Raw genomic sequence first — 273998 nt, forward strand, 5'->3', positions numbered from 1 at the left:
CTCACTAAAATGGGGCATCATGCTGGAATTACATGTTCACAGCAGCATGCTCAAAGGAACATCTTCCAGTAATTCAGTCATGGCTTGATTGAGATTTTTAAATTAAAAGTGTTTTCTTCCATAATTTTTTAAACATAAAATTTTAAACCTGCCAAAAAAAAAAAAAAAGAGAGAGACAAGGTAAAAATGCAGGGTAAAATTCTGTGGTAAACCTTTTGCTAATATCAAAACCAAAATCTAGAATGGCTATTGGGAACTACTGTCTGGCCACTAGATGGGGACTTGACTGCTGGATTGAAGAGAAAAGTTGTTGAAGGAAAAGATCATTAATTTCTAGAGGTAACTTTTGTAGTTGAAGATAACTTGGAGTAAGCACTCCCTTTGGACCTTCAAGTTGACTTTATTGCAGTGATTTGTTTTGTTTAATTGCAAATTATTTGGCCACAAGACCCAGTTGTTTTAAATTGTAAAGTATTATTTTTTATGTGCTGCCAAATTATGATAAAATTCACCAGTAGTGAATATTTTTATTCACTACTTGTGTATTCTGTCCATTTGAAGGTATTCCAGGGAATACCTTCAATGGACAGAAGAGATACATTGGCTTAAGTGAAACCATTTATACAAGACAATGAAGAACTTCCTGGCAGGCACCTTAACAACAGAATGTATGACTTTAATAATTATGTTAGAGAGAAGAGTTAAACAGATATAACACATTCATGTGATTTATATAGAAGCATTATATTTTAAATTGCTTTCTTAGAGATCCATATGTTAATGATTTTTTCAACAGAGATAAAATAATTGGAGGATTTATGCAGCAAGTTTTACATAAAATACTAAAAACACACTTGTTTCTTTTATTATCATGTTGAATTTGTGTACCTAATACGTGTAGAGTGTTATTAATTTCAGTTGTTCTTGAACTTACTTAAATCTCAACTTCAGTTCACTGTTTGGATGTAGTGTTCTGTTTTAATTTTAAGAAACCTAACAATTAAATCAGATAAAGAATGGTATCATAGTCGATTGATTACACTTATCTGTGATAGCTCAGAAAAGTCTTTGGAAGACGTTATAAAACAACTAACTGGATTACTGCAACGACTGATTGTGTACAGGCGGGACAGAGATTTTCACCAGTTTGACTTCACAAACAACACTGCAAGTAGCAGATTTAAGGTTATAGACTTTCAGGACCAAGGACATTTATTGTTTTTACAGTCTGATAACCGCAGGTTGAAATGCCAGGCAGAGATTGGTATTTTGGATTAATGGGATTTAAGTGGCTCTGTTCCACCTGTGTTTTGAACACAGTGTTAGATGGCCTACTAGAGGCAAAAGTTCTCTATTCCTGCGATTAGATGGACCTTGATTATAAAATTAATCAAGTGAATATAGATAAGAAATAGAGTCTGAAGCTATGATTTCAGGGTTTTTACATAAAATGGAAATTATCATCATGAGTATGCCAGCTTCTCTAGTCACAGTTTAACTTAATTTTTAGTTTTTTATGTTAATTTAACCATTTTAAACCTAATTTTAATTTATAGCATATAGGGTTAATCCTAAATATGAATGCTTTTAGCTTCAATGTTTCACAAATCTTTACAAGAAACTTAGACCTTCAGAATGTCATTTTTACATGCTTCAAAAAGAATATGATTAGCATATAACATTAATAAGAAAGTCAAGGACATAATGCTTAGATCAAAACAGAGAACTTGAATACTAGTAATTCTATAAAGAGGTTTGTAAAAACACTGTTAAATTCTATATGATTTCAAAACAACAGGCATAACAATGGTAAACTAAATAACTATTTTTTTTTTTTTTATTTAATTTCCTTATGCACCTTTCTAGCATGTAAAATTAACTGGTATTTGTGTCTGAATTTTAAGTCACAGCTGTTACAAGGAAAGTTCTTCTGCAAGTGGTGCCATGCAGTATGCAATAACAAATTTGTACTATTTCTGTAATAAATGGTTTTTCTGTAACACAATTTGCATGTTAAAAGGGGTTGCTCGGCAAATTTGAGAAGCTTTTCAGTGTACTTGGCCAGAAACCTTTTGCGGTCGTCTTCAGAATCAGATGTTCCTTTATTACCCAACACACCAGATTTCTTCAACGTATTACAGCCTGATATCGATTCTGCTTGAAGCACTCTCCTTGGTGTAGTTTGTTTTCGAGATCTGCGAATTTTTTCCTGGCTACTCATCAGAAACATGCTGTTTTCCCCTTCAGAATTGAAAGATTCAGATTTAATGTTTACTTTATCTATAGTTGATAAATCAAACTTAGGTGTATTAATGAAGGCCCCAGAAAGAGATTTGGATGATGTGTAGGTATCCTTATATGCATTAAAATCCTTTAACTCAATCTTCCTACATAAGACACAAGTGATGGAATGATGAAGATTTCTGTAATGACTGATGAAGGAATGTCGGCTGAAACAAGGAAGGCCACAGTGAGGACATCGAATGTTATCATTGTGCTGTTGTATCACATGGCTTCTAAGAACAGAATCAAAGGGCGTTTCAAATTTACAGTCTCTTTCTCCTCGACATTTCAACATTTGACCAGTGTGTACTCGCATGTGTTCCATCATCATGCTTTGGATAGCGCAACTAAAACCGCAGACAACACAGGAAAAAAGATGCCTGTATGAGGTACATTTTATTTCTTTGGCAGAGTTTTTGATATGATAAATTTCTGTGTGGGTATGAAGAGATGCTACATCTGCAAACTCACATCCGCATTCTTCGCATAAAATTTCGGCATAGTCATTCACACCTTCAATCCCCATTTCTGATGCTGCTACTGCACTCCAGATTGAGAGAGAATATAACATTAGACCATTTATTCTGAATACATTAACAAATAATGAACATTAAATCTTGTAATCTTTATAAAATTAAAGTCTATATTATTTATAGTTTATCATGAAAAAAATTTCCATTATATGGATATTCAGTTATAAGATATATCATGAAATGATAAAATTAAATGTAATAAAATTAATATAATGTATTTGTACCTCACTTCATATATATTTCAAATAAGTTCCATAATTAAAATGTACATTCAAAATAATAATGCATTTTGTAATCAATAAAGCAATGTTGAAAAACATATCCCTTTATTATAGAGAGATATTATAGGCTATCACACCATGAAAGCTATGGATAATTAATAGATATTAAAATACAGGAATTAGGCAAAAGTTTGGCTACTACATTAATGAATCCATGTGAGCCAATCAAATAAAAGTGATTTATCAGTACAGGACCAGTCCTAAGGTATGGGAGCCTTAAGCAGAAATACTGGAGTTAGGCACCCTTAGCACAATTTTGGTGAAATTATATGTCTGTTAAATAAAGTTTTGATGCATTACTGCATTAGATGTTTGATCACAGGGGTCATTCTGTTCCCTCTGAAAATCAACACCAAGTACTTGGCACCAAGGTTGTAAAAAAAAGGTAAACTGCAGCCATTATCAACCCAAGCAGGATGGAAGCCTCAACAATTCATGTTGAGGGAAATGGACTATAATCTGCCACACTGATTCAGTTTGGGTTGGCAGATTGACCATATTTAGCAGTCAGGGGCTTGAACCCCAGTCTACTCAAAGAGCGTGTGCTACTGCACTCCCACTCCTGACCACTCAGCTATGGAGGCCTTCTCAGAGATAGATACCATTATTCATAGTGTTTGTCTCTAAGTTGCTAATCTCCTTTTAAATTATATAGCACCACCTAAACAGGAAAATTGCTTATACATTTAAAAATCTGAGACACCTCCAGGACAATTATTTTGAAGCTTTCTAGCTTATCATCAGCTGGCACCTTTATTAACAAACACATGCTGAACTGTGTGTATAATATATTTTGTCTAAGTGAACAACCAAGCAATATGTGGAAGAAACACTTCAATAACTCTAACATAACTGTTACAAGTGCAATTCTTTCCCACTCAGAACTGAGCTGCATTAGCGTATGCAACATAATATATGATGGCATAGGGATATTTCAATGCAGACTTTGAAATATCTCCCTGCCATATAAATATGCTATATTATATGTTGAAATACCCCCCCCCCCACCATTTTAGTGTATTATATTGAATAGAGTTAATGCAGCCCAGTACTAAGGAGAATTCATACAAAGGTTGATATGTGCTTAAATGGAAAATTTTATTCCATACACTGCTTGGCTGTTCACTTAGACAACATATTAGTATTTATTAATGCTGTATAAGCTTGCTTTCTTGCATCATATGACTTAACTAATGCTAATGCTAACATATATTTACTATTCACTAATAGAGGCCACCAGCTAGCTGATGAGAAGCCAGTACGTTTTGAAACAGCTGTCCTGGCCATGTCTCTGATTTGCCTCTAGATAAAGCTGTACAATTAAAACAAAATTAGCAACTGAGGCTGAAACATGAATAATGGTATTTGTCTCTAAATGGGACATAAGCCCAAGCCTTAGTACCAAGTAGTTGCCATCAGTCTTTAGAGGGAACTGAATGATCCCCATGATTCATGGTAATGCATTCCAGTATTTGATTTCAACTTCTGTGTTGAAATGAACCCCCTGCCATCTTGTAATATTATATATCTGTTTCTACCACCTCTTTGAATAGTGGACCCAAGTGCTTTACATCAAACTTACTCCTTTAATGCAGGCTTCTAAGTACCTATCACCATATTCATGAATCACAGAAGCTGGAAGTGGTAGTTTAAATTTGGCAACACAATCTTCATTAACACAGTGTTGACTGTTGCACATCATAGGTATGTTCAAAATTAAGTTATAGACATTCTGAATGTGGGAAGAAATCTTCCTCATATTTTATAGATTTATCTGTCCCCATAAATAAGAAATGCAATTGATTTAGATGAAGAGTACAGTAGCCATTTCACAGGATCATGATTCCCAATTCATTTCTGCTGGATTATCACATTCCAATGGTCATGTGCCACCTCACTGAAATGGGCAAGAAACTGTCATACTGGAATTACATCTTCTCAGTATCATGCTCAAAGGAACATCTTCCAGTAATTCAGTCGTGGTTTGTTTGAGTTTTTTTTAAATTAAAAGTGTTTTCTTCCATCCTTTTTGAAACATAACTTAAACTTGGCAAAAAAAAGAGACAAGGTAAAAATGCAGGATAAAAATCTGTGGTAAGCTTTCTGCTAATATCAAAACCAGAATCTAGAGTGGCTATTGGGAACTACTGTCTGGCATATGGGAAAAGATCACTAATTTCTAGAAGTAACTTTTGTAGTTGAAGATAACTTGAAGTAAACAGTCCCTTTGGACCCTCAAGTTGACTTTGTTGAAGTGAGCATTTTGTTTAATTGCAAATTACTTGGTTAGAAGACTCTGTTGTTCTAAATTTAATTGTAAAGTATTATTTTTTATGTGCTGCCAATTTATCATAAAAGTATTCACCAGTATTCATCAGGATTTTAACACTGATACGTTTGTTTCAGAGGTGGGGCAAAGATGACAATTTTCTGTATCCCTTGTGATGAGCCATGTTGTTGTTGCCATTATTAACCTGAAATGAATTCCTCAGTGAAGAATTAAAGGTTGTCACTTTAATTCTTCATGTCCAGTGAAGAGATCAAGTTGACTCCAAATGTTGAGCCCACTATTACATTCACCAGGAGATGACTATTATTTAACTTTAACTGTTCCATATAACGTCTTGAATTATAATCAAGTAGCAATGTGACTTGATTACAACTACTGGTAGATATGACCATATGAAATCACCTTTGAAAATAAGAGGGATTTATATAGCATAGTAGAACCCATAAGGTCCAGTGTAATTGAACTAATGGAGTGCAACACCAGATTTAAAATAGTATAAAGCTCCTGAGCAAATGGTTTTAGAGGCCCAAAAGTAAGGTGGTGGGGCCCCTGGATCAACAGTAACTGCATTGTTCCAAGGCCTCCATAACCTTGGGGCCTTGAAGCAACTACTCCATTGAATCTTACTAAATTTGACCTTGATGAATGATGATACTAAGTTCTCTTCATATTCAATTTTTATGGAGTTTTTATTTACCATAAATGTGAAACCAACAACAGTGCTCCTTGTACAGGAACAGTATAATTCTGTACTGATGAATAAGTACAGCTTCTTTAGAACAATTGCCATTAATAAATACTAATATCCAGTGGTGGGCAAAAGATTTCCTATGGGGAACAGGACTAAAAGAGTTTTCTGGGGCATCTTTAAGTTTTAATCATCATGTAGCGAAAAAAAAAAAAAAAATCCAGATTATTTTGATCATAAGCGGTGCTTCAGCCCTACACGGAACCACCACTACTGCTAATATCCAAAACTTATCTTTAGACTATCAGACTAGCTTACTTTAGACTAAGGCTATGAGGAATCAGTATATTCTGTCTGTAATTGATTGCATTCTTTTTGATGTTTGCTGGATAAAAAACTCCGAGTTTCCGGAAACAAAAAAAAAAAAAAAAAAAAAAATGCAGAGTGCGCCAGAGACCAACTAACTCAGCTACGTTGTGAAAAGCCAACAGAAACTTCTCGCATCATTGACAGGATTTCGAAACGGCCTTTTTTCACTCAGTATGGGAGAACTGTGATTATAATTTAACCCCAGGGGCTCACATCTGGTGAGTATGGGCTTGACACACCCAGGATCCTGAGCTGGATATCATCACTCTTCTCTTTCTTAGTGATTCCCTTCTACTTCGGACTCTTGCGCTCTCTCCCCCCTCCCCCTCCTCCTCTCTCTCTCTCTCTCTTAGGATAACTCAGATATTTTTTTTTTTTGGCTGGTGCAACCAAAGCCTCAGACTTCCTTGCACCATATGGATAATAATAATAATAATCGCTGTGCTAAGCGTGAGGGCTATGTTTACATGTCATAAATATTTAAAATTAAAATGCTGCAGCACAATAAACAGATATAAGCTATTAACGGATTCATTATAATATTTCTAACATTTATTAATCTAATTCATTGATGTCATATATTTATGGGTGCAAAGAGATAATTTTATTAAATTTTGAATCATCAATAAATTTAGTCTTGAGTTGGCGACGTTTCTCTAGTTTAATTCGCCATTTTTGTATACAGTGCCATATATGGGAAGTTTGTTAAGTTTTCGTCTGCTTGTTGATTTATTGATATGAGTGTATTCTTTCGGTGAGCAAGAAAAATAATGTATTAGTGCAATGATTTTCAATGGCAAGTTTTTTCGTTCGATCTATACAGTTAACAATATCAACAAATCATCCAGTGATATATTCAATCAGCATGAGACTAAAGTTATATTCATATACTAATTACTGTACATCGATAACTACTGCCAGTAAATATGGAGGTGACTACGGGAACAGGTAATTATCTGAGATGCCTGCATAAATATATTATTATTTATATATATATTGTCATATTACTGTAAATATATTTTTGCACCGTTCCTAAGTTATATCGACATTCTTGAAAGTATTTGTGAATTTTATATCAGTACAAAACAAAGTATGTACTACATATAGTCACCAGCGGGTAATGAGCATGGTATTTTTATTTTTATTATTCTTATTTTATATCTAAAATATTAAACAGGGTTGCCAGTTATCCGTAAACTTACGGAAATTCCATAAATTCAGGGGCGTAATTAGAGGACGGCCTTGGCCACAGGCACCGATTCATCGTATGCAACGAATGGACTTAGAATAATTGAATCTATAATTTATTTTTAAAATATGACAACTGTTATTATTATTGTTGCTTTCATATAAAAAGTATAATTTTATGGATAATGATTTAATAATAATTTGATATTATTGTATTACTTTCACTTTCAGATACAAATTACGACTGCTCTATCGTACGTAGCTATTCGGCTTTTTTACTGTGAGCTAATGTAGTCGAGTGCGGAATGGGTGCCTCAATTCAGTGATCACTCAGTCTATGTAATATGCCCTTAACTAATCTGTGCATTGCTAGGCTCCCACAGTATACTTCCATTATGTTTTACTTTACAAAACAGTTTTACGCTTATGAATTGTAAAATTAACTGCCAGGGCAGTTAATTTTACAATTACTTAGTTCGAGAATTCTTTAAGATGAATTTTGTTTAAAGGAAAATGTTATTGCTATGAATCTCAGAAGTAAAAATATATACTACGTTATTGTAGCACGGAAGGTAAAGGATGTTGTTGACAACAGCTGCGTCACACTACGCCACGCCAAAATAAACTCACGAATTTGAAAGCGGAATTGGAGCTTAGACTACCAAGAACGTGGAACTTGGAATGCCAAGAGGGGCACGTAGCATACAACAGATTTCCCATCTTACAAACATTCAGAAGACCTTCATCTGGTAAATCATATGTAAGTAGAAGGTTGCTGGCCATGCCAAAGTTGAACACCGACTAGAAAGATCGCGTATTCTGAAAAGAAATTCGATCAAGAAGTCTGGGATGACACAAGATTGGATGCCAGTGTACAGTATATTCACTGTACTGTGTACACTGAGCTGCCGCCCACCTTTTATCACGAAAGTTAAAACACGATAATGGTACCACTTTATGGACATTACGCACTTGTAAATCTGAAAACGAAAAAAAAAAAAAAAAAAAGAAAAAGAAAAGAAATATACGTAGTGTTAAGAAAATCACGCTCAATCACATTGATAACTGTCATTAGCATTAGTAAAGGAAAAAATATGCATGGAAGCCATGTTTTTCTTGCTATGCCCTTAACTTCCGCCAGCTATACTCAACCACCCATGGAAGCAGTCCAGTCTATTAGTTTTCCCCCCGAGGTTGTGTTTATGCTATTTGTTTTTAGGCGCGCTAGTATATAGATTTAATGAGCCTAAGAAATGTATACGCACCTAACGGACAGACGAATTTCACCGTGTCCGTCCGTCTGCATGTAATAACTCGGCTTCCAATGAATACATTTTCATAAATTTATATTTGGTTCTTGCAGACAATTTTATCACGCCATCTCAAATTTAATTAAAATCGGGCCAATAGAAACACAGTAATTATTATTTCTTCACTTTATACATAACGCATAGGATATCCATATACGGCATATTGTAGTTGAAGCACTATTTTTATTTTTTATTTATTATTATTTATTTATTTATTATTATATATATATATATATATATATTTTTTTTTTTTTTTTTTTTTTTGCCGTTGCTGATGCGAAAATTCAGCTCGTGCATAAGTCGGTGCTCTATGCTCTTTACATATATATATATATATTAATATATATATATATATATATATATATTAATATATATATATATATATATATTAATTTTTGGCCTAATTATTGGATTTTATATATATATATATAATTAGGCCAAAAATTAAATAGAGTGATAAAAATCATTGCCATGCTACTGGCATATATTCTATTTTAGTTTATATATATATATATATATATATATATATCATGAATTATTACTCTTTCCTAACGCACCTGAAATGTAACGCACACGTACATTTATTTGTTAGTGTCCCATTTCAATCTGAAATAACATCAACGTTCATTCCCCTTCCCATCACCTCAATATTTCACACACTCAATTAGATCCCTCTTGAGATGCCTTGTTTCCACGATGTAACCCGCATATTCATAGTCTTTCGTTTTTCTGGACGATATCACCTTCGCTATTCGCACAATAACAGTTAGCCATCTTTGTAACCTTTCATGATTTGTTCTCAAGACCTAAACACAACATTCCAAATGCGGTCTCGCCATCAACGTATATAACAAAACAAAAACCAGCACAGCAGAGGTGAGCCATATGTCGACCTTTTACACTGCTCGACAAAATTAACAAGAACACGTAGAAAATGGTTTAACTCGTGCAGCTTGCAATGAAGCGGGATAAATTTTGGTATGGTATACCATAGAATAAGGATGAAATGAGGAGACAGTGAGAAACTTTGGACAACTATATGGGACATTTATAGAGGTTGTATAACAATTACCAAAAAAAAAAAAAAAAGTCACATTGCAGAAGTCAATACAAGTTGCACGAAAATATGTTCATGTGATATCAGTACGGTTCATGATCCCATCCCCTCCAACAGCTAAACAAGCCTGACAGCAGTGAACCATGCTCAATACAATGATGTCTATTGGATTCTGTGGCAACAAATCCCATTCTTCCACCAGCACAGACAGTTCACTAAGTGACCATGGAGTTGACTGTCGGCGCCCAATGCGAAGTTCCACACATGTTCGATTGTATTTAAGTTTGAAGATCGAGCTGGCCACGGCAGTCGTTCGGTATCTTCAGTTTCAAGATGTTCCTCCACCACTTGAGCTCTATGTGCAGTGGCATTGTTGTGCATGAAAAGAAAATATGGGCCAACCGAACCCCTAAAATGTCGTCCATAGGGTTCAAGAATCTATGCTGGGTATTCTGCGCAGTTATGGTACCCCTATCAAAAACATGAAAGGGATGCTGCCGTTTATCATTATTTCGCCCTACACGAGGACACTGCATACATCGTAAGTGTCCCTTTCTCTGGTGTTGGAGGGACGGTATCGCATTCCTTGTCTCCAGATGAAATAACGTCTAGAGTCTGTTTGTAGGCTAAAATGGGACTCGTCAGAGAACATAACTGTACCTCATTTGTCAGGGCCCAAGTCACATGTTCATAGCACCAGTTTCAACGAGCTCTGTGGTGGTTTGGGGTTAATGGGATGCAAACCACTGGCTTCCTTTGAACAGAGTCCACTTGAATTGAGCCTTCTTAACACAGTCGGATTGGAAATGTTTTCACATGTAGCCGTAGCAACCTCAAGGGACAATTGATGACACATCATCGTAAGGTTCCGTTTTACTGTTCTGGCTGACGTAGCCCTCAGTTGGGCGACCTTCCCCTAGGTCTTCTTGTAATGGTTCAAGTCTCCTGAAGCTGCTTCCATAGTGCCGAGACGATACTGCGTGACACATTAAGCCAACGTGCCACCTCCGCTTGCGAATGCCCAGCTTCAAGTCATCCCACGGCCCGCCAGAATAACAATAATAATAATAGAATCATCTAAACGACAACTTGCCACCCTGAGTACTGGAGATGTGGCTATCCCGCTGAGCAAGTAAAAAAAAAAAAAAAAAACGGAAAGGAAGTGATGTGCGCACAACCCGTGTTTTATAGGCATGAATAATTTGCTGCTCTATAAGGTGGTAGATCGATTTCTATTGGATAATACTCGGAATTAAAATTTAGTGACGGGTACCCCCTTTCAAAATGGCAGTGCCTGACATGCCTAACCCGCTATGGTTACTGTTAGTTAAGGTGTTTATGCCCCCGTTTTGCTGTTTTAAAATCAGGAACTCGTTTTCCTATTTTAAAACGGGGGAGGGGGGAAGATAAATACCCTACTTTTAATCTTTATTAGATAATTGAATTGTATATTCTCCATTAAAAAGTCTTCGTTTTAATAGGCCTAAAATATGATCAACAACATCCACGAGCATGACCCAAATCCACAGTTCGCTCAGTAAGCTGTTTTAAAATAGGGTGGTTATCGCACCCAACCCCGGCTGTTTTAAAATAGGAAAACGAGTTCCCGATTTTAAAACAACGGCAATGGTGGGGTCGGGGGGGGATAAACACTCTAACACTAACCATAGCCGGTTAGGCATGTCAATCACTGCCATTTTGGAAGGTGGTACCCGTCACTAAACTTTAACCAAAATATAATAATTTCTTTATTCCCTGCAAACAGTTTATAAATTCATCTTGACAGCATACGCACTGAATTATTAAGAACAGATAGTCGACTTCGATAAACTACCGTGGTAGCACATAAAAAAAAAATAACTCAGCGTCCCTCAGTATCGGTTATAAACAAGCTTTTTTTTTTTTTTTTTTTTCCCTAGTAGTTTCACTTCCACCATGTAAATTTGCCGGCTGTTCCAGGAATGTTCAAAAAGACGATATAAATTTTGTTGATATTTGCAAAATGAAATTTTAATACATTTGAAATGTAAGTTCTAATTTAAATAAATATTTTGTTTATACAATAAATATTCTTATCGATAACGATCAGACAAGAAACGTAGTCAAAAATTTTTAAAACAGTAAAATAAAGTCCGTCCATATAGAAAGAAAAGAAGAAAAATGCCAAAAATCAGTGAAACAGTATATATCTTATAATATACGTAAGTTAGTTATAATCCAGTTTAATACAAATATATACTAACAAAATCAGTAGTTTCGAGACGCGTGTCCCTTTGTCAACTAACAAATTAAATAAAAAAATACGAGCTGAGTGAGGCACGTTAATCATGCGTCATGTTGTTGCACGGACGTGCGCTGCTTTCTACACCAGTGATCATCCAGCGATAAAACGGTTGTCTCTAGGATGGGATGTACAAATTTGTAGACGTATGCCTTTCTGGCGATTTAATGCCTTTGGATTGCTTACTATGTTGAGTGACTCTAGCCATAGGCGGTGGCGAAAGTGTCGTGAATGGACTACTATTTCAAAGTCGCGTTTGGGGTCAAGATCGTGGTTGGTGGCCCAAAAATGTTCCCCGACCGCGGACTGGTCAGTTTCGGCAAGCCGGATTGCTCTGTCGTGTTCCGTGAGGCGATCCTGGAGACGCCTTGATGTTTCTCCTATGTAGCAACTGTTACAGTCTCTACAGGTGATGCAATATACCACATTGCTGCGTAAGACAGGTGTGACAAGGGTCTTCACGCTGGAGACAAGTGAACCTAGGTTCCTGCAGGGTAATTGCACACATTTGATGTTGTAACTTCTAAGGACCTTCGAGATCCGTCCTGACACGCCTGGATAATAGGGAATGTAGGCGGACGATACCGACTTGGCTCGGTGGACTTTGGTTGGATGTGAGTTCTTCTGCCTGTAGTAGGCATCTGCTTAGTACATGGGATGGATAACCACATTTGGTTAGGTCCGCCTTCACACGGGAGATCTCGTAACGCCTAATTGTGTCGGTGCTGGAATGGCTCAAAGCCCTGGAGAATAGGGTGCGGGCAGTACTATTGAGATGGCTTGGTGCGTGGCCGGATCTGTAGTTAGTGAATTGACCGCACCACATAGGCTTGCGGTATACTGAGGTCTCTAGATGTGGGCCTACGCGATGCACTAGGACGTCCAGGAACGGGAGCGTACCGTTCACCTCTGATTCTATGGTAAACTTGATGAAATTAGATAGGGAGTTGAGGTATTCCAGCAGTGCAGTTTCAGAACCACGTGGTATTACGGTAAAAATATCGTCGACGTATCTACACCATGTTGTAATAGGTGTAGGTGGGTTCTGGTGTATCTGCTCCTCCAGATCTTCCATGGCGATGTTGGCTATTACGGAACTGACAGGGGCACCCATAGCAGTGCCATGTACCTGCTGGTAGAGTGAATCCTCAAAAGTGAAGATGCTGCTTGATAAGCATAGGTTGAGGTACAGCATAGGTACAGATGTCATCAGTGGATAATGATGTCCTGGATTGGAGGCTTAAGTCGTTCTCGAGGAGCCTTCCGGCGCAGTGCACGGTCTGTTGGACGGGAATTGAAGCGAATAGAGAAACCACATCAAATGATGCCATGACAGTGTTGTCAGGGATTGAAAGGTCCTTAATGAGGTGGATGAATTCACTGCTATTTTTAACGGTGTGCGAGGTATTACCTATAAGAGGTGAGAGGAGGCGTGCGATATGTTTGGACAGTTCATACGTTGGGGCACTGCAGCACGACACTATTGGTCTGAGGGGAATACCCGGTTTGTGGATCTTTGGTTATCCATAGAATTGCGGTAGTTGGCAGCCAGTAGCACGTAGAAGACGCTGAGTTGTGGTCGAGATCTTCTTATCTCTAAACCATGTGTGGACGAGTTTATTGACATGTGTCTCTAGACGTTTCAAGACCTTAATGAGTGGATCAGATAGAGGTTCATATACGTTTGGGTCTAGTAGTAGGGTCAGGGCTTTCTCTCGGTAGGTTGATCGGTCCAACACACCGGTCCGGCGCCCTTTATCCGCAGGAAGTACGACGATGGAGTTGTCTTTTCTTATAGATGATAGGGCGGCATGCTGACGATGGTTAAGGTTTGAGTAAGTTTTTCGAGTGCTGCGGAGGATTGCGGCAGTCCTGAAACGGATCTAGTTGGCAGTTTCTTCGGGAAGGTTGGTAATACTGGCTTCTATACCCATAGTGAGCTGTGTGAATGGAGGTTTGGATGGTATGACGGCGAATTTCATGCCGTTGGATAAAACATTCAGCTGTTCGATGGATAGTTGTTTCCTGCTTAGATTCAAGACGAAGGAAGTTGTATCACTTGAACGTGCGCTCGCCTTTAAGGAGTTAGCTTCTATGTTTAAGTTTATGAATTTGCGCTGTTGGCGTAAACGGTAGGTATCAGAGATCTGATTAGCCCGATGACGATGGTATGTATAAAGTTCGTAAATACGATAAACGAGACCTTACCTTGTAGATGTTGTAACAGTCTGGACTTGTTGTAGTCAGCGCTCTTGATTTCACGGTGGAGATGGGTTATCCACAATTTTAATGTGCGTAGATTGAAGTTAAACAAAACAAAAATTTGTAATAATAAAATTTAACATGTGAATTTTTAATAATAAACTATGGACCCCAGTACTCCAGGCCCATTCGTTACTAGTATATATCTTTGCAAGTTTGGGATTTCCAGAACTTTGCTGCTTTTTTTGGCTCATTATTTTCAACAAATTTTAATTATATATCCTTTGGTTCCCTATTCTTCAAAATTAATTTCATCTTTTAATTCATACTTTGCAATTATGGATAACCTTTACTATTTGAAGAGTCCGAAATGTCAAATATTTTATTCGTACCAGAGGCGCTGCCTTTGAGTATTTATATCCTGTTCTCGGTTTTTTTTTTTTTTCTTTTTTTTTTTTTTTCATTTTTTTCATGTCTTCGAGGACTTCTCTACTCAGGATCAGGACTCTAATTATGCTTACGTAGTGTCGGTGCTGCAGCGGCTCGACATAGACTATTCTACTGAGAAGTTATCGTTTGATAACCTCTCACCCACTGGAGTGTCTTGTAGTTTCCCCTTGAAAAGATGAGGTATCGACGGCCGAATTCCCCTTCTATTCTTCTTCGGGTATTTACATTTATTCTTCATTAAGCGACCTTCATTTTTTCAATTTACTCTCTCTAAATTTTATTTCAATTGGTGACAACTTTTGCCAATCAAGGAGACAGACATATCGTGTCACTGGAGTTCCGGAGTTATCACTTGAAAATTTTCTTCAATTCATTTTAGTTCCAAGTTTTTCAATTCTGGAAACCTGCAAAGAAAGATACCATTTCACTGATTTTTTTAGGATGTTCCTTCTTTATCTGTTATTATATATGGGCTTTATTTATTGTAGTAAGTTAAAATTTTACAGCTACATTTCTTGTCTGTTCAGTGCCGACATAAATATTTATTGTTTTTCTTCAACCTCTAAACAAAAAAATCATTTTATAAGATATCCCATGCCGGTTTATTCAAGAAATCATCCCCCCCCCTTCATTTTTATATAAGGGACAAACAAAGCAAATCAAAAATTTGTAATAATAAAATTTAACATGTGAATTTTTAATAATAAATAACACAATTCAAAAATCAGCATAATACAGATTTATATATAAAAGTTTTCGGAATCACAAAATATACATCATTGCATTTAATTTTTTGTACAATATGTAAAAGTAAATTTACTAAATCTATAAAAAAATTACAACACTAAATATACATAATAGATCTTTAAATGTTCAAAATTTTAACGCTATAATAAATGTCACTGGTATGACATTTTTCCTACCGTCTTTCATTAATAAATTATCTCAGTTTTGAAACTATAATATTTTAGTAATATTGCGGTATTATAATATTAAAGTAATAATACAGTGCCGAACTGCCTAATAGAACACCAACTGTTCGAGTTAAGCAAATCTCCTCTGAATGAAACAAAAGAAAAACGAGTATTTTTGGCCTTGGGTGATGATGGCGCCGCATGCACCTTGTGGAAGTCGACTATTTGTTCCAATGTAATGTGTGCTATTATGCACGTTCATTCAATAAAAGTTAAGACATCTCAAAAATCAACAATTTCTAACCTACATATTCTATGAACTCAGACTTACTTTCATTTTCTTCAATTTGAGGTTCTTGTTTGATAGTTAAACCTTGCGGAATTTGTACACTCGCTAGATTTCCATTAGTCATGTGTGAATGTTGGGAAATTGATGCGAAGGTGCTGGGATCAGGAAGGTTCAAATTCGCTTTCTGGTCATCATCATCGGAGCTCTTATAGTGTTGGTTATATACAAAAGGGGAATATGTGCAGTTTGTTTTCTGTGTTTGCCAAGAAACGTGGTTATTCGTAAGTGCTGAATACGTTTGGGTTCTTGCTTTTCCTCCTGGTGTCCTTGACGAGCAGCTGGGAAGAAAATAAAATTAGTTCAGTTATATGAATTAAAAGAATTTACTTATTTGGCATCAGAACATATTCTTTTCTGGAACATTACGAAACAAACAGATATACAATAACTGGTGCAAAACTAAATAAAGAAATTTTCTGTTTATACTTTGGGAGAGAAGTTCACAAAGTAGAGAGAATATGTCCTTGAGGTTGTCACACTAGAGAGTTTAAAACGCTGATGGAACTGATATTCAGGTGACACTCAAATGAAGTGGACCTAATTTCGGCGAAATCCGATCGATCTGTGACACCAAATCCTCCGCTTGCACCTTCATGATGGTGGGACTGTTAGTAACCCTGGGTATAACCCCCTTGTGCAAGTCCTGAAATACGACTCCTGTCATATTGGAGGTAACCACCCAAGTGCGAACCAACGTAAGCAAGGGTCGAAGTGTGGCACCCACACAACACACACCTCTGTGTTAATCAGGCAATACTAGGTGGGAGAGACTCTCATCAACCGGTGCAATATCACGACTTTGTTTATTAGAGGCTTGAAGTGGTGGAACCCATGTTTGGTCTCCAGAGCAAAGCTCCGGCAACCCCCATCTCTTCCGTCATGCAGTATGATTGATATCTTTTGAAGTTATGATGGATATTATGGCGAGATCAAGTCTCTGTCAGAGAATTAGAAATTTGGAATCTCCTCTTTCGATCTTCTCAGGCTTAAAATCTCTCTACCACATTCTGTCAAATTCATCTTTAGTTTAATACATGTATAGTTGAGCCGCCCCCTCGTGGCGTGGACGGATACTGGGAAGCAGCCATTCTGGCGATCTCTGCTTCCTGGCAGTGGCGTATCCAGGTATCCTCGAAAGGGGGAAAACATGGCGAACTGGTTTTTGAGTTTTTATATTTTTTTTTAGAACGCCTCCTGCGTTCATTTTCTTTAATTTTGAATTTTTGCTTAAGGGGTCATATGCCCTTTCTGCCCACCCCTGAATACTCCCCTGCTTCCTGATAGTTAAGTGGCCAGAAACAACTAAACAACACATACACTACGCAAACATAGCACTACACTCATTTCTGGCCATTGTACAGAGTATTGTGTATCGTCACAGAGAACCATGGCGGAGTTGAACTAACGTTTAAGGGCTGCCTTACATAAGACAACACATGTCCACATATCAAATTCATCTGTTGCATCTATCGTTCTCCCAATTCTACTAATTATTTGGAACTTTGAACTTGACTTTCTCCAGTCCAACGTTCCTAACAGTAAGGTAAATTTTCCTTAGTGATTTTAACATTCATGACTCTAGCTGGTTTCCGTTTTCTAATCACACGGACCCAGCTGGTTGAGATGCCGAGGTTTTTGCAATTACTAATGACCTCGCTCAGATTGTTCAGCTACGTACCAGAATACCATATAATCCTAACCACGCAGCCAACACGCTTGATCTTTTTCTGACAAACAACCCTTCTCAGTGCACGGTCGAGGTGAGTGGTCCTCTAGGCACTTCAGATCACAACTTGATGATGGTCTCTTCTCCAGTGGAGCCTTTTTCTCGTGGTCATTCTCAACCTCGTGTTGTTTGACATCACGAGAATGCAAAATGGGATGATCTGCGAGATTTCTTCTCTTCTGTTCCTTGGTTAGTCGGATTACTGTTTCAAATCTTCTGATGGCACTGGCTTTTTTTTTTTTTTTTTTTTTATGAAAACCCCAAACACGAAAGGTATCAAAACCTATAGTACTTAGTACCGTGCATGGGTTGAAGGAGAAGTATGGGGGGAGAGGGATGCCGGAAACTTTGCTCTAGAGACTAAACATGGGTTTCACCACTTCAAGCCTCCAATAAGCAAAGTGGTGGTATTTCACCGGTTGATGAAAGTCATCTACCACTTGGACCCCCAGTAACTCGAAGCACGTGTACTTATTGCGCCCTTCTGCTTAACTACTTGGCTATGGCAGCTGCTGGTAACGAAAGTTAACATTAAAAGAGGAAAAGAAAAGTAGCTGGAATTTAATTATTATGAAATGTGTTAACACCTAAAGATACCCTTCATATACTTTCCACTATATGATGTTAAATACAAGTATTATATGCAAATTATGCAGACAGTATGCTGACTGCATATATGATTTTACACATATTTGTAAACTGATGCTGTTTTTAGTATTAGTATTAGTATTAGTAACGGCCGCATGGTGCAAGAAAGCCTATGGCTTATGCTGCACCAGCCAAAAAAAAAAAAAAAAAAATCCGAACAAAACAATGATAAAAACAAAAAATAAATAAATAAATAAAATAAATAACTAAATAATAATAATTAAAAAAAATAAATAAATAAATAAAATATAAATAAAAAGGAAATTAAACCTATCATCCTTTGCGCTTCACTTACCCGAAAGTACTATCCAGATGACCTTTGAATTTCCCCAAACTGTGGGCCTCTACCACCCATGAAGGCAACTTATTCCAGTAATTTATAACTCTCTGGCTAAAATAAAACTTCCTGCAGTCCAATCTAAACATTTCCCCCCGTAAGTTGAATTTATGTCCCCTAGTTCTAGCATCATTTATAATCTTGAAAATTTTGTCCTCATTCATTTTACTGATGCCTCTCAGAGCCTTAAACACCTTAATCAAATCTCCTCTAAGGTGTCTAGTTTCCAAACTCTGCAACCCACATATTCGAAGTCTTTCTTTATAAGGACGCCCTTTTGCCGATCTCACCAGGCGAGTTACCCATTTTTGCACCCTTTCAAGAAGCTCGATGTCTTTCTTTAGGTGCGGTCTCCATACTGAACACAGTAATCCGAGTGTGGTCTAACAAAAGCCTTATATAATGAGATTATCACATCTCTATCTCTACTTGCAAAAGTTCGATAGATCATCGATAGGACACCATGGGCCTTCCTTGCAACCTGTTTAGAATGCCCAGAGAATTTCATGTCTGACCGTATCGTAACACCCAAGTCCCTTTCCTCCAGTACTGGGTTTAGTTGAACTCCACCAAGTGAATAAGTTATTTTGGGATTACTGTTTCCCAGGTGTAATACCTTACACTTTGTTGGATTAAAGCATAGCTGCCATTTTTCTAACCATTCCTGAAGTCTATCTAGGTCTCTCTGAAGAAGCTCAGCTTGACAGTGATCATTAAATACTTTACCAATTTTAACATCATCTGCAAATTTAGACATCACGCTCTCTATCCCTTCATTAATGTAGTTTATGAAAATTAAAAACAACAGTGGTCCTAATACTGATCCTTGGGGAACCCCACTTCTTACATCAACCCAATCTGAGGAATAGCCAATTATCAGAACCCTCTGCCTCCTGCTCTGAAGCCATCCTGCTATCCATCTAAGAATTTTTCCAGTGATACCAACCTGTTTCAGCTTATAAAGCAACCGCTCATGTGGGACTGAGTCAAAAGCTTTGCTGAAATCTAAATAAACAATGTCGAAATTATTCCCTAAATCCAGCTCATGAGTGATCCTTTCAAAATAGCGAGCCAGATTTGTTAAACGTGATTTTCCCTTTACAAAACCATGCTGAGTATCCTTGAGAATTTCAATTCGATTCAAATGATCCTGAATTCCACCCTTGATCATTGCCTCCATGATTTTCCCTACTACTGAAGTCAGACTGACAGGTCGATAATTTCCAACTTCACTTTTAGAGCCACCCTTATGTATGGGAGATACATTTGCACTTTACCAATCCAAGAGAATCTCCCCAGAGTCTAGTGATGCTCGCATAATTAGCCTCAATGGTTCAATGCACTCGCTTGCCGCCTCTCTTAAGATTATAGGGTATATTCCATCAACTCCAGGAGCCTTACTGGTCTGTAGGCTGGAAAGTTTTTTCATTAAATAATCTTGCGAAATTTCAATATCATTAATTACATATTTTTTAACTTCGCTCCCACAATTTCCCATTGCCACAAAAGGCTTTTCATTTGTAAATATCGATGCAAAATAACTGTTGAGTTCATCTGCAACGGCAGCTGGTGTATTTATTACTATCCCATTTCCCTTACGTAAAGGTCCGATCTAGTTTGTCTGGTTTGTCCTGTTCTTCTTGGCATTTATATATGTGAAGAATTCTTTATCCCCCCTCTTTGCTCTGTTTGCTAGTGATTTCTCATAAACTGCCTTTGCCTGTCGAACCTTTTCTGTGGCTCTATTACACATCACCTTGTAGCTGTTATAGGCTTCAGTACTTTTTATTGCTCTGTATCCTTTCCATGCCACCTTTTTCTGCTCAAGTAATGTGGCAACTTCACTATTCATCCAACTTGGAACCCTTCTCGTGGAGTATTTTTTTAATGGTATATACGCATTCAAGGCATCTGTGATTAATGTTTTAAAAGCGTACCACAGTTCAATTGTATTCATTCTCAGCGCGATATCTACCCAGTTAATAGAGGCCATGTAGTACCTTAAGGCATCGTAATTTCCTTTTCTGAAATTAAAACCCATTCCTTTGCCTTTTACTTCTGCTACCTCTCTCGTCATCATCCACCGTAGAACTCCGTGATCACTTCCTGCTACTGGTTCCTCTACTGTCAGCCCTGTTATGTCATCTGATTCATGTGTGATGATGAGGTCTAGGATATTCTTTTCTCTAGTACTTTCCCTGACATGTTGATACAAATAACAGTCACCTAGTTGATTTAAAAATTTTGTTCCCCATGTCGAGTTTCCTTCCCATTTACTCCAATCAATTAGAGGCAAATTGAAATCACCCATAATAAGGCATTGACGCTTACTTGCCCATTCCATTTGCATGTAGAGGCTTTTGTCATAATCTTTACAATCACCTGGTCTATAGATTACTCCTACTCGCATTATACCTTTGTTTCCAACTATCTCACACCATACAGACTCTATACTAGCATGTGAAATGTCTGAATCCGGGAAAGCTATCGTCGCACTCAAGCTGCTTCTGATAAGAAGCATTACCCCACCACCCCTTCTATCTACTCTATCCTTCCTAAATACATTATACATTATACATTAAGCTAACATAATGCTCTTGCGTCAAAATGTATTGTTTTTGTAGAAGAAATTAATATCAATTTTCGCAGTAACTTATGCGAATACATCAATACAAATACAGTTGAACTTCAGAAATCAGGAACTTTTTGAATACTTTTCTGAGTTTAGTTGCCCGCCCAAGGGCAGTTGTTGTTGGCGGCGGTGGTGGTGGTGTAGGGATTTATTAGGCGCATCGGCAACTATAGCCATAGTGCGCCAACACAAGGGCAGAGGAAAAATAGGTTGGCCAGACAAAAAAAAAAAAAAAAAAAAAAAAACTGCAAGAACAGCGTTCATATATACAGAGAATGGCATGTAGAGAATAGCGGAACCTTAGTTCCTTTGCGTGTAACACTCTCCTTAATGTAACGCACATAGCGCTACAACGACAGCTGCAGTTTCTTCTTTTAACTCTTGAATAATAGGTGGATTGTTGAGATTCTTCCCGAATTTCCGCAGAAAGCATTCGTAGATATGATCCGGAGAATACATTGGCCACGACCAACCCTAACCACAACCCCTTGGAAAACAGTTCGACAATACACAGTCAATTTTTTTTTTTTCCTCGAAAAAAATGCAAAATTCTAATCAATCCAGATTTCCCTGAACCTTGAGGAACAGGAATGACCAATACACCGCAAAGAAGTGAACGTTGAAGACACTGTTTGCAGAGTCTTCAACTTTAGGTTAACAGTGGAGATTTTTGCTCTTCCTTTAGAGATACTAGCAGACGTCTGAGGGTTCCATATTAAAAATATTTTTGTGTTGAAAAACTTAATGAAATTGTACTTTTATGCGACCTACGACATTGTATGCTTAATACCAAACTAATAGATTTCAAACATTTCTCTTTTTATGAAGTCTGGCTTTTCGATTCACCTATTGTACACGGTCGAATTTATATCCCGGTCGCCCTGCGGTATGTGGGCAGCTATCTCTTACCCCAAAGCTTTCGTATTCCAATAAGATTTCGAAGATAACTGATTCCAGAATACTGGCTACTTCCTCTCTGGAGTGGCTTCCTGTAAACATTGCCTTAAAGTTAGGCCTGACTTTATACTTCGTTTACTAGGATAACGAACAATAATTGAATATACACTAGCCTCATCATGTCAGTTAAATCATGCTGGCCATCAAATTCAGCAAAAAAAAAAAAAAAAACCTTATACAGTAAAGAACTAAGAAATATAAAGCATATTAAATAATATATTTAATTACCAAAGTTTTTGTATTTTTTAATCAAACATTAAACTTGAAAGGAATCCAGTTATTTAATGCTATCCTTTCTTTAGGTTAGAAAAGTGTTATCCTTAGATTAGAAAAAGTGACTCTTGAGTTCCATAATTGGGTACATTTTTTCTTTTTTGAGTAAATAATATATAATAGATTCATTAGAAAAATACTATAATAGATTCATTCAATGCTGTCGTTTAAACACTTCAGTAACTATGCAGTTTACTCTTAAATTATTTAAATTTCTTAATTTAGATAATTTTAAGAGGTTAATATTTTTAAAATCTTTATTTTATTTATATTCTGTATGTACAATTTTTAAGCAATAAATAATATTTTTAACTTAACATATTAAAAAAAGTTCATAACCAAATTACTTACTGGTTCTCTTTCATGTGAGATTGGAATGCCTTTTCGTCATCGGCCACAAACACGCACTTTGTACATGTTAACTTCTTATGAACTTTAAACACATGGGTGAAGAGCCTTTCTGGACGTGCAGATTTGTAGTCGCAGAAAGGACAGCTGTAAGGTTTAATGTGGGTATTCATATGGCGTCTCAGACACCATCCATCAACACCTTCCCATGAACAATAAGGACAGATGAAAATCTTTGGTTCTCGTGCGACTTTTTTAGCCCTTGTTGCTAATTCTGTTTCACTTGTATTTCCTGCATTGGCTGTGAGGTTCGTCTTTAGAGAATTTGATGGAAGCGTTCCCGGCTCAATCTTGGGTGTCTGCCACGAGTTTGAACACGCGTTTTTGGATGGAAACCTCCTGATCAGGCTTATGTCATATGGTTGGCCCCTGTGAATTCGAAGAAAATGTTTCTTGACATGGTCAGCTCGGTTAAACATTTTAAAGCAGGCATAACAGTGATAAGGTTTTTCTTCTCTGTGGATATTTTCGTGTCTTAAATAGAGATCTTTTCTGTCTGTTGTGTATGGACATTTTGGGCAAATAAAACGTTTCTGTAATTGTTCAGGATCTAATCTGTCGCGACCTTGGTTGTCAACACTGTTTTTCAAGTTGGTTAGCAGCTGGAAAATTTCTTCTAATAACGGCTGCCCTTTCCAGAGTGATGGTGGGGCATTTGGTACTCCGTGGTGTTTGGCCATATGCATTCTTACGCAACGAGACCAAGTACTACTGTACGGACAATGAAGACACTGAAATACTTTAGCATTTGTGTGAGTTCCGAGGTAGTGTTCAGCAATACGCGACAAGAAACCAACAGCATTGCATACTACACAACGAAACATCTTCGTATCGGGATTGTAACTGGCGACAGTTGAATTATCCCAACTTAGTTTTTGTCTTCCAAGTATCCAAGTTCCTTTTGCCAAGTTGGTTGGTGGGGTAATAGTTGTAGTTGTTGCAGTAGTAGGCACTGTATTCATCAAAGGATGATTAGAATTCGTAGGAGGTAGTGAATGAGGTGTTGTGGATGGAAGTGAAAAGGAAGGAGCTACTGACATCTGCTTGCTTGAGAATTCAGTGGGTGGCATCATTGTAGAATTGGAATATGGAATGTAATGATTTCCATTCTGTGTCCCTACATTGAAACTGTTGGAATTTGTCCCAAGAAATGCATTTCCGTATTTCATCAGATACTGGTTAGCCAAAAAGCTATCCATAGCAATGTTGAATCCATTTTGATGATATCCAACAGTAGCTAATTCACTATTAGCCATCTTGGGCCAACTAGTTTTTAGTATGCAACATTACTTTCCACTCTCTCTAAAAAGAAAGAAAAAAATATATATATATACGTCCAGTTAAACTTTTTTGCATTTTATTAGAAATCATAATAAACTTAGTATATACAGTGGATTAGCATTTATCATTTTTAACTATTTTTAACTATGCAAAGAATAGAATTTGATTAGAATTTTTGTACGGAAGTAAAGTTGCAGTATTTTAAAAGATGAAACTAAAATTCAGGTTCTCCTAGAAAATATAATGAAAGGTCCCAAAAGTTAAATTTCATGGTTTAAGGAATTATGTCATAATTTGTAAATTCCCCAATTTCTCCATTCTGCAGATATAACAAAATGCATCGCTATGCTTACAAAAAAAAAAAAAAAAAAAAGAGCACGAAATATTCTTTAAAATGATGTGTAATAACGAGTTCAGAAGTGACACGAATCAGATAACTTTGAAACCAACTAAATTTAAATTGTTTTAAAAAAAAGCTGATTCCAGTTTTACAATTCAGTTTTAATGGATGTACTCTGTACACCTAGACAGTATATCATGAAATGGTTCAATAAAATTTATTTTAGAATTTTACTGAAATAAAATAAGAACTGAGTAAAAAAAAAAAAAAAAATGAGAAGTTTTTGCCCAGCTAAAATATAAAACATTACACAGTTCACATAACTAAATATTTAAGTAACCAGTCGTTAGAATAAAAATATGCAGTTTTGTATTATTAATTTTTGCTCAAATTTTGCTCAAATTTTACTCAAATAGAAAATAAATAATGCTAGTAATTTAGTGTTTAAAAGAATCTTGTATATGGATACATCAAATAGGTGGCGGAACTAATAAGATTTTGTATCATCCCTATCTGTGTTTTAGTATTAGTACTTCTCTCATTTCTACGTGATAGCTGGATGACGAGATATTCACACCACTTTCATATCCTGTTTCATTGGGAAGTCCGGCGAGCAGCTAAAGTATAAGCTGTGAAAAATTTTGCGATTCATATCGTCCATTATTGCGACTTGCTGTACAAGCCATTTGCTGTTCACTAAATATTGAACATCCCCATTAACACTTCAAATCATTATGACTGTACTTCGCACTTTGATCATTTCTCAGAACAGCCGATTAGTGACCTCTCTTATACTGTAATCTGAATGGTTGCATTTGCACTTGTTACGTCACGAATGACAAAGTGTTTTAAGTCACTGATCTCTGTAGTAGAAGCTTATTCAGCTTTGAATTCTTAAGTAAATGTTTCATTTCCGTACTTTGGAAAATGGACTAAAGCTGTAGTAAGATAGTATAACCTCAAATAAAAAAACATTTGAGTAATAAAAAGACATTTTTAATATCGACTATGACCTTCATGAGCTTTAATGACTTAATGACATCATTAACCCTCCGTGAGGTGGGGGAACACTTTCTACATGTTTTTGGTATGTGGGGATTTTAATTACAGACGTTCTTCAACGACAGAACAAGACGATTCTGGCTCTCGGTTGAGAAACATCCCAAAGGTTGGGTTGAGATATGTACTTTGGCTGGAAATGGCAGGTTCACATTTTTCTCTCTAAACTACCGTTGTACGGACTACGCTTTGTGACACGGAGTGTTGAATTGTTCAATAATAAAATAAATAAATTTTCTGTTTATACTCCTGGACAACAAAACGGTCAGAGGAGTTCACAAGATAGACAGAATACTAATAATAATCTCACAATGGACAGGCGCATTCATGGTTTTATCGATGAAAACCGGAGAGCCAAGTCCCATCACAAAATAGGTTCTCCCACACCATCACATTAGCACAAATAAACGTTGATTAGTGGAATACAATCTGGGTGAAACAGTTCTTTGGGCATGCGCCACATCCAGGTGTAGCAATGCAATGCCTGGACTTTATTGTACTATTTTATCACTCCGCATCACATTCTTCCAATGTTAATATCTAATGCTTCGTTTTCTGGTTTGGGGGCCCTCGTGATTAGTACAGTTGGTAGAATCGCCTGCTCACACCGGTTGGAAAAGACCTGCGGTCTAATCCGGTCAATGAGGCGGGGGATTTCTAAGGGCTTTTTTAATGTGGCCGAGTTAGTCGACCTTTGGCAATCATAGCCAAAGGTCGGATTTTTCTTCCAAAAAAACAGCAAATCGGCTACAGAACACACGTAATTTACGGACATATTATGTCTGGTTTTGGACGAATAGGCTTCCGTAGCCTAGTGGTCATAAAAAAAAAAAAAAAAAGCAAACCTTATTTATTAGGGTCACCCAGAATGTTAATTGAACTACCCAAGTCTATTGTGTCTGTAAATTGCGTGTGTTCTCTGGTCGATTTATTTACCTGTTTTTGCTGGACGAAAAACTCCAGTTTCTGGCGGGGGGGGGGGACCTTGCTATCTACATCTGAGATCGACTAACTCGGCCACGGAGTGAATAGCCGGGTGGTCAGGAGCGGGAGTGCAGTAGCACACGCTCTTTGAGTAGTCCGGGGTTCAAACCCCTGACTGCTAAATACGATCGATCTGCCAATTCGTACTGGACCAGCGTGACAGATTATGATCCATTTCCCTCAACATGAATCGTTGAGGAGGCTTCCATCCTGCAGTGGATTGATAATGGCTGCAGTTTACCTTTTACCTTTTTATCGCTATCGCGAGGAACGGAAAAGTCAGATGGTACCATATGATTTTTAAAGAGCACCGAATGTCGTTTGCAAATCTCGCGGGGGGGACTGAATTCATAGTTTCGCTACTGTCGCGTTACTTACTGTATTCCACTTTCTGCTATCTAGGGAATAGACAGCCTATTATTACATCCCTTGTGAAGATATCTAATCCTTTTCTCGTTCATTTGTAATTATGTGTGCGTGTGTGTGTGTCATGTAACCCCTGGAATTAAGCATTACTTTCCAGAAGTGAGGTGTCCCGATACATGTTGGAGAACAGTGTCGTTTTAGAACTTCTCTTTTTTGATCAAGTCACACTTATGATTTTGTTATTTGTTGTTATTTGGTTTTTTTAGGAGCATTAGCAACTAAGGCCATATTGCTCCGGTGATATCCGCATCCTCCGTATTTGCTGGTCACGGGTTCGAACCCCGGTCTAATCAAGAAGCGTGTTACACACTTGTGATGCATACCTTGTGCAGCACAGGCAGTGTCATTACACTTTTTCTGAAATATATAAAAATTTGGTAAGATATTTTCAATGTGTATAAAATAATTTATTATTACTGCCATTGAAAGAGAATTTGATTACTTTTTTTTTTTTTTTTTTTTTTATGAGAACCCCAAACACGAGAGGTATTAGAACCTATAGTACAAAGTACCGTGCTTGGGTTGGAGGTTGAGAAGACGAAAGAAGATATTTGTTGACATTGGACTTGAACTTCTGTAGATTGTAATTTTCAGGAAATACGTATGAAGGAAGGTTGTTCCAGAAAACGGCAGTTGAATGAATAAATGAGGAAGATGAAAAGTTGGTTCTGTGGGTTTGAAGTTGGACAGTAAATGGATGTTGGCTGGTGGCGGCACGTGTTCGGACTGTTTTGAAAGAGAGAGCGGGAATTATAGAAGCCAATTCAGAAGAACAGTGCCCATGGAAGTATCTGTAGAAGAGGCATGCAGCAGAAACAGTACGTCTATGAGAAAGCGAGTGGAGAGACTCTGTTAGAGATGAATCATTAATTAACCTAACTGCCCTCTTCTGAATGGAATCAAGAAGCCTGAGAGAGGTTTTGGGGGCACCACCCCAGATGTGGGAACAATATTCCATGGCAGGGCGGATTTGCAATTTATACAGAGTGAGCAGCTGTTTGGAAGAAAAGTAACGCCGAGAGCGAAAGAGAAAACCAAGTTTTTTAGATGCAGAGGAAGCAATATTTGTAATGTGCTTATGCCAAGAGAGATTAGAAGTCAGGGTAATCCCCAAAAGAGATATATCATTTTGCCTAGAAATCGGAGTGTCACTAAATATAAGCATAGGAGCAGAAGAATCCTTTTTGCGAGATATAAGACAAGACTGAGTTTTAGAAGGGTTGAAATCAACTAAGTTGTCTTTGCCCCACTGGAGAATTACCTGAAGATCGGCATTTAAGGAATTGGCAGCAGATTTTCGAGAACTTGAAGCTGATTGAGCAGGACAAGGTTTCTCAAAATGGAAAGTTGAATGCAATGTGCTATCATCGGCAAAACTATGGATAGGATTTCCAGTCAATGGAAGAAGGTCATTGATATACAAGAGGAAAAGAGTGGGGGAAAGAACTGAACCTTGGGGGACACCGGCATTAGTGGAGAAGTTAGAAGACAGAGAGCCATCTACCATCACCCTCAGTGAGCGATCAGAGAGAAAACTGGATAACCAATTACTAAAAACAGTTGGAAAACCATAAGATGGAAGCTTGTTTAGAAGACCTTTATGCCAAACACGATCAAAAGCCTTTGAGATGTAAAGAGCAACTACTTGTGTTTCACCGAACCTTTCCATTGAATTAGTCCATAAATGGGTAACATAAGCCAGAATATCACCAGTGGATCGACACTGACGGAATCCATACTGGCGATCGTTGATCAGACGGAAGGTTTCTAGGTAGTTTAAGAGTTGGCGGTTAATTGATTTCTCCATTACTTTAGAAAGAGTAGAAGTAATTGCAATGGGACGATAATTGGATGGGAGGGATTTGTCACCCTTTTTAGGAACTGGCTGGATATGAGCAAATTTCCAAGCAGAAGGAAAAACACCTTTGGAATAAGAAAGTGAAAAAAGGCGGCAAAGAATAGGAGTAAGTTCAGGAGCACAAGTTTTGAGAACAAGTGGAGAAATACCATCAGGACCTGGAGCTTTCTTAGCATCAAGATTCATCAAAATCCTTCTGATATCCTTTTGACGGAAGACCACAGGAGGCATTGAATGGAGCGTGTTAGGAATGGTGGGAGGTGTTTTACCAAGATCATTAATACATGAGCTGGAAGAAAAATGGGATGCTAGCAAGTCAGCTTTATCCTTGGCTGAAGTGACAACAGAACCATCTGGTTTGGACAGAGGTGGGAGCAGAGATGGGCAAAAGTTGGGGCCAATAGCTTTGGCAAGAGACCAGAATGCTCGGCTACCATTAGGGCAAGAAGCAAGTTTTCTACTCTTAGCCTGTTCAAACTCTAGTTTGGACTGATTAATAACTGCTTTACAATTGTTGCGAGCTTTGGTGTAGGCAGAAAATGAAACTGAAGATTTAGAAACAAGCCAATTACGATATGCAACATTCTTCTCTTGGACAGCCTTAGCACATTTATTGGAAAACCAAGGTTTAGATAAAGGACGAGATTTTAAAGAGGAGTGCGGGATAAAGGATTCCATTCCTGCAAGAATAATTTCACTGACACGATCTGAGCAAACGTTGACATCAGAAGTTTTGAAACAGTAATCAGACCAAGGAAAAGAAGAAAAGAAGTCTCGCAGGTCATCCCATTTTGCATTCTTGTAATGCCAAACAACACGAGGTTGGGAATAGCCATGAGATAAAGGTTCCATTGGAGAAGAGACAATCACCAAGTTGTGATCTGAAGTGCCTAAAGGACCTCTCACTTCGACCTTGTACTTAGAAGGGTTGTTTGTGAGAAAAAGATCAAGCGTATTGGCTGTATGATTAGGATTGTCCGGTATTCTTGTAGGTAAATGAACAATCTGTGCTAGGTCATTAGTAATTGCAAAAGCCTCAGCATCTCGACCTGCTGGGTCGGTGTGACTAGAAAATGGAAGCCAGCTGGAGTTGTGAACGTTAAAATCACCAAGGAAAATTACCTCACTGTTAGGAAAGTTAGACTGGAGAAAGTCAAGTTGCAAAGAGAGGAAGTCAAAGAGCTCCAAGTGATTAGTGAAGTTGGGAGAACGGTAGAGAGAACAGATGAATTTGACACAATGAGGTAGAGAGATTTTAAGCCAGAGAAGATCAAAGAGAGGAGATTCCAAATTGCCAAGTCTCTGACAGGGAATATCAGAACGGACATATGCACAAGTACCACCTTTGAGGCGAAAGGAATCATACAGCAAATAATTTGGACATCTGAGATGAGAAGTAGTTGAATCAACTGATAACTGAGATTCAGTCAGAAAAAGTACATGGGGTTTGGAAGACTGCAAGTGGAAATGGACATCGTTGAGATTGGAATTAAGACCACGTATATTTGTGAAATGAATTAGGAAGTCCTTGGGAGGTTTAGATCTTTTCGCAGATAAGCTTGCTCTATTATTTTGACAATTCATGGTGTATTCAACAGTAAGAAAATGTGGGGGGGACATGCTGTATGAAGTAATGAAATTTTTGGATATGGCGTACATGTGGTAAGAATATACCCAGATCCTTGACATAACGTGGCCTCGACAATGCTCCCCGCATACACACTACTCGGACTCCCTCCAGTCACTATCTGGCAGAGTAGAGGTACCAAGATTATACACTAGCTGATCCGGAAGCCTCCTAGAGAGTTACCAATAGGTTTGGTCCGGTGTACTATCTAGCGGCCGGCCTGCGAACACCGTTTTAGAGCTGTACCCTCGAAATGTAAGGAATATTGGATCTCGCCACGACAGTCATCATAACCTCAAAAATCATTAATCATACTGCATGATGGAAGAGATAGGGAAGGGTTGGCCGGAACTTAGCTCTAGAGACTAAACATGGGTTCCACCACTTCAAGCCTCCATTAAGCAAAGTGGTGGTATTTCACCGGTTGATGAGAGTCATCTACCACCTAGTACTGCCTGGTAACATAGAGGGGCGGCGTTCCTCCATGTGGTGTGGGCGCCACACCTCGACCCCTGCTTACGTTGGTTCACACCTGGGTGGTCACCCACCATGTACTTGTGCATGGAGGTTATACCCAGGATTACTAACAGTCCCACCATCGTGAAGGTGCAAGCAGAGGATTTGGCTGTCATAGACCGTCCGGACTTCGCCGAAATTGGGTCCACTTGACTTAAGTGTCACCCGAATATCAGTTCCATCAGCGTTTTAGACTCCCAGGTAGCAAGAACAGCTTGTCTGGCATATCTGAGAGAATGTCTGTGACAACCTCAAGGACCAAACTGATTATGACTTTCAAAATCACCTATTTTTACCTGTTGTAAATATAACTAAGATTAATGTTATCAAAATACATTTCTCTACTCTACAAGCACATCACCGACCATTTTAACAAATCACTTTTCTGCAAAAGTCTGCAGTCATCGCTAGATGATTGCTTTCCGACTTTTATGATTAAATATTTTTCCTGACACCAGAACAGTGATAATGGTCGTAGAAGAAAAACAGAAAATTCAGGTAAGTGAATCTGATACTAAATGAGCGCATGTAACTGAATAAAATGAAAAAAATATAATAATAAATAATAATAATAATAATTCTTGATTCTAAACTGACCCGTAAATGATTAAGGAAAAAATTTCCAACAAAATTAGTATTGAATACTCAAAAATAATGAGCTGCAATGAACGGAACAAATATACAAAATATGGATGACTCTAATTTATGCTATCTGTTGGAAAAGCTAGGCAAAATAAGAAGTATTGGCTAATTCAAGGAAGAGTGTTGGAGATGTTATGACGGCATTCATACTTTTGGGCAACGACGCTTAAACAGTAGATGACCTTTTGAACCAAACAGACTGCTAAATACTAAAATGAAAGTGAGTGGGTAACGGGTACCTCTACGAAAGCCTTTAGATAGTATGATGATACTAGGCCGATGGATTGAGAAGGTGGGGAGGCAACTAAGCCATGAGGGATTAATATATTGTGTGCTTAAATCGAATGTATTCTCTGGTTTCTGAAAGATAAAGCCATGCGACCTTTACCCGAGACCGAATGATTCGGCATCGAAAAAACAGTTTCACCTGTTAAGATTTGATTTGACTCCAGGCCTTTTTCCATATAGTGTAGAAGGACAGCGATCGTAACCACCACTGTGCTGATTTTGATGGTGGGAAAGGGGTGTTTTGTCTGTTCCATTATTGTACATTTGGGAGATACCACTAACGTGAATGGAAAGCATTACTGTTACGAAGAGTTCTCTGTGTAAGAATGACTATTACCTCTTCGAAACTATTTGTGATCATTATTTCTTTAACGGCGATTGAAATTTCGGTTCTGTAACATTAAAGTTCGCATTAGTTACAGTCTGTAGTGAAATATTATCTTCTGCATACGTTGTCTTCGGACAGAGCAGTATGCTCTTGTTGTGGCCCGCCTCCTAATGGCAGAAACAAATGCTGGGTAGCAGCCTTTGGGTGGTCGCTGCTTTCTGGTAGCCAAGAGGCCAGGTACAACAAACCAACAAACCCACATAAATTCTCTAAAACATGCACCTTATACACACAGACACCTGTCCTTTAACAGACTTTTTAACCTGGCATATGTTAACCTCAGAGGAACACGGCGGAATTGAACTACGTATTGTTTAGGAGCTGCCATACGTTAGATACTTCATACGTCTCTATCTCTCTCTCTCTCTCCCCCCCCCCCCCTCTCTCTCTCTCTCTCTCTCTCTCTCTCTCTCTCTCTCTCTGCCATATATTGTCCATAGCCATTTAGGGAATTGGACCATTGACCATTCCTGCAAAAGACTTCGCTGTACTGAAGCACTTAAATGGATATGATTAACATTCATAGAGAGAATATCCACATACTAAATATGGGGGTGTAAGAACAAAATTCTTACACTTATCCTAGCGAATGTTATGTTATAAATATTATAACATAACAAGAAAAAAAAGATGTAAATAGTAAATAATATTATTTACATAGGATGATTTTCAACCCGATTTCGATCGCTCTGTACCATACAGTCAAGTAGGGGAGGATTAACGTAACAACGGGGGGTAGCAGGACGGTACACAAGACAATGGAAGCACTGGAACACTAGTACAAAGGGAGCACCGCAAGGCCAGTTCATGGTCGCATAAACAGAAAGTGAGCAGCTCTTTGGAAGAAAGAACAAGGGAACCGACTCCCCCTTGTGGAGAGGAAGATTTTAAGAACTAGGAGGGTGAAGAAAACCCTGGATGCGATATACACTATGTAGAAATGGCTGCCGCTATTTGAAACAGACCGACTCCTTGAGCACTTACTAATTTCAAGGAGCGGTAGAGAAGAAACAGAGTGGACTAATGGCGGTAAGTGAATCGGGAATGATCACAAGGAAATATCTAGAAATTTCTAGACGCCCTGTAGTTCATCGAAGTTGATGAAAATTTCGTAAACAGGAAGTTACCCCAGGAGAGGGAGGGCCAAGAAAAAACGGAAGAAGTGGGAGAGAGCGAATGAGAATAATGAGATGATGGAGAACGAACGACGATTGGATCAAAATAGAATGAGCGGCTGAAACAAAAGGCAGATGCAAGAAAGGAGTGAGGGAGGGTTTTTTGTGGGAGAGTTGTGAGTTTTGGCAGTGTGGAAGTTTGGAGAGTTCCCGTGGAGATGCCTGAGTGATGTGCGGCGGGAAAGAAATCCCGAGAAGTGCCGGGAGAATCGCCAGAAAGAATCGCCAGAGTAATGAGTTGTGGGAGATGCTGTTTAAGAGTTGTTGAAATAGGAAGGAGATAATCCTTGAAAGATGGAAACACCTATGCTGGAGCTGAGTAAAAAAGGATCGAAAAGCCTCACCATAGAACGATAAGGAAGAGCTACATAGCCAGGCTTCTTAATAAAGCAGTAAGAAGAGTCCTGATAATCCTATTATGCTTCCCAGTTTCGTCGAACTGATCAGACGCCCAAAAAGCAGGCCGGAGCAACTTATTTAATAGCCGTATGGAAAGAAGAGCGAGTTCCTGAACGTAGGAGAATCCCTGTAGAAGAGCAGCAGTTCCTTTGCCGATGAATACTTCCAGTTGGAGCCTGATGATGGCCTATGCTGTCGATGATGAGTCGCCCCTGAACTGAGAAAAGGTAGTGTAAGGAGTGATTCCCTAAGTTAATATGTAAGTACGAGATAATAATTTTAAACTAGATTTGAAGAGAAGGACTTTAGAAAAATGTTTATTTAGTTGATAGTAGATTTGAAGAGAAGGACTTTAGAAAAATGTTTATTTAGTTGATAGTAGATTTGGTATTGATTAGTATAAAAGGAAGAAAAGGGTTCATAGATGTATGTACTTCATCTCAAGGATAAGTTAAAGCAAGGAAGAATTAGATACATGTACTTGAGACTGGTATGTTCTAAGTTAAGATGTAAAGGTGTTCTATGTACTAGAAACGTTACAAGATATTAAGATTGAATTATTTTGGAAGGGATAAATTAATGAAAGATTATAGCGGGGATTTATAAATCTAGGACAATATCCATAGAGGTGTTAAGCCCACTGAGGTAATTCCAGTTGGGAAGTTTAACTGTTAGAAAGTAAAAATAATGTTATGAGATGTAACCTAAACCAGAAGGAGAAAAAGCAGAAAGACACGAAGAGACATATTATATCATTTGCTATTAATTTTACATCTTAACACACATATAATGCCAGTTATTAACATTATACCAATTGATGTTGTATGATACAATTCTTTAATGTATATACTGTGAAATAAACAAATTTGTATATGGTTATCATGTGTAGTATTGAGTCATTCTGAATACTCAGCCAGTCCAGAGGAGACATACACGAACTATTATTCCCCCAGAATCTGTGATCTTCTGTGCAGTATACAAGTCAGGTGTTAACGTGGAGGGGAGGTAAATTAAGGGGGAAATTTAATTGAGAAATACAAAGTTAAAAGAGGTGGGTCTGGAAGGATAACGTGAGATAACGAGATTTATGATTACAGAAATAAATAAATAATAAATAAATAAAAGAAAAAGTATTATTCCCCCAGAATCTAACTCAAACAAACCACCCCCCACAATTGGCGAGCCAGCCAGGATATATCCTCACGACGGAAGGCTGGTGTTCAGAACGACAGATTAAAAAGTAATTCAGTTGCTGAAACTGAGGAAAAAATTCAGCTGGCGAGCCAGAAAAAAGAATAGTAAGTATAATAGGTTGATTAATTTGAGGTAATGTGCATATAGTTGTGAATTGATTAAGATATATATAATTTTGGAATTAAAGAGGAATTAGATTGTTAGTTAAGTTAAACCCCCAAAGATAAGTCATGGCTACCAGGAGAGCGAACAGCAGTAGGGATAGAGAAATGGAAAATAATAATGGACGGGAGACATCAGTAGAAACTATTATTTCCAGTGTAGGGAACGATAGTAGGGGGACACTCAAACTAAGTAAGTTTTTAAAAACATTTAGGGGCGAGCCATCAGAAAGCATAGACTATTTTCTACGGAGACTAAAACTGATTAAAGAAAAGGAAGGCCTGTCTGAACTGGAAATAGTCATGATGGCGGAATTCAAGCTGGAGGGCAGGGCCCAGACTAAATATTTAGAGGAGACCCAAGCGATGGAGGTGGAAACCCTAGATGAATTTGAAAAGATATTAAGAAAGCTATTTTCCCGGAAAAACTCTTTTCTAGAAGGAATAGGTATATTAAATAACTACTCTCAAACAAGTAGGGAAACAGTAGAAGAGTATCATAAAAGATTTATAAATGTAAAATTAAATACAGAAGTATCGGAAAAAGAAAGTAGCGCTTTTGACAAAATCCTGATGGGGCAGTTTTTGATGGGGGTCAGGGATAAATACAAAAAAGAAATTTTGAGGAGAAAACCAAATTCATTAGCAGAGGCCCTGGAACTAGCCGTAGTAGAACAAAAATTAGATTTCCAAAGTCGGGGGGCAATTAGAAGGGACATAAATATAGTATCAACGGGAGAAGAGACAAAACCAAGCAGTACTAAAGAAAAAGGGGGCGAAAATAAGCTAGAGGGGCTAGAGAGACAGATAGCTGGGATGGAAGTTAAATTAAATAGATTATTAGGAGAATTGAACACAAAAAAGAACGCTCAAGATCAAAATAATAGACAGTGGGGCGAAAACACTCAAACGGGGCAGATCACAAGAGGTGGATACAGCAGGGGGTGTATAGGAGAAGTCAAAGAAGTTAGGCGAGAAAGATATGGAAAGAAATGCTATATATGCGGGAGCAACTGGATTTGTGCCTCGCTGTACAGGGTAGATGTTCATTCTGTCGGGGACAGAAATGAACACTACCAAGACAGGGGCACAAATCAAGGGCAGCATATAAGCATGAATGCTCTGCATCTTAGACGCTGGAAAAATAATTCCTGTGAAAAAAGGAGCAATAAATCAGGCAGCACAAGGAGGAAGCCACACACACATAGAAATAAGTTTATGAATAAAGAACCAATAGTTTTGGCCACTCGGGGACATAAATGGAATCATCAAGGTCAGGTGAAGTGTTATAGGTGTAGCAGATATGGGCATATAGCCAGATTCTGCTGGACTCTGATGGTGGATCAGGGAGTCAAGTATGGGAATACTGATCCCAGAAAGTCATGGAAGATCAAGACAGGTCGAATTTATCCTTGGCGCTCAAGAAACCTCATATTTGGTCCAATAGAGTGCCAGGATAGGCCAGAAATGAGAGAGATGAATTATGGAAGTCCGGTAAGTGAGAGAAACGATAAGAGATCAAGCTCGGTAATTGAAAGGAAAGAAAAGAAGTGGAAAGAGACTAAAAAAATTGATGTGAAAGGGCGAAAGAAGGGACCCAGACGGCGGAATAGGACCAAAACACTACACGTGGGAACATTAGAAGTAAAAGAGAAAGATAAAGAGAAACATGAAGATAGCGAACTGTTAAATAAAGTGGAAGAAAGTGGAGGTGAAAAGAATGACAACTTGGTAAATGAATCAACAGAGCCGAAAAGAATCGAATGGCCATGGAACCACAGAACTGAAACTCCCTATGGGGAAAGGGCCCTCAAGTTGAAAGAGACAAACAGGCTACAACAAATGTATTTAGGAGCAGCATTTAAGGAAAACATGGGATGGGAATAGTTTAGTGAAGCCCAAAATATACACTTAAGTAGTGTACATGTATATTATAGTATTTAGGATAATCTAGAAGGGCAATTAAAGGTGTTGGCGTGTACTTGCTTAAAGACAGATCAAAAGGGAATATAGAGTTGTTGTTAATAAGTAGGCCATGGAAGTAGACGCACAAGCAGGGAACCTGTAGAAAATTTATAATAGGGCTATAAATTTTAAAGGGAGGCGGAAGGAATGTAAGAACAAAATTCTTACACTTATCCTAGCGAATGTTATGTTATAAATATTATAACATAACAAGAAAAAAAAGATGTAAATAGTAAATAATATTATTTACATAGGATGATTTTCAACCCGATTTCGATCGCTCTGTACCATACAGTCAAGTAGGGGAGGATTAACGTAACAACGGGGGGTAGCAGGACGGTACACAAGACAATGGAAGCACTGGAACACTAGTACAAAGGGAGCACCGCAAGGCCAGTTCATGGTCGCATAAACAGAAAGTGAGCAGCTCTTTGGAAGAAAGAACAAGGGAACCGACTCCCCCTTGTGGAGAGGAAGATTTTAAGAACTAGGAGGGTGAAGAAAACCCTGGATGCGATATACACTATGTAGAAATGGCTGCCGCTATTTGAAACAGACCGACTCCTTGAGCACTTACTAATTTCAAGGAGCGGTAGAGAAGAAACAGAGTGGACTAATGGCGGTAAGTGAATCGGGAATGATCACAAGGAAATATCTAGAAATTTCTAGACGCCCTGTAGTTCATCGAAGTTGATGAAAATTTCGTAAACAGGAAGTTACCCCAGGAGAGGGAGGGCCAAGAAAAAACGGAAGAAGTGGGAGAGAGCGAATGAGAATAATGAGATGATGGAGAACGAACGACGATTGGATCAAAATAGAATGAGCGGCTGAAACAAAAGGCAGATGCAAGAAAGGAGTGAGGGAGGGTTTTTTGTGGGAGAGTTGTGAGTTTTGGCAGTGTGGAAGTTTGGAGAGTTCCCGTGGAGATGCCTGAGTGATGTGCGGCGGGAAAGAAATCCCGAGAAGTGCCGGGAGAATCGCCAGAAAGAATCGCCAGAGTAATGAGTTGTGGGAGATGCTGTTTAAGAGTTGTTGAAATAGGAAGGAGATAATCCTTGAAAGATGGAAACACCTATGCTGGAGCTGAGTAAAAAAGGATCGAAAAGCCTCACCATAGAACGATAAGGAAGAGCTACATAGCCAGGCTTCTTAATAAAGCAGTAAGAAGAGTCCTGATAATCCTATTATGCTTCCCAGTTTCGTCGAACTGATCAGACGCCCAAAAAGCAGGCCGGAGCAACTTATTTAATAGCCGTATGGAAAGAAGAGCGAGTTCCTGAACGTAGGAGAATCCCTGTAGAAGAGCAGCAGTTCCTTTGCCGATGAATACTTCCAGTTGGAGCCTGATGATGGCCTATGCTGTCGATGATGAGTCGCCCCTGAACTGAGAAAAGGTAGTGTAAGGAGTGATTCCCTAAGTTAATATGTAAGTACGAGATAATAATTTTAAACTAGATTTGAAGAGAAGGACTTTAGAAAAATGTTTATTTAGTTGATAGTAGATTTGAAGAGAAGGACTTTAGAAAAATGTTTATTTAGTTGATAGTAGATTTGGTATTGATTAGTATAAAAGGAAGAAAAGGGTTCATAGATGTATGTACTTCATCTCAAGGATAAGTTAAAGCAAGGAAGAATTAGATACATGTACTTGAGACTGGTATGTTCTAAGTTAAGATGTAAAGGTGTTCTATGTACTAGAAACGTTACAAGATATTAAGATTGAATTATTTTGGAAGGGATAAATTAATGAAAGATTATAGCGGGGATTTATAAATCTAGGACAATATCCATAGAGGTGTTAAGCCCACTGAGGTAATTCCAGTTGGGAAGTTTAACTGTTAGAAAGTAAAAATAATGTTATGAGATGTAACCTAAACCAGAAGGAGAAAAAGCAGAAAGACACGAAGAGACATATTATATCATTTGCTATTAATTTTACATCTTAACACACATATAATGCCAGTTATTAACATTATACCAATTGATGTTGTATGATACAATTCTTTAATGTATATACTGTGAAATAAACAAATTTGTATATGGTTATCATGTGTAGTATTGAGTCATTCTGAATACTCAGCCAGTCCAGAGGAGACATACACGAACTATTATTCCCCCAGAATCTGTGATCTTCTGTGCAGTATACAAGTCAGGTGTTAACGTGGAGGGGAGGTAAATTAAGGGGGAAATTTAATTGAGAAATACAAAGTTAAAAGAGGTGGGTCTGGAAGGATAACGTGAGATAACGAGATTTATGATTACAGAAATAAATAAATAATAAATAAATAAAAGAAAAAGTATTATTCCCCCAGAATCTAACTCAAACAAACCACCCCCCACAGGGGCTCCCTCTTACATACTTGTTTAAAAGATATTCTGTCTGAATTTTTTATTGGAGTGGAAAACCTTATTAGTAAGCTCTATTTCACTATAGGTTAGCCATACTTTGCTTTGAATCCAGTAAGGTGGAACTTTAGTCAAATTAAACTCCTTTTTTCAAACTAGAAAAAAATCAGCCTACGAATATTCGGAGATTGGACGGCTGATGTGCTGACTGGTTCTTTCCTTTTGACACTAATTCTACAATTACATCCAATTAAGGATCGAGCACCCGACCTACGGTGCTCAGAAGAAATCTCTCCCTCCCATCCCCCACTCACAAACCACAGATATGTCCTTAAGTTTTTTCTAGTGCGTGTAGTAGAGTATATAATACTTTAAGCGTCATGAAATTGCATAAGATAGCAATCTATTCTCAGTAACTCCGAAAGATAAGATTTTCTGTAACAACAAAGAAAGTTCTCTTCAGAAGTGTTTTATATCTCGTTATACACACCTGCAAGATAAGATACAGGTGTTTGCTCTTGGTTGTAATTTCCTTCTTTTCCCTGACCTATAATTCCACAGTGTCTTATATCATGTTCGTGCTGTATAGTGAAAATATTATAATAAATGTTCACGTATCTGAGAATCCTCAGTTTACGTCCTTGATTCCAAGTGAGTGAAGGTATGAAACAACTGTCTTTCGCTTTGGGCTTGGGAGGCAAAGTTTACAAAAAAATACCAAATAAAAAAAAAGGTTATTTATCATAATTTTATATAGGTCAGGATTCGTAAAGAACATGTTTACGAAAGTCCTCAATAATGATTTAAAGATGATACGGAGATTTCGCTGTAATTCCACAGTACACATTATTTAACAACACTTTGCGATGTATTCGTTAAGGACAACGCTTATCTTGAAGAGAGATTAAAAGCTATCATGGTTTTCGATAAGATGACCTAAAATTCATAACCTACACTTCGATGTTGATAAAATAGAGGTTGGAATAGCATGGTTTAGTATTTTCTTCCCCTTATTTTTTTATTATTATTTTTAACGTGGATGTTTTTTTTATATATTTTTCAACATTTCGATAATTCGTTCTGAGAATAGAAGTTGAAAACGTTTCTTCCATGAAGGTTTTTGCATAAAAGCTGTTTGACATTATTGTCAATATGGATGTTTGGGCATCATACTGCCAAAAAATTATCAGAGATATCGTGTGCCGTAAATTTTACTGCAAGTTTTAATTCCTTTAATTTGTTTATTATAGTTTATTAATAAATCGTCTAGCTCCCTGGTGTTCAAATTTCAAAGTAATATTTTTATTGTTAAAAAAATTCATTCCTCATTACAATGCAAAAAAAAAACCACGTTTTTCGGCGTGACCTATAGTTTTTGAGTTACTAATTTTTAAAAGTAAGCACTTTTATAACTACGCTGTGTATTGTTTTATTTTCTGTTTTTTCTTTAGCTTTTTAAAATTTTCGTTTGTTTATTTTCGTCATTTATTTATTTTTGTAATACAAATAATTTTTACCTCTACTCCCCATCGCCTCTAACGCCCAGAGCAGTAGTCCACCTTCCTCCCACCCGCACACTCATCCGTGCTGTGCATTTTATGATCACCAGATCTCTTACTGTGATTTTTTTAATTTTTCGAAAGGGTGACGTGCGAGCTACTGCACCGAAAGCGGTAAGATGGTGCTCCCAAAATGTCATTCTAAATTGCTTATTCAAGCATCTTTTACTGTTGTTATCGAAAATGTACTTTCTCTCACTTACTCTAACTTTTTAATGTACTGGTACATATATCTTTAATTATTGTGAAACAAGTCATTTTATGAACAATATACTAGTTTACCGTTAGATTCATCATTAATTTAAATGCGATAATAATGTGAATTACGTCGAGAACGTCTATAACGTCTAGTCCTATTTCTCGATTTCCTATTAACCTGCTTCGTTAATTGTCTGTGAACTGGCACTGTGACAGACCACAATTTTTTTTTTTTTTTTTTTTTTTGTGGTCTTATCATAGTGCAATTGTAACAGTTTATTTAATATAGTATTTTGCCTGTTCGGTTATGTTATCAAGTAATTCTATTAAATAACAATAAAAATGTCAAATAACAAAATAACGTTGATGGTCTACTATAGTATCATTTGTCATATTACCATACAAAACAACTAAAAGGAAACATGCCCCATATTTTTAGGCGTGTTACCATATACACTGCCCTACCATTATCCGGCCTTTAGACAAAAAAAAGGAGCTTTTATTGTGCCATTTAATATTTTGTGCTGAAACCTTTTGCTTTTATGACGGCCTTCATATAGGGTTCAGATCAACACTCTGGGCTGGCCAATCCAACTTTTCCACACCCATGTCCTCAAACCACTCTGTTACGATCCGAGCAGTATGGCATGGCGCGTTGTCTTGCTCATACAGGTATGGACCTTTCCCGAAGTATTGCCATAATGCTGGAAGTGCATAATTGTCCAGGATGCCCTGGTATTGCACAGTATTCATGGTTTTGTCGATAGCGACTAATGGGCCCAAGCCAAACCATGAAAAGCAGCCCCATACTATGACACTGCCTCCACCAAACTTCATTGTTGGGAGGATACAATCAGGAAGGAACTATTCCCCTGGCATTCGCCACACCCAGGAACGGCCATCAGACTGGTAGAGTGTGAACCTCGACTCGTCTGTCGATAGGACTGTTTTCGATTGCTCTACAGTCCAGGATTCGTATTCCTTACACCATGTTAATCAGCGTCTAGCATTTGTTGAGGTGATCAGTGGCTTGTGCACGACCATTGTAATCCGTATCATGGAGTGTCCTTTGTATTGTACTAGTACTGGCATGAGTCCCAATACTTTCATAGAGGGGTTTGTGTGACTTGAGACAATGGTAAATTACGATTTGCTCGCACAGTTCTTCGCCGAATTCTCTTGTCCCGTTCTGTTAGTTTTCGGGGTTTACCAGACCGTTTTTTGGCAGATTCAGTCTCATTCACTAATCGTTGACCTAGGGATCCCCAGAATGACTGCGATGTCTCGTACAGACACCTGTGTTGTGGTATCCTACTATAATTCCACGTTGGAAGTCTGTTAATTATGTGAACGTGTCACCTTGCATGCCCACTTTTGCAGTTGTCTATTCGAAGCCCAGTGTGCTTATTTATAGCAGGTCTATGACGTGTTGCATGCATAGGACCTGTTTCCCCATCCATGGAGGGGGGGGGGGTGCACAGATATTAATGGTAGGGCAGTGTATGCGTAAAGCGGCTGTTGCCTTCACCATGCCCTTCCTTACCGTCCGTCCACATAACTTGACTTCTGGTGGATGGATTTTCATGATATTTTATATTTGGCTCTTTTAGAAAGAATTTTCAAGCGGTCAGGGACGTCGAGGGCTAACGCTGACCCCGGTGCAAAATGCATGATGGGCCTCTCCTTGTGTTTGTATTATATGTTTGTGCGTGTGTGCGCGCGCGCGTGTGTCCACATATAGAGTGAAGGTTTAAAAGACACAAGTCAATTCTAACATAAAATAAATCAATAAGATAAAAAAATTAATAAAATAAAAACTTTATTATTTTAGTTTGTAAATTTTTGTTCCAATTATTAAAAACTAAATTAATTTAATTACACTGTACTTAAAACTGTAATATTAAGGCCAGGCCCACTTGAAGTTTGCGGGTACGCGTACTGTACACCCTCTAACCACTTCTTCTCAAGTCATTCCAAATTTTGTAAAATCCGACCAGTAGAATACTGCAGTTATTATTTCTTTGTCCGTTCGTCTGCATGTAATAATTCGACTCCCAGATGATGGATTTTTTTTTTTTTTTATCTTTTTCATTAAATTTTATATTTAGCTCTTTTAGAATAACTTGACGAGCCGTCCCAAATTACATTAAAATCTGATCTGGTAATATTATTATTATTTATTTATTTTTATTATTTTTATTTTTTTACACATATCACATAGGCTATCCGTAAAGCATGCAATTATGTCTATTGATTGGAGCAATGAATGGCAATGTGGCGGATGTGCAGAAACGAAATCTTCTCGGTTCGCCATAAAAGCTTTGCTTTTTTTGTTATTTTTTTATTTGCCATAAAAGCTTTGCTTTTTTGTTCTTTTTTATTTATCATAAATCATGAATTATTACCATTTGCTAACGTGCTTGAAATGTAATGTATTGCATACATTAACTAACTTATTTTTTGTAGCCTAAAAGTAATTTTATTTTAATAAATAATAAATGATAATAAGCAGTAAAATTTGTTTCAGATTTCATGATGTATTTTGTAATTAAAAATAAATTTGAGATTTTGAGTTTAACGTCACTAATCTCACTGATGTTTAGTACATTTTAGTATATTTTACTAAAGGAATTTTCGTCTTCAAATAAGCGCCTTCTCCGACAGGAGAATGTCACTTGTCTCGGACTACAACAGTACAGATCTAGAATTCAGATACTCTCTTGGTTCGTTGCTGTTTATGCATTGCTTTTATCATTCACCAGGGTACCTGTGAAACACACAGTTTTAAATTATTTGCAAATCTGTTTTCTTCTTGTCCCTTGAATGAAAAACGACAAAAAAAAAAAAAGAGGGAACACTGTTGTTACCACTCGTAAATCATTTGGGCTAACACCGTGCGGGCTTGTTAGGGACGTAAATTATAGAAGTGGTAATCCATTATTGTTTTGCCAGCATTTCTTATAAATGCTGGTAGTTATGTGGGCGTGTGAGGACTTTCATTGCTTTAAAATTGACAGCACGAGTAAAGGAAATTGGTCATTCCCTTCCATAACTAGTTTTTTCTGACTTTCTGGCGCAGCATGGAAATGTGGGTTGATTTTTTTTTTATTTTTTTTTTTATGGCAAGCTTCTAGCGTATGGTATTTTAATGAGATTTTACTTCCCCTCACTCCTTTATTTGTTGATCAAAGACATCTCCGCTAAAAGAAAAGTCGAATGTCAGCGTTAGTAAGAATACCACATTACAAACTAATATTGTTGATTACTAACTAATACATAGTTTTAATCTGTTCCCCGTTAATGTTCGCCACATCACAAACTTTGAGAGATACTTGCAGTTTACATTTTATGTATGCTTTTATATAAGGCTAATTTATTAGCCTGCAAAATTATAATACATAATATAAATCGTAACTTTTTAAAAAGACTCTGTATTATACTCATCAGTGAAAACTGCAAAAGAAGTATTACTACAGTTTAATTTAAAGCTCTAAGAGGAAATTTTTGTTCTACAAGCGTCGTTCAAAATGTTTACATGGATCCCTGTGGCAAGGCATTCATTAAAAAAAAAAAAAAAAAAAAATGCCCTCATTCCAGAATTTGGTATCACATTGATATATCCACTACAGCATTGTTGCTGCCACTTTCCTTCTTATACCTAGAAGTGCGTCTAAGACAGATGTCCGTTCATCTGCCTAAACAAACGGAAATCCAGTGGCTCCATGGCTGTATCATGGGATGTAAGTTCCGTCTGTTTCCATCCGTAGCCGTGGAGCAATGCGTGCTCTAGCTTCTCCTGGAGGAAATCTAGTTTCACTTAGTTTTTGCATGGAAGTACTGTTGGGTACTCAGTTTTATCATATAGGACAGAGGTCAGCAACCTTTTTTTGAGTGAAGAGCCATTTTTGATCTAATTAAAAAAAAAAAAAAAAAAATCCTAAGAGCCACACCGCAGCTCAAGTTGGGAGGAGGAAGAAGGTGGGGGAGTTTTTTAAGAAACGGAATAGAGTGGGAAGGTGTTTTATTAAAATAATATATATTTAGAAATATTATTTATTAATACTAAAAAAACGTAACAAACATCCAATTAGATGCGAATTAATGTAACTTTTGCTTCTGAATATCTTGAGCGAATCTCTCAACATCTGGCAAGTATTCTGTAATTTTCATATTTAATTAAACATGCTGAGAGACTCGCATTGTTCAGACGGTTTCTTGATTTATTTTTGATATAGTTCATGTTCGAAAATATTTGTCCGCAGAAATTCGCCGAACCAAAAACTGAGAAGTCCAAACGCAAATATTTTCAAATTTATATACTTGTCCGGTAAGCTACTCCACGCATCGAACACAATTTGGTGTTGCTTTTTCAACTCATCTATCGTGGCCCACTTGTTTTGAATTGCAAGGGCAGCCTTTTGCCTTTCCAAATCCCCAATTTCAGTTTTAAGGCATTTTAGTTTTGAACTTTACATGTCCTTGATTTTTAAGTCCTCTAACTCCATTTCAAATTGTGCTTCATGTGGGCTAAACGTTAAAGAGCTGCAATTACATGTTCAAAAAGCCGCAGGTTGCCGACCCTGATATAGGAGGATATCCTTTGATAACAAACTGTGAAGCTTAGAAACTGTTATATAAATCTGTGTGCAAGCGAAATTTCTTAGATAGAGAGGATGGCACGTCACCATACCACTCAGATTTTCTTTAAACTCCTTTATTCCAGAGAGCATTCCAAATTCTGTATCGAATATTTTCATTCCACAGAACATTCATGTCCAAAGTCAACTGGATATGACTCAACCGGACCCGACTTGTCCCCTGACACCAACACCCAGGAAGCGATGGACGAGACGAGGCTTGTACCAGCCTCGAAAAAGAAATACAAGAAGTTCGTCATGCTCAAACAAATCCGAGAGAGAAACGCGGAGCCAGACTTCTGAACTAAAGGACATCCAGGTGGGATCCATCCCACAAATTGATTTGACTGAGGAGACAAAGCAACTAAAGGCCCCTGTCCCCCAGGACCCCATTTGCCCGAGGGTACTGTGTGGGAAAAAACTTTAATCCTGCGCACTGCCCTAGAGGATCTCACGAAAGACTCCAACAACCGGATAACTACTTATATTAATATTAATAATGGCCACATGGTGCAAGGAAGCCTATGGCTTATGCTGCACCAGCCAAAAAAATAAAATAACAAAAAATACTTAAAATAAAATAATAAGAATAAAAACAAATTAATAATAATAAGAAGAAAATTTTAAAAAATAATAATAATTAATAAGAGAAAAGGAAATGGAAAACCTATGAATTTCCTTCCTCTCTTAGGTAATTATCCAGCTGACCTTTGAATTTCCCCAGATTGTCAGCCGTTACCCATGTAGGTAACTTATTCCAGTAATTTATAACTCGCTGGCTAAAATCCTGCAATTCATTTTGCTTATGCCTCTTAGTGCCTTAAACACTTCAATGAAGTCTCCTATAAGGTGCCTAGTTTTCCAGCTCTGCAACCCACATATCGAAGTCTTTCCTCATATGGACGCCCTTTTGCCGATCTCACCAGGCGAGTTACCCGTCTTTGGGCCCTTTCAAGAAGAACAATGTCTTTTTTTAGGTGCGGTCTCCATACTTGAACGCAGTATTCCAAGTGTGGTCTTTTTTTTTTTTTTTTTTGGTAGTTGTTGGCGCATCGGCTTCTGTGGCCATATTGCACCTCCCAAGGTTTTTGCAGTACTTTGATCCAAGCCCAAGGCGGGATTCGAACCCGCGACCTTTGGGTTGCCAGGGCATGCCCCACTGTGACTTGGGGTTGCCTCCTCTCTCGACTCCATACTTCTGTCTTTTCTTCCCCACCCACTCAACTCAGTTGGGTGGGTGGGGAAGGCTTCAGTCTCCCCACCCACTCAACCCACACATATGCAAGCGAATGCCCTACACTTCGGAATTGATTTAATCATCTCCAAATTACGTTTTTCGCCCATACATTCGGCCTTTCAAAATTTAGCGTTATTCCTCATCGAATTTACCAAATATATATATATATATATATATATATATATATATATATACTGTATTTATTTATATATATATGTATATATTATTTATTTTTTTTTCTCTTTTTTTTTTTTTTTTTAAGGTCCTAGCCGCCGAAATCTCAGGAAATTAAGCGGCAGGACCTGCCAGAGTAAATCTTAGTCTATTGGTGTTTCCTGGTCTGTCTCCACGGGGCGAAAGTGGGGCAACGTTGGGCCTCAGTAGGGGTCCAGCGGGTAAACGACCAGATGAACAACAGTAGTAGAGTGTAGAGTGTGTTTAAGTGTCAAACGGTCCCCCCATCTCCGCGTGCTATACATTGTGGGTGTGAAACAGAACACTGTCAATGCCAGAGGTTTAAAAGTATATCGATTTTGTATTTGTGTAGTGTCGTGTACCGTTGTTCATCTGGTCATTTAGCCGCTGGGCCCCTAATGGGATCCAACGTTTCCCCACTCCGCCCCGTGGAGGCAGACCAGGTACACTACTTAGTTATTTACTCTGGCAGGTCCTGCCACCTAATTTCCTGAGATTTCAGTGGCATAGACCTAAAAAAAAACAAAAAAAAAAACTCTATAGATAGGGGTCAGCTTGTTATTGTTATTTGTTATTTGGTTTTTAGGAGCATTAGCAACTAAGGCCATGTTGCTCCGGGATATGCGGTGGTCATTCCCTGACCTTTCCGCATCCTCCGTATTTGGTGGTGACAGGCTCGAACCCCGGTCTAATCAAGAAACGCGTGCTATGCACTGCTGCTCCTTCCCACCGGGCTACGGAGTCGCCGCCTATAGGGGTCAGCCAAAACAAAGGGAGTACTAGTTGGGCGATTTGATGTTGTTAAGTTTTTGGGTGTAGGGCTCAAACAATTTGGATTTGATTCAGACACTAGTTGTAAGTTAGAGAGGGGGAGGAAGACTGAAGACTGGGGGGAAAAGACAGAGATACGGGGTCCATATGGAAGATGACCCCAAGTCAGTGGAGCAGGCCCATGCCCCACCAGAATGAAAACGGTACATGACACTACACATATACAATATCCGTACACTTTTAAATCTCTGGCATTTCCCAGCGAACTGGTTCACCCACAATGAAAGCAACGCGGAGATGGGGGAAACCCCTGGTGCCGTTTGACCCTAAACACACTTCACACTTTACTTTACTTTGGGTTGCCAGGCAGGCACTTTACCCACCCGGCTAGCCGGGTCGGCAAGTGTGGTCTAACACTAGCCTTGTGTAATGGGATTATGACATCCTTATCTCTACTAGCGATTGTTCGATAAATCATCGATTGGACACCATGGACCCTCCTTGCAACCAAAGTATTCAAAGTATTTTATTATTTTTTGGTGGGCTCCAGGGTTTTCCCTATCCGCCGCTGAAAATAATCTATACGTGTACAATTTATAACAACTTTGTACAATGATTAATGATACATAAAAAGACTATATACAATGGTAATACTTAAAAAGACTATATACAATGAAAGTATATACATATACATATACAAAAAAAATTATACATAAAAAGACTATATACAATGATGATACATAAATAAATACTGGGCTTCGGAGTCCAGTAGACTGTTCAATACATCAGGTAAAAGTAATCCAAGAAACAGTCTAGCATTTTACTGAACCTCAGGAGTAAGAATTCTTTTTCTCCGTTAAAACAATTTCTCTGCATAGGTGGAAAAGGCAGTATAATACTCAGAACAGTTAACCAGTCTTGGCAGTTCAGAGCAGTCAAATACATTTGTGAGAAGTTGAAAGTCCAGTTTTAAATCATCGTACAGGGGACAATGAAAGACAAGGTGCTCAACAGTTTCTTGAGCACCACAACTACAGATAGGAGTGTTACCTAATCCTAGTGAGGGTAATTTAAAGTTTAGACTGCCGTGACCGGTATATAAAAACGTAAGGTATAAGCCAGGATTGAATCAGTCCATTTTCTTGTCGTAATCAACAACCTCGGGAAAAAACTTAAAGGTGTTTCTACCCAATTTAGAGGTAGACCAGGTATTTTGCCACTAAACAACATTCATTTCTCATCAGGTCCTCAGTCATCGACTGCCAATCCAATATGAATTGGATTGGCAGTCGATGACTGAGGACCTGAAGAGCCGCTGAAGAAACAGTTCGACAAGCTCTACTTACAGCGAGAAAAAAGAATCTTCTTGCTTCAGTAAGGTATTTTTGAACAAGAGAGTTACCGAATCTGTATCCCCAGGCCCCAGCCGCGTAACACACAATTGGTATAAATATACAAGAGTAGTATAACTTAATGGAAGATTTCTTTACACCAAAAGTACTCCTGGTAATCTTAATAATTTTATAGGTCATAGTTTTTATTTTCTGAAGTACATATTTTGCACAGTAATTAAAATTAAGACCGTTATCAAAATAAATTCCTAAGTATTTATGCTGCCGAGTACTCCTAATCATTTCTCCATTCAACTGAATAACAGGCGGTCTATTCACATCAAGAGAGCTCTCTAGCAACATTTCTTTTGTTTTATTAGTCGAGATTTGAAGTTTGTGTTTGACACCAGATATTCAAGTCCTCTAGAACTTCATTTACCCTGCGCTCGGGAATTACCAAAAATCAGAATAACAATGTCGTCTGCGTAAGCTACCTAAAGGATGTCGTCTCGATCACCCGAGAGCCACCCATCAAGGACCATGTTCCAGCACACAGGGCCAAGAACAGAGACCTGAGGGCATCCCCTAGAAACATATATGGAAACAGAGCAGGATCCTGAGTAAATTGTGATGCTGCGAGAATCAAAGTAATTCGAAAGGAGATGGTAAATAGGAGCAGAGACCCTGGCCTCTCTGGACCAAACGGTGCCAAATGCCTTTGAAATCAACAAAGAAACCGAGCACATATTTAGACTTGGAATTTTGAACAGAACTCAAAACCTGACAAATAGCATCAACAGAAGACCTTCCACGGGTGAAGCCTAATTGATGTGGGGAACTTAGGTTTCTGTCTAAATAGTAATTTAGGAGACGAGAAACAATTAATTTTTCCAAGGATGGGCAGCAGTGCAAAGGGCCTGTAAAAGACCCATTGCACTGCTGCCCATTGGAGGGTTTGTCAAAGGACTTAAGCAGAAGTTTAAGTCTAGCCTGTTTCCATGGAAATGGGAATAATCCCGAAGACAGTAATTGTCCATTAATATAATTATTGGGAAATTTTTCCAGAATCTTTTAAGTACAGAAATCTCAAGGAGAACCCTGCCCAGGACATTTACCATCCCTTAAGGTTGAAATAGCAGATTCCAGCTCAGTATCCATAAAAGGAACTTCGGCTCGGGGACCCTTGGTATGATAAATGATCTAATCTCATTGTAGTTTGGATGGTGTTTTCACGGGAGGCAATGTCCTCATTTAGCAAGCCATCCAAGATGGCATTAATTGACAAACTCCAGTGCAGGGTTTCATTACCATTTACAATAATAGAAGAAAGAATATCGCCGGGATGAATCTTGTTAGTAACAAGTTTGTAGGATAATTTTCACAGATTTTCATTTATCTTATGCTGAACAAACCTTGCCCAGGCAAGTTTCTTCTCTTGGAAAATAGTATTGAAATAACTCCTATTGGATTTATACAACTCACCAAGTCTGTCAATCTCATCTCTGGGACAGTTAGCACTCTTTGCTCTCTGAAAATTACGACGAGCATTTTGTAAGTTTCTTCTGAGAATTGTGAGATTTGGGGTCAACCATGAAACACAATTCATTTTTCGTTGTTTCTTTTTTAGAGTGGACTCACAGACCATGTTTAGAATCTCTTGAACTCTAGAAACCTGCATATCAGCAGGAAGAGAGCCAAGTTGGACGATTATTTGTTCAGAAGTAAGCTCACGAACCTTTACATCAAAGATATTCCAATCAATATGTTTTGTCTTAAACCGTAGGAAGTCAAAACAGCACCTAATAACCCTAGGATTGTTGCTTAGACGGATCATATGAGTGATGACATTGTGGTCGATCGAGCACCACGAAGTATGGCTAAGCCAGTTGGAAATGCCAAAACCAAGAGAAGAGTTTGAAAGGGTAATGTCAATATAAGATTGACCCAGAGAAGAAACAAAAGTAGGCGGATCGCCTGGGGTATTCCACAGAGTGAGGTTATTGGACTGAATAAGCACCTCCAAAAGCTCAGAGTCTGCAGTTTAGAGTCTGCGGTAGGGCTATTCCAAAGCCTGGAGTGAGCATTAGCATCCATCATAAAAATGACGGGAAAACCAGATAAACGGATCAAAACGTCTTCCAAAGAATTTAGAAATGGCTCTATGGCCTGTCTGGCCTGACTACATTGAGCATACAGAGAAACTACATTTTCCAAAATAGCCTTACAAGCATGTACATGCGGCATGTGTGAAGCAAAGACTAGAAATTTTTGTTACAGTAATGAGGGGGTCAGCAACCACCAGGGTCTCCGTGCAACTAAAAAACAAATCAAATTATTATATTAGGACCACCCATTATTTCTAATATATATCCATATATGTATTTTGTCTTTAAATTGCGTGTGTTCTCTGGTCGATTTGCTTGTTTTGCTGGACGAAAAAAACCCACTTTCTGGAGAAAACCTTGCTATCTACGCCTGAGATCGACTAACTCAGCCGCAGAGTGAAAAAAGCCCATTAAAATTCCTCACGTCATCGACGGGATTCGAACCCGGGCCTTTTCCACCCGGTGTGGGGAGGTAGGTGACGATACCACTGTGCTACACGCGCAGATTCCCCTTGCAACCAGTCTACAATGCTCGGAGAGCTTCATATCTGACCATATCGTAATACCCAAGTTCCTTTCCTCCATTACCGGTTTTAGTTCAACTCGCCAAGTGTATAAGTTATTTTTTGGTTACTGTTCCCCAGGTGCAATACCTTACACTTTGCTGGATTAAAGCGTAGCTGCCATTTTTCTCTGACCATCTCTGAAGTCTATCATTCTGAAGAAGCTCTGCTTGGCGGCAATCATTAACTACCCTACCAATCTTTACATCATCTGCAAATTTAGACATCACGCACTCTATCCCTTCATCGATGTCATTTATGAAAATCAAAAACAACAATAGTCCCAATACTGATCCTTGGGGAACCCAACTTCTTACATCAACCCAATCTGAGGAATAACCATTTAAATACACAACCCTCTGCCTCCTGCCCTGAAGCCACCCTGCTATCCACTAAGGATTTTCCCTGTGATTCCAACCTGGAATCAAAGTAACCGCTCATATGGGAGTCAGATGCTTTGCTGAAATCCAAACAAACAATGTCGAAATTATTCTCTAAATCCAGCTTTTGAGTGACCCTGTCAAAATAGCTAACCAGATTAGTTAAACATGATTTCCCTTTAAAAAACCATGCTGAGTATCTTTCGGAATTCCATTTCTATCTAAGTGATTCTGAGTTCCACGCTTGATCATAGTCTTCATGATTTTCCCTACCGCTGAAGTTAGACTAACCGGCTGGTAATTTTCCACTTCACTCTTAGAACCGCTCTTATGTATTGGAGATACATTGGCACTTTTCCAATCCAACGGAATCACTCCCGAGTCCAGTGTTGGTCTCATAATTAGCCTCAATGGTTCAATGCACTCACTTGCCACCTCCCTCAAGATTATAGGGTAAATGTTATTAACCCCAGGAGCCTTACTGGCCTGTAGGCTCGAAAGTTTTTTCATTAAATAAACGTGTGAAATTTCAACATCTTTAATTACATTTTTTTCACTTCACTCCCAGAATTTCTCATTGGGAACAGATTTGGGAACATTGGGAACAAATTTGGAACAGATTTGGATCTCATTGGGAACAAAGTTCGAGACAATTCTTTACCAGATAAACGTACAATATGAAACAACTGCTGTGAAACTGGAGGCATATCTAGACGGGAGGGCAACTAAAATGCAACAGCGCGCCCCCACCTGTTCTAATGCGCTGAGGACTGGAACAGAGAAACCACAGGGACCTGCCTGCCCCTATAGCAAGAAGGAGACCCTGCTGCAACGCCCACAACTGGTGCTACTAAAACCAACCACTGCACTAGCGAAGAGGTAAAGACCTCTGTAATAAACAACCTCCAGGAAGACTTTAAGACCAGTAGGATCGTGTCGATTCGCAAAACGCGAAATGTCGGGGTAATTATTGAAACCGCGACCCAAGAGGAAGCAAACAAAATAATAAAAAACTCCAAGATGTCCACACTAGGCTTACTTGCGGAGCCTCCCAGGCGAAAGAGACCATCAATCCAGATATTTGACGCAGAGAAAGTTCTTTCACCGACCGAGCTGCAAGATGAGCTCTGCGGAAGAAATTTAAAACGGGCCTTTCCAGAGGCAGAACCAAGTGACCTCATAATTCTCAAGTATCAGACCAAGGCCCGAAACGGCAATAGCACAAACTGGGTAATGGAACTTGACTCCGCTGCCTGGGGAAGCTTAAGTCAGCAAACTAGAGTCTACATCAACTGGGGCAGCAACTGCTTTAAGGAGCACGTGGCCGTCCCAAAGTGCTTTAAGTGTTGCCGCTTCGGCCACATTACTCAGCCATGTGCACAATCCCCTGCCTGTCTAAGGCTACTGCGCAAGTACCAGCCATGATTTTAACGCCTGCCCAAAACAGCGTTGACCGGGTATTTATTATCTACCATTAGGGGTAAAGGGAAGGGTTATTGCTTCCGTAAAGGCGACTACGATGGACTGAGACAGTATTTAAATTCTATACAGTGGGACCAACTGATGATGTTACCAACAGCAAATTCAAAATGGGAAGCATTCAAAGAACTTATCTTGGAAGCTACTAGGCTTTACATACCAACTAAGAAATATTGTTCAAGGTTTAGGCCAAAATGGATGTCAGATGAACTAATGAGGCATATGGCAGAGAAGAAAAATGCATGGGATACTTACAAATTAACACATGACACAGAAGCCTATGATAGATACAAGTTGATATGCAACCAAGTTACAAAGGAGGTTAGGCAGGCAAAGGCAGATTACGAGAAATCCTTGGCAAGGGATGCAAAGAAAAACAGCAAAGAGTTCTTTACTTATGTTAACTCTAGAAGGAAGGGGATGAATCAGATTGGTCCACTTGATATTGATTATTGATGGGTCAACTGTTGATCCTGCTCAGGTAGCTAACAAACTAAACGAATATTTTGCATCGACATTCACACATGAGGAGTTATTCAGCAAGGGGAATGCCAGAGGTGTATTCAACTCTAGCAGTAAGCTACAGAATCTTGAAATAACTGGGAGTAAAGTGGAAGAGAAACTGTTGAAGATAAACACAAGAAAGGCACCCGGGGTGGATGGGATCTATCCAGTTATATTAAAGGAGGCAGCAAAGGAAGTAAGCAAACCCTTAGCCATAATTATGAGAGCTTCCTTGGACTCAGGGGAGGTACCCATAGACTGGAAATGTGAAAATGTGACCCCAATTCACAAAGGAGGATCAAAGGCTGACACAAGTAATTATAGACCTGTGAGCTTAACTTCTGTTCCAGGAAAATTAATGGAGGCACTGGTTAAAGAAGCACTGCAGGATCATTTAGACAAGACTTCAGTTATAGCTCAGACACAGCATGGTTTTGTTAAGGGGAAGTCTTGCCTGACCAACTTGATTGGATATTATGATGCAGTCACAAAAGAACTGGATGCAGGGAATAACTTTGATATTATATACTTGGATCTTAGAAAGGCTTTTGATACTGTTGCACATGGAAGACTGCTACACAAATTGGAGCAGTGTGACATTGGAGGCAAATTGCTGCTATGGATAAAGGGGTGGTTGAGGGGGAGAAGACAGAGAGTGGTAATCAATGGACACTGCTCATCGTGGACTAATGTTATTAGTGGAGTCCCTCAGGGCTCAGTGTTGGGTCCATTATTGTTTTCTGTATTTATAAATGATATTGATGATGGTATATCAAGCTTAATGTCCAAGTTTGCAGATGATACAAAGGTTGGCAGGGTTGTCAAGGACACTACTGACACTATGCTGCTGCAACAGGATCTGGAAAGGTTGAGCAGATGGGCTGAGAGGTGGCAAATGAAGTTTAACATTGACAAATGTAAAGTACTACACATGGGAAACAGCAACCCCAGAGCAACGTATCAACTCTGTGGTACTACACTGACAGTGGTAGAGAATGAAAGGGACTTGGAGGTGGTTGTGCAGGCAGATATGAAGTTCTCTGAGCAGTGCAGACGGGCTGCAAGAGTAGCTCATGGAGTATTGTCAATGATATACAGGAATTTTTCCAGCAGGGATAAGGAGGTGATTATTCCATTGTATAAGGCAATGGTCAGGCCACACCTAGAGTACTGTATACAGGTCTGGAGGCCTCATTTCAAGAAGGATGTAGAGCTGCTGGAACGAGTACAGAGAAGGGCAACAAGATTAGTGAATGGAACAAAGGGGTGCTCTTACGAAGAAAGGCTTAAGTTTTGCAAATTACAGTGTCTGGAGACTAGGCACCAGCGAGGTGATCTGATAGAGGTGTATAAAGCCTTGAATGGTTTAAGCATGCTCAATGCTGATGGGATTCTTCCTCTAGCTCAGAAAAATCACCTGAGAGGGCATAAATTCAAATTGAGGAAAGACAGATGTAGGATAGACGTGCGGAAATTTGCCTTTAGCCAGCAGGTGGTTGGTTGGTGGAACAGACTGCCTTCCCTTGTGGTGGAGGTTGATAGCCTAAATAAATTTAAGGCTTAGCTGGACAGGTATTTGGAATGAACAGAGGGGTGAAGTGGAAGTGGGTTTTTTTTTTTTTTTTTTTTTTTGGCTGATGCTGCATAAGCTTGCTTTCTTGCATCAAATGCCTCTACTAATGCTAATGCTAATGCTTTAAGTGTTGCCGCTTCGGCCACACTACTCAGCCATGTGCACAATCCCCTGCCTGTCTAAGGCTACTGCGCAAGTACCAGCCATGATTTTAACGCCTGCCCAAAAATGCGTTGACCGGGTATTTATTATCTCAATTAGAGACAACAAATGCCTAGTTTGCATTAAAGCCAAGAGTAACCAACAATCTAGAATCGATTATGGGGAGTCTTCATAAGAAATATAATGCAATCATATAGTTAAATTCGCTCAACATAATGCCCAAAGGGCCAAGGCAGTCGCCGCACAACTTGGACACAAAGCCAACTTAGACTTTTTGCAAGAGCTGTTTACATACAATAAGAAAGTAAGAAGGTATCCTCTTATGTTTAAAGTCGTCCAAGCTGACAGCGACACTCCATGGGCGGCTAAAGTACCTTGGTGTGCAAAGGACTAGGATTTTCACCTGTAGCTTCCCATAGGAATGGCCTTACCCCAGGGGCTCACATCTGGCGAGTATGAGCTTGGCAAACCCAGGGTCCTGAGCTGGATATCATCATTCTTCTTTCTTGCTTTCTTGGTGATTTTCTTCTACTTCTGACTCTCTCGCTCAGGGTAACACGGGATTTTTTTTTTTTTTTTTTTGGCTGGTGCAGCATAAGCCTCAGGCTTCCTTGCACCTTATGACTACTACTACTACTAATAATAATAATAATAAGCATACCAAAGGAACCTTGTGATGTACAGCAATGATGAAGGAAACAAAACGGTACAGAGGGACTTTATTCAAATATGGCAACATAGCACTGGCTGCCATGATATAGATGCATCACTGCCAAAGATGGAACAAAGGGAAGAGGTGGTCCTCAGTAGGAGATATGGCTACCCCTAATATGGATGTAGGCTTTGCACCACCTGTTTACACTTAGGACAATGTTGATAAGTTCTTGCGGTAACATCGTCCATTCCTCTGTCAGCGCCATCTTCAGCTGGTGAACATTTTCTGGTGGGTGTGTATGTGCCGCTAGGTGTCTCCCCAGAGCGTCCCATATGTGTTAGATGGGATTTAGATCGCTCTAATGGGAAGGCCAATCCATACAAATAATGTCCTCATTTTCCAAAAGCATATCACAGCTGCAGTGCGATGGGGTGTGGCGTTATCGTCCATAAACACAAACTCGGGGTCAATGATACCATGGAACAGATGCACATGGTGAAGGATTACCTCAGTACAGTAGCGTGCACCGGTTACAGTACCGCCTTCCAGTATCTGGAGTTGTGTACGTCCATCCAAGATAACGCCTCCCCAGACGAGAACACCTCGACCGCCATATCGATCCCTTTCAGTGATGTTTGCGGGGTGATACCATGTGCAAACCCTTCGCCATTTTAGCTAACGTCCAGAATCGCTGCTAAGACTGAATCTACTCTCATTAGTAAAGAATACCTTAAGTAAAGACTTTGTGGTTGTAACCTTTCGAGTTGGGCTGCCTGCGGCAGGAGCCAGGTGTCCCCTGCCCCCTGGCTGTGAAGTTACCAGGTGCTGGCACTCAACATAACAAGACACATATTTACACACCTACGTATATACACTTGCTGGCCTGGCCTTGCCTTGCCTTTTAAGAAGCTACAGCGGCATATAAGAGAAACCCTGGAGACCGCAATTAAAACAAACATACCTTGACACCTTTCACCCACATTATAAGTCCGTTAGGAGAATTCTTTGCAGTGTCCATATACTGTTGGCCATTATTATTATTATTTTAGGATTGCCCGTAATTAAATACATTAACCCGTATTTGTGTCTAAATTGCGTATGTTCTATGGTTGATTTGCCTATTTTGCTGGATGAAAAAAACCCCAGTTACTGGGGAGAAAAACCTTGCTATCTATGCCTGAGACCAACTAACTCAGCCACGGAGTGAAAAAAGCCCATTAAAGTTCCTCTCGTCATCGACAGGATTCGAACCAAGGCCTTTTCCACCCGGTGTGGGGAGGACGGTGACGATACCACTGTGCTACACGCGCAGACATACTGTTGGCCAGGTGAAGATATCCTTCCAGCAGTCATATACCTCCAAAGCTACCAAACGCCAAATTCATTATCTGCGCAGATGTTAACTGCAGATCGCCAGCATGGCATAGCACAACCCCCAAATGCTGGGACTCACGCAATGGACTACGATTCGAGGAATTCCTCAACAACGGTAGTCTTACCATCCTGAATCAAACAACCAACCTTCTCAAGTACCCTCTGTGAAGCTGTAATAGATATCAGCCTCGCCAGTCGCTCCATTGTGACCCACCTGTCACAATGGATGGTCAGAGAGGACTGGACCACCTCTGACCATAGGGTTATGACCTTCCAGCTGCATTGATCCTTCCTCCGACAGCGCATTGTCAGACAAACTCTCCATAGATACGCAGTTGACAAGGCTAACTGGACTCTTTTCAAGAATAAGTTAGCTAATCTCACTCAAGCCTTTGACCACACGAATCTGACCCCAGACAAACACCAGCGTACTATCACCTCAATTATTACTGAAGCTGCCAACACAGCTATTAGAAGGAAGAAACCCTCCTTCGGTGTGTTCCCTGGTGATTCCCAGAGTTCCACAGGCTTAGACAGGAGGTGAATACACGACGTAGAAGCTTTCAGCGGGCACGCCAGACCTGGCCGGCCACGGAGGTTGGAATCCTAAGGCAACGGTACCATGAGGCCAGTAAAGGGAACACTGTACTACTACGAACTAGGAAACAATGCTACTGGGAAACCCTGGTCACAACAACTGGAAATGAGGACTGCTTGGGTGTTGTATATAGGGTGGTGATGAACAGACCCCCCCAAGGGTGAGGTCATCTCGGCCTCCAAAACCTCTCAAGGCACATATACCAGAACGTGGCAAGAAACAATCGGCAACATCATGGACGCAACATTTGTGTAACCTGCAGTCTCCAGTTCACCAGAACAGATCAAACTGTGTGAGGACAACACCATCTATTGTCCCTCAGAAACAAAGGCCCTTCACTCAGGCTGAACTCCGCATCACGGTAGCAATGTTCCGGAACAGGAAAACACCTGGCAAGGATTATCTAGAGCTGGAAATTATTAAGAAAGCTGAGAGTACATCCCGGAAACCATCCTTAACCTATTCAATCACTGTCTGGCCAAAGGCTACTTCCTACTTGACTGGAGATCTGCTAGAGTCAAACTGATATTGAAAAATCCAACGAAGCCACCAGACCTCCCGGAATCATAGAGACCGATCGCCTTACTGTCTGCACTCAACAAGCTCTTTGAGCGCCTGCTCCATAATAAGTTTGAATTCCACTACCAGAATGCAGGCCTGCTGTTCCCAAACCAGTACGGCTTCAGAAGGGGCTGCTCCGCGGTGGACACAGTACAGCATATTACTAATGCAGTTAACAACTGCACTCATAAATATCTCCTTGCAATATCCATAGACTTCGCCGGGGCGTTTGACTCACTTTGGTGGCCAACCGTCCTCGGCAGACTCCGGGAGGCCAATACCCCCCCCCCCCCACGACCTAAATAGCGGCATACAGGCATATCTTTCCAACCAAAAAACCATTGTAAGTAATCCATACTGCCATGTAACCCGTACTGTACACCGAGGGTACTCGAAAGGGGAGTTAACGCCCTCGCCTATGCAGACGGTCTTATGCTGCTGCTCGAGGCCGATAGCAGGGCCCAACTGGAGGGCATGGCAAATCAGGCCATAGACATAGGGGTGGGCGAGTCTAAATTATCTGCATATATCATCCACAAAGAATTCATCAATCCTCTTAAAGGGCTCATCAATGTACGGAGACTGCCGCAAAGAAAAATACAAGGGACCACCTTAAAACTGACAATGAAGTTGAAATATCTTGGACTTGTGTTAGACAGGAACCTTTCATTCTCCCCACACATCGACTATTTATTAACCAAAATCAGGAAATACTCTGTCATGATCGCTAGAGTAACTCGAAAGAACTGGGGGTTAAAGAGGAGGACATTGTCCCTCTTCTACAGGGCAGATTTCATCCCTGATGCCTCATATACCAGAGGCATCTGGTTCAATAGGGCAACCACTGTTGTAAACAGAAGAAACTATTTATTAACCAAAATCAGGAAATACTCCGCCATGATCGCTAGAGTAACTCGAAAGAACTGGGGGTTAAAGAAGAGGACATTGTCCCTCTTCTACAGGGCAGATTTCATCCCTGCTGCCTCATACGCCACAGGAATCTGGTTCAATAGGGCAACCACTTTTGTAAACAGAAGAAAACTGGGCACTCTGTAACAAACAAACCTTCCTTCTCACAAACTCGAGAGTGTGCTGTACGGTGAGCGCGCATGCGCTTCATGTTCTGGTGGGGGCTCCTCTCCCTAGACCTGGAAATCATTCGCTGCGATTTTCTGTATCACTTATCAAAAAGAACATCTAAAACCTGCATAGGATTCACCACAAAACCTAATAATAGCAAAAGCATGGAGAAACAGCCTCACAGCCAACCTACAACAAGCATGGAAGGCAAGATGGGCAGACTCCGCCAAAGGAGCTATAACGAGAAAGTTCATTCTCAATATACGATCCGAGACCCACACACTTTTAAATCTTTGGCATTTACAGCATACTGTAACACACCACAATGTAAACTACGGAGAGATGGGGGAAACCCCTGGTGTCGCTTGACCCTAAACACACACTTATAAGATTAGTATACCATAATGGCTATCACCTGCCTTGTTCACCACCTTCCTACTCACAGGGCATGGCTCCTTCAATGAGAAGCTGCCCTCCCCAGCCTGCAGTTGTGGGGAAGATAAGATATGGAGTCATGTTATGTACGACTGCCCGTTATATGAGGACCTCCGCTGCATCATCAAAGAAGAGGACATTGTCCCTCTTCTACAGGGCTGATTTCATCCCAAAAATACTCACTTCTTGCTCAAAAATCAGGAACACCTAGTGCTACAATCCAAAGACCACTATAAAGCTCTTACCCACTTTACACAGGAGCTCTTTGTGAGGCACAAGACCCTTCCGGCACCTCTTCTGCTGCAACCACCATAAAAAATTTCTCTCCATACAACAACGGCCGGAACAACTACCCATCAACTATCTTGAACTGCTATGCAGGCCTCCGACCACATCGCCAGAGAGAGAAAAAAAAACTACTTCACCATTCCAGAGATCCAGCAACAAACTGGCGCTCACCAATGACCACCCACCAACTGGACCCTTGCAAAACTCTCACTTTAATGAACGTAAGTTAACACGATGGAGGACTAAGACAAAAACTCCAATACATCGGACGGACAGCAACCTTGGACGGGACCTGCTCCCAGGCAAGACCTGAAATCAACCAGACACCTTTCCTTTCAGAGACCATCTAATTGTCCTGTGAACAATTAGATGGTCTCTGGACTAGTGGTCTAGTGGAACATCACTAGACCTAACTCAACTATGACTCTCAGATCTGCTGCAAACGCCTTTGAACCCCTGTGCATCAGATGAACAGTAATCTCGGACGGGATTCGTTCCCATGTGTGACCCACAACCATTCTGACTCCCTATCTTCTCGGATGTTACCTGTTTCGGGAACTGTAAATAGGGTGCACTTACCCTATTCACCCTGAATTCCCTATCCCTGGCAGGGGGGGGAGGATATGGTTTTCTGGCTCCTCCTCTCCCTGCCCGCCTGCCTTTCGCCTGGTGAGGCATGGGGCTGCCTCACTGACCACCTGAGGTAGCCTTCTCTATCGTCCCCATACTTCTACCTTTCACCCGCCAGTATTCGGCCTCTCCCCACTCTACCTATATGCCAACGTTCACCCCAAACTGAAAAATCTAACTACATCCAAATTAAATTGCGTTCTCAAAAAAAAAAAAAAAAATTTTCTTCTAATTCTAGCGTTCACCCACATGATAGTTTTTTTTTTTTTTTTTTTTTTTTTTAGGTCCTAGCCACTGAAACTTCAGGAAACTAGGTGGCAGGGCCCACCAGGGTAAAATATAGAGCTATTGTGTACCTGGTCTGCCTACACAGGACTTAGTGTGGGCAACAGTGGGTCCCATTAGGGGCCAACGGCTAAATGGCCATATGAACAATGGTACACAACACTACACCTCCCAACCCACACTTTTAAATTTCTGACCTGAACAGTGTACTGTTTCACATGACAACTTATTACGCGGAGATGGGGGACCCTTGGTGCCGTTAGACACCAGCACACTATACACAGAACATTCGATTCAGGAAGTGAACGCTTTCTGTACAGAATCTGAGTATACTGTAAACAAAGTCGCATTTCTTTACATTGTCTACTCAGATTCCGACATATGGCTATATTTTTTGGATTTTATGCAAGGATATGATTCTGATTTAGTGGAAATCTTAAAATGCAGGTTTGTGTTAGATGTATACGCACCGATTTTCTGAATTGATCTCAGCTTTTACTCAAACGTTACGTCTGTTGTTGGTGTGCTAGGCCACCATAGCGTTTGGCTTCGTCATGAATGTCTCTCTTTACTTCCGAAAAGGCGTGGCACAATTTCCATATCATTACGGACATTATCATGTCATTATCATAAAACTTCACAAATTGATGGGTGAATTTCGGCTAGTGAGGTACCCTTGGCATATAAAAATTAAACTACAGCTCCTCATTTGTCGAACTTGGCAATGAGACAGCTGTTTTACCACTGATCTGCTTACTGGTGTACTTGTACTTCATTTCTCAAAGACGGAAGTATTTGCTGGTGTGGCACCAAAGACACGAAAGATGAAAGAATGTTGGTTATTCTTACATATCAATTTTTGAGAGCTTACAATGTTAATGAGTCTCTTTGGAATATGTCTACATTGTGTTATTTCTACTTTGTACAATCAAAATTCCTTGTCCGTTTTCGTGTAAATCAAGAAACACTCATAAGTATGTGCATAATTTTTTTGTCTCTGAAATGCAGCCTAAACGCGATATTGCCAAACCAAACAAGAATTTTTGATATACGTTCAGTAATTTGTAAAGAGAAATAGGATCCTAGATGCACAAAAGCATGTGTATGTAAGAGAGAGCACCGGATTTTCCTTTTTGATTTCATATTTCAGTTACTTATGGTGACTGTGGGACATTTCAGTCATTCATCAAGAAATTATGGCATTTGGTAAATGCCATCATTTCTTGAGCGGCCGAAAAATCTCCCTTGAGAAACCTCAGGAGGACACTAGACCTTGTGTTCCTCTTAAGAAAAATAGAAAAGTTTAACTAAGTGAATTAAATATTTTTAATCCTAATTTCTATTCAGACTATCACAGTTCTAAATTTATCTTTCTACAAGAAATAATTATATTTGATCTTTCTAAAAGAAATGCGTACTTTAGTTATCGTAGAAGGGAATTGCGTAGCGCTTTTCATTTCATTCAAATTAACAGCGAACCAACCAAGGTCATTCTTAAACCAGATCAAATGAAAATCGGTAAAATCCTTCACAGGTGGACTGTGAAACAATAACAGTCACGGGTTTAAAGCAAGTAAACAAAGCACTCCTGATAAAGGTATTCGAACTTGAAACCTTGTTTGTGGATTCTTTATTTTTAATATCATCTTTCCACATTTCTGAGATATGTTTCGCTACCATCTCTTATTACAACAGCTTGAATAAGCGCAATTTTAAACTGTAAACTTTGTACCACCAATCTGAAGACGAAGTTAGATTGTGCACTGAACAAACTCGCAGAGAATTGCTGAATGTTAGCTGCTGTGGGCTAATATCATTTTGCTGAGATCATCTTTTTTTTTTTTTCTTCTTAAAAATATTTTTTAAGAATAAATATTTGTCTGTTAGTAACATCGTAAAGAAAAAAGTGACTCGCCTTTTGACTTACAAGCTAATTTCATTATACATTTTGCATGTTTATTTTATTTGTTTTTATAAGCCAGAACTTTTCTTTCTGGTCACTGTTATTTTTGCTTTAGAGGAAACCGCTGTACCGTCCAAAGTAACTGTACTTGCTGTATGACAAAATGTAGTGAAATCAAAACTAAGCAGTAAATTCCATCTATAAGCTGTAACGTTCACATTTCTTCCAGCAGTTCCAACATCGTTTAGATAAGATCCGGCCTTTTAAAAATACCTTTCCTTGCGTAGGAATTCTACGATGAAGAGATGGAATACCTACAAAAACACTAAAAATCCATTTCCCTCTTGGCAGCGTGTAGTTTAACATTCGTTGTCCTTACAAATCAGCCACTGATCGCTTATTACTGTTTGAGATAGATTATTTGTGAATAGTTAAGAAGTCCTGTGTTTTGTGACATCTGTACCTTATGAAAAGAAGTGCTGTATTACCGTAAGCAGATTTTTTATTTATTTATTTTTTTACTTCAGAGGAGCTGTATGATGCGCCTACTGCCTGTCAAGTAGGCAATTTTTTGTAGTTCGAATAGAGTTATTGATAAGCCACTATTATAACGTGTCCACTGACACGCTGATGGCGTATTAGTAGCAGAACGCATGTTCATACATGCGAACTGTGTATCTGGCCACAACCGCCTCTATAACGAAAAAAAAAATAAATAAATAAAAAATAAATAATAATAAGTTTTTTAAGAGACTTCGCTGTAAATTGATTTTTCCAAATATAAATGCATTAATTTAATAGTTTACATGTCACTAGGATAGATGACTAGTACAGTACCAGTATTTTTTAAAACACGTTTTGAGTTTAATGAAATTATTTTGACTTTGTGCACGCACAGGGGCGCGCCGAGCGGGGGTGCAAAGGGTGCATCGCACCCGGGTGCTGAATATTTAGGGACGCCGCGCTAAAGGACATTAGATTACAGTATATAATTCTTATATTATAAATCTCAACAAAAAATTATAAAAAGCAAGGAAAATTGATTTTAGGTAATGACATATAGGTAATGCAATTGTTATTGTTAATATAATTTACTATAGGTATATATTTTTCTTTGTTGTGATAAACATTGCATTTATTTTATTTTTTGTGTTGATATTTCTGTAAAAAGTTTTGTTTTCTGCAGTTAATGCAAATTACTTTTTTTTTTAAATCTGTCTGTAATTTTTATTTTTGTTATTCATTTTTGGTCTCATATTTCTGATAAACGTGGAAAGAAAAACTATTTGTTTTATGTTATGCAATTATTTTATTTCTATAACTTTTATTAAAATATAATTATAAAACTTTAAATGAAGAGTTTATTATTTTTAATATTCCCTTTATATTTTCAATGCAGAGCTCTATATCTGTTAGAATCAAATTTTTTATAGATTAATTTTATAAAGAATATCCACTAGTTGCGTTTTTATTGCTCCATAAAAAAAAATTTAACCTATAGAGGCAGCAAATAAATAAATTTGATTCTGTTAGCTGAAAATGCGTTCGACGCTTTTTTGCCGGTCATCGGACGATGCACCAGTATCGGATCGGCATCTTTGCCGGACTTATGTACAGACATTAGTCCGGTAAAGTCTCCAGGTTAAAATCCAAGGCACGCAGTTATCTCTTGTGACCCAAATCCGAGTCCTATGGGTCATTATTGACCATAGACTTACTTTCCTCCCTCACCTTCAGAATCTCAACATAAAAGTAAGAAACTTTTCAGCCTCAATAGTCAGGATCTCCAGGAGTGACTGGGGGCTCTCCAAGCGCACAGTACTCCTTTACTACAAGGCAGTGTTCCTCCCCATAGTCACGTTCGTTGCAGGGGCGTGGTTTCACCGGTCCATTAAGTGTAAAATTAAAGAGAAGCTGAACTCTGTCCAACGGGGAATTCTGGCCACCCATCGGATCTGCAGAACAGTCCCCACAGCGGCAGCACAAGTCATTGCAGGGGTTCTTCCACTGGACCTCTTTGTGGTTTGTAGGGGACTGTGCTACAGAATACGGAGGAGGATCCCTACAGCAATCCTAGGCATCCACCTTAACTTAGACACGGACGTGAAAAGAGAGAAGATGCGCTGCTACAATGAGCTAGTTCATATATGGCATACGCGATGGGACACAACCAACAAGGGACTAGTCACGAAAAACTTCATACCGGATGTTACCTTTGCAATGGCAAAATCTGTTACGAAATGGTTTACTCTCACAATGGAAACCTCCTATCTAGTCATTGAGGACATGGGGCCCTCAATGAGAAATTGTTTCAGTTTAGACTTTCAGAGTCAGACCTTTGTTTCTGTGGAGCAAAGGAGAATTGGTCCCACATACTCTTCGACTGTGCAATAAATAAGTAATAAATAAATTTTCTGTTTATACTCCGGGACGACCAAACAGTCAGAGGAGTTAACAAGAAACAGCACCATATTCAGCAGTCACGGGCTTGAACCCCGGTCACTCAAGGCACGTGTACTTATGCACCCGCGCGCCTGACCACTAGGCTACGGCGGCCAATATATAATGAATCCAGAGAAAAGCTGAGGAATAACGTCGAGGGATTCTCCTCAACTGCAGTGGAACAGCTAATTCAAACAGAAAGTAATCTTGCAACACTCCAGGCCTTTGCAAAAGAAGTTTTTGCTCGAAGGAAGAGGCTTATTCTGGGGGCAAACCCGGTTCTCTCCCAAATCAATCAAGTCCGAAGATAAAATTGGACGATAAGATTCGTTTTACCATGAAGGCCTGGACAATACTGTACTTAAGGGTTTGTCTGCGCGAGTAGCACAGTGGTATCGTCACCGTCCTCCCCACACCGGGTGGAAAAGGCCTGGGTTCGAATCCCGTCGATGAAGCGAGGAACTTTAATTGGCTTTTTTCACTCCGTCGCTGAGTTAGTTGCTCTCAGGTTTTTCTCCCCAGTTACTGGGGTTTTTTCGTCCAGCAAAACAGGCAAATCAACCATAGAACATACGCAATTTACAGACACAAATACGGGTTAATGTATTTAATTACGGGTAACCCTAAAATAATAATTTTTTGTACTTAAGGGTTTAAAAGTATGTTTTTGATGTTAGAGTTCTTGATCGCCACAATTGTTTACGATATGGATGAGTTGCTAATATAAATTTTATGCATTGTTTTTTGTTTTTGTTTTTTTAATTTATATATTTTTTAATTAATTTGCATATTTTATGTTTTTACAATGTTTTATTTATTTATTTATTTTATGAAAGATGTAAGATACTCAGTTGAGAGTTGTTAGGCGGATTTGAACTTATATTCTGGGTGCCGCCTTTATTTTTAATAAAAATAAAAATAAATAGTGTAAAGACATAGGTCCATAAGACATGTACTATATAATATTGGTGTAAATACACCATAGTTTACCCATAAGTTTAACTACATGTAGTAGTATAAAGGATTCGTTTGATTTTATCTCATATTATGGCTACCTTCACAACGAGATACTAGGTATTGCACTACTTCGAATAAACAACGCTTCTCTAATAGAGGAGACACCCACCGATGAGTGAGCCAACAAGCCCCGAAACGCGTCTGGGTGGTGGTGCCCACTGAGAATAAAAACAGTAGTCTCCTCTATTAGAGAAGCGTTGTCTATTCGAAGTAGTGCAATACCTGGTATCTTGTTGTGAAGGTAGCCACAATATGAGATAAAATCAAACGATGCCTTTACACTACTACATGTAGTTAAACTTATGGGTGAACTATGGTGTATTTATACCAATATTATATAGTTAATTTCAACCCATAACGTATTATGCCTTGTGCGTTTAGTCTTAAAAATAAGACATGTACATACGAATCGACCTCGTCTTCATTAACTTATCAGTGACTGACGAGAAAACAGTTGATGTAAAAGGCCTGAAGGGCGGCAAATTATTTCTCGCACCCAGGCGGCAAACACCCTTGGCGCGCCCCTGCGCAGGCAATATTTATGTCATTACTCTTATATTTTTATTAATATTTATTTATTTGGTGTAGGAGTCAGCTGGTTCTGGAGACCGAGTTAACGACAACTACTGGTAATAGAAAAAATAAGGTTATGTACATTTCGGAGATGCATGAGTAGGCAATCAAGGACTTCCGGTTACTGACCTATTAGATTACATAATATTAGAGATTATGTCATCTAATTACAATATCTCAAAGATTACGTAATCTTTGAGATTAAATCTATCCATTTTTATCCTAGTTTACTTTACGGTCTTTACTACAACACGCAAGTAACGCTGTATTAAATGGATGTCCATATGAAAATGGCAGTAAATGGATGTCCATGTGAAAATGGCAGCAGTGTGTACTTGAAAATCTAGATTTTTAAGTTAAATTCTGCTGCTGAATACACTGCCTGTACGACGTAGAATATAGTTAACAGGTTTTGAAAAGTGACACGAAGAATAATTGATTATTCATGTAACAAAACAATTCTCATTTTCTGGAGTGGGTCCAGAAATTGAGGACATATAACAAGTTGTTGTTTTTGCAGGGTTTTAGGCTCATCAGACTTAAGACCATATTGTGCCGAATATCTCATGTCAGTAAGTTGTGTGTGTTCTATGGTCGATTTCCTGTTTTCTGAACGAAAACTCGACTTTCGGGTAGAAAAAACTATGCCACCCTCACCTGAGACCGACTAACTGAGCCATGTTATGAAATAAACCACAAAAAAATTTCCTCGCGTCATTAACGAGATCTGAATCCGGGCTTTTTCCACACGGTATCGGGTTGGGGGGTCGGTGCTTATTTGTACTTCGCTACCCGCGAGGAAATATAACACATAACAAAACTGTCTTCAATTGTTGGAGTGACATGAACAGAGGATCGATTGACAAACACTCCTTTCCTCTTCATTCCAGGCTCCTGATCTCAATGGGATTGAAATATAGCGATTGAATTGGCCAGCGTAGATGCTTCCATTCTTCTTCAGGCTATTCTTTCACACATTTGGCTCGTAGATGAGTGCTTTATAATCTTAAAATGGTTCTTGTCCATAGGGCTAAACGTATACCATTTTCGGGTGTACCTGATCTGCAACGATATTCAGATATGCTGCCGTTTATGGTTCCCTCCATCACTACCAGAGAACCAAGCGTATGCTATAGAAACATCACCACACCATTATACCTCCTCCAGTAGCCTTTACTGTCGTTACACAACAGGATGATTCCAGTGCCTTGTGTTGTTTCTTCTGTAGGTGTTGAGAATCGTAAAGCGGGACTCATCGAACTATATGACCTGCTTCCTGTCCTCTTGCGTTAAACCGTTGTGTTTCTGGCACAAGGCAACTGTTTTCTTCTTCTTAGTGTCCGAAATCAGTGTCTTCTGTGTTACTTGATACTTACATCGTGTATTCTTTGCAGAGTTCTTCGCAAGGTGCGGTTGCTGATACCTTGTAAAGTTCCTGCATTAAACGCATAGGCTTAATGTTCTCTCGTTTGGCGACAATTACACTTGATAGTCTACTTTAGACGTCAGCACCTCATTCTGTCACCTTACATTTCCGGCCACAGTTGTGTAAGTTGAGTGAAAAATCGTTGTCATATCCGGCTAGCTATCCTTCGGCTTTCTTGCTGTTCGTTGTCTGTTAGTTTTCTTTAGTTTTAGTTGCACACTGCCGACCGGGCTAGCCAGGTAGGAAAGTGCCTGCTTGGCAACCCAAAGGTCGCGGGTTCGAATCCCGCCTCGGGCTTGGATCAAAGTACTGCAAAAACCTTGGTAGGTGCATTATGGCCACAGAAGCCGATGTGCCAACAACTACCAAAAAAAAAAAAAAAAAAAAAAGAAAAAGAAAAGTTGCACACTAGAGAGCAACGAAAGCTTTCTTTCGTTGCTCTCTAGTGTGTTGCAGAAACAGTTAGCTGTTTGTCGTGCTAATAATCGTGTTAATAAATGTGTTAATAATCGTGAATTATTAACGATTTTGAATTATTAACGATTAACGAAAATCGACTTCGACGCTTCAAAAACAGGTTTACTCCACCCACTGATTAAGAAGACGTATACCTTATCCTTGAATGCAGTTCCTTCGTGGTAGTGCGGTGGTAATAATCACCATCTTTCTACACCGGGTAGGAATCCCGTTAAGTGATGCGAAGAATTTTTATGGGCTTTTTTTAAGACGTCGTTGAGTCCGTTGGTCTCATGCGTGGGTGATTTTTGTTTGTCGGGTTTTTGCGTCCAGCAGCAAACCGACCGAAGGGTACACGCGATTACCGACAAAATGTACTGACGCCTCATAGCATTAGTTTCTTTGGCGCTTAACACATACATAACATAACCTAACTTTAGTGTAGCTTTGAGGATCGTTCAGCGCCATTTTCCAATTCCAGTGGTGTGGAAAAAGCCGAAGGACATATAAGAGATTGCTATTTCTGTTTGACTTATATATTTGGATTTTCCTCAAATTGAAACATTCCACACAATATGCAAACTTGCTGTCAGCTGTTCTACCAGTCCATCAGCCATTGCTTCCTTCATCCGTCGTGACATTCCTTGTTCTTTTCTGAATATACAGGCGGACACCTTGGCAGATTCCAGGAAGGAAAGGGCAAGAATCTGGGATGCTTTGGTAAAAGTCTGGCAAGAGCGTTGGAGTGTTTGGGATAAACGGCAGATTACACAAAACTTTTTCCCAGATTTATGAAATGCAGCCTCGATAAAATTCAAATGGTTTGCCCCAAACTTACAAGCTATGTTGTTATTGACTGGTCATGGTTCGATTAATGCAAAGTTGCATTATTTAGGAATTCCTGAAAGATCTAGTTGCCATTGTGGCGAAAGAGAATCATGGGAACATATTATGTACAACTGTGAGGAGTACAGCGACCTACGAATTGAATTGGTATCTCGGGTTAGTAATCTCAATCTTATGGCAGAAGGCTGCGAGACAATTCTAGTTCATAAATAGAACTTCTTGGCTTTTCAAGCCTTTGTAACTTCATTATTTCTTAGGCGGAAGACTCTTCTGCATCTGGAAGCCTTGGATTTGTAATGCGGTATGGTGTACTGTCGAATTACCTAAAGTTCTGTGAAATCGTGGAGGCTTGAGTCTGCTATATCCACTGCAACTCCAGCTCATTGTGCTGGCATTTCTGTTCTCGGCAGCTCCTTGTGCTGGCATTTCTATTCTCGGCAGCTCCTGGCGCTGCTGGCTTTTCAACAGACTGTGAACAGATGTAGCTCTTTCCAATGAAGTTTAGACTTTGTCTGAAATTTAATTATATGTATATTTATTTTTTATATAATTTGATTATTTCCAGTTTGTTCATATCAATCTTTTTTGGTCATGGCAGGTTTTTTCCCTCCCTGTACTTTGGCAAACAGGAGAGGGAGTATATAAGCGTACTGCTAAATTATGTGAAACTGACAGCGGGGTTGCCATTGGTTGGCTGGGACCGCTTTAACTAATCAGTATATAAAAAAAAAAGTCCCTCAGCCATTTGAAGGATTGACTTTGAAAGAAGAAGAATCAAGTGATAGCCCGAACAACTGCAATTCTTAATTTTTGGATTCCATCATTCACAATCACAATTAAATTGTTATATTAGAGAGCCGACGTTGTGTACAATGATCACTGTCAATTTCCAAGTAGCAGCAAATTTTGGTGCTGTCATGCAAATTTCAGGTCCAGTTATGATTTCACAGCCCTCCCCCTTACAAAAATCGCCATAAATTAAAATACGTTCTCGCATTAATCGACCAAAAAATGTCAATTGCTACCAGATTTTCAACATATATGTTCTGTTGGTCACTGGGATGATTCTAAGTTCAATTCCGATTTCATAGCATTCCCTCCCCAGTTTCTCCTTCACAAATATTATTATAAATTTGGAACAAGAGCTCTAATACATTTCAAAATTTCGGTGCTTAATTAGATTAGAATATTTAGGAATCTTTGTATCAAATTTTCATGTCGATGGGTTGAATTATTTTATTATAAATCATGAATTATTACTATTTGCGAATGCGCCTGAAATATAACGTACTGAATACATTAACCAACTTGTTCAAACACATCCTCGAAAGTCTCTCAGTAATTCATTCAGATTATCAATAAAGATTTTGTAATTTCAACGGTTATCGATGATTTTTCCGATTCCCAAAAAAGTGTTAGTAAATGAAAATGGTCGTAGGGTTTGTACCCAGCAAACAGATGAATTCGCACTTTTTCTGTATGTTTGGAACATTAAAGTTCTCACTATAGTGAGAACTTTATTCTGTGGTGAGATTTCTATACTCACTATAGTGAATATAGAAATCTTTTTAAGTACATGCAGTCATCCAGTCATCCGTAGATACATTCTTTCCCATTCGTTAGCAAGCTCTCTTTATAAATTGAAAGTACACAAAGCCCATTAAATTGATCTTTGTGTCTTACGACAAAGTGGAAAGACCTTCGAAATGATAACTAACTTGATTTGTTTTTTCAGTTACTATTTTTTGAATAGTGTAATTTTATGCGGAAAAAAATCCTTGAAATCGGGACTATCCCGAAGTATTTCGGTTTGGTTTATCATCGTATATATACCATAACTATGTTTGATGTGGGGAAACCAATGTTTAGTCTCCAGAGCAGCGCTAAGGCAACGCCCTTCCTAAAATGGTGACAAATTCCTGCCTTCCGGTTATTGTTGCAAATACCTTATCTCTACGTTTTACAGAGTAACGAAGAAATCCGTTATATTCGAAATAGTTTAAGTGTTGGCGTCAAGCGCCAACTCTTAAGCTATTTCGAGACTTGTCGTCTGATCGCTAATATGGAGTTCTTGAATGTCGATTCACTAGTGATGTTTTCTTAGGTTATCCATCTTTGGACAGAATTCTATGGAAAAGTCTGATGAAACACAAGCAGTCGCTCTTGATATTTCCAAGGCTTTATGCTAAGATCGTGTTTGGCATAAAGTTCTTCTAAACAAACTTCCATCTTATGGACTGCTAACTGTTTTTTGCAATTGGGCATCTCGTTTTCTCTCACTTTTCACTGAGAGTGATGGTAGATGGTTTTCTGTCTCCTTACTTCTCCAGCAATGCTGGTTTCCTCTAAGGTAAAGTCATTTTTCCCAATATTTTCCTCTTGTATATTAATAACATTCCTCTGACTGAAAATCTTATCCATGGTTTGCTGATGAAAGTACATTGCATTCCATCTTCCAGTTTGAGAAAACTTGCCCTACACCAACAGCGTCAACTTCTAATATTCACCACCAGTTCCTTAAATACAGATCCCAGGAAAGATAAATTAATTAATTTAATCCTCATAAAACTGTGTCCTCCTTATTTCTCGCAAAAAAAAAAAAAAATCAACTTTTCTTATGCTCATCTTCGATAACAAATTTCTAGGCAAGGTCACATATCTCTATTAGGGATTACCCTAACTTCAAATCTCCCTTGAACTAAGTACTGTACATCACAAATATTGCTTCCTTTGCATCAAAATAATAATAGCAATTAAAAAAAAAAAACTGGGTGGGTTTTCTATTTCATTCTAAGCATTACATTTCTTTTAAAGAACTACTCATTCTGTACAAATTTCAAGTCTGCCTTACGATGGAATATTCTTTCTACATCCGAAGTAGTGCCACCAGAAACCTCTCTCAAGCTCTTTGGCTCTATTCGCAACAAGTCAGCATCCATTCGCGGTCCAACTACAAACTCACAGAACTAACTTTTCCTCTTACTTATTTATCCCTTCTACTTCAGTTTTCTGGAACAATCTTCCTTCAAATCACATGTATGCTCTCAAAAATTACACATACAGGAATCCAAGTCTAGTATTAACAGGTATCTTAGCCTTTTTGCCGAATTAATATATACAGTGTATGTATATAGTCGACCCACCGAAATTCAGCAATCTCAGGACCTTAGAATTTTCTGGATTTCGGGTGGTTGTATTGTATTCATTAAAAATTCTCACAAAGTATTTCATTTCTGTACCGCAGTTTACTGTACGTAATACAAGTATCTCCTTTTTCTAAAGGCAACGTACAGTACCCGTAAATTTTTAGTAAGGGTATACTTCTGTATTGTATTACTGTGTAGAATACGTTGAGGCTGTAAGAAATATATCATGCGCAGTATAGTACAGTATATTTTACAGGAAAAAATTCGAAAAGTTACACAATTAATTCAATAAGCGCTTTAAGCATATATGCATGCCTAAAGGGCTTATTGTCTTCACCATGTCCGTCCACATGACTTTCGACTCAACTCTCAGTGGGTGGATTTTCATGAAATTTTGTATTTCGCTCTTTTAGAACGATTTGTCGAGTCCTTCCAAATTTCATTAAAATGGACCAATAGAAATTCGGAAATTATTATTTATTTTTTTTCACACACATCCCAAAAGAACTCTATGTACGAGTACCGTATATTGTAGTTGAAGCATTGGATATTATGTTTGTTTGGATAATAGCGAAATGTTCTCGGTTCGCGCATACAAGTTGTTGCTTTTTGCTCTTTTTTTTTTTTTGTTATAAATCATAAATTATTACTATTTGCTAACGCTCCTGAAATGTAACGCGTAAATCAACTTGTGCATATACTATATATGCGAATGCGCCTAAAATGACCTATGCCTGAGTTTGGATAGGCCTCAGTCCTCTGGGCTATTCATTTGAACACTTATTTATTTATTTTAAGCCACATATGGCTAAATACAAGTGGATGAAAGTTTCTGTGTCAACGTTGCTTTCAAACGGCAATCTGAAATTTGTAAAATTAATCACTAAATAATGTGTTTCTTCGTGTGAGAATCGTAAAAATCCGAAACTGAGTAATACATCTCTGTCTGCTAATCCAAAAACCAAATTTGCTGATTCGGGTTTGCCTGATTCGCCCATTATCCTAAACATAACTGGAAAATTGGTGGTGCCGGTAATGGATTGCCGGATTTGGGAGGTTCAACTATATATATATATATATATTTTTATAAGATAATTGAAAAGTTAGATTACTCTTTGTATCGATGCAATCTCTACTAGCTCTCGGTATGTGCTATTGTTATGTGTGAACTGCGTATCTTTCTTTTTGCTTCCTCCGAATCCGGGTCATAGCCCAGGGAAACTGTTAAAGACCTCAGGTAAGGGTTGTATTTAACCAATTTCAGGCGGAAAGGTATAGTTCCTCTCACTTATTCCCAGCCTGCACAACAGGAAAATTGGCTCGCGAACATACACGTATATGTATACACACAGCACAATATGACCTTAGATGGCAGTGTGCTACATAAATATTAATAACAACAGCATATCTTTTGTCACAGTAAACTTGTCATTAACGTTGACAAATTTATCAGCAGTATCGTTACTAATATTATTACATGTATTTAATAATAAACCGCATGACCGTTTGCAAGAATCGGCGGTTGGTATTACGCCCTCTACCGACGTTTCCAGGAATCGGCAGTAGAGGGCGTAATATCAGCTAAGCTCATTGGCTCTTTTTTGAAGTGCTGCGTATCATACAAGTTTATTTTGGTTGGTTGGTTCATCGTGTCCATCTGAAATAATTCCCATTCATTAGTACGCAAAAGATATCTTAAAGAAATGGTAGAAGGATTAAGAAGTTCAGTCGTGCTCATTTTCGGTTGTTAGCACTATAACTGATACGCTAAAAAATCAGCAGTAATTATAGCCTATTATTATTATTAATTTGAAATATCTGTATTACGAATTAGAGTTCTTGATATTTAGATATCAATGCGTAAATATTCCAAGCCGCAAAGAATTAAATGCATTTATTTGGAATGAAGACATTGTATATGTCATTGCATTATGGCGCATTGCGCATATCTATTCAAATGCGTGGTTGCTTCGGAGAAGAGGACAGGGTAATTTAGCCTGGTGGAGGTGTGCGTGTGGGGGAGGGTGGAAGGGAGGGAAGAATGTTATAAGGAACTTCTTTTCAAAAAAAGTTATTCTAGTGGTATTAACGGCCTTGAATTATAAACAAAATTATGATACGTCTCTCTCTCTCTCTCTCTCTCTCTTTCCTGCTTCCTTCAGATAGAGCCTCATCCTGTGCTTATTTGACCTTCCCGTCATACCCCGCGTACCATTTCTTTCTCTTCTTTCCTGTGTCTTTCAAACACGCCCTGTTCGCCATCACTTTCCTCTGGCGAGCCCGTAATAATAACCTCCCGGGGGTTTTATTTAAGCTTGTATCTCGAAGCTGCTCTGTTCCGCGTTGTACCTCCCACTTTGCCGGGAAACTGTGCCCTGCATAGCGTTCCTGGAAGTTACAATCGATCAGAGTTGCAAGGCCGTTCGTTTCCTGATGCTTACGAAGGAAAAGGAGGGAAGGAGGGAGGAAGAAGTAAAAAAAAAAAAAAAGACCCTCTGGGGAGGAATGAGAGAGACCTAAGATTTGTAGTTTCTCTGTTATTTTTCTTATCTGAAGCAATTCCTGATCTAGCATCTTGAAGGCATTTAGGTGTTTGGATGCAGCATGTACATGTTTCTTCTAAAGCCTGGTCTACTTGTGTGATACGAATTCGGTTGTGGGGGGGTTACATGTAAGCAAGGTTGGGAGTAACAAGGGTTTCGCCCAGTTAACGAACTTGGACATAAGAATAGAGGGAGAGATGTTTATGAGTGTCTGTCATGTGTGAGTTTTATAGGAGGCTATTATCTTAATGGAGACGGAGCGAGCTACATTATAAGCACTGGAGATGTGTCTGGTTCCATCTTAACGACAGATTTCTGAGCAGGAGTGAGTGGCCATGAGAGAAATGTGTATTCAATTCTGTCACCACTGCAAAAATTCACGTTACATTATAATATGAACTTTTATGATTTCATGTGTGGGTTGTTACAACTGTTCTTTGTCTGCCTGTGATTCATTTTTCCTGCATTCTTTCATTTTTTACTTTTCTTTTACACCCTTCCTGACTTTCTCTTAAAACATAAAAACAAAAGAGAAAGAATGTATCTTCTTGAAAAGAAAATGTATTCTTTGCTCTTTGAGATTGCTGAACACTTTACTAACCAAAACGTTTTCTTGGCAACGTATCACGCGGTTTAATGTGCTGGTTGACTCAATTGTGGTATTATAGTTGGTTAATTTTGCATGAAAGCAATGCAAGAAGCTGTGGAAAAAGAGGCGGAACTTGGAATATGGGAGTGAAAATACAGGAAAAAGCAAAAAAAAAAAAAAAAAAAGTAGCGAAAGGGAGATGGGAAGAAAGGGAAAAAATAGAAGTAGGAAGCAAAAATAAGAGAGGAGAAATAAATAGAAAGAGACAAAACGACAGGGAAAACAGCGGCCATAATTTAATAAAAAATGAATACAGACAGAAAAGAAATTGGAATGTGATTATGTTGTGTGTGTGAGAGAGAAAGAGAGAGGGAGAGCCCGAATGAAAATGGAGAAAGCTGTCTTTTATAAGAAGAGTAAGAAATATATTCAAGAATCGATGTGGAAAAATATATGAGCTGTGGGAACTAGCCTGGAAAAGGTCTCACGTTATTGAATAATCTAAGCTGGGTTACAATAGTACGCGCCTTTGAGTTTACCGTGATTCTAGCTCACGACACCGCTAAATACGGTGTTCTTGCATTCCCTGTCTTGTATCCTTTGTCCCTATGTAGCCATTCCAGTTAATGAATAAAATTTATTTATTTAGTAAGCATATTTATATCTTGCTTCTATCCAACTTCCAAGGCTGGATATCCTCAATCCTTCAATAGAGGGAGTTCTTTGGTATAAATGCAGCCAGGTAGCTACCACTTTTGTCTCATGTTAGAAAGGGATGTACTAATGTCTGTAAATTGCATGTTCACCAAAGGGTTGGCGAAATGGAAAACCGTAATAAATATCGGTGGGTTGTGGGGGGGGGGGGAATCCTACATCTTTTCCAGAGACCAGCTAACTCGGTCCCTAGTGAAAATACTTTAGCAGTTCCTTTATTCAACTCTGGGAATCTAACCCCCACCCTTTCCAAGGGTATATTGGCTAATGAGCGCAATGACTAGCTACTTCCTACACCACTTGTCATCTAGACAGGTGGTACACGTATAGTTATTATACTGTTACAGAACACTCATATCTCTTTACAGCTGACGGTATCGACGCTATCCATTTCAAACTGGATGGAGAAGATATAGAATTGAAAAATTCAAATTATTTTAACGGCACCGGAGCCTGTCATTCATATTCATATCGTGCATTGCTTTTTAGAAGTGTCTGTTCTCAGAATGATTTGAACAACCTGCAAACTGGCCCATGAATACACAATTTTACAGACATAATAAACAGTTTCTGAATATGGCCAAGGTCGCTGATGTGCCTAAAAATCATCACCACCACGAACAAGCATGTTGTGCTAACTGAAAAACCCAGAGTACTACTTCCCTTCCCCTCTCCCCCGAAATCGCTAACTACAGTTTCGATTGATGAGGACTTAAGAAATTCCTCCACTCATCGACGGGAATCGAACTCAGATCTCTTCAAATGAGAGACAAACGGTGATGTGTCGTGGCAAATAACTGCCGTAGAAATCCGTGGAGCAGTTTTGAAAGCTGTGAGATCATCGGATGCTCATGGAGGTGACAGATTATAGAAAATGGATACTGTTTATAAATTTGGTCGTGGAAAAGGAATTCTTATTTCCAGACATGGTATTCTTCAGTCATCAGTAAGCCTCAACAGCGAATTAAGTCCATTAAAAACACCGCACACTTTTATTATCTCATTGAAAAGCAAATATTCTGTAATGAATCTGAGAAATTTTTGAAAAATAACTAATAATCTCATAATTTTGAAATGTTTATTGTATGAGATCTTAACATTTACAGGCAGCAACGTTTCTGAAAAGAAGAGACGTTAGATACTAGCTGGTAATCCTTCTAAGTGTTTCTCTGCAAGTTGTGGGTTTTATATCCTCATCTTTTTTCTCTCAATGTCTTGTTTCCCGTGTCCTTAATCCGTAAAGTCTTCTCGTTCTATAGAGGTCAGTTAATCTGCTTAGACTTGGGAGAGTGTGTCTTCCCGTTAATCTGGTAGCTCTCCAGAGCTAGTGTTTGATTATTCGGTTAATATCTATTATTTATTTTTTCCTCCGCATCTCTCGGTACTCGTTTTCCTTTTGTGCTTTTATTTATTTATTATTATTATTTTTTTTTTTGGTATGTGTCTGTATAACTTTATCGAAAGATATTTGGTCATATTACTTGTAATTTTAAATATTCCTTCTGATCGAAGCAATATGTTAACTACAGTTATTACCGTTTAGTTTATGATTCGCAGTGCTGCTACATAATGATGTAAAGTCATTTTTAGTTCGCCATGAACAAGAAAATGTTGTTTCGTAATGATGAATTGTGTTATTAAAATTGTAAAACCCTTTAAATAATGCTTTAGTTGGGTTCATTTATTCGGAAGGGAATTAAATACTTTTTTTTTTGTTCTGTATCGACGCTAGTATCCAAAAGTTAAGAAACAAATTAGTTAAAATTAATAAAAGTCGTCGAGTTTATGTTATCGAAAAATATGGTAAACCGAAACGCAAAATGTTTTCCGAACTTGCGAAATAGTTACGCATATAAAACGATTTCAAAAGAATTCTTTATTTCACCTTTGGAGTATAAACTGTCACATACGCATTTTTGAAAATGTCAAGGCGACAGCATTTGACGATTCCTAAGGTAGTAGAGAGAATAAAAGTAGGCCAAACCTAAGCAGAGGTGAAAAGATGGCTAGATGTCGACTGCAGAGTAATAAACAGGTTATGAAGACAGAACCAGGAAACAGATAATGTGTCACGATTAACTCCAAGGCCGTCCTAGGGTCACTTTGTCTCAGGACAATCCACAAGCACTCATAACTGCAAAAGAGCATAGAGACTTTGCTGTGTTTATATGTCAGCGAAATACAGTACACCAGCGTAACAAAATGGCCTCTAAAAATTAAATTATTAGGAGTTAAATCTAACAGATCATGTATTATTATACTTTGTAAAATAATTTTTTAAATGTCCTCCTTTGAACCCTCGCCATTTCCCATTCTTTTTGAGAGGTTTCGTTTCGTTTCCCGTCAACGACTGGAGGAATTTCAGAAATCCTCTTTATTCGCGGCTCTATTTATCTGATTTCAGGCGGAAGGATTAGGGTTATTCCAGGCTTTTACATCCCGCAAACCGTTAAAATCGGCCACTTCAATAGACATAATATACTTACATTTATGATCGCACGCTTGGGGGCCGTTAATATCATTCTTTTTTTATTTGTTTATTTATTTATTTTTGTTTTCAGTGCTCTTTCTTTAAACTGACTGCACATACAAATTACAGTAAACTCTTTAAAACCCGCATCCTCGGTGATTGAGAAGTGCCGGATTTTAGAGAGGCACGACTCATGGTTGAGCAATTTTAGACTCAATCTAAAATTGGGCAGTATATGTTAATAAATATCAAGCACAAACAATTGAACTTATTTACATTTGTAAACATTTATAATGACTATATTGTCCTTTGATCTGTTTCTGCGGGCAGCAAGATTCAAACTGCATGGATTAATCATTGGTCTTAATTATAACAGAGCAAAGTTGCCTTTTTAACCAGTCTTTCTGGTAATGTGCTACTTTATACTGCAATACTATAATGCTGTTATGCTGTATTTATTTGTATTGCGGTGAAGTATTTTCTAGTTCTGAATTCTGTTTCGTGAAACTCGTAAACAGGAAGAGAAATTTTGCTCTTCTAGGCACGGGATTTACAATAATGCATTCAGTGCCATGTTTGAAGGCTTTCAATAACTGATTATAATTATAATACTGTTCTTTTTAAAAATCTTTAAAAATACCGAGATTTTAAGTGAATGACGTTAAGCAAGAATAAGTCTTCTCAGTGTGTCCCATTCATTCTCTATGGAATTAAAATCTGGAAATGCGGCTAATGCATTCGCCCCATCCCATTATCTTCAAGAAATCTTTTGAAGTGTGCTGAGTGAGAAGTGGCGTTGGCTTCCATTAAAGGAATTGTTCCACATTTGCATGAAAATAATCGAATACCAAGATCAAGGATCGACTATCGAGGTCCAGTACTTACAAAGCCCAAACAGTTTCCATTTAAAAAAAAAAAAAAAAAAAAAAATATATATATATATATATATATATATATATATATATTATTTTGTTATTTGCATGACTAACGAATTTGCATGTGTGCTGGACAAGAACAGTGAGTTGGAAAGAATCGTCAGGCTAGTAGTATGATGGCTTCGGGCTGCTTCTCGTATTTCGGACTTGAACCGCTAGTCGTAGTATCAAAAACCCATTCCAATCGTACTGGTACCTTTTATAATTCTTTGGTGCCCTCACCAACAGTTTTATGGAAATGGATCACTCAGTATTCCAGCACGATCATGCTCCATTCTATTGAACGCCTTTGGGGTGAACTGCAACGCCGGATCAGGGCACCAATACTCTCATTGAAAGTGTTCCACAATGGATTGATGTTGTTTCAGGAACCAAAGGCGGACCTGCACCTTATCTGCTGTTGTGAAGATAGGGACGTTTGCTGACAAATCGTAACTCCTGTTATTGCGAGTTTTGTGTTGCTTGAATTTTAAATGAGTGTAGAATAGATTAAATTTAGAGAGATCAGTTAGCCCAGTGGACAATGTCACTGCTCTCTCTCTCTTTAAACGGTATGGAAAAGGCTTAGATTCATTTCCCTTCACCAACAGAAGTTGATAAATACTTACTTCTTTTCGGTGTGACAGGAGGACCTTTTATAAAAAAATGTTCATACCGTGACCGAGTTAGTTGGCCACGTATGAAGATCGATTATTTTTTATTCAGGAAAATCGGGCTTTTCATCCCACACTGTGAAGAGCACATTTTAAACTGACGTAAAATAATACACACAATTTACAGACAGGATATATGCTGACGCCTCGTACTCTAGTTCGGAGCATTAGCATTAGCATTAGTAGAGGCATTTGATGCAGGAAAGCAAGCTTATACAGCATCAGCCAAAAAAAAAAAAAAAAACCCCACTTCCACTTCACCCCTCTGTTCGTTCAAAATACCTGTCCAGCTGAGCCTTAAACTTATTTAGGCTATCAACCTCCACGACAAGGGATGGAAGTCTGCTCCACCAACCAACCACCCGCTGGCTAAAGGCAAATTTCCGCGCGTCTATCCTACATCTGTCTTTCCTCAATTTGAATTTATGCCCTCTCAGGTGATTATTCTGAGCTAGAGGAAGAATCCCATCAGCATTGAGCATGCTCAAACCATTCAAGGCTTTATACACCTCTATCAGATCACATCGCTGGTGCCTAGTCTCCAGACACTGTAATTTGCAAAACTTAAGCCTTTCTTCGTAAGAGCACCCCTTTGTTCCATTCACTAATCTTGTTGCCCTTCTCTGTACTCGTTCCAGCAGCTCTACATCCTTCTTGAAATGAGGCCTCCAGACCTGTATACAGTACTCTAGGTGTGGCCTGACCATCGCCTTATACAAGGGAATAATCACCTCCTTATCCCTGCTGGAAAAATTCCTGTATATCATTGACAATACTCCATGAGCTACTCTTGCAGCCCGTCTGCACTGCTCAGAGAACTTCATATCTGCCTGCACAACCACCCCCAAGTCCCTTTCATTCTCTACCACTGTCAGTGTAGTACCACAGAGTTGATACGTTGCTCTGGGGTTGCTGTTTCCCATGTGTATTACTTTACATTTGTCAATGTTAAACTTCATTTGCCACCTCTCAGCCCATCTGAGAGGAGCAATATGGCCTTAGTTGCTAATGCTCCTAAAAACCAAATAACAAACAACAAAACGTACCCTAGTTGCCTTGGCGCTTATTCTAAACACTCCAGCCCAACCCTTTGAATATTACTCCGCTTTCATTATGAGACTTTAACCATTTAGAAAAGTGGACCTGTAATCTCTGAAACGGCAGCAAACTTTCAAATTAGTGCAACTTTTTTCCAATTACTTTTTGATGGATGGAGCTTTCAGTACTTTCAAGTTATGCTACATGCAATATATTCGTAAATACAGCAGCTGTGCATTTTCTTTGTTCAGTATGAGTGACGGGAGAAATTAAATTGCCTTCACCCAAACCTCATGTCAGTAGTTTCGTAGTCTTTTAAGATTGTATTGTGTCTTCAACACTCAGTTAATAAATGAACTATCATGGAAGCTGGACCTTCGAAACAGTTAAAAAGTCAACTTATGACATTAAGGCAAACTAATGATAACTGTAAAGTTCTATGAATTATTGAAGTTCTTACTTTGTATGAGGAAAGTTCATCCTTTCTCAGGTTCCACTGAATATATTGTTATTTTTAGGTTGTTGGTTCACACACGTGATGTTGGTATTTGTTATTTGTTATTTGGTTTTTTAGGAGCAGTAGCAACTAAGGCCATATTGCTCCGGGGATATGCGGTGGTCATTCCCTGACCTTTCCGCATACTCCGTATTTGGTGGTCACGGGCTCGAACCCCGGTCTAATCAAGAAGCGTGTGGTACGCACTGCTGCTCCTGGCTACGGAGGCGCCTTCACACACGTGAAAAATATATTTTTCATATATTTTTATGTCAAAATATATTTTTCACACGTGAAAAATATATTATGACACGAAACTAAAATCCGCGTAAAATTTTTTAGTGAATTTTAAGTTTTAAGCAGGAATAAAATTTTGGATAGTTTTTTCCTGTGTGTGTCTTTAAAATATTTTCCAAAGACATTTTGTGTAGATTTTTTGTATGTAAATACTTAATATACTTATCAATAAATTTAATAATAAATATTAATATACAATACTTATTTTACAGAACCAAAAACATTATCTTTGAGACTACAAGTCAGTGTAAGCATCCTAAAAATAACACGTTAATGGTTAAGGATCTTTTGAATGGATCAGCATCATAAGTAATATTAGGAATTTATGTCTAATGCAACATAACAATAGGGCTGTTTAACGAAATGAAGCGTGATCAATAATCTATTCGAACTGCATAATACCATCATTGTTGACTAATAAAAGAAATCAAGAATATTGGCGATTATTATCGAAGCTATCAGATCAACACAGTACATCGATACACAGGGCCCCTTCTAAGGCAGAGGACATGCAATGCACGCAGACTGAAAAGGGCACCCAATCCTAACAAGGGGGCTCTTCAATCCATACAAGAGGAATTTTCTGTCCCTTCCCTCAACATTAATTCTCTCATCCGGGTCCTTGAACTCTAGGGTTGGTCCTGTCTATACATTGAGAATACTAAATGACTAAATGTCTTACAAGAAAAGTTTCCTTAAAGATAATGAGATTGGGTTGTTACATACTGTCTCAGAACAATTTAAAATTTCCACGACAAATTGTTTACCTCATTCTGAAATTAATTGGTTAGGAATTTTGTAGTACTGTATTGCGAAATATTGTGAATTTTTCCAAATCAAACCTTTTGGAAGATTAATGGATACACGCATTAAATTCTCCTGATGGAATAGGTCTAACTGTCCTTGAATGGAAAAGATTGAAAAGTACTGTTATTGTATTGGGAACAGAGCTGACTTTACGTAAGGTCCGGCTGTTTTAGGAGCGCAAACAGTGGGGATAACTATAGCTTTCTTCTCAAAAAGGGCCCTCCATTGTGTATTTGGGTTGAAAGGGCGAGGGGGGCCCCTCTGTAGCATCGTATTACTATAACAAAAGAAATAGAGAAGAATCCAAACATTAGTTCTTTCTTTTAGAAATTAGGTAGCAGTTCGCTGATATAAAAATTGATATTAATTTCGAAATGGATTTGAAATTCGAGAAGACAGAATTGTTTTTATCCTCCATTTTACCGTTGTATTTCCATTTAACATGGTGAAAATAAATGAACTGCCCGATCCCTTTCCTAAATAGTGCTAAAATCACAAATCCTTTTTATACTTTTAACAAAAAAAAAGGTGGGGGGAAAGGTCTCGTTTTGACTTTGCTCTATCACAAAACACACAAAAGATTGACCTATTTTTTTCATGTACAAGATCGATTACTTTGCTCCGTAGCAGTAGCAGTTAACAAGAATAGCTATGATCGATCGATAACATCATTATCTACATATCTCCGTGCTTAGGGTACTGCAAATGTTTTATACTCAAAGACGTTCTTTTGCATCGCAGTTTTCATTCAGCTTCTTTCGTTACCCTAGAAGTCTGGCGTAGTCCAGAGGGCTTCCAACTCACGTAGACATTTTTATAAATACACTAAACTTCTTTCTATTTTTTTTTTATCATATTCAGTAAATAGAACGACTGTCTTTAACTTTTGTAGTAAAATATAAACTAGGGTGGTACATAAGAGAAAAAAAAAGTAACTTTTATAAGTTGCAGTTAGTTTCTTCAGATTTAAAACTTCTATACAGTAGCAATTAACGTCAAATAAAGATATAATAAAGATATTCCTTTTTAACTTTATTACTATCCAGGTGTCATATTTTAGGATTATTAAAAAAGCTAATTACCAGGCAAAAGTGAAAATACATACAGTCTACCTTAATTTTAATTTAAGCCATTAGATGCGCCATTTGTTCGTATTTAAAACACAGCTGTTCAACTGTTTAGTTAAACAGCCATGTTTTTCTATTTTTCTAGTGAATATTTTAATTGTAATAGTAAACTAGAAGAAGGGAAATAAATCGCTAAGTAGTTTTGCATGCTGTTATTGTAGGGTTTTAGGCACATCAGTGACATATACCATATTGCACCGGATTGAGTGTCTGTAGGTGATTTGCTCGTTTGTTGGACGAAAAACCCGAGTTCCGGGGAGAAAACCCATGCTATCCTTGCCTGAGACCGACTAACCCAATCACCTTCTGAAAAAAGTCCCATAAAAATCCCTCGCGTCATTGATGGCATTCGAACTCTGGTCTTTTCCACTCTTGTATGTGCAGGCCGATGATTACATGAACTGTGCTGTAGTTTTTTCATGTAGATTCCGAATATAAAATTGAACCTGATTTGAGTTGCAATTTGAAAATTAGTGAAGCTTATAAAAAAGTAAGGACAGCTTATCCAAATTGTCACTTTGTAAGTACCTCAGTCTAGGATTTGGCAAGCTCCTCATCGTACCGCTAGTAAGCAGTACGTTTTGCACGCTGTTGCAACGTCGTACTCTGGGAATAAAAATAAGTTTTTATCCTAAAAGTGATATATAGAAAGAATAAATAGTATTCCTTTTAATTTATGAAATCACAGAAATTGTATATTATCCAGTAAAAATTAAATTTGTTCCAGAGCCTAAATCAACGTTTCTTCCCCAACCAGTGTTTCTGGCGATCTTTTTTGCGCAAAGCTAAAATCGCCGACCGTTCCCTGATGCTTCCCCTTCTAGTCATAACAATAACAAGTTGATTTTTTTTGTGTATCAAGATATTTTTTGAAATTTCTCCTAGGGGTGCCATGAAGAAGTCATGGCAAGTGTTCCGTGAAGGGCACGCTGGAAAACTATACCGACACGCGGCCACTCAAATGGTTTATATTATTTTCCTCTTGATTTTTTTCTCTCTCTCAATTACAGAAGGTTCGTGGCCTAGATTCAAGGCGCTCATACTGACTAGAGCATCTGCAGCTTTTCTTAACCTTTTATATATATATATATATAATGCGATCGACCTGAACTTTAAAAATAGTGAAAATCAAATAAGTAAATAAATAAAAGAAGGGGACCTCATTGGTGGGTAAGTAAGAGTTGAACAAGTCAAAATATATCCGTAATGTGTGAGATGCGAGGTAGTGTAGTAAGTAAAATACGCTCATAGATGAGGCTTTTTCCGTAAACTTACTTTCAGTTTATTTTACCTTTTGCACCATCTTCATCTCACCACATGTTGTGAACATATCTTGTTACTGGGTTGTTCAAGTCTTCGCATCCCTATTACCTACCGACGAGGTCTTCCCAAAATGGACCGAAACCGCGGTAAGTGACATATCAGGAGACAAACTGAAGCTGTGAAATTTTTTTTGTTTGGTCTCTCTATTTCAGGTCGCGCTTTCTCGTTTCATTACTATCTCTCTTTCCCATATTTAAGCTATTTACTTTCTTCTATTCTATCAGAGGCTTTGTCTAGATGTGAGTTCGGCCTTATGTTATGATATGATATTCGTGTATTCATGGAGCCAGGCTTCAGATAAGCACAAGGCCAAGGATTTTTTCGATATGAGCATGGCTTGGAAGGTGTGTAGGTTGTTGGCTATATTTCGAACATGTCTTCTAATTGAAAAGGATGGGGGTTTAGCTGGATAGAAACTGGATGGATTGGTACTGTTGTCGTTTCTGAATTTAATTGCCACGTTGAGATTATTTTCGGTTGGTAATGTGTGACGTTTTAAAAGAGTTTTACTTTCGGTGTTTGTGCCAGATTAGGGGATTCAACAAAATATTTCGGTGGCTGCTGGTGAGGTGGTTGGCCTTGATCTGTTTAAAAATGTCAACTTGTAGCCTTTTATCCGAATGTAGTCTTATAATTCTTCATCTGTGGTGGAGGAATCCAGTGACCAACATAACCGAGTGGTCAGGCACGAAGGTGCAAAAGCACACTACCATTGAGTGGGCCTTGCTTCAAGCTCGCTTGACTGATAAATACGGTTAATGATTGTATTCATTGTTGAAATAATTAATGTAAGCTCTTCTGACCTAAGTCGTGCCCGCGCTGCTTTAAGGATTGGGACCCTTTCTGCTCCATGAATGAAGCTAGTCGCCCCTGCAGGAGGCGACTAGCTTCATTCATGAGCTGCAGGATTGACTGGCAACCTGATTCCCGATCCAGGGTGCTCTTTTTGCTGGCTTTGACGTGAAACTTTCCTCATGGCAGGTTGGTGTTCCAGGGTCAGTGAATTCTGGGGAGTTTGAGAATGTCTAAATGAAGATTCAATGTATGGGAGGTTCCACTGTGGAATTAGGCGCACCAAAGTTGAAGCGTACAGTAAGTTTTTGCAAGTGGGAGAACAAAATCCTTACCCCGAGTGGCATGGGTTACAGAAAAACTTTCTAATAAAGTATCTCGCTACTATTCTGGGAGGCTGCGAACTTATTATCCCCTTGTTTACACAGTGCCATTTTCTAGAGTTTTTCTTCCTCCTGTTTGGAGACTTCTTAGTTTTTCAGCTTAAGGTCGGTTAGGGCTACTCAAGGCAGGTATGGGAATATCATTCATGACCATTTGAGACTTGGAGTAAGATTACTGGCCTGTCTATGGAGGAGGGAGAGGAAATTGGGAGGCAGCATTCTGAAAAGGACTAATTGCAAGCTACATTGTGGTTACTCATCTGATCCATCAGAGGGGCGGTTTCTGTTGCGAAAACCTAAATTCTTCAATCACTGGCAAAATATTGATACCAGGAAAAACCGGTCACACCATTGAATTCAGTACACGGAATAGTTATAAGAAACAATCTAAAGCGTTTAGGGCATAAGCCTCAAGCTATGGGAGAGTCTAGACTAGGTATAAATATAGTGCAAGCGAATCAGAAATACATAGCTATATCTGAATAAATCAGAACATTAGTAAAACGGCATCGTTTTAAGTTATATCTCATATTGTGAATACCTTCACAACGACTTGCCATGATATTGCACTACTTCGAATAAGTAACGCTTCCCTAAGGAGAAGACTAATGTTACTATTCTCAAATGGGTACCATCACCCAGACGGCACCGTTTCAGGGCTATTTGGCCCTTCTTCGGTGGGTGCCGTTTCAGGGCTATTTGGTCCTTCTTCAGTGGGTGGATAGATAGGTACCCAAGTGATGCAATGATGGCAAAACAGTTATTACTCCACACCGAAGAAGGGCCAAATAGCCCTGAAACGGTGCCGTCATCTGACATTAGTCGTTTCCTTAGGGACGCGTTACTTATTCGAAGTAGTGCAATATCATGGCAACTTGTTGTGAAGGTATTCACAATATGAGACATAACTTAAAACGATGCCGTTTTACTAATATTCTGATTTATTCAGATATAGCTATGTATTTCTGTTGCGCTTGCACTATATTTATACATAGTCTAGACTCTCCCATAGCTTGAGGCTTATGCCCTAAACGCTCTAGAGTCTAAATACATGATACACCGTCAGGCATCTCTCATATTGTGGAGTTATACTTCATAACTGTTTTGCCATCATTGCATCACTTGGGGACCTATCTATCCACCCACCGAAGAAGGACCAAATAGCCCTGAAACGGCACCAGGGGGAGCCTGGTGATGTCCGGAGTTTCCAAGAATAGGTAACAACAGCCTTCTCCACTGGGGAAGCGTTGCCTATTCGAGGAGTTTATGAGTTATTGAGTGGTGTGAGTTGAAGGAGTTATTGTCCCTTTCATTCTTCTACACCGTTTCTTTTCCTCTTCCACTCCTACTATTACTTTCCTCTACTTTTTGCTTTCTAAGTCTAATAGGAACAAGTGGATATTCGAGTAGATATTCACATATCTACCTTTTTGCTTTTCTAAGTCTAATTGGGACAAGTGGATAGTTGAGTTATTATCCTACACATATTCAAAATAGCCCTGAAACGGCACCAGGGGGAGCCTGATGATGTCCGGAGTTTCCAAGAATAGGTAACAACAGCCTTCTCTACTGGGGAAGCGTTGCTTATTCGAGGAGTTTGAGTTTTTGAGTGGTGTGAGTTGAAGTAGTTACTGTCCCTTTCATTCTTCCACTCCTACTGTTACTTTCCCTATACCTTTTTGCTTTTCTAAGTCTAACAGGGACAAGTGGATAGTCGAGTTATTATCCCACACAAATACAAAATAGCCCTGAAACGGCACCAGGGGGAGTCTGATGATGTCCAGAGTTTCCAAGAATAGGTAACAACAGCCTTCTCCACTGGGGAAGCGTTGCCTATTCGAGGAATATATGAGCTTTGAGTGTGAGTTAAAGGAGCAACTGTCCCTTTCTTCCTTCTACGGCATTTCCTTCCTCTACCTCTCCTACTATCACCTTCCTACATCTTTATCTCTTTTCTAAGTCTAATAGGGATAGTATGAGGATAACCGAGAACTTTATTCCATACCATATTTCAAAACGGTGGCGGTATCCATCTGAGAATAAGTAACATTAGTGTTCTCCTTAGGGAAGCGTTACTTATTCGAAGTAGTGCAATATCATGGCAACTCGTTGTGAAGGTATTCACAATGTGAGATTTAACTTAAAACGATGCCGTTTTACTAATATTCTGATTTATTCAGATATAGCTATGTATATCTGATGCGCTTGCACTATATTTATACATAGTTTATAAGAAACAATTAAATATAAACATAAACCTTTTGTTACATAGTGTTATTGTATTATATTTTTCTGAAGTATTTTCTCTTGCTAAAATAAAATAAAATTTACGTAGTAGTAACTAATTTAATGCGATCTTTAAAATTAAATCAAATGTAAAAACAATATTGTTAACAACGAGCAGAACAATAGTAATTAATCTATTTTAAAGCGGTTAACTAGTGGGGGTTCGCGTAGTGGAAGATATAGGGTTCCGCGGAAATATTTTTTTTTTAAGAAAAAGGACTCTGCGTAGCAAAAAAAAAAAAAAAAAAAAAAAAAAAGAAAAGAAAAGAAAAAAAAATGGAGCCCACTGTTTTAGTGATATTACCTAAATGTAGATACGAGGTCAGATGCTTTTTATTGGAAATTTCTGTTTGAAATATTTACACTAAAAATTTTATAGACGATGGCGAAAGTGCGGAATGATTGGCAATAACATCTACCTGGTTAACAGGAGTTTGTTATGAACGCAGATGGACAAAATTTACAATCCTTCGTGAAAGGATTGAAATAAATGTAGCAGCGCACATAAAACCATCACCATTGAATGATAAAAACGCCATTTAGATATCGTCTGTTTATCAGCGCATGTCAAGCGTTGATTTTCTTCCGGATATTTTCATACTAGAAAATAAATGTTCTTGAAATAAAAAGGGTTTTGAGTTAAGGGAAATGGCACTGATATGAAAGAAATGAAGCTATCAGTAATGCTAGCACAGGTATAGATATGTTAATGATTGAATATGTTTTGTGATTCACAAATGTTTTGTGCTGAAATTTTATCAATATTTTCGCACTTAGACGTACACCTACTTTGATAGGTAGCGGTTTTTTTTTTTTTTTTTTTTTTTACATTTTTTAAGAGCCTTACCTGAGTTATTTGTTGTTACTGTCTCTGAAGATGCTGAAAATGGCCAGGCAAATGGCACAAGAAAAATGACAGATTACTTCTATCGATAAGGAAAATTGGAGCCCGACCAAAATAACTGTGACTGGTAATGTTGTACTTTATAGTGAGGAAAGCAATGTAGTGTATACGCTTTCTTTCTTTTTTTAAGTACACGTTTATTTGGTCATTGCGCTTAAATTTTATGTGGAAGCAGATCTCGTTTTTATTGGTTTTTTATGGAAGATTATTTGGATGAAGTAATATCGCAGAAATCTGTTGATTACCGGACTTTGCTTGATTGCCATAGTCATGGCTGTTTAAAATTTTAGCTTGATGTTTAGAAGCCAGTTGGGATGAAGATAATGATAGGATCCCTTCAAAACATGTGCAGATTAAAATGTGTGTTTTATATTGATCCACCCGATCTGTTTCTGTGATGAAGAAACTAGGATAGGGAAGCGATAGCAGCTTGACATTATCTTTAAATAGATTGGATAGTTTCATTCATTCATCATTTTTAAAAATATTTTTACTGTCTCTCAGTCTGTTTTTTGTCTTCAGACTTCCTTTCCCCCTACGAACGAATGGCCTTTTGAGGGCTAGGTTTGAATCCAGAATTTTGATCCCAGGATACTGTGATAATTTCGAGGGAAATCTTTATCTCCCGAGGTACTAAATTCTAGGTAGGTACTAAATTCTAGGAAAATGAAAAGAAAAAAAAAAGTGCATGTGCGCTTTTAAGTTTGTCTTCAGCAATTCTGATCAAATTTTAATCATAAAAAATTCAAAACAATAAAAAATTATGAAGTTTTTTTAACTGCATAATAATTTAAAAATTATTCAGAATGTTAATCAAAGATTTATCAGAATGGTTTACAAATGTTTTCCCCAGAGCTTCCAAGGTATTATAGTGAATATTGAATTTCCCCTGTCAAATATTGTACTTTTGCGTTTCTTTAGTTTTTAATAAAAGTCCAATAACGTTAACACATATGGCAGTGTTTACACGATGTTTATTTTTTAGGCCATGAAAAATCGTAACTTTGGTTATTTCGATAGAGATATCTCAATAAGATGACTGAAATATTGTAACGTTAATTAGTTTTTTTTTTTTTTTTTCTTCATCTCGTTTTTCATTTAAAATTGAATTACAAGTTTTCACTGTACATTAGCTAGTAGAATTACAGGATGTACATGCGGGAAGTTTGCTCACCCTATCCGTTTTCCATTTCCTGTAGGCTTTCGAAGAAAACCCACCTTCTTTATTTTTAGATGACAAGGAAAACTTTTTTTTGTTCCTTTCGCGAAACATATCTGCAAACTGCAATTTTGTTTCACTTCGTACTTCACTTCATTTGCTCTTTGAGATAAAAGGATTCTGTATGTTATGTAGAGGCGATTTATTATTTGGATCATCATTTTGTTGTGGGGAATTTATTACTTAATCTGGTACTAGATAACAACCAAGAAGGGTTATATGAATAGTTCCATGTACTTAGGAAAATGAAAAGAGAAAAAAAGTGCATGTGCGCTTTTAAGTTTAAGTCTGAGTTAGCCGACTGGTCACCTTGACGTGCAACGCGCGTTTGCGTTGACCGTTCGAGTTCACGTAACTACAGTACTAAATACCATTACTATTATCTAAATGATTAGTTGTAAACTTCACTGACTTACCGTGCCGGGGTATAAACAGAATTTTTTCTTTTTAATGGTGTCTGCAAATATGTTAATGTACGTATAATAAAAAGGACACTCCTCAATGTTTTCAAACGCGTTTATTTCCCATTTTCATCATTAACTTAATGGAATAATACAAAAATCACAATTGCGCAGTTCAAGCCAAGCAGATTTTTTGCTGCGTTTTGTAATGCCAAATCACGCTAGCGATCTGAGTGTTATTGAATTCTCTTTTTTGGACAGATAATTGGATGTCTCCACTCCGGAAAAAAAGTTAGATTTACTGAACGGAAGTGGGGGCGGGGGTTCACATGTATTGTACAGCTCTGTGCAGCATATTCTATGCATGCCATGAGTTCATATCAGACAAATAAGAGGGCCAACGTAGCGAAAGGATCATAAATTGATCCTTTCGCGATTGGTGTGAGATTTATCAACCATCAGTTGAATCCCCGTGCAAAAGTTTCATTGGAATTTTTCGTGTTTGCTTCTTTAATGACAGCCTTTTTAGAACCCGTTTCACGTACTTCTTCCACCATGCAATTTTCCACTCTAAAGCGATTCATTGTACTACACACACAGAAATATGCTTTCTCCATGTTGCGCAGTTGACTCCAGCGTGGTTGGGTCTTAGTTTGATAACCAATGATCGGCCATATAAAATAGCGATTATCTTTATGCAATCAACCGAATTGTGGCATTAGAGCTAGACCCCATTAACCTGAAATATGTCGCACTGTTGATGTCTCTGGTTCATCCAGTTCTAATTCGGAGCTCACAGAGGACGGGGGATAGATTATAAAAGAAGTGACTGTAATTGATGAACATTATTAAGTGATTTCAGGTAATCTTGTTGTATATTTTAATTTATACTTGTAGTGGCTTGAAGGCTTCTTATTAGCTTACGTTCGATGGGACAGGAGTTACTTCTCGATCGGTTAGACTCAGTCATTCTTTACAGGTTCTTATCACGTAATTTCACCATTCCAAAATACTATGTGGGCTATGCTCCAATCCCAGAAAGAAATTTTGAAATTGGAACACAGCTCACTCAGTATCATAACTTTTTTTGGCATAACCGCCATATAGACCCATCTCAACTCTCCAGTAAATGCTTCTACTTGCGATCACATGAGACAGCCCGAAGAATGGTAAACAAGGATGACAGTCACGGTAGCAAGCCTGCACATTTTGCATTGTATCAGTTACCTCGTGAATGACTTGTTTCCCCAACCTCTGAATTGGATACTGATCATCATATTTACCCTTTCATCATATTTATTTGGAGGAAACGGTAATTTTCTCCAAATAAATATGATGACCACTCCGATTAATGTGTCCTGGGCTAGCAAGGGCTGGAGATATTGAACATGACGAAACATACATATGGCCTATAGTAGGGAAACGAGAACATGGACTCTCTACATGTCGAACAGTTGGAAGTATGGGAAATTTCCCCCCACACAGTTTCAATAACATAATGTTAGGGATTGAATTCCAACAATTTTGCCCAGTGACCATTTTTTATTCTCGGAAATAGCATGCTGAAGTAAGGATACAAAAAAAAAATCAGATTTAATAGAACATTATCAAAGCATTATCAGTGCATTTATAAATCTGTGGACTCAGACAAAATAGCCACACAACAAGCCTAGAAAAATATTCGTATATGGGCTCTTACAGGGGGAACCAGGGACAATTTTTTAATTAGTAATGCCCAAAATACTAATTTGAGTCTATTTTTTATTTTAAAAAAATATGGTGCATTAGTAGTAGCATCTACTTTATTCTAGGCTTACACGCACTTATTTCTGAAAGATAATGTAATTAATATAACAGAGCTGCGGGCTTTGAGTTGTCACGCGCCCTTCCATATTTCAGCTCATAAACATCGTCTAATTATCTAGGCAAAATTCGACTCTAACATTTATTACTTTCGACGTTACTATATGGCTGGCTATACGGCGATGAGAATTATCTACCACCTAGTATATAGATTTGACCATTTCTCGAGTGCGGATGCCACACCCCGACTTCTGTTTAAGTGAATTCACATATGGGTATCCTTACACCTCCAGTATCCTTATCATTTTTTGTAGTTTTTTTTTTATTTTTTTTGATTTGGTAGTTGTTGGCGCATCGGCTTCTGTGGCCATATTGCACCTTCCAAGGTTTTTGCAGTACTTTGATCCAATCCCGAGGCGGGAATCGAACCCGCGACCTTTAGGTTGCCGGGCAGGTACTTTACCCACTCGGCTAGCCCGGTCGGCATTTTTTGTAGTATATACTACCTACTGGCTACAATCGCAACATTGCACATTTATCATTCACACTTTCGCAATATTTTCTCTTTTCGTTCTCTAATCCCATATTTTATTTAAAAATTTAATAATTATGCTTACAATATAACGTTTTCTTTCACTTGATCGTCGACCCTTGGAGGCACAAGGAACAGTGGCTGATTTCAGGAAATAAAGTTGCAAATACTTGAATAAACTCTTGAATATTTATTCCTGGTTGCGAAGCACTGCCTTTCATCGTACGTGGTCACAAAATGCATTTTATAGTAACTAAAGAAGGCTACGCCTTACAAACGTCCATAACAAAAGCGGTAGTATACATTTGGATAGTGAGATAGACATTATGGGTGTTAATAATACTATCCCAGCTTTTAACAATTCATGACACGCGTGATTAATTAATTTTTTTTTTCTTGACATATTTTTACAACGTTGTGTCTGTATGGAAAAAATTTTCTTCACAAATTTCGAAGTAGGAAAATCGGATAGTGGCTTGTACTAAAATGTATTTATTTAGCATTTCCTGTTTCTTTGTGATGAATCAGTTGCTGTGGCGAAATATGAACGACGGCTGTACCTGGAAAAAAAAAAGCAGGGGTGGGGTCAAGGAATATAAGGGCGTTTCTAAACCCGCATGCATTTCGTTTTACGAAGCGCAGGAAGATGGCGGTTTCTGCTTTATTAAACAGAAGGCAGCAGTTATTGCTGTGGCCACGATAGAATTAAGTTGACAAAGCAGTCGAAAAGCGTTAATTTATGAGAAGATTGTCCAGACTCCCCAGTGTGATATAATCTGAGTTTCTCCTTGCATGAGAGGAACGCTGTTAAACCGAACTAAAGGATGGCAATGGCGGACGTGAGAACCAGCATTTAGGTAATAGCTTCATCAAATACTTAGAAAGCTGTGTGTGCACGGTGGTTATTACGTATCTAATGTTGCCCCAAGGGTGAAATATTTCTGCGCAGGAGAGGCATAATCGTCACTAGGATCGTCGCAGTAAAAATATGTAAATTCCTAATAATTATCAGCAGCTCATCTGTTAGGGGCTTTGAGAAGGCGAGCAACGGTGAAGTTCGATTTATACAGTTCGATATTATGCAGAATCGAGAGAAAAGGAGTTGTGCTTTGCTTTTTACTCATCTTGTATATCCCCGAATAATTATTACAGTACAAATGATGTGAAAAATGTACCTACGGAGGGCGTCTCAAAGTGAGAACTCCCTCCTTCTCCTGAATAACTGATATTGTAAGTCTAACAGCACGTTACAATGCGGTCTTTCATTCACAATGACTGAAGTACAGAACTGTTCAAAATAGGCATTAGGAAAACATACGCAGAAAATTCAGGGAGGGATAGCTAGCCATGATATCTTTTACCATGGCTGGCTGGCATCAATTGATTCTCGAATTGTGGGAGCACTGAATTTACCATTCATTGGAATTAGCTGACAGCTCCATCAGCATATTAAAATTTTTAAAGAATTAGCTGAAGTACCCAAGGTTGTACTAGGAAATTTAGTATAGTGGCATAATGTTTTGTGGAAGGCGCCAACAGTGGTTCCCCACATCTGCGCCATGGTACTTTGTCAGGAATTACAGAACCCCTGTAAAAGCCAGAAAAGTGTAGTGTCTGGTTTGTATCAGAATGGTGTCATGTTCTGTTTTGTGTCTCTGGCTGCTTGGCTGTAGGGTCCCCTAGTGGAACCCCACGTTGCCCGCCACCACCACCACTGGGAGGTGAGCCAGGCTGTCCATTATACTCGGGCTGGCTTCTGCCAGAGCGCCTGAGCTTCCTGACAGAGACCAAAAAAAGAAAAAAGTTTGGAAGGAGTGAGCAAGGAAATAGTAAAGAAAGGTGGGGTACAAATTAGTTAAAAAAAAAAAAAAAGCAAGGCACGGAGAAGGGAGCCTGCTAGAGATGGAAACAGGGAAGAGTTAGGAAGGGGACTGGCCTCAGATGTAGAAAGCCATGGGAGGCATATGCTCCCATGGGGATGCCATATGAAGCCCACATGGCATGTATCAATCCTAATCTCAGAAGGGGTTAACATGACATCATAAAAACCCCACGACGGACAGCTTGTCGTCAGCAGATTCTACTCGGGAGAGACGGCTCGAGTTTGCATTTTGTCAAGGTTTGCACTTAAATCCCCCTGGATGAGAAGCAAGTATCCAGGTCAGCAAGGAGAAGAGAAGAGAAGAGAGTGGGAACACATCAAGTGATGATTCAGAGAAGCAGGCTGGAACTTTATAAGTGACTGAGCTGGTTTTTGGATGGTTTGTAGAGGAATTATACCTTGGGTAGCCCAATCGTTTTGCAAATCGTCCTGGTGAAACACTATGATAAATTCTGAAAAATTTCTAAATTATTGTTGCCTGATTAAACAAACTTTCTAGTAAAATGTATTTTTATCATTTTCAAGTATAGTTGTGATAAAACTTAATCAAAATAACTACTAAGCCTACAGTAGCCGGGGAATAAATAAAAAGTGATAGTTATTCAGCAATCATGCTAGTTCACTGCTCAGCATTATACTTGTAGTACCCGGGGAGAAAACCTCGGAATTAAAATTTTGTATCCAAACATTTTCAGATTTGGACACTTAGCTTGTTGTTTGTTTGTTAGGAGCATTAGCAACTAAGGCTATATTGCTCTGGGGGGGGGGGGGATATGCGATGGTCATTCCCTGACTTTTCCGCATTTGGTGGTCACGGGCTCGAACGCCGGTCTAATCGAGAAGCGTGTGTTATGCACTGCTGCTCCTGCCCACCTGGCTACGGAGGCGCCTAGCCACTTGGCGTTTTACAGCGCTTTCTACAGCTTTCCTGCACATGTCACATACCATGTGACCTCTTTTATTTATATGATTTTGCATAGATGTTAGATGTGGCCAGAACCCTCCTCGAACTTGGAACAGGGGGTCGACGTGACTGTTCATTAATTGATTAATTGTATTAATCAATTGATAAACACTGAAAGTCCTCAAAACTACCCAGGTGCGAACCAATGTAAGTAGGGGTCGAGGTGTGGCGCCCACATCACACGGAGGAATTACCACCCCTCTGTGTTACCAGGCAATACTAGGTGGTACATGACTCATCAATTGGTGCAATACCACCACTTTTGCTTAGTGGAGACTTGAAGCGGGGGAACATATGTTTAGTCTCCAGAACAAAGTTCCAGCAACCCTCTCATCTCCCTCTCTTCCATCATGGATTGTGATTGATGTCGTTTGAGGTCATGATAGATGTCATGGTGAGATCCAATCTTCCTTACATTTCGAGGTTACAGCTGTAAAACGGTGTACGCAGGCCGGTCGCTAGTTATTAAACCGAACCGACCCTATTGGTAACTCTTTAGGCTTCCGGATCAGCTAGTGTATAATCTCGCTGCCTCTATTCTGCCAGACTGGAAGGAATTCGAGTAGTGTGTATGCGGGGGCATTGCCGAGGCCACGTTATGTCAAGGATCTGGGTATATCCTTGCCATGTGTACGCCGTATCCAAAAATTTCATTACTTCATTCTGCATGTACTCCACATATTTTCTTACAACTGAATGCATAATTAATTGTCCAATGAATAGAACAAACTTGTCAGCGAAAAGATCTAAACTTCCCAAACACTTCCTCGTTCATTTAACAAATATACGTGGTCTCATCTCTAATCTCAATAAAATCCATTTCCACTTAGATTCTGCCAAACGCCATGTACTTTTTCTGACAGAATCTCAGTTATCGGTTGAATCAGCCAGTGCTCATTTCAGTTGTCCGAATTATTCACTGTATGATTCCTTTTGCTTCAATGGTGGTACTTCTTCATATATCCATTGTAATATTCCTTATCAGAGACTTAGTAATTTGGAAAAATTACTAAGTCTCTGATAAGGAATATTATCACCACTTTTCTATCTTCTCTGGCTTAAAATCTCTCTACCACATTCTGTCAAATTCATCTGTTGCCTCTATCGTTCTTCCAACTCCACTACTCACTCCTCTCTTTGAAACTTGACTTTCTCCATTCAACTTTTCCAACAGTGAGGTGATTTTAATGCTCAACTCCAGCTGGCTTCCATTTTCTAGTCACGGACCCAGCGGATCGAGATGCTGAGGCTTTTGTAATTACTAATGACCTCGCACAGATTGTTCATCTACCTACCAGAATACCAGATAATCCACACTCAGCCAACACGCTTGATTTTTTTTTCTCACAAAACACTCCTTCTGAGTAAACAGTCGAGGTGAGGGTTTTCTAGGCGCCTCGGATCACAACTTGGTGATGGTCTCTTCTCCAATGGAGCCTTTCTCTCGTGGCCATTCTCAAATTCATGTTGTTTGACATTACAAGAATGCAAAATAGGATGATCTGAAATATCTTTTCTTCTTTCCCCTTGATCGGATTGCTATTTCAAATCATCTGATGTCAACGTTTGTTCAGATTGTATCGGTAAAATTATATTCTCCTTCTATGCTTATCTTCGATGACACTGATTTCTAGGCAAGATCATATATCTCTATTAGGGATTACCCTGACTTCTAATTTCTCTTGGCAGAAGTCAGGGTAATCTAATCTTCTAATCTCTCTCATATTACAAATATTGCTTCACCTGCATCTAAAATCTGGGTTTTGTCTTTCGCCCTCAGTGTTACTTTCCTTCCAAACAGCTGTCCACTCTTTATAAATAGCAAATCCTCCCTACCATGGAATATTGTTTCCACATCTGGGGCGGTGCCGCAAAACCTCTCGGGCTTCTAGATTCCATTCAAGGAGGGCAGTTAGGCTAATTAAAGACTCATCTCTAACAGAGTCTCTCCACTCTCATAGAGGATTTTTTTTTTTTTTTACTGATATATTTTTTTTTATCTCTGGATTGGGCCCCCAGAGGTTTTTTTTTTTTTTTTTTGTTGTCTCATAACCTGAGACCTTATGCGTCCCATCTATTGGAACTGGCCCACCTTTCCGTGGTGTGGACGAGTAACTAGAAGCAGCCTTCCTTGTGATAGCTGCTTCTAGGTAGCCAAGAGGTTAGCATAACACAACAACACAACATGCATTGGCGCCTCCGTAGCCAGGTGAGTAGGAGCAGCAGTGCGTAGCATACGCTTCTTGATTAGCCCGGGGTTCGAGCCCGTGACCACCAAATACGGAGGATGCGGAAAGGTCAGGGAATGACTACCGCATATCGCCGAAGCAATATGGCCTTAGTTGCTAATGCTCCTAAAAACCAAATAACAACAACAACATGCATTAACTACACGAACATTACACTATTACACGCCGGCCTGTTTTGCAGAGTCTGTTCAACTTACAAAGAAACGAGGTGGTTTTGAACGGACTTTCTAGGAGCCACCCTACCTACACACACACACACACACACACACACACACACATGTTCGCTCTCATAGATGTTCTGTTTCTGCTGACTGCTTTTTCTATATACAGTATATATTTCCATGGACACTGTTCTTCTGAATTGGAAGGCGCCTCCGTAGCCAGGTGGGAAGGAGCAGCAGTGCTTAGCACACGCTTCTTGATTAGACCGGGGTTCGAGCCCGTCACCACCAAATACGGAGGATGCGGAAAGGTCAGGGAATGACCACCGCGTATCCCGGAGCAATATGGCCTTAGTTGCTAATGCTCCTAAAAACCAAATAACAACAACAACTGAATTGGCTTCTATAATTCCTGCAGTCTCTTCCAAAGCAGTCCCAACAAGTGCCACTACCGGCCAACATCTTTTTACTGTCCAACTTTAAACTCACAGCACCAACTTTTCTTCTTCCTCATTTATTCATTCAACTTCCGTTTTTTGGAACAATCTTCCTTCATACATATTTCCTGAAAATTAAAATCTACAGAAATTTAAGTCGAATGCCATCAAGTAGCTTCTTTCATCTTTTCAACCTTGCCTAGCGAGTACTATATTTTCTAATACCTCTCATGTTTTTGGTTTTTGTAAAAACAGAAATCCTACATTCATTGTATCACGTGGTAGATTAAGTAATTTATTATCGAGATGATGCAATTTAAAAGAATTGAACCACTTCTGTGCCAAAAACAAACTACTGTATTTTTCTTCCACAACCGGACCAAGAGGACTCCACTTCTGGGTCACGTTAACAGGTTTGAAGACGGGAAACAGCGAGTTCCTTTAAGGTAGCCATAAATTATTATTATTATTATTATTAGTTTAAGTGTTTAGCATTGAGGTGGTTCAATTCCTTTAAATTGTATCATTTCGATAATAAATTACTTAATCTATGACGTCATATAATAGTTTAGTGTCTATCAATTCATTAACATAATTCCTCGTATAGTCATGAATTTATATTGTAGAAATTTTTGTTTATTATTATACCTCATATTTACTTAAATTAATCTTGATGTTATTTCTATGACCATATGCTAATTAACAAACGAATTGTGCCTTTTTAGGCGTGTTAGCATATATGCATAAGAGCTTGTTGTCTTCATGTCTCTACGGCTGTCTGTCCGCATGTAACAACTTGACTCCCAGTGAACGGATTTTCATGAAAATTTAGCTTTAGATCTTTTAAATATTTGTCCAGCTATGATTTTATTCGGAATAGCTAGACAAATATTTCCAATCGGACAAATAGAAATCCGACAATTATTATTTCTTGTTTTCTATACAATTTGTATATAAAAATGAAATTCATAGATTTAAAGAGCAGTATTGTTAGCTTTAGACAGTTCGTGCACGCTTCGCGTGTATTGCTGTGTAAGTCGCGTGAACCTGGTGACGCTTTTGAAGAGGTACGTATATATAAAGAGAAAGGAGATTAAAAAAGTATACAGGAGAACATTTGGTCTTTTGTGTGGTCAATGTAATCCCGTTGTTGTTATTGTAGGGTTTTAGGAGCAGCAGCAGCGACTAAGGCCATATTGCTGTGTGCTTTCTGTGGTCGATTTTCTGTTTGCTGGACGAAAAACACGAGTTTCCGGGAGAGTATATGGGAGAAGAAAAATATATATTATACATTTGTAATTAAGCAGCTGAGTTTCGAGAACGTAAACCTATACACTTTTATCAAGTGTTCTATAAAGTTATAATCTTAATAATTAATTGATAAATAGATAACCAGATTTAATTATGCTGTCTCCTTCCCCTCCACCCCGACCACAGAAAGCTATTCATATAAATGAAAGTATGTTTTGCGTATAATTCTAAATAAGAAATCGGATGGAGGCCAAAATTTCGAACTAAGTTCTTCTTTTGGTCCTTGGGAAAATTTCAGGTCCAGTTACGATTTCACATCCTTCGTATCCTTCCGCCTTACCAAAGTAAGCATAAATGAAAGTATGTTTTCTGATTAATCGACCAGAAAAAATGTGGATTGCTACCAAATTTTTAACATGTATTCTGTTGGTCGCTTGGATGGTTCTAAGTTCAAATCCGATACCATAGCATTCCGTTCCTAGTTTTCCTCCAGAAATATTACTATAAATTTGGAACAGGAGCTCTGATCCTTTTCAAAATTTCAATACTTGCTTAGAATATTTTAAGAAAATTTGTAACATATTTTCATGTCAATGTATTGACTTATTTTGTTATAAATCGAGAATTATTACCATTTGCTAACGCGCCTGAAATGTAATGCACTGTGTGCATCAACTAACTTGTTTTATTTTGTAATGCGGATTGATAACGGATACCAAAATTGTATGTGAAACGTCGTGAAACAGTTACAGTATTTCCTCCCTTTAGTAAACTAGTTAATTTATATTAATTAACGTGGGGCGTAATGTTTATTTTTTTGTTAAATAAATAAAAGAGATTTCCAGAGGATGCTTTCGTTTTCTGTCTGCGCTGCGTATTACATGAATGTCGATAGTTATCTTTGCTACCTCCCTGGAGTTTGGCCTGCTTCTGTTCCCTCCAGATATCCTCCACCTCAGAATCATCTGCATAGCTTTGTCACCTTGACATTTTTCAAAATAGTTGTATGATACAGTCTGAATTTTGAAGGTAAAATAAAGAGATTCGGTTTCAAAACGTTTTTGTGTGGTTTACTGGTTCGCATTTTGAAGAGCTTTTTATTATACAGTAAACTCTTTAAATCTGGCAACTTTGTGTACTGAAAATGGCCAGATTTTAGAGAAGTATACCTAGTGGTTGAGCAGTTTTAGAAGAAGAACACTTATATTTATAAGAATACTTATAAATATCAATCACAAACAGCGGAACTTATTTACATCTGTAAACATTTATAACGACCATATTGTGCTTTTATCTGTTTTTTGCGGGAAGCACGATTTAAACTGCATGGTTAATACAACGCAAGTAGTTCTCAGAGCCAAATAAACTTGCCTTTGTAATCAGTTGCCTGTATTGCACTACTTCCATCAGATACGAGTAGCTTTAGCTGTATTACAACTTTCAAAACTGATTTCGTATACCGCATGGCAGCTCACATCGAACAACTTCATAACTGTTTTGTCTGCGTGTTGTCATTAGAGACCACCTGCCATTTAATGAGGGACCAGTTAGTCCTAAAACAGGCTTTCATGGCAGTCGTATTCTTTGACGAGACTGCTATGACAGATGGCCAATTCACAAATAAACAAATGGCCAATTAACCTTTTGGCAAGGCCATCTGCTTGAAAATATTACAATACCAGGGCATCTTGTTGCAAAAGCAGGCATGTTTTACTCTAAGAATTAAGACCATTGCATCATCTATACAGATTAATTCCTGCTGACCTCAAAAAAACATTAAATGACAAGATAAATCTGGTAGCATTTTATAAAGAAAGACATGTTTACTCGTTTTTGAATAGATTCCTAATGACAAATTTGATACGAGTGGATTGCTTCTTAAAAATATTTTGTATTTAAAAATGTTGCTTTTTATTTTATTTAATTTTTTTATTCTGTGCCGGCGATTACAGAGTTTATGTATTCAGGTTTGTTCTGTACGTATGAAAAAAAAATAATACATGTAGTATTCAATTGGTACGATTTTAATGAAATTTTGGACAGTTTGACAAATCTTTCTAAAAGAGCCGAATCCATCCACTGAAAGTCGAGTTATAACATGCGAATTGATGCTCCATCGGTATCTACATTAATCTCTGGCCCGAAGAAAGCAAGAAGGGAGCACCCCGACTCCTTTCCCCTTCTGCATCTTACGCTATCAAACATTGATTCCCTGAAGAACATGTTTCCAGCCAATTGTCTTCGGATCTTAAATAAATTTGGGATACACCGTGATAGGTTCTGTGAAGACAAACTCTACAGGAACGAAATCCTTAAGAATTGCTATCAGATAATGAATCTATGATGTTCACCTGCTCCTGGACATGACTGCCCTTTTCTCTCTTTTTTTTTTTTTGGCTATTTGTATATGACAAAGAATCTTTTTGTCTCCATGCAATTGTATGTATAATCCTGTAAATTTCTCGGGTCGAGCACGTATGTACTCTTGTATATTGTACATGTGTTCCTCGCACCTTAGTGTGTAAATATTCACACCCTTCTGGCACAATGCCGTCCCGGGGTGACTCAAGGTTTCTTGTGGTAATAAACGGATTTTAATAATAATAATAATAATATAGAGAATGCAAGAACAATATCCGAAATGACGATGCGCCACACACTCAGACGTATGGGATTCCATAGCAGACCCAAACGATATCCTCTTCTTACCGCTGATCATTGTCGACAGCGAATGCTGTCATGTCAACAGCACGCTGGTTGGAAACTAGAAAAATGAGTGTGCTGGTCGGATGAGTCCAAATACCTGGCGCAACATGCAGGCGGGCGCCTACGTGTGTGCCTCAAGTAACACGCGTCCATGGACCCATCTCGCATAGTGCTCACTATCCAAGCAGGTTGATCCATGGTGGTTGCTTAATATGGGGTATGTTTTGCTGGCAAGAACTAGGATCCCTGGTGCGTGAAAAGATTTCTCTGTCTTTTCCTAACCAGTTGTCCGATTGAACAAAATTACCTTTTACTCCTAAACCGTTCCATAATAATAGTATCCCTTGTATAATGAAGTCCGTTTGGGTACAATCAATGCGAATAGCAGGAGCTTCTTTTTAAGTAACTCACCTCTTGAATGAGTTACTTAAAAAGAGGCTCTTGCTATTTTTAATATTAGATCTGGAATTTGGGCTATAGACGAAAACTGAAAGTAATAATATGCCCAAGTTTCAAACGAAGCCTTGTTCTTTCCATTAATCCAGCTAATATGAGATTCGGATATGGTTCTACAAACTTTAGCGCTGATGAAACAGACACATTTTGAATATTTGCCTTTTTCAGCATTCTTGAAGTATGGATAAATAGTAATAGTCTTTCTTTAATTTCAAAGTCTACAAAGGTCCGATTAAATTATAAGGTTTTTCATAGAACCAGCAGAATAAACAGCTTGATTAATATGTGTGAAGATATTATATCTATCCTGACACATAATATCTGTTTGCTTCTGATTTTAAAAGAAATTTGGTGAACTTTCTTTTGTGGAAAAAATTCTACAAACTTAGACCCGCGCATCTTAGACTTATCAACAAGATTGTCCATAAGTGTGCGCATTTTCCATGGGGAAGAGCGTGTCGCACGGGCTTGAATTTCATGGGTGTGCTATAGATCATAAGTACCACATGACATCAACGAACGCAAACGTCATTTGGATTGGCATCTTGATATCGTTCTTTTACTCTAGAACAGTGAAAAGATGCAGTAATATCACACTATATAATATTCAGTTCTGATGATCGTGTTTGGGTTTGCAGAAGTATTACCGCAGCTTCCCAATCAGGGGTGCAACCAGGGAGGTGACTACCGTACTTCTTCCCCCTTTCCCCAAAAAGCAAAAAAAAAAAAAAAAAACTTTAGTCATTTTCGCTAGGTCAGTTAGCCGCTCTGATACTCATTCGCCCCCCCCCCACTTCAAAAATAAAAATCCTAGGTGTGTGCGCTATTCATCCCAACAGCGATGTTCACAGGAAAAAGCGGCGGCGTGGTATTAAGCCCTACTCGTTGTTTGGACTGAGACCGTTTAATGTGATCTGAACCTCCTCAACCGTATTGAGATGGTTTGGATAAACCGCGCTTTACCTACATTGAGTCAATTCTTTGGAACCGTGCCTTTCATTTTCCAGCACAGTAATGCTATATCATCGTGCTGTTTAATAACTACACCAGACCATTCTACACTGGCTGGAAACTTGATTAGATACACGGATCCTTTTCATGAAACTTTGCTTTCCTTCAGTAAAAGCACCAGGTGTTCGCACTGTCCAATATAAATCAGTTGGACAAATATGTAGGGATGCTGTATGTGTTCATTTTACTGTGGAAATGGGCAAGACGAAAGATTTAAGTCACTTTCAATGTGTCATGGTATTCGGCGTCAGATGCGTCTGTAAGCCCTCTTGGGTAGTACGGTTGTAGGATCACTGCCTCCCCACACCGCATGTAAAAGACTTCAATTTGAGGAATTTTTATGGAGCTTTTTCACAACGTGAAAAAGCTCCATAAAAATGTTTCAAGCAAGGGTAGCATGATTTTTTTCTCTCGGAAAGTGGGATTTTTGATCCAGCAAAACAGAAAATCGACCTGGCGGTTTTAATGTTCACAACTCCAGCTGGCTTCCTTTTTTCTAGTCGCACGGACCCAGCTGGTCGAGATGCCGAAACTTTTGCAATTACAGTACTAATGACCTCGCATAAATTGTTCATCTACCTACCAGAATACCAGACAGTCCTCACGCAGTCAACACGCTTGATCTTTTTCTCACAAAAAACCTAAGTACACAGTCGAAGTGAGTGGTCCTCTAAAGCACTTTACGCAATTTACAGACAATATACACGGAACAATATGGCCTTGGTCGTTGATGCTCCTAAAACCCTACTACAACTACTCGCCGTTATAAGTGTCGTGAAAACTGCAACTCGACTAGGGTTTATACTTACCACTGTGTCTGATGGTGTTTTAAATGTTTCGTGGTGCACTTTAGGTCCCTTGATACCAGTGGAGCAACATTTAGATGCCACATGTTATTTGAAAATTGTTCTCGACCAGGCGCATCCCTTCATGGTTGCAGTGTATCCATCTGAACCATCCACGAATGGGCCTTCCATCAGGATAATGCACCATGTCACGGCCAGCCTACTATGGTAGCTTTCCCATTCACCAGATCTCCATCCAGTAGAGCACCTACGGGATGAGGAGGAACGAGTTCTATAAAGTAGAGATCCACAACCATATCTGATTTGCAACATTTGTGGAAAGCAGTTCAGTCAGCATGAACCAGCATCCCTGTGGTACGCTTTCGACACGTCGTTGAGCCCATGGCACGATGAATACAGGCTGTTTTCAAAACTTTCAAGGGGGAACCACTCGCTGTTAGGCAGATGTACGCAATAATGCGGCCACTCATTGTACATTCACTTACTCTTCCCCCGCCCCAACCAGCAGTGACCTTGCGAGCTTTCGTGGGCAACACAGTGTATATAAGCATCTCTGGTCTATATCAGGTGGAAAAGAGGCTGTGGTTCGAACCCCATAAATGACACAAGGTATTCCTATGGGCTTTTTTGCAAAACTTGACTGAATTAGTCGTTCTCAGGCGATGTTTCGTGGTTTTTTCTCTTAAAAACTCAGCTTTTTCGTTCAGCAAACATGGAAATCGATCACACGCAATTTACTGGCATAATGTATACGGCGCAGTATATTCAAAGTTGCTGATGGGTCTCAAACTATACAACAACGACAACATTGACCTTTACGGAATAGTACACAGTTCGACAAAATTAACAAAATGTTTTTCATGAATATTTTGTTTAACAGTGCACCGAAGGCGAATATTTGATATAATAGGCATCCTGACATGTAAATTCAAAATATACAATATAAATCAATCTACCATCTTACAGAGCCGCACATTATTCAAATTATTCATGCCTATTAAAACGGGTTACGACCAAATCACTTCATTCCCGTTTTTTGGCTTGTTCAGTGGGATAGCTAAATCGCCAATATTGAGGATGGCAAATCTTCGTCGTTTAGAATGTGTCATCACGTAGTGTGGTCTCGGCACTATGGATGCAGTTTCAGGACATAGGAACAATTACAGGAAGAACTGGCTAAGGTCGCTATCTGGCTCTAATTGCAAGACGGAACCCTACAATGCCCTGTCATCAACTGTTTTTTTCAGGCTGCTGTGGCCACACAGGTGAAATTTCCAAATGAACTGTGTTAAGAAGGCTCAATTTCAGTGGACTTTACGCAAGGTTTAATGTTATGGTTTGCTAGATCGTATGTATAGCTTAGCTTAATTTTTCAGCACTCACCTCATAGTAATCCGCTTAGTTGGTGGAAAGTTTTACCACATGCATAGTGGTTATAGGATTCTAATAACTTACGGGGATTATGGATTTAAGAAATAAGTTATGGGTTTTAAATTTTTTGCTAAGAAAGGAAAGTGCACCTTCCATTCTATGGTTGCCTAATTAAATTAAATTAAATGAAAAAAGATAAAAGCTAATAGTCGCGCACGAGCGACTTTCGAAATCGTCTTTAACATTGCCAAGCATGTTAAGACGAAATCGTCTTAACATGCTTGGCAATCTGATTGGCATCTGATCAGCATGTTACATAGGCAGTACAACAGCAAAATTCGGAACATCAAAAATTTCTAACACGCATGCATACTACCACTTTAATAGCTTCAAATCTAATTTAGCAAGTACAGAATTAACACAACACGTCCAATTTTATAATCATAACCCACTCATCGATTCAGCCATCACAGTAGTCAAATTAAATTCCAGCTATAAAATCCTTCAAAACGAAGCCCTCGTCATTGAGTGGTTTAAGCGCCATACATCCCTTAACATATTAAACAAAAAGATTCCCGCCAACTTCTCCCCCATTTGGAATTTAGCACGTATTAAGTTTCCACGCGCACTGAAATGCATTTCGGGAACCCAACCCGTATATAACACACTCGCGCGCTCTCTTCCCCCCCACTATAGCTAACTGAAGACGATTTCGAAAGTCGCTCGTGCGCGACTATTAGCTTTTATCTTTCTTCATTTAATTTAATTTAATTAGGCAACCATAGAATGGAAGGTGCACTTTACTTTCTTAGCAAAAAATTTAAAACCCATAACTTATTTCTTAAATCCATAATCCCCGTAAGTTATTAGAATCCTATAACCACTATGCATGTGGTAAAACTTTCCACCAACTAAGCGGATTACTATGAGGTGAGTGCAGAAAAATTAAGCTAAGCTATACATACGATTTAGTTATTACATTACAGCACATAAGGACTCCTTAAAAATCAAGAGTGTTATGGTTTGCATAACATTAACAGGTTTAACATTAACATAACATTAAACTTGTCTGTGCGTGCAGCACAGTGGTATCGTCACCGTCCTCCTCCCCACACCGGGTAGAAAAGACTGGTTCGAATCTCTTCGATAACGAGAGGAATTTTTATGGGCTTTCTTCACTCCGTGGCTGACTTAATCGGTCTCAGGTGTAGGCAGCAAGGTTTTTCCGGAAAAATTGGGGTTTTCATCCAACAAAGCAGGCAAATCAATCATAGGACACACGCAATTTATTGACACAATACATATTGGTAGTTTAAAGTAGTTTTCTAGGTGACCTTCATTATAATAATTTAGTTTAGGTTTTTTTTTTTTTGTTTTTTTTTGTTATACCATTAAACTCAAGCCACTGCACAGCGTGTCGAAACTGGTGCCATAAACATGTGACTTGGAGCCCTGTATCCCATGTACAGTTCTGCTCTCTGATGAGTCCCATTTTAGCCTACAGACAGATTCTATACATTATTTCATCTGGAGACAACGAGGAATGCGGTACCATTCCTTCAACACCTGAGAAAGGGACACTTATGGTGGAAGCGGTGTTCTCGTGTGGGGCGGAATAAACATCAACGGCCGCTCCCCTCTTCATCGTTTTGATAGGTGTACCCTAACTGCGCAGAGGTACCGAGAACAGATCCGAGAACTCTATGTGCGATTTTTAGGGGTGCGGGTGGCTCAGATTTTCTTTTCATGGATAACAGCGCCACTCCACATAGAGCTCAAGTGGCGGAGGAACATCTTGAAAGTGAACATATTGTACGACTGCCCTGGCCAGCACGATCAGCAGACTTAAATCCGATCGAGTATGTGTGGGCCTCGCTTGCACGCCGACAGCCACCTCATCAATGACTTGGTGAGCTAATGGGATTTTGTTACCATAGTATCTTATAGATACTCTTATATCAAGCATGGTTCATCGCTGTCAGGCCTGTTTAGCAGTTGGAGGGGATCATACATCATACGGATGTCATGTGACCATATTTTGGAGCACCTTGTATCGACTTCTGTAATATGACCTTTTTGGTAATCTTTATACAACCCCTATAAATGTCCCTTATACCTGTTCGAAGTTTCTTCTTACTGTCCCTTCATTTCGCCATTATTCTATGGTACGTTACCATACCAAATTTTGTCCCGCTTCATCGCAAGCTGCACGAATTACACCACGTTTTCTACGGGTTCTGTTAATTTTGTCGAGAAGTGTAGTTGCCCTACTGTCTGAATCCTCCAGCACATTCGTGGGACAAGTAGGGGCGTGAAGATCCAGCACAATCCTTTGAGGCAAGTAGCAGACACCTCGTCTTGTCCCTCCATTATAACTTTTCAGTACCAACAGACCTGAGTCCCTCGTTTCAGGCCTTACAGTCTGCTTCGACTATTAGGATGGCGATTGCATTAAAGAAGAAATGGTACCATATTTCGGGCTGGCTGTCATCGCGAATTTTTCAAAAGTAGTACTGCTGTCATTCAGGAGAAGTGAGACCAGTGAGAAATTAATGTTATTAATTTCTTTAATAAAAGTAAATTTTCTTCAGCATCATTGGTTTTAATACTTTTCAGAGATAGGCTGTTCATGCGCACATAAGATATAAATTTGGTTTATGAGAAACTCACTGAAATATGTGATATCCTCTTTGTAAATTTGTAATGAACTGTAATGCACGCTTCACAAAAATTCTCTTTCATGATCTTCTGTCCGCAGACGATGATGGAAGAGAAAAAAAAAAAAAAAAGGGGATAATAGATTTTGCATAAGGCAACAAAATAAGAAGAGGAGGAAGACGCCAATTGACTTTGTATTCCGTTTTTTCGAAGCTTGTTGAGGCATCGTAACAGTTTCTTTTCCCAAAATTCTTCACTTTGGCAGTGCTCCAGCCATTTTGCGATGACATGGAGAATCCTTCCCTACCCTACCCTACTCCTTCCCATCATGAAAAATTGCCACAGTTGCCCTCCTGCGAAGAGATACATCCATGCCAGTTTTTGCTATCTATGTTAATGCACCACCGCATAATGAACATTTTAATATCAAAAAGCTTGAAAGTCACAATTTGGCATGTGTGGACCAGACCTTTCAGTCAGCAGGTGACTGAGATTTTTACGGTAACTTAGGGACGTTTTTTATTTATTTATTTATTATTTTTGTTTTTTGTATTGTTGCTTTGGCTTGTTTTTTTCAGAAACATGTCTATAGTAGAACAGTAGCAATGTCATTTGCATTTGTTGTGAAAAGCCTGCGTTTGAATTCAGTTGATGACTTGTTAAAGTTGAAGCCTTTTCAAACAAGGCTGAGTTAACCTTAGCAACCACTGTCAGGAGTTGGGGTATAAGTTTTTTTTCCCTGAATCTCCTCCCAGTGGATTTTGAATCCCAAAACCCAAAGAAATCGTTCTTAGAACAAATGAAGCGTACACGCTGAAGCCTCATCACGTTAGTTGCCTCGGCGCCGATGCAAACCTCCCAATCAGAAACTGGGATTGTTCGATGACATAAACAGTGATATCGGAACAACCATAAAGCAAAGTTCTGAGTCCATACGGTTACTGATGAGCCACGATGTAGTCCAAATTTTCCTGAATAATGCCAAGAAGAAGAAAAACAATATGGACATCATGTTTTGTGATGACTGTTTCCAAACGCTTGAGTGGTTTTATTTATGGACCATAATATTGAAGTCCCCATGTTATTACATACTGTGTCAGAATTGCGATTTCATACTCTTTATTTAGTTTTTGTAGAGCTGTTAAGCATAGGCGCAAAGCTCGTTTTCGAGTTATCTGTTACATTGATGCTGCTGATGCTGCTACTGCTGCTGCCAGTAGTCATAGGCCCACCAGGGCTGAGGTGTTGCTATCTTTAATACGGAAACAATGACCTTTGGCGCATTATAACCATAGTTGTTTTTGCTCCATAAAAATCCAAACAAACAAACAAACGAAACACTGACCAGAGGCGGGAACTTGTCAGTGACATCCTTCACATACCAAATAGCCTATTCTGCATAGCAACATTAACCAGTGTCTGTTTAGTGAATTACTAATTGAGGGTGAAACTACATATTTGTGGTAGTGTGTCAGCTATGATATGCTGCATAGGGACCTGTGTATTTGACGGCAGTTGTTACGGCTGGCTGCTTACATGGAATAAATGAGATGTTGAAATGTTCAGACAGTGGTCCATTCATGGTCTCTCGAGTGAATAAATACAACTCACGCGTATATCGTAGATTTTCTATTGCATTTAGTCGTGGGACCTAAAGCCACTGAACACGTACTTTTTAATCCGTTACCGATGGTAGGACTGTAATAAAATTTATGCACTTTTGTATATACTAGCCAAAACACTCAATGTTGCCTTGATTGGAGAAGTTCAATTTAATCATAAGGCATTTTGTCCTCTAAGTCACTCTAGTAAGAGCGAATTACAATGAGCATGGGTCCTGGCTATGGAAAGTAATATATCGAACTGCTTTGGGTAACGCTGGGGTTATTTTGGCTAGTATATATAAGAGGACCTCAAAAATCCGGCACTTTTTGAATATTTCGCCGAGGGCACTTGAACGCACAAGGGCAATAGGCTAAAAAAAGCTGTCATATTAGGGCCAAGAAATACGGGCAAGAGGCTACACGAAATTAAAAAAAGGAAAGAAAAAAGCACTATAATTTTATTCATTATGTTCCTCCACGGGAGTTGAAGAATCTGAGATTTGATAGTTGTGTGCCTATACAAAAACCACTTCTCTCCGTAAAAAATCAAAAGATTCGATTGGAGTGGTGCCGCGAACGTCAAAACTGAATTGTGGAACAGATCATTGGTCTGAACTGTCTCGATTTATACTTTTTTTTTTCCTTTTTTTTTTTTTTTTTTTTGCACCAATGGTAGGGGGAAAGTGTGTCGGGTACCTCTTGAAGCCATGCATCCAGACTGTCTTCTATCCACCATTAAAGCGGTTGGAGGTGGTATCCTGGCATGTGGTTTTTCTGTTGGTACTGACTGGGACCGCTCATACCGTTAAATGATGGCGTTACCTCCAATAAATATCAGAAACAGAGAACCCCTTATTGTTGTTTTTTCCTTTCAGTTTTGGTAATTGACCCCGAGAGAAGTCACCCAAATTGTAGGCATACAGCGATAAGGTTTTGTATGTTATTTTATGTCTCTATAATAATTTACCTACGCATTCTCCACAGATTCATCTAGGTATGTCTTCTGCGATACTCTTCCCCATAAACTAATATATATATTTAATAAATAATACTGTGTATATACATATAATTACTACTGTAAGAGTGTTTACGTACAATATAAATGCTCAAAGTGTATATATCTTGATGACTCAGCCACGTGCGACACAAAAGTTTGCGAATAAAATGCCATCAACACCAATGGTATTTTATTGGTATTGGTACTGACTGGGTCCGTAACAAAAATGCATATGTCATACTGATTTATTAATCTTGCATTCACTGAAACCATTTCATCAACTGTATACCTCTTTTCATATGTAACTCTTTAAACATTACCTTTAAGGGGTTACATTGAATACCCATACTGTTTGATAAAAACATATTCTTATTGAAACCCGAGACTTGAGAGTTGGACCAGGAAGATTGAATTTTTATTATTATTATCTTCATTTTTTTCCTAAGAGATACTCAGTTACGGCCATTGAGGGAGCGTATATACAGACATATTGTATTATAGTACTGTATACAGTTACACTGTATTATACAATTATACATATTCTGCATACAATTATTAGCATTAGCATTAGTAGAGGCATATGATGCAAGAAAGCAAGCTTATTCAGCATCAGCCAAAAAAAAAAAAAAAACCCACTCCCATTTCACCCCTCCGTTCGTTCGAAATACCTGTCCAGTTGAGCTTTAAATTTGTTTAGGCTATCAACTTCAACAACAAGTGATGGAAGTCGGTTCCACCAACCAACCAACCACCCGCTGGCCAAAGGCAAATTTCCGCACATCTATCCGACATCCGTCCTTCCTCAATTTGAATTTATGCCCTCTGAGGTGATTATTCTGAGCAAGATGAAGAATCCCATTGGCATTGAGCATGCTCAAACCATTCAAAGCCTTATACACCTCTATCAGATCACCTCGCCGGTGCCTAGTCTCCAGACTCTGTAATTTGCAAAACTTAAGCCTTTCTTCGTAAGAGCAACCCTTTGTTCCATTTACTAATCTTGTTGCCCTTCTCTGTACCCGTTCCAGCAGCTCTACATCCTTCTTGAAATGAGGCCTCCAGACCTGTATACAGTACTCAAGATGTGGCCTAACCATTGCCTTATACAAGGGAATAATCACCTCCTTATCCCTGCTAGAAAAATTCCTGTATATCATTGACAAGACACCATGAGCTACTCTTGCAGCTCGTCTGCACTGCTCAGAGAACTTCATATCTGCCTGCACAATTACCCCCAGGTCCTTTTCATTCTCCACCACTGTCAGTGTAGTACCGCAGAGTTGATACGTTGCTCTGGGGTTACTGTATCCCATATGTAGTACTTTACATTTGTCAATGTTAAACTTCATTTGCCACCTCTCAGCCCATCTGTTCAACCTTTCCAGATCCTGTTGCAGCAGCATAGCGTCAATAGTGGCCTTAACGACCCTGCCAACCTTTGTATCATCTGCAAACTTGGACATTAAACTTGATATCCCATCATCAATATCATTCATAAACACCGAAAACAACAACGGACCCAACACTGAACCTTGAGGAACTCTACTAATAACATTAGTCCACGTTGAGCAGTGTCCATTGATTACCACTCTCTGTCTTCTGCCACTCAACCATCCCCTTATCCATAGCAGCAATTTGCCTCCAATGCCACACTGCTCCAATTTGTGCAGCAGTCTTCCATGTGCAACAGTATCGAAAGCCTTTCTAAGATCCAAATATATAATATCAAAGTTATTCCCTGCATCCAGTTCTTTTGTGACTACATCATAGTATCCAATCAAATTGGTCAGGCAAGACCTGCCCTTAACAAAACCATGTGCGTCTGAGCTATAACGGAATTCTTGTCTAGATGATCCTGCAGTGCTTCTTTAACCAGTGCCTCCATTAATTTACCTGGAACAGAAGTTAAACTAACAGGTCTATAATTACTTGTGTCAGCCTTTGATCCTCCTTTGTGAATTGGGGTTACATTTGCACATCTCCAGTCTATGGGTACCTCCCCTGAGTCCAAAGAAGCTCTCATAATTATGGCTAGGGGTTTGCATACTTCCTTTGCTGCCTCCTTTAATATAACTGGATAGATCCCATCCACCCCAGGTGCCTTTTTTATGTTTATCCTCAACAATCTCTCCTCCACTTTCCTCTCAGTTATTACAAAATCATCCAGCTCACTGCCAATGTTTACTTTACCTACATCATTCTCCTTCCTGAATAACTCCTCATGCGTGAATGTAGATGCAAAATACTCGTTTAGATTGTTAGCCACCTGAGCAGGATCCTCAACTGTTGAACCATCAATATCCAGTGGACCAATCTGATTCATCCCTTTCCTTCTCAAGTTCAAGTATGTAAAGAACTCTTTTCTGTTTTTCTTTGCATCCTTTGCCAATGATTTTTCGTAGTCTGCCTTTGCCTGCCTAATCTCCTTTGTGACTTGGTTACAGACCAACTTATATCTATCATAGGCGTCCATGTCACCCATTAATTTGTATGTATCCCATGCATTTTTCTTCTCTGCCACATGTCTCATTAGTTCATCTGACAACCATTTAGGCCTAAACCTTGAACAATATTTCTTAGTTGGTATGTAAAGCCTGGTAGCCTCCAAGATTAGTTCCTTGAATGCTTCCCATTTTGAGTTTGCTGTTGGTAACATCATCAGTTGGTCCCACTGCACAGAATTTAAATACTGTCTCAGACCATCATAGTCTCCTTTACGAAAACAAAAACCCTTCCCTTTACCCCTGATGGTAGTTACCTCCTTGAGTAAATCCCACTTCAACACACTGTGATCACTGCCACCTAGTGGTTCATTTATCTGCAGGTTCTTAATGCATGAAGAATCACTACTGATAATCAGATCAAGAGTATTGCTCCCTCTTGTTGCCTCACGAACATGCTGATGTAGAAAACAATCATCCAATAAATCCACAAAAGCCTTGCTAGTGTTTGAGTGACCAACCCACAAATTCCAGTCAATATCTGGGAAATTAAAATCCCCCATTATAAGACTCTCTGATTTACTGGCCCACTCTATTTCCCTGTACAATATCTTATTATACTCATCAGAGTCATTAGGCCTATAACACACTCCTACTCTCAATTTTGATTTCCCTATGCTTATGTCACACCAAACTGACTCGACACTGCCCTGTCCATCGATGTCGACTGGCTTCACTTCCTTGGACTTTATGTGTTTCTTAATTAATAGCATAACCCCTCCTCCCCTCCTGTCCTGTCTATCCTTTCTACACACATTGTATTCCCCAAATTCCAGTTCCGCATTACTTATATCTGTGTGACACCACGTCTCTGATATCCCAACAATATCTGCCTTTGATGTTTTGAGCAATACCTCAAATTCATCAAATTTATTTACCAAACTCCTAGCATTGGTGTACACGCAGGTATACATGCACCTGTTTCTATTCTTAGCTACCCTAACACAACCCATGTGTTTATTTGTACCGCAATGACTACCAGCAGTCTCTGAAATATCCTGCATCTTGTTTTTCAGACTTCTGCTCATTTCAATAGAAGCAGTGCAAGAATCACTTCCACCTCTGCCAGTGGCTACTGTTAATCTATTAGTCCTTGTATCCCCCCCAACTAGCAGTTTTCCGACCCACCTAACACTGCCTCGACAGCATCAGCAAAAATTCTTGCACCCTTTCTATTTAAGTGTATCCCATCCCTGTAGAAGCAATCTCTCCTGTTAACAAGTACAGTCCAGGCTGAAAAAAATTCTACCCCTTGAGCCTTGCACAATCCCTCCAGGGCCGAATTGATCGTTTTTTTACTGTTTTTAACAGTATTATACTGTTATTTTTACGTTTAAAGCATAATTTATAATTTTGCAAGAAATTAAAGGAACATTTAACAATATCTACATTAAGACAAATATTTACAGAAAGACAGAATAAGACATACTTGTAAAACAACGTAATTGCACATTCAGAATGATACACATTCAGTTTGTTTTCCCTTTCAGCTCATTTACACTATTTGTTTTTCGCATTGTATTCTTCTGTTAATTTCACTGATTGCAGCATTAAAAGTGGAGATATACATTTTGAAAAATTTTTGTCCTGCAGTTCTTCTTTGTGCATAGTTTTTCTGGGTCTACCTGAAGATTGTTGTCGTTCTTGATGGCGTTGGACCGAAAAATTCGCTGCAGACTTTCCAGCTGCGTGAACGCGCTGTTGAGTGGTGTTGACGGCATTTTATTCGCAAACTTTTGCGTCGCACGTGGCTGAGTCATCAACTCCTATCTTCGGCTAGTCAAATCTCCTGGTCAGCAGTTTTTGTGAGTTTTAAGATGTTTTTGTGATGATCATGTGTGTGTCCACGGCGTGGCATCCAAGTTGGCATGTAAAATACACTTTGAGATGGTAAATAGCTGCGTAGTGATCCTGTTCAGCTATCTCAGGATCCAGTACTCTAATCCTAGGAAAGCTTTGATAGTAGTTTCGGAACAGAGGACCAAATCTGATACGCGTAGAGAGGGATAAGTATGACGCATTTTTAAAATGCATTTGTTGATAAATTCGTCCGATTCCTAATGCTTGCCAGCTCCTGTCTGGAGGTCCAGAATGCTGCGTAAGTTTTCTTCTTTACCTGTGATTTGTGGTTAACCATTCTTTCGACCACGACCAGATTTTCAATGAAAATCTGAACAGTCTTTTGGGGATTCAAAGCCTGAAAATGGTCAAAGTGCCCAGAGGAGGCTACTTGATTAAAAGAACTGCTTTATCACTACTTCTTTTAGTGATGCATTACCAGGAAGTTAAAATGTTTGTATCCAAACAGCCAATCAAACAGCCAATCACCTTCCACCTTTCAATGGTTTGTTGTCCTGGCGACGAAACATGCACTGAAGCCTGAGGAGATCGGGAACATACAGAATTTTTAAATTATGTATTTTTGTGGAAATCCCACCGGTTTTGCACATCTAATCTGCAACTTGAAAAAGTTTTCAATACATCCCATGAATGAAGTTGCATAGTAAAATGAAAGTTATGATATTTTAACCCCAAAAAACAATGCTCCGTATAATATTAGTATTAGTAATGGCTGCATGGTGCAAGAAAGCCTATGACTTATGCTGTACCAGCCAAAAAAAAAAAAAAAAAAAACCGAACAATGATAAAAAAATAATAATTACTAAAAGAAAAGGAAATTAAACCTATCACCTATGCGTTTCCCTCACCCGAAAGTGCTACCCAGATGACCTTTGAATTTCCCCAAACTGTCAGCATCCACCGCCCATGTAGCCAACTTATTCCAGTAATTTATAACTCGATGGCTAAAATAAAACTTCCTGCAGTCCAATATAAACATCTCCCCCGTAACTTGAATTCATGTCCCCTAGTTCTAGCATCCTTTATAATCTTGAAAATTTCGTCCTCATTCATTTTACTGATGCCTCTCAGAGCCTTAAACACCTCAATCAAATCTCCTCTAAGGTGTCTAGTTTCCAAACTCTGCAACCCACATATTCGAAGTCTTTCTTTATAAGGACGCCCTTTTGCCGATCTCACCAGGCGAGTTACCCATTTTTGCACCCTTTCAAGAAGCTCGATGTCTTTCTTTAGGTGCGGTCTCCATACTTGAACACAGTATTCCGAGTGTGGTCTAACAAAAGCCTTATATAATGGGATTATCACGTCCCTATCTCTACTTGCAAAAGTTCGATAGATCATCGATTGGATACCATGGGCCTTCCTTGCAACCTGTTTAGAATGCTCAGAGAATTTTATGTCTGACCGTGTCGTAACACACAAGTCCCTTTCCTCCAGTACTGGGTTTAGTTGAACTCCACCAAGTGAATAAGTTTTTTTGGGATTACTGTTTCCCAGGTGTAATACCTTACACTTTGTTGGATTAAAGCACAGCTGCCATTTTTCTGACCATTCCTGAAGTCTATCTAGGTCTCTCTGAAGAAGCTCAGCTTGACAGTGATCATTAAATACTCTACCAATTTTAACATCATCTGCAAATTTAGACATCACGCTCTCTGTCCCTTCATCAGTGTCGTTTATGAAAATTAAAAACAACAGTGGTCCTAATACTGATCCTTGGGGAACCCCACTTCTTACATCAACCCAATCTGAGGAATAGCCAATTATCAGAACCCTCTGCCTCCTGCTCTGAAGCCATCCTGCTATCCATCTAAGAATTTTTCCAGTGATTCCAACCTGTTCCAGCTTATAAAGCAACCGCTCATGTGGGACTGAGTCAAAAGCTTTGCTGAAATCTAAATAAACAATGTCGAAATTATTCCCTAAATCCAGCTCGTGAGTGACCCTTTCGAAATATCGAACCAGATTTGTTAAACATGATTTTCCCTTTACAAAACCATGCTGAGTATCCTTGAGAATTTCAATTCGATCCAAATGATCCTGAATTCCACCCTTGATCATTGCCTCCATGATTTTCCCTACTACTGAAGTCAGACTGATAGGTCGATAATTTCCTACTTCACTTTTAGAGCCACCCTTATGTATGGGAGATACATTTGCACTTTTCCAATCCAAGGAAATCTCCCCAGAGTCTAGTGATGCTCGCATAATTAGCCTCAATGGTTCAATGCACTCGCATTAAAACATGATGACTCTTGTGAGTCACTTTGTAGCATATATGTTTATTAAGTCATCTGATTAGAGAACAATTTCCTACGCGCATTTAGTTTAAATATACATAAAGTCCAAGGTGTATATAATGCCTAGTTCAAATTCCGTTAATTTTGGAGAATCTCCGAAGGGGATTCTCCAAAATTAACGGAATTTGAAAGAGTTTATTTTTCATCCGCATCTATCTGATGCTTACTTTCTCCTAACCTCCCCCCACCGCCTGACGTAGTTCGCTTGAAACTTACTAAGCCAGCGAGCTTTGTGCACCTTCCAGACGGTTGGTGAGAATATGCAAACAAACCCCTATTGTTTTTAACTTAATTAGATACACGAACTTGTTTGCGTAGTGTGTGTACACCGAATCCCCACTAGCCATTTTATGCAGGTGTCGAATAGTCAGAAAAGAGTTATTCTTCCGACAGAATCTTACAGAAGGAGAATTCCAAACCCTTGGAGTTGCAACACTCTCTCTCTCTCTCTCTCTCTCTCTCTCTCTCTGTCTGGAAAAAACGCACTCTTTCCGTACTTTCTTTTAAAATGATTGATTCTCATTCTTTTGTCGAACAGAAGGCAACGATGGGGAATTCCTCTTACGTTTTGTAAAAGTATCCCTGGATATTAAGAGCATCACAAGATAAGCAGAAAGTCTTCAACAGTTTCAACAAGTTGTTAATTAATTTCTCAAGTGTCAACTCTGATATTGTAAGTCAAATCCTTACTATAATATCTTAATTACTTTTCTCTCACGCACTCACATTATTGTTAATAATATCACATCATAAAATTAAATCGAAGTATCGTACAAAAAAAAATTAGTACTTCATTAGAAAGCAAGAAGCTATGCCTGCAAAGCTATGATATTTCTAACTCTCTCTATCATGTAAACTTATGCCTACAGGAAACAGAGTCAGAAATAGTTATGAAAATGCATAACTGGCTGTATACCATACATATGATAATGTCATCTCTTCTTGATTTCAAATAATTCAACAAATGTAGTATCAAGGTAAGTTTAAGTAGGGAAAAAACCCACCTGCTATCTGATAAAAATGATTAAATACATTAATCACCCAGTTATTCATTACCACTATTTCCTAATGGATAAAGTTCTTTTTTATCCATTGGACTAAGTCTAATGCGATGAGTTAATTGAATTACGGTTCGGAAACAGTTCAAAGTTGTTTCATTCATTTTATTCCAAATCGATGAATCGATCACATTCAGAAGTCAGCTCGTCTTCTCCTAATTAATCTGGCAACGAAGATTAATAACTGAAATGGCTAATTATAAACAGTTGTAAGAATTGTAAAATGAAGATATTTTTCGATTAAAAGAAACATTATGAAGTTACTTAATTATATACAGAGATATCGGGTTTCTCGTCAGAGAAAGCCAGCACACGTCACTTTTCATTGGGCATTTTAACAGATTTAAAAAGAAAGGGAATACAGTATTTAGATATACAGTATCACTTTTATAATGCAATTGTACTGCGTGTTATGAGAGACTAGCACATTCAAAGCCCGAGTTTTCTCCCCTTTTTATGTCTTCCCCTCGTGGTATCTGATGTTCTAATTCCAACGTTACTGTTATAATGTTTGTTGGTCCTTATCAATTTTTTACTAAATATTGCGTTGTCTACTTAAGCCAACAATATATTTCGACAAATATAAATTTATTTCTCTCTCTCTTTCACATACATTGTATGTGAAAGAGAGAGAAATACATTTGTTAAATAAATAACAAATTAAAATTAAACAAGACATGTTATGTTTTGCTACAGCAGAGGCTGCTAGCTGTTGCCTCGTTCTTTGAGTTCCATTTGAGGTAAGGGATGATAGGTTTAATTTCCTTTTTATTTATATTTTATTTTATTTTTTTTAATTATTATTATTTAGTTATTTATTTTATTTATTTATTTTTTTGTTTTTATCATTGTTTTGTTCGGATTTTTTTTTTTTTTTGGCTGGTGCAGCATAAGCCATAGGCTTTCTTGCACCATGCGGTCGTTACTAATACTAATACTAATACTAATACTAATGAACTTTTCCATAAAGGATGTGCTTCCGCTTCTAAGATAAAAGTCTTCTATTATGGACGCCTTTGGTTTTGCTAGCAATGGGCGGTGAAACCGCAAATGTAGGGTAACCGCCGAGATACAGCTGTAGTGCATGATGTACGTAGACACCTTTGGGGTTCCCCCTGCTCATTAATTAATTTCATCGTTTAATTAAATTTGATAATTTATTCATTTTAATAATGTGCCAGTGGAACAATTTTAAAACTATTTTTTTTATTGCGTTACTTAGTTTTATTTCTCGCTCACGCAAAATACTGGTATTCTACGAGTGTAGCGATTCACACCTTGGTATGAACATTGTTAAAAAGTGTTGTGCGTAAAAAAAAAAAAAAAAAAAGACATTTATTCTGTTAGGACAAGATATGTGATTGTATAAAAAATCATGATTTTTAGATAGTAGTAATCGGCTTAAGAAAGATTTACTGTAATGCTGCAATAGCCATTCTGTTAAGCTGAAGTTTGGGAAAGATTGGTTCACAATCATCTCCTATCCATTAACACACGGGTTTGTCTTTTTTTTCCCCCTCTTCTCTTTTTCCTTAGAGAAGTATAAACTTAGTTTCTGTTGTAATATCGGTTTTTGTTTACACTTTCAATATTTTTTTCAATATTTTATACTTAAAAAATTAAATATCTTAAAAAGTGACAAAATAGTTTCTGTAGTAGTCTGTGCTTAATTTTCATTTACATTTTTGCATTTCCATTTTTTCATTGTCTTGAAATTTAAAAAGGTGAATTAAAACGAAACTGGGTACCGAAGAAATTTTATAAACGCATACACCGTAAATAGAATTATTTTACGAATAAATTAATAAATTGGATGATAAGATACTAAATATCGATACAAAATCGCATACATATCGATATTTACTTTTAAACGAACGTGTCGCTTATCTTAATGCTTTTAGCATTAATTCCGAATTTGACCTGTTTTCAAATACTGTATTGTCAGAGAATTGTAAAATGTAAAATAAATAAAATATATAGTTCACCATATTCTCTGATTTAATGATCAAATACTGTGATATTAAATCCGAGAGCTCGGCGAACTAAATATTTCCGGAATCATTCCTGAAGAGGCTTTTAGGAATTCCTCTAGTCTTGGACGGTGTTCGAACCCAGACATTCTTCGAACGAGTGGGAAGTGGTGAACCCCGCCCGAGACTGGAGGAATTCTTGCAGGCATCTTCAGAAGTTATTCTGGATTTTATAGACTCTCACAACGTGAAAATTGGCCCCGGAGCACACACACCTGTAGACATCATACGCGAAAAAAACAGTATAAACTAGAATATAAGAACTAGTGTACTATAACTTAAGTAGACGAAGCGCCAAATTCCCAAGGACAAGAAATGTCGATTAAAAAAAATAATAAAAAAAAAATGGGTGCTGCTTGAAAAGTTTGAAACTGCTTCTGCTCTACGTTACAGTTATTGCATCCGTCGATTACTTTTATTTTGGATGCAAGCTCAAGGTTTTAGTTTTGAAATGACCTCACATATTCCCAATGAAGGATAAAAACTAAAATAATCAAATCAATGTACTGTTTCAATGCGAAGATAGTATATAATAACGCTTCAGTGACATCTTCAGTAATACCTTATCAAAAGTGTATCTTTGATTTAAATTCAGAATAAATCCAGGCTGTTGGTGAATATCTGAATCCAATGCCGGGTTTAGGCATAAGCCAAATGAGCAATGATTGGAGTCTCGCTATCCGAGAATGCGGGGGGGGGGGGTAGAGGCTTCCTTTTGTGAGGACATGTTTTGGAGCTTCTTCCTTTGCTTTGGCCTAGGGCTTTATCACATCTAAATATGGCGTTGGATAATCTATATTTAATAATAAAATATCCTATTTTTAATAATCAGTTGTACACAACATTACCGATGCATATGACGAACTAGAATGGGCGTTTCGACCCATTCTGAGCACTGCACTAATTTTAAACAAATCACGCACATTCAGACAACGAATGAATAAGTTATCACACAAATCTAACGTTTGAACTGTTATTTTGAATCATTCAGAATTAAGTATGAATGAGACGTTTAAAAGTTAGAATACGGGCGTATATAACTTTTTTAATATTGTAATTTATAAGGCTAGAGAAAAAAAAATCGAGAAAAAACATTGCATACTAAGTAATATTTTTAGACAAAACAACAGAAAAGTTCCATTTTCATTGACTTTCACACTCCGCCTTTTGACTATAATGCTTCCAAGTTTCCTTAGTATCGCATTTTCAAGAGCAGCTACTCACTCTCCAAAGAAGAAATGTTTTCCTTTCTTCGAGAGGGTTCCATCATCCTTACAGCTGCTTCACCGGTCACTGCCAGCATGGGCGTTGCCAGAAATTTTTGTAGGGGGAAAGGCAGAACACATTTTGGTATTTTATAGAGGAAGAAGAGGGGGAGCACTACATTATGAAAGCCAGTTTCTGTGCTTTCGGCAGTCTAAAAATGTATGGAGTAATGTAGGAAAAAAAGTAAGCAAGTTTATAATGTGAAAACTGCAAGAGGTAGTAGCCAATATAATATAACACACTGGTGGAAAAAGCCATACCAGTATTATTTTTAGGCGCGTTAGTATATATGCATAAGTGCCTACTGTCTTCATCTGTCTATCCGCATATAAAACTGGACCTCCTGTGGAAAAATTTCCATGAAATTTTATATATCACTCATATAAAAAGATTTGTCAACTCATCCCAAATTTAACTAAAATCGGACAAATAGAAATCCGGCAATTATTCTTTTCCCATAGAGTATGGAAAAAAAAAAAAAAAAAGAAATTCATAGATTAAATGTAGTTTTAATGCAGTATTGTTAGCTTTAGACATTCCGTGGATCCTTCGGTTGTGCCCAGATACATATGTATATATATAGAGAGAGAGAGACAGAAAAAGAGACAAAAAATGAATATTGGAGAAGAATAATAAATTTTACACAGTTGTAATAAAACTGAAAGGCTAAGTTTCGAGAACTAAGATTATATAACTTTATAGAACAATTAATAAAACTAGAATTTATTTAATGTTCTATAAAGTTATCATTTTAGTAATTAATTGTTAAGAAGAAAAATATATTTACTTTTCACTTAAGTTAATCACAGAAAAAGAAAAAATAAATAAATGTTAAGAAAAAAAAATAGAATGCACCTGAAAGGTAAGGTGTACATTACCTAACTTGTAATGGAAGTATGTTATTGAATGTTTAGACATTACTTAATTAGAAAAAGTTCAATCGATATCACATTTTCAGCATATTTCCTTGGTCCCTGAAAAGCTTTTAAGATCAATCATAGCCTCCTCTGTTCCCCCCGACCCGACCACAGAAATCTGTTCATATAAATGAAAGTATATTTCGCGTTGATGGAGGACAAATTTTCAACTTTGTTCTTGGGAAAATTTTAGGTACAGTTAAGATTTCACAACCCTCGTCATGCAGATCAATGCACAACACTCTAGATGCGTTGTTAATGAGATCAGGCTCATTGCAACGGAAAATTTATTTAATGTTATATGCATTCAAGAACCTTATGTCTCTAAGCACATTTATGGGCAATCTTCCAAAGTTATGGGATATCCCATGACTACAAGAATTATCCAGTCCTCTGCAACAGATACTAAATCTGTCATCATCATATTCAACAACAAGCTGGATATCACTGTTATCTCTGGCTTGTGTAATCAAAAATCGACCTGTATTTTAGTCTCTACATCAACTTTCTCGTTCTATTTACTGTCACTATATTGTCCACCATCAGCAGATATTAATTTATCACAAAGATATCTATAACAGGTGTTTGCTATTTTAAATCCCACATATTTAATAATTACAACTGATTCAAACTCAAAATCTTTCTTATGGTTCAGCAGTGTCTTGAACAACAGAGGTAAGATTTTCGAGGAATTTTTATTCACCTACAATTTAAATCTGCACAACTTACCCAACCAACCGCACACCTTCTCAAACGTGCACGGAGAATCAAACATTGATTTAACCATTTCAACTTCCGCCATGTCCTCGAGGATCTCTGATTGGACCATACATACTGACTACACAAACAGTGACCACCGAGCAATCACTTTTAAGGTATCTCTCCTTCCAAATACTACAGGTCCCCCTCCTTCTCCTCCTCCAAAAGATCTTAGAAGATTTTCTATCAAAACCATCAAATGGCCTTTATTTATGTCTTCAATTCACCAGGATTTTAACGTTGACACTCGCCGGGCTTTGAACCAGTTCAATGCCTCAGAATATGCATTCTATGTACAGGCTGCCTTACTTATACTTCGTGCTACAGAACGCTCCGCTAAGAAGAAAATTAGCAAGCATACTACAGTTCCATGGTGGACAGCTGAACTTTCCACTCCATGCAAAAAAGTACACAAAGCACGCAGAGACTTTCAACGGAGATGGTCCTGGCCTTAACCAGAAGTCACCAAACTAAAAAATATCTATAAAGGCCAGCGGAACGATTGCGTAAATACAATTGCAAAACAAAAACTTGCCTCCTGGCAACACTTGGTTCACTCCACAGGAAATTCTGATCCCTGTGGTCTATTGTATAAAATTAGCAAAAACAAGTATCACTCTCATGAAGTGTACAACACTGTAGTGAACAACGACACAGAAACCACTTACTGGAATGACTCAGTTAACGCCATCCTGGATCGCTTGCTTCCCCTGGACGATCTCACCACAGAAATTCCAGAACATATATCTATCAGGAATAGCAACTCAGCCTACTACTCATATGAAACGGATCTCTTCACTCTTCCCGAGCTAAAGCTGGCCCTAAGCAAAATAAATATCCATAAATGTCCAGGTGTAGAACCTTGTGGAAAATGCTGTAATTATCAAATTTGCCGAAATCTTTCCATAAATACTTCTGTGTACAACAAATGTCTTACTGAGGGGATATTTCCTAATCTCTGGAAGGTAGCTTTGATCAAAATTATTCACAAAGCGGACAAAAATAAATCTGATCCCAAAGCACACAGACCCATCTCCCTTTTGGCAAACCTTGGCAAACTATTTGAAAGATTGTTAGCACCCAGAGTAGCAGATTTAATTGAAGGTCAAAACTTAAAATGTCTCCATCCCAATTTGGCTTCAAGAAGGGAAAATCCTGTGAAGACGCCTTGGTCTCTTTAGTTAACCACATATCAGCTTCGAGGGCTAAATATGAAATGGCCATATTCGTTGACTTCGAGGGAGCTTTCGATTCCCTCTGGTGGGAGAGCGCTCTCAATCGTCTTACCAAAGCTAAGTGCTCTCAGCAACTGTTCCAAGTTATTAGAAGCTACTTCCAAAATAGACTCATCCAAGTAATCTCGAAATAGCAGTCTCTCTCTCTCTTTCTCTCTCTCTCAAGGACCATCTCAAGAGGATGCCCCCAGGGATCAGTTCTGGGCGCCCTCTTCTGGAACATAGTTTTGGACAGCTGGCTCACGCAAAAACCTGACAATATCTCTGCCTTCGCCTACGCCGATGATTTGGTTCTTCTAATTCCAGGTTGATCGCGTCTTCAACTAGAACAATCAGCCAATATAACTCTTTCTGAGCTAATCAAGTGGTCAAGTATACATAAACTGCGAATATCTGCCACAAAAACAAAACTGATGGTTTTTAAGGGCAAGTTAGATTACAGAAGACCACCTAATAATATAAAGATAGACGGAAAGCAAATCCATTTTGTTCCTGAATTAAAACATTTTGGCATAATTTTAGATGACAGGTTAACCTTCTCCTCTCATATTAATCACCTCGCCTCGAAGATTAAGAAGTTCACTGCAGCAATTATCCGAATTTCCAAATTGAGACTGGGGACTAAATAGGAAGACTCTTATTATATTATACAGCAGTATTCGTACCAATAACATCTGGCGCATTATAGCCTCAGTTGCTGATGCGCCAATAAAACCCAAACCAAACCAATAACATCATATGCTTTGGGAGTCTGGTTTCATAGAGCCGTTAATGTTAAACTCAATTCCAAGCTCATCTCCATTCAACGGATTATGCTGCTTGCCATGCTCCAGGCCTACAGGACAGTGTCCTCTGCTGCTCTGCAGGTCCTTGCTGAAGTCTTACCACTAGACCTGCATGTCATCTTCAAAGGACTATGCTATCGTCTAAAGCACGGAGTTCCCGGCGAGATTCTCGGCATCTCATGCAACTTAACTGCTAACATCAAAGACGAGAAACGGAGAATCTGGAATGAACTTATTAGTGTGTGGAAATCACGATGGGATTCCAGTACTACTGGTCAAGTCACCCGCTCTTTTGTTCCTGCAGTTACCTTCCCACTCAACAAGTACGTCCGTCAATGGTTTTCTCCCAGCCTAACAACATCGTATATACTTACTGGGCATGGCTCCATCAAATCCAAACTATTTCAATTTGGCTTGTCTGACACCAATATCTGATTGTGTGGTGCTGAGGAAACCTGGACGCACATTCTGCATCACTGCAGCCTGTACCACGATGACAGATCTACATTACAAGCTGCTATCAGCAACTTCTCTGAAGGAAATGAAGTGGCTCTGACTGAAAATTCTCAATCGTTCTCAGCTCTACAGCAATTCTGCTCTGCTGTTTTCACCAAAAGAAATCAACTCTTCTCAAGTTTATCAACATATCAACAACAAGGAACCAACCCAACACCTGCAATGTCTATCGATATTTCTTAAAACTGATATAGCCCGCCATCTGCTTTTTTTATTTAAGCTGGTACCCCTGTTTGGGCAGCTGTGGATACAGGATTAGCTAACACCCATTGGTATAGCACTACCTCCAGTGGGTGCGGTTTTCGTTCTTCCTAGGACAGAAAAAGACTGCCGTCTTGTGGTTCCTGTGCCACAATTTATACTTCTGATTAGTTGCGTGATGTGATTTGCTGTGTGAACATGTTACATGTTCATTACACTTATAACATTCTAATTAACACGATTATATGTATGTATCATTATATATTGTATCATTGTATATATATCTATGTATGTACATAGCGGATTTGCCAGTTTCTGGCTAGGGGCCGCTTGTTTTTTTTTTGTTAATAAAGAATTTCTCCTGCTCATAAAACCCTCGTTCCCATCCTCCTGCAAAAATAGGAATATATGAAAGTATGTTTTCGCATTAATCGACAAGAAACATGCGTATTGCTACCAAATTTTCAACATATATTCTGTTGGTACCTGGGGTGGTTCTAAATTCTATTCTAATTTTAATTGCATTCCCTCCCCAGCTTCCCCTACAGAATTATTACTACAAATTTGGAACAGGAGCTCCAAATTTGTAGATATTTTGTAAACCCTAAAAATTTCACAAAATTTTAGTGCTTGCTTAGAATATTCTTACAAATTCAATTCTTATTAAACCACTTCAGTTACTTTCTTCTTCATAGTTGTTAGCCTTCAGCATTTAGAGAGGACTGTATTATCTCAATATATAAAAAGCATGTTGAGAAAGCTATTCCTAGCGACTATCGACCTAATATTGTACTAAATACAACTGCAAAAATTTTTGAACTCCTATTTTATAAATATCTTAGTTCCTGTCTTTACTCTTTTATCAATAATCATCAGTCCGCTTTTCTTCTCAGGAAATAAACTGTTTCTAATCTGGTCTTGTTCTACCATTTCCTACAGACTAATTTGGACAAAGGAAATCGCATTGATTCGCTGTTCTTTGATATTTAACATGCATTTGATTCTGTTGATATCGATCTTCTGCTCATCAAGCTTTCATTTTATGGTCTACAACCATAAAACCCTTTACCACACTTGCTTGATTAACTGCTTAGAAATCGGTAAACTATTCGTAATAATCGATTGTACTTCAACTCCGTTTAATGTTTCGCACTAAACTAAAACTAAAAAATAAGTTTAATATCATCTGTATACAGTTGCCACTGAACATTAACAGACTAGAATAAAGTTGGCAGATCAATAATGTAAACAATAAAGAAAAGCGGACCCAAGAGTGAGCTGTAAACTTTATTCTAGTCTGTTGATGTTCAGTGGCAACTCTATGTAGATGATATTAAATTTATTCTCATATGAACTCGAGGCCTGTCTTGATTCCCCTCTCACTCTGGCTCAATAAAAATAAGTTGTTTCTAAACTCATTAAAATGTAAATGATGTCGCTTTCGCTCGAATTGTATTAGATCCTCGGTCTTTACTTATTATTATATTGGGAACTATCGATTATATTGGGAACTATCTCAGATTTTCAAACTTCTCGGCTTAATTAGCGTACTTCCTAAATTTTTCACAATCGATTCTATTTGGTCAGTGGTTAAAAATTAATTACAACGAATCCTAAAACTTGTTAGGGAGGGTGGTCCGTCACTTTGTATTTAGCCCATGCAGTGCGACCGTCACTGGGTTGTCAAGGTGAAGATTTAGAGCTCCTAACATTGCTTATTCGAATCCACGCAGAACCTCAAAATACAATAAAAATATTTGTAAATCACTGTACTTTTAATCTTCTGACTCTATGGTCCCTGGACTATGTATAAAAAGAAAATGTATAAAGTATTATTCAGCTTAAACAGACAAACAAAATCCCAGAAAGTCATTGCTGGCTCATCAGAGAAGGAGCGGTTCGCAATATACTGGATGACATAAGCATCTATTCTATAATTAACAATTATGAAAACTGTAGGGACCTCATCTCCACCTTAAATATATATATATCTGCCGACCGGGCTAGCCGGGTGGGTAAAGTGCCTGCCTGGCAACCCAAAGGTCGCGGGTTCGAATCCCGCCTCGGGCTTGGATCAAAGTACTGCAAAAACCTTGGGAGGTGCATTATGGCCACAGAAGCCGATGCGCCAACAACTACCAAAAAAAAAAAAAAAAAAAAAAAAACACCTTAAAAATATAGCAGTATCAGTTATGCAGACAAGCATGAGCTGCATCAGCGATGTAGACGTTCTTGAGCGCAACTTAATAGTTGTAATGGAATTTATAGAAGTGATATTTGTATTAAATTGATTTTTGAGAACTATATGCAGATATAATAGAACACATGTATCTTTTAGGATATTTGACTTTCTAAGAAGCTAGCCCTCAGATTTCATTAATTGACAAGACTATTCGTTTCCATCAACAATGTAACCGTTAGGGCTATTGTTCCCTATATATAACTCAGAGATTCGAAACCCACAATCATTAGCCCCTTAATCTCTTAAATGGTAATGTTTTGTTTATCTTGTAAATTCCTCGGATGCTATATGGCCATAAGTAATATAAATATAATATTTATTTAAAATAAACAACACAAAATTTATTTGAGAGAGATGTGGAAAACAGTCTTAATATCTTATTAAAGTAAAATAATAAGCGGCTCAAGGTTATTCACTTGGCTTCCATGGAAAAGAATGCGTAGTGGCCTTCTTCTTCTTCTTCTTTGGTCCTTAGCTGGCAGCTGGGGGAGGCGGTTGGCCACGCAACCAGTATGCTGCTGTAGGTGCCGCAGGGTTTCGGACTTGCTCTGTGATGTTCTTCCATACCTTACGATCCATGGCTTCAGTCCTGGCCTGGTTAAGGTCGAGACGTCGGCTCTTCAAGTCATCTTCCACTTGCTTGGCCCACGTTTTCCTAGGCGCGGTCCGTTGGATGCTCCATTGGGTGGGTCGTTGTCTCCAAAGGAGTGTGGATGGTATTCTGTTCGTGCCCATTCTACATACGTGGCCAAACCATCTGAGCCTTCGCTTCTGGATTTGGTCGGCAATGGTTGGTTGCTGTTGGCATCTGGCGCGGATGGTATCATTAGTGATGCGGTCGCGAAGAGAGATGCCCAAGATCTGCCGCGGGCATCGCATTTGGAATACCTCAAGTTTGTTCAAATCTAACTTGAGACAAATCCATGTTTCCGATCACTAATGTGATCGGAAACATGGATTGAAGATCAGCATTGATCTTCAATCCATGAAGATCAGCATTGATCTTCAAGTGGCCTTGAGCCGTCTTATTTTTCTCAGTACTATACACAGAACCCCGAGACATTTGCGGTTAAATTTGTCATCAGTGCGATAATTAGCCAATATACGTTTTCATTTATTATTATTTTTTTTTAATTTTTGGTTTTACAGTAATTGTATTAAATCAATAAATTTGCCACCAGTGTTGCAAATTTACTGACTTGCTTGGGATGATGAGAAACCTCTCAGATTTGTCCAAGGGTAGGAAAATGGTCCTTTTACTATATGTACTGGACCGTTTTATCACTATAAGCAACGGTTGGTATAAAGTTTCGATGCATTTAATTATCTTTTTTTGAAAAATATTTATCCTCGGCATCATAATGTAGTTGTTTGCCTTTATTTTTCAACATTTCCCTTTTATGCTGTTTTATGATTTTTTTGGTATTATTTGCACTGTTCGAAGTCAATGTCTGTTTCTACGTATTTATTTAATGTTGATATTTTAACACACTTGATTCATTAATTATTTAGTATTGATACCCAATTATGAAGTGAATCGGTGAATTTTTAATTTGTCAGCCGATCTTGCTACCTAAATGCGCGTGTGCGCAATCATTTTAATACAATTTGTCAAAAAAAAAAAAAAACACGCCTGTAAATGATCAGTCCAGATCATCACAGCATGCTCATTTTAGAGGATATCGACAAAAGGCATCCGGGTGCCATGAAAATGTGTTCGCGCACATGATTAGAGCAAAAAAAAAAAAAAAAAAAAAATGCGCCGTGTGTTCGGAAAATGTGCGCGCCTTCCCATTTCATTTTCCTTATAAAAACTACTTTGCTTTGCTTATAATCGACTAGAAAACATCGTAAAACACTTGTCAGACACTAAACTGTGGTGATAAAAGGGTAATTTTTGAAACTTTGGAATGCACTTTTGATTTCTTTCTTTCTTCTTCTTTCCTTTGCTTTAGGTATTCTCTCTCTCTAGATGATTTTTGTATTTCTTTTTCGAACCTGTTAACAAACATTCCGCTGCACTAACATTATTATCTTTCCGCTCTTGTTGTTTTTATTTATATTTTTTTAAACATTTGCGATATGCCTTTGTAATTGTTTTGACTACAAGTGGCGTAATAATGTATCTACTCACTTAATTTATTATACGTATATATAACAATAACAACACAGCACCCATTACTAATGGACTTAAAATAAAATTTTCCGAATTCGCAGTATCTATTTTCAGCATGCATTCTCTTGTCAGCAGACGGCGCAACAGTGAATTGGCAAAGCAACAAAAAAAAAAAAAAAAAAAAATTCATGTTAGGATATTACCCGAGAAACACCCATAATATACTGTGCCAGTAACCTGTGTATGTTCTCTGGTCTTTTGCCAGTTTGCTGGATAAAAGAAAACTCTAGTTTCCGGGAACAAAATTGTGCTGCCTTCGCTCAAGATCGACCAACTCGGTCACAATGTGAGAAAAAGTCCATAAAAGTTCCTCGCGTCATTGATGGGATTCGCACTCAAGCCTTTTCCGGTTAGTTGAAGAGGCTGGTGATAGTAGTAAGCATTGTGCTGTCCGCGAGGGCAGTGTATTAGCAAATTTGAATCAGTTTTGTTATTATTTCAGATTTACCAGGTGATATTCGATGTCCGTGGTGAGTGGATAACGCACTGGTAAGACAGATCTGCACACATTGCTCATTGCCTGATTTTAATAAATAAATTCATATTCACTGTCCTTATACTGCCTAATGGTCGCAAACAACAGGGTGTAAATATCTTTTGCATTGTGCTCTGATTTTACAAATGTACAAAGGGTACTAGGAAAGTTTTGCAATACAGCTTTGTTTATTTAATTTTTTCAAAGTAATTTCCTCTACATTCAATACACCTCTCCATCCTCCGAAACCAATCTTTAAACCAGTTCTGCCAAGTTTTCACTAGGGAGTAAAGCACACTCGTTGTCCCAAGCCCGTAGAAGGTCCTCATCACTGGAAAACCGCCTCCCTTTTAGCTTCATTTTCACATGCGGGAACAGTGCAAAGTCGCAGGGAGCAAGGTCTGGACTGTAGGGAGGGTGCTCGAGAAGTTTCAGTCCTGTCGTGGTCAAATATTCGGTGCAGGCTTTGGCACGGTGAGCTGGAGCATTTTCGTGATGGAGGTACCAGGTGTCCATTCTTGACTTTGGCCGCAGGTTCTTCATAGATCCAATGACTTTAGGCAGGCATTGTTCAGTATACCACTTAGCTGTGACTGTCTTCTGCGTGTCCAAAACGACACGTTCCACAATTCCACTCGATTTGAAAAATACAGCTATCATTTTCTTCTTTACAGATCGGGATTTTCTGACAATTACGGGTGTGTCGTCATCATCAAAGACACAAACTTTGTTTTGAGCCTTGGTCGGCAGATCGTAATAGTACAGCCAAGTCTCGTCACCTGTCACGATGTTGTTCACATACCGAGATTGTCCCTTATCAAACTTTTTTAACATCTCCCGGCACCAAGTCACACGTCGTGTCATCTGCTCTTCAGTCAGTTGATGCGGCACCCAGAGAGAACAAAGTTTCTTCACATGCAAATGATCTTGCAGAATCGAACGAATTGCTGGTGCATTTAGGCCCAAAGTATCCTCTATCTGTTGGTAGGTCACTCGCCTGTTTTCGTCAAGCATTTTCCTCACAGCAGTAACGTTTTCCTTCGTAACTGACGTTCGTGGCCTTCCCGGCCTCTCAGAATCCTCCAGAGTGAAATTTCCCCTTTGGAATTCTCTATACCACCTGAATATCGTTGTACGATGTGGACAATCATCATCTAGTGCAAGAGTCATTTCTTCTAAGCACTGGTCTATGGTTAAACCACGCACGAAATTATACCGCAAAACTGTCCTTATCTCATTTCGTGACCACGATGCCATCGCAAGCACTTTACACTCTCAGTACTAATGAATAACTGAGCCCATCGACTTGGCGCGGCGGCTACTATGCACGTATGAACATGTCTCAACATGCAGCAACAAGCAGCTTCCTGTGATTCATTGTTGCGTCATATTGCAAAACTTTCCTAGTACCCTTTGTATTTACTTCTTTGAGATCAATTTACAGTTCACCCTTTTTATTTATTAAATATCCTACCATATAGCTAGGATTATTTTGGCGATTTTTTCCCTCTAACATACTTACTTCCAGCAAAACAGGCATGCTCTTAAAGAAGTGCCACGTAAGCGCTTTTCAGTTTAATTAATCTCTTTTACGCTTTCGATACGCTATTTTATCAGTATGTTATAAAGGTAAATACTCGTAATTTAATTTAAACCTTACGCGTCATCTGCTATAATCAACGATTCTGTTTTCGCTATTTGCACTTACTGTACTATGTTCCCATCTAGTAATTAAGACATTACTTTAATCCTTAAATAACCTGCCGTAATTTATCCTAAATCTAAATCTAGGTTAATCATGTCAGACAAAATTAATTAACTCGCAAAGGTCCAGTATCCCAACTATTAGGTTGCTGTAAATTTATTTTTATGCTTAAGTACACCTTGTAATTTGTTGGTAAATAGCACAAAATACTGATGCGTGTACCTATTAAGAACTTTGAGGTAGACTGTTAGTAGAAAACGTTGCAATAATAACAGCTATTATAGGTCGCAGGGCGCAGCTTACGGAGTTTAAAGGGGGTTTCATCATATGTTATGCGCTTTGTAACCCACACCTATAGACAACTTTTCGAAGTCGTCTATAGTCACTTTTATGAAAAGATAGATTAGGGTAATACAACACCCAAAAGACGATTCAGTAGTCCAAGTAAAATAACGATTATTAGCGACCCCAGAAAAGAGCAGCTATACCATCCCCCAGTTGTCTCTGTGGACAATGACAGACGTCAAGAGTTATAGTCATGAGTACATCCACCATCCACAGTTAGTTGCTCGTCCTTGGCTTCCATGCGCAGCTGCAACTCACAGCCAACAAATGTCAAACGTCGTTTGGTTTGGTTTATTTCTCTTCATTATTAGAGTGATGGAATGGATTCTAGGGAGTGACGAGTTGCGCTACACAATGTGCAAGTCTGCTGATCGTGTATTCGTAAGGAGACTTCTCGTAGAACGCCATTTACAAGAGAGCAGTGTCCCAACAGCGAAGGAGGTTGCTTCTCGTGATGTGGACTCCGTAAGTTGATCGTAGTGACCAGAGCTCTTATGATCTTCGCCAGTTCCTTTCTGCTTACGCTGTGGCAGTTGCATAAGATTATTTTCTGTAGATATCAGTTGGCAACATTTTGTGTCACAGAGTCAGGCTTTTGGGCACCCAATTTGTGAAGAACATTATGAGCTGGGATATCGGAACAAGACACGACCAGCAGGCCCTGCTTCAACTGTGTAGTTGGTGTGGTACAAAAATCAGCTATCGGCTGCCGTAGATTGATCAGTAATTTTTTCTTATCGGTGATAATGACTATGAATAAGGCGAAAGATTGTCCCACACGTTATTAATTTTCTGAATAAGACAAATTTTATATTCTGTTGTCCCTTACTCGTTTAGTAAGTGTTTTGAAGTACTTGCATATATAAACATATAAATGATATATAGAATATAAAAGCTAATCTATACATACACTCTCCTACTAAAACACATGAGACAGTTGTAATTATTAAAAAACATATAATTATTACTTTGTTGTAATAGAATTTTAGGAGCATCAGCGACTAAGGCCATATTGCTCGGTATATATTGTTTGTATATTGTGTGTGTTCTGACGTCGATTTTCTGTTTACTGGACGAAAAACCCGAGTTTCCGGGAGGAAAAAAACTATACTACCCCCGCCTGAGACAGACTACTGTAACTCAGCCACGTTGTGAAAAAGGCCCATAAAAATTTCGTCATCGACGGGACGTAAACTCTGGTCTTTTCCACCCGGTGTAGGGAGGACGGCGATCCTATCAACTGTGCTACCCACGAGGACTAACGTGTAATTATTCGAAGAAATGACGACCAAAGGTGGGGTTGACCAATCTTTGGTGGTAATGACTACTTCAATGCGTTTTAGATTTTACTGATTTCTGGCAGAAACCTGGTGAACCCTTACCTAATTCTGTGTTCGAGTTCATCCTAAAAATGTTTATTGGGGTTGAGGTGAGTTATGTGCTGGCCACTGCAGCGTTCCGATATTATTTCCTGCAAAGCGCGTTTACACAATCCTTGCTTTGTAACATGTCTTGTTGGAAACTGTAAAGGCTGCTTCCATAAAACTGCACAATGCAAAGCACACAGAATTGTCCAGAACATCAGTGTAGGACGTAGCATTATTATTTCCGTCCCCCGAAATCAGTGGACATAGTGTACATCTCTAGAAACGCCCCCATATCACGACTTCTGCTCCCAACTCTGCATCTAGCACAATACTGTACATTCAGTTGGTAAGAGTTCTCCACATAATGGCATAAAATACTGAGTGAAGTCAGGGCCTTTGCAAGACTTATTAAGCAACCAGATGCAAACAAATGTTTCTCCTCTCCAGCACATCAAACGGCCCTATCAATACTACATTCATTTTTCTGTCGCTGGATTAATTCAAGGGTTCCTTTGCGATGCTCATTATGCCTCTCCTGAGAGCTGGTGCCTGGATTCGTTAGCTTTCAGGCTTTCATCTTAAATCTTAACATGGCCCTGAGGCCAAGTCATGGCAATAGTAAAGCTGGTACGGTAGTGGCATTAAGAGGAAATAAAATGTTCTCAATTATGAAAGAAGTTAAATACTAAAGAGTATCTCTCTCTAGATTCCAAAATCGGGAGAATTTCAGCTTCATTCGTAAGAACTGAGAGTAACGTACGCGGACGAAAATGCGTTCACTGAGAGATCGAGTCTGTTCGCTTCCACAAAAAGTAAACAAATAAATAAAAATGCACAATCCGATTGATACTGTGACGCTAGCATATTGGCTGGAAAAAATTTACAATGAAGCTGTAACCTCCTCTAGTGTCAAGACTGAAGCGGAGTATGAAACAGATAATTATAAGGTGATTGAGCTTCACTTTGGGATGGCCCTTTCGACTGTCTAAGATAACGGTTCCGAAGTTTTATTCAATTAGTATCCCCATTAAGGGAATTTTGAAACATAGGACAGTGTGTAAGGATAGACCTAGACACCTACATATAATCATTATGAGTGCTTAAAGAAGACCCATTCTTACAGCAGAAAAAAGGTACTTATTGCCACCGTAGCATCTTGGTATAATCACCATTCTTCCCACACCGGGTAGTAAAAACCTCAGTTCGAATCTCGAGAACGAGGCGAGGAATTTTTACAAGTATTTTCCACACCATGGCTGAGTTATTGGTCTAAGGCAAGGGTAGCATGGTGTTTTCTCCCGGAAACTAGGGTTTTTCGTCCGGCAAACAACAAATCGACCACAAAACTTAGAAAATTTACAGACACATTATATACGCCGCATTATGGCCTAAGTTACTGATGCGCCTAAAACCCTACAACTACCAACCAACCGTATCTTTCCGCCTTAAGAATTTCAAAACCTAAAAAAACAATTTCTTAATTGTACCAAGATTTCAGTTGAATCCGACATATAACCTGAATTAGTTTTTTTTCGTATTTTTTTTACTTAATTTTTATTACTTGCATTAAATAAATTAAATAACACAACAAAAAAGTATAGTTTCAATTTCTGTAGACGAAATAACAAAATCCAGGTTTGGTTTGGGATCGAGGATTTCGTAGTGGAGATACTGTGCATGTTTTAAAATTTCCCTTCATCAACGTAATGTTTAGAATTAATCTAGTTACCTGTGCATTCTTTTTTTTTTTTTTTTGATTTGGTAGTTGTTGGCGCATCGGCTTCAGTGGCCATATTGCACCTCCCAAGGTTTTTTTGCAGTACTTTGATCCAAGCCCGAGGCGGGAATCGAGCCCGCGACCTTTGGGTTGCCGGGCAGGTACTTTACCCAGTCGGCTAGCCCGGTCGGCCCCTGTGCATTCGTGGTAATAGTTATTAGTTTGCTATATACTGTAGTTGTTTATTAACAGACAGCTTCTAAGTATTAATTTTATTTTCTTTGTTATGTGAAAAGTGCTGGTCAGGACACTGGTTATAGAGATAAAGTAAGGGCAGTTTCGCGACCGACACATTGATGTAACTGTTTTCGAGAAGATAAATTTTTTTCCCTTTTTTTTGGTCGTATCGTCTTAAAGATTTCATAAAACTGCAAAATTAGATGTGAAATTATTTTTTCCATAAACTCCGCTTATGGCGAACTGGACCAGAACCATTTTTAACGGTGGACACATAAAAACCCTTTTGAATTTGGCATTTTATTTGAAGTTCATTGAGATCCACATGAAATTGTCGAAATTTGTTGGGAGAAGGGGAAGTTAAATCACTTCCCCTTCTGGGGAAGTGAAGAAACAAAAAGATTTACTTTTTTTTCTTGTTTCGCAGCGCTATAGTCAAATTTGAAAGATTTGAACTTTAATGCTGCGAAAGTTTTCTAAACAAATCAGCACCCCTACTTCAGATCACGAATTCCATTCCATTATAATCATCGTGCTTTTGAGTTAGTACGTCACATTTCCTTTTTCTTAGTTCAGCAGTCAGATAATGCTAGAATTATTCATCATTAAGACAACCAACCTAAATAAAATGGTAGACTGACGTCTTTACGCTGATTCATTCAAACTGCTTTCTCCTGTGTCAGACAAACACAGAGAGAGAGAGAGAGAGAGAGAGAGAGAGAGAGAGAGAGAGAGAGAGAGAGAGAGAGAGAGAGAGAGAGAGAGGTATTATTAAATCGGATGTCGGAAAATTAATATCTTCTGTTGCAATTCTGCATTTCATACAGTCAGCAAGCAAATTGTTGGCTGTATGTAAAAACATATACTAGCCAAGATGGCTGTTTCTTTTATGTTAAGTCTTGGATAGATCCTTGTTCTGAATTAAATTTTCTTACGCGACAGGAACTAAATCAGATGGGACCACCTCCGAGAATATTTGCTGTACAGTTGGCGAAGAAGAAATATTATGCTTTGCAACATGTCCCTTCAAACAATTGGGTCTGGTGGTATTTGAATCTCCGAATTGTTCTGATACCTGTTTCTATATTTACGACATCGATATATTTAAGATATTTAAGACTTTAATAAATCGAGCTTCATAAGGTGATCTCACCTGTTTAGGTTATCCCTTTTATAGGGTTTCGTTTTTACCAGTAATATTTGCTGCCAATACAGAAATCTCAACTAAAATGCTTGTGCCACAATCTTGGATAGAATTGATTAGGATTACTTCCTTCAACCTTAACCAGTTCTGTCAAGACGGAGGAATTTTTGTGGGCTGTCTTCGCACTCTGACTGAAATCAGGTTTTTTATCCAGTAAAATATGCAAACCAACCATAGAATGCATGCAGTTTGTAGACACAGTACACCGACGCCTCATAGCCGTAGTTGCTTTGGCCTAAAAACAAAGAACACGACTACTTATACATTATGAGTATCAGCGTTTTTATATTTATGATATTATATGCTTTTAATTTTTTTGTTTTGTGTACCACTACTACAATTAATTGTTCAGTTCGAAATTAATATTGGACTTAACGTTTCATGCTTGGTGAAGCGTCTCAGAGTGATTTGGATTTTATGTACATCTGCGGATGTCTTGTAAATAAAATATTTAAACAAGCTACATTTAATTTCCAGATGACAGGAGAACAGTGCTGGAACTTTGCTCAAATTATGGTATTTTTTTTTTTTTTTTTTTTGATTTGGTAATTATTGGCGCATCGGCTTCTGTGGCCATATTGCACCTCCCAAGGATTTTGCAGTACTTTGATCCAAGCCCGTGGCGGAATCGAACCCGCGACCTTTGGGTTGCCGGGCAGGTACTTTACCCACTCGGCTAGCCCGGTCGGCCAAATTATGGTATGAAATGGAAATGTAATTATGAGGTTATATTAAAATGAACTCCGTTATGTTTTATTTTATTCAAAATATACATTAAGGAGTAAACTTCAATAACAATCTCTATATAGAGAGAATTACAGTAGCAAATTTAGATAAAATTCTGCATTAAAAATGTAATATGTATGTATTGTACATATTAATATATATGCATATATATTAACGTACAAAAATTAATAAAAGTGTTAAATTGATGTCTAAACATGGTAAAAAAATCAATTATTTCATTTATGTGAAAAAAAAAAAAAAAAAAATCCCTGAGATGAATTCAAACTACTATGTCAGAAATTTTACGGTTTAAGCGAAATTTGGGAAATTTATAAATGGATCGAATTGCAAATTGTTCAGAAAAAATAAAGCACTGCATAATGGACTGCTTTTCCCATTGTCAGTCATATATTTCATTGAAAAGAGAAAGAGAGATCGAAATGAAGTGAAAGGAATAGAATTATATTTTTCATACAATCTGATGTGAGATTCTGTGATATAAAAGAAGAAATTATGAAGAAATTTGAGTTTGTTCAGAGTTCGCCTATTTAATAAATAAAATAATGAACATCTTTGAGGATACATACTATGATATTTCCTGTGGAAACATTTTACATCATTCAACTTTAGCAATAATCTTATGGGTTTTTTTTTATTTTTTTATTTAATATTTTGCAGCATATATTGTACTCTTATGGGCTCATTTTGGGACGTATATTCTAATATCGGCAAAACTGTTGAAAAAAATAAATTTCCGGTAAATACTAGATTATTGAACTTATACGAGAATCTCTTAATGAATCTCTGTACCTTATAGGCCCTCTTAGAGTTTCCGGTATATGAGGGACGAAAGTGGTGCTGGATGAAAACAACACGCTTAAATCTTTATGATTGGATTCACGTGAAATGAATTGATTATTCATTTCGTAAGGATGAAAATTGTTTTCTTTCTAGTGTTAGCGTAAATTACAGCCATTTGTTTTGATATGTTAAAAGTCAGGTAATTGTCACAATCCTATTGTGAAAATTTGTTGAATTCCTGGTTAGGTAATGCGCAGTGTAGACCGGTAAACGCAGCAACATAAAGCTTATGTCATCTCCATAAGACCAATGGGTAATGTCCCAAAATGTGTGGCTGCATCATATAAAATTTCATAAAATAATAAAAGAATAAATAATGAAGTACTTTAGAAATATCAGTCATGTAAAATTTCAATGTTTTAATTAAGCATTAGAAAATCTGAATGGGATCAAGAAAATTTGGATATGGGATCAATAAATAAATTTAGGGAATGCAGAGGGATGCGAGACTTGTTTACTTGGCTATAAAAGGGATCAGAACTGCTTTGCTTTAGTTGATGCGAATGCTATGAGGATGTTGTTTTGCTGATGGTCATCTGATTTGGAAACGCCATCATGAGGTTGAACGTGAGTAGTCAGTCAATTGTCATTTTCTTTATAGAGGGACGGGAGAATTGGAGCGATGTTATGGCGAACACTAATGAGCTCTTTTTTTATTATTATTTTAATGATTGTGATATGTTACTCTTCTACAATTTCGATTACTATGATCTCCTAGTGTGTGTGGACTGGGTTAGGTTTCTTAGAATAAACACCGTAGCACCTAGAGCCATGAAGCGTCAGCGTATTGTATCCATAAAGTATGACCTCTCTATTCTGTTTGCCTGTTTCTGCGGGATTTATCATTCCGCAGAAACAGGCAGACAGAATATAGACTAACTCAACAAAATTGTGAAAAAAAAAAAAAAAAAAAACAAGACTTATTCATGTGTTATGGGAGAAAAGGATTGCAACTGTCAACTATCGATCGCGAGGGAATTCTATTTAGAAATCCCCGGTTAACACAGTAGGTCTTTGATTTGTCGGCGACACTGTTCACAATAAAATATTCATGAAAAACGTTGCATTTCATTGCATTTCAAACTTATGCTAGGTCGATGTTTCAAAGGCGCTGTGTGCCTTGCTTTGTTTCGAAGGATTGAGGAACGAATAGAGATTCAGAATGGAAAAGCAATTATTGGAGTACGCATGGATTTGTGGTACTTTCTGAAACTTCGGTGGGAAGCTTACTCCAAATGAATAACGACCATGTTGTTAGAAGATAAAGGCCATAATGTTGAACAGTTTTTCCAATCCTCTCCTGGGCCATATTATGTTAAATCTTTCGAACTTAACATAATGTGCTATGGCCTTGTTTGGCATAAAAACTTCGATGGAATTTGCTTGTTTTGAGAAAATGGGGTGTTTCAGCAATGTTATAGATCACTGCGGCGAGCTTGGATTCCATCTCTGAGGACGGGTTTCTCCTGAAATGAATCTTATCGAGGCTCTGAGTACCTTATATACAGGTTCCTGGGAGCAGATCAAGTTACAAGTGGAAGTGGCCATGGATGCATGGTAATCTTTTCTTGTACAACGATGGGTGTTCTTTTCATTTCACACTATAGCACTGTTAGGAGCTATAAGTAGATTAATTTCCAGCTTCCTCTTGACATGCTAAATCATGACATATATTGTTATGTGACTAAACCGCTCCTGCTCTCAGCTTCTTTTACTGCACCGTGATTACATATCTGTCATATCATTTTGCTGCACTGTAACTACTGATCTCTCATGTCCTTGTACTGCATTGTAACTATTGATCCTTCGTTTCATGTGGCTCCTACTGCATTATAATTAATGACCATTCATGCAGCTCCTTCTGCTGCATTGTAATTAATGGCTATTCATGCAGGTCCTTATGCTACAGGATCACTCCATAAAGCCTGTGCTACTGCAAGGCAAATAAACTTGATGAATTTACAAATTGTTTTTACAGTACAACTTTGTACTGGGATGTGACCAAACTCCTTTTTCATGCAGCTCAATTTCTTCTTACTGGTGCCGCCAAGGGACTCAACTGTAAAAATTTATACAGTTCATTGTACTGCGACTACCATATGACGCCTAAACTTTCTGGAACTTCGGTGGAACTGAAACACTTCTGAAACATTTGTGACACTGCTGCTTATGACGCTTGTGACTGAACTACTAGTACTACGACGCTAGTTACTACAGTGTCATAATTCAGCTCCTGGTGCTGCTGACTGGCTGAACTATTGCACCATCAAGGGACTTCTTGTACTAGTGACCAGAGAAGAGACTCGGTACCAACATGAAAAGAGAACAGACTAGGACGGATCACGCATCTGCTTGTAACTGAACTACTACAGTATCATGACGCAGCTCCTTGTACTGTATCATGATACAGTTCCATGTGCTGCTGGTTTACTGAACTACTGTTAGAGACGGTCTTAGGAAGCTGTACTTTCGATCAACTTTTGGACTACTCATTTCCGTCAAAAGAAGGAAAGTGATCTGTTCTGTGAAAAGAAGGAAAGTAATCGGCTCTGTAATAGGACTCTTTTTCTATCTAGGAAGAGAAGGAAATGTGTTTAGAAGCAACAAGTAAAGATTCTATTAATCTCTATCTGTGTGATGTACAATATTGTAAATAGTTGGCGGAGTTTTCAAAAAATTGGCTGGGACCTTTGTGTAATTAATAAAAAACATGTCAACTAGAGTATTTTAGTCTTAGTATTCATATATTCTTTCTTTACATTGGTGCTGCCAATGTAAAGAAAGAATGTTTTTACGCAAATCATAGAACTGATTTTGCGAAGGTGAATTTAATTTAATTGGGAAGCACTTCTAATGAATCATCTATGGATTCGTTCTTGAGTATTTTCTGTATATTTGCGTTTTGTACGAAGGAATGCAATGAATGCAAGAGATCCGACAATAAACACCGAATTCAAATTCTGCCGTATTTTTTTCCAAAGCGGTACCCTCTGCATTCAGTGGTTTCATAATATTTCAGCATCTGCTGTATGTCGTGACAATTTACGACGTTTTCGTACATTAGTAGACTAGCAAGGGGGTAAAAAACGGTAATCAGCTTCTACAAGCAAGACTGGCCCGTCCTTAATATCGATTTGGCCATAGCTGCGATCAATAATGGCTCAACTCTAAGAAGCAGCTATTGTTGATCTCTGCTATGAAGGCAGGTGAGAAGTATTTACAAGCATGATCCGCCTGATATACGTTGTGACCACATCAGATAGTTGTAGGTCACAGTTCATACTTATTGGCTGGTTGCTAAGAAAGATGTTGGTCGTTAATGGATATTTTAAAGTGTCAGGCTCGTAGAAGTGAAATAAAATTTAATTTTTTCTTCTTACTGAGTGATGAAAGTTGAAATTGCACAATCTAAATCTAAATAGCCAGCTTATTTTAATAGCCTACATATTCGTATTTGATTACTGTATTTTAATTTATTAACAAAATGACAGAGAATTGGTTATTGTGATCCACTTCCTCTTAATAATTCCAAAAGGAAATTATATTTATGAGATAAATTTATTAGATTTGGTGTTCGTTAAGCCTATTTCGGAAAGTCTGGACTGGATCCATTTTTGTCAAGTGCGTGGTAACGAGCTTCCTTTTCCACACAGTGCCTACGCATTCCGACAATATATTATGTAAAATGAAAAATTATGAGTATGTTAAAACGATATGTGCCAAGAGTAAAAGTGGAAAATATCTAATTTATTTCTTTTTAGATTTTTCTTAGTGCCTCTTAATCTTTTTTTACAACATAAGGGGATAGAAATAAATTATTAAAAAAAAGAAGGGGGGAGCATATACTCATGCACATTCCGGATATTTTCACCGACAGTGTAAAGTATCTTTCATCTCTTAGGGCTGTGCAGCCCTTCATACTAATAAATATGACCTGTTTCCTGTTAAGCTGGTGGGAGAGCGAGTGGGGGGGGTTTGAAAAGTATGGATTCTTCTTCTTTTTTTTTTTTTTTTTTTTTCGTGCGACAGCTGCGCCCTGTTTTGTCGTTGATGCCGATGAACGAGTTCAAGGTTCAACATCCAGGAAACTGTCGACCGGTTAGTGCCAAGATTAAAGAATTAAAAAAGAAAGAAAGAAAGATTTTTGCTTTTGAAAGTACTTAGTAAGCTTTTACTTCGGTGAATTTTGTTTTCTATAAAGTTTATCTTTAAGAAGTCATGAAGATGAGGATTATAACATAGATTGCCTCTTCCCAAGTTCATACCAATAAACGTATGGTATCCAGCATTTGTTGTAATCAATTCTTGAGTAAAAATAAATATCTAGAATGTACAGCGCATATTCAGGAATCAGAGAGGCGCAAGTTGAGACATTACGCTTCACTAAAACGTAGCCAGGAGCAACTGTGATTATTCTGAAATTTATTGCCTTTAAAAACAAGCTGATTGTAGCTTTGCTTTTCTTTCTTTTTCCCTTTTATCTCGTGTTATCTGAACCTTTTAACTACAGAATTAGGCCTTTTGAAACTGGCGTTGCCATGGGCGACCGCGCGTGTAAAAGACTTAATTGTTGTCATGGGACAATGCCTTTCTAGAAGTGTCTCTAAGAATTCGTTAATGGTAACTTTAACTATCTTTAAATGGACTGAAATTTATTTAAGTCTAGTTTTTCTGTGATGTTGTCTTTTTTTCTTTATTTTATTATTATTTTTTTTTTTTTGAGAAGCCGATGTCTTTAATACAGAATCTTGTGATTCATGGCTTGCGTAATTGAAAGAGATTTAATCATAGCACTTTGGCTTAAAAAAGTTACATGTCATGGTCATGTTTTAGCATATTACTTTATGATCTGAGGAGGTAGAGCTTTGTGAGCAAATAAAAAAAAAATAGTGGAATTGGGATAGAGGTAGTGAATGACGCGTGCAGGAATTATCTGCAAGGTGTGATGGTTAAATGTCACAAAGTGACGTTTAACAGGCTAATTTCTTATCAGACATTTTGTAGGTAATGAACTTACTGCCAAGAAAATAACTGAATAAATAAAAGAGAGGCAAAAACTTTGTTTCGCGTGGCAAAGTAAAAACACTGGAATGAATCAATATGCGAATTTATTTCTCCATTACAGAACAGAATCCTTTTATGCTCACAGGAAGAAGCATCGAGCAGCGGTGGCAGCAGAAGATGACATTTATGTAAAGGGAGACGTGAGGGAGGGGTGAAATTACGATGGCGGGGGAAATGGAGGAGGTGGAGGAGTTTAGTGGAAGAATGAAGAGGAGATTCTACGGTGTACAGCTCTCGAATGTTAAAAGGAGAATTCCGAAAATGAGAGTTTATCTTATCTCCTATTCTACAGAGAATAAAACACGGTCGACAGAGGAAACGTTTTCATGACAACAAAAGACGGCCTATTATAGAAAACTTCTCGTTCACTGCATGCGACGAGAAAATGGAGTTTTTTTTTTTTTTTTTTTTTTTTGTAGGACGAAGACACTTGGTGTAAATTGTTATTTCGTCGGATGACTTCTCAGGAGAGGGAAGCGGGAGGAAAGTAGGGGAGGGGAAAAATAAACTTTGCATAAAATATTTTCTGCAACATCGGAGAAAGAACGAAAAAGATGGGAAGATGAATGAAACGAAGAGATAAAGATACAAAACGGGGGAAGGGTAATCACAAAAAATGCAATTTATTCTAATAAAGTATGTAGTAGACGTGCTAGAAGAGCGAAAAGAAGCGGCTGTACTTTGACTGATTGTAGAGTTCAGCAAATTTTATCATGGTGGTGGACAGTGCTCACTCGCTGTAGTAGTAGTAGCTGTTTCAGAAATTAGTGATAACCTCGCTGTAGTTAATCCAATTATATTTGTTACATAATGATATACGCTTACAGTATTGTATACTGATTTAGTTAGGTTGTATATATTCTCCAAGGCTTGACAATTCCTGTGTATCAGGTTTCCATGGAGCCTATAAAATGTTACCATGGTGCTTAGTATTTACGGTAATGCTTTATCGATATTTTGAAACCTCAAATATGATTGAAAAACCGCTAGTAGGAAAATGGATTTCTCTGTATTCGTTACGGATAGAGTCAGGTAACTGACTCATTTAACTGCAAAACTGCAGACTAATGATTGCCTTGTACATCTCTCAAGTTATTCATAATTTATGATGTATGATTTACAACATGAGTAATAATTCATGACAAAATAAGTTAATCCATCGATATAAAAATTTGTTACAAAGGTTCCTAAAATATTCTAAGTAAACATTGAAAGTTTTTAAAATACATCAGAGCTCCTGTTCCAAATTAGTAATATTTCCGTAGGGAAAACTGAGGTGGAATGCCACGAAATCCGAATTGCACTGAGAATCGTCCCAGTGGCCAACAGAACATATATGTTGAAAATTTGGTAGAATTCCGCATTTTTTTTTTTTTTTAATTAATACGAAAACATACTTTCATTTATGCTTATTTTTGTAGGGATGGGAAGGGAACGCGGGCTGTAAAATCAAACTAGACTTGAAATTTTCCCAAGTACCAAAAGAAGAACGTAGGTGGAAAATTTGGCCTCCATTCAACTTCTCGTCCTAGAATAATACGCCAAATATACTTTCATTTATATGAATAGATTTATGTGGTCGCGGGGGGCGAGGGGCAGGAGAGGCTATGATTGATCTTAAAAGCTTTCCAGGGACCAGCGAAACACGATGAAAATGTGATATCGATTGAACTTTTTCTTATTAAGTAATGTCTAAACATCCGATAACATACTTTCGTTATAAGTTACTTAATGTACGCTGTGCATTACATTTCGGGCGCATTCTATTTTTTTTTTTTTTTTCTTATTGTATTGATTTTTTTTTTCTTTTTCTGTGATTAACTGAAGTGAAAAGTAAATATAGTTATCTTATAAATTAGTTACTAAGATTATAACTTTATAGAACATTTGCTAAAACTCTAGTTTTACGTTCCCGAAACTTAGCCGTTCAGATATTTATTTCGCTTTGCCATATACTTTTAAGTCTCTTTTCTTTTTGTATGTGTCTGTTTACAAGTGATACCATATACCATGTTCACGAGTTTTACATAACGATACTTTTAATATTAAAATTACATTTAATCTAGTTTTAATGTTTCTCAGTTACATGGGCTAAAACCACGATCAATTCAAACTCCCATACGAATGTCCTCACAATACCACTAAAAAAAAAAGAAAAAAAAAAGAAAGAAATTCAAAATCTACTGGTTCATGAGGTGGAGGATTAACATAAATTGCAATAGTTACAAAGGATTTAAATCAATATAGTTTTTCAACACGGCGTATGTATAAAGAATTGAAGCTTCAAGAACTGCGGCTCATTGAGCTGAAGTACACGAAATATGATTACACTGCTAGTATCACAAAACATGTGGATTGTTCTGCAGTTTCCGGGAATAGCCGCGTTAATTCCTACATGTGTTTTACTGACTTATTCAAGATGAGTTTTTTTTAAGAACGTAAGACTTCATTTCAGAATTGAAAATATATTACTTCAAGCATTGAAAAATTAGAAACTAGTGATAAATGAAATGTATTAGAACTCCTGCGTACGAAAAGTGTTTTTGATTCAGCATACAGCGTTCCCAAAAATAATAAGTACTTTAGGTGATGTTGGCCGGGGGGGGGTAATGTTTTATTGGTTCGCTTCTTGCTTGCTGAATATGTCTTCAGTGAACGAATCTTCGCATACTTGCTCTTTAATTATCACCGAAGAATCATGAATTTGAAGTGGTTGTTCTTTTACAGGATAGTGGTTCTCAAGTAATAACTCTGGATTGTAGTCGAAGTCGAAATATTATATTACCCGAACTTGCTATCTGTATTTCACGATCAAGCAACAGATAATGAGGGAAACAAAAATCAAAGGGGATATTTTGTATCCCTATAAATCACAAAACTTATGGAGAACAGCACATTTGAAGCGACATTAAACTGAACTGAAAAAAAAAAAAAAAAAAGCAGCTTGGAATGCTTTTAAAATGGTTACTAATTTTCTAAAAGGGAATTGTTTAGGCAGTAACCGAAAATTCTGGATGCCTTTTAAAAATGGATTGCAGAATGTCCTTAAAAATTACATTTCTTGCATTCGCATTTAGATTTTTTTTTTTCCCATCAGATCACGATGCTATCGGTGAAAAAATATGTCAAAAGGTTTCAAGAAATATTTGATACCAGAAAATATGGAATTCAAATATGGGAATTTTAAAAACAAGTTTACTACACAGATTGAGAATGTGTTTGCATTATATTTCAGATGGAGGGTTATATTTCAGATGCTGGGCTATTCAAAGTACAAATTGCACCTGAAATATAATGCATACGCCTTCTTTCTTAATCAGTGGACTAATGTTTTTAAAATTTTAAAAGTCAGTTCTAGGGTGCGCGTCCTCCATAATGGCATAGCGTTTTTTCCACCTCTTGTCACTCGTTTGGAGAGGTCGAAATTCGAATATGGACGCAGTCCAGTGGAATTTCTAAAGGCTTCTTCAGTCGGTGTTGTGGTTAGTCGATCTCAGGCGTATTGAGTACGGTTTCCCCTGTGAGGTATTCCAGATTTTTCAGTTAAGTGAGTGTTAAAATCCAGTTGTTTTCTGCCTTGAATTTACTTGAGTTTTTTAACTGCTATACCATTTCACATATTGTGGATGTATCTCATCACTGTGTGTGTGTGTGTGTGTGTGTGTGTGTGTGTGTGTGTGTGTGTGTGTGTGTGTGTGTGTGTGTGTGTGTGTGTGTGTGTGTTCAAAGACGCATAAGCTACACTGGCTATAGTGCGCCTACTGTTTGTCAAGACTTCACAGTGCTTATTTTTCTGTCGATTAAACCCCAGATAGGGTCAAAACCGTGGTATGGGTAATGGCACACACTTTAAATAAATGGCAGTATATTTCTCTCCTGAAGCAGTGTATTTTATCTAAAGTGGTGCAATACCTAGAAACTCTTGGTGCACATCTCCTACACTATGGGATCAGTGCATTTAGTATCAAATCCTGCGTGCTCATTGCTATTTACGAAATGAGGCTTTGCCCTGCATTAATATTATTAATTGCGATATATAAATTCTTATTTCCTTTCCCTTGAAATAGTGAATGATACAAAATTTTCATGATCAAATTTAAGTTCATTTAAGTTTAAGTAATGGCTTCTGTAGGCGAGTGGTCAGGAGTGCAGTAGCACACGCTGTTTGAGTAGACCGGGGTTCAAACCCGCACTGGACCAGCGGTGCAGATTATGGTCCATTTCCCTTAACATGAATTGTTGAGGGCTTCCATCCTGCAGTGGGTTGATAATGGCTGCAGTTTACCTTTTTTTTTTTTTTTTTTAAGTTTAAGTACGTTCAGATTTATTGACGCAGTCTTTAAAGGAGAGAATTTTTTTTTGTTCGATTTCTTGGACTGTTTTATAAGTCCAGTTGTTTGATCCCTGATGGAAACCAATCGGATTTCACTCTGTCGAGTGATTAAAGAATCTTCCATTTAATCCCCTTTCATTCAGCATTGCATAATCAGTTGCCATTTAAAACTGAAACTTTTCCTCCACAAATCGACTTGAAATCAATTGAGTAGACAAAACGCAGCTTGAAGGCATGAAAAACCTACACATATCTTTTTTATAATCGAACGGAACATAATTGTATTAGAGAGAATATATTTTCTGTAGCGATCAATCGTCATATATTGTACGGTGGAAGGATTTCTCTTCTTTTTTTCTTCTTTTTTTTTTTTTTTTTTTTTACAAATACAGCAAAGCATCAAGCCTCCAAAGACTTTCTGAAATGTTCAATACAGTTAAATGATAAAGTATGCGATATCATTTATACACTAATGGGCACTTCGATTAGGTTAATCGACATCCTAAATACGGAAAGATATAAAACGGGAGGAATTATTTGTTTTCTGGGGAACATCATGAGAACGATGTTCCCCAGAAAAATTCAATTATTCTTTCCCAAAGTAATTGAGAAATCAATTAACCGCCAACTCTTAAACTATCTAGAAACCTTCCATTTGATCAACGATCGCCAGTATGGATTCCGTCAGTGTCGATCCACTGGTGGTATTCTGACTTATGTTGCCCTTTGGACAAATTCAGTGGAAACGTTTGGTGAAACTCAAGCGGTTGCTCTTGACATTTCAATGGCTTTTGATTGTGTTTGGTATAAAAGTCTTCTAAAGAACCTTATGGTTTGCCAACTGTTTTGTAATTGGGAATTCAGCTTTCCCCTCTGACCGTTCACTGCGGTTGATGATAGATGTCTGTCTCCGCTAATGCTGGCGTTCCCCAAGGTTCAGTTGTTTTCCTCTTGTATTTTAATGACTTTCTTCCATCGACTGGAAATCCCATCCGTAGTTTTGCTGATGATAGCACATTGCATTCCACTTTCCAGTTTGAGAAACCTCACCCTGCTCAATCTGCTTTAACTTCTCGAATATCTGCTACCAATTCCTTAAATGCCAGTCTCCAGATAATTTCCGGTGGGGCAAAGACAACTTAGTTGATTTCAGTCCTTCTAAAACTCAGTCCTGTTTTATATCTCGCAAAAAAGGATTCTTCTGCTCTTATGCTTATCTTTGATGACACTCCGATTTCTAGGCAAGATCATATATCTCTATTGGGGATTACCCTGACTTCTAATCTCTCTTGGCATAAGCACATTACAAATATTGCTTCCTCTGCATCTAAAAAAACTGGGCTTTCTCTTTCGCTCTCGGCATTACTTTTCTTCCAAGCAGCTGTTCACTCTGTACAAATCGCAAATCCGCGCTACCATGGAATATTGTTCCGACATCTGGGGCAGTGCCCGCAAAACCTCTCACAGACTTCTAGATTCCATTCAAAAGAGGGCAGTTGGATTAATTAATGACTCATTTCTAACAGTCTCTCCACTTTCTGTCTCATAGACGTTCTCTTTCTGCTGCACGCCTTTTCTATAGATACTTCTCTCATATATCTCTATTGGGGATTACCCTGATTTCCTTCTGAATTGGCTTTTATAATTCCCGCTCTCTCTTCCAAAGCAGTCCGAACACGTGCTGCAACCAGTCAATATCCTTTTATTGTCCAACTTGAAACTCACAGAACCAACTTCTCTTCTTCCTCATTTATTCATCCACCTTCCGTTTTTTGGGAACAACTTTCCTTCATACGTATTTCCTGAAAATTACAATCTACAGACTTTCAAGTCTAATGTCAACAAGTATCGTCTTTAATCTTCTCACCCTCCAACCCATGCACGGTACTAAGTACCATAGGTTCTAATACCTCTCGTTTTTGGGGTTTTCATAAAAAAAAAAAAAAAAAAAGAAAGAAAAAAAGTGATTGAGAACACAGGATCGGGACCTATCTGACTAAAATTCTTAATTAATCACTTGCGATTGCATATTTTTAGGGATTTATAGATATATTTTACGCTTGATGTAAAATAATAGTTTTGTGATAATTTTAGTTTATACCTTAATTAATTGTAATTTTCAATTTTTATAGATTAGAATGTTTTAAGATACTGTATCTTCTCATAATAATTCTCTGTCTATATTCTTCTCGTAATAACGAAATCGAATATTTTATTAGCTTATTTTAATTTTGTTGATTTATTTCTTTTAAGTTCATCCAAATGTTAAAAAAAATTTGAACAGCAATCATCGTAGGAATTTTAAATGTTAAGTCTTTATGGCAAGGAATCAAATTGGATGAATATCTTAAACATAGAAAAACACATGGATATTTAAAACGTATAACTAAGCCTTGATAGTTAATGCTGATTTAAATAATTATAGAGTTAAGCAGGTGGTTTCAGTGTAACGATCGTGATAGGATCCTAGTAGTATGAACTAGGACCTCATTATAATAATTGAAATTGCAGTAATAGGTCTTAATTATTTCTTTTATTCACTAATGTATATGAATAAAAACTAAATCTTTTAGTCAAAATCATATGCGTGCTCTCCTAGTTTAATGTAATGATAAACAAATTCGTCGATATTTAAATTCCTTTACCCTCTATAATATTCTGAAAGGCATACATATTGAACAAGACGAATCTTGATTGTCAGCTGTTTCCTCGAGAATGTCAGTGGACTAAAATTCCTATGATGAGTTGCCATAGGAGTTTTCGGTAAGTCTGTGTAGCATGGAACTAAATTGGATAAGTATCTAGCGGACTTTCTTGATGCTGTAGAAGGAATGTTAATAGGTTTGCCGTTAAATCGTTATACTAAGGCAGCAAAAAGGAACTTTCGTTTTGTACTTTTACTAAATCACAGGATGGCCTTGTTACAAACTGTATGAGAAAAGAGGCCGTAAATGGAAATCCCAAAGACTAAAAGGCTTATATTAGCTATATGATACAATGACAGGACTGTTAGTAAATATTTAATGCACTCAGTTTGACTTTTCGCTCCAAAATGCAAACAGATATTGTTACCAGTCGTAATATTCCAGTAATAAAGTTAAAGTACTTTAGTAGCGATAAAAAAAAATACACACTCGAGGCGGGAATCGAACCCGCGACCTTTGGGTTGTTAGGCAAGCACTTTACCCACCCGGCTAGCCCGGTCGGCTTCCACACGTTTGCAAACTCCTTTTGATGTTTTACTGAAAGGTAAAATGAACTAACTTCTTAACAGGAATTAACTATAGAACGTCATATCTTGTTTCGCTTCTGAGATATTGCATCATTCTTATTCTCTGAATTGCTGCTTTTTTACAGTGCTCCTATTTAATTATATCAGACAGTCTCACGAGTCTGATGGCCTTTGCTTGATAACATGTCTCTTCAATCTGGATTTTTATCAGAGTGAGAGAGATGATAAGATTGAGCCAGGGCTAGATGTATACAGAATTACAAAGGTTTCACTTACCCAATAGAATTTAACTAGAAGAGGGGTTGCTTTTCAAATTTATTCTATTACAAATCCACTCAAATTACAATACATATTAAGAATTAAGAATAAAATATTTAAGAGTGCACGTATGTCCTTAGAAGAGACGTTGATAATTCCCTGAATTACTAAGTTCCAATAAGTTTTGCTCTATTGATAAAGAAAATTTTCAGGTGGTAGATGACTTTCATCAATCGGTGAAATACCACACTTTGCTTATTGGAGGCTTGAAGTGGTGAACCCCATGTTGTCTCTAGAGCAAAGTTTCCGGCATCCCCCATACTTCTCCTTCAACCCATGCACGGTACTAAGTACTATAGGTTTTGATACCTTTCGTGTTTGGGGTTTTCATAAAAAAAAATAAATAAAAATAATAATTTAAAATCTATTTCTGTAGCCAGCTGAAAGTCGTGTGAAATTATGTACAAGATATTGCGAATGTTGTAGTACATTTTACCTTATTCAATAGACTTCTAGAATTTTTAATAAAGAGATTATGAAGAATACTTTAGAAAGCACTACGAGTTTCTCCAGAGAGAAAAGAAAGACTCTCTAATGAAGACTGAGCGACATAACAAACAAAAAAAAAAAAAAAAAAAAAATTAATAATCAAAAGTTAGGGATAAGAACTATGAAAATAAAAAATCAGGTGATATTACTGTGATTAGTCATCTTAAGTTAACCAGTTTGATTTTTCTTATGTTTAATTAACGAGTGACTATTTCAATCTTAGAGCTAATTTTAATCAGCACTCTCAAATTCTCCATTGTGCAATTTTTCATTTGTTAGCCATTCCACCTGCACTTCAGATTTCACTAGAAAGCTGGTACTCTCTTTATCATCAAATTTTGTGTTGTCTGAGATAACGCTTTCTCCATTTGTAAATCTTTTGTACACAATGATGTGTATGATTGGAGTTTCTTTGTTGTAAGTACTGGATTTCTTTCAGTTTCTGCGCTCTTATTCGTGGCATGCTGAAGAAAATAGACTTTGGCCAGCAGCACTTCATGCTGGCCATCAATCATACGACACGGGCATAGATATGTTTTTCATTTAAAGGGGGGGGGGGGGGGAAGACAAGTTACGATGCATCTTCCAATCGAAGAGAAAAATGTAGCGTTAGTAAACTGTGTTAACTGAAGAAGATAAACTGGAATAAGAAAGGAAAACTGAAGCATGCGGATGATGAAGTATATTCAGTTATCAATAAAACAAGCAAAAGGATCAATATAAATAAGGGGTGGTCTTCTTTCTCCCATATACCTCAAAAAGTACAAAGAACAGAATAATGGGGAGAAAATGCATAGTTTTTTGCTTGGAGATTAGATATGAGAAAAGCTATCTCGTTATGCATGAATTAAAAAAAAAAAAGAAAAAACATTGGCTATACCACGATTTACATAATGCAGTTTTCATTATGTAAATCTCTGCATTATGTAATGCGTTATTAATGAGAGTTTTCCTGGAAAACTAAAGATAGCCGTTACATTGGTCTATTTGCATAATTAAGCTATTGATCTGCACCATTCACAAACTGACATATTCGTTAAGCACGCATTAGCAATTTTACGCTTTTTGTTATGGATTTGAAAAAAAAATAATAATAATAATAAGAGGCTAAGCAAGAGTTAAATGATCTGGTTTAGAGCGAACAAGTTGCCTGCATATTTGTTTATTGGTATAAATAAAATTGCATTTGGGTCACTCATCCTCTATCCTCGGGGTATGCGGGTGCAGATAAAAGATATTTTATGTTACTGTTAGCTGTGACGAATTTGTGTTTCGTCTAGTAGACAGCGCAGGGAAAGCGCAAAATTGAATGGAACAGTTTCTCCATTCGATACTACCAAAAAAGTAAAATTATTCAGTTTTTATTACGTGTGTAGAAATACTGCGTCCATCACCAGTGTAGTTGCATAAAACAACGAAGGTCAAACCATCCCTGCATCCCCCGTCTTTGCTCTAGAATAAACGCATTCTTCTAGTAATCCGTGAACCGCTCCAATATAAAGCAAACAAACAAAGGTTTATGTGTATCTCAAGGTCACTACAAACAGGAAGTCAGCGTGTCAAGGAAAATCTGAAGTAATGTCTGGTATTTTAGTAACATGCAAATCGCTTCTCGAGTTATTGGCCAGTTAAATACACTTGATCAAATTGATCTTTTATCTGCCCTCTGATGGTTCATTAACTGCTGAAAGCTGTTTAGATTCTTTTTAAATGTTAATTTAAGATTCAGCTTTCGTTTGACATTAAGCTTGCTGTTACTTCCTGGATCGCCAAAAAAGAAACAACTTAATAGAAACCTGTTTTATTCAGACAGATTGACGAGAAAGCTTTTCTATACTTCATACTTATATAAGCTTATTCTATAAAGGTGTATTGTTCCCTCTTTAACAACTTTAGCCATTTTGTAGAGAAGAAAATGTTCTGTGTAATAGTGTATCTATTTTCGGTAGGATCTTTTCTGCTGAAAACAAGGCGAACGGCCTTGGAGAGATAACAAGCATAAATTGAGGATGGTAAAGAAACAGTATTCAGATCTGGAAATTGGCGATAAGTGTTTGCGCATGTGCTTATCACAAGGAAAACCGGGCGGCTCTAAAGGTCTTGGGGTAAGGCAGGTACATGAGGGATTGGTGGCAAAGGGCCAAGTGACATACACGATTTCTGTCAGCCTTGCAGGTTGTACACAACAGCAGGATGTTCTCGTTAACACGAGCGATATATTCCTTGCAGTTACTTTCATATCTTATTCTCTGCAGTGGTGCGAATTAACATGTAAAACTCTTCTGTTGTAATATAAATTATTTATAGTTTGTAAATACACAAAAACTCGGTTACAGTAGTAATATGGTGTAATGATTATTTCAAAATCAATGACATTTTCAAGCTGTAAGGATAGAAGAGCAGGTAGTTTGCATTACATTGTCAAATTCATAATTCAAGATTTGAAATTCGAAGTTATCGTTGAGTCTGGAGAGTGAAAATTCCATAATAGTTGGTTCATATAATCCCAAGTCCATCTTATTGAAATAGTAAGTTAGACTTCGAATTCAACTTTGAGTCCAACTTACTGGGACGGACTAATCGCTTGTAAATTACAAGCTGCAATTTATTTCTTGCAGGTGGAAATCTGTTTTTACTCCCCCCACCACCACCTGATCACATTAGCTTATTGTTGGCTATTGTGATATTGCTGTGATTTATATTTCGTTTTACATAGTATTGCAATAAAGATTTCTACTTTAATTCTAAAATGATGCAAATGATAGTCGAAATGATACAGATAAGATGAATAGTTCGGTGCGCATTTACTACACTTGAAAATGTGAAATTCACATCTAAAAAATGATGCTGTGCTATTGCTGTAGAAGTTTATAGTTATGGCACATCTTTATTACACTTGAAATTTTATATTTATATCTGTTGTCATATCTGAAAACTGATATATTGCATCTGTAGAAGTGTGGTCGTGCGCCAGTTTTCGGGTCTGGAAACCCTATGGGCCTCACTGGCAAAATTCCTATATCTACGTCTGAGACTAAACTAATTACAGCCACAGGTAAAATGGCCTTTAAGAAATATATCCAGTCATGGGCATTTGTAACCACACTGTTCGAACGAGTGACGAGCGAAGGTGATGCGACATAAAGGACCAGCTTTTAGACGACTTCATACCAGACAATGAACGATCATGCTTATGAACATCTTTCCATTTTAGTTTCAGTCTGGAAAAGACAGACGCATTTAACTTAGCTTTACAATTATGTAAATTTGTCTCGGTTCTTAAATAAAGGTAATTTCCTTTTGTACGAGTTTCTACAAATCAGTATAATTTATTACATGTATATACTTCTTCAAGTTTCCCTTCATAAATATCACCCCTCCACGTTTTTATAGTCATTTGTCCATTTTCACGCTATTTACAAATGATAAATATACTTAATAAAACAAAGAGAAAATACATGAATTTAGTCAGAGAGAGAGGTTTGCTTATTTATATTGTAATAAATAAAATTCAAGAAAACTGTATTTACAAGAGAAACTATTGTATCATTATTAACAAAGGATTGTAATCGATTACAGGTGAAGTATCCATTCTTGGGAGCTCTTTCAATAGGATCGGTTTAATTGCTTCTCTAGTGGTTTTTGACTAAATAACGTTAATTTATTTACTTTTATTTTAATCAGTATTCTATTCCAGATGCCCATCGCTTTTACAACTAGGAATGCTTACAGTATGTTACGTATACAACTGAAATTTTGTTCAGTATTACATTCAGAATTCACTAATGCATTGGTGCTGAAAAAAAGATATGTTTCTAACATCATTAAGCAAGTTCATGCTAACATAAATCTGTATACGCCAAAGCAAAAGAGCAACATTAAAGTCCTTGACCTTTACAGTGATTTAAGAAACTAGCACAGTTATTTAAGTGTTTTGTTACCTATCAGCAAATTAGTTGTTTGTTGTTTAGGAGCATTAGCAACTAAGGCCATATTGCTCCGGGATATGCGGTGGTCATTCCTTGACCTTTCCGCATCCTCTGTATTTGGTGGTGACGGGCTCGAACCCCGGTCTAATCAAGGAGCGTGTGCTACGCACTGCTGCTGCTGCTCCTTCCCACCTGGCTACGGAGGCGCATAGCAAATTAGTGTAAGGAGAGTAACGTTCCTGTTTCTACCTTGTTAGTCCTCGTGAGTAGCATAGTTGGTATAATTAGCTTTCTCCCCACACCGAGTGGAAAAGATCTGGGTTCGAATCTCGTCAATGACTGGAGGAATTTTTATGGGTAATTTTCACAACGTGACTGAGAGTCAGGCTCAAGCGAGGTCGAAAAACCCGAGGGTGTCAACTCGGGTTTTTCGTCCAGCATATAGCAAATCGACCACAGAAACACACGCAGAGTACAGACGTGTTGTATACGGCGCAAGATGGCCTAAGTTGCTGATGCACCTGAAACTCTACTAAAACCAATCAGCCAGATACTTTGTTATCGCGAAAGTCTTGCTACTATCTCCTCCAACACATTAGAATTAGAAAGAAAGTATGGATGTGAGCTGATTATATGTTCAATTACTATTAGCAGCCTATAGTGGCATTTCATCTGCCACTGTGCTATTTATAATAGTAGAATTAAAATATCAGGTTGTTATGGGTGGCGAAGATGAGTTCTGGTGCTGCTGGAAACAGCAGACCAGACAGGCAGTCTATCTCTATTCCCAGCCTCCTTAGCTAAATGGTCAGGCACGAGGGTGTATAAATACACGTGCCCGTAGTGACCGTGGTTCAAGCCGCTGAACTGCAAAGTACGGTACTGTTTCTTATATACCCTCTGTCTCTCTTGTGACCACTTGTGATTGTGTGGTCGTCCCGGAGTATAAACAGAAAATTTATTTATTTAATATAGGAGGAGTATTATTCAACAGCTTTTAAAAAAATTATTTTTTGAAAAATTTCAAAATGGTCGTATCTAGCATTTAGACATGCATACGATGGCTTCACTAATCTGTATATTCCTTAATTTTTTTTTTTTCAGATGTTGACGGAACCATTCTTTAACAGCATTTTTAACTTCATTGTCCAAATTGTTACGACGTCCTTTTAAAGCTTTATTCAGCGGAACAAGATTACGAAAGTCATGTGAGGATAAATTTGGTCTGAGTGCTGCCTCCCAGTGCATCTGTACAACCAGTACCTGAATCGAGTTATCAACGTACGGCAGATTTAAGGGCCGCATTTATAGAGATAACTCTGTTTCTTTGTACTTCTTAAAATTTCATTGAAAGCGTGGTTTATGCAGTCTCTTCGGACATGCTTCAAATAACAGCAAACAACAGGGGTGCACCCAGGGCGATGCGATGGCTGCCAGGCTTCATACTCCTCCCCAAAGGGACTCGAGAAAAAAAACAACAACAAAAAAAAACAAAAAAAAAACAGGGTAATCTTCACTGAATGGAACTCAAATCCTGGCTGCGCTGCTGGTGAACAGTGTCACGTTTCTTTTTATTTGGATAGTAGTATTATGATGGCTAGATGCAAGGAAGTGGAAGTTTTCTGAATCTACCAAATAAAAAAATAAGAAGAAAAATTTCTGTCATTCACTTGAATGTAAACTTCTTCCTTCCCGAATGTGATATACCTTATGGATGCGACCTTCTTCCCAGATAAGGCTTATTACCTGAACATGATTACTTGTTCAGCCCACCTACTGGTATTTACTAGTATCAATTTTTGTGGTACGGGATTCAACTTTTTAATGAATTAATTTGTTTTTTGCTGTCTTCGTTTAGAAATTCTTTCTCTTACTGAATTGGTATTTTGCTGGTTGATGCGGGATTGCTGGTTCTGCCAAATTGTGCCCTTGGCAGTATGGATATGTATTTTTTGTTATTTTTATTTTTATTTCATTTTATTATTATTATTTTTTTTTACCCTTCGGGTTTTTTAACCAGATAGGGTAACGCTGGCCTAAATGGCCCGCATCCTCGTGGCAAGGATGGGAACCAGAAATCAACTTTGTTGATTGTTGCTTCCTGTTTGCGAAGTTGCCATTCGAATAACAGAACAGAACCCACGCACACTTCACACAAACACACTACTGAATTGGCAGAGATGCTCCACCACATTGGACAAGGCAGATTAGAGTTTGTGTTACGAAACCGCCATGACATATATACATATGCATACATACCTACGTGTGTGTGCCTATCTGCTTTATATCGTAAGGTAACAACATGTGATGCTGTAACTGAATGAGCACTCCATTTTATAATATAATAGAATGGCCACTCAGTGTAAAAGTGCATTTCTTATAATGTGCATTTTTGCACTTATAAGTAGTTATCAGGCATGACTGCCTTATCGTGGTTGTTAGCTAAGTTAAAAATTAAGCAAATAAAATGAACTGTGTAATAAATAACGTTGTGCTTGATGTCCACAAAGGTCCAGTACTCTCAATGGAAGACTGGGTTTTCTCCAAGGTACTCCCAAAATGCAAGACAATCAATAAAACTTGATGATCATGCTTATCGTATTTTTAACTCACAGGAAACTTCATTATGAATTTGTCACTCATGACAAAACAGTGAATCATGAATACTATACGGCAGTTCTACGGCGATTAGGAGATGCTGTTCGGAGAAAAGGCTGGAAAATTGGGCTTCAGCGATTGGCGCTTTCCATTCAGGAATTTCTTGTGAAGCACCTCATCAATAGTGATGAAGTTCTTCATTTGCCATAATTATCGGGATTAGCTCAGTGTAAATTTTTATTTATTATTATTATTATATATTTTTTATTTCCCAAGGCCTTTGAACGGTCTTTAATTTGCAACGATTGAGAAATTATTCAGAACCCGACACAAACTATTAGCAGTCTCAAAAGAAGACTATCAGGAAGGATTGGATTCGATGTATACAGTGTAAAGGAGACTACTTTGAAGGAGTTCCATCCAAACAACCGGCAATCTTATTCATTTCCGAAATATTAGTTCAGTCCTCAAGCTTTTTGCTCACATTTCGGCTTCCATTCCTTCTTCATTGGGTCTGATAACAGGAATTCCTTCTTCGTGAAAGGATTTGGGTGTATTTTTTTATGTACCACAATTAAGATTTTATTAAGTTATTTATTTATTAAACTTGGAATGTAGAAGCATTGCCATTTGTGAAGTAGTAGTATTATTTTATGAGAATTTTAGCTTATTAATAGTACACCGTAACCCTTTGTACAAATAAAATTTACTTTGCAACAGTTCCAAGGGTTTAATTAATATTATTCTTACTTCACATTAATTCTACATTAAAAACCACGTAATGATCTCTCAACGCATTATATCAGTAACTTTTTCTACTGGAAGTTTCATTCTGTTGATACGTTGAGACTCAATAAAAGTTAACCTTGATTATGAAAGCGAATTAGGGAGTGAGACAGGCTATGATATGTTTCTCCGAATTTCTGAACATTTTAGAAAGTTACTAGTCGATAACTATACACCTGAAAATGTTGCTATGACCACAGTGAAGTGAGAGCAGTTATGTGTTACATCTAAGAATTCACTTTTTACTCTGTTTCATTAATCCCAGTTTTGTATATATTGTAATACAAGCGATTGCTTTGTATTTATTCCCTGTAATGCACTATACTCTGTAATTCTCAGCTTTCTTACCAAAGTTTAGGGTCTGCGTCCCCTTGGGTGAGAAGTATGTAAATAAAGAAATGGTCTTGCACTTCTGCAAGATAATGCTTCGGAGGTAAATTATGCTGAACCCGAACTGATCACGGAGAAAGCAGCTTTTGAGGAAGTAATCTTGACACAGTCGATGTATCTTAAAGGATGATGATGCGCAAGATGTTCATCCTAAATTATTTGAAGACCAAATTTCAGACTGTTATTAAGGATTATCACAATAAAAATCAAGATTAAATAACCAGTTATGGGATATTCTTACCAAAAGTCATTAGGCACATCCTCTAATTGCAGGAAACTGTGGCTACGAAATATGGAAATATTTTGACTTATAATAGGTGATCAGCGATTCGCCCAGAACTCGCTTCAAACGTGTATGCCAACCATCAAAGGAGATAGCAGAGTTTCAAAGAGGAATGATAGTTAGATTCATGGGGAAAATGTCTGTGCGTGCTATTTCCACACATGCGCCTTGAAATGGGTAGTTACCTCATCTCACCTTCAGACCTTAGAGAATCTAACTGCAGCTAGCACGGCCACAGGCACACCCGCAAGTGTTTCAATGACACGTAGAAAAAAGCATGCCATGAATTTTTACAGGTCTGCAGTTCACAAGAATTTAAAGAAATGCACAGCGTCCATTGCTATGATGCAAGGCACACCTAACCTAGACTGGAATAACAGAAATCAAATCTATGGAAAGTCACAAGAAGGGAGAAGTCACGCTACATGCCCTTCCGGTCTGATGGACATGTTTAGGTATGATGGGTGTCTGAAGAACGTTACTTCTTGAGTGAATGTTTAATTCCCAACTTTGAATTTGGGAAGAATATTATGATCTAGAAGCGTTTCTTGTAGTAGGTCTACTGGTCGCGGTTCAGTGCATGGAACCAAGAATGAGCATCCTACACTGATGTTCTGGCCAATTCCACGTGCTCTACATACGTGACAGTTTTATATAAATGGCCCTTCCACCTTCTAACACGACAGCGCTCCATGTCACTAGGCAAGGATTGTGAACGTGTGGTTTAAGAGAATATCATTGGAACATTGCATTGGCTTGCATAGAACCGATCTCACCCAAATTAAATGTTTTTGGAATGAATTGGAACATAAAATTAGGGCAAGGTCAAGACGACCCGCTTCATTAATGAAGCTTACAAATGAAATTTAAATGCGTTCCATTCTCCTTATAAAGGAGAAATAGAACGTGTCACTGCTAACTTTCTCCGTCATCGTAGTTATTTAGTATCTGTTGAAGGAAAGTGCATTCTGATTATTCATGAGCTCTACAAGTAAAGTAATCTGGAATTTCTGAACAGAGCATACCAGTAAAATGTATTTCACTGAAAGTTGAACTTGGCATAGCACGCAGAGAAAGAGATTTTCATTGTCTAATTAATAGATGACAGTGTTAAAAATGTGTGTATGGCCAATTTGCAGTCTCACAATATTACTTTTTTTTGCGATTTTGTCTGTTACTGGTTTCATATATTCGAGGGCTTAGTGTCAGACAACGTTAACTACAAAATTGCATTTTTGTTTTGAGACAACTTTAGTTTAACTTTATACAAATAATGCATATCATGTCATAGAAATGTATTTCTCTAGTAGTTTACAAGTTAGCTTGGGCTATAAGCCATTTCCGGTAAACCAAGAAAAGGTCAAATGACTTTTTCTTGGTTAATTACAAAAACGTTTACTACAAAATGGTTTTGTAGTTAACTTTGTCTGACACTAAATCCTCGATGTATGTGGATTTGGTTTCATTTCATATAATGTAATATATTGTGGATTTGGTTTCTCCATGCCTGGGCTCATTCATCTTCATTTGCTCTTCTAATAATTTGTCCAAAAAAAAAAAAAAAAAAGACAAACAAATTATGATATTTGGACCACCCGAGAACGAACTCATCTCTCCATGTGTAGTATACTCATAATTTGCCTGTGTTCTCTGGTCGATTTTCCTGTTTGGCTGGACGAAAAACCCGAGTTTCCGGGGTGAACCTAAGGCCGACTAACTCAGACACGAAATATTAAAAAAAAAAAAAAAACATAAAAGTTTATCGTGTCATTGACACGATTCGAACTCGGGCCTTTTTCCACTCGGTGTTTGGAAAACGGTCAGTATAACCACTATGCTACATGTGCGGATAATATTTGATCCATAGTCAGTAAGGGACTACCATTGTTTTATGTGGTAGTTATGTACACGAGGAGTGGGGGAGGGGGGAGAAATGCGGGTCAGCTTCCCTGCTCCCGAATATCGTGTAGGGCGGCCCGAACACTGCTATAAATTTAAAAAAAAAAAAAAAAAAAAAAAAATAGGAATGGAGAAGAAAAAGTGGGGATTCCGTTGAGACTGTTTTCCCTCTGGGCTAGTGTTACCACTCGACATCCCTGTATGTGTATTTCCCCTTGTTTGCGCCACCGTAGAAAGAAAGAATATGCCTCCATCATTGTTTGTTCAACCCTTTTAAGGCATTAAACATCTCAATTAGATCTCCTCGCACATTTCATAGTTTTCAAACTTTGCAGATTTACTGGAGTCTTTTCTTTTCTTGTAAGAGACTCCAGTTTTTTGTCTTGTTGAAACGCGCTTCCTTTTGTGTCCTTTCAAGAAAGTCGATATCTTTCCTGAAATAAGGCTTCCAGAACTATGTACGGTATTCAAGATATTGCCCAACCATTGATTTGCACAGTAGGATAATTACCTCTTTATTTTCCTATTGGCAAAATTCCTATATCACCGACAATATCTCGTGATGTTCAAGTATTTTTTTCAGTAGACATAAAGAGACATTTACCCACTGGTGAAATAAATGATCACACTACATTTTCATTACTATATATTTGGATAGTATTATTTAAAAAAAAAAAAAAAAAAAAACCGATATGTGTCTGAAATATCCCTTTCCAAATGTGAATTAAATAAAGCGAGAATCCACATCGGTGAAACTAGAAGTTAATGTGCGGTATTTATTAATAGTAATAATTTTCTGTTTATACTCCGGAGCGACCACACGGTCAGAGGAGTTCACAAGGTAGAGAGAATACAAGAAACAGCACCGTATTCAGCAGTCGCGGGCTTGAACCCCTGTCACTCAAGGCACGTGTACTTATGCACCCGTGCGATTGACCACTCGGCTACGGCGGCCTCTATATATTGTTAACTACTGTAGTAAGTGTAGTAAGAAATATTATATAAGGTCCCTGTATAACTAGATAACTACCGATTAACAGTATATACAGAGAAGTGCTTTTATAGTGTCTAGGAAATTTCTAAGTAAGGAATGATACTCTAATGTGGCACAGAGTGAGCCATAGAAATATTAGAGAAGTATTAGTAGGTAATAATAAAATCCATGTGTTGGTAATACGTTTTATCTCATCGTCGACTATACATCTGTAATTGAGACATCAATAAAAAAAAATGAGATCGATATCGAACGTGATGAACAAAAGAAGCATGCAGAAAAGACTTATCGTGCCACTTAAACCGACCGAGACGAGATGAAGCAAAGCTTGCAACAAGGTGATCTCAGGTAACCCAGTCTTGTTGATAAGATAATTTTCATAGTGCTCTGATATTTTAAATGGTAAGGGTATGTGGATATGGACATACTCAAGGTTTTGAAAGATAAGGGATTTTGAAATAATAAATGGAAATTCAGGTTTAACATTAATAACTCGTATTCCTAAGGAAAATAAGTGATTGTACAGTTCCATCTCATTTATAGTCAGAAAGATAGACAAATAAAATGAATTTATAACCTTACAAAGATAACAATGGTGTTGTAAACCACGTCTTACTTGGTAGTCGTCTCCGAGTATACAAAGGAATTTTTAAATTAATTTTCTAATAATGTAGTCACACTGATGTCACAACCATTACTCACCCGCCCACATATAGTTTATTCCCAAATTTTATATTTTTTAAAAAAAGAAGACAATTTGATTTAGGCCGAACAGCCGAAAATCCTGAAGAAATTTTTGAACTCAAAATTCAGAGAAGACTAGGACATAATAGAGTATGAAATGCGTTCTCTTTTCATCAATATTTCTTCCATAACTAACTCCACTAACCAAACTTGGCATGAATTACAACAGCCCAGTGTCTAAGCAATTATAAGAAACATCGAGTCTGTGGTAATGGGCAGGATGCCAACCAGATAACTTGGTGAATCAAACTAACAAAGAATAGCCAGTGATAAGCCGCTGAAAATTACGAATTGACCTCAGAATAATAAACTCTCTTAAACAGCAATCGGATAACTATTGGATTATCAACAGACAGCTAATACATCTTCATTCCACAAGTTCATAGAGAAGCATATACGGTTGTAACTGCCACAAATCATTCTTAATGATAAATTTAAGGAAAGTACTAGTAGATTGTAAATGAAGAGCAATTGTTTTGTTAATAGCATTCACAATGATATACTGTACAGTTATTTGATATGTGCATCACGATGTTTAGTTACTCGCAAGCTCAGTTTGTTTTCAATATTTACTAAATACTGGGAACTGCTAGAGATGTGAAAAATTGTTCTTTCTGGAACTCGATATTTGCATTTTTGGTATAAAGGTGATCCAACTGCTTCTTATTATAATTATATATAAATTATAATAATTATATATAATAGTACAAAGGAAATGGCATAAAATAATCGAATATACGTAGCAGATTTCATACAGACATTAACAATGACTAGGAATTATAGTTATGAGTTTAAAATATCATGATTAATTTAGATATGCACCCTCCACTCGTTTTTATTATTAATAGTTTTATTAACTCTATTAATGATTAATAAACAGTTTTTAATATTGGTTGTGTGTTACCTTCTTACTTTTATTTATTTATTTATTATTATTATTTTTTTTTAAATGGGGAAAAGAACCTCGTTTTATGAATTCACAATAACAGAACAATAGCTAAGATGCAAACGATTATCTTCAACTCTTTCTGGGAAGTGGTAGCCGTACTTGTACGCCCCCTGTCCCCTACATACATGACAAAACAGAGTTAGAGGAAAACTAAATCTGATGTCGCGAAAACAGGCTTTATGTTTAGATAAATACTTCTCAGCCAACACCTCCTATCATGAATAACCAGCCGGTGACCTCGAAAAATTCAGTGAAAACAATATAAGAAGCATATTACGAATCATTACTAATATGCGAATTGCAGCTTATAAAGAGAAATCTATATTATAAGTTGTGACACTAACATTGTCATCATTAATATAAACATTAATGATGACAAGTAATTTCTGTCAAAGTAATTATCATTCTATCAGTCTTTAATAGTGTATGCCGTTATCTCATCTCATCAATCTGCGTAATACGTTACAGTGATTTTTTTTATCTATTCCATGCATATGCCTATGTATCTGAATGTCGTTTATTTGAACTTTTTTCTTCTGAAACATCGATTATCCGAACAAATCAGGTAACTGGAAGATACATGCGATTTTGCACAGGCAGAAATTGCTGCCTTCACCTCAAATCTTGGCTATCACATGCTGGCTGCTAATAGAATTGGGAGACGAGGTGGCGGTGTAGCAATCTGTCAAAGGAGTTCACTACCCCTGATTAAGGCATCCACTTATCCAGGAGGTGACCTAGAAGCTGTTCTTGGAATCTACCGAATTGCTGGTTTGTCGATCTCTGTGTGTGCCGTTTATTTACCTCCACCAGTTCATGAGGATTCTGTCCTTAATCTGACAGCATGGCTGTCATCCACAATCAATCATCGGCAAAAGTTCATCATCCTCGGAGACTTTAACCTTCCACTGCCAGCCACAAAGAAGCTCCTAGATACTCTGTCATTGAACATGTCGGAAATGGGCATTGATCTTATTCATGTTGCTCCCTCACACGGCGATGCCACCCTGCAGCGCATCTTCTCAAACTGTTTAGTAGAGGAAACCCTGACCATAACTGAGAACTTCCTCCCGTCCGATCATGTTCCGATTGCTGCGATGATATCTCTGCAGTCACCTAAGAATGAACGTACACAAGTACAAACTACGAACACTGTCAGGGGAGTATACAATCCAAAATACATCAACATTGGAAAAGTTACTACCCTTTTCCAACTTTACCCATGGAATATACTGGCTGAGCTTAACATAAATGAGGCTGCCTACTGGCTTTCGAGATGGATGGAATTCATTGCAAGGTCTGCAATGTCCAAAACTTGCATCCTTAGTCCCCACTCAAAGCCATGGTGGAATGACCTCCTGACCAAGGCCAGGCAGCCCATGCCTCTTACAAGAAGTCGCCTTCACAAGAGTCATACGACAAATTTTCCAAAGCAAGGATGGATTTCCAGAAGAGGAAACAATTTTCTATTGACAATTTCATGAACGGCCGGCTATCCAGGGGAAAACGTGTGTGGTCCACTAGTCATACTTGCGCCCCTCTATCTTTAGATGTCCAGGAATGGTGTGAGCATTGCTGCGTTTTAAGCGAGATCACCGTGTGTCCGAAGAATATCCTTGGAACGAAGCGTTTAACATTTCTTTACCTACTAGTATACAGAAATTTCCGAAGAACAACTAATAAAAATAAATTCACTACCTGACAAGTCCACCATAGGAATTGACGCAATACCTCTGTTTAGTCTAAAAATTGCTTCTCATTTCATCAGCAAAGAGATCACTCAACTCTACAACAAAGTACTCAGATTTGCACAGGTGCCTTCAATCTGGTTATCATACAGAGTCGTGGCAGTTCCGAAAAAGCCTCATGCGAGAAGACCGGCTGACTTCAGGCCAATATCAATTGCCTCTCCCTTCCTGAAATGCCTCGAGAAGTGCATCTATAATGATGTAGCACTCGCAATCTTTGCGCATAGGCCAGAACATACCCATTATGCCATGCCTAATAGGTCTACCGTAACCTGCCTACAGTCATTATCACAGATAATACTTAAGGCCTGGAATGACAACGAAGATCTTCACACCATTTTTCTCGACATGGAATCTGCTTTCGACTCAGTCCAAATAACACCCTTTCTTGCCTTACTTGAGAGATTCTACGGGATATCCGGAAATATGCTCGAGATCCTCAATAATTTGCTATGTAGGAGAATGCTTCACTTCAAAGGCGATGGCATTACAGTCATTAAAAGCGTCGAAGTAGGGATCCCACAAGGTGGTTGTCTCTCAGCCTTGTTATTTGCAGCAATATTCGTTCCAATTCCAGCGTTCCTATCGTATGCTGATGATATTGTTTGCTACTTGCCATGCAAACGCCATGTTGGTGATTCACAAGAAAGACAAACCGCCTCTGAATCTGTAAACAGCTACCTAAATACATTCTATAAGTATGCTAAATTTTTTGGCCTGTCAGTCAATCCAAAGAAGTCAAAATATCTCATCTTTACGCCAAGTCGGATGACTTCTACTGCATCTTCTCTACTTCCGGAATTGGCAGGAAATGTTCTGACTCCCACAGACAGTATCAAATTCCTAGGAGTAATCCTTGATGCCAACCTCACCTATAAAAAACAAATCCAAGCTTAGTATTCCAAAGCCCTGAGAGCGTTCTGAGGAATGAAAATTGATCTGTGCAAAACGCACAATAAGAAAATAATCAAGAAGTACCTCGCAATTTACTTCTGTAGTGTACTCTCCTATGCCGTGGAAGTTTGGTCGGCGGCACCACCCACCAGCCTCAGGAAGCTATGGGGCCTCGAATTCTGGGTGCTGAAGTGGGCCAACTTGTGGTCGCACCAGATCTACACAACATCTAAATCTACTCTCTGCTGCAACCTGCAATATACGCCCATAGTCCACAGAGCCCATGTGCTAAAAATAAAGTCATTCCTTCATCTGTGCTCAGCTAAGCAGGATCACATCAACATCTGGAACACGGTTGGTTGGCGTTTGCCAGGCAGACATCTCCGTAGTACCCCCTCATTATGCTCAAGGCTCCAGCGGTTACAGAATTTCAAGAGACACTTCCCAAATGTGACTCTGGACACTCAACTCGCACAACATCGACCTCTGGACTATAGACAAGGCATATCGAGATGGCATCTTGTCCCATCTTGCTGTTTGTAAATTACATTTATGTAAGTGCCAATCTTAAGTTAACCGATGTCATTTCATGTTCTGCTCAACTTGTAGTCCTTTTTCGCTATAATTACTACTTCATTTTTACATTTTGATTATCATCTTTGCTTGGATCTATTAATTATTATTTAGTTATTATTATTTTTTATTTATTTATTTATTATTATTTTTTTATTTATTTATTTTTTTTTTATAAATCAAAATCACTTGTATAAACAACAAATTGTAAGATTCCTCTGGCTTTCTGTGTAAGGAATCACTATTGTATAAAATTTATGTTAATAAAGAATCTTATTATTATTATTATTATATATGTCAGTTTATTTTATATAAGTTACATACCGCTTTTAATGATAAAATATATTTAAATAATAAGAAGGGCGGACTTGCTTCCCTTTAGCAACATCAGGTGACAAAACCCTAATGTGAGATATTAGTTTCGACAACCTCATATTCGGCTGTCAACCCGATAAGATTTAACACCGTTCTTCGATTTTTCAATATCAGTCTCGCTATTGAAACAATTAGGTTTTGTAGTTTTTACTGCAGTGCTTTCCAAACTATTTTTTACACCGACACACTATGTACGTGCCAAAAATAATTCTACGCCCCACCCGGAATTTTATAATTATTCGATACTCCACCCTCTCTGTACCTTATCGTTAAGTTTATGATAAATGCAACGGTACGCAAGTTCCTTTATTCCAGGAGAGAAACATGCAGGCCAGAGTATAGGAGAGAGAGGAACGATGTACAGTACTAAGCACAAGCTTAACCAAGGCCATTTCAAATACCACAACTGTAACTGACATAGTCACATCAGTTATAAGTTGTTGGGTCTCTATGACCCACCGAAGTCTAATCAGTGTAAGTCAGATAACAAAAAGAAAGACATGGAATCCTATACAGGGATTGTTTATTTACATTTTTTAGCAATGTGGGGTTTTTCTGAGATATTCAAGTCTCAGAAAAACCTCACATTTTAAAAATTGCGTTCTGTCTATTTTGCTTACTGCCTACTGCTTCATTCTACTCATATCAGTAATCCCTTGTTTTACTATGATTAATGTTAACGTCATGCCGTCAGTTTTTTTTTTTTTTTGTTGTTGTTGTTTTGTTTTTAACATATACGTTTATCATGTTAAAAGGGGAACAAAACCTTCAGCTCATCAGTAACTATGAAAAAGGTGCTAAAGGTAATGTGAATGAGTATTTATGTTTAAAGACCCAGAGTTGGCGTGTAAATATATTACCATGGTCATACAGTACTCTACAGGACTGAACTATTGGCATCAGCCATTCAAACTACAGTGAAGAGAGGAGAGTACTCACAACAGAATATTGGCTTGTCGAGCGGATTGATGACCAAATTCCACCTACCTCAAGAGCAAAGAACCACCACGCGTGGTTCAGTCACTTGGTATTTGTAGAATACCTGACCTCATATATGAGACGACTCCTATTCTCAATGACGATGGATGATACTAGACCTAATCTCCTAGCCAATTTTTTTGGGACACTTGTACCTGGCAGTTGCCTCCCACTCCCTCACTAGGAGATTCCTTATAGCCAGTCCAAATACTGTCAGCTGTCCAAGCCCTGGACTGTGACCACTTATGGTTTTCAAAGAATGAACGTTATTGTTGCAAGATTTTACAGCTAGAAATCCTCAGCAACAGTACCTCTGCAAGACATCCGAACCAACCGAATCAGTGGATAGGATCCTTCTTCATTTAGTGAAAGAAAGTTTCATTATTTTTTTGTTAACTCCTTTTTCCTTTTTCCCTCTTTGAGGGAAAAAGAAACTTATTGGTTTCCTTTTTCACAAAAAAAAAAAAAAAGAAGAAAAAAAAAAAAAAAAAAAAGAGTTTGTATTAAATTTTATATCAGATTTTCTCACGCACCGACATATATTTACTTTAATTTTGTGGATTATCCGTGAAGATTTATTTTCCATCCATCCGAGATAGTTGGAGGTCTGCTGTATTTATTTTCAGAGAGAAAGAATGTGACCCGAGCTCACCGGCCGCCGAGCGTATTTTTTTAGTGAACGCGTATTATATTCATTACAGTAATTGTATTTTAACCAGATAGTTACATACATATATGTAGTGAAAGGATATGTGAAAACAATGCTGATGTGATATCGAAATTTGGGACATGACATTCTCTTATCCGACACCCACTTTGGGCGGCCCTGCATTACTGTAAGTTCTCACAAGAGCAAATTTTCTTGTTCTGTGTATACCAGTTTCACAAAAACAGAATTCTAAACAATACGAAGTTAACCATATCATAAATACATTATAGCATAATGTCAGAAACTGTAAACATGATCTCCTACAAGCAATAAAATTAGCAATTGTAAAAAAATCAGGAGGAGTCAGTTTTAAAACCGATTTTCAATTTCTAAATAGAAAAAGCTGGTATCCAACTGGTCAATTCTCAGTTCGGATAATTGGAATCTCACTGGTAAAAGTTTGATGAATATAAAACTGCTTTTTTGATGTAATATACTGTGCCGATTTGGGCAGTTTTTAGGCGCGTTAACATATATGCATAAGCTCTTATTGTCTTCACTATGGCTGCCCTTTCGTCCGTCTGTCCGTCCGCACTTAAAAAGTTGACTTCCTGTAGGCGGATTTTCACGAAATTTTATATTTCGTTCATATAGAAAGATTTGTCTGGCCATCCCAATTTCATTAAATTCTGAGAGATAGAAATACAGCAATTATTATTTCTTTTTTTTCCCTATACAATTTGTATGGAGGAAAAAAAAAAATCTTAGATTAAATGTATGTAGCTTTCTCGTTTTCTTCCACCCTACAAAATTCAGCATAAATAAAAGTATATTTTCTCATTAATCGACCAAAAAAAAAAAAAAAATGTTGGTTGCTACCAAATTTTTAACATATATTTTGTTGGCTCGAACCTGGGATGGTTTTCAGTTGAATTCCGATTTCAAAGCAATTTTTTATAAGTAATAAATTATTACTATTTGCTAATGCGCTTGAAATGTAACGCATTGTGTACGTTAACTAACTTGTGATTATTGAGAATTGGCTAAGCAAGAGTCTTCAACATGTTTGGTACAAGCAGGTCTGGAAGTTTCGGCTCATATGACGTTTTATATTTTTTTATACTTTTAAACTTAATTATTTCATATATACAGGGACGGATTTAGGCACAGGTGCATTAGGCGGCAGCTAAGGTACGCTGTCAAAGTGAAGCCCCAGGAAATGGCTTGAGGGGACCCCTTAAGAAGACATCTGTAGTGGGAGGGGACACATAATGACTTCGTGCTTCATGCCACCGACAGCCTAAATCCGTTCTTGCGACATATAATAAAATATCCACTCTTAGATAAAGTTAATATACTTATACACTGTATACACATTTTAGACAAAATTACATAAAATACTTTTCTCTTTCTTTCTCATTCCTACAACTTAAAAAGTACTTCTACCAGTACTGGTACTTCAGACTGACAACCACTGGGCTAATTTATATCAAGATACATTATTGTATGTCTCTTTTTTGTACATAATAGCTGTAATAAAATGTAAGTAATAGTAATATAATTTGATGTTTTTTATAACTTGGACATTTGCTAGTTCTATGATGTTTTCGGGTTTAAAAATGCCATGTTTGGGGTCCATATTTTGGTCTAATTTGGCCAAGTCGCAGAACAGTAGAAAAAATAATAAAATTACCACTTCATATAACTTTAGAAACTTTTTTTTTTTTTTTTTATGTAAACCCCAAACACGAGAGGTATTAGAACCTATAGTACTTAGTACCGTTCTTGGACTGGAGGTTGAGAAGACGAAAGAAGATATTTGTTGACATTGGACTTGAACTTCTGTAGACTGTAATTTTCAGGAAATACGTATGAAGGAAGGTTGTTCCTTTTTTAAAAGGAACTTTTAAAACTAGTTCCTATTTTAAAACTATTTGATACTTGTATTATATACCATAATGTTATAAGTCAGTGGGGACAGCAACACTTTCCCACTATATGAGGTACTTTAAAAAAATAAACATTGTCAGTATATCGACCTATCACAAATTTTTACAATCATAATTTTTATCATAAAAATGCGATTTGGGGTATTAATGTTCTTCAGAAAATTATAGTTTTATTTTCCGGCACCGCGATAAATAATTTGCTGATCCCTCTATTAAACTAAGTTGTTGATAAAGTCCGAAACAGGAAATTAAAAATCCGTAAAAGTTATTGAAAATTTTCTTTTAGTAACTTTTTCCTAATAATTAACGTTTACATTCATTTTGAAAGTAATCGAGCAAACATATATTTTACAGGAAAATTTTCAGGGTTGCTTTAACCAGCGTTCCTCCCCAATTATCTCCTGTCAGAGATTTTGAAAAGGGGCAACTCTATTTATTTAAGACCCTTACATTTTAAAATTATATTATTTTTTTTGTGTATTTGAACTATAAAAAGCCTCAAGTCTAGAATTAAAATCCGAATTAATTGAATCGTTTCTGTTTTTTGTAGTTTATTGTATCAGTGGCTTTTCTTTTTAAATATCATAACTTGTCACCTGATCAGTACCGCTCATCCTCTTACGTCAAAATTCACTATTCTAAATACATTCCATTGAACAAACCATCATTTAGTATATTTGAATGAGCTGTCCTCATTGACTTGTTTGCTTATAAGAGAAATAATGGAGCCAATTATTTCTCTTATAGGAACCCCTTGAAAAACTCTGTAATGAAGGAAATATTCGAAACCGGGTCACTTCGTTCAGGAGGTAAATAATATGCAATTTTAGTTTCAGTTATAAAGTCCCTTAACGATCGATAAAAATTTCTTCACGGGGCTCATTTACAATTGCTCATCCTTTGCTGATCTCATAACTTGCACTGCTTTCACACACTCGTTCGCATCTCTGTTTCGTTTTGGCTTTTCCACCTTAGGATAAAACTAAAACTGAAATTAATGATAATTGTTAAACTGGTGTCCTCTAAAACTCCTCCGTAGCAACAAAGTAATAATTGCTCCAATTAGAAGTGAGTCGACGGACGAGAAATGCGACACATCTTTAGCCCAATTGTTGGCTCTGCTCCAACGAGTTTGCGCTTCATGTTCTCGCACCGGAAGTGAGTGTTGTTCGATACGTCAACAGTATACCAATACCACCCGATCAGGAAGAAAGAAAGTGGAAAGTATATGTACGTTATCATCAAGAAAATGCATTCCACTCGGCGAATTAACTCCGTTTTCGTCGATAAGATTCTGGTTGATATTCATTTTGTTATTCTCTTAACCAGCTTGCTTCTTATCTCGTCTCCAAGGTTCTCTTCATCCCCCTCCTTCTTCATTTAAATCGGAATCTAGCGGAAGTAGCGTCCGCACAGGCGTGCCTTCTCGACCTTACACCAACCTGCTGACGTCACAGGAGTGTTCTAATGCAGAAACGCCACCTGACGATAAGTAAACCACGAGGAAGCTTATGTAATTTAACTAGTCCTACGCATCTAGGCTAAGATGTATGTACGTGTTTGTGGAAGCAGAGGGAAAGCCCTTCTTACCTGATAGCGCCTCGTCGTGGCCTCCCTCAACGACACGGACCAGCTTGAAGAGTAGCGGCAGTACGAAGGGCAGCGGAATGGCCAAAAGCGAACGATCGGGTTAATGGTGAAAAATGCGGTGCAGCTCGGAGCTTACTCCATCGTACCTGTCGCCTACAATGTCTACACGGTGCACATTCAGCGTCGTCGTCGATTCTGCCGCCACCTCCACCTCATATCGCTTCGACGCCCCTCCACCCACTGCATCCCACTGAAAACAGGGCATCCACACCCTGCCTGCTCGCTGCTGTGACATGAAGAACGGCTGACGTCAATAGCAATCACGTGATGTTGGCGGGGGGCGGAGTGTTATCTCCGCAACGGAAGGGGTAGTGGTGGTGGTGGTGGTACGAGAGAGAGAGAGAGAGAGAGAGAGAGAGAGAGAGAGACGTGGGCGAGAGATGCCTCCGTCAGAAACGTCACAGGGCCGGCTCATTGTGTGGGGTTGATTTCGAACTACGGGAGGCCATTTCTTCTGCTGCACTAAGCATTGATATTACATGCCTGGTTATTGTACAGCGCACGCTCCACTGCATTTCGCTCGGTCTCTCCACCCTCCCTCTTATTGCCGGGGGATTTGGCGACGTCACCTAAAAGGTTCATCTACAAGCAACGGATTTACTGACTTAGGGCTAGGAACTGCTTACTTGCCGATAAACCTGATTTGGAGGGATGGGAAAGGGGGATGGGGGATGCGTGAATATCTAGAGTTGAAAGGGCGAATACTACGCTGTCGATTTTTAAAATCTGTTTCTGTTAATTCCTGCTGATCCAAATGATCATTATTTAAGCATTTATGACAATGGCATCTCATTTTGACATGAGATGGGACTGCGATATGAATTATTAAAATTAACTTTCCCTTGGATATTCTTCTGAAACGAATTTTCCCCTCCTGAGTAATGGGTAAAAGTAGATCTCTTTTCTTTACTTTCTTTTCTGTTTTTTGTTTTTTTAATTTTAATTATCTCACTGTATTTAAGTGTTAAACAGCACGTGCTTAATCAGTGGAATCTCTTCCACCAACGGAAGCATGCACTTTCGTTATAAAAAATGTCGACACTACCATAGCTCCTCTGACTTACTTCAAAGAGAAAGGGTTAGCTGTTATAGCAATTTGGCGTAAATAAATTTGAGATCTTAATAATCCTTAAAGCTGGGTTATTACTTTCATTATTACACATCGGAGTTCATACACAGATTTCTTTAAGCTCAGGAGTAACTGAAATAAAGTAAAAGAAAAAAAAATTGTTCTGCGGGAGACCGAAGATTACATCTCAGTAGTTTAAAGTATCTGTTTACTCTCTCTGGCTGCTTTGAATTCTGTTCGCTGTTTGAAATGAAAAGGGATGTTGCGTGCTCGGCTTTCACACTGTGCGTACCGCGTGTACGCTTCACACACGTTTCGAAATGCTGGTTTACTTTGTGTGTCTCTGGTTTTTGGCGTATAACTGAATGCTTTAGCTTTGTCTCTTTAATTTTTCTGTAGATATTCTACCTTGTTGTAAAGTAGGTAGCAGTAAGCTGACTAATAATGGATGACTAGTTATTATAAGGTACCAAAGGAGTAGTAGTTAGAAGCGAGATTCTGGATGCATCGAATAATTTACCAAATAGCCACTTTGTTCTGGATTCATGTATTTTCCTTCAAATGAAAAAAAAATATAAAACAACTTGTAGTTAACATAACGTACAGTGGTCGTGTCATTACACAATTTGCAAGATTTTTCATCAATAAAATTGACCGTTTTGCTTTTCATTAATTTATAATCATTGGTAACCGAGTGTTTCTGACCGAAATACTGAGCGGTAACCATGGAAACAGTATTTGATGAAAAATCTTGAAGCGATCTTCCACTCGTGTCATCTGTTTCGTTAGGTCATACGATAGTACCGCCCTCAGATCAGTTTATTCAAAGGAACAATAAAGGGCGTTGCGTTTGCTGAGTAAGTGGACTATCTTTTTTACACGCCTTCGGAGGAATACCACCCTTATCTGCTTTGCTGTGCTTCAATAATGCTCCATCAGAGTGTGGATGGAAAGTAATAATGAAATGAGTCCTGTACTTCTGCGGTAGGAATGCTTCAGCTGTAGCTACTTATTAGTCTAATCCTAATTATCCAAATAAAAATGGGCGTACTCGGGGAGCTGTCAATATCAAATTCAACGGAGCGCTTCAACAATTTTTTTTTTTTTTTTTCCTTTGGCCATTGAATCAGATCATTTAGGTCAATCGATGGAATTGCGTGCCTTAAGTAGACCCATCTTGTGTTTTTGAAGTTAGCCTGTGTTTTCAATATGCCATATCCGTATCAGAGCCAAAAATCATGCAATTTGGAGGGCACATTCACTATTATGAAGTAGACCAGACTACCTAGTTATCCTGATCTTATGTTTTTCGCGAAAGATCCCTGAAACGTCAAAGATATTGTACATTTTAACTTGGCGGACCACAGAGCCATTTTGCTGGATATGTAATTTCCTTTAGTCTTCATCAGTATTCCAGCTAAGAAAGCAGATTAGGAAGTAGTCATAAATAGACCGAAATAAACTGGTGGTTAAATTGGTTTAAAGATATTAGTCGTGTACTATCTATAACAATTTTTCAGTCTTTAACAATCACATTCCATAAGGTACAAATTTAATGTTACCTTATGGAATGTGATTTTAAATTTTTGCATCAGTTTTAGTTGAAATTTAAGTAGGAAACTAGTGGAATATTAATACTGGAATAGAATACTGGAATTTTGATGATTGCACATGACTCCAAGATCTCAGTTAAATAAGGAAAGGTTGCCTGAATTGGTCCACCACCTTGGTTGAACCACCGAAAAGTTTCTTATAACTTAAAATTGCTGTAGTCATCTGGTGACAAGAGTGTTGCTTTTTACCACTACAGTTCCCCTTGTTAGTTTCGTTTTACTCGAAGAAAAAGAAATTGCAATAGAAAGTTTGAACGGATGATTTAAATTTTATATATTATCTTAGTAACTGTTTAACGGAATTCGAACAAGGTTTAACTCGCAATATATTCAGTAACTGTTTATTCCAAGTTATTACTATCTTATTTTTCGCATAAAATTGGGATATAATTTCTAAAATCGTGTAATAATTTAAAATTGCAAAGACGTGTGACCAGTTTGGGTTTCCTAGATTGGACTTCTGTTCAACGGATGAAAGCGAGATTTTAAACTTAGGAACTCAGTTGTTGCAAGATATTATTACAGTTATACTTATTTTAATTAAATTTAGAAAATACTGCTATAAATACATGTATGAAATAATTAATATAAATAATTTAAATTAATAAGAATAATACAGATATAAACTGATAACCTATAAGGAGGATAACAGAATACATTGAAAATATTAAATCTTGAATTATTGACATTGTATGTATGCTGTTATAAAAATATTTTGCACGAATAACTAAATTTAATAGCAAATTGCTTAATGTACGGTACTCACCTTATGTAATCTGCAATGGTTAATTAGGGTGAATTGCTGACTAAATTTTTGGGTTGGATAATTTTAAATTTTAAATTAGTAAATTACGGATGAAATACATTTAACGAAATTTAAAATATGCGCAAGGAAGTAGATGTGCACACCTCCGTCCTTGGTTGTCATAAAGAATGATTTAAATTAAAAAATCTAAGAAATATGGGACTGATTTAAATTAAAAACTTTCTTAGAGTTTTTAATTTAAATCATTCTTCATGACAACCAAGGACGGAGTTGTGCACATCTACTTCCTTGCGCATATTTTAAATTCCGTTAAATGTATTTCATCCGTAATTTACTAATTTAAAATTTAAAATTTAAAATTATCCAACCCAAAAATTTAGTCATCAATTCACCCTAATTAACCATTGCAGATCACATAAGGTGAGTACCGTACATTAAGCAATTTGCTATTAAATTTAGTCTAATAACACGGTATTTTAAGATTTCTATAATTCCTCTAATTGCATGAATAATAAAATGAAAATTTAGGCTATTTATGATAATTGTATTAATATGTAATAAGCTACTTATGTTTGATAAACATGTTTAATCGGTATATTTTCCTCTGTCGATTTTCAAACGAGCTCGGTTTGCATTGCAAATACAATATCTGTATTTGAAATTTAGTAACTGTATCATATGATATGTATATATTTTTTAATTTTGATATATTATTTATAAAATCCAAATTTTATTAAAAATATAGCCTAACAATGACAGCGGTGAGCTAATCTAAGAAACCAATCTGGACGCCTACATAATTTTATTTATGTTTAGGTATTGCTTCATTTGGTACAATATCTTAAACAGTTATTATGTTTGCTAAAAGTTATTGGCCTCCAAAATTAAGTGGCCCAATTGAGGCAACCTTCACTGTATCTTTAATATTAATGGTACTATATACTCTACCTCCAGCATTCCCCGAATATAGTTAACATCTTTGTTGATTATTACTAATCACTTAATGATAAAAAGCGTCATTTTGCCTTACAGGGAGATGTATTTAGAAAAATGCAGTCTAATCGTTCGGTAACTATGTTAACACTGATGTGAATGTGATATAACATCAATGTTAACACAGCTAACGAACGATTAGACTGCACAGAGACAGATGGTATTACTACCTGACGTAGCCGAGTGGTCAGAGCGAGAGTGCATACCACGCGTTCCTTGAGTGGACCGGGGTTCAAGTCCGTGATTACTAAATACGATAAATATTTGTATTGACGATTTATTGTAAACTCTACTGACTTGGTTGTCGTGCCGGAGTATAAACAGAAAATTTATTTATTTTACTTTGGCGGAAATGTATGCTGCAGTTATATCCGCTGTTGCTTTATCTGTTTAACCAGTGTTTATCTACCGGATTCTGCTCCACTGTGTTTAAGACTGAGTATACGGTTCCAATTTGTTAAAAAATAATGATAAATAATAATAAAAAATCGCGAACGCTTAATACAAAACAACAGGCTAATTGAAGTTCTTAAACATATTTGCTAAAATATTCGATTCTGTTGTTTTGTCACTATGAAACTATCAGCGAAACCCATTAGACTCTTTTGAACAACACGTTTTCCCACAGGGGAAAGGGAGAAGGAAACTCGATTGTTACTGACCCCACTCAGTTCTGTCAGCTTGTTTCTATGGAGATGAACACAGGTCACCATGTAGACGTTTACGCGGATTTAACCATGGCTTTTGATTTCATAGCCCCGAAGTTACTTCGTGAGCTGCAGGAATTCGATATTTGTCCATCCCTTCTTCAGTGGCTACACAGTTCCGTCGGAAACTGAAAGTATTGCGCTTTGGTTAACGCGTCTACAACTGGATCCCAAAAATTTATATTGCAAATTGTTTGAAGTCGTGGTTTGACATTGTATTTTTGCTCAATGTATGCCAAAACTGGAAAGGTTCAGAATATTATTAATACAGATATACTTTATATGAGCTTTGCGGACAATACTCAAATAAAGTTGTTAATTTAATTATGCATGATACATGTTATTATTATTATTCATCAAAAGGTTCACGTTCATGCAAGTTACAACTACTGTATAGCCATACTTTTATTTCTGCACTGGAAATTTTCAAATTTCAACCAGATGAAAACAGTTGTTGTTTTCATCTGGTTGCGTATAATGAAATAAAAAAAAAAAAAGGCGAGACAACTCCACTGCTGGGCTTCTGCTTGGCAAATGACATCCGTTGATTTGTTTTTACTGTAAAGTAACTAAGGCTGTGAGGCGTCAGTGTATTGTTTCTGTAATGTTAAGTATTATCGGTTTATCGCCTGTTTTGCTGGATGATGTCTCGAGTTTCGGAGCCGGTTGGGGGTGAGATCTTGGCGAGATCCGAAACTAGACTATACAGTAACCACCGTGCTACCAGCACGGTGGTTACTGTATAGTAACCACCGTGCTACCAGCAAGAGCAGCACAGTGGTTACCATACTAACGTATTTAATAGCAATTTATTGAGCGACAAAGTCAGTGCAATTTTGAGTTTCATCGACAGTTAATATATGCGCGTATATCAACTGCTGATGAAAGTGAAAACATTATATAAAGTATTTTTATTTAGTATAACGTATAATTTACAGGTTAGTGTAAAATATAGACATTAAAATATAATTTATTTTAGCCACCAATAACATTCCATATCAAATAATCATGTAATAGTTCACCAGAAGTTGATATTTTTTAATCTTTAATTTAAGTTTTGATTGTTTGAAACGTTGATTATCCGTACCACTCAAGGTTAATTGGTTTGGATAGTCGGAAGATGCAGAAAATGGGTGTTTAACCTTTCTTTCATTCAGTGGCAGTCACAGGATGAAGCAGTATTCCGGGGAATCAGGATTTTCTTAAGGGGAAGTTAAAGCATTGCTCCTGGAAATTATTTATCATTATTTTGATCATAAGAAAAGAGAGTACTATGCCTTTCGCAGTTCCCTTTTTGGGTAGTGACCAACTATTTTTGAACAAATTGTGTTTGCAATTTCTATTATTATGAATTTATTATTGGCGAAAGATAGTTTGTGGACGTTCGGAATTATGTTTTCATGCAACTTTCGACGGGATGAGAAATTTTGTTCTTACGGAAACTCAGTAATGCATTCAGTTATTTTCCCTCTGGTGGGGCATTGGCGTGCCCCACTGACTCCTGAGGTTGTCTTCTCTATTGGCCCATACTTCTGTCTTTCCCCCGAGCCTTCAGTCTCCCCTTCTTCTCTATCTTCACAACTAGCGTCAAACCCATTTCAAAATTTACCGAGCCCAACACCCAAAATTTTAATCTTAAATCACAAAACTGGGGTATCTATATTCCTTTCGGCCAAACCTAATCCTAGCGTTTCCTTTTTTTTTATGTCCTAGCCACTGAAATCTCAGGAAACTAAGTGGCAGGACCTGCCAGAGTACTGTAAAAAATTACTGAGTACCTGACCTGCCTCCCCGGGGCATAGTGTGGCAAACGGTGGACCTCACCAAGGGCCTAACGGCTAAAAGGTCAGATGAACAACGGTACAGAACACTACACTCTACAATATCCATACACTTTTAAATCTCTGGCCTCTACAGTGTTCTGTATCACACGACAATGTATACTACGCGAAGATGGGGGAAACCCCTGGTTCCATTAGACCCTAAACACACCATGCACTATACATTATAATGCATTCGATATCGTAAACAGGAAAAGTTATATTCTCTTCCGATTCTTTTAACTTCTTTAAAAATTGCAGTTGATATATGCACATTTTTAAGGTGAAGGGAATTCTCACTATTTATGCTTGTGTCCGAGTGAACTATGTCGCATCGAGTTATCCACTGTGTTGCAAAAATGTACAGTATAAGAAATGTAAACATGTGGTGCTGTTCATTAGTAATACAACTAACATTGCCGACCGAGCTAGCCAGGTGCGTAAGGTGCCTGCCTGTCAACCCAAAGGTCGCGGGTTCGAATCCCACCTCGGGCTTGGATCAGAGTAAAAATGCAAAAAACTTTGGGAGGTGCATTATGGCCACAGAAGCCGATGCGCTAACAAAAAAAAAAAAAAAAAAGCAACTAACATCACAAAAAATTGAAGAAAAGTATACCAGTTTTTAGATTGAATATAGAGTAGGAAAACGTAAAAATGAGTTAAATGTAATTAGTTGAAACGAAACTAAAATTGAATCCTCCTTTTTATGCGAACAACTATGGTTATCCGAACTATTCAAGTTTTCAGTTAAGGTAGTCGACGTCCGGTTATAATTATCAGAAACAGTACCACAACAAAAAAAAAAGTTATGTAAGTAATATAATTTTCAAGTGATGAAGATAGCTGACTGCATTTTTTGAAATACGCTATTGTCCAAAAGCTACGTCCAAAAGCAATCTTAAATTCTGAGATACAAAGGAAATATGTTGTTACTGGATAGAATTCTGTCAAATCTTTTGTGGGAGAGTATTATTATAAGACACGGTTGTATTGAATTTCAAAAGAAATAGGCTTCCATTTCGTAATGAAGGTTATGAGATTATGATTACCCAAAACCGAAGAGTAAGTCATTCATAATACAGGCGTTTGATAATGTGTTTTGTCATTTCTGAGAGTCAAAAAGCCCTCACAATAAGTTCGCCGGCTTTTGCAAGGCTGCTGATCAGGCCTTCTGCTAATAAATATCTCCCCTTTAAAAGAGCAAACGTAAGGGTGTGGAGTGTCCTAGGAGGAGTTTGGCATACTCCATTTCGTCTCTCTGAAGCATCCCAGACACGTTGAATCGGATTTCGGTTCAGAGATCTGGCTGTCCATTCCTTCCGAAGAATAGCCTCACTTTGAATTCGGTATATCAGCTGGTTGATATATTTTATTTGATATATCAACAAACCGAACTCTACGTATTATCTTCCACGGAAATGAATTCGGGATTTCGGCACCTCTGAAAAGAGGGCTCAAGTACCTCCTCGCTAAACATCTGAATTGTCGAGATGCTTCCCTCAAATATGGAGATCAGTGCAGCCTGTACTAAATCAGACTCACTGTCCTGTGGAAAAAGGGTGAGACTGTGAGGGAAACACAAGGTTCACATCCCGTCAATGACGCGAGGAACTTTTATGAGCTTCTTTCATATTACGGTCGAGTTAGCCGGTCTCTAACAAGGGTGCCGTAGATCCTTCTACACGTGATTTCTTCTACAAACTTGTTTTTTTTGTGTGTGTTTTTTTTTCGCCCAGCGAAACAGAAAACAAATGACTAGCGATAAACGCAATTTACAGACGCAATGAACATGGATGTACAAGCTGCTTGGTCAGGTAACCCGAAAGTGATAATGTTTGCTTGTTTTTTTTTTTTTTTCATTCTGTTCACTTTTTTTCGGAAAGTCTGGGTTCGATTTCTGTCGATAACAGGAGGAATTTCTAAATTCCTCTTCAATTGAGACTGTAGTAGCAATCTCAGAGGGAGGGATTAGCATTTCCCGTGAGTTATTCCTGGATTTTCATCCCCTACAACATGCAAATCGGCCTATGAACACACCTTCTACAGGCAGTAGCACAATGCAGATATGAGCGACACGTTCCGGTACCATTAAAGTAACAATTTAAATTTGTCTTCTTATATTACTGCCATATCCTTGAAATTGCTACTCTTTTTACTTTTAAAGCTCTATCCGTCACAGCTTGCAACTGTTCTGCCATCATCCTGCCAATAACCGTCCACCGTTCTGAAACGTTTAGACATAATGACATAATGAGACCACCTTTAGAGTGTAACGATTACAAGGTGTGTCTGTACGAAAAATTAACAGAAATACCGTATTTTTCGGCTTATAAGACGCACTTTTTTTCCTTATAAATACTGTACCTTAAAAAATCGCCCTTCGTCTTAGAAGCCGAAAGTGGCAATACAGCATATGCGCAAAACCAAGAGTTAACGTATAGTAGTTATAGATAGTTAACTACTATATGTTAGTACACCGAAGATCATTTATTATATGAGAGTGACAGTGATACTAGTGAAGAGGATAATGATGCTTATGATGATGTTGTTGATAATGATGATCAAGTCAGTAATGAATCTGAAGTTGAATAATACTAAAATAATAACAGTAATAATCCTATACCTTTCTTTATTGGCGTTTGGATTCCTTTGCCTCCAATGTTGTCAAAGCATTTATGTAACTCGTGTTAATGACTTCTGTGTTGTACTAGAGTTGAAATTATGGGCTTACGATTTATTCATATATACAGTATATTCACATTCATATTTATTCAGGTATTTCATTGACAACATGTAGCAATGATGATTATGTACTGGTAGTATGAATTCGTCAGTAGTAAAAACTGATGGTTAGAGGATTCGCTGCCTAATTTTCAATTTTTAAATCCACCTTAGGGCACGCTCTTTTTATTTATTATTTTTTCCCTCTAGTGGTATGAATAAAAGGCTTTCGAGACGACTACGTTGCTTTGGCACGACGATGGTAATTGTGCGTGAAGAAAGAGTAACTATGTAGAAAAATTCAATGTAAACAGCACGGTACTTTGTCGTGTTATTCATGACCAGTTTTTCACAGTACGTATTTCATCGGAAAACTGTACCGATATTTGAGTCTCACAGGCAACGATGGTTAGCATCACTATCTGATATTGATCAGCTTCTGTTCAGCATCTTCGACCTTGACTGAGCGCCAAAAGCTGCCTGATTATTTCTTTGAAAAGACTATGCCGGGTTTCTTTAATCACAGTATCGGCGTCTTTGTTTGAGACAGATCAAAATTAGAACTACACTTCGAGATGCGGCTTCTGATTCTTCCAGCTCTTGTTAGGATAGATATTTGGGGTAGTTATTCGTTCAAGCAGTAACTTATGAAATTGCTGGATAATTGTAAATTAATTATGAAGAAATTTTGAAAGGAATTTATTTTTCTTTACAAATTTTATGGTAATTTGTTTTGTATTATGGGAATGAAGCGAAGACTGTAGCGAAATAAAAACAATATTTTGTGCGGCAGAACGATAGGCTTATAAGAAAAAAATAAATATAAATACATAATGGAGCACAAATTAGTTTTTGTCTAACCGTTGACTCAGTTTATAACGTGGATTCAAAGGAAATTGTATTTTAAAACAAAAGACAATTCTTTCAAATGACATTTCAAACCACTTTATTTATTTATTTTTTTTTTTCATTCGTATAAAAATGTGTAACAACTTCAAAATCATATGGTGCCGTTTATATGTATGTAAACTACATGCGTTCTGTGGTCGATATGCTTTTCTGGACGAAAATTCGTAGTTTCCGGGAGAAAAAACCATGCTACCCTCTCCTCAGAGACTAATTCAACTACGTTGTGAAAATACCCATAAAAATTCCTCTCATCATTGATGGGATTCGCACTCAGGTGATTTCCACCCTGTGTGGGAAGCACAGCGATTCTACTAACTGTGCTACCCACGAGGGCATATCCTAAAATGAAGCTTCCAGACCTGTACGTGTACTCAAGGTGTAGCCTTACCATTGCCTTATACAGCGAGAGAATCACCTCCTTGCTGGTAAAACTCCTGCATATCATAGACAAAACCCCATGGTCTGTCCTAGCACTCCCTTTGCATTGCTCAAGCACTTGGGCGCCTCCGTAGCCAGGTGGGAAGGAGCAATAGTGCGTATCACATGCTTCTTGATTAGACCGGGGTTCGAGCCCGTCACCACCAAATACGGAAGATGCGGAAAGGTCAGGGAATGACCACCGAATATCCCGTAGCAATATGGCCTTAGTTGCTAATGCTCCTAAAAACCAAAACAACAAACAACAAACAACAACAACAACAGCTCAAGCACTTTGTCTAACTGAACAATTACCCTCCCCCCTCAATTGTTTTTCTCTGCCTATTGGTATGTTGTTCTGAGATTACTGCTGACCACAGGCAGTACCTTGCATTTGTCAATGTTAAGTTTCATTGTCACTTCTCAGCCAATCTGCTTATTTTCTCTAGATTTTGTTTCAGTAGCATGCTTTGATTACTGTTATTAACCACTCTGCCAACCTTTCATCATCTGCAAACTTAGACATTAAACCTGATATGCCTTCATCAATATCCCTAATAAAATTTGAAAAAGACAATATTATCATATTTTGTGGATTCGAACACTGCAACACTGACCACACGGCTATGGGTGCCTCTTAGTGACCATGAATTAAATTTTATGGAATCATTTCGTACCTTTATAAATACCTACAGAAAATAGCCATTCCATTTTGGAGGCTTAAAGGTAAGAGTTTTGCGATACATTGTGTTTTGTCACGTCTTAAAAGGTTTCGCCAAATGTTGGCATTATATCAGCATTTTTTAAAAATATGATTTCCCTTCACTGCATATCCAGGACGATCTTGTGAGGAGGCTCTCTTCGATCTAGTTCTGCACATAGAAATCTCTGAAGCAAAATTTGAACTTGCCATCTTCATTGACTTCGAGGGCGCGTTTGACACTGTCTGGTGGGGCAGTGCTCTGGCACGCCTCCAGACAGCCTCCTGTTCCAGCCATCTCTATAAACTTTTCCAAAGCTACTTTTCAGATAGAACAGTAATTCTAAAGTCAAAATACTATCATGTCTTCAGGCCAGTCACCCGGGGGTGCCCTCAGGGCTCAGTCCTGGGACCTCTCGTGTGGAATATGATCCTAGAAGACTGGTTTCCCGCTCCTTTGCCAATATCAAGATTGTTGCTTTTGTGGACGACCTCACGATCGTGGTGTTCGGCCGCTCTCGCAAAGCCATAGAAGACAGCGCTAATGGGGTCCTTGACGACCTCTCTTCTTGGATCGCACCAAATAAACTACGGATAAATCCAAGCAAGACTAAAATAAGCTGGACCTCAGGCGGCCTCCGCAAGTTAAAGTCTCTGGGGTACAACTCCCCATTGTCACATAGACCATTTTGCTAGGGATGGTTCTTGATCTTAAATTAAGCTTTCACCCCCACCTCATCCATCTCAGCTCCAAGGTGAAAAAAAATTCAGGCTCAATCGTCCGAATCACCAGGAACGAATGGGGCCTGTCCAAGCGGTCGCTTCAGCTGTACTATAAAGCCGTCTTCCTTCCGATCGTGTCGTATGCTGCAGGTGCTTGGTTCCACAGAGCTAGATTGGTAAAAATTATGGGCAAATTAGGCTCTATACAACGGATAATGCTTCTGGCTATCTATAGGATATGCAGGACAGTATCCACTGCTGCTATCCTGGTCTTAGCTGGGACTCTTCCACTGGACCTGTATGTAACCTTCTTGGCCTGACCTTTAGAATCAATAAGAAAATTCCATCCAAGATCTTGGACATTGAGCTAAACCTGGACACTGATCCTAAGGCAGAGAGAACACGCTGTTATAATGATATGAAAAAAATCTGGCAGACAAGATGGGACATTTCCACCAAGGGAGCAGTTACAAGGAGATTCCTGCCGGATGTGACTTTCCCCTCCTCTAAGTCAGCGCAGAAGTGGCTCTCTCTAACTCTTGAGACATCATTCCTAGTCATTGGGCATGGCTCATTGAACGACGAGAAGCTCTTCCAACTAGGCCTTATACCCGTAGACGTTTCCTACTGCGGGGCCAAGGAGAATTGGTTCCACCTTTTCTTCGAGTGCGCTCTCTACGAGGACCTGAGGCAAGATCTAGCAAATATCATCCCTCTCACTGAAAACCAACTGGACATTCTGTTACAGACACCAGAGAACCTGGTTGCCTTTCAGAACTTCTCGACGCAAGTATTCGCGTCGAATACAGAATAACACAGGCTACGAATGGAGATTCCCAGACAGCAGCTTAAAAATTTTATTTTACTAATCTAAAATTTTTAATTATCTATATTTGTTTTTATTATTTTTATATATTTTTTATTTTATTAATTATTTTTATATATTTTTTATTTTTATTTAATTATTTATTATTAATTTTTAATTTTTTTCATTTTCTCTTCGCGCTATGCACTAGTGTAGTTTTTTTCTCCCGCTCTCTTCACTAGTGTAACTTCTCTCTCTCTCTTTTTATTACACCACGGAATTTTTTTTATTACACCATGGGATCTTTTTTCCTCTCTCTCTTTTCTTTTTTCTTTTTTTCCTCTCTTCCTCTGAAATGGGCACCCAGAGGAACCTGGCCCACCTCTTGACAACAGCAGGTGAGTCAGAGTCTCTTTTGAGACGGTACGTGTTTTACAGGGACTGGCCCACCTTCCCGTGGTGTGGACGAGTACCCAGAATCATCTGTCCAGGTGACTGATGCTTCTGGGTAGCCAAGCGGCCAGACACAGCAACAGAACACACACATAATACACACAAGCCTGCGTCACACACACATATCTGGCCCATTTGTAGTGATACTGTTCTTCACAGAGATACGAGGCGGAGTTGAACAGACGTTCTAGGAGTTGCCCTTTACAAAAACACATGTCCATCTTCACTGCATATACAGTATATGTCTTCGCAGTAGCACAGTGGTTATATCCTCCTATACCAAATGGAAATGATTTGGGTTCGAATCCCATCAACGATGCGATGATAGCAGCTTTTTTTCTTTAAGGAACTCTGATTTTTCGTCCGGCAAAACAAGCAAACCAACAAGAGCAAGCACGTGCAATTCACATGGGTGGATGAGGAGGTTGTTCTCGGGTAACCTTAATATGACATGTTCGCTACATGCGTTGGTGTAGTAGTTGATTAGAATAGTTATTGAGTAATGCTCTCGTACATGAAAAATTTACGACATTTATTTCTTAAACTGTTTCATACTGAGTAATCGGTGGACTCTGACACGTTCTTTCTCTTTGAAAGACAGTAACTGACAGTCGGTCTCTCTCTCTGGCCAAGAGTAAAAAAGAAACTTGCGTCCCGTTGTATTTACCATCAATTTAGAGACAAGGAACAGAAAGGGTGGGGATGTCGAATAATTACGAAATTCTGGGTGGGGTGTCGATTTATTTTTGGCACGTACGTAGTATGTCGGAGTCAAAATATTCGGAAAGTACTACCCTACTGCAACATTTCTCAAACTGTGGGGCGAGATCCCCGGGGGTTGTAGCTGGATACAGTTGAATGTGTAATGTATAAAACATCATCTTCGTTCATAGTAAAAATGACGATTAAATCTCAGATATGTTATTAATACTCACTTTTAACAAAATCACAAGACACAAGCTCCTTTTCCCGCTTACATGCTATTTATGCTATTATGTTTTGTTTCTGTTCTTATCATAGTGTTGGCAGGTGTAGTCGTGGTAGAAAAAAATCTAAGGTTAATGAAGTATTATTTGATGGCTGTTCATTAGTTAACCCTATTTATGTTTCTTACTAAAGGATTCCAAATTTGATATTTTTTGTTTGTTTCCAATAAAATATTAGCTGTCAAAGTTATTGGGATGTTTATTGCCCAATTTTAACCTCAGTGTAATCATTAGTTTTACTAATGGAGGAAGGGGGTGTGGGTAGCACAAATTCATTTAGTATTTTAAGGGTCTTGATATAACAAATGAGAACCCCTGCACTGCCTGCTGTAAAGGACTTGTTATTTGCTGCTCAGTGATAGGTATTAGCTGCGTAATCTTTCTTCTGTTTGTCTCTGATTACTATTTGTTATTGCGTCCAATTAATTAATTAATTTATTTCTTAATTGATTTCATTGGATCGCAATTGTTAAATGCTGAGCACAGTAGCTGTATTTCTTCCAGATATACTCGTACTATGATATAACTGTCCGTTTGTAAATAGTAAATTCTATTCTTCAGTCCTTTTTAGATCTACTGAGAACGAAGTACAGTACATACTTTAGAATTAAAATGGAGTACTCACGGAGCCCACTTTCAATCTCTGGATCAAAGTAAGGAGTTAGTTTTCAGTCACGGATGCTCTTTCTTTACATATATGATAAAACTGTATCTGAAAAATAAATACTCGAAATATTAATTTTCCTCTGTGTCTCAGTGACTTCACCTCTATCATAATTTAATGACATTTATAACCAAAGCCATTTCCATCTCGACTAAAGTGACTGCTACGCTGGAGATTGTATAGTTTTTCAATACTAGAAAACAAACAAACCGACCATGCCAACTTTATGGAGGGAGATGGCACATGATATCTTTAATATGGATGGATAAATCCCATCAGCTCCACATACTTTTTTTTTTTCTTCACATTTTCTCTACCAGTCCATTTTCCGTGGTCACACAGTCTTCTAGTTTCCAACAACTGTTATCATCTTAAAAGAACGTTCGCGTGTAAATATTAATGAAACAGATATAGTTAGTAATCATCTATCTGTTTAGGGTTATCACTAATGTTATCAATGCTCAGGGGCAAGCGTGACACTTGCATCAGAACCAGGAGCGCAAAAACTTAGGATTTAAAAATAGTAAGGCATATATACACACACTGGCCAAAAAAATACGAACCTTTGTATTAAGACAGTCACGGCCAGAAGAAATACAAATATATACGAATAAACGCAAATAGATGCAAAAAAAAAAAAAAAAAAAAACGACTGAGACTTGTGGTGAAGACATGTTGCCTCGTTGATTAAAGACTGTTCGACTACAGTATCTAAAGCCAAAATGGGGAAAACGCTTGATCTATCAGACTTTGAAAAAGGTCTTATCGTGGATGCACGTTTAACAGGAACTAAGATTCAAGAAACAAAAGACATATCTAGTTTCTCAAAAGCATCCATCTCAAAGGTTTTCAATGACTGGAAAGCAAGCGGTTCTTCCATATCTCAAAAGGCGTAAATGTAGCAAAAAAACAATACTTCAGGAGCTAAGCCGTCGTAACCTAAGAACGACTGTACGGCAAAAAATAGGACGTCCAATGTGCAGAAAATAACATCTGAATTTAACCAATCCCAGAATTGCTTTATTTCAGCCATGTGCAGGGATTTGAAGAAACCTGCCTATTCGGAAGCTACTTTTTCAGAGAAAAAAACAGAAAACGCCGCTTGCAGTGGTACGGAGAACGTCGTGATTGAACAGTAGAACAATGGAAGAAAGTCATGTGGTCGGACTAATCACGATACACTTTGTTTTGCAGTGATAGTAGGCAGAGTGTGGCGAGAACGAGAACTTTACGAAGCGATCGACCCTGCTTGCCTTGTTAAGACCCCTCACTCATCTAGAGGTGGTATCATGGTATGAGGAATGTTTTGTTGGGACGGACTTGATACTGGTGGGATGTCGAATGTTATCTAGAGAATATTTGAATTTTGTATCAGATACACTGCACCCTGCAATGTTTCACTTTTATCCCGAAGATTATGGCCACTTCATGGATGATAATGCAACAGCAGCGCATTGTGCCTGAATCGGGCAAGGATGGTTCGAAGAATATGACATACATTTCCGTCATCTTCCCAGTCCTCACATTCACTTGATCTTAATACTTTTTTAGAATGTGTGAGATATGCTAGAGAGAGAGAGAGAGAGAGAGAGAGAGAGAGAGAGAGAGAGAGAGAGCTATTCGGCAACGAAGTCGTCTTCCTTCAACGTCTACCGCAACTACGCGATATTTTGCTGGAAGAATAGTTACAATTAGACCGAAATGCGCTAAAACACCTTATAGAATCCATACAGAGCCGTACACTTGCTGTTATTCGAGACAAAGGCAGCCCGATTCAATAATGGATAATGATTCGTATTTTTTGGCTAGTGAGCGAGTTCCACACGCGCTTTGCAGCATTTCATTATTTTTTCATCGTTAATTTATAACGTTTATTTTGTAGGGATAAACCAGGGGAAACAATTTTTATTGTATCCTCAGAAATACCTAGTTAGGTTGGTTCTGCCAAAACTACTTTCTAGTAGAGAGACCAATAGGATTCAGTCCCTTTCTTGTACTGTTCACATATGCAAACATTTTTTTATTATTGTCCTTCTTCTTTGCCAACATCTTTTCAGAGTTAGCATTAGCATTTCTCACTTCCCGATAACTTTACTTTTTTTTGTTATAGGGATAGTTAGGTTTTTAGGAGCAGAATTGCACCTTGCCTTTCTTATAACCCACTTAACAGCATTAATTATTTTGCTGTATTCATTTATTTAAGAAGTGTTTCTTAAATTTAATTTAATTTAAAACTTTACTAGAAATTAATTTATACTTGTCATATGTTCAATATCCATTGATAATCTATATTCCATACAACTCTCTTTTCTGTTACTGACTTTATCAGTTCAGTGGTCTTCCACGTTGCTTTCGATCTGGAACAGTGACGCTTCAAAGCGTCAGTAAAGTACAGACCAGTAGAAAGGTCTTAGCATTTTTTTGAATGTGGGATGTAGCAACGTCCTACACGAATGTTATGTCATCAAAAGAAGTACATTAACTTAATGCGAGGATAATTTTAGTCTGTAAAAGGCTAATACGATATCGTTCTCCATGAACAGTGCATATATCCAAACAGTCTCTTGCGTTAATATTTTCTTTCGGACCCACCTAAAGAAATTCAGACCTTGGCAGCAGAGACCTTGGCTACTCAAATCGCTGAAAAAAGTGACGCACAAACCGAAAATAAGGTTCAAATCGATGTTGCACATTAACCTCACCCTTAAGCCGTCAAAAATAAAGCTAAGTACCCTGGCAAAACTTAGGAACGGGCAAATTGGCGAACCTAACCTAAGTGGCATGTGGCAATTAACGGAGAATAAGATGTTCAGAGAAGAAAACAAGAAATAATAAAGAAACTGCTATGGATGCTCTTGTGAGAATGTTTCCAGCAAATACAGTTGGTTTAGTAAACTTGTTTAAGATTAGTCTAAGAAAATTTAATGTAAAAATGGTACAGAAAAGATATATTTAAAGAAACATACAAAGTTATGCAATGAACTTTCCCAAAACCCAAATATCCTGAATGAACATCAGGAGGATGTGACCTCAGGAAAGGGGTTATGAAATTACAACTAAGTGCTGAGGTGGACCAGACGTTCTTCAAGTCTTTAACTGCGAGGTGCCAAAAAAAAAAAAAATAATAAATGAATAAAAAAATAAATATATATATATATATTTTTTTTTTTTATTTATTATTTTTTTTTTTTGAAACTAAGTTTTAAGGACTTTCAAAGGTCTGAAAGATAACCTTCCTTGACTAAGGAACTCTGTAAATAAACTAAAAATATTAAATTAATAATGCAGAAAATAAATAATTTGTGTTTTAATTCTGATGTTTTAATAGTGTGTGTGTTAAATTTTAACGTTGTTGCTTTAAAGTTTAAGTCTGAAAATGAGTAAATTAATTTATTTAAAAGTAAAGAAAATACAGAAAAACGTAAAAATTACAGAAGTAAATAGGAGCAAGACCAGAACTGTAATGTATAAGCAACTATAATGTAGAAGGAAAGCTATAGCTGTCTGTCTTTTGTAAACAAGTACTGAAAAAAAATTTTAAACATATTATTTTATTTATAAAATATCCAAAATTATATAAAATTGTGAGTATTTATGATTCACTCTCCTACCCTTTACCGCTGCACTGGGGTGATTTGCAATTGGCAGATGAATAAATAAATAAATGAGTTCAAATCCCATCAATGACGCTAGGAATTTTTATGGGCTTTTTTTACAACGAGGCGGAATTAGCCGTTTTCAGGCGAGAGTTGCATGATTTTCCTCTCGCGGAAGCACGGATTTTTCATCCCGCAAACAAGCAAATCTATCACAGAATACACACCATTTACAGACACAGTATGCTGACGCTTCATAACCTTAGTTGCTTTGGCGCTTAACGCAATTTAATTTAACCATAAACATCACGGTTTTCAGTGAAAATGATTGATCCAACTCCAAACCACTTTAAAGAAACCCATAATATTCTTCAACAGCGGAATAATTAAGTTCTGACCGTAGAAAAACAAAAAAAATAAAAAAAATAAAAAAAAATATATATATATATATTATTTTAATGAAGCTGAATATTGCTTCCCATGACCAACGTTCACTTAAAACGTATCTCCACTGTAATGAATATGATTGTCGTCTCCAAGACATGCTTGCTCGAGACTGTATAATTCTCTAACTTACGCCTATATTGCATCCTGTTGAAGCTCCGATTTACATTTTACCTTACTATATTGTTTCCCGATATCTTTACTGGCCTCTGCTCCATTTCGAAAGTTGTAAATTTGTTATTAATTAAATTCAAATAAATATTTATCTCTGGTGCCTAATTCAATGGATTACGTCTTTATTGCATTAGTAAATGAAATGGTCTAATAATACCGTAAAGCAAAAATTCCAGATACAGTAGGCTCAATTGAAGTTTGAGAAGCTGATAAAACTTCTTTATCACACACATAAAGCTTTTTATATTATTAAATCTCCTGGCAGTTCTTTTAGAATTGTTTATGCCGAATGTACTCACATCCTATTCCGTAATTATTTCATTCTGGAATTATTTCCATAGAGAAAATTATCTAATTTCTGAGTCACACTTCGTTTATTACTACACTGTCGAAAGCTACTTAAATCTATCTCATCGCACTTCCAACTTCTCAGTCCTGCCCTTTCGGACTTCAAGTTGCTATTCACATTCGCACTTCAGTTGTAATTCCATATCCTGCACTTCAGAGAGAAGGCATGGTATAAAAATGACTACCGTGCAAAGTTCAATTGTCGACCAATTCTCTCTTTTTCGCACATTAATCATAGATGATTTCACTTATGACTTTAGCTGCCCCCCACACTCCAACTAAATATTGTATTTTATTTTATTTTATTTTTTAAATATTTGTAAAATCGTACTATTGCAGTTTATAGTTTCGCTTATTTCATTTTAATGGTTTTTTCACCCCCTTCCCTCTCCTTTTGTTTAATGATGGGATGTCATTTTAGTTTCAAACGCCTGAGATATTTTAAAACTCTCACTGTTCGCTGCGTTTATAACTGTTTAGAATTTTCATTGCGAATACGAGGCTTCGGTGTATTCTGTGTTCGGTTTTCCTGTTTTTCGGATACAAGAAAACCGAACACCTCAGTTTCCAAAAAATGAAACCATGCAAGCCAGCTTGCTCCTAGAGTGACGTAGTTGGATCCAAATTCGCCAATTGCGAGATCGTGCCACAAAAAGTGCACGGCCAACTGTTAGCTGTTTGATAGTAAATCGGCTACAAGCAAACTGCCACAATAAAGTTGTAAACTCTTCTGGTCTCGGTTGTCCAAAGTGTAAACCGAAGTTTATTATTTTTTATTCAAATACGATGTCTGACAGTTAAGTTCCAGGAATTGAGTCGGTATAAAGAAAACGTGACGTTAGAATAAAGAAATCTTTCAATATGTTTCGGATTTTTCGATCGCTCGTATATAGCTGTTGGACACATTTTTTAAACACATTTGAAATGACTTTTGTTTTCTACACCGTCCATTTTCGTCCTTTCAACTTGAATTTGTTTTTTGGGAATAAGAAGTAATCGGGAAGATAAATCAGAGAAATAAAGGTGGAGGATGGTTTAGTTCCACAATCCCACACTTTGCAAAAACGCCTTGAAACCGGCACAGTATACTGCCTGGTGTTGTTCAACACGAACCAGCTCCGTTTTCTTATAACTTACTCGCCTTACTCGGTGAATTCTTTTAACCAAAATTCAAACTTTGCCATTATAGTCTTTATTCGCTGTCTTACTTGATGGAAAAAATTCCATGTGAATTTTTTCCACCCTTGTTTTTGGGTGCAGACAGGAAAAATTAGTCTCTGTTTAATTGGCAGACTGCATTTCTCATGAAGATAAAACATGGTATTTTTATGAAGTTTGTTTCACAACCAAATAATTAAAAAAGATTACGTTTTTCCCTTCACAACGATCATAGAATACATGCCATTTACCCACATGATATACTGACGCCTCATGACTTTAGTTGCCTTAAAAAATCTAACACAACCCCAACAGCCTAATTGGTTAACATAAGTGCGTGTGTATTTATTTTGGCCTTTATCATTTTAAAGTGCGTGTTTGTGTGCGCGCAAGCATTGCCGAGATTACATACAGTCTCGCCCCACCCTGTTGAGAATCAGTGAATTTACTGTGACACAGTCTTCTTCGAGCAATCGATGCCTTCATTTACGGTATTAGATGCATCTCATGTGGCTTATCCTCTATGAAAATATAAAGCGGTGATATTTTGTAATATTTTAATAGATGTTAGAGGGTTTAGAAATAAAAAGCAGTATAAAATTGTTTCTTCTATTATTATTGTTTGTTGTTAAACTCGCTTGAATATTTCACATTACTTTGAAGTTAATCGATTTGTAGATGTTAGAAGGCTATGACAGAGAAAACAGAGAAAAGTTCGAAGTGCAGAAACTGGGAGATCCCGATTCATCTTCTCTCTCCTGTTTTCCATTGTACTTTCTGGTGTAATTTTAAAATTTATTCTAACAACTAAACTGGAAATAGTTTTTATTTACTGCATTCCACACGCTTATTTTTCTTTCCAATCTGTTGAAGAAAGACTTCTATCTGTTAAAGAAGTACCTAGATCTAATATAAGTATTAACGGTGGACATGAAACCAAAAGGAAGGAATAGCTTGGTTTTATAATCGTAGATCACCTTCAGCTTTTAATTAATTTCCTTCGTGGATCGTATGTACAGAATGATACAGATATTTCAGGTGGTAATGGCCATCAGGAAAGTTATACAGTATTTATAAAATTATAAAACAACCGGTTAAAAGCAAATTAGCATCTTTGATAAGTTATATAATTCAGATTAACAGGAAGAAGAAGGCTTTTGATTTGGAAATAGAACTGTTCTATCAGTCAGATTTCTTTGCCTTCAGTCTGGATCCCTGTTGCAGGAAGACTACTTGCGATAAAAATCTGGAAATTATTATTTCATATACTGTATATATATTTTTTTCATTCCTATCACATATGCCATCCATATATCTTACTTGTATATTCAGTTAATTTAAGAAATAAAACTCTCCAGAAATATAACGCACTGCGTGCATTGTAATTTGTTTACCTCCTTTATGAGAGAACTACACATCTTCGAATTTTCATTTTCCACACATAACGAAACAAATCAGCTTACTAATTTCAAAACATCGTTATGAAAACCATGGTATATCCGGAATGGAATGCAGACTTCACAATAAAGGATTTAAAATACTCGTATCTTTTCCTTCCCACTCGGGAATTTTGTGTACAAATTTTTATCTAAGCCGTGTGGAAAGTACTGATTTATTATAGTTCCTCTAGTAAATAATCTGCAGTGTAAATAAGAATATCCTCTGACTATAATTAATCTAGAAAAAGAACTTTTTATTGTATACATAAAGCACATCGCTGTATACAAATCTCTCTCTTCTCTTCTTGTCTTATTGGATGTATTTATCTTTTACCAATTGTATTGCCAACAGGCAAAGGTGGATGGTTCACTACTAAAAAAAAAAGCTAAAATTATTTATTAAGGGAAGTTCTGGGAGATATATTTATATAATAAATCATTTTGGTTTGTGGAGGCTACAGAGGGGGGGTGGAGAAGTTAAATTTATTTGAGCAATTTGGTTAATCATGAATGTATATTAAACATGCCTCTCATTTCCCTTACGGAAACTACAGTGTGTGGGGCAGCAATGCCCGTGTGTTTTTCAAATGTACTGGTGGATTGGATTGTTTAGCTTAGCGCAGAGGCCATGATGCGTTAGTGTATTGCAATGTAACTTTATATTTCAAAGAATGGCTTACATGATGAAAAATTGGAGTTTTTCGTTTGGGAAAAAGGGTACGACCTCACTTGAAACCATTAAATCAGCACCAAGAGAAAATATTGAAAAAGCTGTACTAGAATGTGACAAAAATCGAACCACGCAGCTGGCACAACTTGCAAGCTAAAGATACCGACTAGTACACAGAGAGCCGAGGAAGGTATTTGATATTCCTTCGTGATTTATGTGTATTATTTTCGTACTTATCCACTTTCCCAGTTATTTGTTGCTTCACCTTGCTGCTTTAACTGAATTCATTGTCCCTTACTTATGTAACGTTATATGGTTTGCTGAATGAAAGAAGTTACAATCGTCTCAGTCTGCGTAAGCACTTGAGTGGGAGAGGGGGAATAAGAATTTCACTATAGCCACAGCCTATGCATAAACAGCCAGCCTACTCCCGTAACTCCTAACTCTCACATCGACTTGTAAGCAACTTGAAGTCCGTGCCAAAACTACGTATGGGCCAGATTATATTCTGCAAGAACTATAAAAATAGCGCAAGACTTTCTACTGTATAAATGCTATGCCGTACAATTAATTCACTGATCCGCATTATTAGGGTTTCTCTGAACTTCTCAGTGAGCGGCTATGAAGCCTATCCAGAAAGATGGAGCGCTACTTTATTCTGTAAACTAGTTATATGTGCAAATTTTAACTGAGTTGTCATTCTTTGGTTCAGTAACTGAACTTCGCATTTTCAAATACAGTATTGACATTTCGAAAGTACTGCCTGTGCCCTTCTCCTGTTCAGTACGTCTAATTCACCTTTACTTATCAATACTTCATGTTAAATCTCAAGTTGTTGTTATTTTGGTTTTTAGGAGCATTAGCAACTAAGGGCCATATTCCACATCCTCCGTATTTGGTGGTCACGGGCTCGAACCCCGGTCTAATCAAGAAGCGTGTGCTACGCACTGCTGCTCCTGCCCACCTGGCTACGGAGGCGCCTAAATCTCAAGTGGACATAGTGTGTGTATCTATTAGTGGTACCAGTGGTCCTCCACAAAACCGCGTAAAAGTGTCACTGTGAAGAAGCTAAAACTGCCAAGGTCAAATGAGGGTGTGTGTGTAGTGTAGAACAGCGTTGTTGTGTTGTTCATCCGGACACTTAATTACTGGAAGGCCCACCATGAGGGAACATTCCAGTATCCGTCCACGGCACGAGGAGCCGGGCCAGGTTAGGATGCCTGTTGGGGTGAACCCCTCCTGCCAAGGAAGGCAGGAGGAGAGGACCCAGGAAAAGAAGTTGGGGAAGTGGGAAGGGGAGAAAAAGCGAAGACCACAAGGTGGGGGGGTATCACAGGCGAGTAGAAAATCAGAGGCCACTAGTGGGAGAACACCCAAAGACAGATGAGTGAGGATAGCAAGAATACATGATAGAGGTGACAGAGACAGGAGTGAGTGCCGAAAGACGACAGAGGATGGTACCCCTGCCCCAAAGAGGAGAGCGCAGGCACAAGGAGGAGCCTACGTGGAGAAATACAACACCAGCATAGTGGCGTCAGCTAACTCTCACATTTTCTTTTACAGCTTTGGAATAAACTTTTCTAACAGTACAGATCTTTTCATTGTGGTGTAAGCTGTTCGCAGAATTCGCCGGTTTTTCTTATGTTTTTATTTGGAATCCCTTTATAAGGAGTAGCTCGTCAAAAACCCTATTTGCGTATAATTTGAGTTTAATTTTAATTGCTAAATCCAATATAAAACTTTATAATTTTAGCTGACTTGAATTTTTTAATAGGTTAGATCAGGGGAGTCTCAAATTGTGAGTCTCGATTCTAGGAGTGGTCGCAAGTCCTTCCTTGGAGTTGAATAATGATGATTATCACAGAATAAAATTAAAGGGCAATTAAAAAAAAAAAGGAATATTTCAAGAATATTCAAATTAAGTATTTCTTGATATGACAATTCTAATCAAAGACAGTTTGATTAGAATTTGGCAATTTTGATCTTCACACAGATTAGCTACCCCGAGCCGGGACATCACAAAGGACAGAGATGGCGGACTAATGGCACGAATGGGAAAATATAAGGGCACATAGCCACATGTAAACAGTTTATATTATAAAAAAAAGTATTTTTTTATTTGAAAAAAAAAAATTGTTTTACAGCCATCAATCATAGTTCTTGAAACTCCCATGCCTACGCTATTACGTTGTTGAAGACATGAACGTAACAATAAAGACCACCTGATAATTTTCGTAATTTTTTTCCTCTGGCATGCAAAAATTGTTATATATATACGTGTATATACGTTTACAATAGTTCGATTTTCTTAAATACTGGTGTTTTTTTACATATAGGTATTATTGTTAATACAATACTGGTCTTTAAGCTAACCTTATCTCGGTTATCTTAATTTCCCATGGCGAAAAACAATGGCATTAACGATACACAAAAGACGGATTAAACCACAATAGAATGATAATACAAAAGAATAATAATAAGTACTCTGTTCGTACCCATGCATTGCTAAAACAGCTACTGGGACAACAGAAAAAGCTAGAAAGAAATTAAATAAAACTACTATATTAGCATATTAAAAATAAAATACGAAATGAACCATCATAAAAAATTCCTACCTAATATGTATTACGGGACATACATAAAGGGCCTTAAATTAATAATAAAATGCACAATAAATAACAACATGGACGCTAGGCCATGGGAAATTAAGATAACCGAGATAAGGCTAGCTTAAAGACCAGTATTGTATTAACAATAATACCTATATGCAAAAAACACCAGTATTTAAGAAAATCGAACTATTGGAAACGAATATACACTGGCACGTATAATGTTCAATTGGCCAACATGGCGAAAAACAATGGCATTAACGATGCACAAAAGACGGATTAAACCACAATAGAATGATAATACAAAAGAATAATAATACGTGTATATATATATATATATATATATATATATATATAACAATTTTTGCATGCCAGAGGAAAATTGTTATATATATTAAACACTAAATCGTTTATATTAATTATAACTGGCTTACATCCAGAAATAAGTATGTTAAAGACAAAAGTCTTAAGCGACTATGAAATATGATTTAAAAAATGCAGGGAATACTAGAAGTGAGGTGTCTGTTAAATCATCTCATTAGAGCTATTAGCCATATAATTACGTTTTTTTACTTTTAATTATTAAGTGAAAATAGTCTGTATACTGGAGTTTTTTTCAACTTATAAGCACGTGACAAAAATGCCGCTAGACTCTAGAGACCCGTTGTCTGGGTATAAAAAGAAAATCAAAATACACTGTACAGTACTGTAAACATTTTGTGAAAGATGCACAACGTTGAATCAGTTCTCCTGACCGCTGTTAGATGGCAGCACCAAATGAATGCGCTTTCTTGTAAGTAGTATTCAACGATCGCTAAAAAATCAGAATGATCTATTTCAAAAAAGGGAGAAAAAATCTATTTTTTCTTGTTTATTGAGTTTCAACAGTGACCATGCCTCTCCCTCCTACAAAAATAACAAAAAGTCAGTGGAAATTTCTTATGAAAAAGTTCCGCCAAGTTTATCATACCAAGAACATAGCATAAATAGACATTTTTTTTTTAATTCACGTGTTTGCTTATTTATTTATTATTTATTATTATTTTTATTGTTTTTTACCATTGAAAACTCTATAGAATTTTTTTTAAAATTCAAACAGCCATAGATTTGTAATGTTTATATATGCTTAATCTTGTTTCTCTTGCCAAATATTACTATTCCGGTTATATATTTTCTAAGTTCGGTCCCTTGATGATTACAATTAAGATCAATACCACGCCTATTAAGGGTGCGTCCAAGCGAATACGCCTCCCCCCCAATTATTATAAACAGAAATGTTCATATGCTATATTATTAGCCCCCCTCCCAAAAAAAAAGACTAGATCAACCTTGTTTTCCTACTGTTTTAACTACTACCTTAAAAATGAAGAGTGAATCCGCTATAGCCACCTACTACACGTTTTAATCATTTTAGTGCAGCACTTCCATGTTACAGTAACAGCATTCTACATATTACAGTAACAGATTGTGCTGTCCGAAGTGCGAATAGAGAGAGGGGTATTTCGGTCTTGGGGTGGGACTTATGTTACAAACGAGGTGCACTGGTTGCAGTGCCATGGCTGCTGTGGTCCTGCATGATGTTCAGGACAATTCCGTGTGCCGTATATTGTGAGCAGTCGTGTGGAAGCAACAGGTTTCGAAATGGGAAATTTAGGGAACAGAATGCTCTTTAATAAAATATCTTATTTTAATAATCAGGTAGGCACTCGACATTACGGATGCGTGTTACGAAGAGAAACTCTTCTGATTTATTAAAAAAAACATGCAAATTGGCCCTCTCACAAAAAGATTCGTCTTTTAGAGTGTCAGCTAATAGTTAATATTCGCTAAATATCACTCAATCCTTGGTCAAGAGATTGAACTGTCGTGCAATGATGGATCAAAAAAGTCGCGACGTCATATCCACACGGCTGTCTTCTGACCTTCCTACTGCCTGTCGTATTTTGATTTGTTCCTTTTGATCGCTCTAGTATGTGCTGCAGAAACAGCTATTTAATGAGCTCCAGTCTTGAAAGTATGTTAGTAATCTTTAATCATTCTGTTATAAATAAATCTTTATTTGTCCTACCAAATTTAAAATATAGGTGTACATTGGTAAGTGACAAATTTCCTTCACGGCAGAAAATGCCAGGGGATTACCATAAAATGTGAATGGTAATCCCCTTATTTTTTAAGAATTTTAAGAATGTCTAAAATATACACGAAAAGATGAAATATAAACTGCATTACTCTTCACTACATTTCTGTCTAGAGTCCTGGCAATTGTAATACAGAAGTTCATCTTAACATCACATCCACTGATCAACTTGTGCGAGATATACATTATTAAATTGCGTACACACAGTTCTTGACAGAAATTCACCCAACTACTAGGCAACAGTAGTCTCAGCGAGCCACACTGCGGTTTGTTTCCTATATTTCAGATCTTCTGTGAGCCTTAGTAGGTCAATTCCTATACGTATTAGGCACTGAATTGATTCTAACGCACTGCCGGGTATAAACCTGTCGGCCATCTTCAGTCTGTTGGTCTTCATTCTCAAGGATTTTGTGCCTCTTAATGCAGATGGCGGGATGTGCCACTCACAAAGCTGCCAGAAGCATGGTGATGATATCGTGCCAGTCATCATTTTGATTGTGGTTACTAATCGTTTCCAGGCAATGATGTCTGGTAAACGCTGCAGTTTAAGCTGTTCAGAGAGCTGCGTGATCCTTAACTGTTGAGGGAGATGGTGCTTATGGTTTGCCCACTTCAGCAGCCAGAATTCACTCCCATATATTCTCCTAATGTGGGTAGGGGTGGCTGACGCCCACAATTCGGCGCCATACAAAATGGCCGAATACACTGTGGTTCTTAAATATCGTGCGGTTGTTGTAGTCTGTTTCACGTGCAAGAGGTGCTGTTTTGTTGCCCAACGTAAGTAGTTCATTTTCTTTACAATCAGGTCAATATGAGACTTGAACGTAAGTTTAGTATCAAATGTTACTCCCAGATCTCTATGCGTCTCAACAAATGGGACAGGTTTACCATTAAGTTTCGGGTGTACGAGCGTAGGCGATTTTTCGAGCGAGTACACAATGATTACAGTTATGTGTATGGGGGACTGATTTTGAAATTCCCCAAATGTTTAATCTAAAGAAAGCGTATGCATTTATACCCTACCCTCAAAATTGACTCAATGCGGACACATGTTGGTTTCACATCGAAAGCACTCCCACTCACTTTAATAGCGTATCGTTTCCTTTATCCATCATGGCATACTGCACTCTCCTGGGTAGGCTTTGCATCAACGAACGATACATTGCAGAGAATATAGGCTTGCATTCCTCTTGCGGAACAGTGAATAGTTGAGCTACCGATGTAGGACGCGTTGTTGTAGACCTTGCTCGTCATCTCAATTCATCCCATAGGTGTTTCATAAAGTTCAGATCGAATTCAAATCAACTGGAATGATCGGCTCAGAGTGCCGATCATTCCAGCTTTTTTGTTATTATTGCTCTTATATTATTTCTCCCTGATTGAGGATTCCACCTCGTGAGAGGTATTGCTACCAAGTATACAGGGTGTTTGTTGTTTTTTCTGGTGTTACTGTTGGTCAGAGGAACTCTCGGACAATCATTATTATTATTATTATTATTATTGTTGTTGCTCATATTATTTCTCCCTGATCGGGGGATTCCACTTCGTGACGGGTACTGCTACCAAATACACAGGGTGGTTGTAATGTCTGGTGTTACTGTTGGTCGAGGAAATCTGTGACTATCCTACAGGTGTTCAGGATTGCGACTTTCTGGAGTTCCTTGTAGGTGTTCTCTGGGAGACCTATTGCTGCTAGGCTGCTATGTAGAGTCTTTGGTACCATACCGGTGGTTGACACGATGATTGGGATGGTTGATACTTCTTGCATATGCCACATCTCCTTGATCTCATGTCTCAAGTTCGTGTACTTCCTAATTTTTTCCTCATGGGTTTTCTGGACATTGCTAGTGTTGGGCACCGCTATGTCAATCAGGTAGGTAGCCTTTTCCATCTTGTCCACAAGGGTTATGTCCGGTCTGTTGTGCTGGATTATCTTATCCTTTATTATGGCGCGGTCCCAGTACAGCTTGTGGGTTCGGGTCTCTAGTACTGCCTGAGGTTCATACTTGTAGTATGGTACACTTTCTTTGGTCAACTGGTATTTCTTCACTAGCTTCTGATGTATTATCCTGGCTACTTGGTCGTGTATTTGAGTGTACTCAGTCTGGGTGATCACCTTGCACCCCGCGGTGATGTGTTGGATCGTTTCTGAGGCCAGGTGGCATCGTCGACATGTGTCATCTGACATTCCGGGCTCCTTTGCGATGTATTTTCTATAGTTTCTGGTGTTGATTACCTGGTCTTGGATGTCCAGCATGAATCCTTCAGTCTCGGGGAAGAGCGTCCCGCTTGTGAGTCATGCATTGGAAGCAGTGTTATCGATGTGATCTTTATGGAGGTCATTGTAGTGTCTGCCATGGAGTGTCTTCTTTGCCCATCTTTCTATCTTCGTTTCTTGTACTGTCTGAGCGGGAGGGGTTTCTTCGCTTAGGTTGAGTCTGGTGTACCACTTATCTATCGTCCTTATGGTCTGGTGGAGTGGTGCTGTGTTGTTCTCGAAGTAATCCTTCAGGTTAAGTATCGCTGATTTCTGTTGTTCTGTCAGGTCTATCAGGCCCCTTCCTCCCTCTTTCCGAGGTGTTGTTATTCTCTCCACTTCTGACTTCGGGTGGTGTTGGCGACTCTTGGTCATCATTTTCCTTGTCTTTCGCATGATATCTTCTAGCTCGGTGTTAGTCCAATCTATGACCCCGAAGGTGTATGTTAGTACTGGAACTGCATAGGTGTTTATGGCTTTAACTGTGTTCCCTCCGTTCAATTTTGCTTTCAGCAGGCTTCTGAGTCTCTGATGATATTTTTCGGACAGGCATTTCTTGATTTCATTGTGTTCCAACTGCTCAGCCTGCATCATCCCTAGGTATTTGTATGTCTCTATCACAGCTTCTGTCACAGCTTCGATCTCTTTACCAGTCAGCAGCTGGTAGTTTCGGCCAACTAATTTTCCCTGATGCAGTGTGTGGGTCTTGCATTTTTCTAGACCAATTCCATCCTGATGTCCTTGCTGAATTCTTCGGTGATCCGGTGTAGTTGCTGGAGTTGCTTCTCGGTTGCCACGTAGAGCTTGATGTCACCCATGTACATCAGGTGGGTGAGGGTGTACAGGTTCTTTCTTCCTTCTTTGAGGTTATATCCATACTTGCTGCCGTTGAGCAGGGTGGATAGCGGGTTGAGTGCTAGACAGAACCATAGTGGGCTCAGAGTATCTCCCTGAAAGATTCCTCTTCTAATGGAGATTGGCCTGGTTGTGATATTCTCTACCTTAATGGTGGTACTCCATTTCGCCATTGTTGCTCCTAGGAAGTTTGTCACTATCGGATTGACCTTGTAGATCTTTAGGGTCTCTATTAGCCAGCTATGAGGTACGGAGTCGAAGGCCTTGCGGTAATCGATGTAGGCCGGGTATAGGTTGCGGTGCTTCTTGAAGGCTTGCTCCATAACTGCGGCATCTATGGTTAATTTCTCTTTTCATCCTTTGCTCCTCCGCTTGCATCCTTTCTGCTGTTCGGCCGTTATGTTCTGACTCTCTAAGTGGTCTGATATCTTCTTTGTTATGCAGCTGGTCAGGATCTTGTACATCGTTGGAAGGCATGTGATTGGCCTGTATTTTGCCGGGTTTCTTGTATCTTCATCTTTAGGCTTCAGATATGTGACTCCTTCAGTAAGAAACTTTGTGACTGTGTCCGGGAGCCTTATCATTTGAGTGAACTGCTCTGCTAGGTGCTTGTGTGTGCAGGTGAGCTTCTTGTATCAGTAGTTGTGGATGTTATCAATTCCCGGGGTTCGCCAGTTGTGGGTGTTCCTGATCGACTGTTTTACTTCTTCTTCTCGAATCTCCAACTCTCTCATCTCTTGTATGTCCTTCGTTTTCTTCCGTTCTACTTCTATCCAGGGTGCTTTGCTGTTATGTCTTACTGCACTGCTCCAGATATTTCCCCAGAACACCTCGATCGCGTTCTTCTCGGGTGGTCCCTTTCCTGCTTCTCATCTCCACTCAGTTTTCTGTAGAAGGCTCTTTGGTCCTCATCGAAGATTCGGTTGTTTATTTTCCTCTGGAAGCTCTCTTTGTATCGATGTAGTCTCTTGCTGAGTGCTAGGAGGTTCTGCTTCAGTGTGTCTAAGTATTCTCCTATTCTCTGATTTCTGGTCTCATGTTTGCTGTGGGCGCTGTCTCTCTTGAGGATGCTCTTCACCTTTCCAATCAATTTCTTACTTCTATTACCCTGTTGGTTCTGGGTCAACTGACCTATCTTGACTCTTACTTCTTCTATCTTCTGCTGAAGTCTTCTTTCCCAACTGGCGGTTCCTTCTGTTTTCGATTGTTTTGCTGCTGGTCTCTCGTTTCTTTTCCATTAATCCTACTGGCTGCTATGGCAGCACAGTATACGGCTGTGTGGATAGCCTCCATCGTTGCACCATTGTTGTCAAGGTAATGTGGCATTATTTGCCGATTGAGGTGGTCTGTTACTCTCCACAGGATTTTATTTGGTCTCTGCTTAGTTATCACGTGGGTTCTTGTGGGGTCAATTCCTTTGAATTCTGTTAGGGCCTTCTTCCACTCGTCTTCTATTCTGGATAGCATGACTTCGTCTCTTTCCGCTTCAGCCACTCTGGGTTGTATTTCTTCTTGTTGTTCCTCCTCCGGTTCCATGGTATGCTGTTCCTTCTCTGGTTCCATATTGACAATATTCTTTGTGCTTTGTAGCAGATCGCTGACATCCTGCTTGATTTTTTCCAAGATGGCAAGAGCTATTAGGTTCTTCGTAACGATGGTCCTTCTGTGGTCTGCTAATCGCTGTTCGGTGACCTGATATATCCGGGTATCGTTCTAACCACTTGGTATGTACTCGCGATCTGTACATTGTCATATCGGTCTCTAGCCTGGTTATTTCATAGTATGCTCGCATGATGTATGTATTCATTTCATGCTCCACTTCATGCGTTGGCGTTTTCTTCCTTCCTGGGTGGTCATTAGCGCAGTTGCGCAGGAAACACTTCCAGTTGGTGAGGCTGGATGGTCTTGCCCTTCTCTTGTGGTAGCCTTATGGGGGACAGTGCCACTTGCTTCACAGTCTTGCTTGGGAGACTGTCTCCAACTTTTCGAACCGACCCCTCTGCCTAAGGCCTGAACGCGAGTGACAGTGGTAGTAGCAGTGATGGCAAACGATGCAAGGAAGCAAAAGAAAAGTATATGCATTTATGCAGTATGAATAATATTTATCTGCGACATCATCCATCTATGGAGGTGGACTTGTTTAGCTTCGACTTATGTCCAGTGGCTTTTTTTATTTAGATAGTTCTCGTGCATGACACCAGATGGCGCCACCATCTGCTTCAGCCATCACTCTAACCTTGGGGTAGGTAAGTCCAATGGGGTAACTTTCGCGATGTTTTTTTTTTATTTAATATTATTAATATATCGGTCTGCCAGCGTAATAGAGCCGCGTTCGCTTCCACCAATGCGGGATTCGAACCCGGGTCCATCAGGCTGGTAGTCCAGTGTCTTAACCACTGGGCCATCATGCCCCTTGTTATTATTATTATTAATATTGTTAGTGGTAGTAGCAGTAATGGCAAACGATGCAAGGAAGCAAAAAAAAGTATATGCATTAATGTACTTTTATGTCCATGAACTATTCATGAAATGCACCGCTGTTGTGTCATAGGCGATTACTCTTTTGAAACAGAAATGGATCTGTGCCAAAAAAAAAAAAAAAAAACTACCAAACCATAGGGAGCATAGAATTGCCCAAAACGTTAAGGTAGGCGTCGGCGTTAACGGTTCGCTTCACAATCACCAAAGATCCTCGGCCATATGAGAAACAGCTGCACACCATAACTCCACCTTCTCCATAACTCCAAAGTGCAATGTGCCTTTGGGACATTGCACTTTGGCAGCATGTGCCAAAATGTGCCAACAACGAAGTTCGGAGCAGATGGAGTTATGGTGTAGCGATAGTCGTCACTCTATAGAACGGATTTCAACTGCCCTGCGGACCAATTACGGTGTTCGTGGCACCATGCAAGCCCTTGTAGCTAGTACAGTTGGTAAAATCGCCGTCCTCTCCACACCGGATGGAAAAGACCTGAGTTCGAGTCCCGTCGATGGCGTAAGGAATTTTTACAAGCCTTTTTAATAACTTAGCTGAGTTATTCGGTCTCAGGCGCGGTAGCATGGTTTTTTCTCTTGGAAACTCGTGTTTTTCATCCAGAAAAACAGAAAATTGATCACAGAACACACTCAATTTACAGAGAATACACATGGAGCAATATGGCCTTTTTCGTTGATGCTCCTAAAAACCTTACAGCAACAACAATGCCATGCCAGCTGGAAGCTGCCTTCGACTCCATCAGTATCCCCTCGCTTGTTCACCTCCTAGAAAATTACTTCTACATAAAAGGTAACATGTTGTGGTTTATCGCAACCCTGCTCGCTGACAGAACCATTCTTCTCAAAGCGGATCAACACACAATCTGGAGAAAGATTACTGCGGGAGTTTCCCAAGGCGGAGTCCTCACCGGAGCTTTATTCACTGCAGTTATTATTCCGTTTGTGCAACAGAGAGAAGACATACTCTGCTATGCCGATGATATTAAGATATATAGTCATATTAACCCCGGCGAACATCTTTCAAACGTCAATAAAAAGATCAATGAAATGTTACACGACTTAGGATCCTATCTCCATCAATTTGGCTTCCTGATCAACCCTGCCAAATCAGCCCAAATTGTCTTTTCTCTGAAGCGCCAACCCACTGAAATCCAAGCTTCTCTAGACGGCATTCCCTTTCCAGTGGTCAAGATGCATACGGACTTGGGAGTTGTCTTCGATTATAAACTGAGCTTCAACCCCCACATTGACAATCACAGCAAAATTCTCTCAAATGCGCTGGACCACAAAACAACATCTGATCTACGTTAGGGATCTGGATGTGACTCGGTACGTATACACCTCAGTATACTGCGTCGTATTATATGCCTCGGCAATTTGGGGTTCGCAGCCCCTACCAACATCAAGCGTGTGTACTCCGCCGAATACTGGCTCCTTCGTTGAATCACGCATAAACACCGGCAAAGGACTATTGAGATGGCCATCTCACTAAATTTTGCTCGACTTCCGGATCTTATATTGGAAAAACGCCTTGTTCTCACTGCCAAAATGACAACCACAATGGTCTCGGAGCCAGGCATCTGGGAACAGGGCCGCCGCATGGGTGTCAGCCGCCCGTGCGCGAACTGTCATAAGACTGCCCTCTACTAGAAAGGGGTTACAAAAATAATTAAAAAATTTATTATATATTTATTATTCTAATCACAGAACAAACATAAACGTATATATTTATTTTCAACCTATACAGGGTGTCTCAAAAATACACAGCATAACTTCAGGAATGAGTTCCTCATATGTAGACAATAAAAATATTTTATATCAACATAGTTCCGGAAATGCTTGGTTCCCGAGTTATTAACCGGAATGTCTTATCTCCCGCAGGTGATTTCCTTCATCACAAGGTACTGACAGAATCTGGTGGTTTTCCATTCCGACCATGAACTCAAATCAGGAGCAAGCGGATATGCACTTTATGTTCGGTTTGGCGAATGGCAATGCTCTGGAGGCTCGTCGTTTGTACCACGAAAGGTTCCCAGAACGAAGATGTCCAGACAGGAAAACGTTTGAAGGTATCCATCACCGCCTTTGTGAACATGGGACCTTTACACCTCGTGCTGCCGACAGAGGACGACCAAGATCTACGACTCCCGAAGTAGAGGGGTGGACCAACTGCCTGGCCTCCACGCTCACTGATTTAAACCTACTAGATTTCTTCTTGTGGGGCCATTTAAAGTCATTGGTGTATTCGACTCCGGTAGCTGATGTGGAAACTCTCCGCAATCGAATGTGGCAGGTTGTGAGACAATACGAAACATGATAGGAATTCGGCATTGTCTTCGCGAGTCCATGAGACGTCGATGTGAGGCCTGTATTCAGGCAGAAGGTGGGCATTTTGAACAATTACTATAAGGTGATGTGAACAGTTAAGTGTCATAGACAGACCTTCAAAACTCGGAAACCAAGCATTTCTGGAACTACGTTGATATAAAATATTTTTATTGTCTACATATGAGGAACTCATTCCTGAAGTTATGCCGTGTATTTTTGAGACACCCTGTATGTTTATTTAGGTACACATAAATGAAATGTAAGTTCCCCATTAAACGTCCATTCAAGCCCTTTTTTTTTTTTTTACAGCCAGGTGTCACCCCAATAACCATGCCTGCCAAAATGCAGACAAAAATTGGTAGCGAGATATGCTGGCGCCATCTCGTAGCCAAAATACATACTATGTATTGGTCGTAGGTAATGGTAGAGCCCTATCAGCATGCATCGTTGCAGTTAGCAACATTTTAAAATGTAGTATAAAAGTGTTAATTTAATTTAGTTAATTATTAGTAAACTTATACTTTTAAAAGAACAGCGCTACTTTTTTGCTATCTGCAAATTGCAAAAAAAGAGTTTTAAGGGACGATCTTGTTCCTTATACTGCTAAGACCGATACTACAATAACATAGAAACAAATAAAAAGAATGCAAAAATAATTTTGACATCATCTTATATTTAGATTTCAGATTTCAGAAAATCTTTTGAAGCCGTTGCACATAAAAGAATACTGTACAAATTCGAGCAATGTGACATTAAGGGCAAGTTACTGCTATGGATAAAGGGATAAGACAGAGAGTGTTTATCAATGGACATTGCTCTTCGTGGACTAATGTTATTAGTGGACTCCTCCAGAGTTCAGTTTTCCGTATTTATTAATGATACTGAAGAAGGCATATCAGACTTAATGCCTAAGTTTGCAGATGATACAAAGGCTGGCACGGTGTTCAGTGACAGTAATTACGTTATGCTATTGTAGCAAGACCTAGAAAAATTAAGCATTTGGGCTAAGAAATGGAAATTGAGGTTTAATATTGACATCTGCAAAGTGCTGCATATGAGTAGCATTAATTCCAGATTAATGTACAAACAATATGGTACTTACTACATTCTGTATAGTAGAAAAATGAAAAAAGACTTGGGGTAATTGTGCAGTCAGATATGAAGAACTCTGATCAGTGCACACAGACTGCCAGGACAGCTCATGGGGTTTTATCAATGATATAAAAGAATTTTGCCAGCAGGGATAAGGAGGCGATTATCCCGCTGAATAAGACAATGGTTAGGCCCCCCATCTTGAGTACTGCATACAGATTTGAAGGTCTCATTTTAGGAAGGATGTGAATCTGCTGGAATGGGTACTGAGAAGAACAACAAAAGGATACTCTTACCCTCCCTGCATCGTATCCAGATATCGTTGGGGGAGGGGGCATGGTGACTAGGTTTTTGAGTGTTTTTTTTTTTTTAGATAGACCTAGGAACACTTATACACACATAAATAATGTTTGATTGATTATCTTTACTTGAATATTATAAAGCATGTGAATAATAATACGTATTAATCACAAAAAATGACAATAATATATTATTTCCAAACATTTGGCATTTAGTGCTACGAAGACATGGTGATCCAATTCACTCCCTTGGTTGTTCCTGAGATTTTGTCTTTCAGTTAGACTGCAACCCCTTGAGAGAATAGAGAAAAAGCAGAACGTCTCCTGCGTTCTTTTTCTTTAATTTCGAATTTTTGGTTAAAGGGCATATGTCCCCTCTGCTCCTCTGAATACGCCCTTGCTCTTACAAAGGAAGACTTCAGTTCTACAAATTGCAGCATCTGAAAGTTTTGCACTTGTGAGGCAATCTGTCTGAGGTGTTTAAAGCTTTGAATACATTGAGTAAGATAAATGTTGATGGCATTCTTACCATTGTTCAGGCAACGAACATAAGGGGGATATAAATTTTAACTGAGTTGAGTGGAGTTAAGTAATTTTATATAGTGAAGTTTAGTTAAACCTTATATAATGCCTTTTATATAAGTTATGGCGTCTTGTAAGTTTTAAATGCCCTAGCATGGTGATACTCAATATGTGGCACATTGTGACTCTAGAAATGACGTTTTTCAAACCAAAGCAAAAAATCTCCTAATTGCTTCCTCTTTTTCTCATCATACATCGACTTTGTGGTTTGTTGGTGTTACTGAATAGATTTGATAATTTATATTTTATATAATTATATATTTTGTATAATCACTTTTTATTACACAAAATATATAATCATATAAAGGAGAATTTGATTCATAAGTGAAAGTAATCAAGACCAATAGAAGACCCAAAAATTCCTATAATAAACAATATTTTTCTTATTTTTTAAAATTAAATTAAATTTTAATCCAGTATGTGAAATTAGACATTTCTCAAAGTTATAAAAATTTCTGTCCATTATACATGATTTAGTAGCACATATTTTTTGGCATGGAGAAAGTTGCACATGGTAGGGTTAAGGTTGAACATCACTGTCCTAGTCCTTCTTTAGAAAATGAATGTTTAAATGGGCGCAAGTAAATTCAGTCTGCCAATGTAGCATACAGTTGTTGCTTTACAAGTTATGGGCTACTGCAGGGGTTTTCCCAGCATTCTCTGCGAGGAGCGAAGCTAAATCAGTGTTTCACTGAATCGTTAATCATCATAGCAGTAAAAAAAATCCACATTATTTTGATCATATGGCCAAGGCTATAGCCCCTTTATCCCTTACCTATGCAGACAGGCTGCCAGAACAGGTCATGGCATATTGTGAATGATATACAGGGATTTTGCTAGCAGGGAAAAGGAGGTGATTATCCCTTTGTATAAGGCAATGGTCAGGCCACGCCTTGAATGCTGTGTACAGGTCTGGAGGCCTCATTTTAGGAAGGATGCAGAGTTGCTTGAGCGTGTACAGAGAAGGGCAACAAGATTGGTGTGGGGAACGAAGGGGTCCTCTTACCAAGAGAGGCTTAAGTTCTGCAAATTGCAGCGGCTGGAGACTAGGCACCTGCGAGGCAATCTGATTGAGGTGTACAAGGCCTTGAATGGGTTGAGCACGCTGAATTCTGATGGGATTCTTCCGCTTGCTCAGATTACGAACCTGAGGGGACATAAATTCAAATTGAAGAAAGACAGTAGTAGAATAGATGTGCAGAAATTTGCTTTTAGCCAGCTGGTGGTTAATTGCTGGAACAAACTTCCATCTCTCGTTGGGGAAGTTGATAGCTTAAATAAATTCGAGGAACTGGACAAACTTTTAGTGGGAATAAATGTGTGAATTTTTTTTTTTTTTTTTTATTTATTTAGCTGATTCTACGTAGCCGAGTGGTCAGGAGCGAGAGTGCAGTAGCACACGCTCTTTGAATAGACCGAGGTTCAATCCCCTGACTGCTGAATACGGTCGATCTGCCAACCCGCACTGGACCAGCGTGGCAGATTATGGTCCATTTCCCTCAGCATGAATTGTTGAGGAGGCTTCCATCCTGCAGTAGGTTGATAATGGCTGCACTTTATATTTTACATAAGCTGATATCCTTGCTTTCTTGCATCACATGCCTCTACTACTACTACCTGGGACCACTCCTAGGTTATTGATTTGTTTACACATCAGTTTGTCTGTAATAGCTTGATTTTAGAAACAATGCAATATAAATACCATGTGAGTTGTTTATTTGGCAGTGAGGAAACAATACTGTATTGTAAAAAGAAACCTTTAATCAGAATCAACATAGTAAGCTGGGAGTGAATATTGTTATGTACATATTGTATTGTGTGCCATGCCACACAATATGCACATTATTTTGCAAATGGAGTTTTTCAAAGCATAGAGAAAGCAAGTGAATTTGGTGAACTTATGTTTAGTGTCACTTGGAGGTTATGCAATACCAGTTTGCCAACACTGAGCAACCGAACAAATGCTATTAGCAGTGCCTGCTGCCGAACCACCCAGGCCATTTTGCTCCTGATGACTTCTGAGAGCTGAATGCTACCCGGGATGGCTTGTCATTCTCGTTATTATGTGTAACAATTATCTGCTTTTATTCATTAGAATGGTGTAATAGTATTTTGAGTATATAAAGATATTTTCTTATAATAACATTAGTTTAAAATAAAGTCTGAAATTATTTTCTGGAATATCAGAGCTTATTTTGAATATATTTGTCGGTTTGTCTCCTTTTTACTGCCTATATATCTGGGCTCTGGTTGTCACATAATATTCATTACTTGCCTTGCTATTGTTGGATTACCATAAAAAGTTTACAAATAGAATTCCGTGCAGTGTTTTAGTGGATGGAATTCATAATTTTTGTATAGTTTTTTTTTCCAGAAACGTAACAGCTTATGTCTCTTATGCCATTTTAAATGGTACTGACACATTATCACTCCCGACAATTTACTCAAGGTCTTGAATATCCCCACTCATAGGTGCAAGTGGGGATATATCCGCCCTTTTACGGAGCAAAAAGGCAGATCCAATATTCATGTTTGAGGAGGGGACAGTAACAGCAAGGGAAAATCCAGCTTTTATATGTGAGTTGGAAATTGGGGAAGGCATTACCTCCATCTCTCCTCTCGTGTCTTAGGGACACTTAGAACATATTCCCAAGCCTTGAAGGCAGAAATTTAGTATTATTGGAGGAACCAAAATGTTTCCCAAGGTAGAAAATGAATGTCGAAATGCATACAATTTTCAAATTATTTTAGAAACATTTTGTTTTGTGTTTAATGTTGACGAGTCCTGTTAGTACGCACTTCTGGATACGTGCTGTACAGGGTAGGTCTCCGTTGTATGTATGTATATCATTCTGGTTGATCAATAAACTGATATTGATCAACCAGATAATAAGATTTGAAACAGAATATTTAATTATGCTAAATTTTCTCACTTATTATTATTATTAAATCCGTTTATTAAAAATAGCAAGTGTTTGCTTTCACCCCTGATACACAGCCGACCGGCTAGAAGGGTGTACAAAATGCAAGAATTGCAATTAAATACAATATGAAGGGTGTGCAAAAGCAAAAATTACAATTATTTACAATATAAGAAGAGTGTACAAAAATGCACGAATACAATTATTTACAATATTTACACAAGTGCGTATATTTACAATATTGTTTACAAATTCACTCATTGTCAAGATTATAGTTGAAGCAAGCTGTGCGCTTCTGAGATGCTCTTCACTCTGTATTGCTTGCTTTCGGAGTATTTCACAGGGTCAATTGTCAATGAATTGAAAAGGTTCACTGTGTTATTTGGGAAGAAATTCTTCAGACAGCACAGGTTGCACAGTATAGAATGCAACGGTAGGTAGGGACTGTCATTACTGCGTCCAGCACGTGGAGTAGAGATAAGTCCTCGAAGACTGGGGGCGTCAGTCACACCGGTTAGCATCTGAGAAAGAAGAAGAATATTCCTGGATGCAATGTGAATTCTCCAGGGAGTAATATTTAAGTTGGTATATAAAACAGCCCTGGAGATGGTGAAAGCATTGCCCGTGACCCTGTTCATCCATCGCATTACCCAGTACTCGACTGCGAGGAATCTATTTATATACGACGTCGGGGCAGAAGACCAGATTGGTGATGCATATAGTGCGATTGGTTGTAGGCACCGCTGGACGTATCCTCCGACTACATCGACGTGGAGTAATCCCGTCAGCTCTTGTCGAATTGCCCACATCGCCGAAAAAGTCTTAGTTTTCATGGTCGAGAAATGGTTTTGAAAAGTGAGGCCCTCGTCCCAAGTCAAGCCGAGGTCGGTGTGAGACTTCACTTTCCTTATCTGCACTCCGTTGTGATAGGCTGTGATGTCATTTTTTATTCTCTTTTTGTGAAGGTAAGTTGAGCTGATTTTGATGCATTTATTTCCAGACCTATTTCCAGTAGATATGCTACAAGGCTGTCGATCAGGACGGAGACTTGCTGATTAGTCAGGCGAATTTGTTCAGCTTCTTTAGACGTTATGTATAATTTGAGGTCGTCTGCATACGATGAGAAATCAGTATACCTTGCGAGGAAGGGTTCAAGGGCAGCGGCGAACAGTACACAGGATAGGACACCTCCCTGTGGTACGCCTCTCGTTATAATGCACTCCTGTTGGAAGGATTTATAGCTGATGATGAGTTGTCTTGGTGTAAGGATGCGGTTGATGGTTTTTAGCAGGCTTCCAGTAATGCCAAAGTACTTTTCCAGAATGTAGATGAGAGCGGGAATTGAGAGCTTATCATAAGCAGAAGAAATATCCAGGAAGATGACGTCCAGCTGAGATTTACTGTTGAGAGCGGTTTGAATTTTAAATAGGGTATCCAGTAGGTTTGTATATGTAGATCTTTTGGGGATCACGGTATGCAGATGTTTCGGTCTATGAGAGAAGCATTGGTCGATCAGTTCTGATAAGATAGCTTTCTCAAACACTTTTAATAGAGAGCAACCCACTGAGATCGGTCTCAAGTCCTTAGGTTCCTTTGGGTTCCTTCTTTTGGGTATGGGTTGTACCCTGTAGTGATTCCACATTGTCGGGATTGATCCGGACTTCAATATGCGATTAAAGATTACAAGAAGGGGCTCCACAATGAAGGCACTACACACTTTAACCATGAAGAGGGGGAAGCCGTCAGGACCGATTGTAGATTTATTAGGAAGTCTATTGATGGTATTTATAAGGTGTTGTTTTGTTAGCGTTATAATTGAAAGGGGCTGTCTGGAGTGCATGATAAAATCACTTAGGTTTGGGGTTTTTGGATCTAATGGCAACTCGTTGAAAGTCAGAGATACCCATTCCTGAAATACCTTCTCATCGATATGGAAATCTTTGATGCATTTGGATGTAATACGTTTCAAGCGGTTTATTCTGTTGAGTGCCAGCTGCCGGATTGCAATTCGTTTACATTTGAGGAAGTTTGCCCGCTCTTTCTTGTACATTTGGTAGTCAGCTGAGTTATGGTACTTTTTCCATATTCTGAATGCTTTTTGTTTCCTCTTGAATGCTACTTGGACTTCGGCATTGAACCATGTATTGGATCTATCAGAGAGTTTTAATTGTTTGGAAGCTCCTTGGGAGGCAATTTCAAGTAGCTGGTTAGCCAGGTTAGATATAGCAATGTCTATTGATTCTTGCTATAGATCCTTCCAGTTTATTTCTGTGAGACGTGCAAGGATGATCTCCGGGTTTAAATATTTAATGGAGAATACTGTTTTGGTAATCTTCTCGTTCCTGAGAGCTTCATCAGCGTTTGAGTTCACAGTGACGTTGAACTCAAACGTGATGGGAGAGTGATCAGAGGGGAAGCTGTGGTGTTCAGTGGTCAGCCCTAGGTGTGGGAGATTGTGGAATAATAGATCCAGCATCTGGTTTCCCCTGGTAGGAGGTGTGGTTTGGTGAAGTAAGCCAAATGTGCTAATGGCTGATATGAGATCCTCAGTGGCCTCATCATGTCTAGGCGTAGGCATGTTGAAATCGCCTATAATGAAGGTGGGGATATTGGGGGCTAGGTTGGCTGCTATCCATGCTATCAGTTCACTTCGTGAATCTTCTGTGTGGTCAGGGGGTAGATATACAAGACAAATTTGGAGTTGTATGGCATCCTTTCTTAATGTGGCACATAGGGCTTCGAATTTATCTGATTTGGTCACCTGAAATCTGGACTGCTTGAAACTGGATGAGTACAGTAACGCAACACCTCCACCGCGTCTGTTATCCCTGGAATTATGGAGGCTGAGGTAATCAAGAGGCTGACCTAAGACATCCAGTTGCCTTCCGTGAGATAACCAGGTTTCAGTCAAGCAGATGAACTGATATTCAGCTAGTAACATGATGGTTTGTAGGGGGTGTAGTTTATTGCTGATACTGCGTACATTTTGGTAGAAGCATTTAAAGGGAGTTATTGAGACAGGTTGGCATGAGGCTGACGTTGGTTGCTATCCCTGTGTTATTGTCGATCCTGTGCGGTAGGATACGGAAGATGTCCGTTCTTTGTACATTTTTACTAGAGTTCCTGGCGGCCAGGTGCTGGTATCTAGCACTTTTAGTTCATCCTGTTTTTCACAAGTAATTGTGAATGAAGAATAGGAGGGATATCTTGTTTTCACAGGTCTCACAGCCACCTTGATCCCTATTTGTTCCTCAAAGAATTTAGATATATTTGCATCGGTTGTGGATGGTCCAAGTCTCGATATGAAGATTTTCGATTTTGTTTGGATTGATGTTATATTATATATTTTCTCCAATACGTTGGATTGGTTGACTGGTTTGGCTTTGTTGGGGTATGCTGGTGATGATTCTTGAGTGGGGCCGGCCCCCTGGGCTACCAATCTATTTACAGAACTATCTTGGTGAGAAGTTGGATCATTGACCGTTAATGACACTTCCGGAGGGGAATTAGGTCGCGATCCTTGGAAGGAAGACTGCTGGGAGACAATATGTGCATAGGTGGGTTTTTTATTGGTGTCACCACTAATGCTTGAGTGTAGGCATGGAGCATTTTGAGAAGCTTCGTTGTGAGAAATGATTGCTTCAGATATATAATCGATATCGCACCTAGGTTCACAAGGGTGCTCTAATACAGGTAATTGACTCATATCGATGGGGGTAGGAAGGTCGCTGTGTTTCCTATTAGATAAAGATTGTTTTTCTTTAGTACTGCTGGTTTGAGATTTAGTGGGATTCTTCATACTTTGATGACTATCACGATGAGCTGGTACCATGTATTCATGTGATGTAGCTCCTTTGACATTTCGATGGTTTTGTTCTATGACAGAAGGCTGCTTCACAACAGTGAACTTATTTCTAATTACTTCTGCCTTTAGTAGTTGTACTTCTTCAAGTAGGCTTGAGTTTTGTGCTATAATTTGCTTAAGCTCATGAATAAGAGTATTCAGCTGACTGTTTATGAGAATCACATAATCATTACTTATCCGCTGGTAGTTTTCCACGTGCATCGAAGTTGCCGTTTGGCAACATTTAGTGGCCGAGGCAGCTACATCATGCATAACTTCTGCAGGGTGGCATTCAATTGCCCTGTGGTGCAACAGAGAAGTGGAGACAGCATCGTCACATGTGGGGTATTGATTGTCGCCCTCGGCGATTTGTACCTGTTCATCGGTAGTTTCAGGTGTGGTGCTTCTGCTAAGGTCTGGTAGGATAATGTTTTTTTCCTGTGCAGATGATATAGTTTCAGTCGATGTGCAGGGTATCTCATTACGTTGGGAAAGTGCCCTTAATCCCTCATTGTCAGGTATTTCCTTGCATGAAACACAAGAAAAATTGCGTCTCCGTTGCTTATTCATCTTTTTTAGGTCGATTTTGAGGCATGGCCCACAAAAGGTAGAGCAGCACGTAACACAGATTATGCATAGCTCCGTGTTTAATTTGCATAATTTGCATTCGGCTATGGTAAAGACTTCATTCAATTCAGTCATATTTGAATGTCTGTTGGAGAAAAAAACAAATGCTCGTGTTTGAAGGTTTATCAGGCTAAAACGATGGTATGGTCTAAAATGGATGACTTCATCCATTTTAGAAGGTAAATAACTATATAAGAGAAAAATCAAGCATTAATGAAAGTCCATGTTCTCAGGGAAACCTATGAATGTGCAAATGTATTTCTAACTATTCTCATAAATTTATTTATTGCCTTTGTTTGGAAATTCTGAATACATTTTATAGGGCTATGGTGAATTTCAAAATTGTTTGCAGGTAGTTTTTTTGAATTAGAGCCAAGACCACTCAGATCATTATTAATTAATTTGTTTGTCATGTTAGCAGGAAAACTATAAATTCCCCTCCCCCCACGAGATTCACAAATTGACCCCATCTGTGTGCTCCTTAACAACCATCCAGCCCCTCCCCCCCACACACACAGTTGTGGATGTGATAGTAATGTAGTTTTGCCACTGTTGCATATGTTCTGAGATTGTTTGTCTCTTTTGTGTGATTAAAAAACTGACAAAAACATTACAGCTTTGAAAACTGGCGAAATCAGTTTCATGTACTCCATTCTAATTTTTCGTGATAGGAAAAAAAAGAGAGAATTTTTTTCAGATTTTCAAATCATTTTAACAATATATCTGACCCTGATCACTGATACGTTTTTACAGAAAATCTACTTATATTTCAAAAAATATATATTCCGTTTATTGTTTAAATTAATATTTTAATACCACAATACCATTCTTTAAATCGCATAGTAACTTCACTCTCGATAGTGGTGTACTGTATATTGCTGACATAATAATTAAACAACAAATGAAGTGAGAATGTGATTTAGATAATGCAGTTAACTTGAATGTTCATAGATGGCAGCACTAAGTAGTTACAAATTATGTTCTTGCTTTATTTAAACATTTAGGTTATCGAAAGGAAAAATACATCAGCCAAGTGAGTTTATGGAAAAAAAGTACAAATATATTTATAAATACATGTAATGATTACAGCATATAAATGTATCAGTTAAATTAATACTAAATGTGATAAAAACATAGCAACAGATTCTGAGCAGTGGGAAATCTATTTTCATTAAATATATTGACTTGGGGCTCACATCAACATTTTGTGTTGAATATTTCAAAAATGGTATAATGGCTTTATCATGAATCGTGTTCTCTAAAGCAGGGCTTTTTTTGCGGGAGGGGGGAGACCGAACCCTTTTGCAAATATAAATCTTCCGGAGAATCCTAATACTTTTATTAATAATAAGTAATGATTAACAATAAATTAAATTCAATGATTAGATTTTATAATTTAATATCATATAATATTTAAAATCGCAATTTATTAAGTTTCTTATGTAACAAAATAAATGAACTTTGTCAATATATATAATCACCTACTTTTTCTGAAGCGGAATATTAATTTTGGGGGGGAGACCAAAAGGGTCTTCCCCAAAATTAATGTGATGAGTATAATATAAAATAATTTAAATATTCCTTTATTTTAAATTCGAGAGTCTTCAAATCTCTTGAACCATAAAAAAGCAAAATAGCTTACACATTTTCAGAATTAATTAATTATTAACGTTTTTTAAAATTATATAGCGTCTATTTTTAAATGACATATGTCGTTAGTCTGTAGCCAGTAATGCACCTTAAATAACTAAACAAATATAAAAATTAAAGGATATATGCATAACCTCAGGGATTCCTCTGAAAAACAACCATAATTCCACGGAACACACATGAAATTAGAATCCGTTGATTAGAATCCAGATTAGAATCCGTTGCTGCAGGGATTCAGCAAATAAAGTAAGTCCTACGAGGCTTCCTCACACCATTGCGACTTTTCTAGTTCACTGTCCATTCACCCCCTTCAGAAAAGAGAGAGGTGATTTGTATTCAGATTTGTAGCACATCACCTAATGCCATTACTTAATAACCGGTTGCAGGTTACATCGTCACAGCAAGTCGAGTAAGGGTGCGGAGTAGAATATAGGATATATGATCTGTTATGGAAATTAATTTCATAATTGGCAAAACTATACTTATAAAGTTTTTAAAGTTCTTGATACAAGAAAAAATTTGAATCTAGCGTTAATGTGCTATTATAAAATTCGTTAAAAGACTAGGACACTTTAATACGTTTATGCTTCCATAGGGTCATCGCTATAGAGACATGCTTGTTGGAAAGAAGTCAGTTTCTAAGTTGAAATACAAAACATGAAAGTGTATTGTATGATATTTGTGCCCTTTTCACTGGATGATAGCATATATGTTTGAAGTTACTGATGCTACCTTATGTTATGTGTTCAGATCCCACACGAAGCCATAGAAAAACAATGTCCATTATTAACTGAGAAAAATAGGTGGCTGCTTTAATAATGAAGTTTTTAATATTCCTCTTGCTGCATGGCTGTTCCAGATTATAAAGAGAAGCTTATGAAGTTTGCTATGATTTTCTTTAATGGCAGTCCTTTTTAACTTAATATGACCCTCCATGCTTCAGTAAGTACAAGAAGAATCACGTTCGTAGGCTGTATTTTATCAGCTTAATTAAAATCTGTTTACCCGTAATTTATTCTGAGGTTCCACATTATCAAAATTCAATATTTCTGTCACAAAAAGCTATATTAGTATCGTAATATCCTGAGTTGGGCTAACATGGAGCCTCGGATTAAATCACAGGTAATTGATTTTAATGAAATTATATGCACCGTACCACATTTCCTTTTCTTTCAGAATTATCATCTGAAGCAAATTATTTTAAAATGCAAAGGACTATCGATATTTTTGCAAACTGGGTATTTCGAAACAGTGTAAGTTTAATTAAAGTTTGCTGAAGTTTGATTAAAATAACTTACACTTGTAAGTTATTTTAATAAAACTTAAATCAAAGTAGAAAGACGAACACTCTTATGCCAACAGACGAATGCAACATATTAAGGAAGAAATTAAGGTTATACTTGGTAAGACGCGATTCTGCTACTTCAGTATCAAAATATTGTAATAATTAAATTAAAATAAAATGATAAGATTTAAAAAAAAATGAAAACTAAACTGATATCCGCCTTCTACCAGTATGAACGCACGACCCCCAACCAAAGAGATGCACCCTCACACTAGAGAAACACACCCTCACTAAAGAAAGGGTGCCGCATCCACGATAAATAAAATAAAGATAGGAAACCCACAAGGACCACTTCAGGTAACACCAGTCTTATGAATTTAAAAAGGATCGTACATCAATCGTTGGGTTCTGTCCAGAAAAACGTCAATAGATGTCCCTATCCGATCCCACCAAACAGTAACGAACGAAAGTAGTGAACTCAAAAAAAAGTTTGAACTGAAAAATATAAGCATGACAAGGATATGCTTATATTTTTGAGTTCAGCTTGTTCGTTATCTTCCGTCTTTTATCTGGATCGTATATGGACATTTATTGATGCTTTGCTGGGTCTTTCCCATTTTGACAGGATTCAAACTCAAGCTTTTTCCTCAGTTTGGCAGGGCATCGATCGTAATCAATGTAGTCATCAAGACTTCATACCGGTTATGATCGATGCCCTGCCAAACTGTAGAAAAAACTTAAGTTTGAATCTTGTCACAATGGGAAAGATCCCTCCACCAACCATGGCCGAGTTAGTCAGCTTCGAGCAAGGGTTGTATGATCGATGAAGAAGGATGTACTATGTTAGATTGATATTTTTTGGCTTTACCTTTAAATAATAATACCTGAAGCTGGCCTCTCCGAGTACGTAAAATATTCAGCATATCATATACCTCACTTACTTATATACTACTGCCATTTCTGCAACTTCTTTAGGTTTATGAAGAGTAGTTCCAGTACTCAAAAGTTTTCCATGGAAAATTTTATATTTATTGCTTTTTGTTATCCAATATATTTTTATAGTCCAGTTATTATTTTAATATATTTTTATATTATTAAAAGTTCGATGCATAATCAATGATTTCAGCAATATTTGTTATGGACATTTCCGCTCCCGTGATGTTTTGTGAAGGTTTTCCTAATTAATTAAGTTCTTAAATGTAGCCAGCTTAACTGCAAACTATTCTTTATCTTTAACCATGTATGTAGTTCTTACAACTGAATAATATTCATAATAAAATTTGAAGTGTTTGTGTTAATTAAGAAAAATGATGCAAGGAAGCGAACTTATTCTGCCTCAGCCAAAAAAAAGAAAAAGAAACCTTCTGAATCAATTATAGTTGATTCAGAAGGTTTCTAAAAAGTAACAATCCAGTTCCGCTTTGAATCTTGTCAGATTCTACCTCAGCAACTACCTTTGAGCCAACTTATTCCAGTGATCAACAACACGCTGCCTGAAGGTGAACATAACATCTAATCTTTTATTGCTTCCCAAATTTTAATTTCATATCTCTGTCCCCTCGTTCTTGTTTCACCTGATGTCGTAAAATTATCTCCCGCATTCATTATCTTTATTTCTTTAAGAAACAGGTTAATAGTATCAAAAAGATTTTCATTTAGGGTTACTATGTTTTCAGATCCAGTAACCCTCTCTGCTTGCACAGTTGCTTTGAAGTCAGTTTTTACTGTATTGCGTGTGATGTACTGTAAAATATATTATTTTATATTTTTTTAATTTAAGTTTTGGAGGTATTATTTCATTGTATACATGCAGTCATTATGGTGACGGGAAAATTCTCTGTTCATGTATGGATAAAATAAGACAGAAAATAGTGAAAATTAAAAATAAATCTAATTTAAAAAAGAATTTTTAAAATTCTAACTAATAAAAAAGAGGAAAGTACAGATTGGACTATAGAAAGAAATTGATAAATAATACAGTAGGAGACATCACAAATGAGGAGAAAATAGAAACGATTTTCGAAGAATTGCAGTAAAGGAATGGAGTATGGAAGAAACAGGTGAAAATTCCAGTACAAGCGAAACCGGTTGCACGAGAAAATCAAGCTGATATTATGAAAAAACATAAATATCAACCATTTTTATAACGCAGTTTGATAAATAGCAGAATCGTGAAGAATAACAAAGCGTTTTTAATGATATTTTAAAGTCGTGTACGGAATGATTGGGGGAAAAAATGCAGTTTCTCTGGATCTGATGAACTATTCATTGAGTAACGAAGACGAAATCCAATGTAAACCTTTTTATTTTCGCTATGTACACATGCAGAAACACAACTTTAGGAAAGTAATACACACCATGCAACATGAAAATTAGTTTCCCCTGCAACAAAACGCTCAAAGTATACCGGAATGTTTCATATACAGTAGTACTTCAAAGTACCAAGCAAGTCGTCCTGTTTATTCTTTTCCCAATGTTCAAACACCGAAGCATGCAGTTCGTTAGATACTGCTCGAGCACCCGGAGCGTTAATCAGAAAAGTTCATCACAGCTTCGAACGGAATAGGATCTGGTAAACGCTTATGGCTGTGGGATAGAGAGATGGAGTTACTGGCTCATGGCGAAATGTCAAAGAGTGAGTTCTTGTATTCACTCTTGAGATATTTTCAAAAGATCATCGAATCGGGTGCCATTCACTGGACTCGTTGTCCGAAGAGGACAGGAATCAGTGGTATTGCTTTCCGTACATCTTCATCGGTGTGGAGAGGGATCTTAGGATCTCCTGCCAAGATATTGTCATTTAAGTAGAAGAAATCACGCGCACTGTTGCATGGTATTGACTCTTCAGGAAGTGCACACGTCAAAGAGAACTGGTTGAATATTGTCTGGTTGCCACAGAGGAAGCTATACTGCTGTGTCTTGGGAATTTTATCTTCATCAAGTACCGTGTGGCACACGTGGAATATCTTGCAGTTGTTATCTACATCGGCGTAATATCCATCTCCGGTGCAGGAGAATCCAGTTTTTATTGATCCAACTAATATTTCGGCGCCATCTGGAAGTGCATAAGCTTGACGTTTTGTCTGAAAGAAAAATCAAAAACATTCAGGTCCACCTGTCCAGAATATTCAAAACGAAACTTTTCACTCTTAATTGTGTGGAATTTTGCATTATAATGTTCATTATAATATTAATTAATTTTTAACCCGACTTAAGGAAAATTAATATAAGGAAAATGTCTGTTATAAAGCAGTTGTAATACCACCATTCGAATACTGTACCCACGTATGGAGATCGCGCCTTAAAAAGGACATCGAGCTTCTTGAAAGGATTCAAATACAGGGACAACCCGCTTGGTGAAATCTTCAACAGGGAAATCGAAGTGTGTTTCCCCATATGAAGAAAGACTCCGATTTTTGCTATTATAAATGATTCCAGAGGAACTAGGTCATAAATTCAAATTAAGGGGGAAAGAGATTCAGACTGGATTGTAGGAAGTCTTCTCTCAGCTGGCGAGTTATTAATTACTGGAGTATATTACCTCCGTGGGTGGTTGAAGCTGACAGCTCGGGGATATTCAAGGGTCAGGCGGATTCAAGGGTCACCTGCGCAAGGAGGGAAGCATATGGATTGTTTTCTTTTTTATGTATATTTTCTATTTTTAATATTAATTTTCGCAAAAAAGGTAGTTTAATTTAATTTTGGAAGCTTCTTTGCCCTATAATAATTAACATAATTTCGTTTGATGTTTAATGGCTCGTTACAAAATATAACTATAAACAATTGCCACGGGTTTCTTACTAGAAAGAGGCAAATATTCATAAAGAAGTGATACCCAAAGCCTTTCCCTCGGCTCCCATCGTTGATAGCTAAGGTGTCAGTGGGACGGACTCGGCTAAAAATCCAATTCGATAATTTTTGACATGTATGACTATATATAGTCCTTTAAAAGAATTACAATTATTTCACAAAAAATATCTACACCTGGAAACGGCTACGTAAAGTTGTGCATGAGATTTGTTGCTTATGATGACAAATGCTAAGAAATTGCCTTCTCCTTAAAGTAAACGGCAAGTCAGTTTCACTGGGAGCAAAATCAATTCTCGGGATTTGAAAATCGGTCGGAAAATGTTTTAGAATTTTTTTTTTTCTCAATTTTACTGCTAAATAAAACCTATTGCAAAAGGAATCAGATCAAAAGCTTGTTCACTCTTTTGAGTTATTTAAGTTCAAAGGGCGTTGCGGACGGAGAGACATGAGCAAATTATTATACAGATTTGGTGATAGTGGCATAGTATTTTGGGTCAGGCGCCACCGGTGGTTTCCCACATCTGCGCCGTATGTACTCTGTGATGGAATGCAGAACAACTGCAAAAGGCCAGAAAAAGTGTAATGTCTGGTTTATAAAGTATTGTGTTTTGTTCTGTTGTTATGTTTCTGGCTGCTTGGCCGCAGGGCCCCCTAGTGGGATCCTACATGTTGCCCACCACTACCACTGGGAAATGAACCAGGCTGCCCCTTATACTCTGGCTGGTCTCTGCCAGGGTCGCCTGAGCTTACTGACAGAGACCAAGTAAAAAAAACAACAACTTTTTGTTGAAGAGGGCACACGAGGAATTAGAGTGGGTCAGAATGTAGGGTAAGGAACAAAGATGGACCAAGGTGAAGGGCCCACCCGGTGATTTAAGGCGAAGTGGGGAGAGGGTATAGGGAATTAAAGTCACAGGGGCTGGTGCCCCCGTGTGAGCGCAATTGGCCTTGCGCTCTGAAGGGATATCCCGCATTCAGCAGAGTGCCAGCAGCATAGATCCCGCACCCACAAGAGGGTACCAGCATAATCCTGCCCCAGAGTGGGGTTTGCATGATAGCTTGGTTGCTATAATTTCCTGCACTTTGTGGGTGATGCATTTATTCTACCCCTGTTGGTGATAATTAAAAATCGATTATTAAGTAAATTTAATTTAAATAAATATTTAGAAACAAAATAAACTTACCCGTGAGATGGCGTTAGCGCACACCACAGCAGAAAACACTAAGAAACAGACAAGAAAAGATTATTGAGATGGAAATATTTCTCGAATAAAACGGAAAATGAATTTTTTTTAACAAAGCTTAATACGGTATTTCTAAATGCAGGTGCCTAGTCTCCAAACAGCGTTTGGAGACTAGGCACCTGCAAGGTGATCTGATTGAGATTTGAATGGTTTGAGCAAGCTCAGTGCTGATGGGATTCTTCCTCTTGCTCAGGTTACGCACCTGAGATAGCATAAATTCAAATTGAGGAAAGACAGTTGCAGAATGGATGTGCGGAAATTTGTCTTTAGCCATCGAGTAGTTCATTGCTGGAGTAAACTTCCTTCTATCGTGAAAGTTGATAGCTTAAATAAATTCAAGGAAGGACTGGACAAACTTTTGGAGCGAATGGATATGAAATAGGAGGTTTTTATTTTATTTATTTATTATTATTATTATTATTAGTTTTTTTTTTTTTTTTTTAGCTGATGTTGTATAATAGGGGTCGGCAACCTGCGGCTTGCGAGCCGCATCCGGCTCTTTTAGCATGTAACTTCGGCTCTTTAACTTTTAGCCCACGTGAAGCACAATTTGAAAAGGAGTTAGAGAGGACTTAAAAATCAAGGACATGTGGAGTGCAAGACTAAAATGCCTTAAAACTGAAATTGAGGATTTGGAGAGGCAAAAGGCTACCCTTGAAATTCTACACAAATGGACGGCGATAGATGAGTTGAAAAAGCAAGACCAAATTGTGTTCGATGCGTGGAGTAGCTTACCGGACACTTATATAAATTTGAAAATATTTGCGTTTGGACTTATTTCAATTTTTGGTTCGACGAATTTCTGCGGGCAAATATTTTCGAACATGAACTATATCAAAAATAAATCAAGAAACCGTCTGAACAATGCGAGTCTCTTAGCATGCTTAAAGATGAAAATACGGCATGCTCGCCTGATGTTGAGAGCTCGCTCAAGTAGTTCAGCAGCAAAAGTCACAGTAATTCGTACCTAATTGGAGGTTTGTTACGTTTTTTTTAGTATTAATAAATAATATTTCAATATATATATATATATATATATATATATATATTATTTATTTTTTTATTTTAATAAAACACCTTCCCATTCTGTTCCATTTCTTAAAACAACTCCCCCACTCCTTCTCCTCCGAGCTTGATCTGAGGTGCGGCTCTTCGGATTCTCTCTTTTTTTTTTAATTAGATCAAAAATATCTCTTCACTCAAAAAAGGTTGCCGACCCCTGCTGTATAAGCTTGATTTCTTGCATCATACGCCACTAATAGTGCTAATAACGTAGTGGCAGTGAGCAGGTAGTATAAATAACGTAATCTTGTTTTAAAACTAGTATGACAGCCGCGTTTATATTTCACTTGTTTTCACTCATCATAGATTCGCAACATTTCAAAGCTAGTGGAAAACTATTCCGGTACGTGCCTGAACACTGTCAGTAACATTTCTAATAAATTTGTTCAGCAAACAGAAGTAATTGCTGATGTCCTTTAACTAGAATCCGATGAAGGCTTTCAATAAAACTGAGAATAAATTTCATCTTTTACGTCTTCTTCGGTGATCCGAACTGTTCATGTAACTTCTTCGTTATTTGAAGCAGAAATAGCATTGCTCATGGTCCTTACGGTGTCTTCAACACATCAGCCAGTTGCTTGATAGCCACTAAATCTAAGTTCTTCAGTTATATCCCTTATTTTAATCCGTGAAAAGCAGTTGACCGTGGAAATACCTGATTGTCATAAGCGTCTTGCAACATCATGCAAACTTACCTAACAGTAGTCCTCGTATATATTATCTCCCTGACCAAGAACAAACCACTACACATATCAAGTACAGAATTTTGTAAATTCCTACAGCGGCCATCACATAACAGGCTATTACCACTAATCATTAATTTTTTAAAAAAAATAAAAACCAGTATAATGAAATACAACTGATAAACAGCGTAATCATAACCCATATCTAGTGTTCAATTATATAAGATATACAATTATTTATAATTATTAATAGGAATGTGTCAACTATGACTGATACTCACCAAAAATTATTGTTGGCTTCATGCTTAGTGCGAATAGAAGGAAAGCTCCTGCAGCTCACAAATCTGCAAACATAATATTTTGGATAAGTATGCAATATAAATGGCAAACATTATAATAATTATAGAATTGTAAGGAGATACAGTAATAGTGACAGATTGAAAGTCAGAAAGAAAAGATCCAAACTTGAACGCCTAGAGGACACGTTTCCACAGCTCCAGATAAACGCCGGTATGTCTGACCATGTGAAGAACACAATGTTCTTCCCCCAACCTCATCAATGGATCACACGAATAAACGTGTTAAAAGTGCAAGACTAATAAATACCGCGGTTTATTAGTAATAAAATACTAGGTATTTCCAAATACACGCCTTGTTCGAATTCATATGATACCACAAAATATGGTGATATTCTTCTTGGCTTCATCTTGCAAATTCTTCTCATCCTGTGTGGCCATCTCAAAGATCAAAAAGAAAGTTTATTATACTGGAAGGACGTACAAAAGTTATTTCCCGAAGAGGTAGATTAATAAAACACTTAGACAAGGAAGCAGAAATAGAGAAATCATGCAGAATATTTTAACACAGAGGTAATACATCTAATCCCACAATTCGTTGCATACATTGAATGCACAAGTTTATCCTTGGAAGATGCGTGCATCAATAAAATCAAGATTAAAAATTCATGATAATTCGCAAATTTAACGATTAATAATCATAACAATATACCGAAAAAGCACAAAAGGATATAAACTAGAATTATAGATTTTAAATTAACGCTAACTTCGCTTATGGAATATGTGGTTGTCCGTACCCTTTTGAACTTGGTAACGCTGAAATATCAAAAATCTAAAGTAAGAAATTCTTTGATTGTTAAAAATTCAAAAATGGATGCTCATTTGTATTTGAAGGCGTTAAAAATGGATATTAATAAAACAGTACGCCTACCTTAACAAAGATCTAATATGCTCGCTTGATTTGCTCCCAAATTATCTCTTTTTATAGTCCATCACACCATCAATACCCCTCAGTTAGTTGCTGATCACGTGACCGGAATATCGACCTATTAGAGCAGTTCAGTATACGGAAAGATGCATTGTAAAGTATGCCACAAACTGAAACAGATTAAAGAACATCTCCCGGTTTACCGAAGACTACAAATCCCATTGGCAAATTTCACTCTGACCCTCTACGCCCTTTCTGAAAGAACCTCACGGACCACATTAGTTTGAGTAACAATATCCGAATGCCAACCGGTATCACCCTTCGCTAAGGTTATGACCCAACACCTAGTTTCAGGTTACCGTTCAGGTAAACAGCAGTCCCGAAGCGCTTGTCCTGAATTTTGATAATATCCTATTAGGAGAAACCATTTTCCTCAATGTTCTCTTAAACATCAGGGAAAGTGTACTAGAAATAGCATCGTTATTCGTTTTTAGCATGTTTTTTAAGAGAAAAGTCTGGCTGCACTATTAAGGTTTATGTTTACTCAACGTTTCGACTTATATAAATAAATAAATAAACATAAAAAATATAATATAGAGTTTATAAAGTTCTTTATTGTTTGTTATGGAGCAGCTGTACATATATTGTAATTCCCTTCATGGCCACAGGCTAGGAGTATGTATGCACAAATGATTAGAATTATATTTAGTTTTCCAGGTTTTAAAAATACATACTAGTAATAGTTAGTTAGTTAGTTTATGTATAACTGTCTCTGGTGGCTCCCAGACTGATGTCCATCTCCACCTATATTCATGTATCCCAAGTGGAACATCCAAAAATATATATATATATACTTTATATATATACAGGGTGTCTCAAAAATACACGGCATAACTTCAGGAATGAGTTCCTCATATGTAGACAATAAAAATATTTTATATCAACATAGTTCCGGAAATGCTTGGTTTCCGAGTTTTGAAGGTCTGTCTATGACACTTAACTGTTCACATCACCTTATAGTAATTGTTCAAAATGCCCACCTTCTGCCTGAATACAGGCCTCACATCGACGTCTCATGGACTCGCGAAGACGATGCCGAATTCATATCATGTTTCGTATTATCTCACAATCTGCCACATTCGATTGCGGAGAGTTTCCACATCAGCTACCGGAGTCGAATACACCAATGACTTTAAATGGCCTCACAAGAAGAAATCTAGTAGGTTTAAATCAGTGAGCGTGGAGGCCAGGCAGTTGGTCCACCCCTCTACTTCGGGAGTCGTAGATCTTGGTCGTCCTCTGTCGGCAGCACGAGGTGTAAAGGTCCCATGTTCACAAAGGCGGCGATGGATACCTTCAAACGTTTTCCTGTCTGGACATCTTCGTTCTGGGAACCTTTCGTGGTACAAACGAAGAGCCTCCAGAGCATTGCCGTCCGCCAAACCATACATAAAGTGCATATCCATTTGCTCCTGATTTGAGTACATGGTCGGAATGGAAAACCACCAGATTCTGTCAGTACCTTGTGATGAAGGAAATCACCTGCGGGAGATAAGACATTCCGGATAATAACTCGGGAACCAAGCATTTCCGGAACTATGTTGATATAAAATATTTTTATTGTCTACCTATGAGGAACTCATTCCTGAAGTTATGCCGTGTAATTTTGAGACACCCTGTATATATAGTATATATAAAACAGTAGGCAGACCACTTATCCACCAGGAAGTAGGCAACTACATCCTGGTGTCCGTCCCCGCACGTGGGTCTACTATACTCTCTGTGTAAGTAACACAAAAATCCCGCACCCACCAGCAGTTGTGCAAGTCTGATGGGTGCCAGCGTCCCCCGCTTCTAGGCTGCCCAAACCTAGGAGCAAAAAAAAAAAAAAAAAAAATAATAAAAAAAAAAATAAATAATAAAATAATAATAATAAATAAACATTTATTCCCCCCCCCCCCAAACCCCCACCTCTCTTTAACCAGCCCGCAGGAAATAATCCCGCGTCAGTAAATTCTACTGATGCTAGCAAACAAAGCAAAACTAATAAAAAAAAAAAAAAAAAGATTCCCCTTTACAGGCTCCCCAAAAAAAAAGTACTCCCAGAGCGCAATCTTGCATCAGTAACATTTAACTGACGCCAGCAAAACAAAAAAAAAAAAAAAAGTACAGTCATGCAGTCGTACTAAAAACATAATCTACACTAATCAAAATAGAGAGCTGCTTCCTTTTAAGGAATACGCTCCTACAAAATTCCTTTAATAGCTTAAAACGTTTTTCATCAATCAACCATTCTGTTTCAGTTTCCCAATTCAATGTAGGCAAGATAGCTCTTAATTTACTTCTAAATTCTTCATAAATTGGGCAATCATACAAAACATGATCCCAAGTCTCGTTGAACCTACAGGAGCATAAGGGATCTGTTTCCAGCCTAGATCACATAGCTTAGATTTTAATGAGCCATGTCCCGTTAGCAAATAAAACACTTCCATAGTTGGGTAAAGCCACTTAGTCTTCTTACTCGTATTAAAACTTACTTTTGGGATAAACAGCCTGGTAACATATCCAGTACAGTATTACTTGTGCCCCAACGGTTCTGCCATATTTCATTTAACTTTAACCATATATTTTTTATCTACCAAAATGTCATTAGTAATACCCAAAAATGAAATCTGAATTCCCTTTCTCAAGAAATAGCTGAATGCCCTAAACACTATATATAGATCTAGCGGAAGGGTGCCAGCAATTACCTCGATTGAATGCGTAGGGACGGTTTTACATACTCTTAATATTGTTAGCAACATGGATCTCTGAATTGAGTTAATCTTATTCCTAAATTTAATTACATTAATTCTCTTAAACCAGACAGAAGCAGCGTATGATACTATAGGTAAGAATATAACCTTATAATATAACCCAAGGACCCTTTTATCGAGTCCACAGTCCTTTCTAGTAATCCTTACAATAGAGTCAGTAAATTTTTTAACCTTGCCACTCAGATATTCAAGATGTGCCACAAACGACATATTATCATCTATAATTACGCCAAGGTGTTTGACCTTAGAGACCAAAGGTATCTGCTTATTATTAATAAGTACACGAGGAGGCCTATTGTAATCAAGTTTCTCTTTAGTCAACATCATAACCGTCTTAGTAGAAGATATACTAAGTTTATTATCTGTAGCCCAATTGGCGAGATTATCCACAACCATCTTAATTTTACCCTATATCCCCCCTTGATTTTCCTTGCACGCACAACACTAAATAATACTAGTAATAGATGATAGATTAGGTAAGTAAGAGAGTCCCACCTTTTTCCTGAGAAAGTAACAATAATAAGCACTGGGGGCTCTGTCCCTTGTTCGCCAACCCCCGCGCACGCTTTTCTACGTAATATGTAGAGGTATGACGGAGTAAGTCAAATATTTTCTACGTACAAGATACGCCTGTCGAAACGCACTGATATATATCTAATCTAATATATAGAAGAAAATAAAAAGTATAAGAAAAAAACTATAAAAAGTAAAATTGTGTGAATGAAAGTTATTAATTGCATGTTCTATCTTACCCTCTTCACCGGAAAGACTGATGGCTATGCAGGCCCTCAGGGGCCTCATGGTTATCCACGCTGACACCATGCTCTAGCTTTTCCTAGCTGGCATGGTGTGGGATTCTGACACTGGAAATTTGGGTAACCCCCAGGCCTGTGTGGTACAGAGCTGCAAAAAAAGCAAGCTCCACCATAGGAATCTCTTCCCTATGTTCTTTTATTCCTGCCACCTGGGGTGGTTGAGTCTCCTTCTCCCAATCCTCTTACCCTACCCTGTGTGGCCTCTATCCCCTTTTGCCTGGTGGCTCATCCCACCACCCAATTTCAACTCCCAACCTCTGGACCAAGATGGGCATTCTGTACCAGGGGTTCCCTTACATTCCCCCCTTTTAAATCAGGTGAGTGCCTCAACACTGCCCCCTCTGTTCTCTATCCCTTTTATCCCACCCACTCCCCATCCTATCTCCTGATTATCTCCTTTCCAATAAAAAAAATTTTTCGGTTTTTTTTTTTTTTTTTTTTTTTTTTGGCTCTCCTTGGATGCCTAGGCTACCCCAGGGTTCACCCCGCCAGAGCTTTCTTCTCTCCTAATGTGTCCTGGCCCACCTCCCCGTGGCTATGATGGAAACTGGTGTTGTTAGTGACTCTTCACAGCTCCTTCAGGCTAAGTGACCAGAGGAACAACACAACCAATCCACACTAATACTTCACAAAACACACACTAACACACACCCTGGCGTTATGCAGAGTATTGTATTCTACATAGAGTAAAAACGCGGAATTGGGGGAGACCCCTGGTGCTGCCAGACAAAAAAAAAACGCTGTGTCACTGTAATCGATATCTAAACAGGAAACGACCTATGTAATTATTTACCTGTGCATTTGTAGTGTACAACATTTTCAAGGTCGAATAAAATCACTATGTAATTATTTACCTGCGTTCACATAGGTCACTTAGGAAAAGGCCTTTTGCTTCCCACAATGCACGAAGAATATTGTTGCATCCGAAAGAGCAGGACTAAAATATTTATCTAAAGTATTTACAAACTATACAAATATTTAAAATATTTACAAATGACTAAACTACAGTATTTACAAATACGCAATATTCATTAATATACAAAAAACGTTGCAATGGAACATCAAATGTTAGACAGTGAATCACGTGCACGAGGTTGGTGAACGTTATGGAGGCAGTTGTCAATAATTAATTGCATTTGTAGTGACGTAATTGCGTCGCTCTCTCCTCCTATTGGCTCGAATAAATATCACTAGGAGGAAAACTTTTTTAATGTATAGAGAGATAACAAAGTTAGGAAATGCACGCAATTTATTTTCGTGGTGTATCATCTCAAGGAATTTCTGCGGTGGTTATTTAGCGGACAGAGACCAGCAAATGGTCGATCACGGTACACAGAAATAAAGATATATTGTAATTTTGCGGAGAACACCAGTACCAGAATTCGTATTAATTTTTTGCTTGATTTATTTTTAAGTATACTTCAAATTTTAATGTACTACTTAATGTACCATATAAGCTTATATGGGGGAAAACGTTGCAGGAGTCTAGCCTGGAATAAAATGGTGGTAGTTAAAAATGGGTCTGGATGTCTTGCAGCAACGTTGGAAAGAATTTGTCGGATAGGTGGAGGCGGTTTTTTAAATCCAAAAACGATGATTCTGGTCTATCAATTGGGACACGAATCCTTTAGTCGCATCGATTCCAGAAATATGTGGCAGTCGTTTTGACTGTAGTTATGTCTTCGCTGGTCAGACCTCGATTTAAATGTGATATCGTTTAAGGCCTCTAACATTACAGTTGCACCTTAAAACCGTATATTAGCTGATGTATCTCATAAAAGACCTCGTGGGTAGCACAGTTGGTAGAACCGTCCTTCCGACATGGATCGAAAACAGCTGAGTTCGAATCCGTCAATGACGCGAGGAATTTTTATGGGTCTCGTTCACAATATGGCTGAGTTAGTCCTTTCTCAGGCGAAGGCAGCGTGATTTTTATTTCGGTTTCTTTTTCGCAAACAGCAAATCGACCACAGAACACACTCAATTTACAGATACGGCGCAATATGGCCTAAGTTGTTAATGCGCCTGAAACCCTACCATCTAGTTATCAAGATCTTTCTTATCTTTTCCAACTCCAGTTTAGCTAGGCATTAGGTAAATTTATTAAGTACAGATAAGTTTAGATAAGTTATATTGATAAAATTTTAAAAAATTATAATTAAAAGGAGGAGAGTTTACCGATATTTTGAAATCCATTTTAGTTTCTTGTTCTTGTTCTTTTATAAGAAAACAAAAGGGAAGGGAAGAAACTGTATCAACCTTCACTCACTCTCACCCTCAGTTGTAACAAGGTCACTCGCATGGCGTCTATTTCCTTCCCACCCCCAGTGTTATTTTAATTATAAAAAAATAATGTTTAGTTTTTTTTTTTGCTGAATTGAAAACGGATCTGTTATGATTTGCTAAGCACAATTAAAAAATAGCTAACGAAAATGAATGAAACCTATAATAATAATATAGTTTTACAGTTTTTATTCTATTTTTTCAGAATTTTCAAGGTCACCGAGCCACCAGATTGAAATTCAGACGCTCGCATGGCGTCTGGCAGACCCCATCTTGAACGTTTAGCTGGCGAAATCAAAGCATTACGACAAAACTAGACACCTGTCTCTAGCGTTTCGCAGACACCACGTGGGAATGGGAGAGGTCTAGAAAAAAGGTAGACGCTTTTGCTCATCTGGCGTCTGTTAAACAAAAATTTAATGGCATGTAATTCATAGTATATCGAAATGAAAATACAATATAGCCAGTTAGAGAATATACATGGGAAGATTTTATTTTTTTTCCGTTATTTATTTTTTTAAAATAAATAACGGAAAAATTTTAAAAAGTGGCGTCTCTCAAACGCAATGATCGCAAATCATTTTGGCAAATAACTAATATATAATCTTAGGGCTGGCGTGAAAGCCAAGTAAACAAGCAAATCTAGTAAAATGCAATTTATCAACTGCAGAGCTTCTGGGTAGACTTGGTATCAGATTACAAGGTATAACTCGATCGACTTACATGAGGTTTGCAAACTAATTTATTTCTGCAGCTCTCAGGAACAAAAACTGTTATCTGTGTTTATTAGCTATGGATCTGGGGCTTCAATACAAGTGGATCAATTTTGGGGTCTAGCTGAAGGAGTGCGTCCTGCGCTTGGAAATGAACAAGCGCCAGGCGCGGGGAGGAGGAATAGCGACGGAGCACGAGAAGTCTCCCAATCGGCAATCTTCCTATCTGACTTTGAATCGGTACCTTCTCGGTCCACTTACCGTCACACGCCATGCTGTGGACCAGATTCGTCGACGATATTTTGGCAGTGTAGGAACACAGCAAGTAATCCTTGGACCAGTTCCATTCTCACCTCGGCAACATTAACTCGTCATCATCATTAACTCGCCAACATAAATCTTTCCCTTGAAATGCTGTCCGTCCACTCTCTTCCATTTTTAGACGTTCCCATCATTCTGAAAAATAGCACATTTTGTTATTGGAGTATACAGAAAACATAGATACCCTTCCGTACTTTATTTCGATTTCAACCACTCACTCATGCACTGAAGTGGTTCGAATCGAGATGTAGTGAAATGCAGCCATGTGTTGAGGGTTCTTCGCACCTGTAGCATCCCAGAACTTGACTCTGAGATCAACACCACGAAAAGAATCGTAACTACACTACATCGGGGTATTGTTGTTTTAGGGTTATAGGCGCATCAGCAACTTAGGCCATATTGCGCCGTATGTAAACTGCATGTATTCTGAGTTCTATTTGCCTGACGAAAAACCCGAATTTCCTGGGGATTAAAAGCCACGCTACCATCGCCCGAGGCCGACTAACTCAGCCGTGTTGTGACAAAGGCCCGTAAAAATTCCTCACTTCATTGATGGGATTCGAACTCAGGTCTTTTCCACCCAGTGTGGGAAAGACGGGTAATTATACCAATTTTGCTACCCACGAGGGTAGCAAAATTGAAAAAGAATACCAGAGTGTTCTTCACTGGGAACTAGAACTGAGTACATTACTAGAATTCCCCCCCCCCCCGCTCTACAATCCCGGAACCCTGTTACTGGGTCGACTGCCTACATCGGAGAGACGTACCGACTTTTTGAATCACACATGCGTGAACACTACTGGACCCTTACGCTTGGTGACTTAGTGGCCAGGGACATCGTATATCCCATTTGTATAAGGCTATTGTTAGACCACACTTGGAATACTGTGTTCAATTATGGAGACCGCACCTAATAAGACATTGTTCTTCTTGAAAGGGTCCAAAGACGAGTAACTCGCCTGGTGAGATCGACAAAAGGGCGTCCATATGAGGAAAGACTTCGAATATGTGGGTTGCAGAGCTTGGAAACTAGGCACCTTAGAGGAGACTTGATTGAGGTGTTTAAGGCTCTGAAAGGTATAAGCAAAATGGATAAGGACGAAATTTTCACGGTTATAAATAATTCTAGAACTAGGGACCATAATTTCAAGATACCGGGGGAGTTCTTTATACTGGATTGCAGGAAGTTTTATTTTAGCTAGCGAGTTATAAATTACTGGAATAAGTTACCTACATGGGTGGTAGAGGCTGACAGTTTGAGGAAATTCAAAGGTCAGCTGGATAATTACCTAAGGGAAGAGGGAAATGCATAGGGTGTCCGTTTCCTTTTCTCTTATTAATTTTTATTATTATTATTATTTTTTAATTTTCTTCTTCTTCTTATTATTATTATGTATTTTTTGTTATTTTATTTTATTATTATTTATTATTTATTTTTTATTTTTGGCTGGTGCTGCATAAGCCATAGGCTTCCTTGCACCATGTGGCCATTACTAATACTAATACATCACTGCCTATCGAAACAGCATGCGGCCGATATTCACACAATCCCCACATCATTACAGTCATGCACAAAATCCTCTGTGCATATTGCCAATAATTTATATGTTGTACTTATTCGTATTCAATTACTGTATATCGAAATCTATTAGTACGAAAATAATTGGTTAGCACATTTTCATGAATTTACAAGTGAGCTTTCCATTGGTGTTTATTAAATTGGTGGGCAAAAATTAAGCTATAGTTTGGCTTTGTTAAGCGAACTGCAGCTGTCTGTGCCCATAGATCAAGTAAGGCCTGACGTAGCCGAGTGGTCAAGTACGAAATTTCTGAAGCACACGCTCTTTGAGTGGACCGTGGTTCAAGCCCGTGAATGCGATTAACAATTGTATTCATGATTTGTTGTAAATTCCTCTGACTTGGTGGTCGTTCTGGAGTGTAAACAAGAAAATATTTAAATGATGTAAATGAGCATGTGGGTGGCTTTAAATAGAGTGTAGTAACCGATGAAGATGCGGGTGGCTTTGAATATAGTGGTGTGATGGCGCGTCATTCATTTAGATTGTGCACGAATACTAAACAGTGGCAGAGAAGGATTGTTCGAGTGATTTAGCGTATTGGAGAGCAGTCAGCAGGATGAAAGCTTGACAAGGGTAACTACCAGTAGATTACCGATATTATATCCTTAACATACAGACAATTCTCTGACATCTAGCATAATGATTATAACTATCCGCGTGGTAACGGCCTGGATTCCACTACTCCTCTCAAGGTACGGAGCTTTTATGGACTCTTTGAGTTAGTCGGTTTCTGGCAAAGCTTGCACAATTTTTAACTCAGAAACTAATTCAAGATTTTTCATGCAGCAAAAGCAGGAAACAGACCATGGAATGCACAAATTTACACACTCGATATACACGCCTCATGACCTTACTTATTTCGGAAATTTCAAAATTCAAACAACCCAACGCAAGCCAGACTACAGTAGAAAAATGACAGCACAACTTCCTTCTGAGTTTGCAACCATCTTAGTACGGAATATCTCCTGCTGAACTGTCCGGTAGATTACAAGTGTGAAGGGGTTTGCATATGATTTGCCTAGCTGTTATAATTCCCTATTAAGGTGTACATCCTTCTCTATTGGATACTCATTTTCCAATACGCGTGAATTAATTTGCATAATTTATATTTGGCACGTCACTTGCGCTTGTCCTAAGTTCACACACAGTATTGTCATAACATAATTCAATTTCGCACCAAATTTCAATGGCTTGTACCAACTATTTTAAAAGCTCTTTCTGAGATCTTTAAATTTAATAGAAAAAAAAAAAGATAACGTTTTTATGAAATATCTATTCAAGTAAACCGTCAATGTCCATAAACAATAGGTTTCTAAAATCATTAGTGTTTTAATGCTGGTTTTTATAGACATTGTTCACGGATCGAAGATGTTGCCCTCATCTTACACAGATTTATGAAGGCACGTGTTCGTTCTATTCGGAATGGGGTAATCAAAGCGAAAACAAGCCACGCTTAATTCCTAAGATGACCTATTTCAATATCTTTGATAACCAGTTTTTTAACTAATTCTTCTAGACAATTAATAGCAGCATCCATCAGATAAATGAGCATATTTTGGACGATTATCTGGTTCTGATAAACAGGGAAAGCGAAGAAGAATTAAAGTCGGCCAAAGCGAAGATTAATGGGACAGAAGAAATGAGGAAGAAAGAGAAATGGGGAAACGAGGAAAAATTCAGAGACGGAGTAGAAAATAATACTAATAATAAAAAAAAGGAATAACGAATTGTTATTTTAAAGAGTCGAAGGAATAACGAATTGTTAAATATCGCTTTTGAGTATTGGCAAACTGCTGCCATCTACCTGTCTGTGGATACAATATGTTTAGAAACAAATCCACCATATTTTGTTTCTTGGTGACCAAATTTCATTATGGTCACCAAGTATGAAAAATACTTTATAAAACCAAGATTGTTTTTAGGTAAAATCTGAAATGCAGTAAGTTCAATAGTGTAAAAATATAAATGAATGAGAATTTTTCTCTACCATCGGCGGCCATTAAACTTTATTTGACTCTACTCTGAATTATTCTCAAAATACCATAAACACTTTCGTACCATAACAAAAAGAATGTAGCGTGCTGACAAAAGTCTTTCCCTTGTCTCAAATTTGCGAAAGCGCAGCCCAAATAAGGCTGATTCATCTTATATAATTACAGAGACTTAACGAAGGCATACTTAGCACTAGCTGTAAGGGCATCACTGGACGAGTTTGAAAGTAGAACCGTTTAGATGCAAGTCTTCCTTTCATTTCGTGTAAGCTCAGTCCGCCCTTTGGTCTATTAGAACCCGTTTCACGGGAACTTAAATGGACGTTAGCGCTATTAAAGTTGCCGCTCCACGGAGGTAAACAAGCTACTTGCTTATTCAATAAAAGGAACTCATAAATTTTGAAGCTGGAATGTCTTTGTGGTTGTTATGGAGACGTTGTAAACAAACACCGAACTCAAGAACATATCGCATTCTCTCTATCCAAGCTATTGTGTCGTGTTCTCCTGACTGGAAACCAGGTTGAAGTATAATGGAAATGAATTTGAAAAAAATCCCACCGTGAAAAGTCATCCATTAAAAATTCCCAATTGTAAAATTTTAAGTAAATTCATACAGCCAAATTAATTAAATGAAATAATGAACACAACGGTTAATTATGACTATAATTTTAAAAGGAAACTGATCCTTTCATCTCTCTCTGAAGACAGTTTTATCCATTTTTGCTTTGACTTGATAATGGAATCCCAAAGTGGATTAAATGTCTGTAAATAAGCAATTAGTTTCGTATGTTTCAATGTTCTTCACGGTTTTTCAACTTTAGTAAATAAGCAAATTGTTGCTTTTAAAACGTGAAGTTAGTGTTTTAATTAATTTTAAATTTAATTTGTTAACGCAACTTTTCTGAATATGCTCTGGCATCCTGTCATCAGGTCAAATTTGGAGAACAATTAATATTAAAAAAAGTTATAAAATCATATAAATACAATTATAATTAAATTAATATTAAAATTAATGAAAAACATTTAAATGTTTTTTAAATTATTAATTACTATACTCTACATTTTGAAAAAAATTCACTATTTTCTCAGAAAAGTGTTTCTGAATCATTTTCTAATGCTGACTTCAAAAATGACTTCGTTTGTTCCCATCACGTTAAGTTTCTTTAAAAATCACGAAAAAAAATTTGATTTTTCATAAATTTTTATTAGTTTTTTTCGGAATTTGTGCACTGAAATTATAACAAAATGCTACTTTTACCAGACTTATATTGAAATACTTATTGAAAACACTATTAAAAAAGGGCAATGTGGTAAAAAGTCCATTAAACACCCATCTCCCATTTAAAAACTGATTTACTATGGGTCAAATTTTCGTTTCTTTATTTTTCTTGCTTATTCTCCTACTTTACAGTACCACCTCCCCCTGATACCTCTCCTCCATATCTTCAATGTCCTGGTGAAACGTCTCGTTCTGTTCTGCACTAACATTTCCTAGATTTTCTGAGAAATAGTCCATGTGAGAAGTGTAAAAAATGTACCTTGGCACTCGTGTTGCAGCCCAGCTTTTCAACGTTTGCCACTTGATTCTTGTAGTCTGGGTCCTTCTGCACGGTTTTTCAACCGTGCAGAAGGACCCAGAAAAAGTTCTTCTAAAAAGTTCTCAACAACAGACCTGAAGCTAATCCATGCCTGTTTTTCTTTTTTTATTCATAGTTCCCTCAAAATCTCGGTTCCTCATCAGACTGCGAATTTGAGATCCAACAAAAATACCTTGTTTTAGCTTCTCTTGGGTGATCGATGGGAATTTAATACAAATGTAGTTGAATCAGAGACCTTCCTGAGGTTAAAGCTTTCACAAACTGTTTCATCAAACCCAGTTTTATGTGCAAGGGTGTAAGGAAGACAGTTTTGGGTCTACCAGTGGTTTATGAACTATATCCTTTGATCTAGGCGACATATTCCCTCTTTGGTCAGACCGTGACATTCGAATGCGTACTCCTACCCGACTGTCTCACTCACATAAAAATCAAGGCATTTTTGTATAGCCAGATTGCTGCCCAAGCAACATGCCTATCACTTTAAAGTCAGCACAGACCAACCAACCATGTTTTTCATAATTAATATTTGTCAACAACTTCTTCAAGTTCTCGTACGAGTCTTTCAGATGCACAAAGTGAGCTACTGGAATTGACCCATATTTATTTCCATTGTAGAGCAACACACATTTGAGACTCCTCTTTGATGAGTCAATAAAAAGTCTCCACTGTGTAGGATTGCAATGAATTCCTAAATAGTTCATTAAGTCATTTATATTACTGCAAAAAACCCGTAGAATCGTCCTCAGAAAAGTAAGAAACTAGTTCTCGCTCTTTGTGTCCGTACCATGAGAAAACGTCCATGACTTAATTCTGGAACCAGGAGTTCTGCAGATTACTTTGGTAAATTTAAATCTGTTACCAGATCATTGAATTCATGCTGTGAAAACAGTTGAGGACTGGACTCAATGTTTCCTGGCGTGTAGACTTCAGTTTCGTCTTCAGAAGCCTCACTTTCAGCACTCTCTGCTATTACATTCACCAGTATAAGTGGAGGGCATGGAATCGGCAGGTTATCTCCATGTGAGACTGGTCTAACAGCAGATGGAATATTAGGACATACAACGCTCTTTTTACTATTTGCATTTTATCCCTCTGCATTAACTAAGTAACAGTCATCACGGTGGCTTGTAGGCTCTTTCCAAATCATGGGAATTGTAAATGTCATAGCCTTCTTTTTACCATTTTTCCATAATATCAGTGCTTCAACTCAGGTTCAGCCATCTTTGTGTGAAGCTCTTTGTTTATTTTGGTCACCGACTTTCACGCCAAAATAAGCACAATACACATTTCTTACAAATTCTGTAATATCTTGTCTTTGCTCGAGGACTACTACATAAATTCCACAAATATAACGAAATAAGTTCGGATTGTTCAAACACTTTCGTAAAGACATTTTACTTACTTTTCACCACACGTTTTACACAATAACCTCAAAAATAAACAACTCACACTGATAAATACTGCTGCATGGAGTTCTCAAGATCAATAAACAAATGATTGAGGACAGTGTTGCCAACATGTGAAGATTTAGTTTAGAAATTCCCAGCATTTATTCCTAACTTAATACTACACTGAGTGGACTAAAATCATGGGATACCTACCTAGTAATGCGTAGGTCCACCTTTCGCCTGGATAAGGGGCAGTCACACGGCGAGGCACTGAGTCCACTAGTTCGCGAAAGCGTTCCACAGGTATTTCCATCCATGCTTGCTGCACCGCTGACCGTAATTCCGTCGCATTCCTGCGTGGAGGATCCAAAGCTTGAACGGACCTTGCCACAGCATCCGAAAGATCTCTCCACAGGGTTCATGTCCGGTGAACGACGGAGAGGCCATTCCATGGGGTTAAAATCTGTGGAATGCTCTTGGAACCATGTTCTTGTCACCACGGCTCTGTGGGGAGTTGCATTGTCCTTCTGGTAGAGTCCATTGCCCTGTGGGTGCACGATGACCATGAAGGGATGCAGATGGTCTGGAAGTATGGACATGGAACCTGGACTATTCAGAGATGTGTCTAGACTTTCCAGAGGTCCCAGCGTGTGCCAGTTGAACACGCCCCAAACCATTACCGACCGTCCATCTGCCTGACCAGTTCCTTGTTGGCATGGCGGGTGCATAGCGTCGTGCAATTTCCGCCAGTACGCACCCTCCCGTCCGCTCGAAATAACTGGAAACGGGACTCATCGGACCAGGAGACCCGTCTCCAATCATCCAAGGTCCAGTGCTGACGTTCTTTCGCCAGTTGAGGCGTTGAGTCCTGGGTCGTGGTGTTAGCAATGCGACTCTGGTGGGTCGGCGGCTCCCATAACCTATTGCGGCTAATGATCGCCTGATGGTCTTGGTGGAGACATTTCTGTCACCTCTCCCTTTGAAGTCGGTGGTGATTTGTGTCACTGTCGCTCTCCGGTTGGCTGAAACAATGCGAGACAGACGTCAACGGCCACTTTCATCTACCACCTTTCCCCGCCCACAGCGCTGTCCACGATGAGATGTTATTCCGGAAATGGTGTATTCCCGATACACTCTTGATAGTGTCGAACGGGGACAGTGCAATTTCTGTACCACTTCCGCGATAGAGTGACCCATGCGTTGGGCACCCACTATCATCCGTCTTTCAAAGTCGGTTAACTCACGACATTTATCCATACTGACGTCGAATTACCGTCTACATGAATGCAATGTACCTATATACCTGCCAAGCGGTGGATCTGTCCACTAGCGAGAGGGGTGATAGTGTAGTGTTGCCCAGGAATCAGGTATCCCATGAATTCTGTCCTACATTCAATAATGCAACTCATGACATCAATTTAAGTGATTTGTGAAAAAAACAGTACGTGACAGAAAAAAAAAAAAAAAAAAAAACGAATAACATTTCTGAAATCAGCGTAAAAAACTGATTTAAAAACAACCATTAGTTCCAAAACCGAAAACCATGCAGAATGGTGTTACATTGGCCTGATGGCAGAATTACATAATGTATCCATAAATGTCGCACTTAATATTTTGTTTAACCGGTGGGTGTGCTACGGTGAGTCATTGTTTGTTCATTAAAATAATTTAATCACCCACTTCATATCCGTTTCACACAATATTACTTCATAATTTAGTAATTATTTAAGATCTTTGAAATAACGTTGGGATAGATGTAGTACATAAAATGGGTCCTGTCTGATGTAATATACCCCTCCTATCCAAAATCTTTGACATGTCTTTCAAAATAACTTCTGCCGCTTTGATCACTACTTCTGAAGGGAAGAAATCACATCCCCGCAATTTTTTAAAGCAAAAAATAAAAGTCAGAAGTACCTCACGTCGTGTAGGTAGGGACTACACGATGTGAGGCACGTCTTGTCATGATGAAGCATCCAACCACTGGTATGTAGATTTTTTTTTCTTCTTCTTCTTCTTCTTCTGGCGCAAGCAAAATTGAGATCTAAAGCACACAGACACGAATCATGCATTAGTATAACTGTCCTCATAGGCTGATCTCCACTGACTCTAGTGGCAACGGAGTTGATGGCTTGAGCAGTTACTTCTGTCTTTAAACATGCGGTTCACTTTGTTTTTATTGGCTTGCGACCATATATAAATTATTTAAACTATTGTGTGTGCTAAAAGGACGCACAGGTTCTTCTTATGCGTTCTGTAACATGGATCACGTTTAGCTATAATGACTAATCTTTGGGCTACTACACTTCAAAAGTGCGCAGTAGACTACTACGCATTTTCTTTTGCTAAGGTGAAGGAATACTTCTATATGCCAGAAAATTACAATTATTTGGAAGAGTTTTATTTTTTAACTTAATTTGTGATAATTCTTTTTTTTTTTTGTGTGTGTGTGTGTGTGTGATCATTCTTTTTTATGGTTTCCTTTTACGTGGAAACTATAATTACAATTATTTTTGTGCTTGAATAGTTGAAGTAATCTAAAATGCAGCAGTACAGTTGTAGAACTGGAAGCATATCATTTCCACCATCCTCCAAATTTTTTCCTGGTCCTCCTGTTTTCATAGTCCATTGGACCTTCCCGGACAGACAAATGACTCAGATAGCTATATAAGGACGGTTGTGAGCACTGGCGGACTGGGTCTAAAAATATTGGTTGCCGGAAGACAAAGGGGAGGCCCACCCTTTAATAAAAATGATTTTATTAAATTTTTTTTATTAAAATAGTAATACGACGTAAATTTTAGTTGCATACAGTAATAATATTGGAACTTCTATTATATTTTCAAGCTACTAAAAGGTCATTAACATTTTTAACATATTGTCTAATGTTATTGCAAGGGGGGCCCACTTGCCATCGGGCAAGCTGACACCCTGACCAGTCCACCACTGGTTGTGAGTCAAGGATGTTAGTTGTTTTTATCATAGCAAGTAATACCCAGCTGTCTCATTTCCAGAGGGGTGTTATTGTCTAATGTCACGTTGCTGGCTCGTCGATTCGAGAAATTTCTGATAGCCTACACTATGAATAGTATGATTTTGATGGTATTCATAGCATATGAATGCCATCAGAAGTTGACCATTAGTGTTGTTATGAAATGGAAGCATAACGGTAGTACCATTGTGCAGTAACGAAAAGGAATACTACGGACGAACAGGAACAGGAATACTGCGTGAACAGAGTGTACTCGGAATAGTAGGACAGTGTTCGTTCAGACATTTCTTCAAAACATCGCCGAAGGGTTTAAGGAGTTGAGGTCTGTAGGAACACCCTACGTACGAAACTCCACAGCCTCGGTTTTCATGGGAGATTGGGAGAGCATAATCCAAAGCTACTAACCATAATCAGGTTTCGTTTTTCATGATGCTACGAATGCTATAATTCGTGAATAGAGCTTAGAAATCGGTTGTGTGGAGTGACGAATCTCGCTACCGGATAAGAGGGTGTGGGTGCGGATGATGCCTGAAAAACGTCTGTTGCTGGAGTGCCTTTTACCAACAATGAAGTTCGTAGGAGGTTGGGTTATGTTGTGTGCTGTTTTTCACGTCATAGCCAAGATGTTAAGGTAGGAGTTGGTGTTTATGGTTAATCGCAGAGAAGCATGAACGCCAACGCCTAGCTTAACATATTTTTTATTTTGTATTTTATTTTTTCAGTTCCATGCGCTCTGCGGTTTGGCAGTTCTTTGGCAAAGACCCATGTTTGATTCAACAGGATAATTCCCTTTGACATTCTTCCTGCGCTATTCGAGAATGGTTCATGGACATGAATGTACAAAAGTTAGAATGGCCTACGCAGTATACCGATTTGAACCCTATGGAACACCTATGGGGAAATTGTAACATCGAATGATGGCCAGAATAACACGCCCCACATTGGTTGCTCATGTTATCATTATTCTGCAGGAGGAGTGGAGATCTATACTCACTGCAGTCGATCATTCATTGGTGGAAAACCCGCCAAGGGGTTTGTCACAGAGGCAAAGGAGGACCGACACACCTTTGAGGAGAGCCGTGACGTCAATATGAAACCGACGTGTGTCCCAATATTTTTTGGAGGATAGTGTATTTCCGTATAAATTAGCGATACAACTGTATTAAGTGGCGTTGGATTTGTACATATGACGAAAGGGATTTTTGGGATAATTGGAATGTTTAACCATATTAAAAAAAAATATATATTTTTTAAATATCTGTTTTGTATCAAATTTTATTGCTCTTTCATTTCTTAGTGCTACACAGATAACGAAAAACAAGATAATACACTATTATATTAAAATCGATTGTTGTACTAATTTTTTTTCAGTAATTTGCAAAGTTGCGTTTCTTTTCTTCATAAGTTCCGTTATCTTCCAGATAATTGGAGTGGTTTTGCCTTGTTAGTTTTCTAAAAGAAAATAAATCCCTCTGAATGCGCCCCATTTTCCACAAGAACCAGTTCTAATATATATAAAATTACATTAAATTGCACATAATCGCTACTTGAAATCTAACTGCCGTGAGCATCCCTGGACTTGATCAAAACGAGTATTCTTATACTACGATTCGAGTTAGGCAAGAAATATTCTTACAAAAAAAATAATAAATAAAATAAAATAAACGAGTTAAAAGTGTAGGAATGTCCTTCATACGACCTTTACATCCTTTAGCCATAGGGTCAAGAAATTCGGAATACAAAAAAAAAAAAAAAAAAAAAAATTGTATTTTTTGATAATCATTTGCAGCTTTCATTACTTTTCGCATCCCATACTTACCATAAGGAAAATAGAGAACAGAATTAACTCTAATGTCCCAGTTAGTGCACCAAGTTTTCCTGTTGTGCCACCTCCTTAAATAGTAGGTGTACATTCTTTATAAAGGAAGTAATTTATGCAATAAATAAATAAAAAATTGAGTTAAGTAACTGTTGGGGAGTTGAGAACTTCCTTGTGATGCTGCTGTTGAAGGAGGGGAGGTAAGGGTCTTCTGCCCCACATCTGTTTCTCTCTTTGTAACGATACCTTCGTGGGAAAATATTCTTCCGACACTAACCTGATTTGGGTATAATCATTCCAGTTCCTGTTCTGGAAATTCGATGTTTATAGCACTTCTGTTCCATAGCCTGCAACTACATGGAATCCAAATAGAAATATTTGAATTATTGAAAAATCTTTGGACCTTAATTGTAGAATGCACGGTAGTGAATCTCAGCTAATGGTAATAAGTCCATTTATCATTAATGGTTTTCTCTCTAATTATTCCTTGTTTATATGGCTACTTTGAGAATAGAAATACGTGAGTTCCTTCACAAATGAAAGGGATATGACATCAGGTTAGGCTAGATGTCGAGGGTCACCCGGTCAAAAGAGACATTTTAATATGCAGCTTTATTCATTTTTACCACTAGTTTTAATGTAAAGTGAGTATTAGTACAGAGCTGATAAATATAAAACGAGATTTCGCTTAGGACCATAATTGACTACAGAGATTAAAATATATGAAGAGAATGTTAATTAAAAATATACTTATTAACCTAATTATTACCTAATCGTAATGAAATTAAAACAATAATATACGAACAAATGCATACACTAAAAATCAAACTTGACGTGAGGTTCGATTTTTTTTTCTCTAAAACTAAAACAGTTGCTTAAAATTGTCTTTACTAATGACAATAATGTCCAACAGAAAAATTACACCTTATCTAGGTTTAAAATACTTTTATTTTGGAATGTTTTTCACACCGAGGTAATATTATTAATCTCAGGAAAAAATCAAACAGAAGAAAATTATTTTTAAGTTTTTCATATGAATTTTTCAAATTATTTCGAAAATAAAGAGAGCGCCATCGCCTTACCTTGATGAGAGCCTGCCTTCCTGCCTTGGCAGGAAGGCAGGCTCTCATCAAGGTAAGGTGTTGGCGCTCTCTAATCCAATGGAGCCCTCTTTATGAAAATATTGCCTATATATATTGGAACAACTAAAAGAAATTATACTATGAATACCAACATACGGGGTGTGATGAAAAAGCTCGGGGATTATTATATCTTGAAGTTTCGACATTGTAATACTTGCCACATGTTGGGTGCTCATCTAAACATATTAACGCACGAATTACCCGTTTATCTGTAGTCAGTTTGAATTAGCGCGCGTTGAATAGAAAGTGTTTTATGTGTTTCGTCACATTTTAAAATGAATGATTTGCATCATATTTGGGAAAAGTGCAACAGACACAAACAGATACGATATGTTACAAACAGCCTTCGGAGAAAATGCTTTGTGTTGCTCGAAAACTTTTCAGTGGTTCGTAAAGTTTAAAGAGGGCCGCTTGTTCGTTCGAAGATGACCCTCGCTCTTGCCTCCCTTCAACTACAAAAACTAGTGATTCAATGGCTCGTCTTCGTAATCTAACCAGCAATCATGGAAGTTGAACTGTCCGCGAAGTTGCTAGTGAGATTGGTATTTCTAATGGGACATGTCACTCAATTTTAACACAAGATTTGGGAATGCGACGCCTTTTAGCCAAGTTTGTGTTTCTCATCCTCAGTGATGATTACAATTAGCTGGTTCTTCAGTATCTTCATCAACATTCTGCTGACTCACGCTTTTTTCTTCAATCGTTATTGGTGGGTGTATAGCTGTGAACCGGATACAAAGAGCCAGTGTTCTCAATGGAAGATTCTGTCTTCTTCAACGCCCAGAAAATCAAGACAATCTCGATCAGATGCAATGATCATGCTTATCGGTTTTTTTCTTTGATTCACGCGATATTATTCATAATGAATAATACCCTGACCGTATAAAATGTTTTCTTTGCACCTCAGGGTCAAAGAATAAACCAGAAATACTACAAAGCATATATATGGTGATTGCACAATACTGTTTGAAAAGGCCGGAAAGAGGAGCTCTTGCACACTTTACGCTTTTCCATTCAATTCAAGAATTTCTTACTAAGCACTACATTACTGTGGCTTTCCACCGCTATATTCACCACTGAATTTAGTTTCCTGGTTTTTTTTTTTTTTTTCTAAGCTTAAAGCCCCTTAAAAGGTAGGGAATTAATCGTCATCTGCCATGTACGCCGGATTTACTCCCGGATCTTGCTTTGAAGAAGATCCGTTCGAATGGCCAGTAAGCTTCATCTTTCCCAAATATTAGTTCAGACTCCGAACTTATTGATCACACTTCGTATTTTTAAAATATGGCAATAATAATTTACTGTATAAATACAGAATTAACGAAAAATTAAATAAATAAAATCGAAAAATAGGTGAAAATATTCGGAGAATCTTTTGGCAAAGTTATTCTGTCTGGAGCAAGGTCTGAGAGTTTTTTTTTTTTTTTTTTTCCTCCCAGAAACTCGGATTTTTTTTATCCCGCTGAATAGGAAACGTAGATAATATATACCAATGTCTCATAACCTTAACTTCCTTGGTACAAATTCAAAATAACTGATCTTATTCCCTTCAGAACGACTGAACCTTTCCCCCTCAAAACGACTGAACTTTTCCCCCTCAAATAACATGGAACTTCTCATACCCATACACACGTGTTAGATGAAACACTTCCATCAGGACTTAGCGAGACAAGTTTTGCAACGATATGAAAAAGCCTACCGCATTAAATAAAAACGAAATTTTACCTAATCTTATTAACTATGCTTGTAACGCCATGTTGTCATCCACAACTCACAAAGCGACTATTATAAATAAAATAAATCGCGTGGTACGCATTCCTAAACAACCACAAAACTCACTCAATCATGCGAAATCTCAAATTCTCTTCAGCTGCCATGCTACACCGTCCGTACTCATAAACTACGCTGCATTGGCTGACAGATAAATTTGATGTGTAAGCACTCCAAATGCGTTTGTCCTTACTAGCACACACAATAAAGTACCCCTGTGTTTTGTTGGATTACAGTATGAAATGGGAAACACCCCCTGCCTAAATCCCTCTCTTGGAAAACTATGTTTGTACTCCTCTCTAAACAGTTCCAGGTAATGGATCTGTGTTAAGGATGAAGCTTAAAATGATCATGTCTCAATCCCTCTGTAAACCATTACCTTAGTATGGTTTAACTGAACTGTATGGTTTCTCATTGGAGAGTAGGCCTGCTAAAATTAATGACGTTGACACTAGGATGTTCAAACAGATAAAAGTGATTCTTAACCTATTAATTTTTGCCAAGTTTTTTTCTTATACTTAGGCATAACTATACGTAGAGAAGAGTGCTAACAGCTTAATTTTTACAGCAACCACAGACTACATTCAATCAAATCGGGCTGCGACGAACATGCACGTTGCCACAGGATTATCGTCAGCTGTCAATACACCCACTACGATAAAATGATTGTAAAATAACTGCTTTTTATTTTGGAGTCGATTGTTTTTATTTTTGAGATATGTTTAGTAAATAAATCGTCTGTGACGTACAGTTATATTAACGTTTAACGTACGAGTGCTGTTTGAAAAGTAAGGTAGCAGTCCTCTTACAAGGGCTGTGTGTGGACATGTGTATATGTAAAGGACGGCTCCTAGAACGTTTGTTCAACTCCGCCTCGTATCTCTGTGAAGAACAGTAGCACTACAAATGGGCCAGATATGTGTGTGACGTCGGTTTGTGTGTATTATGTGTGTGTTTTGTTGTTCTGTTCTGGCCGCTTGGCTACCCAGAAGCATCAGTCACCTGGACAGATGATTCTGGGTACTCGTCCACACCACGGGAAGGTGGGCCAGTCCATGTAAAGCACGTACTGTCTCAAGAGAGACTCTCACCCACCTAATGTTGTCAGAAGGTAGGCCAGGATCCTCTGGGGGCCCATTCCAGAGGGAAAAAAAAAAAAAAATTATCACCCGTGGTGCTGGATTTGGAACCAAAATTATTAAAATAAAACATTTCTATAAATAAATAATAAAATAAATAAAATAAAATTTAAAAAAAATAAAAATAAATAAATAAATAAATAAAAATTAAAAAAAAAAAAAAAAAAAAAGGAAGAAAGCACTTAATTTTGTCTGCGGGCCGAGGAAAATTTCATTTCTTGAGGATTTGAGTTTATGTATTATTAAAGGGGATCTAACCAGCTATGCATCAGCAGGACTGTTGTGCTGCATCCTGTTGAGATCTGTCGACACTGAACGCCTTCGAAGAAATACGCCTTGAGCGAAAGCCTGAAGAATCTGAAATGACTCCGAGCTTTGAAGCAGAGACGACTCCTGTCCTGATTGAAAATTAGTAAGTGCTTGAAGAGGAAGTCTGAGATCGTCATACAGGGAGCAATGAAACAAGATGTGATCCCAACTCTCTGGTGATCCACACGAACAGAGGTCTGTTTGTGATAAATTGAACCTAAGAAGACTCTGGTTCATCGATCCATGTCCTGTCAACAGGTACGACGTGAATATGTCCATGCAGAACCACAATCGAACACGTTTATCAAGGAGAAATGAAACTTGTGGTATAAATTTTCTCGTTGTTGCACCAACGGGAGCTGTATCCCATCGAGACTGCCAAATGTTTACTAACTCGTTCCACAGTCTCCTTCTTTCTCTTTTAGCATCATCTTGAAGGTTGATGGTTATTCCAAGAAATTCGGTCTCAATCTGCCTTTTCAGTCTGTATAAAAAGCCTCTATAAGTAACTTGCAAGTCTAAAGGTAATGTTCCGGCTAGTACTTGCAGAGCTTGCGTCGAGACTGTCCTGCATGCCTTAACTAAACACCGCAAAATGGTTCTCTGCAATGAGGCGAGTTTTGTAATGAAGTGTTTGAGCCGTGCCCTGTGAAACCATGCACCGGCAGCATACGTGATTAGAGGGAGGAAAACTACATTGTAATAAATCCTTAAAGTTTTTCTGGAGAGCCCCCATTCAACACGGGACACCCTAACAATTGCACCAGTAAATCTCCGTATTTTAGATGATAAGTTTGTCAAATGAGGAATAAAATTGAGACTGGAATCAATTACCACTCCTAGAACCTTGTACTCTTTAACTATGGGGAGACGAATGTTGTTGATCTTGACCAACGGAGGACGAGTGATATCCAACTTTGATCCAAGAATCATCATCTTTGTTTTTGACAAGCTGATTTTAAGCTTATTGGCCACAGTCCAATCGTAGAGATCCCGGAGAACAAAATTTGCGGTATTTTCAAGATCGGCCCTAGAGTTACCATTTACCAAGATGGTGAGATCGTCTGCATACGCTATTATTTTGACGTTACCGAAAGATCGGGAGAGCCACTGCTGCAGCACCATGTTCCATGTAAAAGGACCCAATATAGAGCCTTGTGGGCACCCTCTAGATACTGATCTTGATACTTGGCTATGTTTAGCCTTGACTATTATGGTTCTATTGGCAAAGTAATTGCGGATTAAAAGGTAAAGGTGGTTGGAGCACCTAGCCGATCGCAGACGCTCCAGGACGCTCTCCCACCAAAGGGAGTCGAAGGCACCCTCGAAGTCGATGAAAACGGCCAGGGTATATTTATGTACCGAGTTTTGAACTGAAGAGACAAAGTCCACAAGAGCATCCTCGCAGGAACGTCCGGGACAGAACCCATATTGACTTCTTGAAAGCCGATCCTGTTCTACCAGTAGGGTATTCAATCTAATGGCCATTAGTCGCTCTAGCAATTTACCCAAGTTAGCCAGCAGAGCGATCGGCCTGTACGATCTAGCCGCTCCAGGAGGCTTATCCGGCTTTCTGATCAACTTAACTAGAGCGACCTTCCAAATTTCCGGAAAAGTTTCTTCCTGAAGGCATCTGTTGAATAAGTTTAGAAGAACGTAAGGTTTTAATTTCAAGACTGATGATAAAAATGTTTTCTATAAGATCTAGTCCTGGGCACTTCTGAACATTAACTTTATGGGAGACAGCCTGCAGTTCATCCAACGTAAAAGGTTCGGTGGTTGTTGAGGACACATAAAATTCATTGTCTGATCGGATTTTAGAATGAATAGGTAAGTCTGAGGTAGGATCATCCAACGGAAAAAGAGCATCTAAGATTGCATTTGTAGAATCATGCCAGTTCAGTGTTTCCACGGAGTCTGCCACAATTGAGCCAAATATGTTAGAACTAGAGGTTTTTCCTCTTACAATCTTGTATAGAAGACCCCAAGGGTTAGCATTTCCAGGGGTGTGAACGAAATTCATCCACGTTTCACGCTTTCGAGAGGCAATGACCTTCACGTAGCTTTTCCTCAATGAAGAATACTGCTGGTAAAAACGATTAACGTCGGCTTGGGGCCAGTCTCTATGCCTTTGGTAGTACCTACGGGCTCGATGAACTTCCCTTCTTAACTGCGATAACTCCTGCGTCCACCATGAGCACGTCTTCTGGTTAACCCTCTTTTTCCTAGAAGACTTATATGACGCTTTTATTATAGTATTTTGAATATAGTTCACTTGATGAGAAATAGGTGAGGTCTCAAAAGAAGCAAGTTTCTGTTCGTCAAGGTCCAGAAGAATGGAAGAGTCAAAAGCATTCCAGTCAATGTTTCTGATGGAAAATCTTATTAATTCTGGCTGTTGAAAAGTAAGGTACAAGGAATTTTTGGGAAGTAAGGTTCATTTTTTTGGGGAGAGAAACAGTGCTTTCACTAGTTAAATTCCGCAAGTAAAAACATACACCAGCAGTGGTAGATGTTTGGACGAGCTTCAGAAAAACATTGATTTTTCAGAGTTTGGGCGAATGGGAGCATCATCTTCCTTCCCTCCTTAAACAAACTTAAAAGTAATATAGTGGCGGATGCAAAGATTGATAACTTCTGATGGCTTTGTCTCTGGAAGGAATCTTGGAAAATAAGCAATATTAATGTGTTTTATGCACAAGGGCTGTTTACTTGAAGCATGACATTCGTTGCACCCAACAGTTGCAACAATACACAGACATTCGTTGAAAAACTTGGTTGCAATGAATGTCTGTAGAGCTAGCAAAAATAAGGTAACTTCATCTTTTGAAATTTTAATTTCTTTACTTATTTATAAATATTATATATTTCATTACAGACATTAATATATGTTTTGTCACTGGTATTTTATTTTATTGGCCTTGTATTTTGTAATGTACCAAAATCTTTTTTTTTTTTTTTTTTTTTTTTTCAAGTCTTATATCATTCAGCTTAAATTATACATCATAAAACAAATTCGTTTATTCTTATAGTTGCTTTTTAAAATTTCACGAAATTCATTTAACAAGGCATGTCTGAAAGTTTTAGGACTACATTCATAAAAACATCTAAATCTCAAGGAAAAAAAAATTATTACCATTTAATCTTCAAAGCATATCCCTCGTAATTATCGGCGACTGCTGCATCCATACGACCTGCGCTTCTTCCTATGGGTGCTAGTAATATTACATTTAGTTTAGTACGTGTATGGTTGGGCCCGCCTCCGCGTGGCGTGGATGGGTACTGGGAAGCAGCCTTCCTGGTGATCGCTAAGCGGCCAGAAACAACTAATCAACAAAATAACACACGCACACATTACGCAAACATAGCACTACCTCATTTCTGGCCATTGTAGAGAGTTTTATATATCATCACAGAGAACCATGGCGGAGATGAACTAACGTTTAGGGGCCGCCTTACACAAGACAACACATGTCCACATCCATCGTAATTCGATACACTTCTTTGCACGGTCGTACATCTTCTGGATGGTTCTGCGGAACTGATCTGGTGGAACCCTGTTTAACTCCCTAGTCACAATGGTTTGGATCTCTGAAACTCTGTCAAATTGTGCCCCTTCAGGTGGCATTTTACTTTGGGCAACAGAAAATAATCAACAGGTGCCAAATCCCGATAATCGGGGGACTATGAGGCAGAAGCACTATAACACCCTTCCTTGCGAGAAAGTGCTTGACGGTGATCGCGTTGTGTAAAAGTGCATTGTCGTGAAGCAAGAACCACTCAGCCGGGTCTGGTCTACACTTCTTTTCAACAGTCTGTCCATCACTCCTCTGTAAAATTCAGAGTTGCGCAACTCCTTTCCAATAATAAAAAAAAAAAAAAAAATCACAAACGTCATTTTGGCTCGAGACTTTTGGGACAGAAATTTCTTCAGCCACGGCGAATTTTTTCCAACTCATGCAGCTGATTGTCTTTTTGTTTCGGGTTCGTACGCAAAGCACTAGTATTCACCACCAGTTATGATTTTTTTTAAAAGTCTCGATCATTGTCTGCTATTTCAGTTAAATTTCTACATGCAGCAACTCCTTCTTCCTTCTGTTCCGCCATCAATCTATGCGGTACGAAGTGCGAGCACACTTTCCCTTTTTTAAAATTTTCGACAACAATCGAACGCACGGTATCCTTGCTGATGTGAAGCTGGGTTGCTATCATTCGGTGAGACAAACGACGATCTTCCACCAACAGCTGCCGAACGTTTTTTCGATGGTCGAGTCCGTAGAAGACTAGGACGGGCGACCACTCCGCGTATCATCCTGAACGTCTTCCCGCCCTTCACGGAACCGTCGATACTAGCGAAAAAGTTGGATCGTGATAGTGTTTCATGTCCATAAGCTGCACTCACGACTGCAGCTGTTTCAGTAGAATTTTCCTGCTTTAAAACAAAATTTTATCTCCACTCTTTGCTCGGTCCTTGAATCCATGAGGACGTGATTTTACTGCACCAACTTAAACACGACTTTTCCAATAGAACGTCTTTGTGCGTTTGATGAAACTTGACGCAGAGCCAGTTCAGGCTTGATAGTGAATGGTTTCAACAGTGTTCAATGTATGGCGTTAGTAGTAAACATTTATTGTTTTAAAAAAAAATCAGTCCTAAAACTTTTCAGACACATTTTGTATATTAATAAAAAAGAAATTTGAAGTCTACCAGACCCATACGGAATAAATATGTTGCCCAGACACGGCCAATATGAGACAAATCAAGTAAGGAGGAGCATGTCAGTATTGCAAAGAAACTATCTGACAACATTAGTGGTATGGGGCTGAGCACTGCTCTCTAGGATTATGCAGTTATCGGAGAAATCAAAAGAAAGGAGGGAAAAGACAGGATTAATAAGTACAGTTTGAAAATAACGTCAGGTTATGAGATTACCTTTTTTTAAAAAGCGATGGCAAATGGCTATCATAAGAGTGACACGTCATTTCGTGATTACTGATGTTCGATTTGTATGCCCTTGTTGAATGCAAGCAGGTAGTCCTCTTTCACCAGGGATTTGTTACACACAATTCTTTCTGTTATCGCTTTCCAAAATGAACCCCTGACTGATCACTAAAGGCAATCCGTCGTAAGTCTATCCAAGCTGGCTTTCTGTGCACTAAAGAAACTCTGGCGCAATTAGGGAGAGTTGGTGTAGTGCACAATGATAATATTTTAAATATGGCAGGTTATCTGTTAAAAGAACTGCTTGATGAAGAAGGGTCCGGAAAGACCAACGAAAGCTGACAACGCCCGTGCTGGGTAACAGTGAACCAAATAATCGTCCAAAGAGGCGTTTTGGAACACACGACTCGTTGTACTTTGTCACGGGTGGACTGTCGCAGATGACGACCGAATTGGGCTTCACTCCTGTCAGCAAAAACAAGGTACGGTTACAGTGAGTTCAAGAACACTAACATTGGACAGTGGAGGATTGGAAAAAGTTGCTTCGTCTGAGGAATTCAGGTTCCTCCTGTTTCGCGTGATGGGAAGGCCAAAATATGGCGAAAACAACATCAGTCCATGGACCCATCCTACCATGTGTCAATAATGCAGGCTTCTAGTGGTCGGTGTAGCAATTGTAGGAAGTGTTTAATACCAGTGGAACAACATTTGGATATAACAGGTTATCTGGAAATTGTTTCTTACTAGGTGTATCCCTTCATGACTGCAGTGTATCCACAGCTATTGGGTTCTTTCAAGGATAATGCACCGTGTCCAAGGCCAGAATTATACAGAACTGGTTCAAGGAGCATGAGAGTGAATTCAACCTACCACTGGGTCTCTCCAGCTACCAGACCTCAATCCAATTGATTACCTGCGGGATGAAATGGAACGAACTCTTCGGAGTAGAGATCCGCAACCATCCAATTTGCAACAAATGTGGGAAGCAGTTGGGTCAACACGGATCATCATACGTGTGACACCCTTTCAGCATCTCATTGAGTCAATGATACTACAAGTTCAGGTTGTTTTGAGGGCCAAGGGAAGACCTACTCGCTATTACGTAGGTGTTCCTAATAAAGTGGTCACTCAACGTAGTAGTTTTTCATTTCGAAGGCTTTAACAATATGTTTGTCTATTAATTTAGTTAATCCTTAGTAATAAGAATACATCAAATACAAGATTAGGAAGGTTTAAAGAATGAAATTTATTAACTACTGCATAAGCCCGAAAACTGAGTAACTAATAAAGCAAAAATAAAATAAAAATAAAAAAGTAAAGAGGAAGAAGGAAATAAAAAGGCAGCTGGAAAAGAAAGGTAAGAAAGAAGATAGATAGATAGATAGAAAAATAAATTTTAAAAAAGAATGAAAGAGTATAATGCAACAGTTAAAGGTGTTTCCATGACTGTTTGTGTTAGTGTAGAGTGCGGAATCCACGCACGTGAATTTCCAAAACTCAAATATTAAAAGAATACTGTGACCAACATTCGTGCCTAGGCATAAATCATTTCTTGAGAACATTTGTTAAGGTTATAAAAGCGTAAAGCCATTTTGTTTCTTCTTATCACGCCAGAATTGTGATGAATGAGCCATTCTAATTTATTAAATGCGCGTGGTATTTTGTTTCTGGTACTTGCTCTTACAAAAAATTAAAAAGTTCTGTCTGGCTCCGATGTAAAATTTTTAATCCAAGGTTATTGTAGTTTAACAATCGATCGAGAGATGGCGCCACCATTCCATTCTGTAGCTTTCGAACTCATGTTTTAAGGAGAAAGAAATCTTTAGCTTGATTAATAAGGATGCAATTCATAATTAACTGAGGATCTTATTTATTTCCAGGTCATGATTATCTAACATAGCGAATAATTTCTGCATTAATTTATAGGAAATATATTAATGGATAATGCTATTTCAAAATCGCATGATTGATCAATCGTGCATTTTGTAGTCATGATTTTATAAAAAATCGTTTCTGTACGCTTTTGGATAGGGTGGGCGCATTGTACAATGTCACCTATCATTAATTTTTACATTATTTTAATGTATAAATGGCCGTTATAAATTTTAATTGAATTAAATAAAGTTCATTCGTAATATTCCCACTCTCTGTCTGTATATTGTTAAGTTAAATGTATATACAGTACATTGCCAAATTAATAGATTCGTATTTAAAGTTTTATGAGACTTAAGTAAAATTGAAGCCCTGAACAAAATATGTTAGTGTGGGTGGGGGGGTATCTCCCATCGAATGTAAATAAAATGAAAATATTTTTCTTTATAACGAAGTGTCCCGATTTCAATTCAAACGGTATTGTTACTTTAAGTAAAATTATATATTGAGGCTGAAAACTCAGACAGCCTCAGAGCTTTCCCATTAAGTGATTTTTGAAGTGCAAATGCCAACCACCCGGCCGTTATGATCATGCAAGGAAATATTTCTGGCTGTCTATACGCAAAGAGAATATAATTGCTGGGGTGGAGCTTAAAGAGATGTCTATTTTGAGAGGTATGTGAACAAGGGGAATTATGGATATTTAAGGAATTCATGTTTTATTGCTTCTATTAGAGTCTTCCCAGAAACATAAAGTACCTGCGTCGAGAGTTAAAGCTCGAATCCGCCCACCGGTGTCGTATATAAATTCTCTGTTTAGATGTCCTCCATGTCCGTAGAACTCGTAATTCCAGGAAATTCACTGTTTGCCGAAGAGGGCGTCGCTGGTAGGAAATATTACGTCAATATGTCAGAGAGTAATGCTTGAAGGTGGTGATGTACAATAGGTGGCGCTTTATTTATTAGAATTACTAGAATTAGACGCTAAAGTTTTCTTGTATCGGTGATTGCATTTCAGGTTAAGCTTTTGATTGACATTTTAAAGAGTAACAAACCCGAGAAAGGATTATGAAATGATTCTTGTAATGCATTTCAAGGCTGGCTTCCTTTCATAATAGCTCGAATAACATATCCTGTCTTACATTCCGGACTGGAGTATTTAACGTATAATAAAGGCAGCTCGCTAAGCATTTTGTGGATTCCATAATGCGTGGTTACCTCATGCGTGGTTACCATCAGCCCACTTTACCATGGAATTCAAAGGTCGGTTTAGCATGGAGTTCCACCCCTACTTACTGTTCGAGCTACGTCATGTCCCGCAGCTAACGGAACAAATGAAAGGAAAATTAGAAGCCATTAAAAAAGGGTCAGAAAGAAAAGCTGGAAGATTAGACGGAATCCAAACGCACAACTTGTTCGAAGTGGGACAGAAGATGGGTAAGAAGGAGGAAGGACCGGACACCTGAAGAGAAGCTGACACATATCCACTCTCGGAAGTAATAATGTGACCCACATGTCACGTGTAATTTAGACGACCTCTTGACAGTGTACGGAAGGAGCCCGGATGTTTCACGATTGAGAAAAAGTGTGGACTCGCTTTCAGGGATGCTGCCTGGTGTTACTTTTCCTGTAAATCCCATCGTTATCAGAACAATACGCACGAGCCACAAAGTCACAAATTAGATCTCGATGCTTTTATTGTCATTACTTTATTGTGTTTTCAAATATATATATTAATTTTTACGCACGAAATTGAAGTTCACATTTTGAAGACAGAAAAAGAGAAAAACAGGAGAGGAGAGGGAAGGATAGAAGAGAGAGAAAAGTGAGTCAGAAAGATAGAGAGGGGAAAGAAAGGGGGAAGTGAGAAAAACAGAAAATGGAGAAAGATTGTAGGAAAGAAAGAGAGAGAGAGAGGATGATAGCGTGACATGCTCCCACCTCTCAGGGAACGAGTGTGTGCGAAAAAGAACAGCTGCCTAAAACCCGTTATAGACAATAAATTATACGAATTCCTGCGTCATCTTTTTTGTTCGTCCATTAATGTTTGCCAGTGCATGTGCGGTGGTATTTTTATCTGCTCAAGGGCCCACAAGCTCGTACACGATGTTCCACACAGTTATGATTTGTTCGCGCTAAATTATGTATTGCCTCTGACTAAGAAGCGATGGGAAGGTTTCTATGCAAGATAAGGGAATGACGATATATTTACTCGAGGCATTCCTGAGAAAGATTTTCGCATGCAGAGAGACAGAAAGAGAGAGAGAGAGGCCACTTGCTCTAGCTAATACACCGCTGTGTATAGACATACATCTTAATAGCAAACATCTGGAATATTTCAAACACTTCGCCTTCCTGGCGAGAAAAATACGAAACAAAATTACCTTCGTAATAAATATAAAATCACCATTCTCCACCAATCAGTGCGCTTGTAATTACCTTCCGTTGATCTATGCCCGGTGGCACTTATGAGCCATCCACAGTTATTTAAGTAACGCCATTTGGCAATGACTGTATGTTCCAGTTGCTGAGAGAGAGACAAATTGAATGATGAGAAAGAGAAAGAGAAGTTTTACAAGTCAAAGATGATAAGCACCAATTGCACTATCGATGGAAGAAAACCAGCAAAATGCTATCCAAATAGGAGAATTCTTTCACAGTTCATCGTAAAACATCTATTAATTTTAATTAATAAGAGACTTTGCACTAAAAATGTAAATTTACTTTCACAGAACAGTTCGATACATTGGATCAACAAAATGTATAAGGCAATGGTCAGGCCACATCTTGAGTACTGCATACAGGTCTGGTGGTCTCATTTTAGGAAGGATGTGGAGCTGCTGGAACGAGTACAGGGAAGGACAACGAGATTGATGAGCGGAACAAAGGGGTGCTCTTACCAAGAAAGGCTTGAGTTCTGCAAATTGCAGCGTCTGGAGACTAGGCACCTGCGAGGTGATCTGATTGAGGTGTTTAAGGTCTTGAATGAGTTGAGAAGGCTCAATGCTGATGGGATTCTTCCTCTTGCTCAGATTACGCACCTGCGGGGGAATAGATTCAAATTGAGAAAAAGTTGTAGAATAGATGTGCGGAAGTTTGCCTTTAGCCAAAGTACTGCTGGAACAAACTTCCATCTGTCATCGTGGAAGTTGATAGTTTAAATAAATTCAAGAAAGAACTGGACCAACTGTTGGAGAGAATGAATAGGTAAAATGGGAGGTGTCTTGTTTTTTTTCTGGCCGATGCTGCCACTACTAATGTTCAATGCTAAAGACCCGATTCGAACCACTTTCCAAATACTAGTTACTTTTAAAGTTCTGTTTCACTATGCACAGGTAAATAACTCCAAACTGATTAAAATTAAGAATTTCTTGCTAATTATGATTTCAGTGAGATGTGGCACAACCGAGACGCATTTCATTTCATTTGTGAACTGTCGTAAAAGGGATATACATATGTAAATAGACGCTTCGAAAAGCCTAAAGCAAATGACAAATGCAGCGATGCACGAGACGTATATCAACGACCACATATCATAACGCGAACTCTGTGATCTGCATTTGACACTGTTTGTGTGTGTACGTAATAGAATGACGGCTATTATCTGCTCACTCCGTATAAAATCTGGTCCGCAACACGCAGCGGGAGGCAGCGGACAGTTTCGTGGCTTTCTGTGTTGTCACGGATTGGGTGGACATCGCTGACATTATCAATCACACTTACCGAAACTTAGTTATGAATTGCAGCGGGTACTTGTTTTAGGAATAATCGCGTAAAGTGCAGCGCAAATGGCTATCCTACACCAAGTGTATTATTCTATGATACGCTACATACAATAAAATGCCTCTAAAATTTGTCTCTTAAACTTCTAACTACACAAACTAGCCTTAGATCACACAACCTTCTCTGTCAGTTCCGCTGAACTGTAAATCTAAATTCTGTTTTTAACTTTTAGGGGATTTATAGTATTATGCTTAACATACTCTCAATCAGTACACTGTTTTCCAGTCTCCTGATGTCGACAATTGTTTACCATCCACTACACTATCAGAATCGCATGTGACCTAACAACGCCAGAACGCCAAACCGTGATCGATTACCTCCCACAATAAGTAAGCCGAAGTTCTGTTTTGTTTAGGGTGAACTGCGGAGCTAATTATTCCCAATTTGTGACAAGCTTTTAACTCTGTTATTGGAGAGAGTTTGCAAGTTTAGAGCGAGGTTCACTAAGGGCGCTATCAGGGCGAAAGAATGGTAAAACGAAACTGAGTTTAATAGAGGTGTGATGACTAGTGACGGATCTAAGGAACGATGCCCAATAGGCATACCGAAATGGGGGCCCAATATTCCGCACGATTTCTCGCGTTTAATAACTTGAGAGTTGGTAATATTTTCCAAATTGTGCTTGTTTTTATTTCAACGAACACTTAGCTCCTGACTCAGCGGGGCCCGTGTCTTGAGGAATCTGTCGCATATGCCGACCTCAGCGACCATTAGTAATGACAAAATATTATTAGTGATATCGGAAGAATGATTAATCTGGTCAATGAAATAGGGCATCAAAAATTTAAAGTAAAATATAGTATTTAACCTATTATTAAAAAAAAAAAAAATGATTGTACAAATAAAAGAATGGTACATCCATTCTTTCTTCCGATACTTTAAAAACATTAGGAAGCCCTGGTCAATAGTCTAGACTGAATGACGTCATGGATTGCTATAATTTATTAAAATCTACAACTGGATTGTCCAGTCTCTCACGACTGACGTGCAAAAAACTGGTACAAACCACTCTTTATACATCCTTGGACATCTAGTAGAGAATGTTAATAGCCTTGTGGACAAGTCCATTTCAGATTCAAGTAATATTTGACTGTTGATAAGCGTAAACTTACCAATGATTACATGCACTTCGGTGTCCTTCTAGAAGTCACGAGGTGAGGGGTCATAGAGTGTCTAACACCTTCTCTTCCCGCATCACGAAATTCTACAGATGTCATTGCAGTTTCTTGAATATTTTAGAATTAGAAATGAAAGGGACTGACTGATGAGTAAATTGGAACCGGTTAGCTTTCTTTACAGCCATCATATTTCATGCTCCAAGGTCTGAAAAGTCGTGAAAATGAACATGCCTACCCAATGAGCAGCACTTGATTTATTAAAATTTTAAATTTAAGATATTATTATTATTATTTTACGTTAAAAAGTTACTAGGTAAACTAAAAGGTATTTTCTGCTGCTGTTCTTAAAATAGTGTTAAGGACTTAACTCGGGACTTCAGTTACGATGAATATTTTAATACTGTATACTAAAAGCAATGGCAAATCGAGGTCTGCCTTATTGGAAGATTTATGAACCACCGGAAAGGGAGAAGGTAGGCAGTGACCTTTCCCTCCCATCCTGATTACTCTGTGGATTCAATATTGAGACCATGGAGTCAAAACAAGATTTATGAACCATTCAATAGAACTACGAACACCAATCAAAGGATAATGATCCGAAGTTCATTGTGTATGCAGCACCTGTGTCGAAATACACCACCTACAGGTCCTTTCCAATAGCTCTTTTAAGTAGGCGAAGTTTTTTTTTTTTTTTTTTTCGTTGTTGGGTTTGAAGTTCTTTTTATTTCACAGGTGCGAATGTAGAGGGCAATACTCCACCTGCATATTTATTTAATTTCTTATGGATATTTATTTCAATGCTGTCTGTATTCAGAATTGACCAAATAAAATATAGAAAAAAAAAGTTTAGATATTGCAGGTGTAATAATTCTACATTCTTGATGTTTGTCGTGAATTTCTGTCTATTGACATTTTTGGAAATAGAAGAACAACACGATTTATTGAAATCACATCCGACTGTTTATATTAGCACCAAGGCAACTCAGTCCGTGAGATACAGAGGTATCTTCGAAACTACAACCATTGGATTAAACTGGAAATAGTTGATGACTCCTGAAACCAGGAGGTTTAAAGTGTCTTTCTCGACTACGATCATGACGTCAGCGGCGATCAATGCCGCTGAGTGTTTCACCTCAACAAACATCCTGTTCATGTCACGTCATCTATCACAGGAAAGAGGGGCTAAGGTGGGGGTGATAGCTGAAGGAATAAGACGAGAGGGAATAAGTAGTGTCGACTGGACTTTGCGATGTGCAGTGAGGCGTGGAGCTGCTGAGGGACACAGGGGAAATAACTTCGGGCTACTTCACGTGAGGGTTAAACACACTGATGGGAAAAACTGTAACATTCCTCATACATCATCTGTCTGCTGGGAAGTTTGTGGTCGCAACTAGAAAAATTGTTGCAATCGCTCCTTAGCGATGGAGGTTGCTTACTTGTCGATCTTCATCATATACGCATCCCTGACGGAGTTCAATTATGATGGAGGGTCATTGTATTTGAGTATCCCTTTTAAGTTTCGCCTTTTCGAATTGGGTAGACTGATAGTGGAAGGCTTCAGCTGACTAGTGGAGTTAATTGGAAACCAAAGACGAATTTAAAAATTCCTCAGTTCTTTTTTTTTTAATCGGAATTGTATTTTCTCGTGAATATGTCCACTTGTAATCTTTACAAGGGACGTATATACACAATATTATGACACTATACAAAGATCATCTTTAATAAGAAATAAAATATCGCTTTCAACTGCATTCTAGGAATGAAAAATTTTCATTCCTAAGATGGCACTTGAAATTGCAAATAGTGTTGGGATAAAAGTACGTTCATTAGGATTTATTTTTCATCCAGTTATAAAAATATTTTAGTTGATTCAACGAAGGCTTTTTTATTTATATTTTATCTGTTTAAGGCAAGTTTTCTTCTTGTTATATGGGAAAACTCGTGCATATTTTTATTGGTAGTTAATTTAGTTTTCTCAATATTGTATGTAGTAACTCAAATTAAAAATATTTATCAATACAAATATTAGTTTTTTTTTATTATTTATGCGATTACACAATTAAAATACGATCCAGTTTGTGATTCAATAAAAGTTTATTCAAAACGAATGCAGCAATTAATGAAAACTATTTCAGAATATGCTGGAAGTGTGTACTTCGCTTGTAGACATCTATTCATTCATTTTAATGTTTTTGATACAACTCCACAAAGAATTTGCTTCATTTCATCCAGGGTTATGTTGGATTATTTGCATAAGTCTCATTCTTAAGTTTCTTCTCATTGAAAAAAATGGTTTAGATGAATGCTAATATGCCAAAATAAATGCATATCCTTATCAGAAAAATCCGTTATACGCACTGCACTGCACCTAAAATTCCACTGCAGTCGCAATGAAACTGCCTTCCTCCACCATTCTAAAAAAATCTCACTCCATATCTGATGATATCGTATACTCTTTTTTTATAATTACCTCGATACACACCGTTCTGTGGTTGCATAATAAATGGAAAAATTTATATTGATAAGCAAAAAAAAAAAAAAAAAAAAAACTAAAAAATATATCAGAACACAAAAAGCCATAAAATAAGTATAAGTACGGTTATACACAATTTTTTAATTTCCTTGAATGCCGTGCACAAGTAGAGAATTCATCTGACAGCCATAGAAGTTCTTACTGCGACAACCACATTGAAGCCACGATAATTATTTTATAACACGAGCGAGTTTGTTTAGAGGGTCATGTGATTTTAGAGCTCTATCCCAGAGTTCAAGTGGCCTGGATGCAAGAATTAATGTTGACGCTACCTGCTCTCGTTTTTTGGATTAAAGGGACCATTTGTTTTGATTTCAGACCGTTTTCGATCAGGGAGACCGAATGCATTGTATTCCCTGCTCTCCATGGATCAGCCCTCTGTGATTGTTGCTATTCCGGAATAAGATTAATAACCCAATGATAAAGAGATTTTTTTAGCCATCCAACAACAGCTAAACCTACGGTAAAATGTACTTAGAACAGACGGATAGCCTTTCTTTCCCCAGGGCTCGTGCATTCTTGTTCCATCCCTGAATCAACCAATATAAACTAGTTTAATAATAATAATATTGGTGGATTGTACAAAATACTACGCAGTGCACTGTACTGTTTAGCATTTTGTATCTTCCTCTTTCGATGCCATTTCTAGGTTCAGAGGTCCGCGATCGCTTTTTTGAACTCCTTTCTATTTTCAGCCAGTCTGATAAGCTCTTCAAACCCCAGTAGTAGTAGTAGTAGTAGTAGTAGTGGCATGTGATGCAAGAAAGCAAGTGTATGAGCTTATGCAACATCAGCCAAAAAAAAAAAAAAAAAAATCACACCATTGCCTCCAAATGCCTGTCCAGTTCCTCCTTAAATTTATTCAACCTATCAACTTCCACAACGACAGATGGAAGTTTGTTCCAGCAATTAACCACCCGCTGGCTAAAGGCAAATTTTCGCACATCTATTCTACATCTGTCTTTTCTTAATTTGAATTTATGTCCCCTTAGGTTCGTAATCTGAACAAGTGGAAGGATCCCATCAGAATTCAGCGTGCTCAACCCATTCAAAGCCTTATATACCTCAATCAGATCACTGCGCAGGTGCCTAGTCTCCAGCCACTGCAATTTGCAGAACTTAAGCCTCTCTTGGTAAGAGGATCCCTTCATATCCTCACCAATCTTGTTGCCCTTCTCTGTACACGCTCAAGTAAATCTACATCCTTCCTAAAATGAGGCCTCCAGACCTGTACGCAGTACTCAAGGCGTGGCCTGACCATTGCCTTATACAGAGGGATAATCACCTCCTTTTCCTGCTAGCAAAATTCCTATATATCATTGACAAAACCCCATGACCTGCCCTGGCAGCCTGTCTGCATTGCTCAGAAAACTTCATATCTGACTGCACAATTACTCCCAGGTCTCTTTCATTTTCTACCACCTTAAGTGTAGTACCACACAGTTGGTACGTTTCTCTGGGGTTACTTCTACCCATATGCAGTACTTTGCATTTGTCAAGGTTAAACTTCAGTTGCCACTTCTTAGCCCATCTGCCCAAATTATCTAGATCCTGTTGCAGTAGCACACTGCCATTTCTGTCATTAACAACCCTGCCAACCTTTGTATCATCTGCAAACTTCGACCTTAAGCCTGATATACCTTCATCAATATCATTGATAAATATACAAAACAACAGTGGACCTAACACCACTGTTGTTTTGTATATTTATCAATGATATTGATGAAGGTATATCAGTCCCGTCCATCTCTTGATGTTATCCATCCATGAGATTTTCCTTCGGCCAACTTTTCTCTTCCCTTCCATCTTTCCCTTCAGAATCACCTGCAATAACTTCCTTCTTCTAATGCTATGTCTCAGGTATTTTACCTTCCGTCTTTTCGCGATGCTCATCAGTTGCCGATTATGTCCTATAATTTGTGGCACTCGTTCATTTGTCATTCGCTTCGTCCAGGGGATTCTCAGCATTCTTCTGTATACCCACATCTCAAAGGACTCCACTCTCTTCACCGCTGAAGCCCACTGAGTGTCCAATTTTCCGATCCATCAGAAGTAGTGGCCACACATAGCACATAACAAACTTCATGCGAGTTTCCAGTGCAAGGTTTTCCCCCGAAACCAGTGATTTATATTTCATGAAACCAACCGGATCTCATGATCTCAGTTCTGATCTTGATCTCTTCATCAGGGTCTAAACTTTCATTTAGCCAACAGCCGAGGTATTTGAACCTTTTACCTCTTTCAATACTCTCGCCATTTAAAACAAGATTTGTCCCGTCGACTCCAGTCCTACTGATGATCATTAATTTTGTTTTTTGTGTGCCCTGATCTTCACATGCTGTATTACTTGTTCCGCATTTTGTATGATCCAGCAAAATGTTTTGGACTGCCATTTAAACTTGATTTAATAACCACAACAGAATTTGCATAATAGCATTATTCCTGCTTGAAATAAATGAAAAGTAGACAGAAAGAATTATTTTTTCGTGTTTTTTCGCAGTTTGGAGTGCTCTTTTTTTTTGTACAGCCAGCACACGATTCTATACTAAATGCATCGTTGATAGAAGGGTGGTTGAATTATTGAGTAAAGAGAGGCAGGCACGTAGGGAAAAGTAAACCGTTTGAGAAATATCCAAGTCTTTTTTCTCATCTTCGGCATAGTCATGCGTTCTGAGCTGCTTTTTTAAGACATTAAGCTATCAGCCTGAGAGGATTACTGATGCGCCCCTTCTCTCTGCTATCCAAGTATGTGACGGCAGTGCCATTAGCTTACGCCTTACGCAAGTTGCGAAACACTGTGTTGACAGTGAAAGGAGAAGAGACGCACTTGGGAAACAAGTTTCCTTATTTGTGAACACATGGTGTCTGTCAGTGTGGATAACCTCATTCCTCGTACGCCCTGCAGCTTGCAGGTGGATAGACAGCACTTATTAGCAAACGTAAAGCAATAAAAGGCGTCTGTTAGAGAAATGTCACGAGGAAGATGGACCGACCACATTGTCCATTGTTGGAGTGTTTTGGCAAATGCTTTCCTCACTTTGGTTCCCTCACAGAAGAATAAATAATCAGCCACAATGATGCACAGACTTCGTATAGTTAATGAACAGCTAGTTGCCGATTGAGCTGTTTGTATAATTCAATAAATCACTTGTGCATCTGGACACGACAGCCATTTGTACTTACCAGAGAAACTAAAAACAGATTTGAATCACGATCGTTGTAACAAACAGGAAATAAAATAAAAATCTAAGACTTAACATTTAAAGTTGCTTTGATATAGAATTTATATTATTTAGATCCTATCGGTAATTGTAATTATTATAAAAATTATATTTGATAATTTTATTCTCATTAAATGTTGTAATTATCGTATACTATTGTTTTGTCTCCTCGAAATTATCATATTAATGTAAACTTTTCAAAATAAAATTGAAAGAGAATCAACTAAATTCACATTTATAGTCTGATTGTAGCACATTTGCGAATAC

The 273998-nt window shown here is 38.1% G+C and overlaps 2 protein-coding genes across 2 annotated transcripts; both read right to left on the minus strand.

The window, feature by feature from the left end:
* Nucleotides 1-1837: 1837 nt before the first annotated feature.
* LOC150082768 (uncharacterized) lies at nt 1838-177633 on the minus strand. The gene is made up of 4 exons (XM_090378275.1): nt 177347-177633; nt 23120-24478; nt 16178-16473; nt 1838-2823 (listed from the first exon to the last, which is right to left on the minus strand). Exons 2-4 carry the CDS (start codon nt 24430-24432, stop codon nt 1838-1840), a joined length of 2595 nt encoding a protein of 864 aa, XP_090234401.1. The 5' UTR covers nt 24433-24478; nt 177347-177633.
* Nucleotides 177634-228256: 50623 nt separating this feature from the next.
* Nucleotides 228257-230605, minus strand: LOC150082769 (uncharacterized; the record flags this gene model as incomplete). The annotated part of the gene is made up of 2 exons (XM_090378276.1): nt 228257-228646; nt 230558-230605. Coding segments are annotated over 2 exons (438 nt in total), but the record flags the coding sequence as incomplete, so codon positions are not given.
* Nucleotides 230606-273998: the final 43393 nt, after the last annotated feature.

This window comes from Mastigoproctus giganteus, chromosome 7, assembly GCF_048544385.1.
Source record: "Mastigoproctus giganteus isolate SK-2022 chromosome 7, ASM4854438v1, whole genome shotgun sequence".
Classification (NCBI taxonomy): Eukaryota; Metazoa; Arthropoda; class Arachnida; order Uropygi; family Thelyphonidae; genus Mastigoproctus; species Mastigoproctus giganteus.

Bases quoted from the DNA above. Each gene is read 5' to 3' on its own strand.
- LOC150082768 (XM_090378275.1), bottom strand. From the start codon at position 24,432: ATGGCTAATAGTGAATTAGCTACTGTTGGATATCATCAAAATGGATTC. The intron at 16,474-23,119 runs GTAAGTAATTTG...TTTTCTTCCCAG, and splicing joins TCTCACATGAAAGAGAACCA to CTGCTCGTCAAGGACACCAG. The intron at 2,824-16,177 runs GTAAGTCTGAGT...TCTGGAGTGCAG, and splicing joins TCAAATTGAAGAAAATGAAA to TAGCAGCATCAGAAATGGGG.